The 288358-nt window shown below is 41.2% G+C and overlaps 2 protein-coding genes across 3 annotated transcripts; both read right to left on the minus strand.

Moving 5' to 3' along the window:
* Positions 1-9302: 9302 nt before the first annotated feature.
* On the minus strand, positions 9303-39015 carry SLC2A2 (solute carrier family 2 member 2). Of its 2 annotated transcripts, XM_060149227.1 has the most exons (11): positions 39001-39015; positions 31142-31234; positions 26825-27087; positions 21877-22001; positions 19111-19226; positions 17825-17987; positions 17149-17336; positions 14599-14703; positions 10463-10564; positions 9591-9794; positions 9303-9503 (listed from the first exon to the last, which is right to left on the minus strand). In XM_060149227.1, exons 1-11 carry the CDS (start codon positions 39013-39015, stop codon positions 9303-9305), a joined length of 1575 nt encoding a protein of 524 aa, XP_060005210.1. The 2 variants fall into 2 exon arrangements, with proteins under 2 accessions (XP_060005210.1, XP_060005211.1); XM_060149228.1 differs by lacking the exons at positions 26825-27087; positions 39001-39015 and having other exon boundaries at positions 31142-31155.
* A 20845-nt stretch (positions 39016-59860) lies between these two features.
* TNIK (TRAF2 and NCK interacting kinase) lies at positions 59861-228930 on the minus strand. The gene is made up of 32 exons (XM_060150000.1): positions 228899-228930; positions 211847-211972; positions 197038-197148; positions 193345-193435; positions 190407-190537; positions 175043-175097; positions 173017-173095; positions 164906-165081; positions 160537-160603; positions 157033-157237; positions 138368-138478; positions 137433-137519; positions 136147-136335; positions 127033-127197; positions 117951-118190; positions 115442-115548; positions 108727-108890; positions 106596-106693; positions 105694-105717; positions 99898-100082; positions 87392-87521; positions 81789-81953; positions 79569-79680; positions 79271-79357; positions 78599-78769; positions 76657-76800; positions 73919-74053; positions 70399-70499; positions 67768-67917; positions 65333-65492; positions 64953-65092; positions 59861-62525 (listed from the first exon to the last, which is right to left on the minus strand). Exons 1-32 carry the CDS (start codon positions 228911-228913, stop codon positions 62442-62444), a joined length of 4005 nt encoding a protein of 1334 aa, XP_060005983.1. The 5' UTR covers positions 228914-228930; the 3' UTR covers positions 59861-62441.
* Positions 228931-288358: the final 59428 nt, after the last annotated feature.

The raw sequence follows: 288358 nt of genomic DNA on the forward strand, positions 1-288358 counted from the left end.
ATCCTATAATTTAAGCAGAATCTGTGCTATCTTTATTTTCATTTTACATTAAGAGCAAATGACTGAAACTTTAGAAGATTATGTGAACTGCCCAAGATGACTCAGCTGATAACTCTATAATCAGGGTTTAGCATTACATTAGGGTGCAATTGGTTTATAGGAGTTGGTTCAGGAATCAATGATCTCTAAGATTCCTGCTCAGGGTAGGAGCTCACCTAGTACTCTCTCTGCAGAAAATGGCTAGTGAACCTGATACAAGAAACTTCAACGTTTTTACTCTTTGCCTCAAAATGTCTTCGTATCATTTTTCCTTTTTAAATTTTTCTCTCACTTTTCTGTCTCCTCCTTTCTAATAGCACTCCCTGTGATTTTTATATCAAACTTTCCCATGCCTCACTTATCCTCTCTCATGAATCTTAAAATTCCTTCTCTATTTCTCCTTTCCCTTAGTCTACAAACATATTCACACATTCTCCCATTGTAATCAAGTCCTGTATTGTTCTTCAAATTGCAGACCCTTTTCTTCTACCATCTATTTCTAAAAGAAGGTTAATTTCCCCCACATATTTTTAGCCTATTATAAGCATAATATACGTGCACAATGAAGAAAACTTGGACCATACACTCACACACACACACACACACACACACAAACACACACACCCTAACCCCAACACCAACCCTAACCCTAACCCTAACACACTACCTGAAATCCTGTCACCTATTGATAACCACTAACCACTGTACATTCTTCTCTTGTCCTCTCTCCCTCTCTTCCTCCTCTCTCTTCTCCCTCTCTTTCTACCCCTTTACTCTCTCAATCTCTCTCGTCTATCTAAAATATATTGTGTATATATAATTTCATCCATATTTGTGCTATATAGCATTTTTTCAGTTGATTTAATAGTTTAAATTAAAATGTTTATTGTTATTTAATAATTTTTAAATTTTTATAAAATAATGCATGTCTATAATTTAAAGGTTAAAGAATAGCACAGGCTTATATTACATATGTTTAAAAACACAATAATTTCTTGCCCTATCCGTCTTCAACCATGAGTTTTCTTAGAGGTGAATACTTGAAAAGTTTTTAACTATTTCTTAAAGCTTTAATATCCATGTTCTAATTCATATGCTGTATTGTTCAGGTCCCAGCAGAAACAGATGGCCCCCTGAAAAGGGGGGGTTAAAAAAGCTTAATGAAGAAATGATTTACAAAGGAGTGGGCCGAGTTAAGGAAACAACAAGGGATGGTAAAGCACCTGGGACTAGCAGTAGTGGAACTAACAGTAGTATGATGCCATTACCAACTCTAGGATTAAAAGAGGCAAGATTTGGGGGAATGATTATCAGAACCCAGTAAGAACTGTAGCTGTAGCTGTACAGGAGCTGTGGCCTTAAGTGGAGGCGTGCAGTCACTGCCCAAGGGGTGGGAGGCTGGAAGGTGAAGGAAGCAATAGCCTTCTTTCTGCCTCTCCTTATCCTCCCATTTCCCACTAGGGCAGCCCATTAAGCAAACCCAACTAGAAGCCAAAGACAAGGAGCCTAGATGATACAGTCTGGAGAGATCAGCCTTCTGAGTCACAGAGCAGGATGGAAAGGGTAAACACAGATCTGCAGAAGCACAGGGAAAATTACCAGCACATAGGCTTATATGGATATTTTTTGCTTTATAGATTTTGGTGGTTATGTGTCGACAACTTATTATGATAAATAATAATTGAGCTTCTTTCTTACAATTTCTCACCTTCTCCACATATCTCATAATATAGTACTATTATAATTTTTTAAAATATTTATTTATTTATTTATTTTTGGCCGCACTGGGTCTTTGTTGCTCCGCAGGCTTTCTCTAGTTGAGGCGAGCGGGGGCTACTCTTCATTGTGGTGCATGGACTTCTCATTGCAGTGGCTTCTCTTGTTGGGGAGCACGGGCTCTAGGTGCGCGGGCTTCAGCAGGTGTGGCGCGCAGGCTCAGTAGTTGTGGCTCATGGGCTCTAGAGCGCAGGCTCAGTAGTTGTGGCACACGGCCTTATTTGCTCTGTGGCATGTGGAATCTTCCCGGACCAGGGCTCAAACCCATGTCCCCTGCATTGGCAGGCAAATTCTTAACCACTGTGCCACCAGGGAAGTCCAGTACTATTATAAATTTTATTTGAAAGTAAGAATTGTTAACAATATCCAGTGTTTTACATAATTATGTGAATAATTATTCACCATTGACCCAAGAAGTGTACTAGGACATTTCCTTTCTATGCTGCTCCCTACTGCACTCTCTCCTTAGGAATTCATAATTACCTCCTATTTGCATTTGTTTAGTTTTCTATGTGCTTAGCACTATTTTTTTTTTCTAAATGTTCCAAATTGTTCTTCATATGGTCAAACACATCAGAGAATATTTTAGTTTTGTTTTTCCCTGGAACCTTCTTTTTCTTGCTTCAATCTGAATTGATTGCTTTCTAGGCCCTGGAGCTTGCTGTCACCTATGACTCCTGCCTTGAGACTTATTTTTAATTCTCTCCTTTTGCTGAATTCCATGTCTCTCTCTCTCTCTCTCTTTTTTGGCACAGTACACATTCCAGTTGTTTCATGAGAGAAGGTACAGAACAGGTAAGTTTTTGAGTCTTGCATGTCTGGAAATATGCCTAATTCTACTTTTACACTCAACTGATAATATGTCTGGGAACAGAATTCTAGGCTGGAAATAATTTTCCTTTAGAATTTTGTAGGTATTGTTCCATAGCCTTTTAGCTTTCACAGTTGCTATTCAGATATGACATGCTTTTATGAAGCCTGTTTCTTTGTATGTGACCTGTCTTTACTTTCTGGATGCCTTTATATGTACTTTTTAACTGCTGGTGCTCTGAAATTTCATGATGAAATTTTGCGCTTTGTTTGTTTATTTGTGTTTCGCACACAATAAACTTTCAATCTCAAGGCTTGTTCTTCAGCTCAGCAAAATTCCAGTATGATTTGTCTTTGATAATTTCCTTCCTTCTATTTTGATTTTATTTTATTTTTTCTCTTTTGAGCTCCCATTGTTTAGATGCTGGATCTTCTGGGCTGATCCTCTTAAGTTTCATATCTTCCTCTCCTCTCCTCCTCCCTCCTCCTAGCATTTAGTTTGTTAATAACTGATAATAACTTGTAGGGTTGGGCACGTTATCTCTTATTCATGGACAAAAACATATGTTTTCATGCTCAGTAATGTGCCTGCAGTTGGGCAGTAGGCCAGTTCTTTCCCCAACACCTCTTTCATAGTCATCGTTCTCCTACTTTACAAAAGACAGGTATAGTCCTCCTTGAATCCTGACTTTCACCGTGGCGCATTGCCGCAGACTCAAACCTCTAGCAGTGCCAAAAAAAGGGATACTTGGAAATGATTTTAACTGTGACGCCTACCTTAATTAAGATGGCATAAGAAATAGCATATTTGGGCCTGAGTTAGGATATTTTGAACGCAGACATTGTAGAACAGGGTACTGACCACTTTGGTTTAGCAGACCGTACCCAATTATTTTCAAAGTGCATTTGCTCCTGAAGGAAAGACCAGTAAAAGTAAAGAATATAAAGCATCTGTAAGAAATGCAGGAGACAGACTGGTGACCAGTACCCATGACTCATTTATGTTTACCTGTGGAAGCACTGGAATTCAGACGTGAGATGACTGTCACAGGAATGAGTATTAAGGTGCTCATTGGAAGTGAAAAATTAAGTCAGATAGAAAGTAAGTCTGATTTAGAAAATTAGTTTAACAATAAGGACTGAGTTTGCCCATTAGGTTATGACAGACATTTTCCATGAATTGAACAAGCTAACAAGCTGTATATGAGCTCTCATCTGAGGTTTGATGTGACTAGAGCATGTGATAAAATAGAATAATTTCATCACATATATGTGAAAATGCATGAAATTAATTATATTTCAATTTTCCCAAACCCTTCTGAGTATATCATGTTAAGCAAGTTGCCTCTAAATGAAAGATTCAACAATATAACTAATAGTCTTTTAATAAGTCTTGGTAAAGCCTTTTTGGTATGCTGCCCAGAAACTAGGGAGAGAATAATTTTAACAACTGGATAACAAGTCCTTTCACAATACAGGTTCTTTGATTTCAACAAAATTAAAGGGCCCAATTGAGTTATTAGCTGATAGTTTATTAAAAATTACTTTGGTGATTAATTTTTATGTGCTTTTTGGCTATAACTTAGATATAGTTATGGAATTAAATGACATTGGTCCTTCCATTCCTATCTACTTATTTATGAAAAGAAGATTTTCAATACATCTATAATAACAAAAAGTAATGATAGGATTTATGTTGAACACTGTTTCACATTAGCAATAAGAAATACCTATCCATTAATTTTTTTTTTTTTTTTTTTGCGGTACACGGGCCTCTCACTGTTGTGGCCTCTCCCATTGCGCAGCACAGGCTCCGGACGCACAGGCTCAGCGGCCATGGCTCATGGGCCCAGCCGCTTCGCGGCATGTGGGATCTTCCCGGACCGGGGCACAAACCCGTGTCCCCTGCATCGGCAGGCGGATTCTCAACCACTGCGCCACCAGGGAAGCCCCTATCCATTAATATTTAAATTACTTGAAGAAAACCCATACTTCTCACTGAGATGAATTTCTAAAATAAATATTTTAAAAATGATAAATGTATATAACTGAGTCACTTTGCTGTACAGTAGAGATTGGCACAATATTGTAAATCAACTATACTTCAATTAAAAAATTAAAAAATAAAAAATGAATAATTTTATCAAAATTTGTAATATGGATAATTTTCTGCAGTTATGTGCTACTAATTATCATAAATGCTAACTCAATCCAGAAAAGAAAAAGAGGTTAAACATTTTGACCTTTGTAGACACAGGACATTTTTAAAAATTCAAATTCAAATTATAGATATTTTTTGTTGCAGAAACTTAGAATCATCAAAAATATTTTAAAGCACATATATTTATTGCTTTAGGATAAAATTCTTTGGGGGAAATGGAACAGAAATATGAGAATAGAAAATAATGCAGTAAATTTTCCAACTGTTAAATATAAAAATATATTTATATATATATTTTAAGTGGTTATGTTGAGTAACAAATTACTATGGTAATTAAATGCTATTGAATAAATAGAGCATAGCAATTTTAAAATGTAAATATATACTATATTTTGAAAAATTTTATCCTTTGCAGCTATTTAAACATATGATGAAAAATTTTAGACATTAACTTAAAAATTTTAAAACCACTAACTTACAGTTTTTCCTTTTCTCTCCTTTGTACTATAACTATTTGTTTTCAAATTTTATCCCCTTTATGAGTATGCAGGTGAATGAGGATAGGGGCCATGTTTTCTAAGCTTTGTCTCTTTTACAAAACTTTAATAAAGTGTCTTGTTCATAATAGGAGTGCAATTCAATATTTACCGAATTAAATTATTTCTATTTTCATCAAAGGGAGTCATTCATTCCTCTTCAATTGTTCTTACCTAGCCTACAGGTTAGTTTTTTCTACTACTGATAATCAAAACAACTGCTTGATGGAAATAAAATTTTGGTTTAAAATGTAACTCACATATTATCTTTAAAATGAGAATAGGAAAGATACTGTGAGAGGAAATGAGTATATACAATAAACCAATATCAATTTTCTTAAATGTGGTTATTTTCTACATAAAATAAAACAACACAGTATTTGGAAATACACGTATTGACATAAAACTATAGTGTATACATACTATAAATATGTATACATTCATATAGTTTATGTATGTGTATAGATATTAATAGTGTATACATACTAATAAAACAAGTTTATTTTCATGATGATTCTTTCTAATGTGCACTCAATTAGAAAGCAGTAAAAACACCAGCAGATGGCTCAGAATGGTTGACAATAAACCTTTTCTCCTCAGGTCACTAATACAGAATTGTAATGAAAAATTATATATACTTTACTCAGCACCTTTGCTTAGGACACTGTAAGCACAAGATATTGCCTAATACTGCTTTATTTGCTACGTTTGCAACAATAAGCTAGCAAGAAGAAGTAGATTATGCATGTATACTGGTTTATACACTTTTGCAATTTTTGAGGATTATCAAGGTTTGGTCTTGCCCTGTGATTTAATCCTATTAAATTACATTTAAATATGATATATAGCATTTTATTTTGTACTTAGTATTATCCAAAGAAATAATATTACATATAGACCTCTTAAAAAATAACTTAGGCAAAAGCAAGTTTAAAAAATACAATAGAAACTCTTACAACCTACTTAGAAATATCAGGTATGGGTTTAAGAATTAGATAGCCTAATATCTACCCTAATTCTTAACATTCCCTTGTCATCATGAGACTGTTGCTTGAAGTAAGAAAATATTATCTTGAATTTATAAAACTTTTTTTATTCAAAACAAAAAATTGGAACTATCTTATATATGGTAGTCCTGTATCCTAACAGTATCTTCATGAATACTAATTCTAGGTAACATTTATTGAGCGCCCCGTTTGTACCAGACACTCTGCTTAGCACTTTAATCTTCACAACAACTCTGAGGTAGGTATATGATTGCGCCCTCTTTACAAAAGAGGCCTTCAGTTTGAGGTTCATGGAAGGAAAAAGATGAAGATGGGGATGTTTATACCCTGGTCTTCCTGAGCTCCTCAATAGACTGAGCTCCTTGAGGAGGGGCTTTCTCTTACTGTGTCTCAACTCAGCATGCACTACTGTGCTGATCGTGTAGAGGAGAGTGGGGAGAAGGAAGTGAGAGAAGATCCGTGCATTGGTGTCATGACAGTGGGCAACACTAGATCTAGCAGATGAGTGGCCAGATCAAGAAGTGTAATCGTGCTCTGAGCAAGCTAAGAGAAAATCACATTTGTAAGGATGTTAGAGTATGAAAATAATTCCACAAGAATGGTAGCATACTATGAAAATTAAACATTCAAACACACTTCTAATTTCCCTGGGATTAAATCTAATTAATTAGTGCCGATATTATTACATATTATGATGAATATTGTTGAAAACCTAGGAGTTTCTTTTATCATGTTAAGCTAGTTCCTTTGTCTTAGCCTCTTATTTCATCTTAATGTTTCTTTTCAACTCACTTGTATCTCTGAAAGGAAAAAATTATGAAAGGGAAACAATGTATGCCATTTACATTTCTCTGAGGCAGAAGACTGCAGGGTCCGAAGTTTTGGTATTGGTGGTCAATCAGAATAATTAATTAAAACTTAAAAGGGGTCTTTTCGGTTCTTTATTTAAACCTTTACTACTTTATTCTAAATGAGGTCAGGAATAGTGATTAAAGAATGTGAATAAATCACATTCATCACCTATAAATATGTTAAATTTCTTTACCAGTGCCACTTTGGGCTTCTCAAAGGCCATCAGCACGCTGATGCTTCAGCATCCTGAAGAAGACAGGGCCACAAGATGAGCCATTTTCCTGCTCCTGCCCTATTCAGAGTCCCCACTTTTTTTTTTTTTTAACAGAGTTCACGGTTTAGCAAAAAGGTCTACTGAACTATTTAAGCTCACTGTGACTGTGTTCTGAAGTCCTAAGTGAAAGTAGTTTATCCCAAATTGGCCCAGAGGAAACAAAAATCAAAGTGAAAAGAAATAATTTCATGTTGTTTGGAAGGTCAAATTACGTAAAGGTAAACACCTTTGGTCAAAAAAAGGAAAGAAAAATAAAGGAAAAAAAAAAAAAGAAAAAACAAACAACCCCCACCAAGTGTTCAGTATTGTTTTTCCCACTCTTAAAGAGAACTTTTTAAAAAGTGCCTTTCTTTCATGCACATTAAAGCAAATGTAAAAAAGATTGATTCAGTGCTCTGCTTTGTGAGGAAAACAGCCTGGGGATACTTTAGCTCCCTGCTAAGCCTTTGGTATCCATCAGAACTGTATTTCCATAGTTGCAAAATTGACTGTAAGTGAAAGTCTGTTCAATTATCTGTGTATTTCCAATTTGTCCACATAAAAGCACTTGTAACAGTGCCTGGCACATAGGTAGTGTACAATAAATGGTAGCAATTGCAAGAGAACAGTTTAGATAGCATCCATATACTGCTAAGGCAAAAAAGGAAGCGTCAAATGGGATGATTGTTTTGTGTTAGGCAACTCAAGTCTTTTCAAGAAAATTAAAAAAGGATATCGATCAAGTCTGAAATTAAACATTCATGAATTTTCAGGAGGCTGCCCTCAGGATCTTCCAACCTTACCTTTTCAACTCTATTTTAAAACATAAGAATTCAGAAAATATTTTTTAACAAACAGAGCAATCTTTTACTTACAATTTCCTAGGTTAGACTGTTGTATCTTATTTGGGGTTTGAGGAGATATACAAAGTGTTTGATTTATCACTGTTTGAGTATATTTTATAACACAACTCAGAAAACCAAGCTGTGCTCAGTTAAAACGCAAAACAAACTATAGCTCAAAGGATTGAACCAGCAAGGAATTAACATGGGTTTATAATAGCTGTTAATATTAACTGATAACCCATGCTAAATGACCAGGTAAAACCTTTTAGTGTTTAATCTTACAAAAACCATTTGGTCATCAAAGTAACAAAAAAAAATTTTTTTCCCCAAATACTGAAAGATTTTGGTAAGCCTACCCAAAATAAAAGTTTTTCTTTATAACCATATTTTAATGTGCTTAATAAACTATTCCACATGAAAAATAACAGAAAAAAGTTTTTAAGCACAACACAAATTCTAAGGCACAAGAAAAAAGCTAAGGGGAAAAACTGGAAAAGTTATCAATTTTAACATGGACGTTACTGCCACTAGTCATATCTCCCTTATTATTGATATGAGGTCTGCAGGTAGGAAAATTCCAACTTAATTGTATTTAAATATGTAAATATTTAAATATGTAAATATTGGTTGTGTCTTCAGGTTTCTAGTCACGTGCTTAATATTGGTTGTGTCTTCAGGTTTCTAGTCACGTGCAATAACTCTGAAACTGCTTCAACTTCAGTATACTCTTGTTGTAAAGGACAGCACTAAGAACATTAGAACGTACTTGCCATTTAGTGTACCAAAATGAGCTAGACTTTTTGGTTTACTTAATTATAGAGTCTTACCACCCAAAATAGATTCTCGAAGTTAAAAAAATACTTTCTTTGTAATATTTGATGACATTTCTGATCAAAGCCTATAACATCTCTTTAAAAAATAAAACAGTACTTCAAGATGTAGATATAGAATTCTCAAAAAACTTGTCATTTAAAAAACACTGCTTCCTTCCTGTTTCTGTTCCTGTCAAAAAGCAGATTATCTTTACACAGTCTCTGTAGCTCCAAGGAATTCCATTTCTACAGCAGCTTTCGGTGCTTTGGTTGAAGCACTCTTCTTTCGGAACTCTGCTGCGATTTCCTCAAAGGACTTTCCTTTGGTTTCTGGAACTTTGAAAAATGTAAACAGAGTAAAGGCCAGGACTACACCAGCAAAGAGGAAAAACACATAAGGTCCACAGAAGTCCTGCACAGAGAATAAACAGAGTTCCAATTAGCAGCTCTTCAACCTTATCTTCTGTTCAGTAAATTTGTACAGTATTAGGCTGCTTACCGCAATGTACTGGAAACACAGAGCTATAATGAAATTGCAGGTCCAGTTGCTGAACGCAGCCATTGCTAAAGCAGCAGGGCGTGGTCCTTGACTAAAAAACTCAGCCACCATGAACCAGGGGATGGGGCCTGGTCCAATTTCAAAAAAACTGACAAAGAGGAAGATGGCTGTCATGCTCACATAACTCATCCAAGCCAATTTATTCTGAGGAGAAAACAAAAAACAAAGCAAAAGTGGAACTGACATTGACTGCTTCTTCCTTTAGCTAGGTAGATTCTTATTGAGTTCAGAGATGACATAGCTCCCTTCTTGATGTGTTTATATTCAATTAAGTATAAGTTATTCTAGTCATAGACAAGTTTATTCTAGTTTTAGTCATCCTTAAATCTTTTGCGCTATAGGAAATCCTCTGGATTAGGATTTTCCATGACTCTTAGTCACTCTTTTTCTGTGAAAGAGGAAAAGCAAGGATCCAGTGACCTTTGCTTCTACTCATACCAACGTTGCTAGACAGGATGCATGACCTCCTGTAAAGTAGTGGATGCTGGTGCTGGGCTGGAAAGGTCTAGGTACTTGTCCAAGGTCACACAGGCATCCAAGTGGCAGAGCCAGGATTAGAACCTGGTTGGGCTAATCCCAGAGCTTGTGCTCTACTATTATATACACTGCCTCTCTGGGTAACAAGCACAGTTTACCTGCTGATGTTCTATATTTAAACCCCTAAACTAGTTCTCTTTTTCTTTACACTTCTCCTTTGTATTATATGCTGTTCCTCTTGCTTTATTTCGTAAGTCAATCTCAAACGTTTAACCTGCAGCTCAGAAGTGCTATCATATGGTAACCAAAAATCTCAGTGCAGGCACCAAACTCACCAGTAGCACAAGTCCCACCGACATGAAGATGGCACAAACAAACATCCCACTCATTCCGATTAAAAACAGAGAGCGTCGCCCTGCCTTCTCCACAAGGAATACCTAGGAAAAATTTAAAACATATTGGCTTTATACTTAAATCGTTTTTACTGCCAAAGAGATCATTTTAATTTATACAGCTGGAAAGAGGCCGTTCTGTTATTCCGTTTTACAGATGTGGAACTCAGGAGGGGGGTGACTCTTGCCTGGGGTGGCAAAGCTGTTCTCAGTGAACAGAGGTGATTTACAACTACTGGCTTCCTTTCGTCACATTGATTTGAACAGGCCATTCTAGAGAAAGAACCATAGCATTACCACCACCTGATGTTTATCATTTTGGGCGCAATATTTAGGGACTGGACCTCTCCCAATATATTTCCTGTAGACTTAAAATACGAAGGTCCTACATAAAAATGATGTTAATTTCCCTTCTGATAATTATCCTAAGTTATAATTGCAAGGGTTTGAGCACTGCAGACCCCTGAAACAGTACAACTGTTGATGTGTTAACTATTCTCATCCAACTTTCTTATTGCAAATAAAGTCAAGCTGTGTCCACTCGGGGCAGCATACAGAGTTTGATGGCCTTACCAAAATAGTCAGGTCCGCATTTTTCTGGTGAGCCTAAATGTACCTGGTGCTGGTAATGAACTATCCACTTGAAAAGGTATGACTTTAAAGCAAAAGGTTAAAGTGCTTTCTTATCCTAATTCAGGAGGTTTGGTGTCGATTCCTGTGGGTCTGTGGATCTTTGCACTAATGGTTAAGATTTACAATTAGCCAGGACCAGAGTTTGTTGAATAGACTCTTGCTTGATTCTTGGAATACTGCCAAGGTTGGAGAGTCACACACACAAAAACTACCTGTCATAATTTCTCACTTCAGTGAGTAAATTGGTTAGGCTCATAAATCTATCAGTAAATCAACAGCAATCCAATACCCTTAGTATAGTGAGCTTTGGCTCTGAAAATATCTGAGAAACATTTCTTTTCACCTACAATGAAAGCCCCTTTCATCTCAGAGACATTTCGTATTAGAGTTTCAAATCACTTCAGGGTGGTAAGCAAGGAGCCACATTAAAAAAATTTTTTTTTTTAAATTTTTTTGGCTCTGTGGGGTCTTAGTTGCAGCATGCGGGATCTTTTGTTGTGGTGCGTGGGCTTCTCTCTTAGTTGTGGTGTGCAGGTTTTCTCTCCCTAGTTGAGGCGTGTGGGTTCCAGAGCGTGTGGGCTCTGTAGTTTGTGGTACGTGGGCTGTCTTGTCGAGGCACTCGAGCTCAGTAGTCGCGGAGCATGGGCTCTAGGGCGTGCGGGCTTCAGTAGTTGTGGCTCATGGGCTTAGTTGCCCCGTGGCATGTGGGATCTTAGTTCCCTGACCAGGGATCAAACCCGCGTCCCCTGCATTGGAAGGCGGCTTCTTTACCACTGGGCCACCAGGGAAGCAAGGAGCCCATGTTTAATTGTTGAGAAGAAAGTGGGAAAAACAAACCTTTCTCAAGTTCATAAAATTTCTCTATATATTTTGACTCTTTAATTATGACTTTTAAATCTGATTTGATGACACCATGTCAAGCTGCCAAGAAAACTGGAGGATTTCTTCAGGAATAAGGGCTTTTACTGTGTCTGTTCCTTCTATTTCTGAACAATTATTGCTAATAGGATTATAAACTCTAAAACTACATGCCTTGAAAATTGAGTTGGACTCCCTCCTTGGGGCTAGGTGAGCACTCAGGAAAGGGTGTGATACAGGGTGAGATTTGGTCAGGGGCCAGAGATGTCTACCTGATCTTAATTCTCATTTTCGCTGCAGACACTGTACATCACTCAGATCCTGGATGCTTACTTGGAGCCACTCTTTCTCCTCTGGACCTATGCTGCCTTCCAGTTCCCTTTATATTCTTCCTGTTTTGTTTTCTTACTCAAGATTACAGGCTCCCTTCTACCAGCTCATTAGTTTAAAAGAAATCTGGAAATGTGGAACATAATTCAGCATCGAGTTGGGAAAGTCTATCTCTTTCTCTAAGTACTCATCCAGAAAAAAAAGATTGATTATGTTCCTTCCAAACTGTTGAAACATTAATATGTTATCAGTACATATTCCTAATTGCACATCTTTATTTGAAAGGATACACAGAATTCGGTAACCTTGGTTGATTTTGGCGAGAGAAACTGGATGACTGAGAGGCTGTCCTTTATGTACTTCTTTGAACTTTAAAACAACTTTTCAAAAATAAATATAATTAAAAATGTTAACTGTTATCTGTAGTCCTGGAGGGTTAATTAGACAGCTGATTAGAATTGACTTTTTAAAATTATGTCGGGGGCTTCCCTGGTGGCGCAGTGGTTGCGAGTCCGCCTGCTGATGCAGGGGACACGGGTTCGTGCCCCAGTCTGGGAAGATCCCACATGCCGCAGAGTGGCTGGGCCCGTGAGCCATGGCTGCTGAGCTTGTGCGTCCAGAGCCTGTGCTCCGCAGCGGGAGAGGCCACAACAGTGAGAGGCCTGCGTACCGCAAAAAAAAAAAAAAAAAAAAAATTATGTCAGTCATGCAAAAACTTTCACAGAATAAAAGGATGAGTTCAAAAAAGGTAGATTCAAAATAATCAAGGCTCTATTTTCAGAACAACTCTTCCCACTCCATGGGGTTGGCTGGTGGGGGGGAGGACAAAAATGGAATTCTGCAGTCGTTTTCTCGTTAGATATTCTTAGAGTTTGGGTTACCCTGATCTTGATAACATGATGCTTTACATAGCAAATCCTGTTACACATAAAATGTTTTAATCATAGTCTCTATATGAAAAAAATATGTTGAAGTGGGATTTGCAAAAATATTATCTCAGGAGACAAAAGAATGGGAATAGTCCCTTGGATTCCATCCTAGTACCAGGCCTTTATTGGTTTAGAGTGGCCTTTTGGATTGAACAGGCCATGAATGCCTTTAAATGCCTCTAAAGGCATTTCTACGGAAGCACTGGTGTTCCCTTATTATCTGTTCTTCCTTCTCTTTCCAAGGTCCAGTTCTGTTTAATGTGGTCTGGACAAACCTGCCTTTTGATCTAGGTAGCCAGGCTGTAATTTATTGACTACTCTAGGTAATAGTTAAAAGTCCATGTGCAGAGAATGAAAAACAAGTGACTAAAGTATATTGAGTATATAGCACTGTGACCAAAATTAAAAAGCACAAGCTTTTTTTAACATCTGCATTCAAAGATAAACTCAATTATCCTCATTTTAAAGTGAGTTACGTTAGTTGGGAAGTTTGGAGGGTTTTGCTGTTATTTTTTGATTACTTTAATTCTTAGATTGTTATATTAAATATTATTACTGTCAATATACTGAATCGTTCCTTAGATAAGGTATTTGATCTTAAGAAGAGTATATGACCTCTTCCCTTGTTGAGAAAAATTTTCAAAAGTGTATAATAACATTTGACAGTTGAAAAAGTTACATTTCAAAAATAGCAATAATATTTCAAGTTATAAACCGCTTCTATTCCATCCTCTCATAATATCACAGTCATATACATCACCAGAAGCCAGGGCCTTGTGAACTACCTGGAAGTTCTGCCCAATGGCCTAACATCATAAGAATTTACTGAATCAGTTTAATTTTGCTAGAGGCTTAGCTATCTAATTGAGAGGACCATGTTTATTTTTAAAATGTTTTTTCTAAGATATCAGGATAAAAATTTTCAACCATGGAAGGAGAGGATCTAGGATCCAATGCTGATAGAAATGACAAGCTGTTTGCTAATATCAAGGGGCTTAAGTACAGAGCAAAGGAGAAAGAGCCCAGGTATTTACACAAAAATACCAAGTGTCTGTGCCCCCAAGTGAGTTGCTAATTCACAAATGAGTGACAAATGACATCTTCAGCAGATAAGGAGAACCAGTGATCCACCTGTTCAGTTATGCCTAATCTCAATACAGTGGTTGGTTATTCACATATAGGACTCTTCCTGTGACCCACTTGGTTCTATCTACATACCCACTACACAAGGACGATAAGTCATAGGTCACTTTTATATTAGAAGGTTATTTTACTCCCATTTCTGGACTGAGGAGCAAGCAGAATATTTATATAGAGTATTTTACTTACGGAGAGAGCAGTGAAAACTGTGTTGACAGCACCAACTCCAATGGTTGCATAAACAGGTTGGCTGATTCCAGCTGTCTGAAAAATGCTGGTTGAGTAGTAAAATATCTGCAAAATAATAATAGTTTAGCCTTAATCAAGAAGCCTAGCACTCATGGCTTTAAAGCAAGAATTATTTTAGTTTGTTTATTTTTAGGTGTTTCAATGGAACCAGGGTCCCTAGAACTCCCAAAAGGTTTTATCCACCCTCTTCCTCCAGGGAAGGAGAAACCACAATCTTCCTTCAGTGTGTAAAGCTTCCAGTCACTTAAAAGTTCTCCTTATATTTAGCTGGAAACTGTACATCTGCACTTTATTTTTTTGTTAAAGTATAAAATACATGCAAAAAAGTACACATATCATTTAAGTGTACAGCTCAATTAATTTTCACAAACTAAACACACCTGTATAGTCTAGATCAAAAATAAATCATTTCCTGCCCTCCAGAAGACCCCTGAATGTCACCCTTTTTTCAAAGGAAACTCTTTCAACTTCTATCCTTATAGATAAATTTTGCCTAGTCTTGTACGTGATATAAATGGGACCACATATTTTGTGTGTATTTTGTATCTGGCATCAACATCACTTTTATGAGAATTATCCATATTGTTGTATTTTCAGGCTGTTCATTATCATTGCTGTTTAGTGTATAATTGTATTAATATACCACAATTTAGTTACTCATTCTACTATTGATGAGTATTTAGGTAGTTATCATTTAGAGTGGTTATGAATAGTGCTGCTATGAACATTCTAGTACAAGCCTTTTGGTAAAATATGTATACATTTACACCTAGGAATAGAATTGCTGGGTTGTAGTGTATGCATGTTCTCAGCTTTGATAGATACTGCCAAACAGTTTTCCAAAGAAGTTGTGTCACATACATACTACAATATATAAAATAGATAGCTAATGGAGACCTACTGTATAGCCCAGGGAACTCTACTCAGTACTCTGTAATGGCCTATATGGGAAAAGAATCTAAAAAAAGAGTGGATATATGTATTTGTATAACAGATTGCTGTATACCTGAAACTAACACAACACTGTAAATCAATTATACCTCAATAAAAAATTTTTTTAAAAAGTTGTGTCGATTTGTACTCTCACCAGTGTGTATAGAGTTCTGGTTGTCATTGCATGTAACCCAAAATTTTCCACCAATCTCAGTGGATGGAGAAATCTGATTCACAACCTCCCTAATAGGCTTTATTATTTGGTTATGTCCTTATGTTTATAATAGTCTTTTACATCATCTTTTTTGTTCTATCATCTTCCATCAGTTCCTTTCCCACATAACATGTCCTGCTGCTGGTGCCTCTTCCTGCAGACATGGCTGACGCAGGAGGACTGTTCAGACTGTGTTCAGTGAGGAGAGGATTACTCGCTGCACACCAGCCCACCATTTTAGGCTGCCTGACAGTGCGTGGTTCGACACTTCCTGAGTGTCTCTAAGTCAGGCACAGGGATGGAAGCTAGAGCAGGGAGGTTTAGAGAGATTAAGTGTTGTGCTCTTGGATATACAAGCAGAGCCGAGAGAGAGGATACAGATTTGGTCTCTGAGCCCCAAAGTTATAAAGAGTTAAGAGATAAAAAATGAGTATCAGGGACCTGTTAAAGGAGGATGGAGACCACAGCAGAGCAGCATTCACTTTGTGGAGTGAGGCTCAGGTCTTCTTTTGCTTCAACTCATGCTTCAACTTTTGCTTTCTTTGCTTCCCCCAAGTCTCTGCCCATTCATCAGTCACCCCCAAAGTGTCTTTGTGAATCTAGGATTGGCTCACTATAAAAGCCCAAACCACATTTTTAACAGCAATGAAAGGGGATAAATGATTTTCTTTATCTAGTTTCTTAACAAATGCTTAATTTTTTTCTTCTAGTAGCTAATTGTCAGTAGAACAATTTTAGTCTGCATAATATGAGAATTTCAATTCAAAACCTAAATGCTAGCTAGTTTAGTACTCAGAATGTTTTTCAGTCATTTCTTTTCTATTACCCTTACTCACCAATATCATGTCAGTTCACTCTATTGTTTATTTTGTGTGCTATCTCCCCAAATAGAGTGAAAGTTTCTTGGATGGTAGGAAACTTCTTTGCACAAGGCTATCTGGTATACTTCATTTAAATAGACAGAGGGAATCATGGACTCCTTTTGCTTAGGCTATCAGAAATCCTAAATTTGACACTCAACTCTGGAAGCCCCTTGTAATTTAGTCTTCTAGTTATATTTATTCTCCTCTTCCCTCTTTTGTATCCATTATGACTTGCCTTTTAACCTTCATCTTAATAGACATGCAGACCATTGATTATTGACATTTTAAAAAACTGTAAGTTGATTTTAGAAGGCAGATGAGTCAAGACAAAAAATTAATGCTCATTCAATATATTTGTTGCAGTAAGACATGTGACGTCAACATTTTAAAGTATCCTTTAGTTATTTAAACTTAAACCCCTTTCCTCATCTATCTTAATTCACTTTGCTCTTAAGAGTTAGGGGACGTTCTTAAACTTACCCCATTGATTCCAGAAAATTGCTGAGCCATGTGCAGCATCAATGCCACTAGAATAGGCTGTCGGTAGCTGGAATTGGTGAAGAGCTGAACTATGGAGACTTTCTTTTCACTTGTTGCTTCTTCCCTTTCTTTTCTCATCTCAGTGATGTCATTGGTGACATCATCACTTCCTCTGAGTCTTTTCAAGCCTGTCCCCCAAAACGATCAGGTTGACACAACTCAGGTCAAAACAAAAATAAATTTATTTGTATTATGTTAATGAAAGAGCTACAGTTCTGCATAGCCCTTTCTGTTACTTAATAGCATGGGTGTTGGAAATTCTTCCTTGTTAAATTAAATCCTGCTTTTTTATTTCTCAAAAAAGCAGAACATTTCGCTCCATCTTATGACAAACAAAACTGTGATCCTCATTATCATAGAAGGATAATGCAGGAAAGGTCTTTTAGAAGTCTCTGTATGTGGATTTTCTGTTTGGGTTTGTGTGAATGTTTATGGTTGCAAAATGGCATACACCAGTCATATTACGTGATCTTGCATATTCTTCTTACATATAATCACTGACTTCATTTGGACAGCGCTGGTACCAATTTCATGAGTATCCATTCATGCACACTCTTTCTCATTAGCTGACGGTTCCAAAACAATAGGAAGAAAGTAAAACCACCCACAGACTTACTTTTCTTTGCTTTGGCTTCCTCATCCAACTTGATGTAAAGGTATCTGGGGCTTTCTGGACAGAAGAAGAGCAGCAGAGATTGGAAAACAGCTGGCACAGCAGACAGACCAAGCAGGATGTGCCACAGCTCATGACTGCCCAGGATAAAGTCGAGGCCAACGATCTGAAAAGTCAGGGAGGAAGCATGTCAACTGCACATCACTCTGGATCTGCCTTCTGGAACAGTTTGTTGAAAAAGCACATTGGCTATTTGATAGTAATCCCTGACAGCTGTGACTCACGTATGCACAAGCATGCACAAGATGAAAACTACTGCTAGTGTGTCTCATCTGAACTGAATTATGGACTCTTTGTTCTACAAAGAATTCACCTACATTTGTTTTCATTAACTCCTATGGGACATTTAGGATGCGAATCAACCAAACTTTTAAGCACATATTTGATATCTAAAACAACAGCAAAAATCATGCATCTTTGGACCTTTGTTAAAAAAATTTCTTCTTAGGGCTTCCCTGGTGGCGCAGTGGTTGAGAGTCCGCCTGCCGATGCAGGGGTTCGTGCCCCGGTCCGGGAGGATCCCACATGCCGCGGAGCGGCTGGGCCTGTGAGCCATGGCCACCGAGCCTGCGTGTCCGGAGCCTGTGCTCCGCAACGGGAGAGGCCACATCAGGGAGAGGCCCGCGTAACGCAAAAAAAAAAAAAAAAAAAAAAATTTCTTTTTAGATTACCCAGGACTTAAATAGAATGGGGTTACATAGATAAAACAATTACTCTGATGAGAACTAGTTTTGTGATCCCGACTGCAAGTAGTTTATCCTCTGGATAGCCATAGGTTTGAGGTTCTAGGACTCCCTCTGAGAATGTAGGACAGAAGGAAAGAATAGAGCCAGCTGAACAAGAACTGCTATTGTAAGCATCTGCATATTAAATTTGAGCAGGTAAGGTGCTCAGAACAAAGGAAACCTGGGTAGGCAAAATTTTGAAATTTATTATTCCTTGCAATCTAAATGGAGTAATTTAATTCTAGAATAGCTCCAGCAGTTCAAGACTTGGCTTACCAGGTCGCCTCCAGTGCCAACCCCACCACAGCTCCAAGGGGAAAAGTGAAGAGTGGAGTAGTAGTACTTTAGCTTTGAGCTAAAAATCCTATGTCTCTATACCACCTCCACTACCACCTGTGGAACTGCCTTTTTCCTCTGTGTCGTTCTACAGTGAGAGTGGACAATCAGGGAAGGAGAAGTTGGGTAAAGTAGAGGATGGGTGAGGTAGGGGATGGGAGTTTTTACCTGACTAATAAGAATGCCTGTGACAATGGCCAGCTGATGAAGGGCGCCAATAGCGCCCCTGAGCGTGGTTGGAGCAATTTCACCAATGTACATTGGAACCAAGCCTGAAATTAACCCTGAATGAAACATGAACATAAATGTTAAAGTGTAGCCAGGACTATCGCAATAACAATAATTCTGTTTAAGTACAGTCAATATTCTACTGAAAACTCCCTTCCTGAGTTCATTGGAAGGAAGAGCCCTTGTCACCAACAATTACACACAGTTTACGCAAAGAATGTTTGTTGATGAGACTCCAAATGAAGTTGTAGTTGGATATACAAATAGAAAGGAATGGTTAGTCATGCATTTGGCAATTATTCATAGCATTGTCTTATTTAGTTAAAAAAATCCATGTTAATATTGAGTTTGTATCACAATGCCTTAGGTTATCTTCAGAAAAGAGACTGAAGAATGCTTTAACAATATTCTTAAAAACACAATAATATTCTCACTCTAGATTTGTGGGATTAAAGGAAATTAGAACTTATCTAGGCCAACTTCTTTACTTGATAAAGGTGAGAAACGACTTAGCCAAGATCACAGTGCAATAGAGTGTTAGTGGAGAACTACAAGCCCTGTCTGAGTTTCCACACTGTGGAGGTGCCTCAAGGTCACAGTTGAGTTGGCCAGGCCAAGGGGGAAGGTGGAAGGGGTTGAGGAACTCAGAGGCTCTTCCCCCAATCACTCCAACCAGAGCAAACCTAGCTTCTTTATTCTCTCCAAATAATAGGCTTCAGAAAAGATTTTATTTGCATAAAGACTTCTGGTGCTTAAAGGAATACAGAAATTTGAAAAGCTCTAGGCCATTCTGCCTTCTGTAGTTTTCCTAGATGCAGATGCAATCAGTCATGTTGGAAATGGCCGAGTATCTAGCCATTTGCTGAGTGCATAAAACGGTCAGAGACTATCAATGAGCAAGGCTGAATGCGATGTTTGGCATTTTCTTAAGAATTTAAAAGTAAGATTTGTCAGAGGCTTCCTCTTAGAGAGACGGCCTGCCTATCAAATGTATGAAAGATGCTTTGAGGAATTGTTTCAATATTTTTTTTCAATATTTTTTAATGCTTCAAATTGTTCTTAATATCACATGAACATTTGCATGATTGATACAGCATCTGAATTTCTGCTTTTACATGTAACTCTAATGAGTGGTCTGTTGATCTTAAAGAAGAAGGGGAAAAAAACCCATTTGTTTGGTCCTATTCTAGGCTGTACTATTTTTGTGTAATGCCTAACATTATACCCCAAGAACAGAAAATGCAGATAAGCTCACAGGTCTGAAGTCACATGAACCTGAAGTCAAATTGTATTTCCTATAATTTTTAGCAATTTTAATGCTCATAATAGGATCCGACATAATTTTAAAAGGTGGTTGGAGAGTACAAGTTACTTGGCTATGCTAGTGATAGGTTGTTCCATGTTATGTTTACAGCATTTATCTTCAACTTTACCAAAAATACTTTGTAATTCTTTTCTTGCTATATTTTAAAAAATAGAGAGAAAAGATAGAAGAATCATGATTTGGACTTCTTTGATTGTGTTATTATTTGCATTTTACAGAAGAGGAAACTGAGTCTCACATTCAGTTACTAAGGCCAGACAAAGACAGTGCCAGAATCGATTCACTCTGAATCCAAAGCTTTTTCCGCAAGTGGGGTGACTCTTGACCTTGATCAAGCTACCCTTTCAGTTATTTTTATTAGCATTGAAAATAACAAAAAGAGACAAGTAATCTTAGACTTTTGTTTCAGCTGATCATTGAAGACTCATGGAATTATAGTCTTTTCCTCTTTGCAGGTAAAAGTGTTAAAAATATTTTATATACCGTTTTGTGCCCTCACCTTTCCTCTCCCACCCCCAGTGGATATTATTAGTGGCTATGATTTGGGACAATGGGTGTCACTGGGATTGAGAAGCAAAAGATTTGACTATTTTAGAGAATGCACGATCCTCCCTCCCTTTCTGCTGATAAGTCGCTTCAGGTAGTTTGAAAAGCTGTCTCCAAGAAATAGGGATTCAGCTGTTTAGATGTGAAGTTCTTAGGAGGAGCACCCTTCCTCCATTCTGAACTCCTCTACCAACTGATTCTGCCTGATTCCCTCTCCCTATATGGTCAGCACCACTTTAACCCTTCAACCAGCTACATGTGGAAGCATCTAGGGCTAGGGAATGTGGTCTGAGAGATGGGCCAGGATGTCAGGGTCTTTCCAGATAGGAGAGACAGAGACACCAGTGGCCAGGTAGGCCCTAAGGGTAGAGTTAGGGGTCTGGGCATAGCAGTCTTCCGCTGTCTACTGAACAACGGGAGTAATGATAACAGCTAGCACATTTGGCAGCTTGCTGTAGTCACATTCTATGCTGAGCACTTATTCTCACAAGCATCTCCAGGAGGTAGATACTGTTATCCTTCTCACTTACTGGATAAGGAAACAAAGTTAAATAATTTGTCTTAGATCGTACGACTAGAAATGTTGTCATCGCTGTGGATAAGAACATACCCTTACAACTCCACTTGCTGGTCCCAAACCTCCCTGACTCAGGACTGCAACTTTATGCTACTGCCTTTCCCTTTCATGATGTCACTCGAGGCTCAAAAAAATTCTCTACATGTAACCACATCTGCCTTCAGAATAATTTTCAGATGTGTGTATGTGTTTGTGTGGGAGTGTGCGTGTGCGTGTGTGTGCGTGTGCGTGTGTGTGCGTGTGAGTGTGCATGACTTACCACAGTAGAGTCCTGATATGCCTCTTCCTGAAATTATAAGAATGTGAGATGGTCCCAATTTCGAAAACCCCATCAAGAGAGCTCCAGCTATTGAGAGAATGTTTGCTACCAACATGGCTTTGATTCTGAAAATTTGAAAAGCAAGGATTATAAATTTAGCATCAAAACTTGATACAATTATTTGCTTTCAGAGCATGCTGAGATTTTTACCTAAGACTGAATATTTTAATTTTGCTGATGGAGCTAGTTGGGGAATCTTAAACCATGATTGCTACTTTGATCTGTCTGTGGGTTAAAGCATTAACAATACGTAATATATATATAATGGGAGAATTGGGGTTGCAGGTACCTGATCTCCACATTTTGATAGAGATGATTCAATTGTGATGATGACTGGTTTGCTTTAAGATAACACTTCTGACACCTTTTCAAATAGTTAACAATTAAGTTTTCTAGAAGTTGATTGTTTTAAAGAATAATTGCCTGGTGATAGCTAAATTTAATTCTGGAGTTGTAACTTATAACACCCCTTTTCTTTTCTTTTAATGGTACAAGTTTTTAGTTGATATAGATCATGAAAGGAACTTTCAAAGTTAAGTTTTCTCTAGTATGAATTATTTGGAAGTAAATTAAAACACGCTTTTACTTTAAGCCTTATCATAGAGAACTATAGTTATCTGTATTTTGTCATTGTATGCCAGCATATTTCCAGAATCTATGAGTTAATGTCAACCAATGTAAAATATGTAATAAAGCTGACAATAGCAACAAAAACATCATTTTCAAAATTAATCATATGAAAATTGACATTTGCAGGTATCTGATACTCTTCCTCCTGTTAAATGGGAAAGTGAGGTACACAAAAACCTTCTTCAAAGTTCAGTCGATGCTAAGGCCAATAAAAGAATTTGAGTGAACAGGTGTGAAAATTTTTGTCCCACAAAGAAATGTAAGTATCTTGTTATGCTCTATGTCAGTGTTTCAAACTTTAATAGGTGAGCTTTTTCTAAGCAAGTATCTTAAACACCAAACAGATTTTTTTTTTCTGGAAAATAAAACTATATCATCTCATACTGCAATGATTGCCCAAAAAACCATGTGATGGGCTGGATAATACCCCACAAAGGTCCACACCCTAATCTTCAGACCCTGGGAATATGTTACTTTATATGGCAAAGGGATTTTGCAGATTGATTAAATTAAGGATTTTGAATTGAAGAGATTATCCAGTCGGGCCCAATGATGTAATCACGACTATCCTTATACTAGGAAGGCAGAAGAGAAGGTGATGTGATGAAAGAAATAAAGCTTGTAGTGATGTGCTCTGAAGATGGAGGAAGGGGCCACAAGCCAAGGAACAGAAGTGGCCACCAGAAGCTGGGAAAGGGAAAGGAAATGGACTCTTCCTCAGAGCCTCCAGAAAGAATGAGCCCCGCTGACACTGTGACTTCAGCCAACTGAAACTGAATTTGGGTCTCCAAAACGGTAAGAAAACAAATTTATGTTGTTTTAAGCCATGAAGTTTGTAGTAATTCATTAGAGCAGTAACGGCAAGCTAGTATATGCAAGTTATCAACTACCCAAAGACAGGTAAATAGAGTGCTTTAGAGCTGACCAGCTTCAGAACTGCATAGTAGAAAAAGACAGGGGTGTTCTTCTGTGAAGTGCTTTTTCTCTACACAAGGACAGAGGGGGGGCAAATTCAATAATTTACCCTAGGAAACTGTTACTAGCTAGCTAATAGCATATTCCATTAGGCAGGGAAAAGATAAAAAGTCGTAAAAGAGATAGATAGCCTGAAAGTATTTTTGATGCTGGATTGCTCTAAAGTCCCTCTTCCTTACCACCAGTGGATGCTGGAGCACTCTATACACCTTAAAGGATTTTAACTTCTGCTCAGATGTGAGAAATGGCCAAGAATAAATAATCTAAAAATACACGAAATGGTTGAATCAGGGAGAAAGAAATATATGTCTAAGTATATTTCTTTAAATCTTGCTCTAAATACTTCTGTAGGCATAGGCTTCTTCATCACCATCATCATCTACACTTGCTGCCTGCTCACTTTGTGCCAAGCAGTGTACTAAACCTTTTATATTCATTTTAATTTAATCCTTACAATAATGCCACGAGGGAGGTATTTTTTCCCCCACATTGCAGATGGAGGGAAACATCTTAGAGAACTGAGGTAACTTGCTCATTTTCACATAGCTATTAAGTGACAGAGCTGGGATTTGATCTGTGTGAAACCAAAGGTTAATGCTTTATTTTGGTGAGTTCCATTTTTGATACAAAAGAAAGAACATATTCAAAGGCAAGCTGTGTATACCTTCCTTCACTCGTGGTAGTGTGGATTGCCCAGATCATGGTCTCCCCTACCTTACCCTGGTACTTAAATTTTAAGTAAAATTTCACTTTGAGAACCCAAATCTATAAAATAGTGGCTGTAGACATCTATTGACTATTAACACAATTACAAGGAAAGATGTTTTTTAAAGCAGTAACGGAAAAGTACACTTTTATTTCCTTTTAACTAGTAAAGCAATGACCCTGGCAATAAGGACCATCATGTTAGTTCTCAGTGAATCTCCCTAGAAAAATAGTTTTGTGAGAGAGACTGAACTATTTTGTCTTAATTTTGAAGTTAAAATGATTAGTTTTAGGGCTATTTTCAAGGAGGATCATTTTTCTACTGAGAGTTGGAGGAAGCCTCACTTTTAGTTCACAATAAATAATTTGATAAATGGTCATTTGACATTGTTTTGGTCGTTTGACATTGTTGATGCTAAATCCTAAGACCTTTGTTTTTGTTTTTGGCTACGCCTCATCTTAGTTGCAGCATGCAGGATCTTCGTTGTGGCATGTTTTAGTTGCGGCATGCGGGATCTGTAGTTGAGGCATTCGGGCTCTTAGTTGTGGCATGCATGTGGGATCTAGTTCCTCGACCAGGGATTGAACCTGGACCCTCTGCTTTGGCAGCACAGAGTCTTACCCACTGGACCACCAGGGACGCCCCTAAATCCTAAGACTTGAGAAGACAAGTATCCTGATTCCATCACCAGGACACTAATTAAATGTTTTAGAGTAAGTCACTGGATTGTTAGAATCTCTTCTCTAAATGAGGGACAAGGGCTTAAATTTTTTCCTCAGTGATGAGAAGAAGTATAAAACGTCAACAGCTGCTAAAAGAGTTGGTCTATCCATATTTAAAAATTTAACTTAGCTTTGCTTAATTTTATTTATTTTAGACATAATTAATCTAGAAAAATTTCCAACTATTGCTTAAACCAACTTGGTGCAAATTGAAATGATTTTTAAATTTTTTAAATAATTAAAGCCAGTTAATGACCTGCATAATTTATGGATACTGATTTAAAGATCAGCTAAACACCAGTAAGTTGATAAAAATTTGAAGAACTGACCATTTTCTTTTATGGTAGAGGAAGTCCCTCTCAAATAAGAGTAAGAATAAAACTTGCATTACCGTGCTACCCATTACTTAAGAGAAATTCTTACAGTCTTACTATATAAAAGCACCAGTACAAGAGGAAGAACTTATCAGAATTTAATAACCAAAGAGTGAAAACTATAATTTAAAGTAGGAAGTTTAGGACTTCCCTGGTGGTCCAGTGGTTAAGACTCTGCACTTCCACTGCAGGGGGTGCGGGTTCGACCCCCGGTCAGGGAATTAAGATTCCTGCATGCCATGTGGCGTGGCCAAGAAAACAAAAAGTAGGGATTTTACTAATTAAATGAGGGACTTCCCTGGTGGTCCAGTGGTAAAGAATCCGCCTTCCAATATAGGGGACGTGGGTTAGATCCCTGGTCGGGAAACTAAGATCCCACGTGCTGCAGGGCAACTAAGCCCACACGCCACAACTACTGAGCTCGCGCACCTCAATGAGAGAGAGAAAAGCCGCACGCCACAACTAGAGAGAAACCTAAGCAGATTGCGTGCCGTAACAAAAAAGATCCTACATGCCTCAGCAAAGATCCTGTGTGCCGCAACTAAGACCCAACGCAGCCAAAAAGAAGGAAAATAAATAAATACAATAAATAAATATTTTTAAAAATAGTTAAACGAATTGTAATCCAGTATTACTAAGATAGTTGCCTATATCATTTAGAACTTTAAAGGTTTTGCATTTTCTAAATTTTCCATATTTGCATGTTTTTATCATGAGATAAAAAGTGATAAAAGATGGAGGCAAAGAGCAGAAAATAAATCTAAAGAAATAACCGTTTTATTTTCTGTTTTACTTCCTCTCTGTGGGGGTGGGGGGGATCCAAGAGCTTTAGTACATCACATGACTAAATGAAATTTGAGTGTAAAGGAGTTCCACTGATGTTTTTAATCCAAAACACATAATAGAAACCAGAGTAGAGAAATGGAGACACCACTTGCTTCAGCCCTTTGTTGGGGCTTTGAGATAAAAGGAGCAGCAGCTAAAAACCCCACGCCAAGTATATTGGGCAACTGGGAGCTGGGGATATTGACTGGACCTTAGGACCTGACTGATCCAAATGTCAGATTCTAATCTGAAAATGAAAACCTGGATGTCTGAGAAATGGAGCAATTTGATGAAGCCAGCAATCGACTCCCAGGTTAAAAATTCCACGCTTGACTCCCCACTGAGTTCCTGAGTAAACCATTTGTGCGGTGGTTTCTCAATATGTTTTACAAGTTACAAAGTCAGAGAATCAGAGTAATTATCTAGAAATACACACCAAACTCACTTTTGCTGCAAATGCCTCCACTATTAAGCCAATGGTTGCAACAGATTTTTCCATTATTTGGTCCAATACCAACCTAACTCATAGGGTCGTGAGTTGAAAAAACAACTCTGAAACTATTCCACAAAAGGAAAGATGATTTCTTTCTAAACAAATTATGACACCCAAAATACTGAAGTTTCTGTGTTTCTGCTTGTTTATGAAATTTGCCTACCTTCCAAGCTGGTCTCCAAGCAACCCACCAAAGAATGAGGCAATCATCCCACCAACTGGAAAGCTGGACACAGACAGGGACCAGAACATGGTGATGAGGCTAGCAGATGCCACAGGCTCTTCCTCAGCCCAAGGGGTTGGTGTTGGGACCCCTAGAAATGGGCTTGCGGGTAGTTCCTCTGTACTGTTGATAGCATAGCTGTTGATAGCTTTTCGGTCATCAAGCGGAACACCCAAAACATGTCTATAATGGGTTATTATTACCTAAGGAGATAAAATAAAGAAAAATAGCTCCAATATTTCAAACATTCTGTATATTTTTTGTTTGTTTTTCCTTTAAAATATTTGTTAGGTGTTTAAACAGGATTATCTCAATTATGTGTGTTAGGCACATACTAACGCATATAGTTGTCTCAGTTGACCATATCCTATAAAACAGAGGTCACAAATTCCAGTGCCAACAGGAGCCAGACAGGAATAAACAAGTGAAGGAGGCAAGAAGGATCTTGATGACTAGAGGACTGAAATGCTGTCTGTAATTCTGAGAATGTAATAGTGAGTTGGCAGAATTTATTGGTCCCATCTGAAGGAGGAAGTTGCAATGTGAGACTAGTGTTGCATGACCTTTAATTTTTTTTTTAACATCTTTGTCGGAGTATAATTGCTTTACAATGTTGTGTTAGTTTCTGCTGTATAACAAAGTGAATCAGCTATATGTATACATATATCCCCGTATCCCCTCCCTCTTGCGCCTCCCTCCCACCCTCTAGGTGGTCACAAAGCACCGAGCTGATCTCCCTGTGCTATGAGGCTGCTTCCCACTGGCTATCTATTTTACATTTGGTAGTGAATATATGTCCATGACACTCTTACTTCGTCCCAGCTTACCTTTCCCCCTCTCCATGTCCTCAAGTCCATTCTCTACGTCTGAGTCTTTATTCTTGTCCTGCCCCTAGGTTCATCAGAACATTTTTTTTTTTTTAGATTCCATATATATGTGTTAGCATATGGGATTTGTTTTTCTCTTTCTGACTTACTTCACTCTGTATGACAGTCGCTAGGTCCATCCACCTCACTACAAATAACTCAATTTTGTTTCTTTTTATGGCTGAGTAATATTCCATTGTATATATGTACCACATCTTCTTTATCCATTTATCTGTTGATGGAAACTTGGGTTGCTTCCATGTCCTGGCTATTGTAAATAGTGCTGCAGTGAACATTGTGGTACATGTATCTTTTTGAATTATGGTTTTCTTAGGGTATATGCCCAGTAGTGGGATTGCTGGGTCATATGGTAGTTCTATTTTTAGTTTTATAAGGACCTTCCATACTGTTCTCCATAGTGGCTGTATCAATTTACATTTCCACCAACAGTGCAAGAGGGTTCCCTTTTCTCCACACCCTCTCCAGCATTTATTGTTTGCAGATTTTTTGATGATGGCCATTCTGACCGGTGTGAGGTGATACCTCACTGTAGTTTTGATTTGCATTTCTCTAATGATTAGTGATGTTGAGCATCCTTTCATGTATTTGTTGGCAATCTGTATATCTTCTTTGGAGAAATGTCTATTTATGACCTTTAATTTTTAACGAGAAGCCAGAAATCTGGATTTTTATGTAAAATTCTTCACGTTTTAAACGTTGGCAACTATCCAAATTGAAAATATCCTGCAGGTTGAAAAGATATATTTTCACTCCACTGTTACCCCTGCATAGCAGGATTTTAATTGGCTTCTGTAAATATTTTAATAGAAACATAAAAGTAGGTATAAGAATAAAGATTGGGAAAGATGAGGCCCAAAATAAAGTTGGTATACAAATTCAAACACTAGGTGCTGTATCCTTGCTTTAGGCGAACTCTAAATTTATTAATAAGCTTCCTAGCAGCCAGTGAAAAGAGAGGAAAACAGTCATATATACTGGTGAATTCTGAAGATCAAAAACAACTCAGTAGTACCTGAGAAGGTATTGAGACCTGAAGGAAGTTTCTTGTACGGGTCCTCACAGAGTTCAGTATGTAACAGAATAAACAATTTCAAAACTAGATTTCACAGTGCCATATTTTATAATGTGTTTCAGTAGAGGTAAAGATCAAACAAAAGTATAATCGAGTAAAGGCACATCCTTCAGGCTCTCTTCGTCTGTGTCATTCCTCTGGATGAGTTGGTCACTATTCAGCAGCAATGAGCTGGGAGGACCTCTGACAAGGACCTGGAATGCAGCTGCCCTAGGTTGCCAGTCCTGGGCAAAGTCCTATGTGGTAAAATCAGCTGATGAGGGAGAGAATGATATCCTCTTACAATAAAAGAAGTCTGATCCAGACATTTACCTCATGGAAGGCCACTCTGTATGGATAATATACACAGAAGAAAGGCTGAAAGGAACTATCCCAAATGTTCTCATCAGTTTGCTCTACATGAATAATCATGAATTTTTTTCTTCTAAAACTTTCTGCAACAGGCATGCATAGTTTTCATATTCGTAAAAAAAGTGTGACTTTAAAATACCCTAAAACAATTCCAAATGTCATTCTGCTAATAAAAACAAATGGGCCTGAATGACTCTTCTTACGTAATAGTGTTTAAGCAGCTCTTTCCATACAGAAGGAAGGGTTTATAGAGAGGGCACTAAGCCGGATGCCGGTGGGGGAATCTCTGTGTTTAGGTTTGGCTCTAGGACTTGGATTGGAGGAGGGGAAACCTTAGATTAATTTTCCCTCCAAGACTGAAGAGGATGCTTTAAATAAGGATTTGAAAACTCCCACAAGAAGAGAAAAGGTTCTACCAATTCCAAATTTCAAGAATCCTGTTAAATTAGCATGTGTTGTCATCACCCACAGAAAAAATAATATGGCCCCCAGAGTTATTCCCCAAGTCTCTCAGCCTGGGCAAGGGCTGCCACACTCATGATGCTATGTGGTACCTAACCAGAGCACATCTTTTAGTTCAAGGAGCAATGCTTTTCAGCAGATGGACTGTGGCAAGTACACATTTCACATGTTCACACCCTGTAGTCTCTTACCTTTTCCTTGGAGTCCAGTGTCATAAGAGAAGCAGATGAAATATGATGGATTCATAGAAGGCACCGAACAAATGCTTGTACCATCACCTTATGCCACCCCTTCCCCTAGCTTCTCTTCTCTCTCTCTCTCTGTCTCTTTCTCTCTCTCTTCTTCATTCACTAAATGCTTTTTTGTTTACATCAATCATTGTGCTTGGCACTGGTGCTAGGAAGAAGAATAAGACGTCAATCCCTCCCTAAACGACCTGACAGTCTGATTCAGAGCAGAGGGAACGAAGTCCTGGTTTCCCCACTTACAGGCTGTGGGATCTGAGAAAAATGACATCCTTCTCCTGTCTATTCACTGGAAACCAGAGTAGGGATGCACAAAGTAAATGAGAAAAATGATAGAAATTATTCAATATTTAAAAAAAATACCCATTCAAATAGTCAACATGGAGAAAACCCAAACTTTGTTGGCCTTGTTGACTATTATTTAAAGGTTTTGTATTATTTTACTTTGGATCACCTATGGGACACAGGAGTAGGGCGAAGGACTAGAATCTTGTTAGTCTTAGGGCTCCTAAGTGTTTTTTGTTTGCTTGTTGTTTTTTTTCTTGTGATGAGAACCCAGGATTCACTGTCTCAAAACCTTTCATATATAACATACAGCAGTGTTGATTATATTTACCATGTTGTACCTTACATCCCTAGTGCTTATTTATCCTATACCTGGAAGTTTGTACCTTTGACTTCCTTCATCCAATTCCATCCTACTCCCCACCCCTGCAGGGTTCCAAAATGTTTTAATCTGGACAAGAAATGGGCATAATAAGGTTGTTGGGTGAGTCAAATGGGGGAGAGCATATGTTAGTGCCTGACGCACAGTGAGTTGGTGCTCAATACATGTTTGTGCACTGAAACAACCTTATCCTTCCATTGTTTCCTCTTATTCCCTGGCATTTTCATCTGTGCGTCTGGAAGCTCTGAATGTATGCTTCAATCAGCTCGTAAATTTTTTTAAAAATCCTTAGGCACGTGGTATTCTAGCTGGAGTTTTCTGTGAGCTCAGCGAATAGCTGAATCAGAGATCAAGGATTATTTATTACTCTTTTCTTTTTCTGTGAGGGTTTTAAAGTGAGGAGTCAAGGCCAAGTTATCAGCCTTGGAACCACACACGTGGAACCTGACAGAAGACCAGGATTATCCCGTGTTCCCTGCGTGGACACACCTTATCTCTCTGGATGTGGAGCAGATACCTTTCTGTCACTGTTAGAAATTACCAAAAAGGAGAACTTGGGCATGTTTCACTTGCCTGTTGAGGTGCATTGATCACGCCAATGTCATATCCAAACTGGAAGGAACCCAGCACGGCAGTGAAGACAGTAAAAACCAAGGTCCTGGTGACCTGTGGGGAATGAAGCACAGGGTTGGGAAACACCAGGCAATTCCAGTTACCATCGCCCCATCACTCTGCAGCTTGGACTTCTGACAGGCTCCACTGGCTGGTTCTTGCCCCTTGATACTCATTCACTGTGTGCCCTATGCTCCTGGCAGGGCTCATTCATATGGGACTGTGGGCACCTTTCATTTCCCCTACACTGCTAAAGCAGCAAAAATCTGGGACAGCTTCGTCCAGGGGAGGAACCAGACATCCTTTTCCATATATATATATATGTGTATATATTCTTTTAAGCTTCAAAATCAGGACTGTCAATTAGAATTGCTGCTGACTAGAGGACACTGCCAAGATAAAAACAGTTTGTTTTCTTTGTTGTTTTGTTTTTTAAAATAAAATTTTAAAAATCATTGAAAAGTCAAATAAGACACCAGTAACAAAGAGATAGGGAGCTCTCCTGGACATTGCCATGATTCAGAAACACCTCAAAACTCATCTAAGAGGCATCACAATCCACATCAACATCTAGGTAAAATACTTTTCAGGATCTGCAACTTGTTGAACCTAGAGTTGTGAATTAAGGGATATTATTTTCTCCCGAACTTCATGCAGCTACAAAAAACTGTAGAAAGTGGCAGAGCATCCATCCCTTTAACTTATAATTACATGTCTGACCATCTTAGAGAAATCATATCTTGCATACAGAGTCACATGTAAGGATGTCTGATGCATTTTTGTGCATGTTATAGCAAGAATTGTGGGAAGAACCTAAATGTCATTCAACGGAATGGCCAAATAGATTCAAATACATCATGATACCTAGAACACATTATACAGCAGTTAGCATAATGTGATTGTTATATACTGACTTGTTAAGTGACAAAGGAAATTGTGAAATCTCATTATTTTTTTAAAAAGACTTAAACCTAAGTGTTATTTGATTTGTGTGTGTTTTATGTAACTCATAGAATATTTTCTTGAAGAACAAACACCAAAAGGCTGACCTTTGAGGAGGAATGTGAGATTGGAGAGGTGGGGTAAAAGAGTATTTTTCTTTTATTTATATTATTATACATTTTGTAAGGAAAATATTTCATGTATAATTATGTAATTTGAAATTTTAAAGTAAATGACATGAGATATAGTAGGAACTTTGTTGAATGAATTAATGAGTCATATCAACACAGCGTTTAGTTCCCGCTCTGATACTTAGTGGGTATGTGACCCAAGCCACTTTCCCTATTTAATCTTCAGTTTTTCTCTCAATTGGCAAATAATTGTAAATCCCCCTACTCCAGCATGAAGAATAGCTAATTAACCAGACCTCCTTATTCCCCAATTAAATTTCTGGAGATCAGAAATTTCACAGTGTCATCATCAACAAAGTATTATCACAGTACCACCCTGAGAGCCCTTGAAGTTACTGTCTAGTGGTCCTAAAACCAGACTTTACTTGAAGAGCTTATTACATGTGTAGCTTCCTGGGCTCACCTCGGATCTACTAGTGGATTGGAATCTCTGGGGTGATGATTGGGAATCTGTATGTTCCCTCTCTTTCTACTAATTCAGAATTAATTGCAGGTGGCCCCTATATAGACTTTCCCTCCCAGTAACTTTGTTCCCTGAAAGACAAGACATCAAAGCTGACCCAAATTACATGCTAATATGATATATATATATCTCCAAAGAACCATATAATATCATATAACTATGAAGCATATATATAATATCTTATATATCATATAATTATATAATTCACATTTGTATTTATTAGATATAAATCATATATACATATATAGTTATTTATTCATAATCAATAGTAAAATAATTATAAATAAAATATATGTAAAAAGTGCACATGTGCGAGTGCTTGCACACACAAATACACACACACGGTATGGTTATGGTGTGTGGAATTACCAGAGACTTTGAATTATCCTCTGAAACGGAACTGGAGACATCTAAAACGCAGTGGCTCAGGCAGCCAAAGCTAAGATGAGGTTCCATTCACTTGGTTGGTGATTTCTCCTTAAATCCTTTTTCCCTTTAAGCTGTTTCCAAGGACAGAGAATTTCATTTACAGATAACAGCATTAGTAATGAGGGGACCAAGAAGCGCCTTAAGCAGGCTTTAACCCCCTTCTTGATAATCTCCATTACTACAATCTGGACAATCTGATGTTAGGTGCAATGCAAACAGAGCTTCAATGCCTAATACTGATTATTTTGCCTACTGCATGCCATTCATGGCTGTATGTGTATTATGTCATTTACCTGTAATAGTTTTCTCTTGTTGCTATTACAAATAACCAAACAAAGCAGTGGCTTAAATAACACAAATTTATTATTTTACAGTTTTTGTAGATCAGAAGTCTGACACTAGTCTCATCAGACTAAAATTAAAGTGTTGGCAAACTGTGTTCCTTTCTGGAGGATGTAGGGGAAAATTTGGGTTGATGATAGAATTTAGTTCCTTGTGGTTGAAGGACCAGGGTCTGTGCTAGCTGTAAAGCAAGGGCCATTCCCAGCTTTACAGCATTCCTTGATTAGTCGTGCCCTTCCTCCATCTTCATAGCCGGAATCTCCCTATCTCAAGGTCCATAACGGTAATGGCGTTTGTAAAGCCCTTTTTACTATGTGAGGTAACATATTCACAGGTTCTGGGGACAAGGCTGTGGACATCTTTTTTTTTTTTTTAATTAATTTATTTATTTTGGCTGCACTGGGTCTTAGTCATGGCACCCAGGATCTTTGTTGTGGCATGCGGGATCTTTTAGTTGCAGCATGCTAACTCTTAGTTGCAGCATGCATGCAGGATCTTGTTCCCTGACCAGGGATCGAACCCCGGCCCCCTGCATTGGGAGCACAGAGTCTTACCCACTGGACCACCAGGGAAGTCCCATGGACATCTTTTGAGGACCATTATTCTGCCAACCACACTCCTCATGACAGTACCATTAGTATCCCTATTTTATAGATAACTAGACTAGTTAAAGTCTTACAGCCAGTAACTTGTATTGATAGAATAATGATTTGGATCCAGAACTTACGCTTTTAATTACTTGGTTATTTTGTATTTCTCATTGATCAGAAACAAACATTCACAAGCCAAACAGGTCTGAAACTCTAGGATCCTAATCTTTCTAAATTGAAAAAAAAGAAACTAAGAGTGCACGTATTTATAGGATTTGCCGATTGTGATGCTGAAGCAAATCACCAAACAATGACCAGTTCCAAGTGCATTTTCCATTTTCCCACCACTCACCGCACAAATCCCCTCCTTCCTCACACACCCAGAAAAAGCTTTTGTGAGGGCTTTCCTGGTGGCGCAGTGGTTGAGAGTCCGCCTGCCGATTCAGCGGACACGGGTTCGTGCCCCGATCCGGGCACGGCTGCTGAGCCTGCGCGTCCGGAGCCTGGGCTCCGCAACGGGAGAGGCTACAACAGTGAGAGGCCCACGTACCGCAAAAAATAAAATAAAATAAAATAAAATAAAAAACTTTTGTGAGGTTTCTGATGAAAATCAAAAAGGGCAAACAAAGGCTACTCAACTGCTCATCTGTAGCTCAGCTGAAGAAGAACCTCAGGTCCTACCCAACACCAAGCCCAGGGCTACGACATACTTGCCCAGTTTCATCCCTGCATCTCCTTTTCTTCCGTGGCAGAGTCTCCCAGCACTTGGTGTCTTAGTGACTGCCCCTCCCACTCCATCCCTGGGCTTCTGCTCTCTGCTGGCTCTCTCTTCCTGTCCCCACCAGACAAGCATATAGCTCCTTTCTTCTTATTTTGAGTCCAACTGGTGAGCAATGGTGAGCAGCGGTGTTACAGAGATGGAAGTTGGGGCTGAGGGTGGTGTCTGCAGCAGATCTGGCCCCCTGTGATCTCCATCAGCCTTCCTTTTCCACTCCAGATGACAGTCTCAGTCACAACAGTGTTAGCTGTTCCTTCATTGCTCTGACAAAAGTGTAAGTTAATTTTCAAACATAGATCTCTGGAACTCCTGTCCCATTACCTTCCAATTGAATTGTTCTAAGTCATTGCTATAGAAATATTGGAGCTGCCCCTAAGATCACTTTCTCACATTATAGGGATAACAAAAAAGCCACTGTGAAGGAGATAAGAGAGGTTTTAAACATTTAGAAATCTTAGGGTGTTCTTAAAGTCTTGGTCCTCTGGTCTCCCTGGCTTCTTTTTCAGCGTTGGCTCTGGTACTGCCACCCATGGCCTGAAGTTCCCCACTTTAACTCCTTGAGATAGAAATTTCACCCAGTTGGTCAGATAAGGAGCAATCTCATTTATTTTAATCGGGCCACTTGAATTCCCAACCAAAGTGATCATACCAAATATCAAAGTCTCTGGAACTGTTTGATTGCATTTTCTTTTTTGTTTTGTACCTCTTATTTTCAGGTTTGATTTCCTTCTCTGAACTCCATTTTGAACTGGCTCTTCGCTTCCCATCATTTCTTTTTCCATTGTGAAATAAAAAGAGATAACATTTGTAGTTAACCTTCTTTGTGGTTAGACTTGGTCAAAGAAAGTTTTGTTTATGAGAGGGAACATTTCTGAAAACTACTAAACAACTAAGTTTGAATTGGCCCATTAACCTCCATTCATTCAATCTAATATCCAAAAGGTTGACTCAAGGATAGGTACATAGGAGCTAGTGAAAACAGTGAGAACTTAGAGAGGAACTTACTCTTGTCCAGGCTTTGTGTTCTAAATGGTTTGCCTGTTCTCTCAAGAACCTTGTAGGTGGAAATTATTATACCATTTTACATATGGGAAAAGGTAATGATATGGAAAGGGTAATGAACTCATGTAAAGGCCATATATCCACCAAGTGGCAGAAGATATTCAAGCCTTTTCTCTCAACTTCTTCATAGGTAACAAGGTATTAAGCATGCACTTTTAGAAAGACTGTCTTCATCTGGAGCTTAATAATTTTAAGTTAAAGAAACTATGTTCTATATCCAATTAAAAATATGCTGCTGGATAAATGTAGAAGAGTAGAATGGGCAAGTGGCTGAACCTTAACATAAAACAAATGTGGGGCTTCCCTGGTGACGCAGTGGTTGAGAGTCTGCCTGCCGATGCAGGGGACATGGGTTCTTGCCCCGGTCCGGGACGATCCCACATGCCGCGGAGCGGCTGGGCCCGTGAGCCGTGGCCGCTGAGCCTGCGCATCCAGAGCCTGTGCTCCGCAATTGGAGAGGCCACAACAGTGAGAGGCCCGCGTACCTCAAAAAAAAAAAACCAAACAAACAACAAAAGAACCCAGATGTGGTGTTTATTTTGTGGCTTAGAAATCAGATGGAGTCTATTAGGAAATACAAGTAGGCTTGGGAGTCAGAAAACCTGGAAGAGTCCCAGCTAGGCCCTTAACATCCCCAAATCTCAGTTTCTTTACCCTGCAAATGGGTATAATAATAGTTAATGCATAGATTTGTTACAAAGGCTGAATAAGATACATACTGTAGTCTTCCTATAAATAGTGAAAGGGCTAAAACCAACTGATCTTTAATCACATCATTATCATCTCATTTATCACTCTTGCCAAACAACCACCTGTCAAATTTTTAGAAATCACCAATAATCTTCACAACACTACTGCAAAGTACATGAAATTATCCCCATTTTACAGGTGAGGAAACCAGGGCTCAGAGATGAAGTGGTATGCCCAACACACATAGCTGATGAATAACAGATACTCTTGTATTGGAAACCAGAGCTCATCTTAAACTCCCACTGCTAAACAAAAAGGCAGATTTTCAGCACCTATTGATTGACTAGGTAGGGAGCAGAGCTTGTACTCTTTCCTCTACAAAATACTATGTACGCCAACCCCAAGGCGATCTTGCACCCAACTTTGGAAAAGTCCAGGAGCTTCTCAAGCCATAGAATTTTCAAGCTGAAAGGGACCTTTGAGAGCAATGGATTCTAGGCTAATCTCTTCCTTTTTCAATTGAAGAATCTGAGTCCAAGTCTTTTGAATTATACAGTGCATTACTGGGTATATCCAGAGTGAGAACCCAGGTCTCCTAACCCTCAGTCTCATGCTTAGTTCACTTCTTTCAAAGTCTGGGTGGTTTTACAAAGCTATAACATTGTGCTTTACATCAGTTCTCATTCTTTCTGGGTTCCCTTTTTAGGCAATTCCTTAATTCTCAAGAGAAGTACTACAACACAATTTCTAAAGGCCCCTAAGAGAATTTAAGTATAGTTCTATATGAAACTTGATCATAGGCTATGTGCCAGGCACTGTGGTTAAGCACCTTTCTTTTTGCAATATCTACCAAACTTCAGTTGTTTGAACACTACCTTCATAATTTTTGCCAAATCTACATACCCTCTGTATAGTTATTAACTTAATATTTGTCTTTATACTATTTTTAAAGTTTTAGCTACTTTAGCTGTATCCTGGGCTGTTATAGGAAATCATGAAATCCTAGTTATTCCTTAAATACACATTATATAAATACATAACTATTGACATTAAAATGTTTGTCATCTGAGTTTCTCTAATATTATCTCATTTAATTACACCCATACAGTAGAGAACTATTATAATCCCTGTATATCCCATACTATATCCTTATGTTATATCCCAATGTGTTCTTAATTTGTTGCAATAGAGAAAAGCACTCGAGAAAATCATACAGACTACTCAGAAAACAGAGAAAATATCCTTAAAATCTCAATTAGTGGATAGGCCAGTTAAATAACTTAACCCCAGTATCACAGCAGGTAAGTAGTATCAGCACACTCCAAATCCAGGTCCCTGACTGCAAAGCCTGTGCTCCTAGCCTTGTCACTTACTGACATGAAAGATGGCTCAGCAGAGTAAGTTACACCAGATCAGAACTTAGAGGTCCTACTCTAACATGCATTTACCCACTTGTATGATTGTGTGCAGAGGTGGGTGCATTTGGCTGGGGGATACTTAGAAGACAGCAACAGCACTATACCCTTTTTATTTTCAAGTTTTTATTTTGAAAAGTATATCTACAGAGAAGTTGAAAGAGTAGTGCAGTGAACACTTCATAACCTTCACCTATGTTCACCAATGGTTAACCTTTACCACATTTGTTTAACTCTCCGTGTGTGTGTGTGTGTGTGTGTGTGTGTGTGTGTTGTTTTGGCTGAATCATTTGAAAATAAGTAGCAGATAGTTGTGTCACTTCACTCCTAAATACTTCAGCATGTACTCACTAAGAACATAGACATTCTCCTACATAATTACAATACCATTATCATATCCAAGAATGTAATAGTTATAAAACATTATCTAATATACCATTTTCAAAATTTCTCACTATCCCCATATTGTCCCTTAGAGCTGTTTTCTTCTTCCTTCCACCATCTAAGATCACTTGTTGCATTTGGTCATCAGTTCTTCTTAGTCTCCTTTAATCTAAAACAGGCCTTCTACCCCTTGTTTTTCGAATATTGATCTTTTTGAAGATTTCAGATCCGTTTCACGATTAGTTAGATTTTGGTTAATATGCCTTTTTTTGCACATTCCTTCCATAATATGGTTATGTAGTACCACTCGAGAAAACATTACACAGACTAGTCAGAAAAGAGAGCAAATATCCTTAAAGTCCCAATTACTGAATAAAAAATATGATTTTTTTAGCAGCCAAACTATCAATCGGCCAAGAGAAGTAGCTTTGATCTGTGACAGCTACACCCAACATCCCCCAAATCCTCAACATGCTCACTGACTTCAACAGATTTCACTATTCATGTCCTCAAATGGACACAATACGACTGTACCTTATCTTCTGTCATTTTGTGGGTTGGAGTCCTCCTCTTAATTCCCAGTCCTGTAGTGAGTGTGGCAGATACAGTGGCCAGTCCCTGACTGTCCTCCTCCAGCTTCCTGAGACTAGTTATACATTAGAGTAGGAGGAGCAAAGCAAAGAAGGCATGAGGCCAAGTCTAATCCTGGGCAGAAGGCGAATATTGATGGGAATCCAATCAATAAATGCTTTGCCTCTGTGACTTGTGGCTTCAATGCCTTTGTTCCACCAGGAAAGATGATGGGAGCAGGTCCCTTAGGCGTAAGTTAGAAACCAGAGGCGGTCATGTTTTAAGGCACGTTCTAAATGGGGCAGTAACCAGGGGCAGGTGAAAAAAGAAATCTTTGGGGTCTTTTGTCGAAAATGAGAGAAGCTGGGCTGCCATGCTATGCCGTGGGGAAAAGAAAGACAGGTGCGTGGGAGCCACATGCACTGCCCTGCAGAGAAACAGTTCTGTGGTGCTTTGGGCTTCAGAGCTGGACTGTGTGGCCAGAGGTCACTGTAGGCTTGAGTGGTTACCTGAATGCGTTTGGAGAGTCAGGAACTTGGGTTTCAATCTCACCATTTTACTGGTGTTGTGACCTTAAACAAGCGGCTCATTGTGACTTTTCTGTGCCTTAGTTTTTTCACCTGATGGAATGAAAATAACAGAATATACACTTTGTTTATTGGTTGGGTTAAATGTGGTAATATATGAAAGTGTTTAGCATGGTGAATAACAGGTGCTCAGCAAATGTTGGTTGCTCTTGTTTTTGCTGTTATAGTTACTGGTTCGGTGTATGTCAAGAGGCACCTGAAGGAGGCAGTAGTGGAGCTCTCAAATAAATCTCCCAGGGCTTGGGCTTGTGCCCGTCTGCACATCCTCTACCATGCCCAGTCTCGGGGTGGGGGTGGGGGCAGGTGACATCAAAATTGGTTGAGCTTGAACTGTGCCTGGCAAACCGTGTTACTGGTTCCACTGAGGCTCAGCTGGAACCAGTGTCCCGCAGGGAAGATGTAACGAACAGCCCCATAAATGAGGAAACAGAATGAGGAGGTAAAGGAGGCTCAGATTTCATTTGTCTTTGATTTCCCCACTCTTTTCATTTGTATCACTTCTGCAAGGTAATGCAAGTGAGTATCATTCAATTCAAATCACAAACTTTTATTGAGCCCAGCACAGTCCCAGGCTCTGAGATGCATGATATAAATATGACACTTTGGAGCTCATAATGCATAAGGAGAGAGAAACGTAACCATAAACAGCAATACAGTAATTTCTGAGTGGAAAGGCATGAATGAATATTACTAACAAAGATAGTTAATCTTTATTGAGTTCTTGTTTAGTGCCAGGTGCTGCTCTCAGCGCTTTACATGGATTAACCCATTGAATCATAACATAAGGCACTCTCCCTTGCAGAGTCAAGCTTTGGGGAGCAGTTTTGAAATCAGAATTTAAAGACCCCAGGTAGCCGCGCTGCTGTTAGTGCACAGCCGGCTCCTGGCTTTCTGCTCCAGTTTCAGCTGGTGATGCGCACGACCAATTGTCTGAGCGTATTTAATCAGGAGACGATTCCTTAGCAATCATTTTCCAGTGACAGGAAACTCTGCCAGAAAGTCTTTGTGCGGCTGTCAAAAATGATAGTTCCCTCTGTTTACCAACCTTTGTTTTTTGAATCTTCCTTTTAAGAGATGGCCTTGAGTGCTGCGTGGGGCCGTGGAGCCTTTAACTTCTCCTGCCGGGTTGGAGCTGCGCGCACAGAGCGCAAGGGAGCTGTTTTCTTCATTGGAAACACGCCCTGCCACTCGCTTAACCGGGACGCTGGACCTTAAGCCACCTAGACCAGTTTCCTCTGGTTTAGCCCAGACCTCTCCTGTTCTCTTACTCAGAAATAAGTAATCTCTGCACATTTTAGGGATGGCTGAAACTTTATCTCCGGCTGTAGGGTGGAGGAATTGTTCCAGTGATTGCATTGGGATTTAGCCTCCGGAGAACTGATAATGCATTTCGACCTCTCAGGAGAATTTGCCTTAGCGCCCACCCGAGGAGCTGCGGGTCCGATTGCATGAAGGCGTCTTCGTGTTTCCCTGGCTGTGGGATAAAGTCAGGCTTTTCTCGCTTTGTTGTCCGGATGGGGGCCCCTCAGTGAGGTGCGCCAGTGTCCAGAATCACCCAGAGATCCCCTCTGGGCTGCGTGAAACAGATCTGTGTGGTTGTTCTTTTAGGGTTCACTTTGTAAACCCTTCAAGTCACATTCTGATTACTTCTTTTTTCATTTTATTTTATTTTTTAGCATCTTTATTGGAGTATAATTGCTTTACAATGGTGTTTCTGCTGTATAACAAAGTGAATCAGCTATACATGTACATATATCCCCATATCACCTCCTTCTTGCATCTCCCTCCCACCCTCCCTATCCCACCCCTCTAGGTGGTCACAAAGCACTGAGCTGATCTCCCTGTGCTATGCGGCTGCTTCCCACTAGCTATCTATTTTACATTTGGTAGTGTATATATGTCCATGCCACTCTCTCACTTTGTCCCAGCTTACCCTTCCCCCTTCGTGTCTCAAGGCCATTCTCTATGTCTGCGTCTTTATAAAGTCCACTGATTTAAATATAAATCTCCTCCAAAACCCTCAGAGAAATAGTCAGCATAATGTTTAACCAAATGTCTGGGTACTGTGGCCCCAAGTTGACACATCAAATTAATCATCACAGCATGCTACCTTTGAGGTTGGTATTTTTCACTCAGTATAATTCCTTCCAGATGCATCTAAGTTGCATGTATCCGTTATTTGCTTTTATTGCTTAGTATTGTTCCATGGAATGGATGTACCACAACCTGTTTAATCATGAACCTTTGAAGGACATCTCAGTCCTCTCCAGTTTTGGGTTATTACAAATAAAGCTGCCATAAATATTCATGTAAATAAAGAAAAACCTTTTTGTGTAGCCATTAAGTCTTCTTTTTCTGGAATAAATGTCCATGAGTGCAGTTGTTGGGTCAGATGGTATTTGCACATTTAGTTTTTCAGAAACCGCCATTTTACATTCTTACCAGGGATGTATGAGTGATTTAGTTTCTCTGCACCCTCATCATTTGATGTTGTCATTATTTTTTACTTTAGCCATTCTAAAAGGTGTAGTGATATCTTACTGTGGCTTTATTTTACATTTCTTTAATGGTTAATGACGTTGGCCATATAATTTAATTATCTGACATCTGTATATCCTTTTTGGTGAAATGTCTCTTCATATCTTTTGCTCATCTTCTAATTGAATTATTGTTTTGTTTCCCTTCATGGCAGAACTCTTCTGAAAAATTGTCTACACTCACTTCACTACTCACCATCCTTTTCTCCTCAATCTAACTTAAGTGGGTTTTTGTCCCTCACCGTGCCTCTGAAGTAGCTTTTTATGGGTTTCCCCCAAATCTGCATCTCCCTAAGGCTAATGGACAATTCTGTATCCATTGGAGTATTATCCTTTTTCTTAAAACTTTTTCTTCTCTTGTTCTCATGACAATATGATCACTTGAACTCAACGGCCACTGCCTCTTATTATCTTACTCCCTCTTTATTCCTAGACTTCTAAATGGTATTGTTGTCCAGGGCTCAGTCCTTGGCCTGTTCTTTTTATCTACATCCATTCTGTAGATGAACTCATCAGATATAATGGCCTTAAGAACCATCCATACTAGCCCTGTGTAATAGAATGTTTTGTGATGATAAAAATATCCTACATCTGTGCTGTTCAATATAGTTGCCACTAGCCACATGTGGCTATTTCAACTTAAGTTAATTAAAAATTTAAATTTCAGCTACTCAGTCCTACTGAAACCAAGCAGGACCCTGCGAGGCCTTCCCGGGAACAGACTCCCCTCCTAACCACAACACACCCCGTGTCCTCTCCCTCTTGTTTGTAAAAAAGCTTTAGCCTTCCTGAGTTCCAAAGAGCAGATTTAATCAGTGAAGTGAGACAATGCAGAAACAAAGGAAAATAGTCAAGCAAGAGAAGATCATCATAGTTTAGCCATAAAACAAAGTCAAGGACCTTTAGTTCCTCCTCGGGGGTTATAGGTAATATCCTGAGCTATACCCTTGAGCTGATTTGCAGATACTAAAACCCCCACCAGGTGGAAGAAGTTACCCTTTACCACATGCTGACCGCAAGCACATAGATCCCAGACTAGCTGGAACCAGAAGGTTGATGATGTTGATTCCCGAAATACCACCCGGTTACCGCACTACCAACCAATCAGAAGAATGTCCACAAGCCTATCAGGCACCTTTCGACCCTCTTCCTCACCTTGCCTTTAAAAACCCTTCCTCAAAAGGTTTCAGGGTGGTTTGGGTCTTTTGAGCGTGAAGATTATCTTCAATTTTTAGACAAACAACCAGCAAGGCAAGAGGCAACTTCACAAATGAACTAGGAGTTAGAAAAATAACTAACCATCAAGTTCCTACCACCTCTTTCTAAACTATCGAACACCTACCATGGTTCAGAATTTCACACATTGTCACTTCATCCCTGTAGCACCATTTAAATAGAATATTCTCATTTACCTGTGAGAAGACTAAGCCTCAGAGCATTGAAGGATCTATCCCAAGTTTCCATGGCTAATCAGTGGGAAAGCTGTGATTACTCACTCAGCCTTTCAACAGATGTTTGTAGATTATCTTTTATGTACCAGAACTGGAGACAACAGTGACCCCATCAGATAAGATCCCTGTCTTCCAAGAATTTACATGCTATAGGGATTGGGATCCAAGTTTTAGAGCCTACCTTGAGAGTGCTCAAACTTTCCCAAATGACAACCTATTAGGTTCCATATAAACCCAGATTTTTAGCTTCAGTTCTTTCTGCTATAGCCCACCATCGTTGTTACTGTTCTGCAAGACATTTTTGAAGCTTGTCATCATGTGATCTACTCCACAGTGAACATTGGCTCTCTTTACATTCATATGCTGTATGGCCCAACTTGAAATTCAACAATTAATAACTGGATTCTTGACCACTAAGGGTAAGAGTGAACAGTTGTTTAAACTACAAAAGCATTGTCATGTTTTCCGCCCAGTCTAGAGACCCTCACGCCTACTCACTCCTTCTTTCAGTTCTACCTACAATCCAAATAGAAAGTCATCTGTCGTATGGAGAATACCCATTTAATAAGAATCCCTATGATAGCTTTCCTTGTGAAAAGATAAAATGAGGACTTTACTGAATGTTTTGAGAATAAGGATTTGAGATTATTTAATTTTAGAAGGCCCTAAACAATTTAAGTTTGGAGACAATTTAGTGGCCACGAAACGTTTCAAATTCAAGCCTTAATTAAACTTTGTGTCCCTAAGTAATGTGAGACAGTTGGGCCAATAATATTAGACCCTTATTTCTTAGAGTAGGTTTTAGGAATAAATAATCCAATGAGCACTGAAGTCTGAGCTTTGATGTAATAGACTTGAGGGAGGGGTTTGATTAAGTGTAGATATTTCTCTGACAGACAGTAATGTGAGTGTGGGTCGGGTGGGACAATGAGTGAAAAAGGAAAGATGGAGGACGCTAAAAGGAACGGAGTCCAGGTCTCCAGGAAGGCCTGCTGAGGCTGGCATATGGTTCCCGATCGTGCTCTGGGACCCATACTGATCTCTTGGGCTTCCCCTGGAAATGAGCCTTGGCAGAGGTCCAGCGAGGTCAAGTCTTTGTCCAAGGTCAGTGATGGTCTCTATCTTCAGCCATATCCATGGCTAGGGGAGCCTGCTAGGATCTTAAGGAGAGTGTCCTGTGCTAGCACTAAGAGGGAAGGACATGGGGCAGGTTGTTTGCGCCAGTTCTGCCTCTGACAGCCAATAAATTGCCCTGTTTCCTTTATTCCTTTTCTTTTCTTTCTTTTAAACTTGCCTGTTAATGCGTCAATTCAATGAATCTATAGGTGGATAAGAAGGGATTAGTAGATTCTTCTGGCTAGCTCAGTGGTCACCTGGAGACACTCAGACAATCTTAGGTGATAAACCCAAATGTACACAGAGGCCTGTGGGACCTCTTAACCCCCTCCCAAAGGCAAACCTTTAGCCCCAGGTGCAGGGAAGAGGAAGTAGCCCTGGTCACTGGGGCTGTGACTGTCTACTTCTTGGACAGATACACTGACCTTAACAGCCTTTCAATGACCCACATTGGGAGTCTCAGGTACCAGATGAAAAGCTACCCAATAGCTGTACAAGTCTAGGCACTGTCCTCACTTTTCCTTTGTCTCTTTTTCTCCTTTCAAAAATATTTACTTCATCTTAATAGCAAATTAAACATAAATACATGAGACCACTGTCCTTGAGAAAATTTTGTAGAATACAGATAAAGCTGAAATAACCCTCTACCACCACCTTCAGCCAAGATAGCTCCTCAGAGATGTCTCTGTTTTCAGTTTGGTAGGTGTCTTTCCAATCCACCATCCCCTTTGAATCTTCTACTCTTAATTGTTTCTGTCACTTTGTCTCCTCTCCAAATTTGTCCTCTCTGCCATGTTAGGATGAAGTTTTAATTTAACTACTACTCCTCAGGAAGCTTCCTCTTGGACTTCCCTGGTGACGCAGAGGTTAAGAATCCACCTGCCAATACAGGGGACATGGGTTCGATCCCTGGTCTTGGAAGATCCCACATGCCACGGAGCAACTAAGCCCGTGCACCACAACTACTGAGCCTGCGAGCCACAACTACTGAAGCCCGCACATCTAGAGCCCATGCTCTGCAACAAGAGAAGCCACCACATTGAGGAGCCCCTGCACCGCAACGAAGAGTAGCCCCCGCTTGCCACAACTAGAGAAAGCCCGCGTGCACAGCAACAAAGACCCGACACCGCCAAAAATAAATAAATAAATAAATAAACTTATTAAAAAGAAAAGAAAAAAAAAGCTTCCTCTTAATTTGCCCTCCTTGGTATGGCACAGAAGCCATAGACAAGTGATGCACAATTCCTCAGGTGTCTGGATATCCTTTTCCAGCACCCCAGGCCTATGCTTGTCTGAGAGAGAACATGAGAAGAAGAGCAGCTGTGTCACCACTTCTGCTAGACCAGATATCTGGCTGACCCCTTCAGCCTGGTGGCCGTCACTTTAGAAAGGATGAAAAACTTTCCCTTCCTGGAATGGTTTTATATCTTTTCGGAACCCAAGGAACCTTGTAAAATGAATTCATGCCACCCTCTCACAAGGGTTTGGAGCACTGGACTGGGGTCAAAAGATGTTTTCTGGGTTCTCCTTCTCCAGAGCGTTTGGGCTTTTGACTATGGGTAAGTCTTGCTTAACTTCTCTACACTTCATCTGTAGAACAAACTAGATAATCTCTGTCTCTTCATGTGTAAGACGGAGATTGTATTGGATTCATGGGATTTTTGCAGGGGTTAAATAAGATAGTATGGATACAGTGCTTAGAATAAAGCCCAGCACATAGTAAACTCTCAGTAGATGTCAGCTGTCATTATTTTTCTGCTGTCAGTTTCCATGATTTGTTCTTAATTTAATATCCTCTCCAAAAGTTAGTATAGGGTCCTGTGACTCCCAGGGTTGACTAGCTATGTGAGCTCTTCTCCCTTTTTTTTAGCCTGGAGTTTGTGTTATTTGGCTCATTAAAAGAACAAGGGGCCACCTACTGAGTGGCCACTTCCCTGGATTTGTGCCATTCACGTAAGGAAGGTTTGACAATTTGTGACAAATTTCTTTGACAGATGTGCATCTATGGTAATTTATCAGTGGGCTCTGCCCCAAATTAATTAATCATTGGGCAATTCAGTCTAAATTGGATGGTGCTACTGCATGCAGAAAATTTTTGTTTGCCATTCTTGAGTCATCTCAGTTTAAAATAAGTCAATTAAAATTCTCTGTTCCTAACCATTTTTCAATCAAGTGCGCCTAGACGGCCACAGTACTCTCTGCAGGGCATCTTTCTGTTCATGAGTTTGTGTCTCTTTAATGTCTGTGGGTTAATCATTTTCCGACAGTGTGCTATTTTCTACCACTGCCTTCAGTAGCTTTTGCTGCTAGCTTGCGGGGTACTAAGGGAGGCTTATGTGGTTGACATAAAAAAGTGGGAGTGAAGATCATGAGGTCATCACTGAGGTATAACAAACAATGTTGCTCCGTGTTATTGACCAATAGGTCACCAATAAAAGAAGCAGTGTCAGGGAGAAATGGTTCTCGTGACAGCTGTTTACCAGACATAGAGGAGTTCCAGGAATGTTCTGTAACAAGCAGATGGTGCAACTCGGTGATGGGTGAGTTGTTGACCAGGTACTTTTTTGTCTTGTAGATCTTTAAGAGACATAATCAGCTTCAATTTATTAGCCCCATTCTCCTCGGAAAATCCCCAGTGCTTACCAACACCTAGTGTGGGCTCTGGCATCTGTTCAGAGACTTGGAGAGTCAGTGGCAAGACTGGTAAAAATAAACCCAAATAGAATTTCTCGTTCCCTTACAACTTGATATCATCTTCCCTCTTTGAACAGGGCGACTGGGTTTGGGGAAGCACTTTGTGGTGGTTGGTGGGGAGAGGAAGTTGTTTTCATTTTTCATCAGTGAGTCAAATGAGTACATCAAAAATGGAAGCTCAGTGCCTTGGTGCCTCCATGCAGTAGAAAACACAGTGTGCACTGTCCTAGAAGCAATCCTCCGAGCCTCCAGGGATGTCCAAGGCAGCTGCGGAATGGAGCCCTCCTTTGTGGTGGCCACGGTCTCCCCTCACAACTGGAGTCTATCCCACGTTTGCGTCCTGCCTTTCTTCTCACTTCTGTTCGCTCCTTTTTCTTCTCTCTTCCCAAAGGCTCCTCAGGTGGCCTATGCTGAGCTGAAGGGGGAAATTGCTTTGTTCTGCTACAGCAAGAGCACAGGGTCTCTCACCCTGACCCATCTGTAAGATTCCAACCAAGCCTTACAGTGTGCTCTGTTGCCTTTGTTTTGCCACTGATGGGAGCAAGATGAAGAGGGTCAGGGATGTGGCTTGGTGGGGAGGAAAGAGTGCTGTCCTAGGAGCCTTCTTGTTGCACTGCTGATGCAGCCCTCCAGCCCACCTTGAACCACTCAGGGACTTGGAGCCGTGGTCTCTGAAGAGTTAGGCTCTAAGTTCCCTGAAATTTTGTCCTTCCAAGACATGTAAGATCACAGCAAGGATAGGGATAGGTTTCTTGCCGATGGCTTCATAATGAAGGGCAAAGAGATGGTCGAGTGTTCCCATAGCTAAGTGTCCTGAGTGACAAATTCTAGTTCATTTCTGGTGGTTATAGCACTGGCTAGGAGGCGGCCCCAACACTAGAATGTCCGTGATCCTTTTGTCCTTATCAGTAGCACCTGACCTGACTCATCCATTGTCCTTACAGATTTCTTGCCAGTGAGAATTCCCTTAGCATTTTAATCCATTAATTTGCTGCTGCAGAGCCAGCTCTGCCTAGGAGAACACCGCTCCAGATGCCAAGGCACTGAAAGATTGCTGTCTGAAAAGTTTACTGAGTAATGAAATCAAAAAGCATCTCAAGCACCAGATGCACAAGGTAATGCTTTTTCCGACTGTCATCGTTAACTTCCACAAAGATTGTAGCAGAGTGCTGTTGGGAAGGTGGAAGCGAGAACTAGATCGGGGGAGAAACCGTGAGTTTGCCACAGAAGTCACTGCTTGATTAGTAAGATCAAATCTGAGTCTAAAGACAGACTTTCTTATAAAGTATCTTTCATTAAGGTAGCGTTATTCACTTTTTTTTAACCATTGAAACTTAAGGAATGAAGCAGGCATATAACACGGTACTATAAACCCAAGAGCACCAAATGGAAATGTGCATCAAACAACAGAACGTCAAAAAAAGGTAATTTGGTTTTTTAAAAAAGGAAAAAAGGGGAAAAATATGATTTTGGGTATTGAGAGTGGCAAAGGCACCTTATTCTTTCCCTCTTTAGATAAACCAATATACATATTTAAAAAGTAAAAATGGTATTCTTTTTAATGTAGTTATTCTTCTAACATTTCTCTTGAATTTTGTGGGCATTATAATAACAACGATGCACAAAGTTTACAAAGAGCTTTTTTATCGGTGATTTGATCTGATCAACATAACACAAATGTGAGAAGGGTAGGAATGGCTTCATGATCCCCATTTTAGAGATAAGAAAACAGAGGCTCAGAGATGTCTGTTTGCTTAGGGTCCCCCAGCTCACACATTGTGTTCTGACTTTAGATTCTGTTCTTCCATGTATTTTACAAATAAAGTCCCAGTTCTCAGCTTTCCCTTTTTCCTATTGTTTTCTCATGTCCTTTTAGTGAAAGGCCAAGGAAAACCTTCTCCCAGGGTGATCACTGACATTGAATCACAGTCGTGGCTCTGATGTCTCAGGAACCAAATGCTCTTGGATGAGATGCTACTCAGGTGTTCTTTATTTTAAAGAGGACGGGTGCGCTTTGCAGGGTCATTGTTGATGGAGTGGTTTGGTCGAAAGAGCACCAGACTGGTCACCAAAAGAGCCAGCTTCTTATTTAGGTTCCACCACTGCCCACCCTAAGACCTCTTCTCTTTGCAGCTCAGTGTCTGCATTCACAAAATGAGGGGGTTAAACAGAATGAGCTCTAAATTAAAATTAGGGAAAATTTTTAAATATGTTGGAAAAAATTAAAATGCATAATGAAACAAATAATTAGAACATATAAAAAGTAGGGAAGACCAATGAAACAAACCAAGAGACCAAGAAATTAAGAGTAATGAGAGAATATAAATGTAGATTAAAGCACAAAATGTAAATAAAAAGAGGAAAAAGCGTAAAAGCAAATAACATACAAAGGTAAATGGAGATATTTAAGCATAAGAATATTCAAAGGAGAAAAGCAAAGTAAGAAGGATTTAAAGTCACAAAGAAGCAGAAATCAATACAACTGCCGAATAAAAGGGAGAGGTTGGACTTCCCTGGTGGCTCAGTGGTTAAGAATCTGCCTGCCAATGCAGGAGACATGGGTTCGATCCCTGGCCTGGGAAGATCCCACATACCGCGGAGCAGCCAAGCCCATGCGCCACAACTACTGAGCCTGCGCTCTAGAGCCTGCGAGCCACAACTACTGAGCCCACGCGCTGCAACTACTGAAGCCCGCGCACCTAGATCCCATGTTCCTCAACAAGAGAAGCCACCGCAATGAGAAGCCCGCGCACCGGAACGAAGAGTAGCCCCCGCTCGCTGCAACTAGAGAAAGCCCGTGCGCAGCGACAAAGACCCAACGCAGCCAAATAAAATAAAATAAAATAAAATTAACAGGGAGAGGTTAAATAGAACATAAATAGCTTTGCAGTACACCTGAAACTAACACAACACTGTAAATCAGCTATACTCCAATAAAAAGTTTTAAAAAAGTAAATAGCTAAGTAAAAGAAATTAGAAGTTGAGTATAAAAAGACAAGTGTTAGGCCCGTGAGCCATGGCCGCTGAGCCTGCACGTCCGGAGCTTGTGTTCTGCAATGGGAGAGGCCACAATGGTGAGAGGCCCGCGTACCGCCAAAAACAAACAAACAAACAAAAAAAGACAAGTATTAAAGTAGCAATAGAAATTTTTTATCTCAACCTAAATCTAAGAGACAATAAAAAAGATGGTAAAAGTCAATGGAGGTTTGAAATTTTGAGATAGAAAGAGGGTCAGCATGAAAAAAGAAAAGCAGTTCAAAGCCATATAAGAACAGCAAAGTTATGCAAATAGGCAAAAATAATAGCAATAGAATGTACTTTTAAAAGGGTATATCTTAAAGTAAAAGGTATTATTAACTTCAAGAAAACAAGAAGAAAATGACCCAAGTAGGAGAGCAGGTAGGTGTCCTGTGTCTTCGGCAAGGCCCTCTGAGCTGAGGCCATGGGCTGCAATGTTGCGTCTCCAAGTAGGAGGCTTAGGCCCCCGTGAGTAGCAAAGCTCCCGGCTGTGAGGAAGAGTGTGCACCAGTGACGAAGGGAAGTAGCATGGTAGATGAGAGTGAGGTCGGTGGCCCAGATAGCTTGTCCTATTTGGCTGGTCACAGCAGCACCTGGGCAAGACTTCTGCAATCCCTACTTGGGACGAAAGATGGTACCAAGACGCTTGCACAACATGAAACAGGGTGGTTGTTTGCACGCACTTATGGTGTCTAGACATACTGGAAACATGCAGAATTGTTCAAAGGGGAAGAAAGGAAAACTCCAGAAGTATAGTGTCTCTCAAAGAGTGGGATTGGGGGTGGTTCAAGACCACGGGCACCCAAATTACAGACTACTGCTCAGAGCAGGGTTGGGGTGTTCCAGAAGGTCTGCCTGAGTAACCAGCATGCGGGTGATTCCTATGACCAGGAGAGTTTGGGCAAGTAGGGCCCGGGCCAGCTTCATGCCTCAAAGCTGGGCTTCAGTGAAGAAATCTGGGGACTTAGTCCTACAGACAGCAACTAAAAGAATGCTGGGAATTACATGCACGAAATGATCCATTCTCATGGGTTTCACCACAAACACACAGGAATCACTGCGTTCTTAACTGACGGCGTGATTCATTCATCAAACATTGCCCACGTTGGCCAGGCAGCTGGCTGAATCAGGAATTTGAAAGCCCTGGGGCCTATGTTAGAGGACTGGCATAGGGGTGTAAAGACTGTGCTCCACACTCAATGTACTCAGGTGATTGTTTTTCCTGCTCCACCAGCACTGTCTCTAGTCATGCTGAACTCCTTGCCATTTCCAGGCCCACATGCTCTTCATTCCTCTGTGCCTTTGTTCAAGCCGCTCCCTCTTGTTGGAATGCCTCTCTCCCTTTTTCCTGTCCCATAACCTGGTAAAGGCCACCTGCTCCTGGAAGCCCTCCGTAACCATTCTAGGCAGAGGGTCCCTTCTCTTCAGTCCCATAGTAGCCGCTGCATTCCTCTGTCAAATGCTGGGCTCTGCTTCTTTCGCTATTGTCCCTGTGCCTGTTTGTATTCCTCCCCTGCCTTCCCCAGCTGCCCTGGAGCAAAAGGAGACTGCAGCACCTTAGGGGCAGGGATCATTTCTTCGTCTGCTGTTTCTGCCTTAGCGTCCAGTGGTGAGGCCTGCTGTGTATAGAGCAGCTGGTAAATAAATGGTTGCTTTGCTTTTCTCTACACAGGTGGGTTTGTGTTGGTGGCTTGTCAAAAGTCAGATCATGGCTGTCTCAAACACTTTAAAAAATAAGATGGCATATAAACAGGCAAAAAATAAAAATACTATGATGCATTTTTTTGAGCTCTCTGATACTTGAAGGTGATAAGGCAGCTTTATGAAGATGAACTGAACCAATGACTGTTAGTATATACACACTAAACATTGCCATAAAACACAACCAATATACAAATGAAGATTCTTAGGGAAAATGCTTATTGTTACGTTTTCCCAATTATGGGCCAGGGACCTCAGCAGGGCTTGGGGTTGTGGATCTATAGCAAAGAGTCCAGTATCCAAGCATATACCAAGCATTGTTTGTAGACTAAATGACTCACATGTATAAGTACTTTTTCTCAAATGAGTGTGGCTAATAAATTGCAGTTTCACTTAAAAGTGTTACTGAACTTTTTGCTGCTTTTTAGTTTCGTAGGTGGTTACGATGGGAAGTCATCATATTTAAAATGATTGGGAAACTCAGGCTTATTAGGTGGCTGGGACGCAGTTAGTTGATGACTTCTGTGTTGTGCAATGTCTTCCGTCACAGCATGTTCACTCTGCACTGGTACTTAGGCCTGTGGAAGCTGTTTGAATTCTGCCTGAAATTAACCACCACTTACCTGGATAAAGGCAGCAACAGAAGTCTAACTACGGACACCAGGGCGGGCATCTGCTTTGTTCCTGATGCTGGATCATGCTCTTCCCCTTTTCCCCCCTTTCTATATTTATCCCTTCAATTTTTGAGATGGGCAGTACATTTCTATACTAACCAAAGATCTGGACTTCTATAAGTACTCTCGAGCAGTTATTACCACATTAAAAAAACTTTTTACTAAGCAGGAAAATTTCAAAAACAAAACCCCATACAACCCCAAATCCTGTGGGGACCAACAAAAAGATTGCCAATTTTTAATTTTACCAAACTAGAACATTTAATGAAATGAATGTGTATATATCATCACCAGACTCTCAAATACATCTTTTCACTATACAGTGAGAACATGCTGCCTCCTTAAAGACTGTCTTTAAATGAGCTTTATGGAAAGCTCACTGTGTTGTCCTTTGTCTTGGACTGGTGATAACTTTGGCCTGCCCAGATTGATGGACCTCCAATTATGAATGGCTGTCCTAGTGAGGAGGAAGGGTGAGATAGGGGAAAACGTCAGATTGACCTGAAGGCTATGCTCTTTCTTTCTGGTCCAGTGATGCCTTCTAGCCCTAAATTCCTCAATCTTAACTGGCATCTCTTTTTTTTTTAAATTTTATTTATTTATTTATTTATTTATGGCTGTGTTGGGTCTTCGTTTCTGTGCGAGGGCTTTCTCTAGTTGCGGTGAGCGGGGGCCACTCTTCATCACGGTGCGCGGGCCTCTCACTATCGTGGCCTCTCTTGTTGCGGAGCACAGGCTCCAGACGCGCAGGCTCAGTAGTTGTGGCTCACGGGCCCAGCCGCTCCGCGGCATGTGGGATCTTCCCAGATCGCGGCACGAACCCGCGTCCCCTGCATCGGCAGGCGGACTCTCAACCACTGCGCCACCAGGGAAGCCCTCGCATCTCTTTTACTAAAGGAGTTTAGTAATCCAAGATGACCCGAGATCATGCAGCACTGGGTGTAGGGCTAAAACATTTGGTCAGACTATGATGCTGCTAGTCCATGTCCTCACGACACCATCTGGTAAATTAACTTTGAACTTTGGAAACCAAGATGACTATTTTTCTTGGCTGGAGGTGATCTTCTTTCAAATTGTTATTGTCATGGAACATGAACGTAGTTGCTTATGGATGTATAAAAACATGTTTTCAAGCTGGTGATATTCCATTTTAAAGAAAACCAGCACTCAAATATTTTCACATAAATTATTGAGAACTCATTTTAAAATCATTTATGGTTGTCTATACAACTGGAATTTGTGATGCTTAGATTGTTCACAACGACTGACACCTTGGGCATTTCTCAGCGTCTGTTCCACATTCTCTACCTGTACCTGGAACCAATGCTTTGCATCTTCTGTAAAGGACTCCAGGAATCTACAGCTAAGTACCATGGAATCCAGAAATGGCTTTGGTCCTGGAAAAGATTGATTAAGACCATCACCCATGCTATTTAGCACGAATTATATATTATCTTTCATCTCAACAGATTTGTGAAAAGGCATGGAAAATAATAGAGGAACAAAAAAAATTATTTCACTGTTATATTGCTTCATATTACATCATTTCATTATCTTCTTCCTTTATTTTTTAAAATATTTCTTTTATTAAGTGAGCAGGGAAATACATGATTGAACAAATTGAAACTACAAGCTGTGACCTTTACAAGACTGAGTGAAACAATAAATTCATCAGAAGGCATGTGTCAATTTCCTACAACAAAACTTCATGCAACAACATTCAGTGGAGCTAAATATATACAGATGTTAGAGGCTGCCCAGGGAAGCCCCAGAACTATTGTCACGTGGAAGAATCATAAGACCCGAATGTCATTAGGCTTTCTTGAAGCTGCATTTGGCAGAAGAATACCTTTAATGTTGTTTATTTCTTGTTTTAGAAAAAAATTTGTTGTTATCATTTTTAAACATTTAGACCAGAAAACAAAATTCAGTATCCTCTTCCCACTTCTAGCAACTCTGTACTTATTGCACTGCCAGTAGCTTAAAATGGATCATTATCTGTATAAATGTAATGGTTTTGAAATACATTTTTCTCAAGGTTCTATATGACAGCCTCTCTTCCAACCCTGCAGCTTGGCCTGTTAAGATGATTCATGGAGCAAGAAAGTACAGCCAGGATTATAGCGAGGTGTTTTCCATCCACAATAGCCTTCCAGGAAAGGAAATCCATTAGGTTTTCCATTATCTACATGAAAGCAGACCTATGCTTTTATGATATAGACTTTGGACACAGCTTTTTGTTTTGATATTGAAATGAAAATGAACTTTTAGTTTTATACCTTCATAAAAAATCCCCAAACTCTGTTATTTATTTTCATTCATTCGTTCATCCGATAAATACTTACTGAGTGATTACTATTTTCCAGGCATTATTATATGTACTTGAGATAGGCCAGTGAACAGACTAGATGTTGATAAGTGCTATGAAAGGCAGAGACTAAGTGGGGGATTGGAAATTATTTTATGTAGGTCTCTGATAGTTTAGGGGTATTTGTGCAGAGACCCAAAGGAAGCAGGGAGCACATGATACAGATACATGAATGGAGAGCTTTCCAGACAGAGGAAACAGCCAGGGCAAAGACCCTGAGACAGGAGCATGCTTTGAGGGTCTCCTGGGTAAAGCAAGGAGGGCAGTGTGGCTGGATCAAAGTGAACTAGGGTAACAGTAGATGAGGTCAGAGAAGTGGTAGTGGTGGTTGGGAATGGAGCAAAGGCTAGGTCAGATTTATTAGGGCCTTATGGGCCACTGTAGGACGTTGACATTCTGAGTGAGATGGGAAGACACTGACCACTTGAGCAGAAAAGTGGCCTAAACTGGTATATTAGTGGATGTTTTAAAAGTGTCATCTCAGGCAAAATGTGGCATGGTCTCAGCTTGGATTATGGGTATTTTCTAAAGTGGGCCGGTGCGGAGGAATGAGGTGTTTTGTTTTTAATGGATTGCATGTGGTATGTGAAGGAGAAAAATGAAGGGAAATGATAAGATCTTCTGGTCTGGAGGAACAAAGTTGCCATTCACTGACATAGAGAAGACTGTAATGGGAGTAGATCTGTAGGTGGGGTGCAAATTAGTGTAGTTTTAAATATGTTGAGTTTGAGATGTCAATTATGCATCCAATGAAGATGCCAAGTAAGTAGTTAGACATATAAATCGGGCTCTCAGAAAAGAGATTAGGGCTGGAGATAAAAATATGAGTATTCATAAAAATATGATGGTTTTTCAAACCCCAAGACTAGAAGAGATCACTTAGAAAGGGGATGTCCAGTGCTGGGCACTCTAGGAATTCAGCAAAGGAGACCAATAAGGAATGGTCAGAGAGGTGAAAGAACACGAGAGGGATGTCCCAGAGCTGAGAAACTATTCAATACTTCAAGAAGGAAGGAGTTATTCCCTGTGTTAAAGACTGCAGGTAAATTAAACGGCACGAAGTCAGAGACCTGGCCATTGCACTTGACAGTGTGGATATAACTGGTGTCCTTAGCAAGAGCTGCTTGTGGTGGGGATGGAAAGCTGATTTGTTTTTTTTGTGTGTGAAGGGGAACAGATAAGTAAGATGGCAGTTAGGGATGGTAGTGGGGCCCAGGGTGTTTATAACACAAGAGATTGCTGCATGAATGCAGTGCAGCCCTCCAACAGAATGAGTCAAGCTGGTGACACAGAAGATTTTTGGGGTGATGACCTTTATTTGGTGACAGTGGATGGGATCCACCTAGAGCAAAGGGGAAGAATTGCCTGCTACCAGTTTAGGAGGTGGTGAGGTAATTGGTAAGTTTCACTGTTCAAGATCAGGAAACTGAGAAGCCAGGGATTCTCTAAGTGGTTCTTGAAATCACCAAGAATTAATCAAGGGTGGTGTTGGAGATGGTGACAGTGAGCTAAGAACCAAGATACTGAAGCAAAGAGGGGGAGTGACCGAAGGTAACTGGAGAACTTATAGGCTGATGGCAAGAGCTTCAAAGCATTGAAGTGTTGAGAAGGAAGAAGGGATAATAGTTTGGAAGTGGCAATGAAGAACAAGCAGGCGTCCTACTACTATCAATATTTTATTTTTCACATTTTGATAGAGATAACATAAAATAGTATATTCCAGGGTGTGGCAGTCACAGTATGGGAAAACCCCGGCTTAGAACCTATCAGATCATTTCTAACTACAGCTTGGAACAAACTTAGACAACAGTAACTGAAGGCTTTTTGAATGCAGGGAAAAAAAAATACTTGAAAGTAACCAAAAGGTTCAGACTAGAAAATATGCCAAGAAGATTTTCTTCTTTTATACCCTGACACAGGTGAGACTTAGCCAGTTTCAGCACGTTTTTGACAATTTAAAACACTTTAGAAAACTGGAGATTTAAACAATGTAAACACTTGTAGGCATAGCGAAATGATAGTTTTCCCTTCCAATATTATAAATTTGGCATTTCTACAGTTATGTTAACATTGTAAAAAAGATAGCTAAAATGCACAAAAATAGTTTCACAACATCCAATTTTAAACTTCATCCAAGCTGTCATCCTTTTTTGTTTTTTCCTGCTGCAGATTTATTTCTTGCTGTCACCTAACACTTGAAATTCTGATTCAGGGTGATGTCTGAGGTTTTTAAATAAACCATAATACAGAATTACTATTCCTTAATACTAACCCCAGGGGAAGAGATAGGAGGAAGAGGCAGCTGGGGCATGGATATTTGCTATGGACAAACAATGATCCATTGCTGGAAATGAAAACTCACCTTTCCTCCAGTATTTGCCCAGCCTCAACTGTGCAATGCAATTTAGTGTGATAAAAACAAACCATCAAAACCAAACCCTATCATGCAAAGAGGTGAGTTAGTTTGAAGATATCTACGCAAAGCAAAAATCTGGAAACTTCGGAGCATTTCTATTTTAAACTATTTTCTAGTCTTCATCCAAATGTTTGGCATCATGGACAGAGTCAAAGATTTTGGTCTGAATTTAGAATATCTCAAAACTTATCCAGGGATTTTTGCTTTTAAAATGCTTTTCTGAGTTTTATTTTGGTGCATTCTGGCATTTTCTGGAATGACAGCCCTAGAAGAATGAAGTTCAAAGCAGAGAGTTATGGTCTCATACTGTTTGATGCTATGCAAATTTTTGAATATTCTAATTGTCTACGGAAAAAGTCCCAGAACAGTGATACAGTATGCAAATCAAACAACACTAGAAAATATTTGGTAGACATGTACAAATGGTCAGTTATGAACTTGCAAATTCTCAGGAGGTTTTCTTTTTTGCTGGAGCTTCTGAAAGAAGATCAGTTTATACCCATTTTGGGACCCATAAAAGGAGAGCAGCACATTTTATGGTTCTCGATATTGCAATCCTGATCAAGGCCAAAATGTAATGGTATTTATGAGAAATGCTGGCAGGTAAATGAAATCAAATTCAGATTTTTTGGATTTTATTTTGTAACTGTATAGTCTCAGGGAAGCCAGCTTTGGATGTGTTTGTTACTCTTTGATATAGTTAGATTTAAAATTTTGCGGGATGAACTAAAAGGTAACTCATAATTCACAGAAACTGTTGAGATGGTCAGAACATAGAATCAGGAGACTTGGGAACATCGGGAGCATGGCAGCGTCATTCAGAATTGCCATCAGCATGTTATGGGTATTCTCCTATTTTCCTCCGGAAGGTTAAAAAAAGTTTGACCAGTAACTGCATCTTCTTTATTAAAAATAATGTAGCACATCTTATACCTGAAAGCAGTCAGCACAAATGCAGGTGATGCCTGTTCAAGCAGACTTTCACAGACAGCACACACTATTAACACAAATAGCTCTTCAACATTTCAAGAATACAGTGACAGGAAGTGGGACACATACTAGTAGGGAAAACATTTTTTTTTTTTTTTTTAAACTTCATGGAATGTGAGGTCAGACTTCAGCTGCTTCTTGTCTGGCAATGGACAAAACCAAAATGGCTCCGGCCTGAATTTCACATCTCTCTCTAATCTACTGCACAGGAGGGACCAGAGACACCAATTACCAATAAGTCACAAGAGCAGACAGAAAACTGTTAGTAGGTCTTGACAACCAGGAATTAAGATGCTTTTAAAAAATGTGTACTTGATGCAACGTATGTAAGAAGCGTGTCTTGGAAAGCTGTGTCAAAGTGTTAGAAAAATGGAGTCCCTGTTTGAGTGGCCTTGTGGGATGTCATCTGTGCCTTAACCTATACCATTGCAGTAGCTCTAAGCCTTCTTGAAGCACTGTTCGAAAGTCTTCAAGAAAAATGATATCTAAATAGTCATTAGATTTTATGTGGCACTTGGTGCAAGCTGTCTTCACTTATATTGTGTGCAAGGACAATGGTCTGAATGTAATTGGCATGGAGAGAGAGTACTCTCCCCATCTGAAGGGATCTTACAGGTCCGCTGTTCCCATTACCCACTGCATGGAGGAATCTTCTCTAGCGTCCCCGACTAGCACTCAGCAATGATAGTCACCTGACAGACCCCGGCCCACGACGATGGTGTGAGCAGCTGCAGTGGATTTTACTGCATGATTATCAATTGAGAGTAGCAAGGACAGAAGAGATCTAGAGAAACTTAACTTTGAGGGAGAGAGGGCTCAGTTTCTCTTTGTATAGAAATCTTAACAAAAATTTCTTTGGTCTTGAAACTAGTTTCAGTTTTTAGTTTTATTTTTTTCCTGCTGGGGATTTTATCTCTAGAACTGGCTCATTTTATTTTTAAGATGATATTAAGGGGGATGAAAAGCACAACCACCCCCTCACCCCTGCCACCCCCCCAAAAAAAAAGAATAAAGAATTAAAGCAAACCAAAAAGTTGGGAATTGTTACGGGCCCAAGAATAGTTATTCTGAAATATTCTGCATGACCTAGGCCTCAGTATTTCAGGGCTAGGGCCAGTCCTGATGGAGGAAAATGTATTTTTGGAGATAAAAGCTTCAAAGAATTCTTTAGAAATCTTTTAAGGAGCACAGCTTTGTGGGGGGCCCTTTTTAAATTTGGTTTTGCCTTGTACTCTGTGTAAGATATTTGTACAAAAATATAAAAGGCATGGCTTGATGTTTAACGTCTGTGTTTTATTGTTGTTGGCACCAGAAAAGCTCATGTTCTATGTTATGTCACTGTACATACTGTAAACAAGACTGCATTAATATTGTTCTCTTATGATTTTTTGTTTCAATGAATCTAGGCTTTAAAAAATACATTCACAAACTACCTTATGTTTAAACACAATGATTCCCTTTTATTTCTTAACTGTACCCAAATCCCACAATAAAAAAATCATTTAAAGCTGTGTGTTTCGAACTTACCACTTAGAAATCAAAACAAAACAAAACATAAAAACAAAGATCAGTTTGCAACATAATTTAAAGAAGCTTCTGGTTTAAAATACCACAGCAGCAATATAAAGAGCTGGTGGCAATCACATGCGGGGATGAGACCCAAATCAATATATCTTGTCCACATCAGCATCCAATTACAGTAGCTGCTAAATTCAATCCAAAACGTTATTGCTGAATTTGTTGCACGGAATTTGTGAAGATAATATTGTTCAGCAGCAGAACCTTAGCAGTAAAAATGAGAACGGGAGGATATCATTGCTTTTGAGCACTAAAGGGACCACGATGAGGACATCTTGGTGATTGCCTGAAGATAATCCTCAATTCCATTCCTGTGTTACCTGCTTAAAATAAATGCAAATGACAACCACCTTTACAGGAGGGGCAGAATCATCTATAACAGAACTAGAATATTTCCCCTTCCCTGTTCCCCCCTTGCCCAAGCCACCAGATTGAAATGGTGCCATTTTCCTAACGTGTATTTCGTTCTCATTAATAGCACATCAGCTGCTCATGTATTTAGGCAAAATCAGTAGGATCATAGATTTTTTTTTTTTGATCTGTTTAGAGTCATTGTTTTCTCCACAAACAAGCCACATTAGTTTTGTTGTTGTTGGATTTTTTTTTTTTCCAATTTTTCAAGAAGAACAATTTGGTCAACTACTGTCTTATTTTAAAATATCAAGTGCACCTGAGATTGCCAGTTGAGCTCTCTATATGTCTCCTGGAGATAACACTGCTGTGATGAACAGTGAAACAAAACAAACGAAACGAGGTAGGTTAAAACAGGAAGCGCAACACAGATATCGTTTTGCAACACCTTGATACCACAGGCGGCCATGCTGGTAGCTTTGGGAAAAAAAAATCCCAGACAGTCACGTAAAAGTTCGAATCATCCGCGTAAGAGTCTATAAGGACACAAGTCAACCTGAACGAAATACACACAAATTCTGCACAAATGTTGTTTACCGTATGTTGGGTAATTTGGAGGAAGGTAAAATGATTAGGGTCTCAGAATTTTGGCCAAAGCCTTGCTTTCTAGTTCTATAACATCTGAACCAATGATGCCCGCTGGGTCTCAGGCAGGCTTAGTAGTCTAGTCCCTTCTCTCACCAACCCAGAGAGAACACAGGCAGCTCAGAAACATTTATTATTATTATTTTTTCAGTCACAGTTTTCATCTTGGGAAAGTGGCACCCTCAGGAGAAAGCTGGGAATGACCAGAGCCTGGATCTTATTTATTCTCCAATTCCCAGAAAGAACAAAGTCTTAACTCCTAACGAAGCCTGAACAGAGTGACCTCTTAGCTGGGAAGTTTTGTGCATTTGGAAAAAAAAAAAAGTGTGTGTGTGTGTATATATATACATTTTTAGCTTGTTTCCAGAAGCTCTTTCTGTCTGACCCCCTCTGTCATCCCATCTTTTGCCCTGATCTGTTGCATAATCGCTGAGGCAATGTTGTATTATAGAGTCCCTCATTCACTAGAGCCAACTCAACTCAATGGCACTACTATCCCATTCAACACACTCTGTTCTGTACAGGGCCATATAAAATAGGGCCTGCCAGACTCACAAAAATGGTAGTTGATTTTATTAGTCTAAGGCTAGTAGTTTAGCCATTTAAAATCTATTTCCCGAAAGTGGGGAAAACTAGTATTTTTCTTCTCTTTTAAAAATCCATTAGCAGTTGCTATCAAAAAGCAACCTTTTGGGTTCGTGAAGGCAAAAGAGTTCTACAATTACCCCACTATGTAGTTATGGCCTTCAGTGTAAAGAGATAAGGTACATTTATTGTGCTGTCTCTCACCATTCGAAATTGGAAATTTTACAACACATTGTATACTTAAAGCTAGCAGGCAGACAGAATTAAAAACAGACATTTTCTCAGTATGCATTCTTTCCCCATTCTTACAAAGTAAAGGGGTGAAGAAAAAAGGTAAAAAAACAAAACAAAATAAAACTCAAAAACCCACCAGAACACAGCTTAATCATAAGAGCACACAATATTTGTTTCTATCCCTAACTCCGAAGAGCACATGGTCCACCTTTGTCCACAGACAACGCAGCATTCTTGGGGATCTCCTGGAAATTCCTGCCACCTTTTTCTCTCCTTCTCAACCAGGCTGCAACATTGAAAGATGGACTGTACTGGGACGGGTGGAGGGAGAGGAAAAGGGTAAAGTGGTATGGTCAACCAAGCCTTCTGATTCTGCCTCTAGACTGGCATAAGTCCACATGAGTTATGTTCTTTTAAATTAGAAATAACGCCATGAAGATAAGTGCCAAGTGCTCTTCTGTTACCAGTTCATCATGGAATTTCTGTTGAGGGTCATGAAAAACACTTGGCTACTTCCTCCAGATCGCACGGATGCAAAAAATACCTGTTTGAAATTAAAAAGAAGTTAGTTCAACTGCATGGTTTCTTTCCCTCTTTTCTTCAACCGTCCATCCATTTTCTCTCACATGTCCTATCCTTGCCATGTGTCAGCTCTTAAGACTTAATGGCTGGTGTTTATAAAGTGCCTTTTAATACAGTGCATCCTCTGTAAACATCCCTGCCTTTATTCCTATGAAGGTTACTATGACTGACTGTGGCATTGGCCTTCAGGGACCCAGAAGGGGCTATATCTTGACTTGTAACAACCCTTTGGGCGCTCACTTTTTACAAGGGAGTTTCGTGCTAGGATAATATGCTGGATTTCTGGTCTAGGACACAACACGTCCTTTGTTAATTTCTGGAAAGCCACAGGGGCTCCCCTTTTCTCTCCCCTGATAACAAGAGGGCAGACTTTGGGAATGAAGAGAATCCTCTCACATTTCCAAAGTCAAGGGGGAATTTGGGGCCTACTGACTACTATACAACTTCATTTCTCAATTAAGAAAAAAAAAAAAAGTGGTTCTGGTCAGAGAGGGTAAGGTGTTTAATGCCTATTCACTTTGGCATTCCAAGAGTTAATGCTTGGTTTCTCTGCTGATGAATGCATACCCTAGGCCAAAGGAGATCATGGCATTAGTAAGGAGAATCACAGTCCCTTCGGTCTGGGTCTGCTAAATCATCTTATCAAACGACTGAGAGAAGCGAGCAAAATTTGGGGTACTGCTTGCTTGAGCTGAACATCAGTGAACCACTGCCCAGCAAAATAATATTCTGGGCTGTGGCCCAGTCCTTCAGTCAGCCAACACCAAACTTTGGTCCAAGGCATTTACTTTTGTCATTAGTATAAAGTCTCTGCTACTTCATTCCCACAGTTTCTGCAGAAGAATGCTGTCTCTCCCAACAACTTCTTCGGAAGTTCTGTGGAAATGCTCATCTTTCAGCTAATGCTACATATGTACGTAAAGCTACTGTTAGGGTCAGTGAATCAAAACGGGGAAGCACAGAGGACCCATGGGAACACAATGAGGAAAAGAAAGGGCTGCTGTTCTCTCCAGGTTCTGTGAGCCCTGGCTCTAAACCTCAGGCCCCAGATGCTGGTGTGGTCCCAGCCTGCTGCTGAGGGTGTGGTCGTGACTTGACGTTGGCTTTCTGAGGTGGGACTTCAATGAACTGAAGTGTGGGTGTCCGTGCCCAGATCACTCCTAGTCTTATGATTCCCAGAGACTAGGCGGGGGCTGGAATTTTACTAGGGGTCAGGTCTGTTTTCTGGTGTATTCTGATAAGGGCCTGGGACCATCCTTGCCATCCCCAGCTGTTGTCCACCCAGACCACACCAGACCATACCAGGTCAGAGTAGTTGGCTACTCCGGGGCCAGACTAAGACCAGCCTGGCTTCTGGGGAACGGGAGTGAACCAAGAGATGCAGGTCTGTTCAACCTGTCACGTTCTTTTCTGTCACGTTTCTTTTCGTTTATGTCTGCTGTTTTGGGGACAGCATTTCTAAGTTGGCCATAGTCCCAAAGGATGAATTCACAAACACAGTAGAGCTTAGCTACTAAAAACTCTGGGTTAGTCTACGGGGAGGGCAAGGCAGAAGCAGCACTGCTGCAGAACACGCCTTCTGGGCGACTGATCATGCCAGACGAACACCGCCGATTTCACTGGAAAACAGTCCCCCTATGACACTTCAGAAGAAACATGGCTGGAATGACACAAGACATGGCACTAGTTGAGTTTGCGATTGTGCATTCCTTAAGGTATGGGTGACACTTTTAAAAAGTTTGTATTTCTACACGTCAAATGTTTTACATTTAAAATCGAATATAATGTGATGGGTTACGTCCCAATAGTGATTCTGTGAAACGTCTAAAAGTGGGGTATAAAGTTGACCCACTGTGAGATGACTAATGAGAGGCCGGCTCTTCTAAGTGCTTAGGAGAATTTGGGTTATTTGCTGAGTCATCTTAAGGCCTGCAAGCCACACAAGTTACAAAGAGTTTACAAGAAATTTTTTAGATGTTTTTATGTCTTTTTTTTTTTTTTTGCAGTACGCGGGCCTCTCACTGTTGTGGCCTCTCCCGTTGCGGAGCACAGGCTCCGGACACGCAGGCTCAGCGGCCATGGCTCACGGGCCCAGCCGCTCCGCGGCATGTGGGATCTTCCCGGACCGGGGCACGAACCCGTGTCCCCTGCATCGGCAGGTGGACTCTCAACCACTGCGCCACCAGGGAAGCCCTTATGTCTTTTTTGATGCGTGAATAATATATTTTGAGGGTTCACATGAATCAAACCAAATAATGCCATTTCAAGATAATATTGATTGTTTAACACAGATGTGATTCAAATCAGTATAAAGGAAAATGAAGGTTTCACAGGTACCTGGTGGTCTCTTAAAATGCAAACACTAATGCAAATGTTGAAACGGATTTACCTTATCATTTCTTTCACATAGAAACTTTAACCTTTGAGCTCGCTTATGCATAAATACTCCATCCAAATGTCCTGTTTCCACTGACCGGATCTCAATAGCTTTCTCGCCCCAGCCCATTATCTGATTGGAATGAATGTAGGCTGTCAAAAGGAATTTCCAAAACTGCATTAAAAACATTAGATGGGCAATAACTCACAGCATCTGTTCACATCTTAACCACAAAAATGACAAACGACTTGAGATAAACAGACAAAGCAAGTCTTACAAGTGTTATTCACAGACTTTTTTTTTGTGGAATCAAATGGTTGTTTCACATTTCTTGACTTTCGTTTCATTTGGGGGGTGTAACTGCTGAAGGAGATAAGGAATGGTTAACCTACCCACAGACGTGGGCATTTCTCCCCATTGGAGCACCACATCCTTAGTTATCCGGCCGTAGGTGTTTACATACACCCCCTCATCCTCATAGCAAACAAGCATTTCCATTCCATCTGTTTTAGGCAAGATGACAATGGCATGAGGAGTAATATTGCCCTGAATCTAGAAGACAAAGAAAGGCCAGGCATTATTCTTTTAAAAAATAAGACAGTATCTTAGCTATTAATCTCTAAGAATTGCAAAGAAAAAAAAAAGTTTTTTCTTTTCCCTTTTCCATTTACATTCTAGAGACTGACGTTTTGTTTTGCTTAATTTAACCACCGACCTGTCAAATACCCTGGTACATACAAACTTAGGCACTAGGTTGAGAATGCAATTTACCTGTTCTAAAAGCAACAACTACAGCTATGGAGCACCTGCCCTGTGCCAAGTGTGGGCCCTTTCCATGTATAACTTCTGGCCTTTAAAACAGCTCCCCATGCTAGATATTTCTGTCTACAGATGAAGCAACTGCATCTCAGAGGGGTTATGTAATTTGACCAAAGCTGCACTAGGATATGGTGGTAGAATTGGGATTTGAGCACATTCCCGTGGACATTGAAAATCTCGTGTTTTCTATCTACTTCCAAACAAGATGAGGAGAATGCAATCCAGTTGGATCTGATGGAAACAGCCCAAGTGGGGCCAAAAGGTGGGACCAAAACAGGCTATGAACAGTCAATACAGATAGTTTATCTGGGTGCCTAAATAAGTCCCCTACATATGAACCTTCAAGGTGTGAACTTTCCAAGGTGCGAACGTGTGTTCGCATGTCCAATATTCACGTGCCTGGTGTACATTGTGACGTGCGTGCATCCTCTACAAGTGGTTGTGTTTTGTGTACTTTACTTTTACAGTACTGTATAGAGTACACTAGTACAGTATCATTATTTCAAGCCCAGGATGTCCGGAAGCAAGAGTAAAAGCAGCAGTGATGTAGCTGGTACTGCTAAGGAGTGCCAGCTATTGTACTGTACTACTGTACTTCTCAAGGTACTGTACTGTAAGATTAAAAATGTTTTATTTTTTGTGTTTGTTTTTTATGTATTATTTGTGTGAAAAGTATCATAAACTTATTACAGTACAGTACTACATAGCCGATTGTGTTAGTTGGGTACCTAGGCTAACTTCGTTGGACTTATGAACTAAACTTACGAACTTGCTCTCGGAACGGAACTCGTTCTTATGTAGGGGACTTACTGTAGTCCAAATTAATGGCTTGTTGAGAAAAAATTTAAAAAGTACCGTTCACTAAAAAAAAATCATACTATTCAGATAAGTGTAGATTGACTTGTTCTGGGAAAAGAGACGTGGTGTTGCTGCGATCCCCTGGTTGAGAATGTCATGGCCGTCCAGTAGGTACACGGTGGACAGGAAAGAGGGGATGGAGGATGATGATGGGGACAGCCCAGTCCCCTCACCAAGAGCACGGGCTGTGAGTCCTGTGTGCACATACACACACGAGGAAAGCTGTAATGTAACAACCAATGACGTATGTGTGCCGTGCCCCAAAACAACTTTTTTCAATGGTTGTGCTCCTTTGGAGTGAAGTCTTTAAAGTCTCAAAATACCAAACAGTAACAGATTAGGTCTCAGACTTTGTTGACGAATAATTTCTACTGTATGTTAGCCTTGGGACTACATACGTTAGAGGAAACAAAATTTACACTGTGCTCATCCTACTACATGAAACCATGGGCAGCACGTCCCTTAAAAGTCATGTTTTAGGCAATGTGTCAGTATAGTAATATTAATAGTACAATTTGCAGGGCCCTGTGCCAACTACTTTAGATGTATGACCTCACTTAATGCTGACGATAACCCTATGTGATAGATCCTCTTAGCCCCATTTTACAGATGTGAAAGCTGAGGGTTGGACAGGCTGCCTAATGTGTCCACTATTACAAAGCGAATACGTGCAAGAGCCAGAGCATGTGCCCCAGGGTGTCTGATTCCGCCACGTGACACTGCCCTCCACTTGAAGAGAGGAACGATAGCAGAAAAAGGATCACTGGACTTCTCCCACATAAAATGAACCAATCTCCTTCAAAAACTAAAAATAGAAGCTCATCTACTATAGTCTTGCTTAAAAAACAGAATCTATGCCCTTGAACAAAAACCACTGTATGTATTTTAATGTAAAATCCAATGAGACAACATGTCCAGTAAATGGCAAATAATTGCTATTACGTGTTACTCAATTTTAAGCAGCCATAAAAATCAATTAAAGTTACATGTTTTATGACTTAAAAGCCTCATCTACTTAGTGAAGACCATAAGTCCATCTGCTTTATTGATTAGTAAAAGTTAGCATGACCTCCACTAAAAATGTACAAAAACAAATCTATACACACAGGTTGTGGAACAGAGTCTTCACAGTCTGCTTCCAGGAACTTACATGAGATGGTATGTAGATATCATAAGAGTTTCCTGAATCAACATCAATTACATGGAAACCAGTGTGTGAACCAAAAATAACCTTTAATCTTTGACCTTCTTCTACTGTGAGATCAACAAGCAGTGGCTTGTGCTGGAGATCTGCAAAAGACTTTAAAAATCACCCCATGAGTACCCACATCATTCAAAGACGTTACCTTAATAAATTTTTCCTTTAGCCATTTCCTGTGGAAGTTAATGTCTGACTTTCTTAAATTGAAAAGCTAGGAAATCTTTCTTTCAATTTTAGGGCTATTCATATTCTGACTCTGGGAGGAAGAGTCTAGCATCCAATTGTTCCCCTTTTTCTACCCCTTGTGCTCCAGGGCAGCGAAGCTGGTTGACAGTTGTCTGTTTTGATAGTGTCATCATATATTAAAAATTTGGTGGGCTTCCCTGGTGGCGCAGTGATTGAGGGTCTGCCTGCCGATGCAGGGGACGCGGGTTCGTGCCCCGGTCCGGGGGGATCCCACATGCCGCGGAGCGGCTGGGCCCGTGAGCCATGGCCGCTGAGCCTGCGCGTCCGGAGCCTGTGCTCCGCGATGGGAGGGGCCACGACAGTGAGAGGCCCGCGTAACGCAAAAAAAAAAAAAAAAAAAAAAAAATTGGTGTCTGGGTGCTGCTGTCCTTCCCTGTTTATTTCTGGCCTTTTCCCCAAGAAGAAGGTCCAGTCACCTCTCTGGCCCCTCTCCTTCCCAAGGGACAGCCAGGCCCAGGCATGGCTACTACCTTTTCAGAGACAGACTGGGTGGGCAGGTGGGCCAGCCCTGTGCTAAGCCTGTTCAGGGTTAACAGGCATGCTCTGGTTCTGACTCTCCTGGGTGAGTGAGTACACATCAGGCTGGCGCTTTCTCTAAACTTAACGTTGAGATCTGAGACTTGGGTTTGGGCGATAGAGGACGGTGGGGATGATTCATCTCAAGACTCACGGCTTACGTTGGCTAGCTGGGTTTAAAAGGAAAAGAAAAAAAGAGCTCCAGCCACGTTTATCAAAGTTCTGTGTGTGAGACTCCAGAGTCTACGCCCCAGCTAACTGTCACGTGTTCCTCTGTTTTCCTTTGCCATTATTTAATCCACACTCCACCTGCATTGGCCTTGAAGTCTGGGCGAGAATCTGTGAAACCACAAGTGCCTCGGCTATCATGTCACCGTCACCTAACAGACCCCTCCCTCCTTCTCTTTTGCTAACATCATTCTCATAGATGGGAGGTTCGAGCCTCATCTCCTTGTCCCACGGGAGGGCTCGACCCCCTGCCGGCTCCAGTCTTTCCTCTTCGAGTCCTTGCCTTTGCTCTTCCCTCTTTCTAGGTTGGCCATGGTTTGCTCAACAAAGCATTTTGCAGTCAACCCTGCACTTTGGCTAGTACACTGATGACAGGAACTTCAGAACCGGAACAGGAACAGGATCTTGACTGAAAAGCTTTTGTGAAGAGAGATTTTGGCGGGACAGCAGCACCGCTGTAGCTGTCAGGAGTCATCCCTGAAGTGTTATTACTAACCCCATGCATTCCAAACATTTCTCTCCATAAAAGCGGGGTGAACGAGTGGGGCCCATTTCGCATCTTCCTGAGCACATCACAAATGAACTCCTTGCCCTGCTAAAGGAACAAGATAGAAGCGGGGGTGATTCAGCCCTGAAGAGGGCTTTGTAATGTTCCCAAGGCAGCTTCTGCCCTCACGTGGCATATGTGGCAACAGAAAATACATAAAGGGTCAAAGAAAGACAATAGTCATAAAGGTGGGGAGAAAAAGTGAGGGCCGAGGAGACATAAAGAAAGAGAGATGTAGGCAGAGTAAGAATGGACAGAAGGTAAATTCACACTGGCTGTGGGCAGACTGTGCAGCTCTGAAAACATCAGAGTGCCTGTAAGTACTGGTCCTTCTGGCATTTGGGGGTCAGCTTTCATGATCTGGAGTCAACGGGACCAGCATTTCCCCATCCTGCTTCTGTTGAAGCTCATGAGTTATCAAGCCAACCACAGTGGGTACAGACTTAGCCAAGATCAAAAATGAAACAGCAATGAAAATTGAAGGATGCAGAGAAACTAGGCCATTTCCATATGTGACTACATTCAGTATTCATTTTAGAGAAGTCCAACAGCAATGGGGATATATGAGCATCAAGTGAGTTTTAGCGACTTTTCCCCAAGAGGCTTACAAGGATTACAAGATTTAGAGACTCAGTTCGGCCTTGAGATTCAGTGCTGCTTGCTGTCGGTCTGCCTTTTTCAGACGAAATATCAAGAGAGTGCCCTAGTTAGGTGGGTGTATAATAAATCTCATTGCCTAATATCATAATGAATGCTTTGCCTGGTAACCATTCCAAGCTAAATGCCACTTAGAGATGATGATGCATAGACCTGAAATGGAGGAGGGTGTACCCAAATTTTAATTTGACTAATTAACAGTATTTACTAATACCTAGTCTTTACTTTTAGAATAACAAGTAAGAGCGCCTACACTTTTAAAAGAGGTTTATTATATACAGAAAAATTGGTACTAGTGATATGTGTAAGTTAACCACTGTTAACTGATGGGAACCTAAACTATATAAAAAAACAAGCCCTTGTTAGGTAATCACATGCCTACTTACCTTAAATGCCATGAACTTATGATATGGTTTAGGAGCCCAAGCATATATCTCCACAGCATTCTTTAAGGCAATCACCAAGAATTTGATCCTTTCATATTTGACTGTAATAGAAAAGTTATGAATTAAAATAGTTCATTAATTTATTCAAGTTTTTGTATTAAAGAATGTGTAAACCACTATATACACACACACACACACACACACACACACACACGCACACACACACACACACACATATATATCATCCTGATTGAGGGTAATGCTCTGGTGTGGGATGTTCTCATAGATACAGATTTAACTTCCTTTAATGTACTTGGTTTGCAGGATACCTGGGGCCTTTTGCTTCATACTGAAGGCTCTTTTCTTCATCTAAAGATGTAACTGGCTTAGGACTGCCTCTAAGCACTAGGTCTAGATGTGAATTACTTATTTTAAGAAGAATCTGTATAAAGATCCTTCATGTTTCCTTGCCTGGCTTTTATGTTCACCCACATGTAAGCAGCTGAGAGCCGGTATGGCAAGATGGTAGAAAAATCAACAAATGGGTAGAGACATAATAGCTGCTGTTCGCTTATTATTCAAACTTGGATTCCAGTTATTAGGAGTTCAAAAAGGACCAGTGCCTTTAACATGAGACCCCAGAGAGATCCCTCTCCCTTCCTGCTATGTGAGGTTATAGGAGAAAGACCACTGTCTATGACCCAGGAAGCAGGCCCTCACCAGATACTGAATCTGCCACCAACTTGATCTTGGCTCTTCTCAGCCTCTAGAGCTGTGGGAAATAAACTCATGTTGTTTATGAGCCACCCAGTCTGTGGTATTCTGTTATAGCAGCTTGAACAGACTAAGACAGCACACATGGCAGTCTTTTTATTTATAAAATGTTTGAACAAACAGAATATTCTGTGTCCTAAAGAATTTAGCCCAAGATAACTGACCAAATTCTTGTTCTCCGAGCTCTTTTTCTGTAGCATGCTTCTCCTGTTTACTATTCTGTCTTTAATATACTTTCAAATACTTCTTCAGCGATTTATTTCCATATATATATATATTTTTTTGCGGTACATGGGCCTCTCACTGTTGTGGCCTCTCCCGTTGCAGAGCACAGGCTCCGGACGCGCAGGCTCAGCGGCCATGGCTCACGGGCCCAGCCGCTCCGCGGCATGTGGGATCTTCCCGGACCGGGGCACGAACCCGTGTCCCCTGCATCGGCAGGCGGACTATCAACCACTGAGCCACCAGGGAAGCCCTCCATATTTCTAAATGACGTGCTGATAATGTTATTTACAACTTTTTTCAGCTGTAGATATTACCTACTGACTCTGGAGAATGGAAAGGGTCTAGTCTCTTACAGCAATCTCCTCTCTCTAGATCTCTCTTTCAAACGTACACATCTCTTCCTCCCCATACCTCCAATATAGTTATATTTACAAGTTTTGGTTAAGTCAATATCCTGTGTTTAAATCATTATTGTTCATAGATGAGGCATGTAGTATACCATTATTATAATTCCTTTCTTGATTTCAAATTTTTTTCACTTCCTTTTTTTCTATGTATCTATCTCTAAGCACATGGAAACTTTCTGTTAGTGCTGTCAGTACAGTCAAATATGGCAGGTAATCTATTAGTAACATTTTATTTTTCTTGTAGGTACCTCTTCCTGAACCCTCCATTGTCCCACTTTGCCTGGACTAATTTCTTTCTCCTTCTCTGTCTCTCTCTCTATATATACACATCCTGCTTGTTCTGTTTCTCTGGAGAGCCCTGGCTAATACAGATGGGTTATAAAATACTAAGTGAAAAAAATTTTTCCGTTAGAACTTTGAAAGCCTTGCTCCATTGTCTTTTTTCTTTTCTCTTGGCCGCGCTGCACAGCATGTGGGATTTTAGTTCCCTGACCAGGGATCAAACCCTCACCACCTGCAGTGGGAGCGTGGAGTTTTAACCACTGGACTGCCAGGGAAGTCCCCTCCATTGTCTTCTAAACTTCTAGTACTGCTGTAAGTCCCAGGCCACCTAATTCTGTGTCTATTACATGTAAACTGTTTATTTATTTACTTATAATTTGAAAGCTTTAAGAGCCTTCTCATTTCCTGGGTACTGAAATATCATGTTGCTATGTCCTCTTGTGAGTCGTTTTTCATTCACTATACTAGGTACTCCTCAGTGAATCTTTTTAATTTGAGATTTTGAGGTCTTAATTCTAGAAACCTTTCTTGTATTCTTTCTTTGATGCTTTCTTCCCCTTCTACTTCTTAATCTTTTTCCTAAAACTCATGTAACTTATATTTTGAACCACTTGGACTGAAACTTTTATTTTCTTACCTATTCTCTCTTTTTTCTTTTCTTTTCATTCTACTTTCTAGGACATTTCTCATGTTTGTCTTTCGACCCTTCTACTGCATTTTTTATTCCTGCCAATATATTTTAATTTCCAAGATTTTTTTTCTTGGTCTCTGAATGACATTCTCCAACCCTGTTCCATCTTTTTTAAAAAAATAACACCTATTCTTCTTTTATGGAAACAGTATTTCTAATCTCTCTGAAGTTAGTATATTGATAGTTTCTTTTAAAATTTTTTTGTTCCACTCCTCATTATCCTTGTTTCCTCTAAAGTCCCTTCTTTCTGTTTAAGTTTCCTTCCCATTAGTAGATTTTCCCACTGTCTGCTCTAGTGGGCTTACCGACTGATGGGTTTCACTTTTAAGGTGGTTAGATAGCATGCTCTTTCCATGGCATTTCAAATATTAGTACCTCAACATCTTTTCTTGCTGGCCATTTAGTTTCTCCAAAGACCATCTTTCAATCTCTTGCTTGGGAGTATAAGCATGGCTGGCAACATTTGGGGTGCTAAACAGGGGAAGGAGGTGTCTGTGTGTGTATCAATGTGTCCTTATAATTCAATATTCCCCATCAACAGGTTGGCTGTGCCCACCTTTCATCTGCTGCTGCTGTCAGGGAGGGTGGCTGCCTGACTGGGTTCTGGAGGATTTGCTGTTCATCAACTTTCCAACAATCCTCCCATTTTCAATCCCACCCTCCATCTCCACCTCAGATACACCTGGGACCTCAGGTCCTGGCCCTTTCTGAGTTCTGTTGAGTGACTGGATTGATTTTGATGACTTTCCTCACAGCAGACTTAGAATTCAGCATTTCCTGGTCAGCTAGTTCTGTTCCTAGTCATCTAACAATTCTTGTTCAATTTTGTTGACATCTCTTATCTGTTTTCTCTTCTCCTGGTCCCTTTGTCCTTGTAGGTTTACAGCACTTTTATTTCTTCATGGTTATTTTATTGGGTCTTTGGGAGCGAGTTCAAACTGGAGCCTAAGACTTTATTCTGAATGCATTCTTTGAACTTCATCAATCTAACTTTTTGGGGAAATAATGCAAGTATATTTAAGGTTCCAGCAGTGTCTTAAACTGGTCACAAATGCATCATCAATATCTGACGGAAAAAAACTAAATGAAACTTAACTGAATAATTTGGATTGAGCAAACAATTCCATGTCTTGAGACTTACCAACTTTGTAATGTATACAGCCTTCCAAGTCCCCAACAGTGATCCAGCCTTGTTTCTTTTCTACTTCTGGGTCATTGTGTAATATTCTGTTTCTTAACCATGAAAGATAGTAAACTCGTAGCTTATTCTTCTTTCCTGTTGAAGTAATAGAACTTTAATTCCAAGGCCCTGAGACAGCTTTTTCTCTCAATCCCTCTCCATCTCCATTTTATTTTATTTATTTTTATTTACACTTGTGTGTGTGTCTGTGTATGTGTGAAGGCACAATAACCAGTGTCTCCAGCATCGTCAAAGTATTGTCTCTGCCAGAACTTACGATCAAAACAGGTCCAAGTGTTTTGGGCAAATAACCATTGCATAATTTGTCTTTACCTTCTGGCTTTCTATTTGAGCAAGGTGCTCTTATTCTCTCCTCCCAGTGCAAAGGGCAGTGTCTGCTCAGTAAGACCTAATTCTGTAACGGAATGGTTGATCAGTGTTCCAAAACATTCCAGATCTAATTACATGAAGGAGTTTTGACAACTGGACATTTTAGCATACTCATGTGTGACTACCTTCTACCCAACAGCATATGTTAATGCAGAGCCCCCCTTACTCGCCTCCTCTATTACTTTAAAGATGACAGCTGGTAGTAGTTTCATTTTACCAAACAGAAAAAGGAATTTCTTAAGGAGATATGAGAAACAAGTTCAATGACGGCAATCAGGGCTCAGGAAATAACCCTTGGACATGTTTACAGTGCTGAGATCCCTGAAAGGAGTGTCAAACAAAAAGAAGAACGGAGAAAAAGATGTATACTTGGAAAATAAACACAAAAGTTCCTTTTGGTAAATGATGGGAAAGAGATCGTGGACTAAAGAGTTCTTAGTATGATAAGGAAACATCTTAAAAACATTGAGGAGTTTTAAATTGAGGAGCAAAATTTAATATATTGAGATTATCTGAGCACCAGATAAGAAGATGTCCCTTGGGGTGGCTTTTCCTAAGTGATCAGTAATTTAAGCCTGTGGGTTATACTTCTTGGGTACTTATTTTCCTTTCACTTCTCTTAGGTGTCAAAAAATGTTCCGTATTTTGCAGCTGTGATATATACCAGAAGAAAAGAATTCATTAAAGCATTGCACACTGGATTTGACAGGAGAGTACATTTATAACCTAAATTAAGGGAACCACGTGCAGTTACTATTCCTTTTTATAACCAAAAGCCTGGAATATGCATTGATTTCTATAGCTAGGATGGGCAGGAGGGCTGGTGCTTTCTCCTCTCTGTGCCAACACAGATCCGAGGGCAGTTCAAGAAAATTTGGCTTCTGTTTTCATTTTCTTCTTTCCCTACCTATGCACCTCATGATAATAGGAAATGGTTACACTTTTAAAAATGGGATGTGTCACTAACAATATAATGAAGTCTGAACATGGATTTTCTGATATCATTTCCACTTTTGGTAGGTGACTGGCAGAGGTACGGTTTTAAATTTGATTTGGGGGTGTTGCAGTCAAGAACGCATTACCCAGAATAAAGGAGTACACTGAATTAAACTCAAATGATAATACAAGAAGAATTTACTTGGCGAACCCTTATTTGGGGAGAATAAAAAGAGATGAAACTGAGCATTCAATGGACAGGCAAAAGAGGAAATTGTAGCATCAAATGAGGGCCTTTTCTCAAAACAGAAGTACAGCTGAAGAGTTAAACTTTATTCAAGGTTCAACCCAAGAGGAGCCCTATGTTTCTCTTTGCAAAATAATGGCTGGTTCTCAAACTTGGCTGCACAGTGGAGACACCTCAGGAGCCATGAAAGCTTCTGAGATCTGGGCCACACTCCCAGATTCTGACCCGTTAGTCTGGGGTGCATGCTGGAGTTTTCACACCTCCTCAGGTGGTTCTAATGTGCAGGGGTACTGTCGGTTTCATACTGGATGGGATAGGAGGGGAAAAGAGGGGTATTATTTATTAAACTCCTTCAAACACCATCCGAAAGAAAAAACTTTCAAGAACATAGACTCCTTCAGGTTACATTTTTAACTTGTCAGTAGTAAGGCCTTCACTTTTGTCTCTCTCTCTTTTTTTTAAGCTCTTTTTGGGAAGTGGAAAGCTGCAGAGGGTGGCAATGATTCCTACCTTCCAATCTCCTTGCAGACTCAATCACCCAATAGGCCAGCTGCACTTGCTAAAATGTCAGTGAACTCTAAACTAAAGCAGTTCTTATAAGAAAAGAGACCAGAGAAATTTCTGCTTACAATATTTCTCACTCCCAGAAGCTTACATTTATTTATTTATTTTTAATTTAATTTTATTTTATTTTTTATACAGCAGGTTCTTATTAGTTATCTATTTTATACATATTAGTGTATATATGTCAATCCCAATCTCCCAATTCACCCAGAAGCCTACATTTTTATATTCTCCATCTGAGAGTAGATGGCAATGACTGGAGTACAGACACCTTAAAAGGATCCTTGCTGAGTCCCGGCAGAGGGTGAAGGCCCATATATACACAGCTGTGGTGGTATGTCTCTGTCTGATTCAGATTTCAGGCAGAGGTGAGAGACTTCCCTTTGAAGGTCAGAATCTCTGGAGTTACAAAACGTGGGTGATGTCATTCTGGTCCTACTGCCATAATTTATTGTGCTGCTCGTTGGCTGGGAAGGGCAGAGCTTACTATTCCTTCAGAAGTGAGGTGATCACCTTTCCCACCTGTGCAGACCTGGAGGACTTGGTCATCCCAGCAACATACCTGATATCGTCACGAGGACATTCAGTCCCTCTAGCACATCCATCTGCTGAAATCGCCTCCGGTTGATCAGATTATAAACTTTGCCTTGCCCGCTTCGGTCCAAAAGCATCAGGCCATTTTCAGTTCCCACCAGGAGGTTTACACCTGCAAATTTAAGAAGCATCCCAAGACTGACTCTTATGGACTTTACTCTTCCGCATCCAGGGTCCCTTTAAAACCTAAGAAACTGTGACTTGTAAATATAAACTAATGGGCAAGCAGGTACTACAGTAGGGAGTGTAGAAGTAGGAGCTCTGAGACAGTAATTAAATCACTGTCCCTCTGGTAATGAAATTAGTTTTCTTTTATAAAGTAGTAGCAGCATTCATTACATGTAGCCCTTTCCTACCTAAAATAGAGTTCTTCCCAAGAGGAGCCTGAGGCGCAGATGTGCCGCTAGATCCTTTCCTGTAACACCCACCCTTTTCTTGGCTCTCTCTATAAATCACACCTCGAGACTTCCCCAAGGTTCACCCCACTCCTATTCATGCAGTGATTTCTAGCCTACCCACCTTCTACATATAATAGAGTGCCCCATTCCCATACTCTTGGAAGAAAAGCCCTTCTTCCTTCTCACACCAGAGCTTAATTTACATCCCATACCTTAAGGTTCTGCTCTTTGTTAGGGAAATGATAAGCCAATTCAAGCGCAGGTATTAATAGCCCAAGAGTCACAGAAATATTGACTGTAAGGCAGGGGTCCCCAATTCCCCGCCCCCCGAGGAAAAATTGTCTTCCACGAAACCGGTCCCTGGTGCCAAAAAGGTTGCGGACCGCTGCTGTAAGGGACTTCTCAGGCATCTAACTCTAGTCCAGCCCACCTCCCATGCAGTAATTCCTATTACAAAAACTCTGGTAGGTAAGTGGTCTTGTCTGGATGGCTACAATCTTGAAAATTCATCTCTAGGCAAATAAACACCCCTGACTCCCAACATACACACAGACACGTGCACACATTGTGAGTTCAGCCGTGCAATGGCCTATATTTAGGAACGGGTAACTCTTCCACTTCTTTTGCTTACTGCACATCTGTCTTCTAAGTAACGTGAATGTCTGCTCTTTCAACCACATGTTAGTCAATATGAAACAGGGTTATCTTGTTGTCTTCTAATAGTCTCTTCTCCAGAGGACAGAGCCTTACTCCCCTGAAATGGTTTCCAGGCTCTGTGCTCATCCCTGCTACCAACTCAAATGCTTTTGCCCTTATAAAATTGTGGTGCTTCAAACTAGGTGTAGTATTTTAGATGGGTGCAGAGGAGCCATGTCCTTCCTTGATCTGTGTGTCATGTTTATGGTAACACAGACCAGGATTTTGACAGAATCTCATCACACCTATACTGAGTCTGAGGTCAGCTAAAATCTGCAGATCTTTTTCACAAGAACTGCAGGTTGATGTTTTGAACTAAAAGGGAAGGCTCTTCATTTGTTGTCCTTTTCAAGTTTTATCTTGCTACTACTACTGGTATGGCCTTTGGCAAGTCACTAAAATATTCTGTGCCGCTTTTTCAACTGTCACATGAAGGTCACGCCATTATTGCCCTTGCAGAATGTTGTATGGATCACAGAGGCAGGACGTGGGGCACATCACACAGTGCTGGGCACAGAGTGGGCATATATTAAGTGGTAGTTAGTTCTGTTGTTGGCTTTAGCCCATCACTGTTATGTGACAAGGTCACTCTGAATCTCATTGCTATCCTGGGTATCAGTTCTTTCTAAATATAAAATTGTATCAGTTAGGGTATCAGTTCTTTCTAAATATAAAATTGCTCTTGGTCTCTCTTGAGGCCGAGACAGTCCCAAATCAGGTCTCTAACACCCATGATTCAATCAGCACTCTTCTGATAGTAAGATTCCTGTTTGAAGGTCAATTCATTAATGAATGGTAAAAAAAGCACCAACTTACCCCACAGAGCTGCACAAAGTATTTCTGAGTTGAATCGCTTCTTGTATTTTCTGATTTCTGGTGTGTCGCTATGAGGCCGAATGTTGGTTGGGTTTACGTTTACCACTGAAATCTTTCTTGCTTCATTTAGTTTGGCCTGTTCTTGCCTAAGAAGTTCGCTAGTAAACAGAGCTTTGAGAAAAAGAATCAGAGAAGTCAGTGGCATCTTAAAATATAACCAATGGAGATACGGAAAAGGGGCTTCAAATAACTATGATTTCTCCTTGTTTAGTGTGCATTATGATAAAGGCAAAGAAACACTGAAACTATAAATATTTTACACTTTTTTAGTAGAATAAAGTATGTCATTCATAAAAGCAGTGTTTTATCCGTTAGTAAAACAGGCTTATAGACACTACTTGAGTAGTTTAGGGAATTAACATTCATCTCATAAAATTAAACACACCATCCTCATCTCCTGTAATATATGCAGGACAGATTAACTTTTTGAAATTCCACATTATCAACTGACAAACTGGCCTAAGTTGAGTCTGATGATTAGTGAGCTGCAGAATTCTAGAATGCAAGACTGTCCTCTCAATCAGCCAGGCTTTTGAAGTGGGAAGCACACACCTAGAACTCAACACAACTCAACACGCATTGATTTTGCCTACTGCGTGCACAGCACTGTACCCAGAAATTGCTTCTGAGAAATGTGTGGTGAGTTTGGAGATCTCTGAGGAGCAGCTTTTCCTAGGGCCCCTGGATACCTCTGGGTTCCTACCAGAATCAAAATAGAAGAGATGAAAAAAAATAGAAAGAACTTTGTTTGAGGAATCCTATTAAAAAAAAAGTAATAAAAAGTCTTCCCTTTAAGACAGGGCCTAAGCAGTTAATGGCTTAACTGTTGAACTAATAATTAATTTTTTATCAGGTCATATCAGAAAGGAAAACCAAGCTGTTTCTAAAACATGGGGGCCTTCTAGCTTACCGGCAGCTGACGTTTCCTCATCCTCTTCATCTGCATCAGTGGGAGACGTCTGGTACACTCTGGGGTCCACAAAGGGGGTGAAGGAGGCTTTGGTGCTGCTTCCCATGCCATACTAATCAATAAGCAAGAAGATTAAGAAGAGCAGATAGATAAATACTGCAGCAACAAACGACGCTAATAATACTTGGCTTGGGCCTTAAAATTATTAGAGACTCTTCAAACCATCCAACTGTTCACACTCTGACCCCCAAGTCAACGTGTGTGCTTCTCTCTCCAGCTTCTACTGATACTGGTCCCTCACTAACCATTATGTCTTTGCAGGGTTTCATTAATCATCAGACTGCAAGAATTGTAGTGAGCAAATTATATTATGGACCATATATAGCACCTTCATATCTGATAAGATGGCTGTAGTGACAGAGCCTATTTCTCCCTTGAAGTAAAAGCAACCTCCTACTGACCAAATGGCTTTAAGAAAAGCTGACACAAATTGGCAGTAAACTAAGTAAGCATAGCTACACAGCATCCTTCATCCTGAACACATGATCAACCAAAGACTCCCTCTTGGGGCCTTTGGGGCCTTCCATGCTGGCCTGGTGATGCAGGTGGATTGGTGTTGGCTCAAGAAGCCTTAAAATCTGCAATTCAGGGACAATTTCATCCAGGGAATGAAGAGTTTTCCTTTCCATGATAGTTTCCTTAAAAGGATACTTATATGCCCTATGTGGGAACCTCATGAAGATACTAGGTTTGCAGGCAATACACCTTAAGGGCTTACTTAAAAAATAATCTCAAGGGCTTAGAGAGCACAATTAAGATATGAAGTCAGAACTAAACTAGGGAACAGTAAACTATCAAGGCTTCATGTCCCAATATTCCATTTTTGAGTTTTGTCTAAGGAGCTTCAATAACCGTCTCCCAATTTTGTCTGTCATCTCCACTCCTACTTACACTCAAGTCCTTTTAATATTATAAACAGATCTGCACTCAGTATAAGAAGCATCTTTTTGGGGGATAAATGTCTTTAAGTTTTAATTTTTTTAGGTTTTTTTTCAGGTTTTTATTTAAAAATAAAACCAGTATCCCAAGACCCCTAAACACATAAGGAGAAAACCACAAAGGCCCAATCTGACTTTAATGCAAGATTTCCCCTTCATGTTATGAAATCAAAACCACTTCATCCTCCATAAGGTAGGACTACCCCTCCCAAACAGAGCACTTTCACAGACATTCTCTCCTTTGATCTTTAGAACTCTATGAAGGAGGTGTGCAAGTATTGACATTCCCACTTAGAGCTGGGGAAGCAGCAGAATGTAGAGTAGGGTCTGACCGCACGGAGTCCTCCTTGGTACCCAAAGTCAGGCAGAAAACAACTGTCCACAGTGCATGAAGCTATAACAGTGCTCTACGTTCTTTTCCTTGCGGCAAAGTTCACCTGCTCTATAGCTTTAGAATCCAAATGATGCATCATAAAAACTCAGTGCATGGACAAGCTCAAACACAGCGTTATAAACTGTATGCATTATAAACACATGTAGGGCCTATGTGTGATTCAAAGGACTATTTATGAAACATGACCAAGCACTGTGATCTCATCCGAATGGTCAAGCTCGGTCAACGACATCTACAAGCACTTCCCGGCAGATTGTTTATTCTGGTTTTTTTTCCCCAGACTCTTTTCTGTGTAGGAAAGATAATATCCCACTTCTCCCTTTCTTGTGCCATTTGGAGTTTAGGAAGATGAACACTTTGAGAACGTATCTATTTTTATTTTTCATAAACAAATCATTTCAACCTTATTTCACCTAAGTCAAACTTAGTTTGACTAAATTAATGTAACTATGAACCTCAACTATTGGCCTTGGAATCTCTATAGGTTGAAGTTTCCTTTCCTGGTCTGGGAGACAGGAGGTCCCAGTTCTGGTCCCAGCTCTGTCACAAAACAGCTGTGTGCCTTTAGGCAAGGCACTTAACCTCTCTGAGCCTCACTATTTGCTTCTGTAAAAACAGGCTTTGGTCCAGATGCTACCTGAGAACTTTTCACTGCTCTGCTTTTAGGATTTGGTCCATTTAATCATATGCATAAGCAATTACATAGTATAATAAAACCCAACCAAACACGCTTCTGGGAGCTTGGCAAAGCCTCCTTCTTGAGGGGCCCGCGGTCTCAGAACCCCCTGCCGGAGGACAAAGCTGTCGTGGCTATTGCCCAGCACCTACTTCAGTCCCAGAGTCCATCTCCTGGGGGTGGGTGGAGACGCGCCCCAGGCCCTCAGTGGGGGTCCCCGCAGGGGAATGGCTCTGCTGCACCAGGTCCGGGAGGTTGATGTGGCCGGCGAAGCCATTGCTGTCACTATGGCCAGATCGCTTCTTCTCTCCAGACGTCTGAGGGGGCACAACACATGGCGGCCGTTAGAGAGGGAAGGCAAAGGCCACAGAGCGATGTCACCCCTCACACAGCACAGCTGCGGTGGCCTGCAAACCGTCCCACTGGGGAGTGGGAAGATATTGATTTCTCTTTTATCTAAGAAAATAAGAAAAAAGTTAAGCTTTGCTAATATTTAATACATGGATTGACGCTGGGGCCTTATGCTCCTGCACGAAGGGCAGTCAGGGGTCACATACGATGAAGAGGTGCCCTGTGGGAAGACAGGAATGCCGCGGGTGGAGGGGCACTACGGGGGCTGTGCATTGTGTGTGTGTGTGCTGTGCACACACACCAGGTCACATCAGCAGGTTACAAAGACACAAACCCACAAAACAGAAACATCACCTAAAATATCGCTGAAAAGAAGCAGTAGGATGGGATGTAACACTAATGATTCAGGCCCAGTGTGCTCCAAGAAAATGCAGCGATGATTCCCACATCACGAGGTCAAACCAGTGATTAACTAATCATATCTGATGAGAGTTACAAAGAAAACATGGAAATGATCTAAAGATGATTTCAAAATACGGGTCTACATTCACTATCACTAACGTTGGATCTCTCGGTAAGCAACTATGGTGGCTTGTGCCAGGAGCTGGTTAAAAAAAAAAAAATGAAGTTATCATGACGGGCAAAGCATCTGAAATATTGTTTATAGCATCCTTTGTTCCCCCCACGAATATCATCTCATTTATTAATTGTGGCTCAGAGAGGTTAAATAAGCAGTCTAAGATCACACAGCCCAAGATGGTGAAGGCAGCAGAGCCCGGGAGTGTGCCTGCGTTGGCTGGACGCCACTGCCTGCTCCAGAAGCTCGAGTGGGCAAGCGGGAGCAGGAACCCAGTCCTCAGGCCCTGCGGCCCTTCCTCCAGAGCCATCCAGGCCCTTGAGGAATCTGTGCCCTGGGCAAAGCCTTCCTCTGAGGTTTGGGAGCGAGGGAGAGACTCTGGGCCACGAAGTCAGCTGGGTCAGCCCTCCCCTAGGGGCCAATCCCTCCCACCTCGGGTCGGGTCCTCGCACCCATCCCCAGAGCCCACCTCTCCCCTCCCTTCCCCTTCCAGGATCTCCTCCAGGCGGCCACCAGAGTCAGCATAAACCGAGCTGTGGAGGGAAGCCTATAGCATTCCTTTTTAACGTCCTTTAAAGGTATTTTATAAAGTATATAATGTTAGTGCAGTAGGACAAATGCATAATTTGTAAACAAATAAATACACTGTGTTACGTGGCAGTCCCTGAAATTCTTACTGATAAGGTTGCATGACCTAACATATTGGAAATCATTGCCGTGGAGAGCAAAGCCTCCTCTCGAAGATGCTAGGGACCGACATACAGAATTAAAAGAAAATCCTGCTCCCAAAAAGCCAGTGCCGATACTGTAGTCCTGGCTAGTATTGCACTTTCTGATTTCACATTTATATGACTGGCTCACTGAGGTTTCTTACAGCAGACCTGATTAAGTAATGATTCCCTCTTTGCCTTTTCTCTTTTTCATTCATTTGCCCAACATTTCTGAGTGTCTACTAAGCGTGAAGCATTTTGCTGAACATGAAGGAATCAATCAGAAGCAACGCAGACATACTCCCTGCCTTGTTTGGGGCTGGCATGGCAATAAGGCTTCGTGCTGTTTCTCTGACCACCTCACTGGCCTGGCTTCTTCCTTCCGGAGCCTGTCCTGGTCTTGCAGTTACAGCTCTGCACCTGCCTCTGGCTGGAAGTGAAAGGAGGCACTTTTTGGGGAAAGATGAAACAGACTCCCAAGTTCCTGAAGGGTTGCATGTAATTGATGTTACTAGGAAGCTTGAGAAATAACTGGATAGCCTTAGCGCCCTCTGTGTTTCTGGGCACAATACTTCTGGTCCACGACTCTCCAGGAGAGGGGCATTTTCTGGACTCATTTTGTCACAGTGCTCATCTGAACATTTCATCTTCTAAATTACATTTAAGGGGTTCAGCCCTAATTTATTGTATTATCCCCTATTTTATGTGTACCGGGCAGCTTCTCCCACCTTCTTACTTCTGTTCAGATACTGAAAAGCTTTTACCATTTCCCTCCAACTTTCCAGTAGCATAAATCGCACATTGTCTCTTTAGAGTTTTGTGGTCTCTCTTGTATCAGCAGTGTTCTGCCTCAAGCCAAAAATTAATGCAGACACAGTGGTTATCAAAGAAAGACCTGAAGAGGCTCAGAAGGGAAATGGCCCAGACAGTGAGAAGCTTGAAGGGATTCAGCAGTGACCCCTGAATCTTCCCACTTCTGAGTCATCACCCTTTTGTTCATTCAACCAGCACCCTCTAGAATTAAATACCTTCCATGTGCCATTCTGCTAGGAACACAAAGATAAATGAACAGCAGCTCTGTCCTCTATGATCTCATTAACAGAGCCCCAAAGAGCTCTACGATCTTCATGCCCTCACCAGTCCCATGGCGGTGGGCACTTGGATGTTCTGAGTATCAGTAGATGCTGGGTATCGTGCTGAACACCTTAGGTTCATCTCCTCACAATTCCACCGGGGGCTAGCTTATAGTATCCCCATTTTACAGATGGAAAAGCTTCAGTGTAAAGAATTCAATTAACCTGCCCCATGTGACATGGGTTGTAAGTGGTGAAATCAGGGTCTGAACCAAGGCTGTCTGGAAGCAGAGCCCAGCCCTGGTGGCTGCTGTCCTATGTGGCTCCGCTCTCAGCCACAGCTGATTGACCGGTCCAGGAGTGGACACCTGAGCCAAGCACGATCAGATTCCCATTGGAATTTCCAGTTAGGCCTGAGAGATACTGGTCAGTCTCTGCTGGGCAGCTGAACTGGGATGTGGTGAACGCCTTGCACTTGGGAGGGTGGGTACGGAGACGTGAGAGCACGTGCTTGAGGGGGAAGAGGAAGCTGGTGTGTGGACAGAGACAACAAGGGAGAAAGTGGAGGAAACAGAGATGAGGGTAAGGAGAGATAGGCAGTGAGGGAGCCAGAGATCTGCACATGAGAAGCTGCCTGAGCTCCCAATCCCTTTTCACTTTCTGGTTCCAACCCTATACAGGGTCCCAACTTGCCTTCTGCCTTTCGATTCCTTCTAGGAAACACCTCTGAATCTCTGATACCTACCCCGCCTTTTTTTCTTAATCTGTTGTAAGTGGGTTCTTTTTTCTAGTACTTGTAACCGAAAGAGCCTTCATGACGGTAAGCTAGTATCCTCGTTCAGTGGGTGGACAGACCCTGGAGAGATACCAGCTGGGCAATTAAGGAAGGTGTTATGGACAGAGGCCCATGGAGTCCCAGGAGAGGCTTCAAGGAGGAAGGGAAGCTGAGCCAGACCCCCAGGGGTCTTCTGGGTGAAGAGTGGGCTGCAGTGGGGGAGGCAAAGGAGCTCTTCCAGGAGATGGGTCCCTGTGGACAAAGTGGTAGATGACAGCTGGTGTGGCGTATTCTAGAAGGAGAGTAAAGAAAGGTCCTGTGGGGCTGTAGGAGGGGGAAAGGCGGAACCACAGGGGCACGGGTGTGCACTACAAGGGGGATTGCCTCTGACAAGACCATGGGTAGGAGAGCCAGCGTGCCCCTATAGAAGCATCTGGTCTACTCCAACAAGAAGTACGAGTTAAGTGACTCTCCTCGATGTTCATCTTGGGGAACTGAACCATAAAGAGTTTTTACTTTCTTATCCTTTTGTCATACTTTAATTTGTATTTATCTTTTTAATACTTTTAATGGATTTCAAGTCAGGCTGTTACTTTAAAAGCCCACATTTGTAAAAAGAACGCTTTAGAAATTGAGAGGACAAAAAGATTTTAGGGCCCGCCATAGATCAAATGCATATATGACACTGCTGAATGCAGTTTTCAAGGTGATTGACTGTGGTCATAGAGTATTGGAATGCTTTAAACAACATGGAGCCATTTGGATGTGGCTGGCAACAGAACCCCAAATGTGGCCCCAGATATCCAGGTCAAGGTATTGACTCTGTCCTGAAGATTCAAGCAAATCTGAAACCACAGTAGAAATTGGAGTCCTTCTATTTGGAGTCAGAGAGTAACTCATTCCAGAACATTTCCCCTCATGTTTTCCCAAGTGGCAAGGTCTAGTGAGAGAAGCCCTCTACACTTGCATTGAAAGTATCCATTCACCGCGCTGGGAGATTTATATGCCAGCATGACACAATGTCAACTTCAGCAGCCAAGTCCATTTTTCATTTCAGGCTTCCGTGAAAGGACTCTTTAAAGTCTACTTGAAAGATTCGGCAAGGCCATAAAACGAAATTCTAGCAAGTTGCTTTGTGAACTAGTCTTCCAGTTATAGCTCTACTGCCCATTATTATTTCAAAGGCCTTATTCATCTCAAAACTACAGTTCCTTTCTTTCTAACAAAAATGAGATGCCCTCTGCCTTTTTGGAGAGCAAAGCCTGCTATTACTGTTTTCCAATCTACCCTAGCTGAGGAAGGGGAATGACAGATGATATAGGTTTGTGTTCCAGAAGGAAGAGTGGGAAGCGATATCAAGCAAAAGGAGAGCTTGACGCTATGGAGAGGGTGAAATAAAATAGGTAACATTTATTGGATGCTTAGATGCATTAACTCATTTAATCCCCTCAATCATCTTGTGAGTCATATATTATTACTTATGAAATTTTATAGATGACAAAATTGTTGCAGGGAGAGGTCAAGTAACTTTTGCCCAATGTCACCAGACATTACTTTCCTTCCAAGAAAAGACCTGCTTGCACGGTGATGATGAAGTGAAAAAGAAGAAAAGACGGATTCTAATGTGTCCAGGCCCTTCTTATCGGCACAGATACAATGGGGAAGTTGTGCATGCTGGAGGGACAGGTGCAAGGGAATGTGTGCCCCCTGCCCCCAAATGATGTTCCTAGAGTTTAAAAAGACAAAATTCCTCAAAGTGCTCAGGTGCATTTTTAAGTACATCTTCGGATTTCTTTGTTCTTTCACCAGTATAGCTTAATAGTCTTTAATGTTAATTTAACCAGATAAGATGATATCACCATTTCTAGGAACTACCGAGCATTTTCTACATAAAATCCACAAGGATCAAACCTCGGATGGGGAGGAGAAGACATAACAAGGCCACTGATGTTATTTGGATAGACCATTCATTTCTGTTTTCCTGTGGTAGGAAACATCTGGGTTTGCCAGTCTTATATCCTCAGGCTCAAATGCTATATTCCGATTTGCACAGCTTCCACTGAAGGATCTGGACAAATGTGATTAAGCTCAGAAGGATGCAGGAAAGAAGGAAGACAATTAAAACCACTCATCCATTTAGAAACACGGGCCCTTCTCCCTCCCTCCACCCCATTCCCTAAAATACAAGCAGTAAGCATCCTCTGTGAAAGCTCTAATATAAAAGCCAATTAAGAAATGCACTTCTTCTACAGTTTTTATACCAACTTACTTCTCTTATCATCAAGGTCCCTTCTCTTGAAATACTGCTGCTGAAAGTGTCTGCGTGAGAGGTCTCCAGCCCGTGCGTGCCGACCATTCCCACATTGTACGGCTCAGCGCTCCCGGGGGCTCCTGTGGGTCTGAAATGGGAAGGAACAACATTCACGACAGTGTACGTTTAGGGAACACCTGTTTCCTGTCCACAGTAATATTTTTTATTGTAGTGAAATATACATAACATGAAATTTACCATTTTAAGTGTAAAGGTCAGTGGCCTGAAGTACATTCCACTTTCATCTTTAATGCTGCACGGATGCTTGAACTGAGGTCCCACTTCTGCAGCGTCCCCTCTGGACCTACTCTCCACTCGGCAGCCAGCGTGAGCAACCGGGCTCTGCATGATCTCTAAGCCCTCCCTACCCTGTCTTTGACCAGCAGGCGCCCTGAATTTTGCACATGCTGTTCCCTCTGCCTGGAAAGCTCTCTCTCACCCTGGCTCTTGGCTGGTTCCCTCTCATTTACCTGATTTCATCTTATCTGATACTTTCCCCAAGAAGCCTTCTCTCACCACCCATCAGTGCCTAATCCCACTAGCCCCTCTTCTTTCTCTTCATCCTTTTTCCTTAATAGTTCCCATTGCAATTTGTAATTCTTTATCTTTTCGACTCTTAACTTTACTATTCTCTCTCATTAGAACAGATGCTTGTGAGGGCAGAATTCTTGTCTCTTTGTTCATCCCTGTATACCTAGTACCCAGCATAGAGCTTGGCACAGAGTAGGAGTATAAAAAATAATCATTTCATAAGTGGGTTTTACACTATTTAGAGAGAAGAATATCAATTAAGGGCACTCTGGTATACCAGGCACCCATTAACAAGGCTGTTTAACTCAAGAGTGTCCAGTGCTTTCTAAAACCTCTGTAATCACCCCACACTGTGGTATATTTATTTCCAGTTTGTCTCTTGCTCTTGTGTTTAAGATACAGTGGGAGAAGGCAATAAGATCTTGACATCTCTGCCCTGAGAGCAGAGAATGAGGGTTGCTGTGGCCCTTGGCATAGAGCACAGCACCGTGGGAAACTGAGGACCAGGCGGGCAATGCGGCCCACTTGCAGGACTTCAGTTTTCAATGCTGGACCTACTGTTACCCTACTGTGCAGCCAACTCTCTTGTAAAGTGGGTTTTTTAAAAATAGGAAAGGCACCAGTATTTGTTTCTCTCAGGTGTATTAATTACATCTTTTACCATTTTGTTATTTTCTTTTAATTGCTTCTCATACATTAAAAAAGCGTCTCTGAAGAGAAATACCATATGATATCACTTATATGTGGAATCTGAAATACGACAGAAATGAACCTATGTACGTACGAAACGGAAACAGACTCACAGACATAGAGAAGAGACTTGTGGATGCCAAGGGGGAGGGATGGAGTGGGAGTTTGGAGTTAACAGAGGCAAACTATTACATATAGAATGGATAAACAACAAGGTCCCACTATATAGCACAGGGAACTGTATTCAATATCCTGGGATAAACCATATGGAAAAGATCAGAAAAAAGAATGTATATATATGTATAACTGAATCACTTTGCTGTACAGCAGAAATTAGCACAACACTGTAAATCAACTATACTTCAATAAAAGATAAATTTAAAAAAGTAAAAAGAAATGTACATTCCCACCAACAGTGCAAGAGGGTTACCTTTTCTCCACACCCTCTCCTGCATTTATTGTTTGTAGATTTTTTCTTGTTGTTTTTTGTTTGTAGATTTTTTGATGATGGCCATTCTGACTGGTGTAAGGTGATAGCTCATTGTAGATTTTTAAATTTTTTTAAATTAAAAAAAAATTTTTTTTAACATCTTTACTGGAGTGTAATTGCTTTACAATGGTGTGTTAGTTTCTGCTTTATAACAAAGTGAATCAGCTATACATATAAATATATCCGCATATCTCCTCCCTCCTGCGTCTCCCTCCCACCCTCCTATCCCACCCCTCTAGGTGGTCACAGAGCACCGAGCTGATCTCCCTGTGCTATGCGGCTGTTTCCCACTAGCTATCTAGTTTACATTTGGTAGTATATATAAGTCCATGCCACTCTCACTTCGTCTCAGCTTACCCTTCCCCCTCCCCGTGCCTTCAAGTCCATTCTCTACATCTGCATCTTTATTCCTGTCTTGCCGCTAAGTTCTTAATAACCATTTTTTTTTTTAGATTCCCTATATATGTGTTAGCATATGGTATTTGTCTTTCTCTTTCTGACTTACTTCACTCTGTATGACAGACTCTAGGTCCATCCACCTCAGTACAAATAACTCAATTTCGTTCCTTTTTATGGCTGAATAATATTCCACTGTATATATGTGCCACATCTTCTATATCCATTCATCTGTCAATGGACACTTAGGTTGCTTCCATTTCCTAGCTTTTGTAAATAGAGCTGCAATGAACATTGTGGTACATGACTCTTTTTGTTTTTCTTTTCTTTTTTTTTTTTTAGCAGTACATGGGCCTCTCACTGTTGTGGCCTCTCCTGTTGAGGAGCACAGGCTCCGGACGCGCAGGCTCAGCGGCCATGGCTCACAGGCCTAGCCGCTCCGCGGCATGTGGGATCTTCCCAGACTGGGGCACGAACCCATGCCCCCTGCATCGGCAGGCGGAGTCTCAACCATCGCGCCACCCGGGAAGCCCCACTACTCTTTTTGAATTATGCTTTTCTCCAGCTATATGCCCAGTAGTGGGATTGCTGGATCATATGGTAGTTCTATTTTTAGTTTTTTAAGGAACCTCCATACTGTTCTCCATAGTGGCTGTATCAATTTACATTCCAACCAACAGTGCAAGAGGGTTCCCTTTTCTCCACACCCTCTCCATCATTTATTGTTAGTAGATTTTTTGATGATGGCCATTCTTACCTGTATGAGGTGATACCTCCTTGTAGTTTTGATTTGCATTTCACTAATGATTAGTGAGGTTGAGCATCCTTTCATGTGTTTGTTGGCAATCTGTATATCTTCTTTGGAGAAATGTCTATTTAGGTCTTCTGCCCATTTTTGGATTGGGTTGTTTGCTTTTTTGATATTGAGCTGCATGTGCTCCTTGTATATTTTGGAGATTAATCCTTTGTCAGTTGCTTCATTTGTAAATATTTTCTCCCATTCTGAGGGTTGTCTTTTTGTCTTGTTTATGGTTTCCTTTGCTGTGCAAAAGCTTTGGAGTTTCATTAGGTCCCATTTGTTTATTTTTGTTTTTATTTCCATTTCTCTAAGAGGTGGGTCAAAAAGGATCTTGCTGTGATTGAATTGATACAGCCACTATGGAGAACAGTATGGAGGTTCCTTAAAGAACTGAAAATAGAACTACCATATGACCCAGCAATCCCACTACTGGGCATATACTCTGAGAAAACCATAATTCAAAAAGATACATGTACCACAATGTTCATTGCAGCACTATTTACAATAGCTAGGACATGGAAGCAACCTAAGTGTCCATTGACAGATGAATGGATAAAGAAGGTGTGGCACATATATACAATGGAATATTACTTAGCCATAAAAAGAAATGAAATTGAGTTATTTGTAGTGAGGTGGATGGACCTAGAGTCTGTCATGCAGAGTGAAGTAAGTCAGAAAGAGAAAAACAAATACCATATGCTAACACATATATATGGCATCTAAAAAAGAAAATGGTTATGAAGAACCTAGGGGCAGGACTGGAAGAAAGATGCAGGTGTAGAGAATGGACTTGAGGTCACAGGGAGGGGGAAGGGTAAGCTGGGACGGAGTGAGAGAGTGGCATTGACATATATATGCTACCAAATGTAAAATAGATAGCTAGTGGGATAGCAGCTGCATAGCATAGGGAGATCAGTTCCGTGCTTTGTGACCACCTAGAGGGGTGGGATAGGGAGGGTGGGAGGGAGACGCAAGAGGGAGGGGATATGGGGATATATGTATATGTACAGCTGATTCACTTTGTTATACATCAGAAACTAACACAACATTGTAAGGCAATTATACTCCAATAAAGATGTTAAAATAAATAAACAAATAAATAAATGTTTTTAAAAAGTAGAAAAAAAAAGGCATCTTCAGTTTCTTGGATCCTATCAAAATCCAAGGACTTGATGGAATATTCAATCTAAGAAACAAGAAACACACCAGTCTTATGACATCTCTGGGACAGAGAAGACACCTGTCAAGGAGTTTTATCCAAAATGGAGAGGCAAAAATATGAAGAGGTGAATCCAGACAAAAAAATGTACAGGAAGACACTTACTTTGAAATTACTAAACTAGAGCAGTGGATTGAACACATTTAAGTACAGGTTAGAACTGATGTGTTTGGGAAGAAACTCCAAAGAAGCATTTTCAATATTTCACTCCCCGAAAGGAGCTATTAATAGTGTTCAAGAGACACGGAAAAAGAAATTGCTGTAATGAATTCCTGGTGTATTGCTAGATTGGCAAATCAGAATAATTCTCAAAACTCTGATTTCTTCACTCATTTATTTGAAAATTTGTTTTATCTTGTATGCAGTTTATTTTTAGTTGCCTTAAATTCTTGTTTAAGGTAAGGTGGTATAAAACAAATAAATCAGTAAATGAAGCATTTGTCAAGAGCCAAAGTCTCCTAGGACAGGAGGTACTTTCCTTCATCACTCAGGCATTCGTTGCCAGTGTCAGAGGCTAGATGGACCTGGTGGCTGCCACTAGGCTAACACTGTACAATCAAGTTCTCTTTCAGAGTCTCACCTGAGTTCAAAGATTAAAGATATTTTGGCTCCACATCTGTTTTTACCCCAATGGTGTTCTGATTCTTTTTTTTAAATTTAATTTTATTTATTATTTTATACAGCAGGTTCTTATTAGTTATCTATTTTACACGTATTAGTGTATACATGTCAATCCCAATCTCCCAATTCATCCCACCAACCCTGCCCCGCCGCTTTCCCCCCTTAGTGTCCATACGTTTGTTCTCTACATCTGCGTCTCTATTTCTGCCCTGCACACTGGTTCATCTGTATCATTTTTCTAGGTTCCACATATATGCGTTAATATACGATATTTGTTTTTCTCTTTCTGACTTACTTCACTCTGTATGACAGTCTCTAGTTCCATCCACGTCTCTACAAATGACCCAATGTCATTCCTTTTTATGGCTGAGTAATATTCCATTGTATATATATACCACATCCTCTTTATCCATTTGTTTGTTGATGGGCATTTAGGTTGCTTCCATGACCTGGCTGTTGTAAATAGTGCCGCAATGAACATTGGGGTACATGTGTCTTTTTGAATTATGGTTTTCTCTGGGTATATGCCCAGTAGTGCGATTGCTGGATCATATGGTAATTCTATTTTTAGTTCTTTAAGGAACCTACATACTGTTCTCCATAGTGGCTGTATCAATTTACATTCCCACCAACAGTGCAAGAGGGTTCCCTTTTCTCCACATCCTCTCCGGCATTTGTTGTTTGTTGATTTTCTGATGATGCCCATTCTAAACGGTGTGAGGTGATACCTCATTGTGGTTTTGATTTGCATTTCTCTAATAATTAGTGATGTTGAGCAGCTTTTCATGTGCTTCTTGGCCATCTGTATGTCTTCTTTGGAGAAATGTCTTTTTAGGTCTTCTGCCCATTTTTTGGATTGGGTTGTTTGTTTTTTTAATATTGAGCTGCATGAGCTGTTTATATATTTTGGAGATTAATCCTTTGTCTGTTGATTCGTTTGCAAATATTTTCTCCCATTCTGAGGGTTGTCTTTTCGCCTTGTTTGTAGTTTCCTTTGCTTTGCAAAAGCTTTGGAGTTTCATTAGGTCCCATTTGTTTACTTTTGTTTTTATTTCCATTACTCTAGGAGGTGGATCAAAAAAGATCTTGCTGTGATTTATGTCAAAAGTGTTCTCCCTATATTTTCCTCTAAGAGTTTTATAGTGTGGTGTTCTGATTCTATCCAAACATTTAAATCAGAAATATCTCAACATGGATGAATTTTCATGAAAAAGGTATTTCCTAGAGCTATTTCCAATCCGACAATTCCTTAATTAATTTTCTATATATCTCAGTTAAATTCTTCCCCAATTTTTGCATTTTCATCATAATTTTGCTAAAATTACCATCACTGGTTCCAATCCTTTTCTATGTGAATGTTATAGCAAAAATGTCATACACCAGTCAGCTTTTTTGTCCATATCATCTTTCAAAGGCTCTGTGTTCACTACTTCTACCAGATCCAATTTTAAAGGTGTAAATTTTATTAAGATTTGATTCACTGTCAATTTTTAATCAATAGTGTTAGTGTTAACCACTGTCAGTTTTACATTTCGCTGAATATTTTTCTGAGACTATTTTTTTCCTGAGTCAATTTTATACTTTCAATTTTATGAGCCAGAACTGCTTCATTTATGATAAATTTTTATGGTGATCATTTTGGGCTGTTTTGAGTTTTATTCTACATTATTTCTACTAGTAATATTCCACATAGATTGACTAAAAGATGATAATCTATATTCCTTCCTTTGTCAATTTTCTTCTAAAATAGTGAGCAATTCCTCTTACTTTAAGGTTGTTCTATTGTGCAGGATTTGTCTGTTGTATTGTGAATCTTCTGTATATACCTGCTCATTCTGTGTACCTTGTATTAACTGCTCACACCACTAATTTTTCTGCTACCATGTCGTCTGATATAAGGTAATGGCTTTTGATGATGGAAAATTCCCTAAATTTCTGCGTGCTCCAAAGTACTTCTCTATACATTTCTTTTAAAAGGCAAACTGCAGCCCACAGTTCGTGTTTCAGGGACTGCAGAACATTTTTAAATCGTAAAAGGAGACATCTTGCTGTGTCTGTTGTTGTTGATCACTTCCTTCTGTCCTTCTTACTCTCTTGGTTGTTCTTTCATCCTCTGTCTCTGTATGTTTCTTTTATGGCTCCAAGCTCCCAACTCTGCCACGTCAATCTTCATCAACCCCTTAGAAATTCTTTCGTGCATTCATTCATTCATTTACTTGTTAAAAGTTTGTTATGTGATATACATTGTACCAGACGCTAGAATATCTGAAAAATAAGACATAACCCTAAACTTCCAGAGGATTATAATCTAATGGAGGTTGAGAGACTAATAAGGTACATAAAGTGATTGGCAAAAGACAAAAAAATTAGTTTAGCAATGCAGTATTTCTAACTCAGTAAGAAGGCTTAAATAGAAGAGCAGAGGACCAACGTCAGTCAGAAGTTATTCCTCTCCTTCTCCTTCCTGTGTTTTCACAATCCTTCTCTCCTTACTGTCTCCTTCTTCCAATCAATAAACAAGATAAGGTCTCTCCTGTCTCCCATTTCATTAAAACATCTCTCTTGACCTTAATTCTACCCACACACAATTCTACCCACACATCTCTCTTGACCCTAATTTACTACCCACACTTACATTTCTCTTTCCTTAAAATTCTCCTTGCAAAGTTCTCCAGTTTATTCCTTAACACACTCTGGTTCACTCCCCAGATGACTACTTCTCATACTTGACTTCAAGCACCTTAAGGAAACTCCCTAAGTCATTTCTAAGCTCTCTGTTTCAATGATTGCTCTTTGACATGGTGTTTGGTCTCTTGCCTGTGTCTGATATGACTGATCACTCCACCCCATTCTTCTGTACTCCTCTGGATTTTGAGACAACTTTCCCCTGGTTTTCCTTGTATCCCTTTGTTCTGTTTTCTTCATCAGCTCCTCTTAAATGCTACTGGTCCCCAGGATTCTGCTTCACTCTATATAACCTTTGTACAGTGTTACTAACAGGGAAAACTGTGGGGGAGGGGTAAGGGGTTGGGAGTCGGTGGAGGGAGTAACATGGGAACTCTATACTATCTGCTCAATTTTTCTGTAACTCTAAAACTGTTCTAAAGAATACAGTTTATTAATAATAATTTTAAAAGGCAATGGTTTAAAAACGCTAAGGCTAAAACAACTATAACATTTTATAGTTAAAATAATCCTTTGTTCTAAAAATTATTTTTCTGATATAGAGTCTGGGTAGGAAGAATCAGTTGTCTGAATTTCTATAAAGACTGTGAAAAACAAAACACATCAACTAATTAGAAAGAAAACTATAGAAAATTTACTGTAATTAGGTCACATGTTTAGAACAATAATCTCTAACTGGATTTGTCAAAGTGTTCCTGCAGGTATTGATTTAATTCGATTCAATATACATTTATCGAACACCTGCTACATGAAAGGCCCTTGGTTTGGCACTGGGTAGTGGATATAAAAGCTGAAGAAGACACGGTTCCTGAAACTACAGAGATTAGCATCTGGAAGAGCATAAAAAACAACGCAGATACTCAAATGCATGGCAGATGTAAGTGAGAATGTGGGATAGGGAGAGGAGGTCATTCCAAGAAGAGACAACATTGGAAAAGTGCAAGGCATTCGGAAAGAATAGTGAGAAGGTCAGTTCAGCTGGAGCATATGCTGTGACAGTCATGGGGCCTAGGCATGAAAAGAGTTGTAGGGCACTAGGGATACAGCACGACCACAGACACACTTCTACAACACGACTCAGACCAAAGACTGAACCAACGGACAGGACGGCTGAGAGGACGGCAGGCAAGAGGCGGCGTGGGCACAACAATAGCCTGGCTGGTGAACGGGGCCAGAACCATGGCTCTCTAGTGAGACTGGGAAAGAGGGGACATGTGGCTTTCAATGTCCAGACTGCATTTTATGAGATGGTGCAAAACTCAGGGACTGCAATAGCAATAGGTGGTCCTAGCGATGAAGACCACGCCTCATATGTACTGATCCGAAGCATGTGCTGGCCCCTGAGGGAAGAGACTGATACTGAAGGCTGCCTCTTCAGCTTGCTTGCGCTGATGCAAATCAGCTTGTGTGCCTTTCATTCCCTCCCGCCTATTCTATGAAGCTTTTATGTTTTCCCTGATTATAAAAATAGTGCATGCTTTACATAAAATTGGGGCTATACATAAAATAAAATCCCTTTGATTTGTATAATCCACAGGTAACCACTGTTATAATTCCCCCTCACGCATTATTTTTCTATGCATGAGGCACTGGGAAATAGTGCAGTTGGTTAGTTATGGAATACAATCTTAGTTATGTGCACTCTTATAGGTTAAGCCTCACACTATTAACAGGAAGCCAACACTGTACATAGAAGAAGCTGTTGTTTTGCACATCAGGATCTCCAGCTGCTTGTCGGAATGGCTGCGCTCTATTTCTAAAAAGCTCTTTTGTATAGACTTCATGATAGTGAACTGTGTTGCAATATATTTATATAATTAATATAATATAGTAATTTTTTGCTTTAAAAAATACAGCACAAAATGTGACGGTTTACCTTAACAGTAGACAATAAAGATGATAAGAATGTATGTAAGAAGCAGTCTAACTCCGAAATGTCTTATTCCTAAAGAAACAATGGATTTTTTTAATAGTATGAAGTTTCTCATGCTGTAGCAGAACAGACTGTATATGTTGGGTTGGCCCAAAAGTTCGTTTGGGTCTTTCCGTAAGCTCTTATGGAAAAACCCGAATGAACTTTTGGGCCAACCCAATATTTTATATTCACAAAAGTGCATATATTTGGCAAATTGGAATAAACACACACATACACATGCACACACCTGTATCCTGTTTCTTCTCTGAGTATGTTTCATATACAATTACATATTTTAAATGTTCTTTAATGGACAGTCATGTCAATCTGTTTAAAATTTAGCAATTCGTCGAGAGCCATGTCAAGTTTTGCCTCCACTATAAGTATTCAATGAGAGCCCATGTATGACTTCTTGGGATTACAGTAATAGATCCTCTGAATGCCTTTACCAGTATCTAGCCTGTTCTCTTTCCAAATCACTTTGATGAAATGATTTCGCTCAAACGTGGCACCAATCATGTCACTCCCCAGCTCAGGAGACCTTTGACGGTTCCCCACTGGCTACATGATCCCGGTCTGGTTTCACTAGTCCAGACTTTCCCCCCGTCATACCATCTATATTCCCACCAAATGTAACCTCCTGTGCCTTTACTTCAACTCCCCCCACCTGGGATTCTAACATCACTCCGTGTTCCTTTCTACCTTGATGACAGTTATCTGTGTACACGTCTTTCCTCTGGATTAGGCTATAAACACTTTGAAGCCAGGATTTGCAATTTCAGTGCAGTGCAGTTAAGTGTAAATCAAAGTCACTGAAGACCAGCTCTATTCCAGACACCAGGCAAGGTGTTAAGAGTAGAGAGTAAATAAGGCTTAATCCTCACCCTCAAGGATCTCACAGCCCAGAGAGGGAGACAACATGTAATAAATAACCTGATTCAAGGTACTCCATGAAATGGCAGGAATGCACAGGAGACACCATGCAGCACAGAGGAAGGGATGGGCTCTGCCTGTACGGCCTGGGCCATGATAGGTGATTTCTAAAGGAACAAGAGAGTGCCAGACAGCAGAGAAAGTGCAGCACAGCATGGTATATTTAGGCCATTTTAGAAAGGTGGGGGAAGAGATGGACTTGCCTTTAGAGATACGAGGGTAAATACCACTAAGAGTCTTACAAAATATGACAGGAGGCTTAAAAACCAAATGCGACTTAACATCTCTTCCAAGGCTATTGGTTATTCTTCCAACTATTGATATTACTCTGAACTTCTCCATGTATAATTTTGTCTCTCTCCAACTAGAATGTAAACTTTTGGAAGGCAGAATTCATGTCCGCACTTCTTGAATGTCTCAAAGCCCTCAGGATGGGGTCTAGCACACAGTAGAAGTCTTACCAATCTTTTAAATTCACAATCCACCCTCATAGCTGTATGCTCAGTGCTTGAAGGGAATTCAAAACATCTGTTAGAAGAATGAACCAATGCTGAGTTAAGACAAAAACTGAAAGGACCAGCATATTTTGTGGCAATGTTCTGGATTAGTGATTTTGCCTCTAGAACAACTTTATTTGCTGTTAAAAAAGCAATTTAATGCAATTTGTTTCCAAATGTCATATTTTAGCATATTTATGGTTGTCAATAACTGGGTAATCAGCAGTAAAATAACAAGTATGGATTTTCAGCTACGATAATTGGACTTGTCTCTCAGAATTGCTTGTATGTAACGATCGTTAATCAATGGATGACATTTCCTGCAGACTGGGAGGCCCTGTCTCGCCAGCCTCTGCTGGACAGGACTGTAATCTGTGGCCTGAAATGACGTCTTCTCTATAGGGAGTAAATGTGGTGTGATGACCAACAGTGGTAGCTGAATCAAAGAAATGGAAATGAAGGAGGAGTGAAGATGGAAAAGTTAGCATTGCTCTTTATCAACGTTATGGCAAACCAGGGCTGGGCACCTTGTGTTTATTTGGGAGAGGAAATGAGAGATGTATGTGAGTGTGACTGTATGAATATGTTTGTTTGAATTGGGGAAGTAATAGGGGAAGAGGAGAGGTTCTTTTCTAGGATCCAGTCTGATGAGAAAAAGGGAAAAGAAAAGATAAGTAAAGGCTGTAAATACTAAGGGAAAGCTAGGTAGCTATAAATATCTAAAAAAGAAGACTGTACGTGGTGCCGTCACAGGCTGCAGCAAAGAGGATCACATAAAAGAGACAATGGAGAAGATGAAGTAGAAAATCAGGGGGGTATTTAAGTCCAACACTCAGAAGCTTCTCTGCAGGTTTGTTCGACTCCTGATTGTTTTGCTGGGATGCTAACCCATGCTGCCTCCTGCATTCCACCTTAGTGGTGGTGGTGACAGTGAAATATACGTCTCATGTTGTCAGTTTTAACCCCTAAATGCCATTGCCTATAATTTTGCTCTTTAGTTCTAGGGTGTGGCTGTCAGTATCACTTGCCCAGAGATGACAGGAACCAAGAAAGCATCACCCAAGGGATGGTGAATGCCACAACAGCTCAGACAAAGCATATGCAGTCCTAGAAATGCTACATATTCTAAGTAACTGTGTCTAGGGAGAGGGGTGAAGATAGAACTATGCTCTAATAAAAACGTGAATCCCCAAAGTCAACTTTGCCCGAGACTCATAAATGATCTTATATTTAATTCATATTTCCTGTCCTTTTGTCTTGGAGACCTAACCTCTCCTGACCTACAATGATGAAGCAGGTCTCGGGAGGGACCTCCCTGGTGGTCCAGGGGTTAAGACTTTGCCTTCCAATGCAGGGGGTGTGGCTTCGATCCCTGGTCAGTTAAGATCCCACAGGCCTCAGAGCCAAAAAACCAAAACATAGAAAAACAGAAACAGGGCTTCCCTGGTGGCGCAGTGGTTGGGAGTCCGTCTGCCAATGCAGGGGATGCAGGTTTGTGCCCCGGTCTGGGAAGATCCCACATGCCGTGGAGCGGCTGGGCCCGTGAGCCATGGCCGCTGAGCCTGCGCGTCCGGAGCCTGTGCTCCGCAACGGGAGAGGCCACAACAGTGAGAGGCCCGCGTACCGCAAACAAAACAAAACAAAACAAAAAAACCCAGAAACAATATTGTAAAATGCAGGTCTCTTACATCAGTCTGGGTATGTCGCTGACAGCCACCGTCCCATCCTGGGTCTCGCTCTCTCCATCTTCCTCCTCTTCATCACTGCTTTCCGACTCCTCACTCGAGGAGGAGTAATCCGTCACTTTCTTCAGTGGGCGGTTTGTTTCTTCAATCCGGAGTTCTCTTAATTCTTTGGCTAATGCCGTCAGATCCTACAAGAGAAAAGCGTGTCCAGCGTATATGAATTATAGAACGACCAAAGGGACATCTCTCAGCAAGTCTCCGACTCAAGCAACAAGAAATAAACAAGAAAAAAAAGCTCTCTATAGAACTGTTACAAACATAGTTACTGCATGAAACCAAGAAAACGATGTTTGTAGCGCGGAGAAACTAGAAAAGAAAGATGAAATAAATTTAAACTTTGTTCACAACCAATTGCTAGACTGAGACTGTTCGGTTCTGAATCTGCATGTGTATATATGTGTATGTGCACTGTGTGTGTACACATATATACAAACACTGGGTTCACATTTTATTTTGGGAAGGTGAAGTTGGTCACCCACCCTCATAGTTAATTACCCACAGGATTAGAAATTATTCCAAGTATTTTGAGACTCCTGCCCAAGCCATAGTCATGGACTTTCTCCTCTTATGATTGCTACTGTACCAAAATCTAGCATCAGTCACAGAACAGAGCAATTCCCAAGGTTCCAGCTGCTACAATGACTCATTTGGTGTGTCATCATTCCCTGGACAGCCGAGGCACCACATCAAATAATGGCCCACCCCAAAGCCCAGTGCCACTGAAATTTAGAGCCACAGAGCTGAGTTAATCAAGAGGAACAACAAAATAAAACAAACAAAAACAAAAAAGAGTTCTCTTCCAGGACGATAGGTGTTTCATTTTCTTTTGTTTGATATTGCGTCACCTGGCAGAAACCCTGGTGGAGAATACTGAAATGAATGTGCAAACACCAAAAGGAAGAGGTAGATTTTCAGTTTTCCATGAGTATGATGAAACCTTTAGCCTTATGGATGTGATGAGGTGGTATTTAATCACCAGGCACATGGCAGGCGGTGTGCTGAAGATCTGACTACCTTTTATTGTACATGCTTTCAGAGCAATGCAGAGGGAAGCAGTTCTGCTAAAGCATGGCCGCTCTCATTTGCATGGTTAAACTGCCCTTGGCACACAGCATGCAAGTGAAGAAAAAGCAATTTGACATCAGTCTTACCATTTCTCCCTATATTAGTGACCCATGTGGGAATCAGAGCATTCAGTGAGAGACAGGGGATTAGGGAGAAAGAAACTCATTTGAAGATACTAAATCCCACAGTTTTCTTACGGCCATATTCTCTCTTTATTTCAATCCAGAAATGTATTTGCCCAATTCACCTGATGTAAGGTTAGAGCAATATAGGTGATCTAAATGACATCTGATAATCTATCCTGATAGGTTAGAAGAAAAGTTGTGATAAATGTGTGTAATTAAATTATAAATATAATTTTATTTTGAGAAGACAACAGATCATCCTGTTTCTTTACTGGTGCCTATATGCGAGGCATTAATGTATTGGTTAAGACTAAGGACAGAAGATGCTGCAGGTTTTTTATTTGGTCTAGAAATTTAGAAAGTTCAAGGTGTTACGTGAAGGATTCATTTCTTTCTAATTTCATAAAAATCAAAGGGACAGCAATGACAACTTTTACATTTGTTCTGTAGTCATTTGAATTGAAGCCCTTGGAAAAGGGAAGCTTTTGAAAATTCAAATTGTGCATTTTCCACCCAAACATGCTCGCTGGGCTTTTACACACATGCACACACACATGGCGTCAATCTCAGTGGATATAGTTATCCCATCCATGAAAGTGAAAATAAAATTGTATTAAAAAGACTCAAACTGTTTAAATATAATGTACACCATGAATGAAGAGGAAAATTACCACACAGAATTTTAGGCAAATTTATTTCCGGTTTCTTTGGTATTAAAAAGACTCAAACTGTTTAAATATAATGTACACCATGAATGAAGAGGAAAATTACCACACAGAATTTTAGGCAAATTTATTTCCGGTTTCTTTGGTGATGGGCCAAAATAAGAAAAGCTAATGCTCAGATTTCAGCTTTTTACTTCTTATTTCCTCTTGACAATTGCCAATGTTTATCTTTATCAAATTGACGAGAAAGTGAAGGGTATGCTACACTTGAGCACATTGGGAAAATACAGTTTAGATATTTGTTAAAACAATTAATGAAAAAGGACATTATAATCCTCCAAACCAATAAAATAATTAAAAATTAGATAAATTTATTTTGTATTTTTCCTTCTCTATGTTAGGACCATGTATGTCTCATCAAATAATACAACTAGCATCTAAAATGTTACTTGTCATTAAAAAAATTTTTATTATAATTTAAAGAGAGAATATGGTTAAGAGAGTTTATTTCTAATGTCAGTAATTCTGAGTAGAATATAATAATATTAACTATGATTTATTTAAATTAATAATACATTTTCCCCATGGGTTGGTTTTCCTTATCACTGACATTTCAAAGCAAGACAAAGAAGATTTAAAAAAATCAAAACTATTTAGAAATATTTAGCTGGTCCAAAGTCCATTGATTTAAAGTAACTCTCACTTGTTAAAATCACCTAAATTTCTCCAAACACTGTATTTAGGAACACTTTTAAAGCTCTGACCTGCTTTATAATTTCACTTTTAATTAGAGGTTTTTTTTTTTTTTTGGTTTCTGTGTTATTAAAAAGCTATCTTTCCTGAAACTTTAGAAATAATTGCAAATTCCTTTTAAGTTTAATTGGTAACAGCTTGGCAGGTGAGACATATATGAAAATCCCAAGGTACCAATAATGAGTAACTCAAAACTAATACCCCAGCCAAAGAAAATTAATCTTCCATTGCCCATAGTCTGTATGTTTAGCTGAAGTTTTGTTCCTTATCCATCCACCCTGGAAAAGCTTAGAATAGCAAAGTTATAGGAAAGAGACATGATCTAAAACTGACACCATTGTGTTCAGATCCATTTTCGTATGTTTTATTTTCTGAGAATACCAATCTTCTCCATATAATGAGTTTTTGTGGTAATTTATTGCTTGACTGTCTCAAGCCTGGAGCTAAAAAGTATTAAAAAGAGGAAAAAGTGCTATTTACAATAAAAATATTTGAGAATGTATAACTGAAAAAGAAATATGGCAAAATGTTAAGCTTTTTGACTAGAGAGTAAAGATATTTAAGGGGCTCTCACCCAAAGGTTTCTTTCATGTAACACTTTTTAGAATCAACTTGATATAATTTTTCTTTCAAAAAGGCTTATTTAATCTGACAATTATGCATACTCTGCTTTAAAAGGTGCTCTTTTGGGTATCTTTTTAAAAATAATATAGTTTATGCAAATTTTAGTTCAATTTTTTAAACTATTAAAATAATAGTTAAAGATTTTAAAGTTGTTTTGTTCTTTACATATTAAAATAATTCATTTCCTTTTTAGGAAATGTAAAGATATGACCTGGGGGAGTCACTTGACTTCGAATCTTCAACTGAGGGAAAAAAGGTTTGTTCCAGTTCTGTCCAGTCTATGGATGTGCTCTGGAATTTGTCAGATTTCTACATACAATACAAAAGTGGTGGTAAAGCCAGTGTTTGCTTATATATCTAATCTTCATGACATCTATTTAATTGTGCTAAAGTAAAAAGAATATTTATTTTGGAGGGTTGTATTAAATAATCACAGACTACGCTGTACAATCTCATGCCCCATAGGAAGGAATGCCAAATGCATGGACACTCCCCCAGACTGACTTTTATGGAACTCAAATAATTAAATTAGCAATAACAAGCAATATGTTTTTGGCATTTTAAGACTGCTCATTTCAAACTCGGGTTATCTAAATGGCATATCAGTCACGGTGGATGGAAGCATCTTAAAACCTAGGAATGGAGATGGGAGAGAGATTTAACTCAAGGTGTTTTGACTGTGGCACTACTGCCATTTGGGGTGGATAAGTCTCTATTGCAGGTTGTTTTCCTGTGCACTGTAGGTTGTTGAGCAGCAGCTCTCCGCTCTACACACAAGACGCCAGCAGCACCGCTTCCCACCTCCAAGTTGTGACAACCAAACTGACTCCAGACTTTCCCAAATGTCTCCTAAGGGAAGGGGAGTTGGGGGTGGGGGATACTCATCCCTGGTTGAGGACCACTGGGTTAGGTAGAACCAAGGAATCCTGTGTTTTGGATCCGTGATACTCAAGGGGTAGGGTTAGAAGAATCATGTGGAGGGCTTTTTCCAGTCATCCATGGCTCTAGAGATTTTGGTGTACAGCTTACACCCCCTCAATTATTTGTACCTCTGTTGCCTACCTCTCATCTCTGTCCAGTGTGCTAGAGTATATCCTGAAATAAATAAAGCAATTTTTAAAAGCCTAAAATATCCTGGGTTAACCAGATGAAATCCACGAGAGCCCTTTCCCTCATGACAGCCACCACCAAGCTAATTTCTGGACTCATAAGAGGAAACCTTGAGCTGTGCACACACACGACCATTTTATTGGCAGCCTGAGCACCAGAACTGTTTGGGAGAAAACTGATAAAATTTGTGATAATCCCTGAAGGCTGTAGCACAGAGCAATTAAAAACATTTCCCTTTTTTCTTTCTATAATGCCATCCACACACTGTAGACATGTAGAATCTTTTTTTTTTATATAAGCAATAATTCTTTAACTACGATAATGACTTTCTAAATCACTCTGAATGGTGAGGAGGTCATAATTCTGAAAAAGTGATGCTTTTTGGTAAAGATCAGACACATAGAAACATGCTTCTTCCACCAGAATAGCTCCGCGCCTCAGGCCCTGGCTTTACATAGCGCTTCACACTTCAGAAAATGCTCCCGCACTCATGATCTTGAGTGAACCTAAACAATCTTGTGAGCGAGGAAAGGCAGGTGTTTTTATCCCCATTTTACAGATGAAACTGGCCCCTCCAGTTATTTATTGGGGGAGCCAGAATTTGAAGGCAGCTTGTTCACTCCCAAAGCCTGTGCTTTTTCTACATCATTTCAGAAAAACGGTGCTCAGCCTTAAAGCCATAATGCTAGCCTTCAGATTCCATGCGGTTAGGACTCTTTGCAGAAGGCCTCTCTCTTCCAAAACAACTCCACTATGCTGTATTCATGCAGGTCTGACAAACAGCAGTGAGGCAGTCATCCTTCTTAGCAAGCTACTTAAGATTGGCAAAGCCATATATTTTTCTAATGGAAAAATGTCACCACAGATAAGGAAATCAAGTTACTTAACTCGCCAGGATTCATTAACTAAAGTTGACGTTGCTGCTGACGCTGTAGTTAATGTCCCACAAATTAATCTAACAATACCCGGTAACTCCTTGTTCACAAATCACACACTATAAATGGGGACGACCCTAGAATGATGTCTCTTTTCTTTGTTAGTAAAACTGCCATCCCCTAGCAAGGCTGGCGAGTGCAGGTTAAAAGCTCAGGCTTTGCTACTGGAAGATACTAAGATGAGAAACTGTGCCAATAACAAAGCACCGATGCTTATCTTTAGCTAGACTGGAACGTTGGAAAAGTGACATTTTGGCTAGAAGGAAGGTCTCTGGAGCTATACACAGTGTCTGAGGGGCTCAGGCTGGCTTCTGTGAAAGGGCTCTCCTCTCAGCAGGTCACTCCAAAGGAATGAACTTTCATCTGTGATCCAATTGGCCACCTTTCTGAATATCAGCCTCAGGAAGTCAGTTTATATTTACATCTTGTGAAAGCATGACCAAGCAAATAGGTAATACTAACCTCATCTATAGCTTTCTTATAGCTCTGAGATAAGAGGAAACCAATCCAGAAGAATCCACATGAGGGGGAAAAGCCGGAAGAAAGGCAGCAGGTTAGACACAAAATGGAAATTGTTAGTACACAACTGATAAATGCAAAAAGGGCAAGAAGAACCTCAACCCAGAATGGTGTGAATGCCCTTCATTGTTACCCTCACTGTACTTCCTTACTTTAAAATGTAAAAAAATAAAGTAAACGAAAACATCTTCACATCCATTTCACAGAAAAGATTCTTGGAAAATTTAAATAAAATAAGTATATAATAACTCATTCCAAATTAATTTTCAAATTTCCACCTCCATCCTCTTATTTCTTTCTTTAAGGCTATTTGGGGTCTGACGTGTTACAGCAATGAAGCTAGATTTCAGGTTGTCAGCCCCCTATCAGACCATGCTTATCAAGTTTTGGTCTAGAAAATACAGTCCTAGAGCAGCAGAAATGCAGCAGAAAAATTGTAATATTAATTCATGTGGAAAATAATACAGGGAAAGGCTAAAGTAAAAAGAATATACAAGAAAAATCCATAGGAAGTGCCCAAATATTCTTAATTGTTACTTTCAACATCTTTTCGCTAAAGCTGCTGAGTAGAAATTATGGAATAATGTGAGTTATTTCTCTTCCTGTTTTATTCTGTAACATAGTGCTAATGATCAGCAAAATAACCAAGAGTAGATAAGCAACCCAAGATCTGTTCATTTCTTTCCTAATCAGGTGTGACTTCCTTCCAGATGCTCCTAGCATCCGTTCTTATTAATCTCAACATTTTTTGTTTCATAGTCATGAGTGCATCCCCAACCACTTTATCCTGCGGGTTCTCTGGGAAATTAAAAGAGTTCAAAACTGTTTGAGAGAAAAGCACTCACAGCCGGTCGACTCGGTCGGGTAATTTCCCTGGATTCTTCAGGTTTCACCTTGGAAGGCTCATGGGGGAGCACAGGTGATCCTTCCGACTTACTGTTGGCTAGAGGAAAAAAACAGAGGGCCAAGAAAGATAATGACCGTCAGAAGGTGCTGGCTCAAGTTCTGGAGTTCTGTGGTGAGTCAGCCTTGGAAATGACTCAGCGGACACCTCATTCACTTAGGCAAATCCTCAAGCACATCCGTGAAAAATCAGTAAATGTTCAGGCAAACAAAATCAGCCATACGCATTTAGTCTTATAACCTGGAGGTCACTGGTAATTATAGGAAAAACTAGCCAGCACCGCCATTTACTGAGCACTAATTCTGTGTCAGGCTTAGTGCTAAACGCTTTCTATGTCAATTGTCTCGTTGAATCCTTGCTCCAACCCAATGACGTGGCACTGTTTTCCTGTACGACAGTTGAACACAGAGAGATGACACAACTAGCCTAAGGTTACACTGAAGTTGTGTGCAGAGCTGGGATTCTGTATGATTTCTCAAAGTCCTATTCTCAATTAGTATACTAAACCAGCCTCCCGAGTTAGCATCCTATGTTTGATTTCTTCCTTTACCACTTACCCATCAGGATAAGTTTTTCTGATGAACTGTTGTAGAAAAAAGTAGAAACCTGTTTTATTCGGAGGAATGATTTTTAAATGGGGGGAGGAAAGGGGAGTTGTCTAGGGTGAGGGCAGGAAGGAGAGTGTTGGTGATAGAGCAGAAGGGCCCTAGAATAGAGGTTATAGAGCAAGGGCTGGGGGAGGGCTGCCTGACAGCTACAAGTGAAGAGCATCCCTCCGATTTACGAGCTTATAGGTAGAGAAGAAGCAATCTAAGGTGGGAGAGATTCTTTTGTTTGGTTTCAAAGTGGTCTTTCCTGGGTAGGGATACACCAGGGATATGAGTGCTTTTAACCCAGGAAAACTAAAGGCCAAAGGAAAGAAGATAAGAATTAAACCTGAACCAGATCAGAGAATTAAAATGGTATACCTAAGTTTGGTTTTCTTTAGCATTTGCTCTAACTAAGCAAATTAAGTTGCTTATGAATAGAAAAAAGGTAAGGGAATGGCAGTTTTCCAAAGTAAGTAACTTTATATCTGGATCAAGGCAACAAAAGTATACATAGCTCTGGGTGGTGCCACTGATGTCAGAAGACTGCACATAGGGGCAGCCACAGGCCAGTTCCTATCCCAATTCATAGACACAAGCATTGCACGTCTGACATCGACCTTTCCAAAATGTACATACATTTGAGTTTACTCAAAGAAATATTAGGAGGTAAAGTATAATTGTGTCTAATGAAGAGGCTAAGGGAGAATAAAGAACTGGTGATTTTCATTAGGCAGAGTAATTCATAAGTGTTTTCCGCATTGCACTTCAAAAAAATCCCGGTCTTTATTACTTGGAGGCCAAATTATCTTCTGAAGAAGATTATGCAGAAAGAGTACATTTTGATTAGCTATAAACAATAGGTTATCATGTATAATTAGCTGGACACATTAATGTTTTTCACAAGCTTCCTCATTAATGAAAACTAAGCAATGAAGAATGACTTGAATTAAATGGTCAGAGAGGCTAATTTTTACCTCTCTAATAGGAAAAACCAGAAGAGTCAAGTGTACTTCTTAAGTCATAGATTTTATATCTTCTCTCAAGTGTATATTTATTCTACATTAGCCTTTATTAACTTTCCCTTTGAAAAATACCTTGTATTCTGAACACAGTTGACACAAGGGGAAGAGGATACTTGGGGGTCCATGAAACTCTAACCAATCAATCAAATGGAAATGGAAATGCAGGTGACTGATGACTACGTTTTCAAGTAAGACCAATATTCTGTGATCTCCCTGGAGAACACTGGTATCTGCAATTAGAAAGCATTTAGTCCACACTGATGTCACACATATAACTGGGGATGGTGGTCCACTCCCCTAAGGAGACTGAGGCTGAGAGCAGTTAAGCGGCTCTTCAGCATCACACAGTGGTGGCCATGCCAGGACCAGAAGTCCTGGAAGTCAGGAAGTAATCTGGTTCCCTGTGCATGGCTCTCCTCCTCAGGGAATGCTGTCCTGGAAAGGTAGGGGAAAGCGTTACCTCGAACCCTGGTCCGTTCACTGGATCCTGCTTGTGACCCAGGTTGAGAGCCTCCTTGGGAGCTGGGCTGGGAGCTAGGGGTGCTGGAGCTGGAGGAACTGCCACTGCTGGTCCTCTGCAAGGGGCTCTCCACGATGGGCTCAGTTCTCCGGAGGTCAGGGTTGCTGCATGGACAGCAGAGCACAGAGATTACACTCTCAAGACCTTGCCACTGGTAGACACAAGCATAGTCCAGTCCCATCCCCAGTACAAAGGGGTAAAGAGAGTACTTATATGACCTTGCATTACAGGGGTCAATGGTAATGACAGTCATGCTATCCTCTGTGGAGCTCCTGGCCAGATTCTGCATCTGGACGGGAAGAACTCTTGACCCAACTCCTGGGTCATCACACCAAACGTATTAGCTCTGAAATGGTGAATCTTTAAAGGAGGCTTTCTTTTAAACCCCTTTTCCTATTCTCATTGTAAAACACTTGAAAATATTACAAGATAAAAATAAGGAAGCAATGCATGCAACCTCTGAATCAAGAGATATTCAACTATATTTTACTGGATGGAATATTATCTTCTAGTCTTTTTACTTTTGTATGTATGGAAGCACACTGTATATTCAATTATGTGTCTTGTTTTTTTTCCCCTTTAGACTGCATTGAGAGCAGCTTCTTATGCTTCTAACAACAATAATAGCTGCATAGTATTCCATAATATAGATAAATTAGTTCAACCATTCTTCTATTGTTAGGTGCTTCCAATATACTGCTATTATACATAACAGTGAAATAACCATCTAGATGCATACAAATATTCACAATCACATCTCTCCTAGAACTGGAATTCTTGGGTGGAATGGCATGGACTTAGGTATGTATGTGCACATATATATGTATGTGAATGTATAAACATACTGCCAGTTTGCACTGAAGTGTATGAGAGGATCCATCTCACTGAATTCTTACCAGGCTTTATTATGAACAGCTAACTAATTTGTAAAAAATTGTTTCTTGTTGCTTTAGTGCAGTTTTTAAAAATTAAGTGAAGTAAGTCAGAAAGAGAAAAACAAATACCATATGCTAATACATATATATGGAATAAAAAAAAAAGTTCTGAAGAACCTAGGGGCAGGACAGGAATAAAGACGCAGATGTAAAGAACGGACTTGAGGGCACGGGGAGGGGGAAGGGTAAGCTGGGACGAAGTGAGAGAGTGGCATGGACATATATACACTCCCAAATGTAAAATAGATAGCTAGTGGGAAGCAGCTGCATAGCACAGGGAGATCAACTCGATCCTTTGTGACAACCTAGAGGGGTGGGATAGGGAGGTTGGGAGGGAGATACGAGAGGGAGGAGATATGGGGATATATGTATATGTATAGCTGATCCACTTTGTTATACAGCAGAAACTAACACAACATTGTAAAGCAATTATACTCCAATAAAGATGTTATTAAAAAAATGTAATTCTATGCTTTCCTTTTGCTCTGCCCATTTCAGGAGTATTAAGCGGGTAACAGGCACTCTGCACTGTGTTGGGTGTCAGATGCTTCATGTATAAATGTGAAAATAATATGGTCCCTTCCCTTGAGACACTTGCAGTTTGGTCTGTTAAAATCTGGCCACAAAATGGCATCATTAAAGCAGCAACTAAAGCAAATAATTTTTTTCTGAAAACACAAGAGTCTTGCTTTGCAGTAACGTATTTGGCGAAAATATTTGGTCGAGATGCAAAAATTCTTAAATATTGGGTTATTGGAAGACATGGCTGGTGGTCTTGGAAAACAAGTGAAAATAAAATATGTCCTTATAATTTATTAATTTTGATCATACAAATGTAGAATTTATGACAATATTCACCTCTTACCATAAATTTTTTATGGTAAAGGGGTTGCTAAGTCAACCTAACAGTAAAACTGACTGCAGAAGTGAGTGTTGGTAAACTTAAGGAAAACTTTAAAAATTCTTGATATTTTTATGGCACTCCTTTGAGTAGTAATTATTTTTGTGAAAACTGTTAGCATTTAATTGATTGAAATAGATTTGGATCCATAATGGAAATACCCTCCCTCCTGTTTGGAGAATACCTAAAATGATAAATGTGTGATACTTCTGCAATATGCCACCTTTCAAATTTTTCATTTTTTTTTCCCAAAAGAAACAATCCTATCTCCTTTCATTCCCAAATAATGAATTCTTCCCCACTGCCCTCTTTCATTAAACAGTAGTGGTCAAGAATTATTTATGTATAATTAATAAATTCTAAAAATATTTTTTCTAAAAATTATATTACGGGTCAAGGGTGATGGGCATACTAAGGTTTCTTGGTGGTTGCTCTCATTTTGTGGAGATGTAATGTAGTGTTCTTTGTATGAAAAAAAAAATCTACGAAGAGAATACAGTTCAGTGAGTTCTGAGTATTTTCCCTGGCAGCTGTGGTATGGTAGCAGGATCCAGCCCTTTGCTCGAATACAGCACTCCTTTGATCATTTAACCAAAACCTTTCTATTAAAATACCTGCTTTGTGAGACCAGTGGACCAGTTTGAGGGATGGAGGAGAGTACAGGTCACAGGGCAGACAGTCAAGGTACAACATAATCCTAGAGGTGAGACATGTGCGGTGGAGACAACAGCCAGCAAGGCAAAACTCCATGTGCTGTGCGAGCATCTGCAAATGGTGTTGGAGTTTACGAAACAAGGCATGCAGCCTAGAGTGGTCAACAGTGGTGTCAGGAAGGAGACAGAGGGGTGGGGGAAGAGTGAGAGCAGACATCGACTGGGGTTTTCCTGGGGCTTGTTGATGTAAAGAGGACGCCACCCTGACTGGGGACCAAGTCTGCGTTAGGAAACCCCGGAAGAGTGGGTCATCAGAAGAAATGGGCGGCTTATGCAGCAATGGCCTTAACGTCTGGCAGAGAACATGGGCCAGCTTATGAATGACTGGTCAGGACGGAGGCAGGCTGACCAGATAGGAGGCTGCTGCCACGTTAGATGATAAGGCCCAGGCCAGGGCTGTCCTGGCATAAAAGAGTGGCCTGGGTATCAGCAGAACCAGCGGGATGAGCCTGCGTCTCTGACTGGGGCTCAAGGGCCTCTTTCAGTGTGAAGTTAATTGGATCCCATGGGCATTAAATCCCTGACCTGGGCCTTGTTAGTACAAGTCCCCCTCCAACTGGAGCTAACCAGTGTGGGTGCTGATCTTAATAGGGTGCTATTTTTGCTGCTGGAGTCTGAAAGAAGTGTTTAGTGTCTAGGTAACCACACATAGAAAGAGGGAAACCTTTAAAATGCTTTTCTACCTTATTTGCTTTTTTGGTAAAATATGAGTGTTTTGAGAAAATGTCACACTGTTCATATTTTTCTCTTCCTTATTATGTTGTAATTTAGTCTGGCCTAGGGGCCAAGGGGGCTGAGATAAATGCTCTTAGCGGCGATCAATTTCAGAAGAATTCCATGAAATAACAGATTTCCCTTGTCCATATACTAACTGAGCCTACTGAGATCCAAATGTATAAAAACTTGAAAACATTCATATAGATTTCTTTAAATGCTAACTGTTAGCTCAGACATTTGCCATCCTGCAGAGAATGCTGTTTGGTCTATAAAACACACAGTAAAGTGAAAATTATTCCATTTACTTGAGTCATAGAAAAAAGTCAAAACAGAAAATTAGGATTACAAAGTGATTTCTTGGCCCAAATACTAGGGCCAAGTCTATAATTAACTGGCTGCCCACCAAAATTCATTTTACTTTGTTCTTTGATGACATAGCAAATGAGAACAAACAAGCCATAAGAAGACAGGTTTGGGATGGGTTGGAGAATTATTTTTTGAAATTAAGCATTAAGTCATTGGGTTTTGACTGGGTGTTATTGGATTAATTTAAATCTTTTCATACTTTGAATGTACTTGTTTAATCAAATTTTAATGTGCTTTAAAAGAACACATGAATCAAAGTTAAATGTTAAAGTGCATGGAAGGTTTTAAAACAGAAATTTAAAAAATGAACAAATCAAATCATGATTTAAACTCAACTGTTCACCTTGACATTTAAGGCAGTATAAGGCATTGGGGAGTCTATACAGTATTGCAAAGGACAAAATATTTAAAAGCAACCCTTTTTTTTTATGGCTTTATGGATGGGCAGTTGTCTGACAAATGGTACAAAAAGAACTATGAGGACTTTATTAGAACCAATAGAAAGTAAGACAGTCTCTGTGTTCAGTAACAGCCTCCCTCCCACTCCGCTCCCACCACCCGTGAATCACATCTCCCCTTGTCTGTGCCCCTGTGAATTTCCTTTACACACTGACTCTGGGCTTGGCCATGTGACTTGTGGTTGCCAATGGGACATCAGTAAAGATGATAGAAGCAAAGCCTTCAAAAGTGCTTGTTTATTGGGGCTTTCCCTCTTGGGATGCTGTCCCGAAATCACCAAACAGTCAAGAAGCCCAGGATGAAAGACCACGTGAAGGTACAGCTGACCTATCAGCTCAGTGCAGCTGCAGAAGCAAGCCCAGGTGAGACCAGTGGAACAACTCTGCAGCCAACCCACAGAATCGTGCACAATAAGAAATTGTTACTATCTCAGGCCACTATGTCTTGGCACGCTTTATTATGCAACAAAGGTGAACTAAAGCCATCTCTAGCACAGTAAATATTCCAAATCCCAAAACGTTTTAAAATGCAATCCAATCTAGAGTTGCAAAGTCTGATTCACATTTTTTTTGCGGTACGCGTGCCTCTCACTGTTGTGGCCTCTCCCATTGCGGAGCACAGGCTCCGGACGCGCAGGCTCAGCGGCCATGGCTCACGGGTCCAGCCGCTCCACAGCATGTGGGATCTTCCTGGACCGGGGCACGAACCCACATCCCCTGCATCGGCAGGCGGACTCTCAACCACTGTGCCACCAGGGAAGCCCCAATTCACATATTAAATGCTGGTCACTTAGAGATACGTGACAGCAAGGAACAGGCTTGTTGGGCAGATTGTTTCACAAGGCAGAGATAGGGATTCTCCATCCTCCCCCTCCCCTGCAATGCCTCTGACTTTCATTGCAGGTAAATAATTATTACCTCTTAGCTCACTTCCTCTCTACCTTTTCTGTAAGCAGAAAAACATTAGTTGTCTTCACAAGGTCTGCATTCTTTGTAAAAAGTACAATGTTTAAGAGGTTCCAAGGGAAAAGCACATGATTTGCAAACCACTGACCACCAAACACCAGTTATCTTAGGGCCTTAATATCATTAAAATAACATTTCAGAGGGAACAAAGAGCTGCTTTTTATTTGGCTATAGAATGACAGTTCTCTTTCTTTTTGGTTGAGAGAGGGAAAAAGATTTAAAGTTGAAACGATGCTTGATCTATAGCAACTAAACTTCTAAACAACTGATCTAATGAACACAGCCTTGAAGGCAGGGTTCCAATGAGCAAGAAGCACTGATAATTGGGGGCTTATCACCGCTCGAAGAGGGGGACTGATAAAGTTCAGGCCGGCAATCCAGCCTGACATTCCTTTGGCTCCCTGGTCACAGTCCGCTCTAGGCTTCCTCAGCTGCTCCCAGCACCAGCTCAGCGTGAACCTGACAAGTCACTGGACAAAAACTGCTCGTTGGCAACTCCACTCAGACGAGTTAGCTTCTTTGCCCTCAAGGGATGGATGTTTTTAGTGCAGTGCCATCTTATTTATGGACTGACCCCTTCCTAAGGCTTTTCATGTGAAGAGGAAAATGAAAGCTTTATGATCAAAGGCATTCCATATTTTAGGATCTGTACAAATGGTCATAACCTTCATTTTCAGTCTCTCCTTCTCTTTGACTAGCAAGAGCGCTCTCATGAACACAATGAAGACGGATAAAGCAGCCTGCCCAAGTTCCTTTTTATAGTCTCAGCAGAGGCCATTTGCTATTTCAGTTGATCCTAAAAAGGAGTGTACTCTTCATGAAAAATCTGAGGGAAGCTTGATGGACTACAGCAGCAAACAGCATCTGTTACCACATAAAACCTGCTCAGATACTGTAAGGATATTGTTTATTTTCCAGCTTCTTCGCTTGAGCACTCGACACCAACCAGTAGGTGGACGCAACTTCCTGATTGTAGGAATATACAGGGTCGGTAGAAAATTCTAGGAGAGCACAGAGCAACAGCGGGAGCATCACTGTATTTCAGTGATGCTCCTTAATGCCAGAGGTGATTTCCTCATGAGAACTAGTTCTTCTGTAATTTGCCGAACTAGGGAAGTTCTGCAGCTGGTGGCCACAGCATTTCTATGGCAATTACTGTCTCAATAGCTCCCACGACACATTTCTTGGCCTGATGCTAAAACCAACTCAGATCAGGCCATTTTGTTTGGCTGGCTTCACGAAATGGTCTCTGAAGTAACGGTCAGGGGCGCTGCACCCAGACTTCTATTTGCAGTCTTACTCCCACGTTTAAAAAACTGCCAAGTAAGGTAAACCTGGTTGGATTCTGGGCTGATTCATTCGTTGACCCTGTGATTCATTGACTCGTTCATTCATGAGCCCTCACTGTACACTGATTTCTGTGAAAGGCTACTGAAGAAATAAAAGACATGTGTCTGGTCCACCAAAGCTTACGGTCTGGGTGGCCAGCCAACATGCCTCTGAAGTGAAAAAAGAACAAAGACATTTTTTAAGGAAAGCAACAATGACAATGGTAGGTGGGGACTTCTCCCTTCAACTTACCCATCTTCCTTCCCTTACCTTGCTCTGATGGGTTGAGATCCTAGTCTGGGTCCCAGAGCACTACCATTTCCAGGAGAATTCTTTCTCGCTAATGCTGGGGATATAGAAGTTGTTCTTTGAGGCACCTGAAAGAAAACCAGAATTCAGAGATATTTTCCATAAAATAGCTTCCACAGGGTTCCGCCTGAAAAGCAAGCTACTCCTTTCCTAAGATCTGCCAGGAGATACAGAAGTATCAGAAACAGGAAAGAAACATCTTGCATTTCTCGAAGAAATAGTTAACTCGCTAAACAAAATCAAACGAAAGGCAATGAGGCACATTTCAGCCACCATTAGGGAGTACAAAGTGCTCAATTTTAAAAACAAATTTAGAAACAGACCAAGCGGATTATTTTGATTCACTGGGCTAAAATAATTGATTCCCTTCATTTGCACAAGAGTGGTGGATATCAGAAATTTCTCTGGGGTATCATTAACTCAGCTGATCATTGGAAATTGCATCTGATGAGACATCCAGATAAACCGAGTTCCATTTTTAACTCACAATACAACTGATAAACAGGTAAGGAAATTACGAAATCTGGTGAGAAATTAGGGTATCAGGCTAGAACTTGGGACATAAGCCACATGTTAGTGAGCTCAGAAAAACTACTGCAATAGATCCTGAACGGTTCTACTTCCTAATCAACTTGCAATTTCTAATTAAAAACAAACCGCCAACACTGAACTTTGGAAGGTCAATTTGCAAACGTGATACAAAACAGGACTAATACTGAAAATACTGGAAGGTCTTCAAAAAACTATGTGAATACCAGTCAGACTGTGAGGTACGTACCATTACCTTATCTGTCAAGGGCCTAAGGTAGAATTCAAGTATGCCTCATGTTAGGAAACATTTTCTAATGAAATCAAATACTGGTAAGTGCACCAAAGGAGTCCAACATGAGGGGAGAGTAGAGGAAAAACTTACTTTATGAAAGGTGACTAGGAAATGAAAATGTACATCTCCTGTGACAGCTGGTTGGGCTAAACATTCATGAGGTGCTTCAACTTTTATTTATTTTTGGAGGCCCTTTTAAAGTAGGTTTATGTTTTGTACTAGGTATTTTTAAATTATGCTTTGTTTTAATATTATGTTTAGTATATTAAATGATATTTAACACCAATACGGATCTTATTGGCTATTATAATACATTTTAAGATAAAGACCTAAAAAGATGAGTCAGTGAAGTGAAGCAGAATAACCGAATCAGTGTTCCCACCTGCTCAAATTAAACATTACTCTCACTAGTTCTCCTTTTGCACTTGGTCAACTGAAACAGTTGTAGAGAGAGACAGTCTAATGAATTATTAAAACCTAAAATCTTTGTATTGATCTAAATTTTTCCTCCCAGAGTTATAAGTGTGTGCCTGCGTGTTTTTAGAGAGTGGACCCATAACGTCAAATGTTTCCCCAGCTCTCCTGTCTGCTCCTCTGCCCATCCTATTCTCTAGATTGAACTTTGCTCCATAAATAACCTTTTCTGATGGCATCTCTGCTTCCACAAGATGAGAACAACAACAAAAGAGCCATTATCAGCTAATTTCACTTTCAAAATAATAGAAATCCTGGTATAATATCCTTCTGAGAGGAAAAATATTTGAAAATCATTGGGTAAAAAGGTCTTATTTCTTTCTGGAATCAACAATGGCATCGATTTCTGGAAATTGTGGGACATTCCATTTGTCATAGCTCCTATGCTGAGTTCAGGAGAAAGGGGAATCCTGAACCGGGAAGAATGTGATGCAAAAATTTCTACAGTATTTTGATGTTTCCAGGTTCTCTGTAGTGAGATGCATGGCCATGTTTTAGGACATTTTTTGGAATGTACAACAACTTGGTATAGGCAAAAACAAAACAAATGAAACCAAAGCAGTGGAGTGGCTGGTCATTTTACCCTAGAGTTTAATCCTCAGTAATCAATTAATGCTGGAATTAAATCACAACCTGGCCTAGAAGGAGCTTTCCTTAAGTGGAGCCAACTAAAATATTCCAAGAGCATTACTATCTTCTGAACATTTGAAACCTGTTTTCACTTTGGGTTATTAAAAATAGGAATAAAAAATTCCTTACTTTTTAATCTGGAAATTTTAAATTTGTCTAGACATAGATTAAGTAATCGATGAAAATATCCATATTATTCTATTTCTTAAGATGGATAGTTAAAAGAACAGTTTGGAATGCTTGGGGTTGCGAGTTCTAATTCTGGATACAGGATATATGCTTCCAAGTCATTCAGTCTACCTGAGCCTCCATTTCTTTGGGGAAAATGGAGATCAGAAATGATAAACGACAATCCAAGTCTTAGCTTGGGAACGAGGAGGGACCAAAACAAACGCAAGAATGGACGGTACTTTGGTGCCAGGTTCTTCAATACTATGAATGGTCTGGAACGGGGGTAATAACAATGATAACAGTAATAGTAATAATAAGAATAATAACAAACAATGATGACGATGATGTCGATAAAAACCCCAGTAATATTACCTTTGGTGGAATGTCTTCTTCCTGTCGTAACCAAGAGCTTCGGTCAAACTTCTCAATGCGAGTGGGGAGAGGCGGGTTTTCAGAGGTGGGATCCGAGTTCTGGCGCGGCATCTCCACACGGTGAGAGCTCACGTTCAGAGCCTCCTGAAACCCAGAGAGGCCCTTCGTGGGCTGCTCGTGCACCGACTGGGAGGCGGTCAAGGCAGGTCCCTGGGATTTCACAGCTACCAGATGTGGGATCTAAGCATCAAACCAACATCGCAGCAGTGTTATTAGAAGAAAAAGCAGATCAGCTAGGACCTCACTCAGGGGAAGGCAAAATAAAATTTTAGGGAGAAAGAAACAGTACACAGAGCCCATCACCGTTCTCTGCAGCATGCTTTTCAAAGCCCCCCCGAATTTCCCGTTTAGAGCTGGAGGGCTTGACCAGGGTTCCTGGCAAAGAGTTAAATGATTGACTTGGGACTGCTAAGAAGTCGGTGAAATAAGTGTCATGATAATGATTTTTAGTGAACATTTACTGAGCAGCAATACAATATATTTACAAGCACTTCTCTTCTAATGTTACAAACTTCCTCCTTTCAACCTCCTAACTTTGACTTCAGAGAGTGCTCTGTGAAACAAGAATTGCTCTGAACATCTTACTTCTTGTGAACTCACTAAATCGACCATGAGACGGACACAATTATTTTCCTCATGAGAATGTAAGGATTAGAGAGGGTAAGTAACAACCTGGATTTCACAGTTAATACGTGCCAGAGCCTGGATTATAACCCACACATACGCTTAATTGTAGTTCCGGTATTGTAACCCCACAGCCTCACTGCTACACTATGCTGCTTTCTGGTGAACTGGCTCTTACCAGCTAGGATATTATATAACTCTCGAGACCAGGACGTTTCTTTTAGAGTTGTGGTAAGTCTCACAATTTGGCATGTGTTGATGTTGTTCATGCAGGGAAGAAATGTAGTCTTTAGGCAGAAGGGTGGCTTTTTAAGACAAATCATGAACATCTAGAGTTCAGAGTACCCTTTACCATTAGCACTGTTCACACTTCATTGTGCTCATGTGAGCCCGAGTCCCCCTCCATCACACAGGTAAGCTCCTCAGAGACAAGAGCCATGTCTGACCTCCTATCTCTGAGTCTAGCACCATGCCTGGCATGTGGAGGTGCTCAGTCAATCTTGGCTGGGAAAACATCTAGAGACTTTCTAAATTAAACTGTTAATTCCACAAACATTAATCTAGTATCTGCTTTGTACAAGGGACCTACCAGACCCTCTCTGGATTGAAATCTCAGTGCCCAGACTGCTGGGGAGCATCTCTATAGCCCTCCTCCACCAGCCTGGCCCCGTTCCTCTTGCCCTTGAGGTCTTATCCCTGGAGCAGCCCTGCCCCAGCCTCTTCAGACTATCCTGGGTCTGAAACCTGCAATGTTATTCATTATGGTTCAGAGGCAATTCTCAAAGTCCAGTTCAATGGAATGTTATGCTTCAACCAGAATAGAACTGTAACCAATCAAATTTATATTAAGGGTAAATATCATTAAATATATTAAGTATTAATATGAAAACAAAGCCTATCTTACAAATATGTAGTACATGCACCCCAATGTTCATAGCAGCACTGTTTACAACAGCCAAGACACGGAAGCAACCTAAATGTCCATCGACAGAGGAATGGATAAAGAAGATGTGGTACATATATACAATGGAATATTACTCAGCCATAAAAAGGAATGAAATATTGCCATTTGCAGCAACACGGATGGACCCAGAGATTATCATACAAAGTGAAGTAAGTCAGAAAGAAAAAAAAGACAAATACAATAAAGTAGAATTATATGTGGAATCTAAAATATGACAAAAATGAACTTATCTATGAAATAGACTCATAGACATTGAGAACAGATTTGTGGTTGCCAAGGCGGAGGGGGTTGGGGAAGGAACGTATTGGGAGTTTGAGATTAACAGATGCGAACTATCACGTATAGAATGGATAAACAACAAGGTCCTACTGTATAGCACAGGGAACTATATTCAGTATCCCGTGATAAACCATAATGGAAAAGAATATGAAAAAGAATATAATATGTTTATGTTTAACTGAATCACTTTGCTGTAAAACAGAAACTAACACAACATTGTAAATCAACTATACTTCAATAAAATAAATTTTTAAAAATGTAGTACAAAACACAAACCTACTTTAAAAGAGCCTCCAAAATAAAAACAAAAATTGAAGCTCCTGAAGAATGTTTAATCCAATTAGCTGTCACAGGGTATCTACATTTTCATTTCCTACTCACTTCAATAGAGTTTCATAAGTTTTCCCTCTACTTCCCCCTTTTACAGGGCAATAGTATCCTAAAAGGTCAAAGTTAGGGGCTTTTTAAAGAGGAAGTTTGTGTGTTAAAAGAGAAGTTTCTATAAAAATGTACCCCATGGACAAACCTCTTAGATAGCCTCATCTACCACAGGGCAGACAGCAGAAGCAAGAAGAACTACAATCCTGCAGCCTGTGGAACAAAAACCACATTCACAGAAAGACAGACAAGATGAAAAGGCAGAGGGCTATGTACTAGATGAAGGAACAAGACAAAACCCCAGAAAAACAACTAAATGAAGTGGAGATAGGCAACCTTCCAGAAAAAGAATTCAGAATAATGATAGTGAAGATGATCCAGGACCTCATCCTGGAAAAAGAATGGAGGCAAAGATTAAGAAGATGCAAGAAATGTTTAACAAAGACCTAGAAGAATTAAAGAACAAACAAACAGAGATGAACAATACAATAACTGAAATGAAAAATAAACTAGAAGGAATCAATAGCAGAATAACTGAGGCAGAAGAATGGATAAGTGACCTGGAAGACAGAATGGTGAAATTCACTGCTGTGGAACAGAATAAAGAAAAAAGAATGAAAAGAAATGAAGACAGCCTAAGAGACCTCTGGGACAACATTAAACGCAACAACATTCGCATCATAGGGGTCCCAGAAGGAGAAGAGAGAGAGCAAGGACGCGAGCAAATATTTGAAGAGATTATAGTTGAAAACTTCCCTAACATGGGAAAGGAAATAGCCACCCAAGTCCAGGAAGTGCAGGATAAACCCATACAGGATAAACCCGAGGAGAAACACACTGAGACACACAGTAATCAAACTGGCAAAAATTAAAGACAAAGAAAATTAATGAAAGCAGCAAGGGAAAAACGAAAAATAACATACAAGGGAACTCCCATAAGGTTAACAGCTGATTTCTCAGCAGAAACTCTACAAGCCAGAAGGGAGTGGCATGACATATTTAAAGTGATGAAAGGGAAGAACCTACAACCAAGATTACTCTACCTGGCAAGGATCTCAGATTCAAGGGCGAAATCAAAAGCTTTACAGACAAGCAAAATCTAAGAGAATTCAGCACCACCGAACCAGCTCTACAACAAATGCTAAAGGAACTTCTCTAAGAGAGAAACAGAAGAGAAGAAAAGGACCTACAAAAACAAACCCAAAACAATTAAGAAAATGGTAATAGGAACATACACATTGATAATTACTTTAAACATGAGTGGATTAAACGTTCCAACCAAAAGACACAGGCTTGGTGAGTGGATACAAAAGCAAGACCCATATATATGCTGTCTGCAAGAGACCCAATTCAGACCTAGGGACACATACAGACTGAAAGTGAGGGGATGGAAAAAGATATTCAATGCAAATGGAAATCAAAAGAAAGCTGGAGTAGGAATACTCATATCAGATAAACTAGACTTTAAAATAAAGAATGTTACAAGAGGGCTTCCCTGTTGGTGCAGTGGTTGAGAGTCCGCCTGCTGATGCAGGGGACACGGGTTCGTGCCCCGGTCCAGGAGGATCCCGCATGCTACAGAGCGGCTGGGCCCGTGAGCCATGGCCGCTGAGCCTGCACGTCCGGAGCCTGTGCTCCGCAACGGGAGAGGCCACAACGGTGAGAGGCCCATGTACCGCAAAAAAAAAAAAAAAAAAAAAAAAAAAAGAATGTTACAAGAGACAAAGAAGGACACTACATAATGATCAAGGGATCAATCCGAGAAGAAGATATAGCAATTATAAATATGTATGCACCCAACACAGGAGCACCTCAATACATAAGGCAAGTGCTAACAGCTATAAAAGAGGAAATCGACAGTAACACAATAATAGTGGGGGACTTTAACACCTCACTTACACCAAAGGACAGGTCATCCAAACAGAAAATTAATAAGGAAACACAGGCTTTAAATGACACAATAGACCAGATAGGTTTAATTGATATTTATAGGACATTACATCCAAAAACAGCAGATTACACTTTCTTCTCATGTGTGCATGGAACATTCTCCAGGATAGATCACATCTTGCGTCACAAATCAAGCCTTAGTAAACTTAAGAAAATTGAAATCATATCAAGCATCTTTACTGACCACAATGCTATGAGATTAGAAATCAATTATAGGGAAAAAAAAAACCATAAAAAACACAAACACATGGAGGCTAAGCAATACGTTACTAAATAACCAAGAGGTCACTGAAGAAATCAAAGAGGAAGTCAAAAAACACCTAGAACAAAGGACAATGAAAACACGATGATCCAAAACCTATGGGATGCAGCAAAAGCAGTTCTAAGAGGGAAGTTTATAGCTATACAAGCCTGCCTCAAGAAACAAGAAAAATCTCAAATAAACAATCTACCTTACATCTAAAGGAACTAGAGAAAGAAGAACAAACAAAACCCAAAGTTAGCAGAAGGAAAGAAATAATAAAGATCAGAGCAAAAATAAATGAAATAGAAACAAAGAAAACAATAGCGAAGATCAATAAAACTAAAACCTGGTTATTTGAGAAGATAAGCAAATTGATAAACCATTAGCCAGACTCATCAAGAAAAAGAAGAAGAGGACTCAAATCAATAAAATTAGAAATGAGAAAGGAGAAGTTACAACAGACACTGCAGAAATACAAGGCATCCTAAGAGACTACTACAAGCAACTCTATGCCAATAAAATGGACAACCTGGAAGAAATGGACAAATTCTTAGAAAGGTATAACCCTCCAAGACTGAACCAGGAAGAAATAGAAAATATGAACAGACCAATCACAAGTAATGAAATTGAAACTGCGATTAAAAATCTTCCAACAAACAAAAGTGCAGGACCAGATGGCTTCACAGGTGAATTCTATCAAACATTTAGAGAAAAGCTAACACCCATCCTTCTCAAACTCTTCCAAAAAACTGAAGAGGAAGGAACACTCTCAAACTCATTCTGTGAGGCCATCATCACCCTGATACCAAAACCAGACAAAGATACTACAAAAAAAGAAAATTACAGACCAACATCACTGATGAATATAGATGCAAAAATCCTCAACAAAATGCTAGCAAACAGAATCCAACAACACATTAAAAGAATCATACACTACGATCAAGTGGGATTTATCCCAGGGATGCAAGGATTTTTCAATATATGCAAATTGATCAATGTGATACACCATATTAACAAATTGAAGAAGGAAAACCATATGATCATCTCAATAGATGCAGAAAAAGCTTTTGACAAAATTCAACACCCATTTATGATAAAAACTCTCCAGAAAGTGGGCATAGAGGGAACCTACCTCAACATAATAAAGGCCATATATGACAAACCCACAGCAAACATCATTCTCAATGGTGAAAAACTGAAAGCATTTCCTCTAAGATCAGGAACAAGACAAGGATGTCCACTCTCACCAATATTATTCAACATAGTTTTGGAAGTCCTAGCCACGGCAATCAGAGAAGAAAAAGAAATAAAAGGAATACAAATTGGAAAAGAAGAAGTAAAACTGTCACTGTTTGCAGATGACATGATACTATACATAGAGAATCGTAAAGATGCCACCAGAAAACTACTAGAGCTAATCAATGAATTTGGTAAAGTAGCAGGATACAAAATTAATGCACAGAAATCTCTTACATTCCTGTACACTAGTGATGAAAAATCTGAAAGAGAAATTAAGGAAAGACTCCTATTTTCCATTGCAACAAAAAGAATAAAATACCTAGGAATAAACCTACCTAGGGAGACAAAAGACCTGTATGCAGAAAACTATAAGACACTGATGAAAGAAATTAAACATGACACAAACAGATGGAGAGATATACCATGTTTTTGGACTGGAAGAATCAATATTGTGAAAATGACTATACTACCCAAAGCAATCTACAGATTCAATGCAATCCCTATCAAATTACCAATGGCATTTTTTACAGACCTAGAACAAAAAAATCTTAAAATTTGTATGGAGACACAAAAGACCCCGAATAGCCAAAGCAGTCTTGAGGGAAAAAAACAGAGCTGGAGGAATCAGACTCCCTGACTTCAGACTATACTACAAAGCTACAGTAATCAAGACAATATGGTACTGGCACAAAAGCAGAAATATAGATCAATGGAACAGGATAGAAAGTCCAGAGATAAACCCACGCACCTATGATTAAGTAATCTATGACAAAGGAGGCAAGGATATACAATGGAGAAAAGACAGTCTCTTCAATAAGTTGTGCTGGGGAAACTGGACACCTACATGTAAAAGAATGAAATTAGAAGACTCCCTAACACCATACACAAAAATAAACTCAAAATGGATTAGAGACCTAAATGTAAGACCGGACACTATAAGATTCTTAGAGGAAAACATGGGAAGAACACACTTTGACATAAATCACAGCAAGATCTTTTTTGATCCATCTCCTAGAGTAATGGAAATAAAAACAAAAATAAACAAATGGGACCTAATGAAACTTCAAAGCTTTTGCAAAGCAAAGGAAACTACAAACAAGATGAGAAGACAGCCCTCAGAATGGGAGAAAATATTTTCAAATGAATCAATGGACAAAGGATTAATCTCCAAAATATATAAACAGCTCATGCAGCTCAATATTAAAAAAACAAACAACCCAATCCAAAAATGGGCAGAAGACCTAAATAGACATTTCTCCAAAGAAGACATACAGATGGCCAAGAAGCACATGAAAAGCTGCTCACCATCACTAATTATTAGCGAAATGCAAATCAAAACTACAATGAGGTATCACCTCACATCTGTTAGAATGGGCATCATCAGCAAATCTACAAACAACAAATGCTGGAGAGGGTGTGGAGAAAAGAGAACACTCTTCCACTGTTGGTGGGAATGTAAATTGATGCAGCCACTATGGAGAACAGTATGGAGGTTCCTTAAAAAACTAAAAATAGAATTACCATATGACCCAGCAATCCCACTACTGGGCATATACCCAGAGAAAACCATGATTCAAAAAGACACATGTGGTTGAGAGTCTGCCTGCCGATGCAGGGGACGCGGGTTCGTGCCCTGGTCCGGGAAGATCCCACGTGCCGCGGAGCGGCTGGGCCCATGAGCCATGGTTGCCGAGCCTGTGCGTCCAGAGCCTGTGCTCCACAATGGGAGAGGCCACAACAGGGAGAGGCCCGCGTACCGCAAAAAAAAAAAAAAAGTACCCAATGTTCATTGCGGCACTATTTACAATAACCAGGTCACGGAAGCAACCTAAATGCCCATCAATAGACAAATGGATAAAGAAGATGTGGTATATATACACAATGGAATATTACTCAGCCATAAAAAGGAACGAAATTGGGTCATTTGTAGAGACGTGGATGGGTCTAGAGACTGGCATACAGAGTGAAGGAAGTCAGAAAGAGAAAAACAAATATTGTATATTAATGCATATATGTGGAACCTAGAAAAATGGTACAGATAACCGGTTGCAGGGCAGAAATTGAGACACAGGTGTAGAGAAAAACATATGGACACCAAGGGGGGAAAGCAGTGGGGTGGGGATGGTGGTGGTGGGATGAATTGGGAGATTGGGATTGACATGTATACACTAATATGTATAAAATGGGTAACTAATAAGAGCCTGCTGTATAAAAAAAATTAAATTAAATTTTAAGAAACCTTGAAATTTGCTGCAGTTATGGCTGCAAATTGAGTCTGCTTATAACCATGGTTTATAATTGGCATGATTTCTATTAAAAAAAAAAGTACGCCATGGAAGGTTAGGCCTGGACTCATACAAATAAAAACAAACAAGTGCCAAGCTGGCTGGTACTGAAAAATCTTGGACCTCATATACTAAAGGCAAACTTAAAACCAAGACTCCTTGACTGTGTCTACTCTTAAACTCCAGTTCAAATAGCATTACATATTTCAAAGGTGACCTCAGAATATTCTGTGGAAGTGTTAACACAGGTGGATACCTGGAAGAAGTTTAAGACATTTGGGTGAAAACATCTACATTACCTTTATTTTTCATCTAATTTCATACTTCATTTCAATTCCTATTTCATTTTTGGTATATATAAAATCCTCTAAAACTTCCAGAAACTTCCTCCTTATCTAAAAGTGGAGATATCTTCTTTTCTTTTCCAAATAGCTTAAAACAATGGTTCTCAAACTTCAAAGTGCATCAGAATCACTTGGAGGCTATTAAACTCCAGACTGCCAGGCCCCAACCCTAGAGCTGCTGACCAGTAGGTCTGAGGTGGGCCTCAGAATCTGCGTTTCTACCAGGTTTCTGGCTGATGCTATGTTGCTGGCCCAGTGACCACACTTTGAAAACCACTGGCTTAGAAGACACAATTTTACTTAACCTAGTCCATTTAATTTTTTCAGTTTCAGGCTCATGCGAAAATCCCAAGGAACAAAAGATAATATAATAGTTTATACGTATCAAAGGTCTACACAAATGTTAGTTTTGGTAATTATAACTAAAAGGATGCTCGTTCTGACCTGGCAGGAACTCCCCCGGGTCTCCAGAGAGGCAATTTACCAAGAAGTGACTTTGTGGTTGGCTTAAAGTTAAGGATGGTGCTTTTTTCTTTCTTACTCCTTCTGCTGCCTTTCACATTCAGTGGGGTCTCCTATCTTACTAGAGATTTGATATTAAAAGCCATGACCTGGCTGGACCCATGCCTGAATCCATGTTACAACTTCCTGGGCTTTTATTAGACTTTACTGTATACCTGTTGAAAAAAGCCAGTGGAATGAAGGGAGGATGTACCTGGGGATCTACTGGTCTGAGCATGGGGGGTGTCCGAGCAGGCTGAACCCCACTGATGCTGAAGGACTCCGACCGTGGGGGCAGGTTGGGGTCTGATATCCTGTTGGCAACCTTGTGAGGCATGGCAGGGGAACTCTGCCGGTTGAGCCTTGACCGTTCTTCTACCTAGAAGCCAAAAAATGAAAAAAGAAAGAAAGAAAGAAAAAAGAGTACCTCAATGGATGGAAGCTGACTTACTTCCTAGTTAGGATTTTCTGTAGTCACCTGCACAGCCATTTTGTATCCCTCTGATCAAATCACTTTAGAAAGCTGAAGCTCTCCCTATCTGCTCTGCATCAGAAATTTGCAAAAAGCTCTTTCTGTCAGAGTAAATACTAGCGTGAAGAACTCACAGAACACTTAAGCCATCATCCTTCCATCACCCATTATCTCGTGCTATTCCATTGGCTGGGAATTAGGGATCTGCTTAAGAGTTTACCGTGCGTTAGTTGGAACACCGTCCTGCTAATCGGTCACAAAGCCAGGGGTCAGTGAGGGAGAGAGGTAACTATGGCGGGCATTACGATTGCTTGGGGAAAATAGAAAACTGCTTTGAGCTGACTCATGGGACAGGGCAGGAAAGAACACAGGAGGGCTGGCAGGAGGATGAGCTGAGCGTACTCACCGCCATTGATTTCTTCACATGCCCTACTCATGGGCAAGTGGGCCTCTCACTCAATAAGCATGGCCTGTCTTATTTTTTATTTATTTATTTTTGCGGTACGCGGGCCTCTCACTGTTGTGGCCTCTCCCGTTGCGGAGCACAGTCTCCGGACGCGCAGGCTCAGCGGCCATGGCTCACGGGCCCAGCCGCTCCGCGGCATGTGGGATCTTCCTGGACCGGGGCACGAACCCGTGTCCCCTGCATCGGCAGGCAGACTCTCAACCACTGCGTCACCAGGGAAGCCCTGGCCCATCTTAAACTGACTTCCCGTATCATTTTCTTTTTCTCTCTTCTCCCTTTCTTTTCGGGTGTCTCTCCCGGCTCTCTAGAATACACTGTCCCAGCGCCTTCTTTCCATTCCAGCCTGGGCTCCACTACCTCCCTCTACCCTCCTCCTGCCTGTTTCTCCACACATGGCACTCATTCTTGCTACTCCTCCTCTCCTCTCCCTCCTCCAACCCTCTCTCCTTTCTGAACACTTCATTTCCTTGTCATTCCCTTTCTGCAGAGTCTCTCTCAGCCCAGAGAGGATAACTGATCAGAAGTGCTTTGCAGGGAAGGCTCTCTTTACAGGCAAAAGTTACCCTTGGTAACTTATTTGCTGCAGACAGACTGTGGCAGAGGACAAATTAAAGGAAATTTTAGATAAACAAAATGTACACTGCAAGACATGATTTAAAATCTTCGACAGCTTTAAGAGGTCTAGCACTTTTCTTCCAGGTCCACCTTGTCCTGCCCTTTATTTCTTTAGGGTCAATTTGACAGTTGTAATTTCCAAATTCACGGGGGCAAGGCACCCTACCCTGATGACCCGTAACTCTCTTCTGCCGACTCACTATCTTTGTGTTGCAAGAGCCTGTCATGGAACCCACATGCAGGTCCTCAAGACATATTTGTATGTCTCAGCGAAGAGCTTTTTTTAATCTATTTTACTTCCTGATTTGAAAGGAAAATTCAAAAGAGCTATTCTTTCCCATCCTCCCTACTTTATTTTGAATCTTCCTAGGGGCAGACTCAGTCTCATACACAAAATAAGTCTGTTTTTAAAACTCTCAAATCAACTACAAACATGTTAACATGTTTACATGTTAACATGTGCCATAGTGTAGAAAACCACCCTCTTGCCTCTACTTAGCGGTAATTTGAACACCTCTTCCCTGACCGTGGCTGTGCAGGGTACCTACAACTGGCATCTAGTTGACTTTGGTTTTGAAATTCCACGTCCCAGAAGCTTACCACATACCAAATAAGATTAGCTGCAAAAAGCCAGGAATATAAACCAGAACATGTATACTTTGTATGTGTATGTGTGCAAAGTACTACATCAGCAACAATGGGCTATTATTGCATTGAGCAAAAGGAAATAACAAAGCCTGACTTGAGATAAGACCACAAAGAAGAGAAAGTCCTGCAAAGACAACCACAGATAAACTGAGACCAAGGCATGCAATGTATTGCTTTTCCAAATACTAGACTCTTTGAAAAGAAGGTGACTATTTCCAGATGACTGGAATTAGTCAAATATTAACCATTTTCTTATTTCCAGGGAAGATCATTAAATAGATAAATCACATGTATAAGTACCCCTCACTATCTGAACTCTTACCATCCAAACCATTGCTGTCTGAGGTCAGGAATCCAAGAGGTTTGGACTCATTTTCAGATAAATACCTGGCTATCCAAACTATAGCCACTTATTACCTGACATTTAGGAACCAAATATTATAAGGGAGTGAAGAGTACTTGCTATTATTGTTTTTTTAGCTGTAAAATATCCTCAGACTGTTTTAAACCCACATTCAGAAACAGCACATTAAAAATAAAAGTCTGTCCCCCGAGACTCCATCTTGAACAAAGAAATTATATTTGAGATAAAGAATTTTTTTGGCAACTGCCAGTAACAAGGCTCCAGTAAAGGCAGCACCTTTGTCTCCAATAGGACCGTGGGCCACACGGGCCCTAAAGCTGTTGTTAGAAATGAATGGGGCACAAAGTGGGGTGCTAATTTTCACAGGCAGTTAATGGGTTTGATTAGTCAAGTGTAGCTATCACTCATGTACTTCTAGTAACATTTGCTATGCCTTCTCTAAGTTAAATACTAAATCCTACCATGACTATGTTTCCGTTTGTGCCATCATAAATATATGGTGTGAATAATCTATTGTTATACTCAGCAGATTATTTCAGGATAAGTCCAATGTGGTGAAATCTCCTGGGTTGAAGTTTGTCCAAAGAAATTTGAAAATCTATGTGACAGGTGTAACAATGAGGCATCTGGCTACTTTGTCTCAAGAAAATCTGGCCCTAAAGTCTTTAGGAAGAATAATGCTGCCTGCTGCTTTTGCACCAAAGGGTATTGGAGCAAATATATCAAATTAAACATCCAAATAACAGTTTCAAATGGACAGAGGGGAAGCTGGCCCTTCTGCTTATTTTGCTACTGGGCAAAGGCCTGTCTCCTGATTCATCGCATCTTATGTCTACTAACTGAACAGTGAGTGAGACAAAAAAGAAGGTGTTTTCCCCCAGATTAAGAATATTTTGTGATTAAAAACTGGCTTACAATCAAGATATGTTTCAGTCTGCCTTTCATGATACTAAAAAAAAAAAAATCTATTAGCTGAGTCTTTGCTCCAACCTCTTGCTGCCAAGAAGTTGTAAAATATCTTAAGTACCACCAAAAAAGAGTGTTCTAGTAGCATCAGATAAACAGTGTCAAGGTGCTAGAGCATAACAACAAGACATTTATAACAAAGGGTTTCACACTTGACGGGATTATCAATAAATACAGAGAACAATACTAGGAGAGACTGATCAATTTTACTATAGAATCAGGTTTTCTTCTTATTAAAAGGATCATTTTAACATCAAAACTAAAATAACTTTGGAGAGGTTTGGATAACTTCCACAGAAATGCTATACTATTTATTACAGCATTACGGGGAGAAAGAAAAAATAACTGTGGTCTCAGAAATAAAATTCTGCTCCAGGCAGGACTGTGGTATCCACTGGGTACTGAGAGTGATGTCTAAGGCCTTTGAGATATATAAAAGTTGCATGAATACAGATGACCTGAAAAGAAACACGTTAATTACAGGATTTGAAAAAATTTCAAAATAAATAAAAATACATTGAAACATGTATAAGTGTAAACATCATATCAATGTCAACTGTTAAATTGTTTTGTACATTTGAGAACAATTTATAGCTTCCAGTGTCTCGCTTAGCAATCATGAATGATAGTTGCTGAGAGAGAACTTCAAAACAAAATTATAGAAGTAATTTTTTAAATGTTGACAACAAAACATATTTACTATGTCATATGGGTGCATTTTAATAATACTTTATATGACTGCAGGGTCTGTGGGGTTTACGAAGCTCTTAGAAGGCCTGCCTTAAGAGCTAATACGTGGTGAATTGAACACAATCGTATGGGAATATTTTTTCCCCAACTGGACAAAACAATTTGATTTTTGTCTTTACTGGCAATATCGGAGGAAGAGAAAGAAGTCCAATGATTTTTAAGTCCTCGTTAGGTACTCTGACCCTGCACTCACTGGGCACAGGAAGAGTTGAGTCACGCTGTCTTTTGGCAAAACCACATGGGCAGACGGCTGCTGAGTAAGACTGGTGCTATCCCTTCTCTGGGGCACCACTGAGGACAGGGGAGGCTCTCATTCATAGGGAATGCTTAAAATGTAACCTCGTCTAAAGATAAGGGCCTGGACTAGTTTTCCAAGATCTACTCCTAACCACTGATTGCACAGAAAAGTACAGATCCTCATGTGAATGGAGCACATAACTTAAAAGTAATGAGGCAAATCTTTGGCAAGCTGAGATGGGAAATTAAAAAGTGTGTATCTATCACTGGGGAGAGGTAAGTGGAAGAGATGGGAGATGCATGTGAACTGCTCATGTGAAATCCCAACCAGAAACAACAGAGGCAAAACACTTATTCCTTGTGGGCAACAATGGCCTTGGGAGCAAAATAGAAGTATGTTGAATCATGTATTTCATTTGCATTTGTACAGCGCCTACAGTTTCAATGGCACATTCACATACATGGTTGCCCAGGATCCTCCCAACCTTGAGACAGGAAGTACAGGTGGGGAGGCTGCACCTCAGGAAGACTATGAGACTTCCAGGTCACAAAGACCGTAAGTGGAAGAACTTGAACTCAAACAAACTCTTTCCTATTTCCTGTCAGGTCTCTCTCATGCTAAATCTTAAGAGAGATAAGCAGAAACTGAGGAAAGACAGGAAAAGAGCCATAAACTCTCTAAATAGTAATATGGGACCTCATATATAAAATAATTCATATAATAAGAAAAAACCATCAGTGTAGAGCAGAGAAAACAAGTGGAGAAGAGTTCTTATGTACAAGGATTTCAAAGTCCAATGGGCTGATGGGATATAAAGAGACATCCTGGCCCATCATTTGCCAAATAAAACCATGGCCAGATGACTGGCATGCATCAGAGAGAAAGAACATGATGAAGTGTTAAAAAAAATATTAAAATGCCATCTCATGCAACACTCATGTAGACAGAGCATTCTGTCACTGCTGTGTGCTGGTGAAAATTAAAAAAAAATTATTGCCAGGCTGAGACAATCTCATGCCATTATAAGAAACAGGAATCTGTACCATTAGAAAGAAAGGGCATTATAAGAAAAGGAATATCCATCTTTCAAAAAAAACCCTTCAAATTTTGCTGATGTTTAACAGAATATCATATGGATGTTTTCACAAAACAAATCTGACTTCCATTCCAATCTAGAAACGGCAGAGAATTTGAAAGGGGTGAGAATGCCCCCCACTCCTCCTTTTAATGGAGACATTAATGTTCCTTTCTGGCTGAAATCTGAAAATCAAAGTCAATGTAACATTTAGGACAACTAGAAAACTCAGTAAAAGGAGAGAGAGAAGAGCTCAAGATTTGCCAATAACCAAGTATTTTCATTTGTTCTTACTACATCCGACAGATTAATAAGAAAGGAAATGAGAAATGTGATGATTTATGTTTCACAAAATGAAGCAATGAAAACACGGAGGAGGAAACATTATAACAATATTACACTGCTAATGAAAAAAATGTCGATTGGAAATAAGGAAAAGTAAGTGGATGGAAAAGTAATCAAAGAAGGAAAAACCACCCTGATGAGAAGGTATAGAGCTGAGTCAGGAAACAAATATGGGAGCAGATTACAGAAGAGGCTGCTGTGGGTGGAAGATGGCCAGATGGTGTCTTCAACGGCATATGGGGCAAAAAAGCCCAGACCCTCTATCACAGGAGACCATGGTATAGCTGCTGCCTACCCATCCCTGGTGAGGATATTTTCAAATTATGTCCTCGCAGAGGATGCCTTTGAAAAAGAAAATGGTACCTTTTATTCTACCTCCAAAAGAGAGTTTAACCCAGGTTCTTTTTATTGGTTGATAATTAAGATACTGCTGAGCTAGAAATTCTGTCCATATCTAAAGTCTTGAAATGTATTTCACTGTCTGGCTACTTTCAACCCCATCTACCTCCTACTATAAAAAAAGAAACCTGTAAATAAAGCTCTAGAAGAAAAGTTCATACATTGCTGATTAGAATCATTGAGAGATCAGGAAAATAAGGATTCTCACACTCATTTTCATTCCCATTTTGAGAAGTGAGTGTTAAAAAAATGATGAATTAAACTAAAGCAGACAACTATTTGTACTTATTTGTATACCAGTTGCTCCAATCCCCAATTTAGCACCGTCGCTCATTCTATCATCTAAATGTTTCATCTTTCTTCTAAAATATGAATACCCACTCTAAGACTTGGGAACTGTTTCATGGATAGGTGGTTAGTTGGAAGCTGGATTATGTTAAACACACCCAGGAGGATAGGATTAAATCTAAAATCCTAAAAGAATGTTCCCACATGTCTAAAAGTCGATGAAGCCCAAAGGAAGAACTCCAGCTGTCAGGAAGCCAGGGACCTTGGAAGATGTCACCCACCAGAGGTGGCCCAGACTTAGGATGGCCCGGGAACCTCACATCGGGTGTGCTTGATGACACAGCCATGCTGTCTGCACTCCCACTGGCTATGTTTCCTTTACTGCTAGGAGCCTGGCTGAGAAGCACAGGGGAATTAAGAGGTCTACAAAACTGCCCTGATGATATCTGCAAAGATTTGCCCCCAGGAACGGCATGGCTTCTGAAAGCTTGGGAACTGTGAATTAGTTCTGAAGAGAGAGGACAGGCCAGGAAATTTAATGATGAGGACAAATAGTAATTAGAAAATAATGAAGTCAAAATGTTTAAGTTCAAATCAAAACATGCTGGGTAGAGGTAGAAAGAAGGAAGTGGAAACTGCTTTATGTTTCCCCCCCTTTTCTGGTACCTTTGTGCATGAGGGAGCAGCACAAGGGACAGAGGAAATTCTGGTATGCTCTGCAAGGTATCATGGTCTTCTCCAACGGGATCTGTTGGCGTCCCTTTCCTAAACTCATGCTTGGGGCTGGGAACACTGAAGGTCAGATGGTCATGCATCAAAGAGAGGTCATTTAGTGATGCAGCACTTCTTAGAGGAGTCGAGGTACTTGTACGGATGCATGAATTCATGCCCCTCCTGCCCCGAGGTACACATGAGTCTCTAAGGCCCTCCTTACTTGCTGTAATGGACAACTGGGGGCTCATCACTTTGGAGATGCTGGGAGAGGACACACAAATGACCTTAAGTCCTGACTCTCGAGCTGGGCTACATCTTTGGGAGCGAGATCGCTTCGTTGATCTCACTGTGGTCCTCGAGGCTCGCTGAGGCTTCAGTTGCTCTTCAAGACCAAGTCTAATAGGATAAGCTGGTCCACCTTTCTTCCGTGAGCGATGCTCAAACAGGGGTCTTGATCTGGAATCATTAATTTCTGCAGGTGCTACTGGCATTAGCTTAGGAGAGGCTAGTTTCCCAGCCTCTCAATACCTGCCATGATCATGAGCTGTGAGTCTGGCTTAGCTGAGGGTTTCAGTTTGATGTGGCTAAAGAATGGTTTAGCAGTGGCTGAAGGTGACACATCTCTGCTAGCCAGGAACGATATCAGCTGCTGTTGGACAGCATAGTGATTGCGCTTAGCTGGAAGAACAGGGGGGTTATTAAGGGGTTGGCGCTGTGCCTGGGAGTAAGATCACAAAATTGAATTACTGACCTGGGAGAAAGAGGCAGTTGTTACAAACATAGGTAAATACAAATCGCATTCATAGACTCTAAGGGAAAGTGATCAAAAATGTTCTCGGCACTGAATGACTTTTCTCTACAGATTTAGTTTTTAAGTTTCCAAGGTTATTAGGTTTGTAAAAATAGTATAAAATCATTATAAAGGATTTAAACATAAATACATAATACATAAATGTATTAAAAAGTTTAAAGAAAAAACTCTATAGTTTCTACTTCCCACAAACAGCCATTATTAACATTAGGACAACATAATTTCAAGCATTTTCAATACATACGTAAGATAGAGCAGAAAATTAAAAATTATACAAATAGGATCTTACGTAAGAAATCAGGTTCTGGTAATATTGTAGTCTAGATAACTTGAGATAAGCTCTAGCTATAAATATCTGAAGATACTAGAAGAAAATGCAGAGTAATATAAATCACCCTTTCAAATGACTAGTTACGCTCACAAGAAAATAAAGGAAATCATTAGTTGCCACATTAATGACAGAACTGAAAACCAGGGTGTCAGGCATATGAGATGACACAGAGACTTCCTAGAAGGGTTGTTGATCTTGGAGAGAATTATTATTTTGTTTGTTTGCCTTACTCATTTGGTTACCACCCTTTTTTTCCTACTATTCAAATAATTTTTAATGAGATTTTTAAATAGCTCATCACAGAGTCAAGTTCCTGAAAATTCTTTCTTAGTCTAGTAGTTGAGCAAATGAAGGACCATTACTTTGAAAGTATTTGCAAAAGAAATATAAATGACCTCTGACCCGGTAAGTGAACCACAATCGCAAGTCGGGGTCCAACTGTGTGTTCACTGTTACTACAGAACATGGAATGTTAGTGACAATACTAATGATCACTTTTAGGGTCTAGGTATGGATAGGAAATGATCCTACCTAGAATTCCTTAAGTCTTAAGTCATATTCTTCCATGAAAAAGTCACTAAAAATCCTCCTGCCACAAACTCAATTGGATTCCAATAAGGAAAAGGATTTTCTACTTCCTGTTGTTACTTACAAAAAGAAGAACAAATGGATTAAGGTAGAGAAATAATGTTACAGTTCTTCCCAAAGCAAAGCATGTGTGTCTCATAATGAATTATTTTCCAGCTTTGTAGCACTAGTTTAACTCTCTGTTTTACTGGAGAAACTCATTATGGCCAATTTCTCCAATACAGCACAGGTACAGGCTGTACTTGCTCGCTGACTTACCTCCTTGGCCCACGCTGGTTTCTCACTAGGACTCATCCCTTCTTTGTAATGGTACAGCGGCTTCTTCTCCACAGGCCTCTGCTCCTGCCGCTGATGCTGAAGGGAAACCAAGTAGTCTCTCTCTTGCTTTAGCTGTCTCTGTAGTCTTTCTGCTTGTCTCTGTTCTTCCAACTGTTTGCGCTTATATTCCTGTCCAGATCAGGAAAGGAGAACAAAGAAAAGGCTAAATCACCATACGGAAACCATTGGCCAGTACCAGTGAAGCATGCAATGGAACCAAAAGAGATGATAAATAACAAAGGACCTTAATACCGACAGAACCACAAGAGGACATCAGGATGTGCCACAGAGATGAACTACAGCCTTGGGTTAGCGTCTGCACAGAATGTGGCATTTAATGAAAACACTACTGTTCTAACGGCAACCCCTGCAGAATACCACCCTTTGCAAAGTGACTTGCCCTTGGTGAACTGTAACCAAGAAAGTGGCAATAATGAGGACATTTGGACGGTCAGCACGCAACCCCTATAAGGAACCGTCCACTTCCTGGTTTAGTCATTAAATCATTCAAACATGTACAATTAAGTACAAAACGAAATAAGTACCTAAAGATACTGCCTAAATCATCTTCTGTTTAACAAAACTTGGACCAACGAAACCATTAGCAAAAACCACGTACAGGCTAAAAAAATATCACAGTGCCACTGAATAAAAAGTTCAGTTAAAAAAAAAAGATACACCAAGAAGCTCATTTGGAGAGCAGGGCAGTAATAATAATAAAAAGTACTTCAAGTGGAAGCCGTCTGAGCAGGGAACACAAAATGTTCCCATCATAAGGGTAAAACTAATAGTCTGCAAATGAAATATGACTACAGAGCTGAGCGGGTTCTTACGGAAGAGGGACGCTTTGCTGTGATTGTATTCCAGCATGTTGCAAATGACCTCAAACATTACTCTGCAATAAACACAGTGGGTCTCAAAAACAGTCTGAACTTATAATAAGGCTGGATTCATGTTAAAGTTTCACAAATAGCTGGAGTTAATAAAGAATGCGTAACAAGTATATTAAACACATTGACTCAGCACACTGGGTCAGGAAACGAATTAAGTTTTAGGAGATTTTCCAGGTCCATGAGGCTTGGAGGATCCCCTCCTTCCTGACTGGCAGTTAGAGGAGACCACACACACACACACACACACACACACACACACACACACACACACACACGCGCGCGCGCGCGTGCGATGAACACAGAGCAGGTCAGCTGGCTTGGCTTTCCCATTACCAGAAGTAGAGCTTGTTCATGCAGTAGCTGCTGCTGCAAGATCTCTAACTGTCTCTGCTCCTCCTCTAACTGTCGCCTGATGTACTCCTGGAGAGGTAGGTGGCAGAGAATTCAGAGGAACACAACGAGAGAAAGAAAGAGAGAAAAAGAACCGGTAATTTCAAAGGTGACAAGAGCTGCCAAGTGAAGTGTGGAAGGAAGGAGGGGAAAAAATACCCAGACGCCTCCTCGCTAAACAGGAAAGGTACCCCGCACCGAAGCAAAAGCGTTTCAATGCAGTCAAACGCACAAGCCCTCTACCTGCAACTGCAGTGGACTGAGATGGCTCAGTGCTTTGCTGTTAGTTACTCTTTGGTTTGGAGAACCGAGCTCTATTTAAAAACTTTTCATGACAGGTTCCCTCTTTAGGGGCTACCTGAAATTAACAATGCTATAAAGTTCAGAGGCTCCTGTGCAAGCAGCAGGGGTAAAATAATGGTTGAATGCCATCACGCACTGCCTTTGTAACGGAACCATCTTGCAGTTCCACTGCACTGTCAGAATGGGATTCTAACAAAGAGAGAAAGGGCCCGCATCGATGGCTCCAAGTCCTGGAGACCAGGGTTGCCTGAGTAGAAAAGCTCTTCTGAAGCGATGAAACGGGAGCACTTGGCTTGTGTATCACGTTCCAGTGCTACTTTCAAAGTAGATGCCCAGGGTTGGGAAAATCACGAGATCCAGGTGCGTCAGGGGACTTCGGCCTGGGGAGGAAGCCAGGTTGAATGAGTGGGCTTTGCCAAGGTTGTGCGTTTGACTTTTTGAATAGGTGAGAATAGTTGCTTGAGAAAGAGTAAAAACCTGCTTAACCTGAGCAGACCCAAGAGCAGGTGACCCACAGCCCAGAGGCGCCTGGTGCTGGCGCTCCCGTGGGGCCGCCTGTGGGGCCCCAGCTGTACCTGCTCGTGCTCCGCGCGCCTCCTCTCCTCCTCCCGGCGCATCTGTTCCTCGTAGTGCCGCCGCTGCTCCCTCTCCTGCTGCTTCCGCAGCTCCTTCTCTCGCCTTTGTTGCTGTGGGGCGACAAGCAGACAACCGTGAAGGGAACGGGCAGTGGCGAAGGGTGTCGGGAAGCCAGCAGGGAGAGCTGCAGGACCATGGTTGTGAGCTCTTAACGACATGCCTGCATGCCTGAGGGCTCCTCGCCTATGCCACCGGGGGACGCATTGGCCAGGATGGGCTCATAGAGAGCAATTCAGTGTTTACCACGCAGGTGGGCTCCCCAGGTTTATACGTCTCCCAAGAAGTTCCCATTCAATGCGTCCTCTCAGTGGGCTGATGAGGGTTTCCAAATCAGGGGTAGGTAGAACACCGATGTATAATCAGTTACTTATTATATATCATCAAACTGTTTGTGAGATGCTACAGGCTTTAAAGCACATTCGCAATGTTCATGCCATTCAGTCTTTTGGACACCACGTAGGGCAAATGTATCAAGAAAGCAAACACCAGGGGCTTCCCTGGTGGCGCAGTGGTTGAGAGTCTGCCTGCCGATGCAGGGGACACGGGTTCGTGCCCCGGTCCGGGAAGATCCCACATGCCGCGGAGCGGCTGGGCCCGTGAGCCATGGCCGCTGAGCCTGCGCGTCCGGAGCCTGTGCTCCGCAACGGGAGAGGCCACAACAGTGAGAGGCCCGCGTACCGCAAAAAAAAAAAAAAAAAAGAAAAGAAAAAAGAAAGCAAACACCAGAGAAGGGAAGTGACGTGTTCAAGGCTACACAGTAACTGTGACTGTGGGCAAAACAGAATCTACTGACTCCCACCTGGTCACTCCACTTTCTGATAGACCCTGCTGCCTTTCTGTTTTGGGGAAGTCACTTTTAAGTGTCAATTTCAACTTGTCACTCGAGTACGATGTTAAGCTCAGGAGCCACCATCATCTCATACAATCATTATGCCTCTGAAAGTGGACGTCATGGCAAGCACCTTTCATGCTTTATCCCATTTCATCTGCACAAAAATCTTTTCAGGTAGATGTAATTAATACTACTATCTCCTATTTTAAATGAGAAAACAGAGGCACAGAGAGATTAAGTAGTTGTCCGAGGTCATGCCCACATTCAAGGTCATACTCAGTAAGCGGTGGAGCTTGATTTCAAAGACAGGCAATGTGACTCCAGTCTGAACTCAATTAATACAGAAGATGAAGAGGCAACAGGAGTGACAGATCATAATTAATCCAGTCCTCCATTATATTCTCAGTAAGGAGAATGTCTTAGGAGTAGTGACTGGAGCCAAGGTTTCCTAGGTAGGCATGGTACCATTCCCCAGTCCTTGGGGCATCTGGCATGTGTGGGACACTCACACATTACTAAGTGTTTCCCCGTACCACACGCCAGTAGCGCCTCTTTTGAGAAATGCTGCAGGCCCTTTGTGCTGGAGCCCCGTACCGGCACTAGGATTTCTTCTTCCTCAAATACAAGGTTCGGAGGGGCCGATCAGAGGGTCCATTCCCCTGTAACAGTCTCAACAGCACTTCACTGCCTTGCTGAGGAAGCATGAGGTATCCAAAATAAAATGGGCTGTGACCGTATCTCACTGAGAAGTTAGCTCTATAAAACCTGGGAAACAGCTTTCTAGGACAAAAACTCTCTGTCCCAAGCCCAGCTAAACCAACCACAGATAGTCAAAGAGCCAAAGAAGCCCACGAATGAGGTGGCCTTCCTGATGTGGCTGGTGCCTGCAGTCCTCCAGACCCGCTCTCTTCCAACAGTCTCTGAGGCTTGGGAGATAAACTGTATCTTTTGAAACTCAATGTCTATCGCTTGCAGATGAAGAATTGTTTGTCCATCTTGGATTGTAGGCAATGGGGAGCCGCTGGAAGTCTGTATGCCATCAAATGCCATGACCAAACCTGCATTTTCAAGGGGGCTCCTACCCACCACGGGATGGACAGGACTAGAAGCTGAAAATGCAATGTGACGCCATTCTATGGATCCAGACAGAAAATGACAGGGCACCCGTGAGCTAAGCAAAGGCAGCTGGAGAATCCATGTTCGTAATGCTGAGACGCAGTCAAAAGGAAGAAAAACTAAAAACTATCCGGATTTCCAGTCATTCCAACAGGACTGTAGTGGACGCCAACTTAGAAGCAGAAATTAGAATTAGGCCAAAAATAAAACGGGCAGAATTTGGTGACTATGGGGTGTGTGAGGGTGAGTGGTGAGTGAAGTTCCTGGCCCAGGAGCATGGCAGGTGGTGTGATATACAAGTTTAGGGATGGGAATGAGGGATGTGCTGGGGGGCGGGGATGAGTCAAGTTCCAGACATGTGATTATTTGTTTTACAGAAAAATAATACAGGACGATGCGAGTAGAAAACATCATCATAGGAACTGACTGAATAATTTGGATTACAGACCCAAAACAGAGATATTTCCAACACTCAACCGAAGTGAATCAATGTCAGCACAGAGAATAAAATAATTATGTGTACAGATCTGGCTCCTGGCAGGAAACAGCCCTAATTTAGCTAACATTTCAAGTTTTTTACTCCCACCATCAGTCTCCTTGAGGAAAAAAAATATAATCAAGGCTTTTGAAGATTTAGCTGATTTTTATGGGAAGGATTTGTACATTTTCAACCCCCTTTCCAGGAATCGATACTGTTTTATAATTACAGGCCACTCAGGTCCCTGTGCAAGGTGTACATAGTGCTGACTGCAACTCAGGAGAGTCTGGGCTTCCCAAGAACTCTGCAGTTTCTGAAAAAGACACTCTAAAGTGACTAATAATTAATAATGATCTCATCTGGATCAGCTGCTGCTAAGGCATGGAGGTATCTGCCAGGGCCTTGGTTCCTGTGGTGAGGCTGGAAAAATAAATCACTTCCCCAACCTTGCGGAAGGCACCTCGCCAATTTCTAGCTGCTGTGCCTCAGTGTTAATCACCTTTCCAGGAAAATTGTTTGCTCTCTCTCCTCCTGGCTGTGGGACTGTTTGAGGGGACATATCAAAACATGTCAGAGAAAGACCAAGTCCCTGGCCTCAAGCAGACACCTTTACAAAGCTCTGATGACTCTTGCTAGAAGTAGCAATCTGAGACAAGGCCTGTGCTTGACCCCCACTGGACCCACCAGCCCCTCACGGTGGGCCTAGCACCTGGCAGGTGCAGAGACTTTGTTCAATTGAACCGAGTAAGAAACTTGCGGCAAAAGCAGACAATTCAGTACCATCCTAATTTTTTTTTCGGCGGGGGGGGTACATTTCCCTTCCTATCAGTGCTTATAGCATACCATGCCTTATGTTATGGTTATTTGAAATGTCTCATTTATTCTGCAATCTAGATCGTGGGCAGGGTCTCTGCTCTACTCTGGTTTCTACCTCTCACTATATCCCATAAAGGGCCTGATACCACTGATGTTTGTTGTTTTATATACTATAGATGGGGTAGCAAGAGAAGAGGAGAAAGGCTCACAGAACCTCAGACCACCCCTTCACCCTTTGACGCCCTCCCGGCCCAAAATATTCTTTTATGCTGAGCATAGACAAGGCTTGGAGTGTTTTTCTAAAAAGAGAGCCACCCACGATTGGCACTGGCATGGGATTTATTTTCTATCTTAGAGAAAGGCAGGAAAAGAAAATAAGGGAATAGGAGTCTAAGCTGGATGGAGTAGAAAAGGGAAGAAATAAAAATTTTTCTAGGGACTTCCCTGGCAGTCCAGTGGTTAGGACTCCAAGCTTCCAATGCAGGGGGCCCAGGTTCGAAACCTGGTCGGGGAACTAAGATGCCATATGCCACGCAGAGTGGCCAAAAACAAACAAACAAAAAAAGCATAAATAAATAAATAAAATAAGATAAAACTCACAGCGCAAATAATTCCGAAAGAACTTTCAAAAAAAATTTCTAAATGTCACTGAGTTACGCATAAAGATGACAGTGGTTCTGTCACAAAAGAATAGCTTAAACCAACTACTCTAAACTCTTAGCAGGAACTCCCCACTCCCCCGCCCCAAATATACTGAACTCCCTAGAAGTACATTTTCATCCACAACTTCTTGGAGCCATCTCCAAAAATTACAGCACATAAAACTAGACATTCAATAGGTTCTTACAAGTTTCTTAATTTTTTTTCTGGTTGGGGAATGACTGATAATACCTACTATGAAACTTTTCCAGGCTAAAATCATTGTTGCCTTGATCTATGGAACAGATCAAGGGGTCTTTTTGTCCCTTTGCCTTCTACTGGTGTTCCTAAAGAATGATTCTTTTAGGACAGTTTTTATCTTCCCCAGTGGGTGCTCCCCCCAGGTCACGGCCAGGTGAAGGCTGTGTGGCTGTACTTTCAAGTATGTTCATTTTAATGGAGGAAATAATCCTGTCCCCTTCAGCTCGTCAAGAGCATATTATCTTAGCCCTTAACTACTCAAATTGCGTTAAAGTTGTGAGAAATAATACACATGGCTGTTCATCACAAAGGCCATGGAGTTGCTCCTTCTTTCCTTTTATTCCTTTAAATGTTCTTTTTGGATTAAGTTTAACCAGTAGAAAGATGTGTACTGCACCAGGGTGCTCTGGCCTCGTAGAAGTGACTTTGATGACCTGTTAGAACATGAATTGCATTTTACAGTATTATGAGAAGAGTGGAGAAAAGCTAAGAAGTGCTGAGTTTATTCATATAAATAACTCAGACATTATTCCTAGCACTATTCAACCATTCCCAGGCGAGTGCACGGGTTTTTTTTGGCGGTACGCGGGCCTCTCACTGTTGTGGCCTCTCCCATTGCGGAGCACAGGCTCCAGACACGCAGGCTCAGCGGCCATGGCTCATGGGCCCAGCCGCTCCACGGCATGTGGGATCTTCCCGGACCGGGGCACGAACCCGCGTCCCCTGCATCGGCAGGCGGACTCTCAACCACTGCACCACCAGGGAAGCCCAAGTGCACGGGTTTTCAATGATCTCGGAAAGCTTGCCTGAGCAATGGGTCTACTTTAATCCGGACAACATGAATCTTGACCCATTCAAGTCTGCCTGTTTCCTTAGCTGCTAAGACTTTCAGAGTCAGACGGGGACCCACCTCTGGCACCCAGACACCACGTTGTATAGGCGTTCTATGAACTGACCCTACCCTGGCTTCATCTTGCTTTCTCTTCAACTTTATTGTTCCTTTCTACTTTATTTTTCTTGTTTATTTTATTTTTAGTTTCTGCATTAATCTTTGTAAGCCACCTTAAAGCATCTTTTTGGAATGAAAAAAAGTCATAAAAAAGAGTATACACAGACAAACAATAGCTTGGCCCTCCATGTCTTTTGAAACCTCAAAATCTCCCTTGGGAAGATCAAAATGGAGATAAACGAGAAACTGTAGACTTGTCATTTGGTTCTTTAAACTCATGAAGATGCCACCTCTGTGTCTGTCAGCTGAGCATGTGGTTAATGTCATTTTCCCAGAAGTGGGGAGCAATTTGCTCTGATGCTACCACACCCTCTCGTTGGAGAAGTGGTTAAACTGAACTACAGTAACATGTCTAGAACTGGCTGGGACCTACAGGGAAACTTAGCCCAATCTCCTATCTAATCTAAAACTCTGTACCATGGGCCAGAGCAAATATGGCTAAGTACAGCTCACCCATCATTCTAAGGATACAGGATCTTTGGAAAAAGCCCAGGGCTGTAATCTGTGTGTATGGTGTTCTTTTTCTGTTTTTTGTTTGTTTGTTTGTTTTTTACCAAAAGAAGTATTTCATTCTATATTATTCTAATTGGAGCCTCACATTAGCCCTGTTGGGTGATGCAAATGTCATTTTCTTTATTTCCCTCATTTAGAGACTTTTAGGAAGGTTCAATTCCTTGTCAGTGGCCACATAACAAGTTGAGGGAAATCATGGAATGAATACAAGTCATCATAACAGGCACTGTCTATGTGTGCCAGGTATTTGCTGGGCTGGGTGACTTACATGCTTCAGTTCATTAAATTCCACAATGTGACTCTGAAGTTTATTGCTATCATTCCCATTTTACAGATAAGCAGATTGAAGCTCAGAGAAGTATACTGTTTCATGTCACACGGCTGGAAAATGGGGGAGCACTGTGTGCCCTACTGTCCCCCCAGTCCCTAGTACCTGGCAGAGTATTCTATCAATTGGAGAGGCATCCAATCCAGATAGGATACTCTGCTGCTTTTTTCGACTTGCTGAATGTTCAGATTGAATTTGAGTTTGATTCTTACAACATTCTGGTAGATTTGGGGAAAACAAGGCTAGTTGCCTTTGTGTAAAGGTTCTGGGCCCTTCTATCTTTTACCCACATTGTGTTTCCTATTATACAGACTCAAAGGTAACATTCACATTGGAGAATTAATATCCCACAGCTGCAAAGTGACATATCACTGGGGGAGGGGAGTAGGTCTGAGAGGCCGCAGGACCTGAGGGACAGAACACTGGATCAGAAATAGTAGGACTAGATTCCAGTCCTGCTCTGCCACCGATACAAACACTGCAGACCATACCACACAGTCTCAATAACTATTGGTTTAGTGAATGAGTGAATGTTGTATGACCTTGAATGAGTCACCTTAACCCAAACCTTCAATGAGGGGGAAGATTAGGTGATCTTACAAGTCTGTTCATTCTAAGAGTCTGAGCAAGAATATGCTACATCGCAAAGCAAAAATCGACTAAGAATTCAGAATGAGAAGGGAAGCGAAGCAGAATTCTGGCTTGCTCTTGGAGACCTCTGCTTCTTTTCATCCTGGGTGACTTCCTGGAAGTGGTGAGAGGAGACCCCACTGACTGTGGAAGACCAGAGTGGGCCTCCAGAGGACGGCACAGCAGCCAGTGCAGGATTAAGCCAGGCTCCTTGGGAAGTATCTCAAACCTTCCCCTTGACACAGGGGCTCTCTCTGTTCAAAGACATTCAAAATGAAAGGCCCCAGCGTGGTCTCTCGAATCGACCGCACAGCACACATGCCCCCTCACTTAAATAGGACTGTTCTGTATAAGCTTTGCAGGAGCTATACTTGTGACAAGAGGCATTCAAGCTTCTGGGTACCCCATTTGCCCATTTTAACATCTGTGAACGTTTCAGCTTTGGAAAGACCATTGCATACCACCCACTGCAGGGCAAGGGTAATGTTTCCTTGCAACTAACACTGGGATTCCAAGCCTTTTTTTTTATAGGGAGGACGAGAATGAGAATGATGGTTAAGCAGTCTGGCACCTCTGAATTCACTACAAAGTAATCAGAATCACAAAAATGAATAATAATTATTCCTGGTAAGAACAAACAGTTGGGTAGTGCCTACTAAGATGCCAGGCACTGTCCTAAGCCCTTCGCTCATAGTAACTCATTTAGTTCTTATCACAACCCTTTAGGCATGTACTGCCATCATTATCCCTTGACAGATAAGGAAACCGAGGCGCACACAGGCCAATATCTCGCCCAAGTTCACTCAGTTGGTAAGTGCAAAGCCAGAACGAGACTCTGCATCTGGCTCTTGCCATGCTGCCTCTATGGATTTGAAAGACATCTATGGTTGAGACGTCTATATATATACAAAGTGAAGGATGTTTTATTAATGCTTTTTCAAGTGGCCATTTCCCCCTCTACCTTCACTTTGTTACCTGTCTTTTCCTCACAGAGACAGTAATCAGAGAACCACTGAGAAAACTAGACCAGCTAGATATACCTCATTCTTTTCTTTTTACACGTACTTTACACTATTAAAGATAAACCATCCAGACGCAAGAGGGAAGAGAGATGGGAACATATGTATATGTATACCGATTCACTTTGTTATACAGCAGAAATTAACACACCATTGTAAAGCAATTATCGTCCAATAAAGATGTTAAAAAAACAAATGAGCTGGAACTGTAAATAACAAGGAAAAAAAAAAAAGATAAACCACCTGTTCAGAGCTTTCCTAGAAAATTAACAGCTTAAATGAGACTCTTCTTTTGAGCTCCCTAGCCAACTTTTGATCACTAGGCAGCCCCAAGGCTAAGCACTGTCTGGGTACATGCGGGCCAAGCTGGTCTTTATGCAGGTAGTACGGGGAAAGAAAGTTGTCAACAGGTTGAGCTGCGAGGAGGCTTCATGAAGAATTCTGGTCCTGCCTCTGCTTTGGGTGCTAGTCAGTGTACTTATGAGCTTATCTCTGAGCTGCAGTTTCCCTGGGGAAAATGGTTGGTTTTCCTGGGTATCATATAGAGGAGCAAGATGGCCCAATGGACATCCTGAGCACCTATGACTCTGTAGGTTAGTGTAAAAGTCAAGTGCAGATGTAACTCTCAAACTCCTTCTGCCATCGTTCTGAAGACTTAATATGAGACTTTCACATTGAGTCCTATGAAAACAAGCCCATTATAAACCAGTTTATTAATACAATGTCTACAGCGAGGGCCACTCCCACACATCTGGGATGACGGTGAAGACGCTAGATTACATCATATATAGCAAGGTTGCAGGAACTGGTGACATCTGGGCGAGAACACTATCATTGCCTTCAACCATTTCTGGGGCTTAGGTGGAAGGCATTTTAGTTTTGTTTGGTATAATTTGTATTAATGCAGGGATAGCACAAGGACTTGAATCAATAACAGGATACATTTTCTAACAGTAGGAGTTGTTCAAAAATAGAATAGGCTGCCTCAAGCCTCTAGAAGCATAAGCAGAGATAATACGTTAAACAGGTTAAATGTCTGTGAGGAGTATTGTCAAAGGGATTCTTGCTTTGAGAGAAGAACTGGCTTAGACCACTTTTGAGGTCTCTTACGTTCCTCAACCTCTAGGATTCCATGAAGCCGCTCATTGACTGAAGAAAACAAGAGTGAAATAAAAACAATTCGATTTAAATGTCATGCGAAATAGTACTTTCTGTGAAACTATTTTGTTATCGTAGTTCTATGGTTGGGAACAGCTAAGAATAATGATGGTGTAACGTAAGAGATGCAGACTGGTGGTAATAAAAGAGATTCCATGAAGACCCCGGACAACTGAAGGCAGTCGTAATGCCCATTCCTCACTGTCACTTAAAAGCAACCCCTGTCATCCACCTAAGCTGCCCTAGATACACCCAGGGCCAGAAACTTCCTAATGCTGATTTTTTTTCTTTTTCTTCCAGTATGAAATGCTATAAATATAAAATACTAGTATATCCTTCCCAGTCCTTGAAAGTGTAGAAAGGGGTCTGAGCAAAAGGATTTCAAATATCAGTAGCATTTTAGGCTGCAGTACAGGCATTTCAGCCCAACCTCCTCACCTGGGCAGGAAGCCCCTCCCATCACAGGACCCAGGTGACCAAGCGGACAAAGCCAGACTCCTGCAAGCATGGCAGGTAAGTTAGAACAGGGAACCTTTCTGGGATCCACTGGGAAGCAGGGTTCCATACATCCATGCAAACCACACGACCTCTTGAAGCACGTGTGTGAATTACACGCGTGCCCGATGCGGACCTCGTCAGAGGCCGTGGGCAGGCCCTGCCCTGGACAGTAGAAGCATGCACTTTGCCAGCCTGGCTCCCATCTGTTTCATAATTTCTGTTCAGTTATTGAAATAACAGAGCAAAAGCCCAGCTAGCACAGGGAGATCAGCTCAGTGCTTTGTGGCCACCTGGAGGGGTGGGATAGGGAGGGTGGGAGGGAGACGCAAGAGGGAGGGGATATGGGGATATATGTATACATATAGCTGATTCACTTTGTTATACAGCAGAAACTAACACACCATTGTAAAGCAATTATACGTCAATAAAGATGTTATTAAAAAAACAAAAAGCCCAGCTAGTAAGCGTTCAATCTCGGTGCCAATGCTAACAGCATCCAGGAAGAAAGAGCTGCTGTGCCCCCGACCAGCGGATGCCACTCGCAGGACTCATTAGGGTGCCTACAGTTAATGATTAAGTGAATTAAAGGCCGCTTCTCAGCAGTGCCAGCGAATTAACACTCCAGGCCCTGAAATGGGAGAGTTATTCTTGTGCACGGTGTTTTCTTCCAGCTGAGCACCTGGGAGGGTGGCCTGTGCGTGGGAACGCAGCATTCCCGTCTCCTGCCTGCTCAGGCCACAGTCAGCTGTGAGCCCTCACCCGGAAAAGAAATGACTAAGGGCGGCCACAGCAGGCGGATGATGGGAAAGAAAGCTGTTCCTCTTATGGGCAACTCTTTTCTTGATTATTCAGGTACTCAGTGCCAGCTACTATTCTAAGTGCTTTGTTTGTAGAAACATTTAATCCTGGAAACTGTTTCTCTCCCATTTTATACATGAGCAAACGGAGGCATAGAGAAGTCATGTCTTGCCCAAGATCACAAAGGCAGTACGTGGCAGAGCCGGGATTCAAACCTAGGCAATCTCTTACTCTACCCTTGACTGTCTTGTTTCTACCTTCCTGGAGAAAGGGTCACTCCCAAGGTGCTGTGTCCTAGGTGCCCAGAAGCTTACTCTTCAGGCATCCCAAGAGCTCTACCTTCTTAGGGGTTTTGTTTAGATGCTGGTAGGAGGTGAGACTCGACGCAGCCACTGGTGGCGACGATGGGATCATAATTACACAGTGTGGGAAGTGACAACAAGAAATACTGATGAGAGCATCCGTCCAAAAGCAGAGTTTCCCCAGGGGAGGGTCCTCTGAGGCTTGGCTGGGAGGAGGAGGCCTTCCACGGTGGCAGCTGATCCTCTAAGATGAGGTGCATCCAGAAGGATGAAGAATGGGCTGCCTCCTTGTGCTAGAAGGCCAGGACTGCTAGCTATGCTGACAGCAGATGCAGACCCCAGCAAGACAAGAGCAAGAGGGCTCTCAGAGAAGAGCCCTCAAAAAGGGGTGGAAAAGTAAACAGGGAAGATACCTTAGAGAATGAAGGAGGACAGGCAATGGGAGATGCCATCTATTCAGAAAACCCTTAAAACGAAACAAAAAACCTAACAACGTTGAAACCACCGGTTACAAAATAACAATAAAATATTCACGCACCAATGAGTCTGTTCTTCTGTCAGGCACTGTGCCAAGCCTTCTGTACCTATGACTACATTTACCCTATAACAATTCTGTCAGGTAAACAGTATCTTGATCGTGTATATGAGGAAGCTGAGGGTCAGAGAGGGCAAGTAATTTGCCCTAGGTCACGTAGCTAGGATTAAGCCTTGGTCTCCACAGCTTCAAAGCCGGTGTGCTTTGCCCCTACACTAATCTGCCAGCCAGCCACTTAAAAACTGGATATATTTTTTTCTCTTGATGACATAACCAAATCCCTACCAGTATTATAAAAAAATATTCTTCCCAAGGTATGAATAAAAGTTTACCTGTTGGTACACTTATTTTAATAAATTCAAGAAGGTTTTACTGCCGCATGTAAAAGAGTAAACTTTTGGAAATTATACCTCGGACTTCAGCCAAAGGTACCCACGCCAACAATACTAACAACTGATATTTACTGAGTGTGTTCTAAGTGTTGCTGCTATTCTAAGGCTTTCTATGAATTGACTCATTTAATCCTTACAATAGCCCTGGGAGGTAAATGCTACTGTTATTTCTAGTTTTACAGACGAGGAAACTGAGGCACAGGAAAGTTAAAGAACTTACATCTAATAAGGAAGATAACGTCAGCCAAAATACTACTCTCAGCAGAATTTCCCCAAAGGCTCTGTTGCTCACTGACTCTTCTGCAGTTTCCCCTTGATCTCCCTTTTCCCCTTTCTGGTCTGAAAGCACCTGGGAGAAACTACTGAGGTCCCAAAGAGTAACCATACCCACCAGTGGCTTTTCTGCATTTGTGCTCCAGCTGCCACAGCTTCTGTGAAACTGGCCTGGTCACCCTGAGTGAAAGTGAATACTGAGAGGTGATGGGAGCAAAGCTGACCACAATGGATGAGCATGTAAGTATGAAAAGTTCTCCAAACGGAAGCACAAGGGGGGCCTATTAGTCACGTTTAACCTGGATTTGACAAGTCAGTTGAAAGCGAGATCTGTCTAGCTCTTGGCGGTTGACAAAGCCAGGTCTTTTAGATCCATTTTCCTGGTTAATCCTCAGAACAACTTTGGTGGTGGGAACAAGCTTTCTTAGAAGCCTCTTCGTAGAGCTTAGGAAGTGGGGCTCTGGGGAGACTTAGGGAGCCGCCCAGGCAGGCAGGTGGTGCATGGTGGCCCTCAGATCTAGACCTTCTGATTTCCCGAGCAGGCTGCTTCCTTCTCTCCAAAGCAGAGACGAAACGGATACATTTCTAGAGATTACTACACTAAAACTACCTTTCAAATGTCTTCTTTGTCACCGAAACGATGGGCTGCTGTTGGCTTACTCCTTTGGGCAGCGTTCTGCAGAGCTGGTCCTGTAACTCCATCGTCCGCTTGAACATGCAGTTTTCTCTGCAACAACATTCAACTCTCCTACATCCTTATTAGTCTCCTCTGCTTGCTTCTCCTCCCCTACTCTAGTTCTCAGAGAGTCTAGTTCCTAGACTCTCCTCCTCTCGATGTCTACTTCCATGACCATAAACCAATACTTCCCATTTTTCTTCCCATTCTCAACCCCTCTTCTCTGGCTCTAACTATATAATCCAACTGCATCCGTGGCATCACCACTGGCTGCCTCATAGGCAGCTTTAACTCACTACATTCCAAACTGATCTTATCCGACTGCTCCCAAACCTGGCCCTCCACCTGGACGCTCCAGCCTGACATTGAAGAACCTTCTGTGACCACCTGCGCTCCTTCATGGAAGACATCCGATCAACCACCGCATCCTGCATGTGCTATAGGCTCCATCTCTCTCAAATGTGCCCACTTTCCTCAATCCCCACCCAACCACCATCCACCTAAAGCACCACCCTCTGTGGCCTGGGCTAACTGGTCCCTCCTATCCACTCCTGCTTCCTTCCAACCACTTTCCCTGCAGCCCAAGTTTCATTTCAAAAACGCAGATCTGACAGAAAGACAAATATCATATGGTATCGCTTATATGTAGAATCTAAAGAAAAGGGCACAAAGGAACTTATTTACAAAACAAAAATAGAGTCATGGATGTAAAAAACAAACTATGGTTACCAAGGGATGGGGGGGGGAAGGATACAATGGGAGATTGGGATTGACATATACACACTACTGTATATAAAATAGACAACTAATAAGAACCTGCTGTATAGCACAGGGAACTCTATTCAATACTCTGTAATGGCCTATATGGGAAAAGAATCTAAAAAAAAAAAGAGTGGAAATGTGTATATGTATAACTGATTCACTTTGCTGTACACCTGAAACTAACACAACATTGTAAATCAACTATACTCCAATACAGAGTAAGAAAAAAAGGATCACATTAAAAAAAACAAAAAACAACAACAAAAAACCCAGCAGATCTGATCATATCCCCTTGGTTGAAACATATCAATGCCTTCCCACTATTCTTAGAACAAAATATGAAATTCCTTAACCAGGCTTACGAAGACCAGCCTTGGCTTCCCTGCCTAGCACCCCCGCGTGCCCCTCACTGCCTTCAGGTGAACGCTGACCAACAGGCCTCCACACCCGCCTAGGCTCCCACCCCCGTGGTCTGCTCCCCTAGTGCGCCATTCTTTTCCACCACAGCAGTCTGGCAATGATGGTGAAAATGGTTATTTGGGTGATTATTTGCTGAATGCCTGTCTCCCTCACAGATCTCATCTTCACAAGGGCAGACCACTCCCAGGGTCCAGCATGGCTGTCCGCAGAGTGGAGCTATGCATGCACTAAATTTGTCAAGTGACTGCCGGTAGGAATAGGACAAAAGTTTTAATTCTACCATACACTTAAACAAACACTTGATCCCAATGTCCTTAAAAGCCCCAGTCACTCACAATAAAAAGCTAGAGGCTTATAGGGGATTTTAGACTCCAGGCTCTCATTTTGTACATCCGTGCTCAACTATGACTGGCCAGTAAGATACTGGTGGTATTTAACTTTTTCTTTTTTCTGGTGATAGAACCAAAGCGGTATAATATCTTTCAGCTAGAGCTGGTTGTTTTTACAACTGGATGATGTTATGATCGCCTTGAGGCACCAAATGAGATCTCAGTGGCTTAAAGAACTGAATACAATTCTCCGAAGAGTAAAACTTGCTACCATGGAGCAGGTTCGTACTCCTGGGGTCAATGTGATTCATTTCTGTGACTCAAAGATACTCTCCCCACAATGAAGGTATAGAAAGAAGGCTCTCAGCTAGTTGAAAAATATATATAGTAATTACTAACATCATTTCAAAACTCTTGAGCAGAATCAAGCATCACCACCAATCTTCTGCCCAAGGTTGGTCTGAAAAGATGACCAGAGTAGGTGCCCCAGCACCTCAGGGTCCTGATTCCTGGACCCTAACTCTGTGATGGAGAGTAAAACAAGTTGTGCATTGACTAGGCCAAGTGCCAGAAACTTCTACTGAACTGAATAAAAATAGAAGAAGCCCTCTATGTACTTCTTCTCACTATTGATGGACTTATTCATCTTAGCTGGGTTTAATCCGATTCTTGGAACTTAGTTATAAATTGTACTTTATCATTGGTCAAAAGCGGTGTCGTGTACCTACCATTTAATTGGCCTGAAGCCACGTCCTTTTCATGAAACTGGTAAATGACTACATTCAGTGTACAAAGTCCTAAGAATATACAGATCCTGGTTTAGAACCTAGCCAAAACCACATGGTTGCCTATAAATAGCAAAGGGCAGACAGGGATTCCTTAGAAATTCTGGTCGGAGGTGACATCTGAGATCACTGAGGAAGTCAGAGGCTACAACCTACACAGCCTTGGGTCACCAAAGGGGTGTCTGAAGGGCCTTTATTTGGAAAAGGGAATGTATTTCCCAGGATGCCTACACAAGGCCACCTGGCTCACAATGAAGCGAAGTTCACAAGCCTAACTACCGGCTTTAACTGTTTCTACGTGACAATGTAGTGAAGTTCCTACTCAACATCAGAAACAGAAGTGGTCACCACAGGCCAGGGCAGCAGACGTGGATGGGATCCAGCAGGACCGGAGGCGGGAGAGGAATGCCGGGCGGCGGGGACAGTCATTACTTAGGGGTTCAGAACTTATAGTCATCTGAGTATTCAGTATTTCTTTTTTTCTGTATTGCGCAATAGAAGCAAGATAAAGGATCAAAAGATAAAGTGGATAAAATCTCTTGATGCCCTGTGGTCACAAGCATTCCTGCTTCTGGTGAGAAGCTAGGGCGCATGCACATGGATGCCTAGAGCAACGTGTCTCCATGCACGCCTTCTGTGCCCGTGGGGTGGGGACATAGAGGGTGTGCCCCACTAGATGCCTGTGCCCCACTGAGCCTGAAAGCATCCAAGATAGAGGCTCCAGAAAATGCAGCCAAAGAACAGACACGAGGAGGCCTTGGCAGGAGCTCTGACTGCGAGCCTGAGAGCCAGAATCCAGCTCAAAGATGAGCCCCCCCCCAGTGCAGCTTCTTTGACCTTGCTCAGAAATCCTTAAATTCTCAGTGTAAGAGACCACAGAAGCAGAGGCCAGATGAAGACTATGGAAAAGCACACTGACTCTGGCTTGCTGGGGGAGAGGCAGGACAGATGCAGCGACAGTGGCTGGGCTCTGGAGTACAACCTGCTGGGTTTGAAACCTCGTTTTGTCTCAAGCTGTGTGACCGTTAGCAAGTTGTTAACCTCTCTGAGACCCAGCTGCTTTATCTTTAGACTGGGGGTTTTTGTGAGGATTAAATGAGACAATTCACATGAAGTACTGAACAGAGTACCTGTCTTATGGTTAAGTGCTTCCTAACTGTTAGAAATTGTTAGTCAAGCAACTTGATGAAAAAAAAAACATATAATGTTTAAATAGATCAAACCAGGTACAAGAGGAAGAAAATCTAAAAAAAGAAAACCAAAACAATACAATGTATCCTCTGAAAAGACTGTACCAACTGAGGATCTAGGTTCAAAGGCCAAGAGTTCTTGTGTTAAAATTAAAAAAAAAAAAAAAAAGAAAAAATAGAAGGAAATTCATATAAGAGTGTGCTTGTGTGTCTGTGTACACGTGTTTGCATTCTCTGGTATGTTAAACGTTTTATGGGATGACAAGGGGATTTTCTAGGGTTACTCGGTAAATGCTTTTTTTTTTTTTTTTTTTTGTGGTACGCGGGCCTCTCACTGCTGTGGCCTCTCCCGTTGCGGAGCACAGGCTCCGGACGCGCAGGCTCAGCGGCCATGGCTCATGGGCCCAGCCGCTCCGCGGCATGTGGGATCTTCCCGGACCGGGGCACAAACCTGTGTCCCCTGCATCGGCAGGCTGACTCTCAACCACTGCGCCACCAGGGAAGCCCTCGGTAAATGCTTTTAGCCTGAAACTAAGTGTAGCAAATCACCAGGCAAGGAGCTCATTAGCCAGACAGGGGAAAGGCAAATGGTCCAGATTTCCAGGGCATGATGCTCCAATGAGGCGAGGGCCTCGGGAAATGCTCTTGGAAGGAATAAACCACAAATCAGGAAAGCAGCAGGAAAGGCAGGGCTGGGGGGCAGAGCCTGAGAGGGTACTGGCTGCGGAGAGAGGCTTGATCAGAAGTTAAAAGGAGTAAGCCTTGGATCCAGAGCAGAGGCCACGGTCCTCAGGAGACCCGAGAGACCGAAGGAAACAGTGCAGCGCTGGGCTGGGGGCCAGTCCAAGAGGCTGCAGCCGGCCTGGGTGGGCGGGAGGAAACGACACCGAGGCACAGCTGCAAGGACCTGTCTGAGAATCTCAATTCGTGCCCAGGAGAGTAACCGGAGGTGAGGCAGGCACCTCCAACTCCTACACTTTGTACTTTACTTCTGAGAGCTGGCTAATTACCACCCACCTCCCTTCACCCTGCCTTTGCCTGCGCCTTTGAAGGCTTCTGCCCCCTCAGCACTACAATGCCTCCGTCTACTATAGTGTAATTCTGAGAATACAGGATGGTAGGTGACCTTCAAACCTTTTATGGGCTGAGCATTCGTCCCTCCGACAACATCCTAGACTGACTTACTTAGATTGGAAAGTCCTTCATTTGCCTACTGCTGTTTGCAGACGCTTACAAGGTTCAGTTCTGAGGATCACAGTTCACGGCTCTGATTACGTATCTACCCTTAGTGCATCAGGGCCCACATGGCCCTTGGGAGAAGGGAGACCTGGGTGTGAATCCTGGCTTTGTACGTACTGGCTCTGTGACGTGGGACCAATTTCTTCCCCTCTCTGAACCTCAGTTTCCTCTTTGTTAAATGGAGATATGCACACTTTGCGCGAGAAATCATGGATATACACAAATCCACGATAGCGGTGACATCCTGGGTGTAAGCAAAGCACCTCACCCGGTATTTGGCACACAGAAGTCACTCAGTAATTGTAACTGTTGGGTATGACTGCTGCCGGTCTGCATACTAATACTCTAGGGACATAACGAGGTTGATGGGATTTATTGCAAACTGGAACGGAAGCTCTCACTGATCCGGGAAGGCTGGACCTGGATGTACGATTTAAAAAGGAAACCGCTCCTGGAGCCTGCAATTCACCACCCTCTAACTGCAGTGGCCACCTGACAGAGCAAATGAATTGCTGTAAACCGTTAATGAGGGGCAAGATGGTGTTTGGGAGAACTGTAAAATTACTGCCCCATTACCATGCCGTTAGTGAAGCTTTCATCTGCCATCCAACTTCCCCAACAGCTATGGTCTCTCAGTTTCCTAATTGCCTAGAGGTTTTGATTTATCTGGCAGAGGAAGGAGGCCCTGGACCAAAGTTCTGGGAAAGAGGCTTTAATAAACGTCCGTAAGACCACACGGGTGAGAGCCTGGCCCAGGGTAAGCCATGCAGGAAAGTGTGGCTGGCGCTACGGGTTCCCACACAGATGACAGCACACCTATTGGTGAAGGCAAGTCTTGCCCACTAGCTACGGGACAGGCCCTGGGTACCAAGGCGTGCGTGGAAGGACTCGGGAAATGCTTTCTTCAGTGTTCAGAGGAGTAACAAAGGAGGAGCAATAGGCAGGCCCTGCTTTTCCATATTTGACGTCTCGCTTCTCTGCCTACTCACTGTGGTCTAGTCAACACCTATACTTCACCTCTTGGTCACTGACTCATTCACTTGTATATTAGTTCATTCATTCCACAAATATTTAGGAGGTGCCTACTGTGTGATGGTCACTGTTTTAGACACTAATGTCTAGATACACGATGTAGAGGTACATAGGGATGAAAGAATCTTCCGTCCTCGGGGAGCTTACATTCTAGTGCGGAGAGACAGATATACGAAAGTACATGAAGTACACACGTGTGAAGGTGATAAGAGCTATATAAAAACAATTAAGCAGGGAAGAGCGACAGGACATGATGTAGAGAGGGGCTGTGATTTTAAGTGAGGGGGTCAAGGAAGCCTCACTAAGAAGGTGATACCTGAGCAAGACGTGAAGGGGCTGCAGCCTTCACCTGCTTTCCTGATGTGACCACGCCAAGGTCACACCACCCCCAGCAAGGGAAGTCCCCCGCCTGTAAGAGCGCCTGGCTGCAGCCTCCTTTGCAGTTCAGCTGTGTGCGCTCCAAGCAGGCTATGGCCTCGACCTCACGGGAGGAACCCCGGGCCACGGCGGACACCCAGGAAGGGGGCCGCAGCCACAAGGGGCGGGTCGCAGAGGCGGCCGAGCGGGTCCTCACCTCCTCCAGCCGCCGGCGCTGCTCTTTCTGCTCCTCGATGCGCTTCTGGCGCTCCGCCAGCAGCTGCCGCTTGTGCTCCTCGTTCTCCCGCTGCTGCTGCTCCAGCTGCTGCCGCCGCAGGGCCTCAGACCGCTCCTTGTTGGCCAGCTGGAGCCTCAGAAAGTCCCGCCGCAGCGTCGACTCGCCGGGCAGGTTCAGAATGGAGCTGCGCGGCAGGAGAGACAGACAGATCAGGCTCCCGCTCAGGGCGGGGCCATCGCTACCGGGGGTCCCGGCGGAGGCGAGCCAGGCGGGTACCTCACCCACCTGCGGGGAAAGAGGCCACATGCTCAAGCACGGGCTCTCAGACCCTCCGTTAATTCCACTGCTCACCCCCCAAAAGAAACAGCGTCCACGTGACAGACGCGCGTCCAGCCTCGCCTTCAGTGTGACTACTGCATGCCTGTGCCGCTCCATCGCCGCAGAGATGTCACATGCCTGAAGTCATCACCTCTCTCCCGGACCGTCCACACCACGCCCTCGCCCTCTATTTCTAAAAGCTGTAGTGAGTACGCAAGCCCTGAGCCCCAGGCCAGCTTATTTTCACTTTTAAGAAAGGCAAGAGCTAAGCCAGCGAATAAAAATGAATAATCTGGAGCGGTGAGCGAGCTTGCTCTACTTGGATGGGTACATCGTCTTCACCCACATCACCTCCTTGAACAGCACAAAGCTACAGACTCCTTGGTTCTGCAGCCCAGCAAGGAGGAGGGACATGGTTCCTACTTACTCATACAGACCTGGCCCTTTTAATCTTTCTGGCAGCTTCCCCTTGAAATAAATCCATTAAATAATTACTGAGTACCTACTATGCGGCAGGCACTATAATAGGCTCTAGTGGATACAGCAGTAGCTAAACAAATTCTCCCTCTAGTTATTTTCTTGTGGGGAAGAGAGACAGGCAAATAATTAGACAGGCAGATAAAGTATTACAAATAACATAATTTCAGATATTAATAGGCTCTACAGAAGACAAAAAAGTGTAAGAGTTTAAAACGGACAGTGGCAAGGCACTGGGGCTAGGATGAGGGTTCTGCTTGAGATGGGGTGATCGGGGAAGACCTCTCCCAGAAGCTGATAGTGGAGATAGGCCCCAAATGATGCAGAGTCCGTCACACGAGGAGGTAGGGGAAGAACCTTTCAGGCAGAAGGAAAAGCAAGTTTAGAGGCTTGTCGTGGCAACAGGGGTGGCCTCTTTGAGGGTCTGAAGCCCAGGCAGTCTTCCCAGAGCAGAGCAAATGAGAGGGAGAGGGGTACAAGAGGAAGTCAGAGACAGAGCAGAGGGTAAAAGAATGAGGCTGGGGAAGCCACACGTGGAAAGCTTGTTAACAGGAGAGTAACACGATCAGCTTTGTTTAGCAGCTGAATAAATGATGTTCTGCAGTGGGTACAAGGGCAAGCAGGGTCACCAGCTGGGCTGCTACTACAGTGGCTCTGGGGCAGAGACTAACCAGGTCGGGGAGGTGGGGATGGAGGAGGCATCTGGGGAGAGAGTCAATGAAACCTGTTGATGGATCTAATGTGTGGAGTGAGGGATGACTTGCAGGTTTTTTCTTGGCGTCTGGGCTGTGGTGGTGACGCAAACTGGGATGGGGAATGAAAGGGGAGGAGCAGGTTTGGTGGTTGACAAGGGGATCATTCTGTCTTGGAGAGTGGGTAGTGTGCTATGTGAGATACTGCCATAAAATGACATCAAAAGGCGTGGTTCATAGACAGTGCTTGGATTCTACTAATACGCCTCCTTTAAAACCAACAGCCTTTGTGTAGAACCTTAAACAACCCCCCAAAGGAGGGGCTTATCTACTCAGGCCACATGGTCTGTGCAAAGGTGGTGGGGCTTAGGGAACCCAGCTTCCCATGCACATGAGGACGATCCATTAATATTAACTGATGTTGAATCAATGTCAGGCGACCCGAGATGTATTACTGACTGAATCATTAACTCCGTGTGTAAGCCGATTGCTACTGTTGGGCTGTTACCTCATTTCTATAATGAGATAACCACTATCCCTTTCTATTTTACAGGATTTCATGAAAATTAATTAGATGTGTCCAGAAAACAGGACTTGGAACATAATCTTCTATGTGATATAAAGACATGTGACAATTATAGAAATGTGAAGAGATGGCTAGGTCATCCACTCAGTGACTCCAAACATGCGGTTTAGCAAGTGTTAGTTAAGGTGAGGTTCTCAGCTCCGTGGAGAGTGATCAGAAGGGCTGACATGTCTGTCTGGGTGAGCTTTGGAAAAATAGCGTACGACTCTGAAAACAAGGCATTTGGTCCTTTGCTTTACAGGAATGTTCATTTTCCACGTCACTACTTGGCAGTCACCATATTTATGCAGCTAAATGAGGGGAAGAAAACATATTAAGTGTCCAGATAGAAGGAAAGACTTCTCTTTCAGTCTTTGACCTTGAAAATTCCCGTAACAGGTGAAGAGAGAAAAACTGATGGCCCTGTAACCTCAATCCCATCCTCTTCCAGTAGTTTTAGCACTAATCCAGCTTGGCAGGTCTGAAATAGCTCAGAAAAAGGAGTGCACTAGCTTGTTCTAGCAGCAGTGGCTGAACTGGCCCCTTCCCTGGTTCAGAAGCTCTGCCTCAGTCGTACAAGAACTGCTCCTTATTGAGTACTGGGTCCCTTCCTTGGATGGCTAGAGGATGGGGACCCATATACCCCAGTGATCCTTCTGCTTTGTGCATTTCCCCCAGCAATCTCACTTCACATGTACAGTGCATCCGCCCTGGTGTGCATGCCCACGCCCCTTGTTCACCAAACTGCCATGAGCTGAATTCTCTTACAAAAGAGAAATCCTGGCAGTGTGAGCACACTGGCATTAATTACTTATGAACACAGACTAGAAGAAAGTCAGAATCAAAGTCAAGTGAAATTCAACACATAGGGATGACGCTAGTAAAGCAGCACTTGATTCTGGGGGCCAACGTATGACAACAGGAATGGGAGTGGACGTTTCTATTTAGGGTTCACCTCTAGAGTGTAATCTGATTTCCTGGAAACTGTTTCCTCTTGGATTAGGCTGTGTTGAAAACACACGCCACGTGACGAGGACAGTGGCCACCTAAATGTCTCAAAGGTATGAAGTAATGGACTGGATAACTCAAGTCCAAAAATACCACTTTGGTCTCCAGAGAGTTGCAGTTTTAGGCACTTTTAGACCTGTATTACCCAGATAATTGCCTCCTACCCATTCTACATGTTACACAGGTGAGGAAACAAGGAAATAAATCTTGAAAGACAAGATAAAGAATATCCTGATTTCCATGTTCTTGTAAGAGTCTGCCTAGGGAAATTTTCCCAAATTAATGAGTACATTTGTGGGCAATAAATTAAATAAGACCACCCTGCTGGATTCTTAAAAATGAACCTATAAATCAAAAGGACGTGAATTTCACACAACCACAGTGCAAAATGTGAAACTGAGAAGATAGCTCTTGCTCGCCTACCTGGGCTCTCCTGAGTCATTCTCCTCCTCTTCTTCCTCACTCCCGCTGTACTCATACTCCGTCTCATCTAAAGAGAGACCCACAGAATATTAGTGTGCAAAAAGATGCTACAGCTCGGTAAAGCTCATGCCCTCATTTTATGTATAAGTAAACTGAGGCCCAAAGAGTTGTCCTTAATGCTGACCTGGGACAGGCTCCAGGCCTCCTGACTTGTGATCCAACAGTGCCCACCAGCTAGATTTAAGCACGTGGAATTAACATCCAAGACTGCCCCAGCCGACTCTAGATTCTCTCCCTAATGCCTGGCATTCACATAAAAGTGAAGACAAGGAGCTGAAACATAACTCTTCAGTTTGTGTTAACTCCCCTTATAGGACCACCTAACCCAATCTTTTATTGGGCCACTGTTAACTTACTGACAAGGAGTAATCATTTTTTACGTAGGAATTTTATTATGACTTACATAGACTCACAAATTGCCTTTAGATATCTTAATACCAGACAGAAACTTTTGACAACGTGTGCTATTAAAAATATAGTTAAATGTGTTTTGATTGACCCACTGGGGACATTCATTTAATTCCCTAATATATTAAGCAAGTTAACATGCCATAACGAACAAGATCGAGTCTTTGCTTCGGAGGAGATTAGAATCTAATGGTCAAGATAGATAAGTAAATAATCAGAATCTCCATGATTATGAAGAAAGAGAACTAATTTTTATTGGGTATCGCCCATGCTGGTCACTATGCTAGATACTTATGTTCTCTCATGTACTTCTCATAACAATCCTTTAACATAATACCCGTTTTGCAAGCAAAGATTATAAGCAGTTTAGTAATATGACTAATAAATCTGAGATTTGGATTCAGAATTCAATCCAGAATTTTTCCAACTTTATAATTAGCATTCTTTCCAACACATTATATACTAAATAGAATTACATAAAAAAAGCAATGAGATATCAGACAAAAAAGCAGCTAAGTCCATGGGTCATAATGGGGGAAGGGAACAGTGAAGTCTTTGAGGAAGAAATGAGCTGGACCTTGGAAGATCAGTAGCCCTTTTTTAGGCAGATGGCAGCTGAAAGTGCTGGGAAAGGGGCATTCTAAGCAACATAACCACCTGAGTAAGGCTAACAGTATTATAGTGCATGAATGTTCAGGAAATACTGAGTTGTGAGTGGCTGGTGTGAGAAAGCAGATGGAGTGAGAAAGCCCAGCAGGTCTGATATAGCTTAATGATCTTTATATATACCATGCTGAGGACTTTTCCGTAGGCAATGGGGAGACTTTGGAGGAGCTTTTCATTTTAAGCAGGGAGGTTGTCACAGGGCTATCATCCCTTGATAGCTATGTGTTAGTAATTACAACTTTTAAGACATTTGTACACCCCCGAAAAGAAACTGAAATTGCAATTTGGTTATGTTACCACCAGGAGGCAGCAGTCACATGATGAGAACTATGAAATTTGATCATAAACACATTTTGCTTTCCATACTATTTAGCCATTAAAGGGATGATGAAAGGAAGCCATAGCACGATGACTTCAAGAGTATTTTTAAAAACCATGTAAAAATTAGCTTCACATGTTTAGATAAGTATGAAGTTTTCAGGCTACTTTTTAAAAAGTATTATTTTATGAAAATGTAAAGAACCTTCATAAAGTGTTTCAGTATTCCACATTGCAAGTTTAACATTCCAAACTTTCCTTAAATGAATCAACAGAGTTCAAAGTAAAATGCAGAAATTTTATCTAGTAAAGTAAATTATAGCAAGGAAAAGAAGCACACAATTAATCTAATTATTTCTCCTCTCTAGGGTAAAAATTTCATTTGTCAATCTCCTCAACTATAACACTTCACCAGAATCCAGCGTGATTGCTTTTATATTAGTGGCTTAAATTAGCAATGTATCAACATATCTGAAGGAAAAAATAATATCGGGTTAAAAAAATCACAAAGCAATGCACATTAAAAATTTTTGATTCTACCAGAAGATGGTCTTAGAGCTACTAAGAGAATGAAAAAATATTAGAAGGAGCAAGTTAAGTCATTTAATCAAACCGAGCAACTGGAATGAAGTCTCATTTTGAGCAACACTCCTTCTTGGGGAGCAGACAAAAAAGAAGGTTGCTGGTGGCTCGAAGCCTAAACAGAATGAGGTTCCTTAAATCATCATGCAACTCTCGAGTAAGCCTTCTCCCAAGGATCTTACTCTTTACCCTGCAGAGAGGGAACACATTAAAAATAGTCTGTTTTCATGGGGTGGTTGAGTTCTAAGTCACATTCTAGAGTTTGTGCCCCCCAAATGTGAAAGCAATCCAAGGCACAAGCTTTACCCACTCTTACTCACAGGTCAGAGGCAGAGGTCACATGATCTCAGAAAGTAACCCTGAACGGTACTGAAAAACTGTAGGTCAATAAGAATTGTCTAAATAAGGATAGCTTACATTTATTCAGTACATCTATGTGCCAGGCATTGTGTCAAGCAGTTTACATGTATCATCTCATTTAATCTTTGTAAAAATGCCAGACAATACTAATTATTATTATACCCCCATTCCTATTTTAAAGATGAGAAAACTGGGGTGAAGTTCACATAACCATTAAGGGGTAGAAGTAGAATTTGAACTCAGAATTTGAGTCTGAAAAGAAGAGTCCGAGTACTTAACCTATTCTATACACCTACAGGAAAATAAATTTTCTTTTTAGAAAAGTTGGCCTTTAATGGGCTGCATGTCTGACACACTGCCCTAAACTATTCCCTTTATCTTTATTTTTAAAATTTTTTATTTTTTAAACTATTTATTTCATATTGGAGTATAGTGGATTAACACTACACTCTTCCCTTTAAAAGTCTGACTTCATGGAGGGGCCCAAGACCACTATCAATAAGTAGCAGTTGAAAAATCAGTTCCGGCACTTTTTGACCCGACTCATCTATTTCTCTCCAGCTTAGTTCCTCCAGCTTGGGCTGCCCTCCCAACTCCTTGGGCCCTGATTGATACGTCATCCGTCTCCAGCCGCTAACGACTGAAGATGAGCCTCCTTTTTGGATTAGCTTCATAACCTCCCGTTCCTGAGTCTAACCTGATCACACATTTTCCTGCGTCCCTGAGGCCGGCTGCAAAGAAGGAACTCTTCCCTTGAAGCTTCACCGAGGATTTCTCCTCCCTTAGCTTCTGCTGAGCTTACCTCTGCCCAGTCCTGACCCCTACAGGGCTCACCACCCCACCCCTAGGACCCTGCTCATACCTTGCCACCTGAAGATATTAACTGCAGAGGCAAAGAAGAGGCGAAGTTCAAATAAAAGGAGTGCACCCTCTCTTCTGTGCTGCCCACCACCCTCCCCGTTCCGTCTGGATCGTGAAGAAAAGAGGAGAAAGACGGAGAGTACAGAAGTGGAGCCAAGCACATCACCATGTACCTCCCACCCTCGGTCCCTGGCCTCCCCCTCTGCTCTCTACCTGCCCGGCCCCCGCATGCTCAGTGCTCACCTGGCCAGCCCTCTATCGCCCCCTCACTGTCAGCCTGGCCAGCTGCCCCCTCCTCCTCCCACCAGGGAGCTCTCACCTTGTCTGTTCTCTGCCTCCCCCCCTTTCCTTCCCATCCTCAACCTCCCCTACCTTCCTACCCAGCTAAGTCATAAAACCTGCCCCAGACCACATGAGTTTTCACCTTGGTCAGGATGCTAGTTAAGGAATTTTGCGTCTCTATTCAAACAACTTTGGCACAGTCCCAGGGCCCCAAGTTTTGACTCATGTCTTTTCCAGTGATGCAGTGAAAAGGTAGTAGAGTCTAACAGCTAGAGTCATAAGAGAAAAGAGTTTTTGAATCTATAAAGAAGAAAATGTGACGTTCCATATAGCAGCTTGGCAACTTCTTTTATATCGCTTTGACTGTAATAAAAGTCATTCTGACTTCCAAATAACTAAATTAGAAATGAGTCTCAGAGTACGAAAACTTAAATGGTGAAGAGTACCAGTACCGAAAAATGTCAACTAGATGGGTTTATTTTTTTAAGGTTGCTTGTCTTCTGTAGATGTTGAGTCTTCGAAACATGAATATTCATTTGAATTAAGAAAATCACTTGTCGTATTAAACCACTTCATAGTATCACTCAACATGACTTTTTGTTCAGTGCCTGGAAAAGGTAATATTTCCCGAGGTTCTATTCTTTCACGAAAGATTCCATTTCAGCAGCCTCCCCCCTAGTGTTGCCCGCAGGCTGTGATCTCAGAGGCAGCCCTTCACACTAAAGAACAATGCAGGCCTATTTGAAATCCCCACCGACCTTCCAATACCTCAAGAGCCCATGACTCACTCGGTCTTTTGTTTCCCTCGCTGAAATACAAACGTGTGTCTCACCTTTCTCTCCTCGCTTCTTCTTTGTTCTGTCAATATGGTCCTTGAGCTGAATGCGGACCTGTCTTTCGTTAGGTTGGTCTCGTATAAATGGATGCTTCATCAGTTGTTCTGTTGCTGGTCGCTGGCTGTGATTCTTTACCAAACAGCTCTCAATAAAGGACTGGAATTTTTTTGACCTGCCGAACAGAAGAGATGAACCGATAGATTAAAAGATAATCCAAAGAAAAGCAAACTTTAGGGATCAACCAATCACAAAGTCGGTCTAGCTATTTATTAGGCACAAAGGGGTTCAAAGGCATCACTGCCATCAACACACAACTCAGGCAGTGTATGGTAGTCATAGCACGAAAGCATTTTTGCACAGTTTGTACATAATATCACACAGAAGACCAACAGGCACCAGAGAAGAGAAAGACCCCGATAAGAATCACACCTGGAAGGTCTATTGGAATGAGGGAACCAGAGCTGGGCCTTAAAGAATTAGGAGAAAAATCACTCTTGGGAAAGGATAGTTCAGGGAAGTAGAAAATCAGAGAAAAACTAAGGCTGGGATTGAGCATACTATATGTCAGGGGACACTGAGGTGAGTTCTCTAAATGTGGCAGAAAACGCAAGCTGGGAAAAGTAAAACCAGGGTTGGACAGGTAAGGGGGAGTACATTATGTAGGAATGAGCAGGATTCTTATATGGTAAAATGAACATTAGGCAAATTTTTTAACTGGCAGTTTTGAATCACTTTTGAACTTTGTTTTCCAATGAATAAGAACAGGATGTATGTGTATGTTTGCTATCAATCCACAGACTTGGAAACTTAACTTATAGGGATTAAGTTCATACCCAGAAGCAAATTTATCTCTTTCTAGAAAGGCACCATTTCCTCAGAGATAAACCCTGTTCCAGAGACGCACAGGGGCAGGGGAAAGCTGTGAGAGATACCCGCGAATAGGGCACAAGTCCATAGCGTGGTAGATACTAATGATGACTTGAGCTATGATTCATGAGTTGGGCATGCATGTTCTGTCTGAAAGTTCCAAGAAATTGTCCAGCATCATAAATAATTAAGCTCATGACTCTACAGCATGCCTTTCCGAGGTGCCCCACTGTCAGCAGGGCACATCACCCTTGGAGACCTTGGAGGAACCCTGCTCACCCTCCTCGTGGCCCAACCCTGCTCAAGAATGAATCCATTTTGCGCACTCTGTTGCCCTCCTGTGGAGCACTGGGGAGTTACAGGAGCAGATCCCCGAAGCAAGCTTCCGCAAGCTTCCCCAAACTTCCCAGTGGGCTCTGTATATATATATCCTTCAGGCCTGAAAGGTGTCCTCACCACACAGAACACAATGGTGAGAGTGTTCTTCAAGATTCAAATGGGAGAGGGCACTGCTATACGTACCACTCTCCATTTCTGCCCCGGTCAAAGCAGTTTTTCACCTTACTCCGTGTTTTTAAAGTAGTACTGAACTACTGGTATTTTTTCCTCCTTAAATTTCCAGGCTATGTTCAAGCTTTTAAATTATTTTACATAGAAGTAAAGGTCACCTGAAGGTCAGCTCAGGATGAATCAGGACTGGAAACACTGAGGACTAGACATAGGAACAGTAGGATGGACATTCTAAGCATCTCCCTCTAAGTCCTTCAGCTTGTAGCCCTGCCTCCCTGACACTGGAATTCTCCCCAGAGTTGGGAGCTGCCTGAGTCACCTTCCTATCACGAGCACACTACGTGTCTGACAAACAGATGAATGCGTGGATGGTTACCGGGTGAGAATTCTGGACGAGAGCTGTAACGTGGCTTCAAATGCGTGCTTCTGAGGGACAGAGATGAAGGCTTAGAGAGAAGATATCACTTCATACACTTTCTTTCTATCCATTGGATTAATCTGTGGAAGCACTAATGTGATATCATCTAAGGAGGGACTTTGCCGAAAAAAATAAACAAAAAAACACAAAAAACCATAATGAAATAATGGACTGTCCTAAGGAATAAAATGAAAAGAATAAGGTTAACCTGCATAAAAAGAAATAGACAAACTCCACACAGTACTCTTCGAGGTAGAAAATCAGCATTAAAAAGGTGAAAACAAAAACAAATGAAGACAGAAAGCGATTAAATATTCACGAGGAATGCAAATGGAAGTTCTTTTTTTCTGCTTGCAACTTGGAAGAAAAAGTTTGTTCTTTATAGAGGGCAACTAGTCATTAGCGGATGATAAATAAAAGAAATCATAACCAATTTAAAAAGAGATCCAGACTTAATAGACTGTACATTCCCTTCCCCGATACTGACACCTCACAAAAGGCAGAGACATCTCCGGGATGAGAGAGTGTTCAGGGAGTTTAATGGGAACAGCTATAGCAGAGGTTTTCTTTGTTTTGTTTTGTTTTTTTGCAGTACTTGGGCCTCTCCCTGTTGTGGCCTCTCCCGTTGCGGAGCACAGGCTCCGGACGCGCAGGCTCCGCGTCATGTGGGATCCTCCCGGACCGGGGCACGAACCCGTGTCCCCTGCATCGGCAGGCGGACTCTCAACCACTGCGCCACTAGGAAGCCCTATAGCAGAGTCTTTTTTCCAATATCTCTCCTGGTGAGAAGGAACCTCAAGAAATATTCAAGAGAATATTCTGGGGCCCAAAGGATGGGCCAAGACGTGTAGAACTACAAAGCTGGCAGTCCATCCCATGTCATCTGCAAGTGGTTCTCAGTGAAGAGGAAATAATGCTACTTAAAACAAATCTTCAAAGAAAGATTCATTGTCTCCATTTAAGTTAGTGTGACCAAAGAATCAATATGCTTAATTGCATGCTTAATTAAAAGTAAAAATACTTCACCTACATTAAGCATCACCTGACTCTTTGCCGAGAGGCCTAATGGGTTTAAAGTACATTTCTATAACTTTATTGTTTCAGTCTTGGCGGCTGGAAATTTAGTTCTGTCACTTTAAAAAAAAAAGCTCAAGATCAGTAATACTAATTTCCCAAGGGTTGGCACCGAGAGATAAATGTTAGGGACTGGTACTTACAGTCTGAGATACTAGTTCTTCTAATACCAGTGTCACTGAACACTTTATCTTCCCAGATTTTTCCTGTTTATGTATTAAACTGTGTTAGAGGAATTAAAAATGCCTGAACGATGATGACATTAATCACTATAATGTTTTAGTGAGCTGGGCTCAAAGTTTTTGGTAATCTCCAGGCTCCCTACGTGCAATTTGATCTTTAAAATTTGCACTTGCCCGGAACTACTCTCTTTCTCTCTTTCAGTTTCCATCATTTACTAACTGTGCGATTTTAGGCAGATCCCTTAACTTTTCTGTGCCTCAGTTTCCCTGGCTGCAAATGGGGATACTGTTAGTACTTATCTCAAAAGACTGTCGTGATGATTAAATGAGTTAGAACCGGGCCTGTTACATCATAAATGCTGTATGTGTGTTTGCTATGATTGTTATTATTATTACTATTACTATGATGACAATGTCCCAGCATCTCTGACCACTACCAGGCTTAAAGAACAGGAGGATCTGCCTTGAGGGCTACGAGCAGAAATTTGAAGGTGATTTTCCCCACTTGGGTTGAACCAAATAGTATAGAGTTCTTTAAGGGAATTATTTTACATACACTAGGATTAGATGCATTAGAAGGAAAAGCCACCAGGATCATTATTATCTCTAAGGAGACTGCCAAAAAAGGTTAATTTAAAAAAAGTTTGTGTAATAACTTTTGTTTTGATTTCAATAAAGTCCAAAGTCACACTAGTAGTAGTAAATTCAGTCTATATGAAGTATTTTCTGATATTTCCTTTCTATTATCATGATTTTATTTACAGTCCCCTCCCCACCTAAGACCACTGTCATTTCGAAAACAAAAGTGCTTGATAACGCAGCAAGAATCAGAACTGGTGTTGCATAAAATAACAGAAATGGTTGTAAGCTCTGGAGTAAAAGCAGAAGGCTGGGGTTCCAGGCTGCCATGAACCGGGGACTCAGGATAAGCCAGTTAACCACACCAGGCCTCCAGTCTCCATCTGGAGCACGAGTGGCTCGGACCGGGAATCTTATACCTCTTTCCAGTGATAAGCAGTTAGGACTTTTCTGATGAGTTCAATCGAGTGCTGCCTGTGTGGAACCTTCACATTTAAAGGGCATGCGAAAAGGACAAGACTGACCATCTTTCACAGGAACAGAGTCATTTCCATCCTTCTCCAGAGACCCCTGGAGGGAAGCTACGGCATGGAGTATATGTGTGAGGGCAGGGGAGCCGGGGTGAGCACGGTGGGAAGAGAAGGGAGAGGAAATCTTTTGAAGGGGATGGTTACCTATGTGGGTTGAATCCAACCACACACAGAGCAGGAGTAGAGACAGGAGGGGAACATGGGAATCCCACCGCACTGGGTCATTTGTTGACGTGGAGACAGATGGTGAGAGCATCCTTCTTCTCCTCTGATTCAACTCAGGTTGTAACCCTCCTGGAGGCCCAATCAAAGGTCTGAGCCACGTGAACACTGACTGGAGCCCTGACCACAGGACTTCCTTAGCCTGAGGCCTCTTCTCACTACGCTGATGGGGAAGGAAGGGCCCGGCTCTTGCTGCAGGGATGCTCTCCTTTCCTCCCATAACAAAGGGGAAAACAGTGTGACTGCCTTTGTTTCCCTAATGTTAAGGCTCAAGGAACAAGTGCTCACACTTAGGGACGAGTACAGCTCCTTCTCTACCACTTTAACCTTGAACTTTAAGAGGTCAAATGGTACAGTAGAAAGAATACGGGTTACAAACTTGGCAAACGAAGACTGTACAGCCTAGTGCAAGGAGGATAACCTACCCAAGCCTCAGACTCTCACCCATAAAATGAGGACTCAGAGCATCTGTCTGGCAGGGCTGTGGTTAAGGAAAAAAAGGGTTATTATGGGACTATACAAAATCATGTGTGTGAAACTTTTGAAAATCGTAAAGCACTACAGAATTTAAAGTCTCCTTCATTCAATAAAAAATATATAAAAAAGATTAAATATATACTTTACATATATAGTTTAAATTTTTATATATATCTTAAATACACATACATACATATAAGTTGCTGAGTCTACAACATACATGTGCCTTGTATGTTGTAGACTCAGTCAAGTTCCTTGGAAATGACCCTCAGCTGAATGAATGCTTATAATGAAGAGTTCACTGCCGTCTCTGCCACAATGGCGTCCCCTTTGGTCATATGCTGGAATATACACTAGGAACAGTATACTTCATCCGATAACTCATTTAAGTAGAGAAGAGCTGGATATAAAAGAACGTTTCAGAGTTTGGTTTCTTTTGATGGGGGAGGAGGGAAAGAAGGAAAAGGAAAACAGACAGAAATATTTCACTTCCTCTCGAACCCGATTCTATTTTAAATCACTTTGGACCTGGTCGTTCAAGACAAGTACTCTGAGGTGCCTAAGTATTTTCACTTAAACACTGGAATTCTATTGCAGAGAAATTCGAGCCACACCAAGTGTCCTGTGGCCCGAGGCTGCACAGCTATCTTTATAAAGGCTGGGTTCTGAGAGGAAAAGGGTATTTTCCCAGGGCTTTTGTTTTTCCCACTTGCTCTCCAACAGTCAAGTCATTCTCCCATCCCCTGCCTAGCAGTGTGGGGCTCCTGCTTGTAACTGGCTTAGGCTGGCGAGATGAAGGTGGCCCGGTCTCCTTCCTTCCTGGTCTCACTGTTCCTGGACGGATCCAGCTCCCTACAGCATTATCACAATTAGCTCTCATTGCCAAAGGTTTACAGCAGAGAAGGTAGCCTGTATTTCTCCCCAGGTCTGTACTTCTCAGACAAGGTCAGTGCAGGGTTTGCCCTTTTTGGAGCAAGGTCAATGAATGCAGAAACTGTAGTGCCGGGGCCAGTCACTCACTCTTCTGGGGGCCAGACGGGTCACACAAAGGGCGGTGCAGACCAGGGGTAAGAAGGAAACAGGACAAGTGGGGTGACCAACAGGTACCAGCTTCTGGGTTGGGAGAGGCAGTGACTGGGGCAGAAGCACAAGCTCTCACCTTAAAAGGGAGCAGGAACCACTGGGCAGGACAGTGTTGCTGCACCTTTGTCAAAAAAGGTCAGAAATCTCCATGGACTGCTCCACCGCCAGATTTTTTAAAGTTGGCGATCAACACAAATACTTCTGGAATGAGGTGTGTGGCCACACCGTGCCAGACAAACAGCAGACGTGTGGACGGTCCTTTTGTCCAGCAGCAGTGAGGGCAGAGGGGGAAGGGAGGGCACAGGGCAGGTGAAGCCCACTGGACTCAGCAGCCCTCCCACCCCACTTCCCGGGAGGCGTGGCATGAAGCACAAGCAGGAAGCTAGTGGAGGGCTGCACAGTGCCACTGACACTCCCAAGGAACAGGACCGAGCCAACTCCTCCCCAGGAGCCTGTTCCAGAGAGAAGGGAGGAAGCAGTGCCTCTGGGCGCCTGCGGATCACGTGCTGTGTGGTGCCCAATGGAAGGCTGTTGCTGGGGAGAGAGTGATTGTCTCACACCACAGTGACCCTCCGGAGAGGGGAGGAGGGATGCTCTGCCTCCTCGTTACCAATAGCAACTCTCACTCTCTTCCTGTGCAGCCCTCGGCAACCAACTCCGAGGCTGTCGTCTCTTCTGGCTGTTTCCTTTCCCTCTCTCTGTGCAGTACGCCTTTCTCTTGTTCAACCAGGGTCGCTATGTCATTCCTGGATGATGGTATTAATTAAGATTGCTCTCGTATAGTGAAGGGTGAAACTGTGGGTGGGTGCGTGAGAAACATGAGGGCCTCGGTCAAGGACCTGATCACGAAGTGGTATGAAAAGGGGCAGAAGAGGGGCTTCCCTGGTGGTGCAGTGGTTAGGAATCCACCTGCCAATGCAGGGGACACGGGTTCGAGCCCTGGTCCGGGAGGATCCCACAGGCCGTGGAGCAACTAAGCCCGTGCGCCACAACTACTGAGCCTGTGCTCTAGTGCCCGAGAACCACAACTACTGAGCCCGCATGCTACAACTACTGAAGCCCGCATGCCTGGAGCCCGTGCTCCACAACAAGAGAAGCCACCACAATGAGAAGCCCACACACCGCAACGAAGAGTAGCCCCGCTCGCCACAACTAGAGGAAGCCCACACACAGCAACGAAGATCCAACGCAGCCAAAAATAAAAATAAATAAATTTATTTAAAAAAAAAGAAAAAGAAAAAAGAAAAGGGGCAGTAGAGTCTTGTCCCTTCAGGCTCAAGCTGCCTAGAATATGTCTCTAGAAAAGGGTAGGAGGTCATAAATGGTCCAGGAATTGTGCCCAGGGCAAAGGGAATCAGAACTGAGAATGTACCAAGGATATACCATATCCACAGGGGGAAGGGGAGGAGCAATGAATTTTTTGTCACAGAATGACAAGATACAAAGACCCTGATGTAAGTGCACAAAAGTCAAAAGTCCAGCTCTTGGCCTAACCTGTAGAACTCTGTTCCCAAACTCTAGTCAATCATACGCTACCAACACGATTTTTACCCTACACTTCACCACCCATACAAGTATTCACTTAGCATTTTTCTTTAAATTAAGTCACTTTTTATGTGAATTAGTTTATTAGATGGAAAGTTATATCACTGCCCCAAGTAAGAAGCCAGTATCACCTGCCGTAAAGAGAAAGCAATAGCAAAAATAAAAATTATAGATGCTCATGCACAGAGCAGTAAAATCATCTCGCATGCTACCGAGCGTGTGGACACATTTAGGGAGTTAATGTCTTAAGGAACAGAAGAACGTCAGCCAACCTAATGGGCTGACTCCAAACTATCACCCTTTCTGATGAGATGTTCTGCGCTACCAGGAAAGATATTACTCGGAGTAATACATCAAAGCGCTTCCATGTTATTACTTGGGTTCTGCTACCCATTTTAGCTAATACCTCCTTACCTTGAAGGTGTGAAGATAAGGTCTTACTGTGCAAATAGCAGGTCCTCAATATGTACTTTAAGATGAATAACATCATAATCACTCACCGAGTCTTAGTACATATCAGTCTAATCTTGTCAGCAGGACCTAAGGATTTGAGCTCATCCAAAAGAGAATCACAGAAAACTCTGCTCTTAGACCTGTAAAACACTGAAGACCAAACTCACCACTTCTTAGACTTCAGCCGAGGCGCTGGGTTCCGGGGGATGAGAAAGAGGGCTCTCATGGGGTGCATGTCACACAGAGCTGCAAGAGACCAAAACAAGGGCCAGCTCGGGTTAGGGGACCAAACCCAGGCCAAGCCCGTCCTAGCTGTGCTGCTAAATGGCTCCCTGAGTCCAGGCATGACCAGTGAGTGGCGTCAGAGGATCATAAAGCTTCCGTTTGGTGAGCAGCTACATGAGCTGATTATAGGAGTCTCATATAATCCAACACATTTCAATTAGACATTGTTAACATGTCTACTTTTCACTTCATTTTTAAGGACAAGTTAGAGGCTCAACAACCTTCGCTTTACTATAAATAACCATCTAAGACTCCAAGTAAACAACATCAAGATAACAACTACAATGGAGATAGTAAGTTATTTTTAGTTAGTAAAATCCCAAATCATAAAATAAAAGATATTTGATAATCCGCTATCTATGTCTTAGATGCTGGCAATGCAATGTTACCTTCATGGATTTTTGGAGTATAAAGCACTAGACCAGGGCACCTTTCTATCTGTATTTCCAAACACTCTGAGTGGCTTTTCATGATAGGTTTTTTGGGGGTTTTGTTTTGTTCAATGGCCCCAGGAAGACCAGAGGATTAAAGCAAAGGAAGTCTGGCAGAAGAGATAAAAATATCTCAAATTGTGAAGATGACATTTAGTGAAAACACTCATACATTCTTATCTTAATCAGAATATTTCACTAGTTTACTTTTCATCTGGGAGTATCTCTTCCTTTGTGCCTAGAATAAGAACATATTCTCCCCGAAAGCTAAAGAATTCGGTGGGTGGAAATTTATTTTTAGCCCTCTCTACTACTCATTAAGAATGACGATATGGTTTCAAGACTGCCAGTATTATTCTTCTGATTCATAAATGCCTATCAGCATTGTGGATGAGGGGATTTTGTCAATAAACACTCCAGTCATGCTACAAGATGAATTCTACCAACTCTGGAATGAGAAATAAGAAAACTATAATAACTTGAGGGTAAAAGGTCCTATGAGCACAATGACCCGTCATACAAACAGGGGGCCTGCTTTGGTCCGCGTCCTCTGGAAAGCAGACACCAAGGTGGTATTAAACATGAGAGGATATTACTGGGGGCAATTCTTGTCTGAACAGAGTAGGAGTGAGGGAAGGCTGGGAGAGTTGTCAGATTGCTATGAAGTGTGCTGGGAGGGAGAAAAAGTAGGTGGAGTGTGCTAGGCTGTCCCACACTCTAAGGAAACCAAGGAGGGAAACTAAGGAGTGAAAGCTGCCTTCTAAGGAATCCCTGTCTTCCAGGAAAGGGTCTGCCTTATATCCCTGCCACGCTCGGTCACTGGTGCGGAGTGGCCCTCGGGAGGTGCAGCCTCGGTGTCATGGCAACAGCTGCCCCTGGTCAGTTGCACTTCCTGCGTGGAGTCTCTGAGATGCATGCTCGTGGTGACCACAGGGCTGGGGAGATTCTCTGTGGGGTCTGTGCTCAAGATCTCCAGGAATTGGAGAGGTTCTCCAGGTAGGCAGAGCCCTGGCCACTCTGCCTCCAATAAGCAGGGAAATCTAAAACTCTAAACAGCGGTATTTTAATGGGAGTGAGAGAAATGGAGTGCAGGTGTTCACATAACCCATGCACTGAAAATCGGCTGTGAATTTTTGTTACGTTGGCGTTTACAGCCTTTGTGCCTTGGTCGCAGTTTTACCACAGGCGAAGAGTAGCTCAAGAATAAACCACACACCAGATCTGGAAACAGATTAGACTCTCAAAGTTTGCTTCCCTTTGCATTCTTGTTCCCCCTCATAAACACAAGATCCTCACACCCCTCTGAAATGAATGGATTCCTGGTTGATTTAAGATGACTCTGCTTTCTCAATATGCCAGCTTGAGTCCATGCAGGGCTTGGTGTAGCAGAAATAAAGCCACTGCAGCTCCTGGCAAGGAAGCGTCAGTACCTGCAGGGCAGACCAGTAACAGATTTCACCCAGAGGAAGGTACTTACGGGGAGCACCTTCTGCCATCTCGATGGCGGTGATTCCCAAAGACCACAAGTCACTCTGAAAAAGAAGGAAGGCACGGACACATGCGTAAATGCAGTCAACAGAGGATAACTTGGTTAAACCTGGTAATTGCTTCAGAACTGCCTGGGGGAAAGCTGTCCAGCTGTCTCTTTACAAACTGATTTTGCCCGCTAAGCTTAAAAGCAGGAACAGCCTCATTCGCTTTCCATCGATAATAACTTTCACGGTGCCTGACACATGGTGAGTTTTTTCAATCCAGGTATGAAAAATGAATATAAGGTTTCAAACATGAATTTAGCACTAACATTTATCTATTGATTGAAACATATGAAATTGCTGCTGTTCCACTGTTTTTAACACCTTCATTGAGGTATAACCGTCATGTAATTAACTGGGCATATTCAAAGTGTACTATTTGAAAGTGTCTGATGTGTGTATACACCTGTGAAACCATCACCACAGTCAAGACAGCAAACACATCTGTCACCCCAAAAGGTCCCACTTGCCCCTTTGCAGTCTCTCCCTCCTGCCCTTCCTGTCCCCAACCCCAGTTCCTGTTCCAAGGCAACCAATGATCTGCTTCCTGTTACTACGGATTGGTTTGCATCTTCTAACGTGTTGTATAAAATGAAATCCTCTGGTTTCTTTCACTTAGCACAATGTATTTAAGGTCCATCCATATTGCCGCGTGTATCAGTCCTCCAGTCCTTCTCACTGCCGAGAAGTGTTCCATCACAATTTGTTTATCCATTCACTTGATGGACATTTGGGTTGCTTCCAGTCAAGCCCATTAAAAATAAATCTGCTACAAATACTCACGTACAAGTCTCTGTTTGGATGCATGCTCTTACTTCTTTTGAGTAAAAACCTAGGAGTGGAATGGCTGGATCATAGAGTAAATGCTAGATCATATTGTATTTATAATCAATTGTTTTTAACCTACAGAAACAGCAATTTCATATCATGTAACCAGGCAAGATGCAGACAGGGAAGCTTTTGGATGGTGGTGTTTACTGCTGTATCTCAGTGCTTAGAAGAGAGCCGGCCACAGTAGTAGTAGGTGTTTGATATATTTGTTGAATGAATGAACAATATCTTTTATCTTGTAAGTAGACAAATATGTAAAATAGAAATCCTATACCCTTATCGTCTTTCTTATTCTCAGACTGACTTTTATGGTCTTATCAGAATTTTCTAGGCTAATGTCTCCACCTCAACCTGTGCAATCTCCATCTCTAACACTATGCTTCTCCCCTACTCTGTGTCCACGGCTCAGTAGTTTCTAAATAGTGCATAGGAGGGAAACAAATCAAAAGATGGGAAAACCATTAGAAAACACATGTAAAATTCAGTTCAATGGCCCACAGTCCTGAGGAAGACTTTCACCCTCCTTTCATTTTAAATGTATCCTGTATTTTGTACATAATTCCCAACTCTCACTGGCAACCTCACTCAGATTTCAGAGATCAAAGTTAAGTTCCCTTGCTATTCCCATCAAACAAATGTAAAGGCCACACAGAAAGGATATGTAACTGGAAGAGAACTATGAAATCCACCCTGAGCCATTCCCTAGGACCAAACTTCTCAATATCCAGTGGGTGATACCCAGCCTTGTTCAGTATTTGGACTGTGGCCCATACAACCTAGAGGGGGCTTTCTATGGGGTTTAGACTCTTGCCTAAAGTGTGATCTACCTTAGAGCAGGCGGCTGGGGCACACGCTAACCCCACACTAGGACCAAGGAGGGATTCTTTAATTCACAAGCCATCAACCTGTCCACATAAATATTACAGTTCATAGAGGTTCTCAGTCCAAATGGGGATAACAACGCACCTGTGCAAAACCACTGTCCACAGATTCTAAGTAACTTCTCTGCATAGAACGCAACTCAAGGAGTCAACTGTTGTCCTTTCTCTTTCTTCCATTTCAAATGTATTCAAAGTTGTCACTGAACACACACACACACACACACACACACACACACACACACACACACACACACACACACACACACAGAGTCAGCACAGCCCAGCAAATGGCTGAGTCTTCCCGCAGGCTGCTGGCCTTTCTCACTGCGGTTCCTTCTGCAGCTAATGGGGAAAGCCCAGGCCGCCCATCACAGGCTGGCTCAGAAGCAGTCACCGGTAAAGGTGACCACACAGCTCTCTAGTACCTGGAACGTTATGGTTGACTGACACAGACAATCATTGGGGAACATGATGAAAACCCTGAGTCACTAGTGTGCAGGAAGCATTCAACAAGAAATGCAGCAAGAACAGTCTGGAACTGGTGGGTTGGGCTGTTTTGATAAGACTCCAGGCCTTCGTAGTTCTCCCACCACCTTCCCAACATCTCGAGGAACCGAGTGTTTCTGCAGTGTGAACCGAGGTACAAATTATGAAGGTGGTGGCCAGGCTCTATGCACCTACTTGCCACAGCAAAGTCAAATTTAAATGGCCTTTAAGTCTAGGAAGCTTGAGCTGGTTTGAAAGCCAACACAGCTGAAAGGAAATGATGGAACTGGGATGAGAAAGGCTCCAGGCCAGTCCTCAGACAGGGGAAGGAAATGCTCAGGAAACTCGGGCAAACTCCTGGTACTTGCTCTGCCTGCGGGACCAAAGCCCAATTATGAGCTGGCTGACTGCCTCCCCTCCATAAAGTCTTTGCTCAAATGCTGTGTTCTCAGTGAGGACCACCGAACCTCTCTCCCAGCACTGCCAGATCCCTTCCCCTTTCCCACTTTTGTTCCCCAGAGAACGGGTCATCTTCTGAAAACTGTGTAACTGACTTGTCACTAATTTATTACGTTTTTTGTTCATTGTTTGTGTCCCTGTCCCCAACACACACACACACTAGAACATGAAGTCCACAAAGGCAGGGATCTTTGCTTTGTTGACTGGTCCACAGTACCAGAACAGTGCCTGGCACAGAGTAGGCACTTAATAAATACTTGTTGAAATAATGAACACATGAAAGATGCATGAGAGAAAGGAGCAAAACCTAAGTGTCTTAAGGCTGATAGACCTTTTGTAGATCATCTAGTCCAACCTTCCATTTCCCAGATGAGAAAAAAATGACTTACCCAAGATCACTGAGCAAGTCAGCACCAAGTTTTAATCAGAGCTTGGTCTCCTGCCTCCCAGGCTAGTTTTTTTTTTAACTATCATCACACTGTAAGGACCTGAGAATTCACTTAAAAAAACCTTTTGGGGCCCATAAAATAATTGCTTCAGATTCTTACTTTGTCTACAGGTAACTGAAGGTGTGGCCACTCAAATGAAGGTGCTGAGATTCCATGAGGCACACCCCAAACCAGTGTTCAGCTTTTCCTAGAGGGAGCATGAATAGGCTTTCAAGTCAGACAGACCTGGGTTCAAGTCCAGGTTCCCAACTGAACCGCATCCAGAAGACTGCTCAGAGCTTAGCTTTCAACTGTGGCATGTATGCATGGAGGTATGCCGCCTAGCACAAAACCGGGCATAGAGTGGGCTCAAGAATATTAATCATTTTCTTCTCCTCTACTGTGAGGTGAGACTGCCTTTGCCTGCCCAGTTTAGTCTTCTTCGATTTCCCTCTACTTGGTTGTGGCCAGTACTGTTTGTTGGCTAACCCAACAGGCATTTCAGCCCTCATTGCCCTTGCTGCCTCCATTTCAGAGTATAGGAAAGCTAAACTTGTTTATCCAGATTTCCCTGCAGCTAAGGATGGCAGCTAAGGATGTGACCTCATGAGACTCAGGCAAACATCTTCTAGGAGCTTCTAGGAGCTTCTGTAAGAGCTTTTGCTTTTCCTGAAATAAGTGACAAATATAGCTGGTGTCTTGACACCTCTTCCCTACTTCTTAGTGCCTTGAATAAAAACATGCTACAGCAACCGTCTTGCAACCATGAGGCAATAAGTCAACAAATTAATGATGACAGGGCAGAAAGGTAGGAGCCTGGGTTTTGAAGACATCAGCGAGCCACCACACCAACCCTGGACTGCCTGCCTCCAGAATTCCGGTGACATAAGAAACATAAGTACAGCTAAAAGCATTTCTTAGTGGTAATATGTATAGAGCAATAATTTGAGAAAGCGTATTTCAACAGTAAGGAAAAAGAGAGGTCCCAGTCGTTAGGTGGTCCTGGATTTATCCCACAGGAAGAGGGAAGGGTTAGTGAAGAGAGATGTTTCCTTTATTCAGTACACAGCATCTCAGATCCTCTCTTAGGCTGCTTTCCCCAAACCTCCCAAACAACCCCTTCAAACCAAAGGTCACAGCATCCCAACTCCTGTGCATCCTTTGTCACGTGACCAAGCCAAAAATTACTTCTTCTTTAAGCCTTCATTTGATATCATCATTAAGATCATTTTTCCCCCCTGGGATTCTCTTGTTTTCCAAAAGGAACATTTATATTCCTGGCCCTATATACCCAGAGCTGCTTGTAAGCTACGCTTAACTGCCCATGCTAGAAAGCAATAAACGTCCTTGACGGGCCTTGTTTAAGCCTTTGGATACATTAGTAAGTCCCAGAGACACTTCAGAACTTAAATATGGGAGAAAATGTTCCAATTACAACTGTCAAGACAGATCACAGGAGATGAGAGAGGGAAGTGGGAGGAACAAGATGAGGAGAGAGTCGGGGAGAGATAAGTTTCCTTCGTGGCCGTGGTGGGACTCATTTTGGCAGGAGCTGGGTAATTCATTATTCTAGAGGTGCTGCGCAGCCTGGCCTGTGGCATGATTAATAGCCCAGTCCTGTGTGCATTACAAACAGAACAGAGACAAATTCTAGTGCCTCCGAGAAGGCAGAGGCAAGCACGCAACTTCTGGCTGGTGAGGGGCCAGATGGCACGAAGGCAACTTGAACATAATGATAGAGCATTCCGCTTGGGGCTAGGCTGCTCAACAAGTGAAGAAAAGAACACTTCACTTTTTGAAGAAAATAACACTTCCTTGTGCTCAGCCATACAAGGAAGGAGAGGCAAGGGCAAGAGCAGAGCCCCAGTGTGCGCCAAGAGGCAGAAAGAACACATGCTGCGCAGCCAGCAGAGCTGGGGCGAGCCCCTCGACTCCTCTGAACCCATCTCCTCACCTGTAGCCCAAAGAGAACACCTATCTTGCAGGGTTGATCGAGAATTCAGTATGATAATATCTGCAAAGTTCATAACACAACGCAGTGTCTATAGTGGGTATTTAACAAATAGTGGCACAGACAGATCCTGAGGTCCAGTTATCACTGACTGGCAGTTCAACCAGCAAACTTGAGTCAGGTAAGCTGACAAGGAGCCCTGGTACTCAAAGAAGTTGCTGGGAGGATGCAGGAGCAAACAGGAAGTTCAGGGGAAGCAAACAGGAAAGGGCGTGTCCTTCCTTCTCCAGCCTTGCAGTCTACCCAGAGGGACAGGCAGAAATGGGGTTAGCTGAATCCTGGCCCCATCATCCCACAGCAGAGGGTAGCAAGGTGGTCTAGAGTTGACAGACAATAGCTTCATACCAGGCATAACCGGTGCAGTGGATTCTACCAAGTTTTAATTTACCAAGACCAAGAGATCAGCCATTTTACCAAGACCAGAAATTAGTCTTTTGTCATGTAATTTATTCTTTATTCACTTTTTGGAAATGTTCCAGCTGGAAAAAGGAAATTGAATTTATTGTATGGGTCCCTAAGGGCAGCACCTTAATCTAGAGATAGAAGTTACAGAGAAACAGATTCTGGCTCAATGTAAGCAGACAATTAGAGGTGTATAATGCAAACAGGCAGTTCAAATCCTATGATATTGCTGGGGTTTTTTTTTAGGTCAAAATGGCTCCAAATGGCAGTACCTTCACGTGACACATAAACACAAATATTAACTATCGTATATTGAGTACTTACCAAATAGGCATTGAATTAATTCCTTTACATATGTTAGCTCCCTTTATTCTAATATAATGTTGTAATATACAATCGTCATTCCCACAGAGACTCAGAAGGGTTAAATAACTTCCCTGAAGGAATAGAGTGCAAGGAGATGAAGTCACATTTTAAACCAGTCCTGTCCAACTTCAAAACGCGGACTTATTCCCTAGGCCGTATACTTATATACTACATTATATATAAACAGAACCAGGGTGGTGAGTTCAGGGTGACTGAGGATAATCAAGCACAAGTAGTTATTCATAATCCCATTTCCCACAGAGTCCCTTGTTCAACTACATTTGTTATCTGACCAGAGGGAAAATACTGGAAGAATAGCTTATTCTCTTCACGTGGGGATCAGCCTGGAGCCCAGAAGAGGTGGTGATATGTCTGACTAAAGAATGCTGTGTAGGTGGGTGTGAACATGGAGCATGAGAAATCTGTTTAATAGAAGTTTGTTTCCGCTCGTAATAATAACGGTGTGTGTATCATCCTTCTTTCTTACCGCGTGGGCATGAGACCTTTGTTGAAATTTCAGTAGACAGAGGCCAGGTCTCATTTGAGAGGCAGACCTCATTCTGCGATGTGAGTATCATGCTCTTACGTGACACCCCACATACATCTTGGTGATGCCCCCGACTAGTCAGGTTGCTCACTTTATGTCCAGTCGAGCCTCTTACCTACAGGGGCTCTTTTCATTCTGCATGAATAAAGCCGATTACCCATAACACTGGAGAATGAGTATTTGCTCTACAGCCAGAGCACAATACTGACCCAAACCCTGCAGGAGACACCTATGACTTTCAATGGTCCATGGCACCTGTGTGCACAGTCTCATAAACAGAGTTTAGGTGAATAACAAATGATATTAGCACAGATCAGGCCAGAGGATGGGTGGTGGGGTTGAGGGGATATGCCATGTCACTGTACTTCCTTTACTTGACTAAACCACTATGAAAGCATGACCATTTATGGTGTAAAAAATTAGAACAGAACAGAAAGTAAAACGTTTAAGTTCTCCACCCACATGCCATTTATCCATGGGGTAGGGGAGAATAAGAGTCTATTATGGGGCTTCCCTGGTGGCGCAGTGGTTGAGAGTCCGCTTGCCATTGCAGGGGACGCGGGTTCGTGCCCCGGTCCGGGAGGATCCCGCATGCCGCGGAGCGGCTGGGCCCGTGAGCCATGGCCGCTGAGCCTGCGCATCCGGAGCCTGCGCTCCGCAGCGGGAGGGGCCACAACAGTGAGAGGCCCGCGTACCAAAAAAAAAAAAAAAAAAAAAAAAAAAAAAGAGTCTATTATGTGTACTATATTGTAAGTTGCTTTGTGCACCTAACACTGTATCTTGGGATCTGCCCAACTTCAACATATACACTACGTCATTGTTCAAATGGCTGCGTAATATTCCAGTGGACAGATGTGCCAGTCTTTATTCAGCCAATTCCCTAGGAATGGGCTTTCGGCCACGGAGGACTTTCTTTAGTGAGTGGTTCTGTTAAAGCAATAAATACATAGGACTATAAAATACTTGGCAAATCCCATCCAACTGAAATGAAATTCAAGTTTAAAAAAAAACAATTTTAACAGCCTAGGAATTTTGAACAGTTTTATTAATTTCAAGTCTTTTGAATGCTTATTATTAAATGAGAAAGCTTTCATTATTGCCCCACGTACTTATCAGGAGAATGAAACCTTTCCTTTTGCTTGAAGTGTTTTGACAGGTTTTCTGAAAACAAGAAAGGAAGGGCCTCTACGGGAAAGTGAACACACCAGGCAAATGAGATTCTGGCACTCCTCCTTAGGATAGGGGTTATTTTCAGTCAGTTACTTACTGTGCCCAGTAGATTATCAGACAAAACCAGATTGCAAAAAAAAGCATGAGCTCTTCAGACTACTTTCCACAGAGGCTCTTATTTTATTGAATTTCTCCAGTTTTTTAAAAAAAATTATAGCAGTTTCTAAAGACATTGTAGACAAATAAAATAATAAATAATTAAGAAATAATCAAATATTTGTAATAAAACCAAACTATACTCTTTTGCATTTTGTCTTTATTTTAAAGAAAGGGCTTTTGTGATAGAAAACCTAACAAAGCCCAGTGGCCTTCAAGTCATCTTTTATTCTAAACGTGCCCTCTAGGCTGAAAGTATCTACAGCACGTGAGAGCCCAAAATGCTGACATCAGTTTCTGAGGCTGGGATACACTCTGGCTCAAATGGACAACCAAACACACAGTAGCAAACCACTTAACTTTGACGGGGTCGCAAATGGACTTTCTAGATGAAAACTGCACATACAGATAGAGCTTGGCTAATTCCTTTTGCATAGTGGGTATTCAATAAATATACGCTGAGTGAATGAATAAAGGGTTTTGAAAGTCAGTATATTGTCAAGCTGTCTCCTGGTGACAGGCTACATTCCTAAGAATAGTGAACAGAAAAAAGTATAGGATCTGATGCCAAAGAAGAAGTAGAAAGATGAAAGTATAGCTTCTTCTCTGATCCACAGTAAAACTACAAAGTAGTTAAAATGAATCTTCAAAGAACCCCCAAATCTTCCTTTCTGCTTGGTCTTCCTAATCTACCCTTTTGTCATGCTCCCAGGACAAGTGATCAGTGGAACTCATATTTTTGCCATGACTTCTTCTTCCTCTTGTACAACCTGCATTTATGACAATCCTAAAAAACTAATTCATACTAAGGTGGAAAATGGCTGATAGACTTGAATCTGTTCTCTCATCAGGATTCTTTATTTTTTAATAAAAGGCACAGAAATTAATCTTCAACTTATTAATGTCTCAGGATACTTTCATAATCACAAGGGCTTCCAGCACCTCTGAAATCACCCTGTGCAGCATGATGCCCCCTGTGGTTATTCACACATCAGGCTTTGTCCACACCTAGGGTTATGCGTTAGGATCAAAAATTTTTTCACTGACCCCAAACTGTATTTCTTAGTCCTAATCTGAACAAAGAGGTTTAAGATACCAGTTTAATTCCAAGCTTTGGCTTCACCAGAGGAAGTCCTCTTCTAGTTACTCTACTGAAAACAACTACATCACAGGGATCTATTTTTATATATATATATATTTTATATTTTTGGCCGTGCCGAGTGGCATGTGAGATCTTAGTTCCCCAACCAGGGATCGAATCCACACCCCCTGCATTTGAAGTGCAGAGTCTTAACCACTGGACTGCCAGGGAAGTCCCACAGGGATCAATTTTATGCCACAGAACAAAAGTTCCATATATACTACAGCCAGCCAAAATACTTAAAAGGCTAAGCTAAGGTTGAAAGTTTGAAACACTCTGATTCTCCGTGGTATGTTATAAAGCAGTCTAAAATATCTGTGGCCCAGATGTAGACTAGTTAGCACTTGTTAGGTATAACTATTGTTTGAAGAATTGCTTATAGCCAATTACGATACACGTATCTGGTCTGGGTCATATATTTTGTAGTGGCTCCTCTGAAGGGATTTGCAAATCAAATTATTTAAATGTGCTTATCATTAGCAGTTTAAATAAATGACATTTATTTTGGCAGGAGATTAATTTTTAACTTGGCAGCTGTTTCCAGACAGATTGGTGTCAGGTTATTACAGTGACTAACTCTGAAAGAAGGAGGAAATTTACAGGAGATTATTTTGTTTTTAGACCTTCAAGCTTGCATTTCTCCAAAGAAGCAAATAATTTTGTCAATGCCCTGAGACACTGGGTCCCAAAGACATTGCAATGTCTGCATCTTTGTGACCTGATTTCCATAATAACCCCACATGTGGAGAACTATAAATGTTCTTTAATAGAGGAATTCTCCAAATATACTCTTCAGAGGCTGTTTTGTTGGTAAATTGGATATTTATATAGGATTGCATCAGAGAGAGGCAGGGTAATATATTGGAAAGAACTCTAAACAGAGAGTGGGAGATGTGGGATCAAGTCTCTGACAAGATCACTAACGAGGTGTGCACTTGCAAAGGTCTTGGACCTCAGTTTCCACAGCTGTAAGATGAGGGTGTTTCAAGGTGATCATTAAAGTACTTTGGTGAAAAGTCCATGCACCTACAGTGAAAAGTAAGTCAGAAAGAGGAAAACAAATACCGTATGCTAACATATACATATGGAATCTTAAGAAAAAAAAAAAAAGGGTCATGAAGAACCTAGGGGCAAGACGGGAACAAAGACACAGACCTACTAGAGAATGGACTTGAGGACACAGGGAGGGGGAAGGGTAAGCTGGGATGAAGTGAGAGTGGCATGGACTTACATATACTACCAAATGTAAAATAGATAGCTAGTGGGAAGCAGCCGCATAGCACAGGGAGATTAGCTTGGTGCTCTGTGACCACCTAGAGGGGTGGGATAGGGAGGGTGGGAGGGAGACGCAAGAGGGAGGAGATATGGGGATATATGTATATGTATAACTGATGCACTTCGTTATAAAGCAGAAACTAACACACGATTGTAAAGCAATTATACTCCAATAAAAACGTTTAAAAAAAAAAAGAAAGAAAGAAAAGTCCATGCGCCTATGTTCTTGAAAAGATAAAATTGACAAACCTTTAGCTAGATTCACGAAGAAAATAAGAGAGAAGGCTCAAATAAATAAGACCAGAAATGAAAGAGAAGTTCATTTCTCTTACAACAGATACCACAGAAATACAAAGAATCATGAGACTACTATGAACAGCTATACGCCAACAAATTGGACAGTCTAGAAGAAATAGATAAATTCTTAGAAGCATACACCCTTCCAAGACTGAATCACAAAGAAATAAAAAATCTGAGTAGACCAATCACTAGTAAGGAGATTGAAACAGTAATCAAAAACATCTCCCCAAACAAAAGTTCAGGACCACGAGGCTTCACTGATGAAGCATTCAAAGATGTCATACCTAAACTTCTCAAGCTCTTCCAAAAAACTGAAGAGGCTAGAACACTTCCTAATTCATTTGACGAGGGCAACATTACCCTGATACCAAAACCAGACAAAAAAAGAAAACTACAGGCCAATATCTCTGATGAACATAGATGCAAGAATCCTCAACAAAGTATTAACAAACCAAAACAACAACACATTAAAAGGATCAAGTGGGATTTATTCCAGGAATGCAAGGAAGGGTCAACATCTGGAATCAATGTGATACACCATATCAACAAACTGAAGGATAAAAATCATATGATCATCTTAATAGATGAAAGGAAAATATTTGACAAGATTCAACATCCATTTGTGTTTAAAAAAAAAACTCAATAAAATGGATATAGAAGGAACGTACCTCAACATAACAAAGGCCATCTATGACAAACCCACAGCTAATATACTCAGTGGTCAAGACCTGAAAGCTAGCCCTCTAAAATCAGGAACAAGACAAGGATGCCCACTCACCACTCTTACACTCTTAGTCAGCGTAGTATTGGAAGTCCTAGCCAGAGCAGATAGGCAAGAAAAAGAAATAAAATGCATCCAAATTGGAAAGGAAGAAGTAAAACTGTCACTATTTGCAGATGACATTGGTTTTCTATTGATTTTACACATAGAAAATCCTAAAGACACTACTAAAGGAACTGTTAGAAATAATAAACGAATACAGTGAAGTTGCAAAATAAATATACAAAAATCTATTGTGTTTTGATATACTAACAAACTAGTAGAAAGAGAATTAAGAAAATCTAATTTACAATTGCAACAAAAAGAATAAAATACCCAGGAATAAATTTAACCAAGGAGGTGAAAACTGTTACTGAAAACCATAAGACATTGTTTCAAGAAATTGAAGAAGACACAAAGAAATAGAAAACGATTCTGTGCTCATGGATTGGAGGTATTAACATTGTTAAAATGTCCATATACCTAAAGTAATCTACAGATTCAATATAATCCTTGTCAAAATCCCAGTGACATTTTTTACAGAAACAGAATAAAAAATTCTATAATTTGTATGGAACCACAAAAGATCCTGAAAAGCAATCCTGAGGAAAAAAGAACAAAGCTGGGGTTATCATATTCCCTGATTTTAAATTATACTACAAAGCTATAGTGATCAAAACTGCAGAGTATTGGCATAAAAACAGACACACAGATCAATGGAACAGAACGGAGAGCCCTCCACACATACAGACAACTAATTAAGACAAAGGAGCCAAGAACATACAATGGATAAAGGAAAGTTTCACCAATAAATGTGGTGGGAAAACTGGACAGCCACATGCAAAAGAATGAAACTAGACTGCCATTTTACATGGTACAGAAAAATTAACTTAAAATGGATTAAAGATTTGAATATAAGACCTGAAACCATAAAACTCCTAGAAGAAAACATAGGTGGTACACTCTTTGACATCAGCCTTAGCAATATCTTTTTGAATATGTCTCCTCAGGCAAGGGCAACAAAAGCAAAAATAAACAAGTGGGACCACATCACACTAAAAAGCTTCTGCACAGCAAAGGAAACCATCAACAAATCAAAAAGGCAACCTACTGAATAGAAGAAGATATTTGTAAGTCATATATCCTACAAAAGGTTAATATCCTAAATATTAAAAACTCATACAACTGGGGCTTCCCTGGTGGCACAGTGGTTGAGAGTCTGCCTGCCGATGCAGGGGACACAGGTTCATGCCCCGGTCCAGGAAGATCCCACATGCTGTGGAGTGGCTGACCCCGTGAGCCATGGCCGCTGAGCCTGCGCGTCCGGAGCCTGTGCTCCGCAACAGGAGAGGCCACAACAGTGAGAGGCCTGCGTACCGCAAAAAATACACAACAAAAACCTCATACAACTCAACAACAAAAAACCCCCAAACAATCTAATTGAAAAAATGGACAGAGGAGATGATAGATATTTTTTCCAAGGAAGACATACAGATGACCAACAGACACATGAAAAGATGTTCAACATCACTAATTATTAGGGAATTGCAAATCAAAACCACAATGAGATATCACCTCACACTTGTTAGAACAGCTATTATCAAAAACAAGAAATAACAAAGAGTTGGAGAGTATGAGGAGAAAAGGGAACCCTTGTAGACTGTTGGTGAGAATGTAAACTGGTGCAGTAACTATGGAAAACGGTAGGGAGATCCTTAGAAGATTAAGACTAGAACTACCATATGATCCAGCTATTCCACTTCTGAGTATCTAGCCAAAGAATATGAAAACACTAATTTGAAAAGATATATGCACTGCAGTAATATTTACAATAGCCAAGGTATGGAAATAACCTAAGTGCCCATCAATGGATAAATGGATAAAGAAGATGTGATATATATATATACATATATATATATACACACACACACACACACACACACACACACACACACACACACACATAATGGAGTACTACTCAGCCATTAAAAGATGAACTCTTCCCATTTGTGACAACATGGATGGACCTTGAGGCTATTATGGTAAGTGAAATAAGTCAAATGGAGAAAGACAAATACTGTATGATTTCACTCATATGTGGAATATAAGAAATAAATGAACATAAACATATATCCCCATATCTCCTCCCTCTCGCGTCTCCCTCCCACCCTCCCTATCCCACCCTCTAGGTGGTCACAGAGCATGGAGCTGATCTCCCTGTGCTGTGTGGCTGCTTCCCACTAGCTATCTATTTTACATTTGGTAGTGTATATATGTCCATGCCACTCTCTCACTTCGTCCCAGCTTCTGATTTACTTTGTTATACAGCAGAAACTAACACACCATTGTAAAACAATTATACTCCAATAAAGATGTTAAAAACTAAAAAGATACATGTACCCCTATGTTGATAGCAGCACTGTTCACAATAGCAAAAACATGGAAACAACCTAAATGTCCACCAATAGATGAATGGATAAAGACGTGGTACATATATACAATGGAATACTACTCAATCATAAAAAAGAACAAAATAAGGCCATTTGTAGCAATATGGATGCAACATGAGATTATTATACTAAGTGAAGTAAGTCAGAAAGAGAAAGACAAATGTCATATGATATCACTTATATGTGGAACCTAAAATAAGGCACAAATGCACCTATCTACAAAACAGAAGCAGACTCCTAGACATAGAGAACAGACTTGTGGTTGCCAAGGCTGGGGGAGAGGGGAGGGAGAGGGATGGACTAGGAGTTTGGGGGTGGTAGATGCAAACTATTACATTTAGAATGGATAAACAATAAGGTCCTACTGTATAGCACAGGGAACTATATTCCATTACCTGTGATAAACTATAATGGAAAAGAATATAAAAAAGAATATGTATGTATGTATAACTGAGTCTCTTTGCTGTACAGTAGAGATTGGCACAGCACTGTAAATCAACTATACCTCAATGAAAAAAATTTAAGAAAAAAAGAAAGAAATGAACAAACAAAACAAAAATGAACACATAGTTACAGAGAACAGATTGGTGGTTACCAGTGTGGAAAGGGGGCACAAAATGGGGAAAAGGGATCAATTGTATGGTGATGGAGGGAAACAAGACTTCTGGTGGTGAGCACGTTGTAGAGTATACAGAAGTTGAATTATAATGTATACATGAAACTTATGTTATAAACCAATGTTACCTCAAATAATTGAAAAAAAGGTCCATTCACCTATGAAATGACTATCAGGTTTTCCCCAAGGTTGTCCTGTGATCTACACAGAGACCACAGGGTGTCTCTCTGTCTACTGGATAATCTGAACACCCACAGTTCCTACATCTCATTTACCTCCAACCTTAAGGTCTCAACTTTCAGCTGTAATTCACAACAACAATGTCACCTGACATTGCAGCTATCGATGGGATAGTAAACACAAATTATGTTTGATTATTGCCTAACAGAATGGAAAAGAGGAGGGCTCCTTGGAGAAGGGGACAACTTCCACCTCTCTACTTAAACACTGCTTTGAATTTATTAGCAAATTTCTAGTTTATGGTACAAAGTATCAAGCCATAAGTCAGATTTCTATGAAACACTGCAACAGGCTACAGAAACACCATAAAGTAGCTACCAACATCCCATTTGGTTCTCTCTCATTGAAAAGAAACTCTAATAATTAAACTTTGAGCAATGTAGAAATGAGTAAATATGATTATTTTTAATCAGAAAAAGATGATCCCCAAAAACAAACTCATATCTTGGTTTCTTTTAACATGAAAAACTCTCAGAATATATATACTTTGCCAAAAATCTAACCTATAACCAAAATAGAAATGTTTTCTAATAAGAAGCAAGAGAAGTTCAAAAGAATACAGAAAATGGTTTAAACATTTTTTACCAATAGGCAATCAGATATGATGGATGAGTTCATTACAAAGATTCTCACTTGGATGTCTTCTAATTTTAAACTCAAGTAATGTTTTTTAGTTCTCCCTTTGGATTATACAAGTCACAAGCCCAAAGCCATGAGAGAATTCTCTACCAGTCTTAGGGTGAGATGTTAGGCATGCTTCGATACGTAATGAAGAAGTAAGAAGTCATACCTTGAAATCATATGTGGCATCTGGGTTTTCGTCACAGGCAATAACTTCCGGAGCCATCCAGTAGGGCGTCCCGATGAAGGTATTCCTCCTGCCCACTGTTCGATCGAGCTGGGCACTGACTCCAAAGTCCACTAGTTAAGGGAAGACAAACGAATAAAGTCTATCATCTAAGGTCTTACACAGTGATAAAATGAATGTGTATTTTTTTTTACTGTGGTAAAATATACATAACATAAAATTTACTATTTTAACAACTTTCTAGTGGACCGTTTTGTGGTATTAAGTACATTTACATTGTTGTGCAACTATAACCACCATCCAACTCCAGAACTTTTTCATCTTCCTCAATTGAAACTCTTTAGCCATTAAACATTAACTTCTCTTTCTCCTCCCCTCCCCACCCCGCCGGGCCCCTGGCCCCCCGAAAGCACCATTCTACTTTATGTCTCTATGGATCTGACTACTACAGATACATCATATAAGTGGAATCATACAGTATTAGTCTTTTGGAGACTAGATTATTTCACCTAACATAATATCCTCAAGGTTAATGCATGTTGCAGCACGCATCAGAATCTCCTTCTGAATTTTTTTTTTTTTTTTTTTTTGCGGTACACGGGCCTCTCACTGCTGTGGCCTCTCCCGTTGCGGAGCACAGGCTCCGGACGCGCAGGCCCAGCGGCCATGGCTCACGGGCCCAGCCGCTCCGCGGCATGCGGGATCCTCCCGGACCGGGGCACGAACCCGTGTCTCCTGCACCGGCAGGCAGACTCCCAACCACTGCGCCACCAGGGAAGCCCCTCCTTCTGAATTTTTGAAGACCAAATAATAGTCTATTGTATGTAGGTGCCACATTTTGTTTATCCATTCATCTGTTGGACACTCAGGTTGCTTCTTCCTTTTCACTATTGTGAATGTATGTATTTTTTAAAAAGTTTTTATTTTATATTGGAGTATAGTTGATTTACAGTGTTGTGTTAGTTTCAGGTGTACAGCAAAGTGATTCAGTTATACATATATCTATCCTTTTTCAGATTCTTTTCCCATATAGATTATTACAGAGTACTGAATAGAGTTCCTTGTGCTATACAGTAGGTCCTTGCTGATTATCTATTTTATATGTAGTAGTGTGTATATGTTAATCCCAACCTCTTAATTTATCTGTTCCCCCAACCCTTCCCCTTTGATAACCATAAATTTTTTTCTATGTCTGTGAGTCTGTTTCTGTTTTGTAAATAAGTTCATTTGTATCATGTTTTTAGATCCCACATATAAGTGATATCATACGATATTTGTCCTTCTCTGTCTGACTTACTTCAGTTAGTATGATAATCTCTAGTGAATGTATACTTTTAATCTTCATGTATAAATGGATAAAGCGTACCAATGAGAAAAGCACGGGGGTTATATCTGGTTACATCAGTGCTACATGGGGGGCCAAAAAGAGGTGTTAAATAAAAGTCAAGCTTGGGCCATAAAGGATAGTATTTAGAGGATGCAAAGAAAGTAGTTAACAGCTAAGTTTCTGGAGCCAGACTGCCTAAATTTGCATCTCATTTCTGACACTTACTAGTGATGCAACCTAGGGCTACTAGATCAACCTCTTTGAGCTTCATTTTCCAAATCCATGAAATGAGGATGATGAGATTCACATGGTGTCGCTCTGATGTTTAAGTGAAATCATCTACCTAAAAGCATTTTGTACAGGACCTGGCATATAATATTCTCTCAACAAGTAACTGTTAATTAGTGATGAGTGAATATTCTGAGGATAGCTTATGTAGTCAGTACATATATAACTGCTTTCCCTACCTAACGTATGCTTTTGTTTTAAAAGGGAATATTCATGAGATGAAAGTTTGGCCCCAAATTCTAACTAAGAAAAAAATGGAAATTGTATATTTTAACAAAAAGGCAAGAGCAAGTGTTTGGGATATAACCATAGGAGACATTTAAATCTCTTTGAAAATGAACAATCATATGGACAGTGATTCTTTGGTAGGAAACAAATTGTATATCCTACAGAGTATTTGTCAATCTATGCTCTTACTCATATACATCAAGTAGTCAAATGTGTGTGGGGATTCTGTAGCTTATCTGGATAATCCCAGACATATTGTGGGAAGGGCTCTAATAGATCAAAGGGTTCCCTCACTGATAACTCTGCAGATGAAAGTGGGATAATTAGTATGCACGTGAAGTAGAATATTGAGCATCCACTTTGTACAGGTGCCCTAGATAATAATGAAATCGATGTAAATATAACTTAAAACATATGGGAATATAGCAGGAATTCATTTTTCTAAATAATGAATGTCTAACTGTGGATATTTTTAATTAAAAAAATTTCATCATTGTTATAGCAGCAACAATATAAACAAACTGTAAGATAGGGGAAACCATTCCAAGGTCAGTCACTTCTAATCTAAAGGGTCTTTGCTTAAAAAACAAACTCAATTGTTTCTACACATCGATTAAGCACATGGATCTGCTTACCATATTGTATATCAATTCACTCCTCAAAGAGCTTTTAGAAAATGTTTTTCTTTTCTTTTTTTTTTTTCTTTTTTTTTGCGGTACGCGGGCCTCGCACTGTCGCGGCCTCTCCCGCCGCGGAGCACAGGCTCCGGAAGCGCAGGCTCAGCGGCCATGGCTCACGGGCCCAGCGGCTCCGCGGCATGTGGGATCCTCCCGGACCGGGGCACGAACCCGCGTCCCCTGCATCAGCAGGCGGACCCTCAACCACTGCGCCACCAGGGAAACCCTAGAAAATGTTTTTTTTTTTTTTAAATACCAAAGAAACATTTTCCTTTCTATTCTAGGTACAATGACCTCCAAATCCACAGCGACAAATTTACATTATTAAAAAAAAAAAAAAACAGCTGAAACAATCCTATCATTTTCTGCAATTCCTAGGCTCACTGGATTCTGTTCTTACCTAGTTTAACTTCTGCATTTTCAGTCAGCAAGACATTTTGCCCTTTAATATCTCGATGAATCACTTTATGCTGGTGCAGGTGACTCAGCCCCTGGAATGAAGGAGAATTGAGAAGGGTTAATAGGAATATAAATCCAGATGTAAAAAATTATTTTGGATGTTAATGATCCGAAAAATTTAAACTCACCCAGAGATACTTTCATTATTTTATTTATATCTTTCATGTGGTCATAATTCTAAATGGAGCACAATGTTTGTTTGTTCTAAACTTCAGGCAATGATCAATATAAACTGAAATATACAGGTGGTCATTGCAACGCCTGGTACGGTGTTAAATGAAACGCTTGCATATCAGCTTTTATCTCGGGTAACAAGGAACCACACAGGCCATGACACATGCACGTTTCAACATGCACATGTTTCAGCTAACAGTACTGTGAATAGTGAGGACCACCTGTATTTGCCAGTTGGTAACAGCAATATCTACAGAGTCTGTACAGAAATCTGATTTAACTGAAGCCTCCACTTTTTTTGTGCAGTTTTTGAATTTAAAAGTTATTATACAATTTGAATTAAGCACAGTAAAATATTACTCAGACCAGCCAAGAAATTTCCCATTGGCTTTAGCCAATGTCTCACATTAAAAAAGGAAAACAGCAACTTCTATTTCCTTTGTTAATGTTCATCACTGTCATTTTTAGTGCTTTATATTTGTGACTCTGTGCTCATTATATGAAATAATTATTCAGTGACATCTCAACCTGATTGTGTTCCATTTCTCCATGAATTACTCTGATTTGGGGTTTTTTTTTTTTTTTTGTGGTGTGGGTTCAAAAACCTACAGACTTGTTTTAAGGTGGTCTCATGTTTCTCAGATAAACTGTAATCTAAAAGAATCTAAAAATGGAGTACTGAAGTAAATCATGTTATGCTAACACTTATTAATTCAAGGTATTGGATACCCAAGTGTTGTTGTTTTTTCTTTATGATTTTCTGTAGTTTTAATTTTTTCTCCACAATAACAAAACCATGGTATGAAAGATGAAGTTGAAACAAAGAGAAGAAAAAGAACTAGATATCTGAATCCCCTTTTGTTGAGAAAATTCAGCATAAGAATATGAATGCCCCCAAAGATCCATGTTTGTGTTTAGGAATATCAGTAAACATAAACCATGAGACAGGACAGTTTGAGGCACTAGTTTGGGTCTTATAAAATTACCTTTTTTATCTAGTCGATTTGGCTTGAGGTAGGCATCAAACAGATTAAAATGTATAGTTTTCACAGCATATTACCACTCCATGAATCCTTAAAAGAGGGACCGAAGATCCATTTCCTTCTTTTACCATCAAAGTGGTTGGAAGCAGATACCACAGCACGTAAGTGAGCCAAAGGTTGTATTTTTTTTTTTCGCGGTATGTGGGCCTCTCACTGCTGTGGCCTCTCCCGCTGCGGAGCACAGGCTCCGGATGCGCAGGCCCAGCCACTCTGCGGCATGTGGGATCCTCCCGGACTGGGGCATGAACCCGTGTCCCCTGCATCAGCAGGTGGACTCCCAACCACTGCGCCACCAAGGAAGCCCCAAAGGTTGTATTTAATGAGATCATAAAATGCATGGAGGGTCTTCTCTGAAACATCTTGCGGCTAGGGACCTTTGGGTGATCAAATGTCCCTTCCAATGAGTCACTATATCTCAAATACCAGTATTATCATTTGGGAGAACATATTGGAAGAAGGAAGAAAACATGTTTTCACACATTTTAAAACCAGCTATTGAGAGATACTCATGGGGTGAAACATCTTTGCTGCTTTTAGAACCCTGGAGATCACATGACTGATCCCAGTAGGGTTACCCAGGAGTGCAGAAAGCCAGAGTGGGCAGAACCAGCCCTGGAGACTCAGTAGATTCTTGGCACCCATGGGGTGGTCTGGATAACTAAATAATCTGTCATGCTTTCCTGAATGAGTAAAATTCTACATCAGAAATCCAAATTAACTTCACACAATGGCACGTCAATACTTGGAGATACATGTCAGACTTGAAGGAGTTCAGCAAGCATACCTCATTGTTTTTCCCTCAAATTTTGTTTTGTGCTCTGAGAAATCTTTTTGCCTTCTCCAAACCATGGAGGTATTATCCTATATTTTCTCTTAAGAGCTTTATTTTTTTTATATCTTTTGTACTTATAACCATAATCCACCTGGAATTAATTTTTAAATATGATATAAAGCAGGTATAAACTTCATGTTTTTATATGGATATTCAACTGATCAAGCACTATCTACTGATTAAAATACCCTTTCCCTCGTGTTGCAGCACTGCTTTTGTCATAAATCAGGTGTCCGTATGAGTGGGTCTGTTCATGGACTCTCCATTCTGTTTCATTGGCCATTGTCTATTCTTGTGACAATACCACTCTGTTTAAATTACTTAGCAGCTTTATAATAAGTCCTGGTAACTGGCAGCATAAATACTTCAGCTTTGTTCCTCAAAATTGCCTTGGCTATTCTTGGCCTTTTGTATTTCCATACAATGTTTTAAAAATCAGCTTGTCAAGATCGACAAATGTACCTAGAAGGATTTTGATAGGCAGTTTAATGATAGCAAGGATCAGATTAGGGAGAAATAACATCATTATAATATTGAGCGTTCTAATTCATGAAATAGTATATACACCTCTATTTATTAATGTCTTCTTTAATTTGTCTGTAATATTTTGTAGTTTCCAGTGTAGAAATCACTCACATGTTTCTGTACATTTATTTTTAAGTATTTGAATTTTTATGCTAATACAAGTGTTATCATTTTAAAATTTCATTTTCTATTTGTTTTTTTTTCCTAATGTGGGTTGAATTAAAGGGATACACATAGTTTTTTAATGCCTTCCTCCCTCCCTCCTTTCCTTTCTTCCCCAGCACATAATCTGTCTCTCAAAGGCATATCTTGGACACATCATGCAAACTGTTTTACCTTTTGTTCCCTTATACTAAGAAGGCAGAGTAAATAAATAAGTAAATAAATAGCTTCCAAGCAGACCTAGTAAGAATGCTCAGTGGACATATAATAGCCTCCTTATTAGTAGCAAGAGATAATTAAACTAATCTGAACAAACTAAAATATGACCAATTACCTCCTTCTCCCTGAAGTGAACTCAGCAAATACATGACACTATTGTCTAGATTGTCTGATTGTGGGATTTGTGGGCAAAACTGGGCAAATGGGCACATTCTTCTCCACTGTCTTGACTGGTTTTAGATATTGTCTCAGAGAATTTTTTTAAGGTAAAATCAATTAAACTAGGTTATATGTACTAAAATGGCTAAAGTCACACAAGCCTTAAATTAGTTATAAACTTTCACAAATGGAAAACTCAAATGAGTGATCAAAATATCCCTAAACAATCCATTTCCTAAGTGGGACACTATCTCTGTGATCCAAAATCAGATTTCCAATTGGAAACCCCATAGGAAGTGAATCCCAGGTTAAGAGAAATCACCCAATTAACCCTCCAAATGAGAGTGCACACGCCTATGCAGAATGGCTCTCACTTCCATTACAGCAGACCACAACACACTACCACTGCCACCATCACTGTCAGAATAAAGCTCTAAGGAGGTTTCCAACACGTTTACAAATTAGTGGAAGGTCAGTGCAAAGTTCAACACCTCCCAAGGTCTCCCGTGTTGTCACTTACTCGTAAGATCTCCCTGCAGATGTACGCAATCCACTCTTCCTTCAACGTGTTACCTTTCGTGTTCTTGATCAGGTCAGTGACAGAGCCAGCACCACAAAACTCCATCACCAACTGGCAAAGGAAGCAAACATGCCATTATTATCATTACACTTCATGGCTTCCAATGAGTTAAGAAAGCATAAGGTGTCCCACCTGGCTGCTTTGGAATGCCCTTCCTGCAAAGAAAAAGTGACCATAAAACGATATATAAAACATAAATTTTTATCTTAATTTTTTCCCAAAATGAAAGAAAGGAAAGATTATTTTTAATGTTCCAACCTGAAAATTATAGCTGGAAAACTAGGAAAATCTTCATATTCTAAGTATTTGTTTTAAATGAGGGCAGTTTGGTGGCACAGATGTAGTTGAGAATATCCCTGTGTTTTTATCCAATGGTCAAACTCAACTTTCCTATAAAAGTAGCATCATTCCCCTGCCTGAAAGAGCTGTGGTTGTCTAGGCAATCCCAAGTCAGAACAATTCAAGTGCACACTGTTTATGTTATTGGCTTGTAAGTGGCACTGTAAGCTGTCAGAGTGAGGACTATCTGCTTTTAATTAACTTCAGCAAATGTTCCCAGGAGGCTGGACATATCAAATAAATTCAATAAACAATAAGCCCTAATTTAGCACTTTTCATCCCCAAAGCTCCAAGTTCTCTATAAATATAAACTCATTACAGTACTCAGCAACTTTATAAAATAGGCAGAAAATGAACATCTCTCTTAGTTAATGGAGGAGTAGAGACTAGAAGAGGAAAAGCTATCCATTTGCTTTTACATTCATTTTCTAGGTTTAGAGAAACACATCCATTTCCATACATTTCTCCCTCTTCTTCAAAAAGTCTGCCACAAAAGTCATCTTTTTGTGACAATAATTTAGATGACTAGCAATCAATCTCTGATTTGACACTAGAAACAGAACTTAAATGGGCCCATAATGAAATCACATTCGTGGTTTTGGCTTTGTCCAAATGTACGTTCCTAACCTCAGCACCATGTCACCAGGTCCTAAAAGATACCCCACCAGGCTGTAAGATCTTTGGGCAGAAATAATGTTCCCTTTTTTTTCTGCATGTCTGGTTGAAACAATAAAAACTCATGAAATGAGTTTCCTCAATGAGTTTCTAATGTCTGTTCTGATTTATCTTCTTATGATTTTCTTTTTCTTTTTTTTTTTTTTGCGGTACGCGGGCCTCTCACTGTTGTGTCCTCTCCCGTTATGGAGCACAGGCTCCAGACGCGCAGGCTCAGCCGCCATGGCTCACAGGCCCCGCCGCTCCGCGGCACGTGGGATCTTCCCGGACTGGGGCACGAACCCGCGTCCCCTGCATCGGCAGGCGGACTCTCAACCACTGCGTCACCAGGGAAGCCCCTCTTCTTATGATTTTACAAAGGGTAATGAAACCCTCCAATCTTCTCCAGAGTACCGGTGGAGACTGATCAGGAGCTTTTGTAAGGAAATTTGAAAATGCCACAATAGACCTCGTTCCAACCCAGTAAGAGTTGTAAAATTACCATATATGAGAGCCAGGAAGCTATCAAAGACCACAATATCATGTTAGAAAGGACTGAGGAATCAACTTTAAGAGGTCTCACTGGCCAAAGATGGGATAATTTGAGCATCGGTAAGAATAAGAACTGCAATATCTTGAAACACATTAAATATGCTGAACTAAATGCATTAATAAAGACACCCCTTAAAAAGAATATAATTGGGGGGTTTCCCTGGTGGCGCAGTGGTTGAGAGTCCCACGGGTTTGTGCCCCCATCCGGGAGGATCCCACATGCCGCGGAGCGGCTGGGCCCATGTGCCATGGCCGCTGAGCCTGCGCGTCCGGAGCCTGTGCTCCGCAACGGGAGAGGCCACAGCAGTGAGAGGCCCGCGTACCGCAAAAAAAAAAAAAAAAAAGAATATAATTGGCACTGTTTGAAGAAAATGAGGAACCAACTTCTTATACTGAGACTGGTAGATAAAGGGAAAGAATGAAGAATTTACACTTCCTTTCTTATACAAGTTTTACCACAGTGATTAAATAATAAAAGAGGTAAAACTTCTCTTCACGAGAAAAAAATATTCCATCTAATAAGTGAAGAAGACATAATAGAATTAGAATATCATTATTTCACAACCTCTAATAAACTAGTGGATTTAGGCACTGATGATCAGTGACTGCTAACATTAAAAAAAAAAAAAGAAAGAACCAGTTATGATTTGCTTCTTGATTAGAATAACACAACATCACCTCAGGAGTAGTCTTGCCAAAAACAAAAAAACTAAACAAAACAAAAACCCAAAACTAAATCTGATCAAGCCTCTACTTCCAGTTACCAATTTACAGGAAATTCAGAGGACTGAGGAACATGTTACATCATGGGGATATAATCAACAAAACCTAGAATAAAAAACTCCACAGGGTAAATGGCCCATTTGCTTCAACAAATACATATCAAGAAGGATAAAGAGAGATGGAGGGGAAATCTGTAGATTTTAAAACATTTAAAAAGATATACCAACAAATTGCAATGGATGCAACTTATCTGGTAGTGATTTTTTTTTTAAATGCTGCTAAAATTTTTGAGACAGTCTACAGTCTAGATATTTGCAGACATTAAGGAAATGTGGTTGACATTTTTTAAGTGTGATAATAGTACTGTGGATATCTGAAAAAATGGTCCTATATTTTAGAGAAACATACTGGAGTACTATGGATAAAATGATATGATGATAGTTTCTTCTACAAATAGTACAGGGTCAACTGGATAGCCACATGTGAAAGAATGATGTTGAACCCTTACCTCATGCCACATACAAAAAATATCTCAAAATGGATCAAAGACCTAACTATAAGAGCAACAACTGTAAAACTCTTAGGAGAGAACATGGGGTAAATTTCCATGACCTTGGACTTGGCAATGGTTTCTTAACTAAGACAGCAAAAGCACAAACAACAAAAGAAAGAGATAAATTGGATTTCATCAACATTAAAAATTTTGTGCATTGAAGGATACTATCAAGAGAGTGAAATAACAACCCATAGAAAAGTATATGCAAATCACATATCTAATAAGGGTCTAGTATCCAGATTGTATAAAGAACTCTTACAACTCAACAACAAAAATAAAAACAACACAATTTAAAAACAGGCAAAACACTTGAATAGACATTTCTCCGAAGAATATATACAAATAGCTAACAATGTTCCACATCAATAGTCGTTAGGAAAACGTGAGTCAAAAGCAGAATGACAGATCACTCCACACCTTCTAGGATGACTATAATTTAAAAAAAAAAAAGCAGAAAATAATATGTTGGCAAAATGTGGAGAAATTGGAACCCTCCTACATTGCTGGAGGGAATGTAAACTGAGACAAACTGTTTGATGGTTCCTCAATAAGTTAAAACATAGAAATACCACATGACCTAGCAATTCCACTTCTAGGTATATACCCCCCAAAATGGAAAACAGGTGTTCAGACAAAAACTTGCATATGAATGTTCAAAGCAGCACTGTTCACAATAGACAAAAGGTGGAATTAACCACTGTCCATCATCAGATGAATAAAATGTGGTATAGGCATACAACAGAGTATTATGAATGAAGTACTGATGCATGATACAACATTGGATGAAATCTTGAAAACATTATGCTTACTGAAATAAGCCAGAGGAAAAATGCTAAATATTGTATGAATCCATTTATATGAAATATCCAGAAAAGGCAAATACACAGAGACAGAAAGCAGATTAGTGGTTTCCAGGCACTAAGTGGAGGGAAGAATGGGAGTTCCAGCTTAATGGGTACAGAGTTTCCTTTTGGGGTGATGAAAAAGTTCTAGAACTAGACAGAGGTGATGTTTGCACAACACTGTGTACTTAATCCCACTGAATTATACACCTTAAAATTATTAAAATGGTAAATTTCAAGCTGTGTGTATTTTACCCGAATTTTTTTTTTTTAAAGATGATGAGATTTGTTTCAAAATAATAGAAGGGAGGAAGTAGATGGCTGTGTAGATGGGGCAGGATTGACTACTGGTTTGATGACTGTTGGGGCTAGTTTTGGGCACATTATACTGTTCTGTCTACTTTTGTGTATTTTGGGGATTCTCTATAAATACAAAGTTAAAGAAAATCTCAGTTATGTAAATTGTGGTTTAACAGCAGCAGGATGGACCAAAGAAACATCTTTGGGTAGAAAGAAAGGAACATTTTCTCAAGTGCGCAAAACATGTTTGTGCCCCTTCTCCAAATCCTACCTTGAAAAACACAGTGACCAGACCTCCTACAAATGCATCCATTGCTCCTGTATCAGCTGGAGAAAATGTCCCACCATTGAGTTCTATTAGCCACATAACTATAATTCCCAAGGAAAGCAGTGGAAGCCCAGTGACTCCGGTCTTTCAAAATTAGATTGGACAAAATACTTTCAAATATTCAGTAGGAAACAATCCTGCTCTAGCCAGGCACTAATGTCAGTGGTTTCTATAATTTGCTTCTCCATTCAGCTCCAGCTGAAGGCTGCTAAGTTCTTTTCATCTCACTACGGAACAAAATGATTGTTAAATTATGTAATGGGATTTTTTTTTAAAGAAAAAGAAAGAAAGAAACCAGCCTTTGCTAGCAATCGGTTCCTGCAGCCTCATAGCAACACTGATAATTACTGCCACCACACAGCGGGGACACTCCCTCACCACAAGTAACCTCATCACATTAATAAACAGAAACAGGGCTCAACATGCCAAGCCCAGCAGTGATAAGTCAATAACTTCACATCTCACAGGCAAGAAATAATGCATCATTAATATTCTTTCTGAAAGAAAGTCCTCAAAGAGTTGACACTGGGGCAACAATGCTTGCTAACATTTACTGAGAAGTTACCATGTGCCAGACACTGGGCTGAGTGATTTGCACTTATTGTTTCATTAATTCTCCTTCTCCTCAATTCCCTTTTCTTTATTTATTTGGAAATGCAGGTTAGTTAGTTATGGTCTGCAGCCTTATCCATGGTATGTATACTCGTTAAGTAACTAGGGCAGGGTTGAAAGCATCATGCTTTCTCGAGTACTAACTGTATGAACTTGGGCATGTTCCCTAACTCCGCTGGGCTCAGCACCCCGCCACCATCACTATTAAAACAAAATAAAAGCATCAGCCTTATATATGTGATGTGAACACTGTGTTCTACAGAATGGAAAGCTTCTGGTAGCCAGAAATCTCAAACTCTATTACTTATCCATTCTTTGGTCTGTTTGCATTTATTAAAAAAAAAGTTTCCAGCTTGGAAGATAGCATTAATAGCTCCCCAAGGTCCACTTCACTTGGATGGTGAGGAAATGGCTGAAAGAGCACCTATAAAGGGCACGGTGCACATGTGTTTCTAAAACTTCTGTTAATGAAAGAGTACCAAGGACACATGTCTTTTTTTCAAGCTTGTATCACACAGCAAGGAGACACAGCAGTGCATCCTAAAACACTGGATCTTTTTATTTGGAGAGTTGGAAGAAGGTGTAAGAGGTTTAAAGAGAATCTTATATTTGAAATTCTCATTCAATATCACCTACACAACTGGGTCAGAAAATGAAAATACACATGCATGTCACTTGGGAAGAAAGGATGAAGGTTAAGTTAAAGTGAGGACAGAACTGCGCTCAGGCACGATGGGGGCTGGGCCTGGGCTGGACCTGGAACCTTGTCAAGGTGGAAATATTTAAAAAGCAGCACAGTGTGTAGTGCAACCCAACTGTTAGGGAAAAGCTTGCCTGGATTGTTGAATGTGGGTAGTTATTTCTATCTAAATTAAAATGGTTAATTTTTAAAAACAAAGGCTTCTAACATATTTCACAATTTGCATGGTTGTTTATCACATACTTTTGTCTGATGAGAAGGATGTTTTCTCTTAGAGGTTGTGGGGTAAGGGGGTACTTATTATGCCCTCCTGTGCTTTCCCCCTCCTTCAGGACGGTATTTAAGAAAAGGGTCTTTGATTGGTAAACTGGAATTGACATATATACACTACTATGTATAAAAGAGATAACTAATGAGAACCTACTGTATAGCACAGGGAACTCTACTCAGTGCTCTGTGGTGACCTACATGGGAAGGAAATCCAAAAAAAGAGGGGATCTATGTTTATGTATACGTGATTCACTTTGCTGCACAAGAGAAACCAACACAACATTGTAAAGCAACTATACTCAAATAAAAATTAATAAAAAAAAAGAAAAGAAAAGAAAAGAGCCTTTGGCCTCAGCTGATCCCAGAAGGAGTCCCAGAAGCACTATGTGAGCCTTCCCTGAGGTCACCCCCTAACCGGGAGGGGCATGGGTTTGGAATCAGCAGATGCGGTCACTTCTAACTTGCTTTCTCCAACACAAGTCACCTCTGAAAGAATTTAAAAAGGTTTATTCGCAGAGCCAGCCTAAGAGGCTTAGGATGATTTCTGGGGTCCCTATAGCATTCACTCACGTGCTAGTTAATTGGTTTTAAGTTCCTATAACAAGCAAGAAAGCTTTAAGGTATTTTAAAACTGCAGGACTAGCCTAGAATATCTTGACAAGAACATATTCCCCCCAAATGTCACTAGTCAGTCACCCACAGGAAAAATGACTACTAACAGATTCCTTCTCTTTTATAGTAAAAGGAGGGGTGGGAGACAGGGGTGAGGGAGAGGAGGGAGAGGGAGGATGAAGGTCGACCTAAGATGAAAGAAGTCTGCACCAAGCAATTGCAGGGGCAATCTAAGAAAAGGAGAGGAAAGATAAACTTCCAAGAATTCACAAGTCTGCAAAGGATCAGCCTATTGACCTTGAAGGTCCAGAAACATCAGCAAGGCACAGGATATTTTTATCATGTGTAGCTGGGAATAGCCAAAGATCCCATCTGCATGATTTATGAAGGTGTTAACAAAACCCAAACTCAGTACTTTGTTACAGAATGCTGCTTCATTTGCCAAAGGTAGTTTAAGTTGCACAATACAAAATGTGTGCATGGAAGTACAAAAATTGGTGGGTATACATTTATCATTTCAGTTAACTGATGCAAAGGTAAAGCAAAACTGTGGGGAATTTCAAATTTGGAAAAGCAACCTATACTGGCTTTTGCATTCATTTTTATTAATTTTTAAAAATTTTATTTATTTGTTTATTTTTATTTATTTATTTTTGGCTGCATTAGGTCTTTGTTGCTGCACGCGGGCTTTCTCTAGTTGCGGTGAGCAGGGGCTACTCTTCCTTGGCGTGTGCGGGCTTCTCAATGCAGTGGCTTCTCTTGTTGCAGAGCACAGGCTCTCGGTGCACGGGTTTCAGTAGTTGTGGCACTTGGGCTCAGTAGTTGTGGCTCGTGGGCTCTGAAGTGCAGGCTCAGTATTTGTTGCACACGGGCTTAGTTGCTCCACGGCATGTGGGATCTTCTGAGACAAGGGATCGAACCCGTGTCCCCTGCATTGGTAGGCTGATTCTTAACCACTGCGCCACCAGGCAAGTCCCTTGCATTCATTTTTAAACTAGCATGTATTTGGGGAAACAAAAACTCCTTTGGCTTCTGAATTATATTCTTGGACTTGAAAACAGAATGCTTATAACCACAAATTCTAAGTCTTCCAAACATAAAAAGATGAGCCCCAAGGATGTGAAGTCTCAGGTTTTGTCAATAAAGTTTCTGGATATGAACAACTTTGTATGTTGAGAATGACAATCACAGTTTGAATCTCCTAAGCCAGCTGGTATTCTTAGCAAGAAGCCTGCTCAAAGGACAACTAGAAATGTTCAGTAGTTGCCCATGTCTAAGGAGAGAGCCATCTTAGAATCAGCATGACAGCATTCAAAGAAAGAGAAGTTAGCTACGTCTTGGATTTGGTACCTGGTGCTCCAATTTCTCAGTATGCATGCAAGACCTCCTGGAGGGTATTTCCTGTTAGGGATAAATCACCACATGTCCACTTGAGTCATGGACTCAATCATAGAAACTAACCTTAAAGGCTAGTTTTAGAAGAATTTGGGGTGGGGATAGGGGAGCAAGTTTTCAGGAAAGTTAAAAATAGGAAAAGTAAAAGCAACACTGGCTTTAGAGGACTTAGGACTAAGAAACTTGGTAGAGGAGAATTTTGAGAAGTGCAACACAAACAGGAATATTGACTTTGGCTCAAGATTAATCTAGAATAGGAAGCAGAGGGTTGTATAGACCATTAGCAGAGTAACTGTAAGCATATATAAAGTCTTCCTTTTGCTAAGGTGAAAAGCAGTTTAAGCACAGTTCAAATGAAATTCATTGGGATAAAAGAAGAAATCATTTTCACATTCTTGTCCTGTGACAAGAATTAATCACCCATTAATTCATAAAAATGATTCCATTAAAGCTGAACTCAAGCCCAGTTGCAAAGTATTAAATCAGGTGTAGCTTTGGGGCAGCTACACATGCAATGGGGCAGCTCCAAGACTGGGAGACTGTTTACAATCCCTCCTCCTATTATCTCAGGCACGCTTCTATATTTACCAAATTCAGCCTTACAAATTTCTACTCACAAATAGTAAGAATCAATCACTTCTCCAGACAAGTGACCTAGGCTGTATATATGAAGGAAGAGACTTCTTTAGTAATAAAATTATAAAACACTAATTAACCCCCTCTGTCCTATGAAAGCCTCATTTCTGATGCATAGAACTAAGAAAAGAGTAAATTTCAATGAACTGTTCAGGAGACTCAGCTACAGGCGGTTGGGTTTTTAATGGTACTATCTGCAGCGCTTTACATTTCAATCTTAAGACAACCAAAAATGTTAGTAGGCATGCTTTTTGCCAAACCAAGATGCTACAGCAATGTAAATCCAAACTATAAGAAACTTGGATTTCGGGGGCTGTGGCCAACATCACTGCAGATTCTAGAAAGGATCCCCCATTGGTGATTGAAAGACATCTTGGTTCATCCCAGTATCTCATTTCCAGATGATCTTACATGGGGCGTGGACAAGCAATGTCAGTGCATGAAGTGGAGCGTGCATGGAAGACAGCAGGCAGTGACGGGCCTCTTGTGCAATTGGAGTGGGCGCGTGCCCTCTAGGCAGCCGAGCTACTGCTCTAACATGCTGCTGATATTCAGGACTTCAGGCCCAAGAGTTCCAGATCATCTGATTTTTCAAAACCTTTCAAGGAATCCGGACTTTTGTGTGGAACTGCTGTACTTTTTTTTTTTTTTTTTTTTGCGGTACGCGGGCCTCTCACTGTCGTGGCCTCTCCCGTTGCGGAGCACAGGCTCCGGACGCGCAGCCTCAGCGGCCATGGCTCACGGGCCCAGGCGCTCTGCGGCATGTGGGATCTTCCTAGACCGGGGCACGAACCCATGTCCCCTGCATCGGCAGGTGGACTCTCAACCACTGCGCCACCAGGGAAGCCCTGCTGTACTTTCTTCTAACGTTGGCATCATTAAAGCACCACCTTATGTGGGCCAAACTAAACCCATTTACCTTATGTGGGCCAAACTAAACCCATTTACCTGGGCAGCAATTAGTCTCGGCGTCGCCAGTTTGAAAACTCAGACCTTGTCCAAATTTATCATTTTTATGAGAAAGAAACCAATGACAGTGATGCTGCCTCTGCTCAAGGTGAGACTCCAGGTCTCTGGACTCCAGGCCAGGTCTCAGGCAGCTGCTAGCATGTTTCCCCTAAATGCACACAACATAATTTCTTAGCTCTACAAGTCTTCAAGGATACAGTCTAATAAATGGCTTATTGAGTCATCTCAGTATAATAATCTGCTATGTCACTTGACCAACCTACATTTTGGAAGCTAATCAGAAATGTTTTTCCTTTTATAAGGTAGTCTAGACCCGTGATTGTTGAGGTGGTATCAAAAAAGGTAGCAAAACGTGTGATTTCGCTTTCTAACTTTAGGAAATTAACCCATTCAATAGACAGGCCTTCTCACTCCCGGTGTCTGAATGGCGCAGCAAAGTGGAGAGCCTCTCTTTGCTGAGATGCAGCAGAATGAGATGGCCATGCTGTGTGTCAGGGTTCGCCTTGTTTCGGAGATCGGAATCTTTATTGAAAGAGCTCCCTTTTTTGATTTCCGGATCAGGCCCTGAGCAGTTGATAAGGGAGAATTACTTGGCCATTATCAGAAGTAGTTGTATTTCCACAAAGAGCTGGTACTAAACAACAGTTTATCTCTACAACAAGACTGATAGAATTCACACAGATTATAATTCAATCAGACACCTGAAACAGCACATATATTGGTTGGTGGCCTATGTGCAAACCTCTGTCCTCCAGCCACAGCAAAAGAAATACCTGGGGAATAGTTCCTGTCACCTGAAAACTGGGAATAAATGTTAGAGAGTGCTGCGCTTGGTTGCTACAGGCTCTGTCTCTATACAATCCATAATAATATTTTTATATAAATGTAATCCTAACAGAATGCCATTAGCCCAAAGAGTCAACTCTCTGTGACCTTTGCAACTATTTGCTAAAACACTCCCAAAAGGTTTAATGTGCTTTTCAAAGTATATTTCTTAGACTTAAGAAATACTGTCTTCCTAGCAGCTAGCAGGTCTTGCTGTCCTCTTTGAAAGCTGGGGAAACTGACAAATGGAGATGAACGGTGAACTCAAAATAGATTCGTGTAAAGGCAAAGCTTCAGTCCTATTTGGAACACCAACCTCTGAAACTATTTTCCCAACTATTGGAACTACTCTTCACAACAAAAAGGAGAAGAATGTAGGGTTCAGGGGCCTGATTCTAGCATGAGGCACCTTGGGGTTAGCTAATACACTGGCTTCATCACTCACTAGTTGTGAATCCTTAAGCAAACTTCTTAACTGCTCTGAGGCTAATTTCCTCATCTGTAAAGCGGGGATAATGAGAATATCTAATTTGTAGAGGGATTGTGAAGACCTAATGAAATAATATGACAATGCAAACAAATACAGGACTTGGCACACGGTAGGTAGGTGCTAAATATTACTTGCCATTGTTATTAACACAGAATGGCCCAAATTTAGTGAGTCAGAGGTCTTGGAACAAGTACACACTAATATATTCTATAACCAAGTTCCCATCAATATTGTGATCTGGTGTTAATTTGCCAACTATTATGTTTCTGTTCTGCCTTTAATTTTCTAAGTTCCTCCTTAGTTTGCCATCAAATAGAAGAAGAACAACTAGAAAAAGAAATGATGCTCTTGTACCCATGAGGCATTTCATAGCTTTGTATTTTTATCCCCAGTGACATGAAGCTAATAGACCATTTCTAGTGGGGACAGTCAGAAGAGTCCTTTGCATGGGCACACATCTGACAAAAGGGATGCTCTCTGTCTACCAAGCAGAATGTGGGGCACATAATTGCCGCATTCTGCCACCAGCATTTGACTGCAGGTGGAGAAAATGGAATGTGAAGGCAGAGTTCCTCCCCCCGTGGCACAGGTTTGGAAGTGATCACTACTTGCAGACGCCCCTTTGTGAACTTCAGGAAGGGGATCAGCTTGCTGAAACAGTCTCCTCATTGGCCTTGCTGCTCCCCCTCTGGCCCCCATCTGGTCTAGTCTCAACCCAGCAACCAGAGGGACCCCTTCACTCTATGGGTCAGATTCCATCCCTTCATCTTCAAAACCCTCCAGTGGCCCCCAGCTCACTCAGAGTAAAAGCTGACATCCTGCCAATGTCCTGTAAGGCCCTGCCTGATCTGGCCCCAGGTCTCATTCCCACATCTTCCAGTCACACTGGCCTCATTGTTATTCCCGGAAAACACTGGGCCTGGAATGCCCTTCCTCCAGGTATCTACAATGGGGCTTCCCCTGGCCACTGCAGCACCTACCCACAATCCTCATTAATCGTTCCCTGCTCTTCCAGGCATTTATCCTCCTCCAGCATGCTGAGTAGCTTTCTGACTTATTATGTTCATTGTTTGTGGTCTGTAGCAAGAATTAAGCTGCCTGCAGGTAGGGGCTTTTATCACTTTTGTTCATTGATATATCATAAGTGTCCGTAAGAGTGCCTTGCGTCTAGCAACTGCTTGATATGTATTTGTTGGATGGATGAAGGAATGGATGAATAAATGGACACATACTCATGCAGGCTCCTAGCTCCCAGGAACCACAGCCATCTCCACGGGAAGAGTCACTGGCCAGGGTGCGAAATGGTGGGCAGTGACTTGTTTCCAGAGGATAAAACCTCCTGTTTGTGCCGTGCAGATGCAAACAGGCTTGCTTCTTTCTTCCAGTGCCAGTCTGAAAATGGACTGCAGATTTTGCTCATTAAAAAAAAAAAAAAATTTAAAAACCCCAAAACTTCCAGTGCCTTTTGCAGAACTTCAGGCCAAGCTAAACTGTCACATTTCAAGACAGCTGCATTCTTGTCATGTGTCCATCCATTAATGAGCTCGGAGGCTCTGAGAAAGACAATTAGCTTCACTGTAAAATAAATGACAACTAATTTTCTTTCCAGCTTAAAAAAATCTCAGCATTAGGAAAAAGGTGAAAAAAAGTCAAGCCCTGCTTGACCACTCGTCTCCTTCCTCAGCCAATGATTTGTAATATATATACCTAAATTTTAATAGTTCAGCCTAATAAGAAAACTATCCTGTCTGGCCCATCTCACAAAAGGAATGATATTAATAGTTACGTGTGACTCATCTGGAAATAGTTGTACTACCTCAAGTGATAAGCCAGAGGTGATTCCAAAGCTGTATTAATGCTTTCTTTTAATCTGGAGCCATAGCTCTGACCAAACCAAAAAATGCTTCTGCAGACAGTATCAAAATAGCTATCATTCTCCTCTTGTCATCTGCTGCAGCTTGAAGTAAGGCAGGGGTCATTGCTAAAATGTTAGATTCCTGGCAGTATAAAAGTCCTTTGGGAACACAGAGATATTTAAACTGGTGCCATCTCATCGTATCCTGCTGAACATGCAGGCCACAGGGAAACTGAACTCTCACAAGTATCTGTAGCAATTATTGGTTTGAACCAATAATAGTAGTAGTAATAATCATAATCATAGCAACCAAGTTTGTACCAATAATATCACTTTCATTCATAAAACAACTATTTTGTCAGCATCACATGCCCAGCCCCTTCCTAGTGTTGAGGAAGACACTGAGATGCAAAAGACACATTCCTTGTCCTCAGAGCCTGTCTATATGAGGAGCAAAGATAGCCCAATGAGAAGCAATTAAGAAAGACATGAAAAAAAGTTTCCAAAATTAAATTACTGAAATTACTACCCAGAAACAAATATCTTCAACATTATTGGCTTACATTATTCTAGACACCCCCGTCATGTTAATATATGTATATATATATTTTTTTCCTTTTTCTTTCTTTTTTTGACACAAAAAAAGAAAATGTACTATATCTAATCATAGCCTCTAAAAAAGCTTTTAAAAACCCTTACTATAATTGTTCACGTTCATCCATTTGTAAACATAGATCTACATCATTTTAACTGGCTGAATATTGTCCCTTAATGGATTTACTTAAGTGATTCCCTATTAGTTAGCATCTACATATATTTTTATGTAGTTACCCCAATATTCATTTAGGATACATTCCTGTGTGTGAAAATACTGGGTCAAAAGTAAGGCATTTTCTTTGGGAGATTAAATATAGATATAGATACAGATATAGATATATCTGTGTGTGTGTGTGTGTATGTGTGTGTTCCAACTGTCCTTGTGTAAAGTTGTACCAACATTCATTTCAAGCAGGGGGCGTGAATGTCCATTCTGAGTATATCATTAAAAAAAACCTTTGTCAATCTCCTGGGTAAGAAGTGGTATCTAATTCTTGTTTTCTTTTGCATTTATATTGTCAGTAAGATTATACTTTATTGGTAATTGATATTTATTACTTTGTTAATTGCTGCCCTGTCTTAACTCAATCTTTCTATTAATCATTTCACATATTTTCTTATTGATTTATAAAAACTCTTCATCTCTAAAGGCTACTAAATTCCTTCTCATCATATATTTCTTAAATTAGCTATTTGCATTTTTTACTTTGATTATTGCATTTTCTGTATTTTTTATATTGTAAAGAACTTACATTCAATATTAGATCCTGAATCTTTAATGACGGACATCAAAAAAGTCTTTAAAAGATACCTGAATTCAATACCAGCTTTCTCTAAAATATACCTGAATACAACTATACCCATAGATCTACACACATTTTTAAACGTATTCAAATATTTTTTTAACTTTCATTTTTCACAGTAAAATCTTTTAAAAATTGTTATTAGTTTTTCATGTTTCCTTTTGTCCTTTATTTTATATTCATTATTTTATCTTTTACAGCAAAATTGTCTATGGACAATGAGTTTTGTGGCGAAACTGCTTGCAGCAAAGATGTTTAAGCCAAGATACAGGACAGGAGTTTACTTCTCTGTAAACCTTAGTTTTGTCATACAAAAAAATGAAGATAATAATAATGTCTACCTCAAAGAGCTGGAATAAATGATGAGATTCATTAAAAGCAAACAGCATGGTACCTAAAGTATAATAAAAACTCAATGAAGGTAGTCATTAGTGGGGAAAAAAACAGAGAATCTAACAACTAGCTTTAGGGACGGTCCACATTAAGGGATAGGAGATAGAGTTATTCAAGGAAATGGGAGAAAACGTCAAAAACACAATTTATGGATATCATGGAGTAAAGGATTTCAAAGAACAACTGAACCTAGTAATGAGGATAGAGAAATGCATTTCAGTAATGAGGATAGAGAAATGCATATTCAGTCCTGGGTGTTTTCTATGTAAGAAAAGCAAATTTGGGCAGCACTACATACCCAAAGTTGGTCATCCATGCCTGGTGGGTTCTTTTTGATAAAAGCACCATAGTATGTAGCAATATTCCGGTGATGAGAATATTTCTTCAACATGTTAATTTCTTGTTTGATTTCTTCCTCTTCATCCTATATTAGAACAATAAATATTGTCATGAAAATCCAGTGTCTTTAGTAGGATTCTGTTTTTCATCACCGTCTATATCAACTATGCAATAATTTCTTTCTTAAGTTTTTTCTTCTGTGGTAACAAACAAGCATAATTACCATATAACTTGACTTTCTTCCTTGACTACAAAGAAAAAATTTACAAGATAACACATTGGCAGTCCAAGGGGGTCTTCTGTTTGTACAGCAAACCAATATAGCAGGCAACCTGCTAGGAAAAAAAAAAATTCCTCATCCTTTCACCTGGAAGAGATTAAGGTAGACAAGCTATTAAGATAAAACTCACTCTAGGCCTCTGGGTACTATGTCCATCAAGTACCTATCACTGATCATACCTGGTATAGGGAAGATTAAGAAAAGTGAAAAGAAAAAAAATACAGCCTCTTCGATTTAAAATTTGTTAGGTTCATTTTCTTTGAAGTCTCCTTTTATTGAAGTCCCTGATGGAAGATGATGAAAGTCAGATGGGGAAAGGGAGCAGGGGTAAGTTCCCTCCATCTGAGGATGTTCACAAAGCAGGAGTACCCATCTCACCTTCAGGAAAGTACACATGAAAAGAAAGGGGACATGTGGTAGTGCTACGAATGTGAAAAGAAAGAACCCTCCTACAGAGTAAGTTTCCTAATTCAGATTTCACTCATTCCCAGTTTCAATTTGGAGTCCACTAACTTGGGCCTTTTTAAGAGAACCTGATATCACTGGTGAAGAGTGTGTGTGTCCTCCCATAATTTTTTTAAAGAATATTTATTTATTTATTTTGCCGCACCGGGCCTTAGTTGCAGCACGCAGGATCTAGTTCCCTGATTAGGGATTGAACCCAGGTGCCCTGCACTGGGAGCGTGGAGTCTTAACCACTGGACCACCAGGGAAGTCCCTCATAATTTTACTTTGAAATGTACACATCAATTGGACTTTTACGTAGTATTTTATTCTTGAGGTTGGTGGAAAAAATTTCTAGCCCAGGAAAACTGTTTTAGATGCAGCAGTAAGAATCTCTGCGTGTAAGATGTTACACGGCCATTACCTGAAAGGCCATTCACGGCGTGTCCCTGTCTGTACCCTCACCTCCTCCAGCTACTTGGTCTCTACGTTGCTGGGCCCTTCTGTGGGCTCCCATGAGTGTCTTCTTTCCCCTTCCTCTTCTTCACATAATTTCTACTCATCCTTCCTGACTGAGTTTAATGGACACTCTTGAGGGATGTTTTCCCTAATTCTCTCGGGTAATGTCAAGTCTCCCCACTATATCCTGTCCACCCCCAAACCTGCACACACATTTGTTGGTACTAGAACAGAGGTATGGGTCATACTGTGTCATACTCGCCCTTTTACTTGACTCCCTTCTCCATGGCTTGTAAGCTCTCTTCTGCCTTCAGATCTCAGTTCCAGGACCCCTTCCCCAGCAAAGTTCTCTGATCTGCCTGCCTGTGGTTCTAGCCCCAGGGATCTTCACGTGTCTCTTCCTTTGCAGCACCTACCAGAACGGCAATCCACGCTTATCTATCTAAACATTTGATTGAAGCCTCTCTTCCCTGTCAATCCATAAAAACTATCAACACAGGGATCCTGCCTGCTTTTGCTCTTTATAAATAACATCCTAGCATCAAGCAAACTGCCTGTGAATAAATATGAATAAAAGAATGAATACCTAATAAAGTTCCAACCACTTACAGCAGCATTCCTTACAGCTTGAAAGGAACTGGTAAAAATAAGAGGAGGAGAGTGGTGAGACGCTCACATTTACTGACCACCCAAAAATAAGTTTTAGTAAAAAGCAATGGAGGTTTGCAAACCTAGGAGAACGCAGTATGTTACATATGACGTGGCTTAACTAAGTCAAAGACTAGGTAGTCTCAAAATAGAATGTATGCTTGGGATGCTGAGCTAAGAAGAAGCACGTGGCCTTAACAAAGGAGGGGAGGAGAGGAGTGAGGGGCTGGGATGGGGGCAGGGGATGGCACATGCTGACCAAAGAAATCTTCCCTGCGGCTACCAGAAACTGCCTAGGCCTTCACTGCAAGCCTAAGGAGAGACTGACCTTCACAGCCCTTCAACTTGTTGCAGGGTCCTGCAGCAGGCCTCCAAAATGTCTGACGATTGTGCATGTTAGCTATTTTAAACCCACCACGCGGGGCCTGATAATCGTGGATGAATATAGGATGTGAGCAGATGTACTTTAGGGAAGCCTAGATAAAAGGGGAGAAAACAAACCTGAGGGTTTCTGGGGCAGTCTGGCATCTGCTTTCGATTAAAGAGGCAAGCACATGAGACAGTAAAACACCCGTCATTTTCCAGCGGCCGCCGGACAGACTCAGCTTGGGTCATTCTTAGTGAGAAGCGGGGCTGGTTCTACAAGTATTTGCTGCCTGCCTCAGGTTCCCAACGGGATGGTGGCTGATGCCAGGAGAAAGAGAGGAGGAAAAAGTGCCTTAAAAAGCTCACCATATCATTAAGGAAACAAGAACTTACGAAACAGTTAAATAACAGTGTGATTCAGTATATAATTAAATCCAAAACAAAGAGTACTGGAGACCAGAATGAAGTCAGCATGTTCTCCATGGCTCTGCAAAGGTAAACTGAGGCAACGTGGTAATGAAGAAAGCATATGCTTTAAGTCAGGAAAATGAGGGGTGGCAGGTGGGGTGCACGTTCAGCTTGAGCTCCACTCCTTTCTTGCCGCATGATCTCAGGAAAGCAGCCTACCTTTTGGAGCCTAATTTTTCTCATCTATAAGGAGATACAGATGTTATAATAGTATCCATATTATTCTATGTCCCAATCTTCTGTGAAAATTAAATGAAGTATGTGAAAGTTATAAAATATAATACAAAATAAACATTATTATTAATCTTCTCAACCAATAAATAAATAACAAAGGTAGGAGAGGGCAGGAATGTAAGTAACTTGAGTTTTAGGTTTAAATTGTTTAAATTCCAAACACAGTTATGGAACCACTGTGGATCATGGTTACGTAGCTCTAATATATAACCTTGATCTTGATCTTATATGGCCTTGTGAGTGAGCGTGAAATTTATCAGGCCTTCAGGGCTACTGTTCATCCAGATTTCAAGACTAGTGCAAGGATGGCCTTAAGTTACTCAGTGAAACTGAAAGGGAGGCACTTATTATGACCGTAAGAACACATTTAACCCCTTCATAAGCAGTCCAACCTCTTACAATACGGCTCATTGAAGGAGATGGGTTACGATGCTTTCAAAAGGACAAAACAACAACCGAGGCTAGAATTAGATTACAAAGTTATAAGAAGCTTATCTTCTGTTTTGTAAATGGATTATTCTTATGTCTTGAGAATTGAGCACAGGGATCAAGCTCACTGGGAAACTAATGACCACTGGGTCATAGTGAAAAACAAAGTAATGGTACCAAATTGTCACAAATGTTAAAGGGGAGTAATTTTAATAAGCTAAGTCCAATACTCTAGGAAGAACCATGATCTCAATCAGAAGACTTCAAAATCTTGTCCAAGCTGACTTAGTATGTCAAGTCAGGCACGGCCATTTGAACTCTCCGAATGCCAGTTATTTTCACCTGTAAATGGGAAAAAGGATACCTATCAAAGTCACCTCCTAAGGCTTAGAAATGATTAAGTGCTTATGTAAGCACAGCTTTATTATCAACAGAAAGAAGACTATCTTTTCTCAAGATGACGAGAATCTATTTATTGCTTACTATTTGTGGTAGACTAAAAGGAAAAACGGGCCGATATGTGGCAGCCTCCCACCTGAAGAGGTGGAGTTCATTTCCTCTGCTTGTCTCTGGGCTTGGCCATGTGATCTGCTTTGGCCAACGGGACATTAGGAAATGCGACGCAGCAGAGACTTGAAAAGTATTTACGTGTAGGGATGGACTTCTCTTACTGCTTGCAGAGAACACTTTTATGTGAAAAACGAGAACCAGCCTCCTGGAAGATGATAAAACAGGTGAAGAGACAGTGCTTTTCAAATGCAAGGAAACGGATGATCCCAGACAATGCTTTCAAGCCACCGGCTGCCTCTGATGACTATACGATGATCACAACCGTGGTCATAAAATATAGCCAAAGCCAACCTTACGTAACGTTTTGTCCCAGAGGTTGTATGTGTATCATCTCATTTAATATTCAAAACAGCTCTATGAAGTACATGTTTTTAATGATCCCATTGAACAAATAAGGAAAACGAGTTTCAGAGAGTTTATTCCTATTTTAAATGTTACAGCTAAGATCCAAAGCAAGATTCGTCTGACTTCAAAGCCAGTCCTCTTAATTCTAAACTGAAAACTCCTAGACAGAAGAAAGGCAATCACCTTTGGTGATAAAACCAAAGCTTCTAAATCATGAAAGAAGAGTTTAGGAGCACCTTAAGCCAGGGCTGAAGAGAAACCTGCCTTTGGTCCTCCAATTAAAGGAGCTTGTTAGCACACACTAATATTTGCTTATGAATGATTCCAGGGGATAAAGGAGGGATTTTAAGTTGCATATTTATTACACAGGGGAATATACTTTAAGCACCTACAATATAGTAGGATTCAAAAACGGCATTAACGAGACACTTCCTATTAGTGTGCTCTATAACAAAGGGTTTTGCCCAACGTTCAGCTCTCAACCCATGGAAGAGGAATAAACCTGTGTAATTCTTACAACAAGCCAAGGGACTGGTCAGTTTGAACTCTCAAGGAAGTATGAGGTGTAGAGACTCATAAATGTGACTACACCCTGAGGTTCGGACACTGGCTAGAACCACTTCTGTTCCTGCTCACCTGTCCTGCTCTCCACAGTGGTTGCTGGCGTTAGGCAGGTTTTTGTGTTAACATGTCTACCATTTTCACCTTTGTCGCTGACTGAATGTGATAAAAAAATTGAAGACGAGTTATTGTTAAAGAATCATAGACGATTAGAATTTGTAGGGATTACTAACATCTTCTAAAATGTGATTTAAAAAAGAAACTTAATAATTTGTAGCACTAAAATCCCTTTCTCCAACAGAAATTTTATTCAGGATGCCAATATACAGCCTCAATAAAAACTAGACTTTTAAAATCAGTAAACATTTATTTTTATAAATTAAACTATTATATGTAGTACACACAGCTATATTTAAAATGGATAACCAACAAGGACCTACTGTAGGGCACAGGGAACTCTACTCAATATTATGTAACAACCTAAACGGGAAAAGAATTTGAAAAAAGAATAGACACTTGTATATTTATAACTGTATCATTTTGCTGTACACTCAAAACTAACACAACATTGTTTATCAACTATACTCCAATATAAAATAAATAGTTTAAAAGAAAGAAACAGGGCTGCCCTGGTGGCGCAGTGGTTGGGAGTCCGCCCGCCGATGCAGGGGATGCGGGTTCGCGACCCGGTCTGGGAAGATCCCACATGACGCGGAGCGGCTGGGCCCGTGAGCCATGGCCGCTGAGCCTGTGTGTCCAGAGCCCGTGCTCCGCAATGGGAGAGGCCACAACAGTGAGAGGCCCGTGTACCGCAAAAAAAATAAAGAAACAAAGGATGACTAAACTCTTAAAAAAATTAAACTATGTAATATTTAGATATAAAGTTAATCAATGACAACAAAGGGGCTATTTTAGTGAAGACAAATTTAGAATTTTTGAAAGAAAAAGTCACATATCAGCTTCAATATCTTATGAATTTTCTGTTTTGTTTTGGTTCCAAAGGATAGAGGAAATCTACATTTCCTCAGATAGGTAATTGTAAGTGGTAATAATTACTCTTAAAAAGCATGCCTTAAAATTTCAGTGGAAAATTCATACTGAATGACATTCTGCACATGAATGGAATAACCCAGATTACAAATTGAAAAGTTGCTGTTTTCTTTTATTTATTTATTTATTTATTTTTTTGCGGTACGCGGGCCTCTCACTGTTGTGGCCTCTCCCATTGCGGGGCACAGGCTCCGGACGCGCAGGCTCAGCGGCCATGGCTCACGGGCCCAGCCTCTCCGCGGCATGTGGGATCTTCCCAGACCGGGGCACGAACCCGTGTCCCCTGCATCGGCAGGCGGACTCTCAACCACTGCGCCACCAGGGAAGCCCCTCTTTTATTTTTAATTTATTTTTTTCACATCTTTATTGGAGTATAATTGCTTTACAATGGTGTGTTAGTTTCTGCTTTACAACAAAATGAATCAGTTATATATATACATATGTTCCCATATCTCTTGCATCTCCCTCCCTCCCACCCTCCCTATCCCACCCCTCCAGGCGATCACAAAGCACCGAGCTGATCTCCCTGTGCTATGCGGCTGCTTCCCACTAGCTATCTACCTTACGTTTGGTAGTGTATATATGTCCATGCCTCTCTCTTGCTTTGTCACAGCTTTAATTTATTTTATTGAAGTACAGTTGACTGTAATGTTGTGTTAATTTCTGCTGTACAGCAAAGTGATTCAGTTATACCTATGTGTACATATTCTTTTCATATTCTTTTCCATTATGGTTTATCACTGGATATTGAATAGAGTTCCCTGTGCTATACAGTAGGACCTTGTTGTTTATCCTTCCTATATATAATAGTTTGCATCTGCTAATCCCAAACTCCCAGTCCATCCCTCCCCCACCCTCACTCCCCCTTGAGAAGTTGCAATTTTCTAGTGTGTTCAAAGTTGGTATATAACATTGAGTTTGAGGGTTTTTTAAAAAAATCAGTTTATTAAATATTAAAATATATGAAACATTAAATGAGATTTAAGCATGTATGGATCCTCTAAAATTATCTCAAGGTGGGTAAGCACCTGCAAACTATATATTTACAGATCTAAGGAAACAGGTCTAGCATGATTCAACGAGTTGCCCAAGCTCGTATTTCTTCATTGCAGCACTGATAGAACTTGGGTCTTTGCCACAGCATACTGCAAGCAGCACTTGGATTTGTTGTATATGTTAACCCTAAACTAAATGGATTCAGTCAATAAATATCTGCTACTCTATCCCAGGCACAATGCTAAATAATAATAATAATAATATAATACAGTCGTCCCTCAGTATCCACAAGGGATTGGTTCCAGGATCCTCCATGGACACCAAAATCCACAGATGTTTAAGTCCCTTATGTAAAGTAGCAGAGCACAGCCGGCCTGCCATATCCTGGGTTACACATCCTCAGATTCAACTAACACTGCGAATACAGAGGGCCGAGTGTAATACAACAATGGACATAAAACATTCAAGCTCTTCCACAATGAAACTTACTATAGTCTCGTGGGGAACACAAATGGAAATCAAAGAATGATACAGATACATGCAAAATTACTAACTTGAGAGGTATGGGTAGCTGATGTAATTAGGGGCATGAGGGGAGAGAGCTGATAAATCCAAGTGTCAGCTGAATTTTAAAAGCCATGAGGGAGGTTACCCAGTTAGGGGAAAGAAAAAGTATAATGTGATGTGACTGAGGAGGGACTGGTTTCCTGGCAGAGAAACAGCGATTACCAAGGCCCTGTAGCTGGACAGGGCAGGGCATATTGTCTCCTATGGGAATCGTTGGTGCCATGGAGAGAAAATGAAAAATGTCTACAAGAGATGTCGTAATAGTAACAATGTGCACTAAACACTGTGTTCTACATATTGCTCTCAAATGCTTTATTTTATTATTTATTTATTTATTTATTTATGGCTGTGTTGGGTCTTCATTGATGCCGGCGGGCTTTTCTCTAGTCGCAGCGAGCGGGGGCTACTCTTTGTTGTGGTGCGCGGGCTTCTCATTGCGGTGGCTTCTCTTGTTGCAAAGCTCCGGCTCTAGGCGCGCGGGCTTCCGTAGCTGTGGTGTGCAGGCTTAGTAGCTGTGCCTTGAGGGCTCTAGAGGCGCAGGCTCAGTAACTGTGGAGTACAGGCTTAGTTGCTCCGCAGCATGTGGGATCTTCCCGGACCAGGGGTGGAACCCAAGTCCCCTGCATTGGCAGGAGAATTCTGAACCACTGCGCCACCAGGGAAGTCCCTCAAACGCTTTATAAATAACTATATTTCCTTCTCACACTAAACGTATGAGGGAAGTAATATTATCCATATTTATACATGTGGAATAAGGGGAGGTTAAGCAACATGCCCGGGGTAAGAGAAACAGGAAGTGTCTGTCAAAAGTAGGGTAAACCCAGATGAGTGACAGTTTGCAGTGCTCTTCTTTACCACTAGGCTAACCTGCTCTCTCTTTAGTAGGAAGTAGTATCCCTTAGAGAAGCAGACAACACGAGGGTGACATGCATCCTTCCACACCCAAGCCTGCATTGATGTATGACTCCCAAGAGGACTATGAATTTTAAAAATAGGTTTTAACCCTAGGAATGTTGTCATTCATTTAAAATCTATGATAAATGAGATAGCTTTTGCAGCAACATGGACGGACCTAGAGATTATCATACTAAGTGAAGTCAGAAAGAGAAAGACAAATATTGCTTATAGGTGGAATCTAAAATATGATACAAATGAACCTATCTAAGAAACAGAGACAATCACAGACATAGAGAACAGACCTGTGGTTGCTAGGGTGGGGGGCATGGGGGAGGGTTGGGAGTGTGGGGAGTCTGGAATTAGCAGATGCAAACTATTATATAGAGGATGGATAAACAACAAGGTCCTACTTGTCCTACTTGCACAAGGAACTGTATTCAATATCCTGTGATAAACCAAAATGGAAAAGAACATGGAAAAATATATAATATGTATATATATATATATATAAAACGGAATCACTTTCCAGAACAACAGAAATTAACACAATATTTTAAATCAACTGTACTTCAGTAAAATTAAAATAAATAAATAAATGAGATGGCTTACATCCTCAAGAATCCTCCACCTACATTCAGGTAACAGCCCACAGGAATCGGAACGGGTCTTCTTTTCTGACGGTATTAACAGTGTAAATGATAATGTCTTCCCTTTTTTCTTTGGTTACCGGAAAAAAATAACTATCGAATTCCCTGTGCCTTGTAATTTGGATCTGTTTTTTCTTCATCTGGCTTTCTAGTCTTTATATTTTCTCTGGTCTCTTGTTTTTACAAATATAATATCATTTTGTATAGCATCTACTATGTGCCAGGTCCTAGGTCAGCAGGCTCTGCAGGAGGTACCAAGATGGATAATGCACAGTTCCTGTTCTGGGCTCATGAAAGTCAGCAGGCTTTGAACGAGAAAGAGAGGACTCTTCATAAAAGGAAAACTAAAGGTGAGCTTCCCGTCATTCAGAAAGCCAATGTGTTGATGAGGAGGTCAAGCCTCAAAAGAACTCAACAAGAGGGAACCAGGTAAAGTCAAAAGAGGGACCTAAATGTGAGATGGGAAAGATGTGCTGGCAGGCAAAGGGGAGCACGGATCTACGAAAGGAGACCCCCACTGTCCACGGTTGAGGAACTTGGTAACAAATCTGGATTTGAATGGCCTGCTTAATGATTCCAGGCACCCCAACTTCTGTGGGCCAATCTCCTTACTTTCATGCATCTCAATTCCACTAGGGGGATAAAAGAACAAATTGTAGTTTTGATCAAATACTGTGAGGTACACAAGTGAAAGGCACTACTAAAAACAAACCGTCACAATGGAAAAACACTTCTAACAACTAGTGCACCTAAGTGTTCACCTTCATTAGTGTGGGGTATAGACAGGAGTCTCCAGGTCCATTTTTTGCTCTTAAGCAATCTCTGGAGCATGCATGCATACGCATACTACAAGGCCACCCATTCATCACGCATGCACACGTGCAGAGACCCAGATACGCGTAAGCCACCGAAAGGGGTGTCATCAGTATGTAAGGAGAAATGCTGAAGTGTGCATGGAGTAAGCAGCTCAGCTTGTCCATTTTTAGAACTTAGAAGCTTTCCAAGTTCTACGTGCTGTACAACACACAGAATTGAGACACTGGAAATAGCCCCAAAGGTGGAGGGTATTATGGAGACAAAAAAAAAATCTGTTTATCTTTTCTCTGTTAAAAGTTCTCAGGGCTTCCCTGGTGGGCAGTGGTTGAGAGTCCGCCTGCTGATGCAGGGGACGCGGGTTCGTGCCCTGGTCCAGGAAGATCCCACATGCCGCGGAGCGGCTGGGCCCATGAGCCATGGCCGCTGAGCCTGCACGTCCGGAGCCTGTGCTCCACAACGGGAGAGGCCACAACGGTGAGAGGCCAGCGTATCGCAAAAAAAAAAAAAGTTCTCATCATGTGCTTTATCTGACCGGTCCTTCTGCTAACTTTATCTACTTGAAAAGTCCCAAAGAGGTGTCTAGAAGGGTCTCTGCAGCGGAAGAGCCTGGGGTGGGGATTCCCAGGCTTTGCTGAGACTCAAGCTTCCACAGCTGGGAACGCCCCTCTCGGGCCCTACCAACCTCACCAATATCTACCCATCCTCTGATCTCATGTAGTTGTTACTTAATCAGGAAACGAACGTACTGGCCACCTAGATAGGTCAGTTTCCTTCTTAAATTCTCCCTTAATACTCTCTGTACAGTCCTTGAAAGTTAATCAGAACTGTCAAATAACTGTTCAACTGTTTGTTAAATGTCTTTCACTGACACTGGAATGTAAGATTCCAGAAGATAGCGCCTGTGTCTGTCTTATTCACCGCTATCACCCCAGAGCATAACACATTCATTCATTCTTAAGTGAATGAATAAATGAATTATTGTGATTTCAGTCTTCAGCTTCTGGAGTCCAGCCCCACTTTCTCTCCTGGATCTTGCTCTACACTAAGTCATTTTGACAGTTACCTGTTGTTCAGGGTAAGACTAATAACATCGTAACTGAGGTAATGAAGACAGGGCCGAGTCAAACTATTTACATATATTGACGATGAACTAACACACATATGGCATGTACGGCATGTGGTTCATAGCACAGGCTACCATCCCCAGCTACAGAAGTCCAATGCACATTATAACATCCTCTCCTCATTCCTATTGCCTGCCCCATGCAGGCATTCACTGTCTCTTACTAATATTTAGTGAGGAACTGTTATGTACCAAGCACTAGACATTATATAATTTTAGTCTCAAAAAAGTTTGCAATGTTTGTATTCCCATCTAACAGATAAGAAAAATGAGATTCAGAAAACTTAAAAAATTTGCCCAAGGGCAGTAAGGAGAGGACTGGGTGTGAACCCAGCTCTATCTGAATCTGATGGCCATGCTCTGGTGATGCCCCCCAACTCCCAACTCCCGTCTCTCATTCTTATAACAGGGCCGTGGGGAAGGTGGGCACACCCTGACTGGCTGGATTCGAATTCCAACTCTGCCATTTACCGTCTGTGGCGCTTGGGCAAGTTATTCAGGATTTTTTGCTTTCAATTAATTCCTCATTTGTAAAATGGATATTATTAGCACTGCTCCTCTAATGGGAATTGTTTCAAGGGTTAAATGAGGAATTGTTAGCATATTCCCTCTAATGGGAATTAGAGCAATTCCCTCTAATGGGAATTGTTTCAAGGGTTCGTGTATATTGTATTAAGTACTAAGAACAATGCTTGGCACATATAAGCAATGATAGCCATCTTTATTTTTGACTCTGACTCTTGTTGTTGTTGTTATTACCGTTACTAATATTACCTTCTATGCTACCAATCATTCCACTGAATTGCCCTCCCTTTGGGAAGGAGGCATCAAATGTGCATGGAGCAGCATGTCCCCTGATTTCTCCCAGTAACCGAAGATGAAAAGATTTTTTTTCCTTTGGTCCAATTTCAGCAAACATTCCATGAGCCCGTTAACTCTGGGCAAAGCACTCCACCAGAAACTACTGGGAGAAGGCTGCTTCCTTACTCGTCAAAGAGGGATGGAGACTGGCTGAAAGCTTCACCTACAGGAATTCAGTAAGTGAGACAGAAATAGAAACTCAATCAAGCAGGGCTTAAGATGGATCCTTCTAGTAGGCAAATCCCATCCTGTTACTTTGCTATTTAACTTCCGGCTTCCACCCTGGCTCTAGCAGTGGTGTGAGGACGGGGCCAGGACTGACAGCCTCCCTCCCCTTGTAAAAAACAACCCGCCTGTATCTTTTCTATCTAATGGGTTTTTGCTTAAGACTCTTTGCTCTCAGGGTTCTACTGGGAAAATTAAAAAGTTTGAAAACCTTATAATATCCTTGCCACAGCATTCAATTCGCTCATGACCTGACCCTAACTTGTCCAGATTCCCCTTGTATCACTCTCTCCTCAGCACATTTTTTATACTAAAACTAAACTATGTGATCGTTTCCAGAACATGTTCCACCTCTCTCAGCCTCCATGCCTTGGCACAGATGGTTTTCTTGGCCAGGAACGTTCTCATCTGATTTTCCTCCTGGGCTTAATTACTACCCCTCACTGTCACATCAAACTTTATATGTAACATTATTTATGACTTGTACGACTTTATTATAAAATGGATTAGCTTTACTTACAAATATTTAGAGCAAGGTTGTATTATTGTCAGCTCCCCTTCAGGCAAAGAACCACTTTGTCATTTTTGAATTTCAAGTGTCTGTCATAAAGTAGGTGTTTAGTAAATGTTTATCAAATAAATATTCAATTAAACACTAAATATCCTTCTATGTTAAATGAAGACCTATGGCAGTGTGAGAAACAGAGTGGACTTAAAGAGTAGAGTTAAAATACTCAGGTCGAAATATTCACTCCACCATTTACATGTTACGTTCAGCAAGATACTTAGTATGCGTGGTTTACTCATCTCTATAATGGAACTAATAATGGAGTCTGGTGGTTGTTAAGGGCCTTCAGTGAATCAATATACAGAAAGTATTGTAAAGAGTTCTAGCACATAATAATCACTCCATCAATGTTACCTACCATTATTATTATTTCAGGCTGAAATATAAAAAATGTAACTACAGAGGCACTTTACTTAAGGACTGAGTCTGTTTTAAATACATCTACTAAAATGATTTGATCTTACAGTAATACACTGAATTCTGTTTTTCCCTGCCCAGCATCTATCCTACCCTTTCCTTTAACAGTTCTTAGTTTTTAATTTGAGGAATCCTTTCCAACTCTCTGTCCCTGTGGTAGGTTCCAGGGCCAGGCACCCAACCCAGATGCGGCTGGAGAGAAACAGGGTTTGCTTGTCGGATAGTGAGGTGACCCAAGCTGGGCCACTGATGTCCACACTGGCACTCTTGCTGGGTAATGAGGTAATTAGAACATGAGCTTCATTACTAAGGGTAATGAGGTAATTAGAACATGAGCTTGGAGCTGCTGGTAGAAAGAAAGCAGAGCCCAGAGATGGAGAGATACAAAATTCCTAATCAGTCATGTGACTTCCTAGATCTTGCTGAGCCTTTTCTTTTTTTTTAAATATACACAAGACAATAAATTCTGTTTTCAGCTTCATCTAGTCTGAGTGGGGCTTCGGTACTACAACCCAAAGTGTCCTGAGTAATGATCTCAACCAGTCATTGTAAAGATGAGAAAGCCTATGACAGTAAGTTATTACCTTATTAAGTCCTACATGGGCTTCAAGGTATCATTGTAAAGGGACTAGTTTACATCAGGAATTTTGGTTCAAATGAAGATGGGTATTATTTGCAGGATTATCAAAGAATCATGGTCTCTTCATACTTGGTAGCCAGAAAGCAGTAAATACAAATCCCTAGAAAAGTGTTCCTCTGACTTTGGTGTGCGTGAAGCTCCTTGAGGAGCTTGGAGAAAAGGCAGGTTCTTCCACCCAGAAATTCTGCAGCAAGCCCAGGAATCTGCCTTTCTGATGAACACCCCAAGGGGTGCAGACAGTCTGTAAATGCTGGCTGTCCACCTTGGGGAACACTACCTGAGAGGGGCCAATTTTGTTTAGATGATTAAAGTACACACATCCAGCTGGGAAGAAATCCCCAGAAAGCGACAAAATGCAGAAATTCTCATAATTATTTCAGAAACTAAAAGAACTTCAAAGACTGAGTCTGAGTTTAAGCCCTAATTCTGAAGCAAATATTAGCAAATTTGGAAGTGTCTCAGCTGTAAAACAGAAGAACATAATAAGCATTATATCCAGTTTTCTCTATGGTTATTTTCTTCTAAAAAAGGAAATGGTATAGAAAGAAAACAATAATTTAAAAATTGATTTCAAGCTTATAGTTTTATCAAATTCATTACGATAAACTGTAGTAACTTCACAGTAGATCACTGCAAACAATTAACAAAGATGACCTTTGAGAATTCATCTCAGAGCAGCTATAATGAGCACAATTATAATAATTGGTAAGAAGCTTTTGCAGCGTTCCATAATACACAAAAGACAACATGACAAAATGAAATAGATTGTTTTCTGAGGACACCACATGAGTTTCACAAAGGAAATTTTATGTTGACTGTGATGTGTAAGGGGGTGATACAAAAGTCATTTGATGCTGGATCATACACCATGGGAAATAAGAAAACCATTTCCTGATGTGTAGCCATGTTTGCCTTTGTCAGGGGTCAGTGGTTACATAATGGTCAATGATGTGCCTAAATCAAGGAACTATCCAGCCCTTTCAACAGAGGTTCCCCCGAGAGAATTAAGCCTAAATACTATAAAGCGTCCATTGTAAGCAATGGACTGACTCTCCTATGCATTGAAAATGGTGCTAGCTCTGTACCATGCTGGGGAGAATTGAGAAAATAGACTCTAAATCATTTTCTGTAGGTCTCAGTTGCCTTGTGAAACCCAGTTTAGAGAGGCTAACTGACACTGCTTAAACTGAAAATACATACTCTGGGATAAACTGCTGTGTAACTTTTTTGATTCCAAGCAAGGTGGTCTAGGAATAGTAAATGATTCTTTGAACAATTTAAAATCTCACAAACAGAACCAGAAAAAGTGATACTCAATGCTCTCGAGTCATACTTTGTGCATCAATATACAGCTTTGTACACTGAGATTAATGACGTCAATGGAACTCAACTGTAGTCTGCAGACCCACACAACAGAACTTTACAGAATTAATGTCTTGGGCTCCATCCACATCCATTAGTTGTTCAACTGCCAAGTGCATCACATTATGTGGAGATCCTATTCAATTCAAGGAAAATACAGTAGTATGACTTTAGCAGAATTGCAAAATAAATTCTGATTTGTTTTGTGCTGGGAGCTTTGTAAAAGATTTACACATTTCTAATGGATTTCTGTGTAGAGACTGATAGTATCTGATCTTGATTTTTGTGTCAGACCCTGCTAATTAACAATACAAGTATCCATCCCCTCTTCATTCCTGACTAATAATAGAACCCAAATTAACTGGACAGGTTGGTAGAATGAAAGACCACATTTCCCAGCTTCCTTGCAGCTAGGTAGCCAATGACTGCAGAAGTAAATAGAAACGTATGCGAGTAGAAAAAATTTCACTGGAAGGGGCTGTCTTCCGTACCCTCTGCTCCCAGCCCCTCCCCCCCACTCCCCGCACTGCCTTTTTTTTGCCTGCCAAAGAACGTGATCAATGGAAATCCAACAGTTACGTTAAATCAGAGAACTGACCTTAAGTGTGGAAGCCATGTGTCAGAACAATGGAGCAGAAAGATAAAAACACCCGCCTACTCTATCACATTGCTGTTATACATCCCTGGACTGTTGCCCCTAGACTCCTTTAACATGAGAGAGCATAACACTTCCATCACACTTAAGCCTCTGTTATTTTGAGTTTTCTCTTGCAAGTGGCAGAACGTAAACCTTATTAATATAATCTACATGTATTTTCTTACTCAAAGGCCAGGTGAATTAATAAACTAATTGGGATGAAATATTTGAACTGGTTTGCAAGCTCTGAAATTTGAATAATGCATTTAGGACAAATAAAAGGAAGGATTACTTTATCTAAGTTCTTCTAAACATATGGGAACAAAATTTTTTCTTGTTAAAAATGCATATGATTTTTAAAATGCATAGAACTTAAAAAGGAATTCAGATAAGTAAGGAAAGGAAGACAGTACAATGTGTGGTATAAATGAAAATTAGTGAGATTAGTATCATGGTTAATAGTGTAGCATATAATGTATACTTATCAAAGGTAGCAAACTGGCCCAGAGAAGGTACGGACCGAAGTCTGACCTACGGACATACTGTGTGTTTTTCTTATTTGTATACTGGTTCTTGATACCTTTGTGTGACCCATTCATTCTACATCTCTTTACATTAAATAATCCACTTCTGGGCCAGACGGAAGACTTTGGTCTTTTAGCTTTTGTGTACAGCTGACACATCTTAGAAAAATCCCTGGACAATCGAAAATCATTAACATGCTTTTGATTTCCAGTAAGTCCTTTCAAGTCTGATTTTTGCTCTGTACTCTAGAAAAGGCATTAAAATATTTTAAATAGACCTAGCAAAAAGGATTGAAAGCATAAGATTGTATTTAAAATAAAGTCTATTCCTTAGATTGCTTTTGATCATCCAGGCCAGAAATTTTGTTTCAGTGTCGCTCTATAATAATAAGTATTTGTAGTTATTGTGATTATTTGGTCTATAACATTTTGGGGAGGAAAATATCCATGTTACACATCCTACTAGGATTTTAGAGTTATCCAAACTCTTGTCTACTCCAGTGTTAGGTGGACTTTGGGGAAAACTGTTAAGACCCACCTCTTCTGTGTAATCTCAGTATTATTCTCTCAATACCTTCAAATCCTTGTTCTGTCTTCATCTGCAAATGTCCTTGGCTGTGTTTATGTAAATTATTGGCACACATGTTCTTCACTCTGACTACATAAGGCAGTGTGTAGGTATCTAATTTAATTAGAGTGATTTACCCATGGTCATCTCGGTCAGCTGCTGAATACTCTTAATGTTTATGTTAAGCACAAGTGGGGAAAGGTCTTGGATGTCTAAAAAAATTCTATTTCCAAAAAGTGATTTTTCTCTATCACTAACTTCTCTATTACAAATATATAAGTTTGAGATGGCAAGATAATGATACATTACCCCTGTGACATCCATAACCTTGATGGCTGCAAGTTGGCCCGTTTTGACATGACGACCCTGTAAAAAAAATTTTTAAAATAATTCAGTTCTGATGAGTAATATTAGCGTTAGATTTCAACTGTAAAGAACAATTACATAAATCAATGTTACAGAGTGCCAGTGGGGAAGACAGACAGACAGACAGACACACAGAAATCTTAAATGCTTTGAAGATCAATCTCTATTTAATGTTTATTTTGTAAAACATCTCCATCACTTGGTCTGTTGGGTTTGTTTTCACAGTGGTTGTCAAGGTAAATCAAAGAGACAATGTCGAATAATTTGGTTTACCTCCTCTTCAAGGTGTCAGATAAGGGGTTGAGTGAGAGGGGGATTTACATGGAAGGGGAGCTAGATCTGGGTGGAGGAGACATAAGCATCTCCTCGGCTGGAAAACACTTGGTATGTGCAGAAACTTTAGTTTCCTCGATTAGTAAAATATCTTGTAACAGTCTCAAATGGATATGATTCTGCTTCTCTTCACTTCAGACTATTAATTTATCTTCATCTTAAAAGGGGGCCTAAAACAAAACAGATAGCAATCAATCCGAATTTGTGATCAAAGAGACAGTATTGAGCATAAGGAACTGCTTCCCCAGAGGAGGTATCCCTGGTCTTTGCAACCACGGTGAAGCAGCAACCACAAGGAACTGAAAGAGAACAGGGTGTGGTGAGGGGGCAATCCCAAAGAGGAGCTTTCTCTGCACTTGCTCCTTGAGAAACATAAAGTCTACATCTGACTCTCAGACAGTAGTAAAGATGGTCAATATCCATTACTTCCTTTTTTTTTTTTCGCGGTACGCGGGCCTCTCACTGCTGTGGCCTCTCCCGCTGCGGAGCACAGGCTCCAGACGCGCAGGCTCAGCGGCCATGGCTCACGGGCCCAGCCGCTCCGCGGCATGTGGGATCTTCCCGAACCGGGGCACGAACCCGTGTCCCCTGCATCGGCAGGCGGACTCTCAACCACTGCGCCACCAGGGAAGCCCTATCCATTACTTCTAAATGCATTTTCTATGTGGCTTCTACAATACATTTTACCTACCATTGCTATTATGCAGTATAATATACCTTCCAAGATCAGCTGGATTCAAATCCCAGCTGCATGACCTTAGGCAAATCCCTTAACCTTCTAGGCCTCAGTTTCCACATCTGAAAAATGGAAATAATGATAGTACCTAACTCATAGTATTGCAAGGAGGATTGAATGAGATAACGTATATAAAGTGCTTGACAGTACCTGGCACAGAATAGCTGTCAGCAGATGCTGGCTATAATTATTTATAGTCCTGTCTTGTGATTAATTTTAAGTGTTGTCTTCCTCTTAAGTTATATGTTTCATGAAGGAAGGGACTGTGTCTCATCATTGTATTTCCAGTGCCTGGAATAGTGGGTGCCTAGCCCGTCGATGGGGTGGCATGTTTATGGATGATCGACAACAGCAGGTGGTGGAGTCATGTCCACCTGAAGCTGGAGGAGATAGCTTTGGTGCTGCCTGCCCCTTTCCTTCTCATATCTCTCAGCTTTGTGTATGGATCTACCTGATTCTAATAGTGCTTCCTTCACCTTTCAACCTCCATTCTGCTCCCTCCCTTTCCTCCTTACTCAGAAAAGAGCACAAAGAAGAAGACCTAATAGGGTCACAGGCGTACTTCAACTTTCAAGAAATTGAGGGAGGGGGCTGAAGCATTACCACACCAAGAGCCCTGGACTGGAATTCCAGACCCTGGTTCTGCCCATGACCAGCTGGTTCACTGGGAGCAAGTTATGTAACCCATCTGGACCCTGGTTTCCTCATCTGCAAAACGTGGGGAGCCTGGGCTCAGTGGTCGGAGGTGGGGGGGAGTAGGTGTCACTGTTAACAACCCCCCTTTCCACCCCAAGGAAATTTAGGAAAATTAGTTGGAAATTTAGTTTTCACAATTACTGAGTGGGGAGAGTAGTATTACTGCCACTTAGTACCCAGGGGCCAGTAATACTAACTTCCTGCAGAGCCTGGGGCAATCTCCCACAAAGGTGAAGTAGCAACAGTGCCCTCTGTTGATAAGACACTGAATGACCTCCAGGGTTGTCCAGGTCCCAGTTAAGTCTGCGATGCTGTAATGGTGACCTTAACAAAGGAGTCATTAGCTTCTCTTCGAGAACAGAAAGTCTTTAAAGTAAGGGCCACAAATCATACCTTAAACAATGGTTATTTCTCTACTAAAGCACTAAAGGAGTGTAGGGGACTGCAGACAAATACAGAGGGTCTGGCTGATGTCGCACAGCTGATTCACCTTGAAATTCTTTTAATGGTACCATGCAGCCAGGAAAGGGGAACACCTGGGTATGTCTTGCAGGGACCTCTAAGAACTGACCCCCTGTCTGCCACGCCACCTTGGTGGGCTCCCACCTGCTCTTATGCTGTGGTCCCCGACACTGAACTGCGTTCTCTAAAGGTATTGCATTGTTTCTTGTCTCCCTGATGGTGTGTTTTCTTGTCTCCCTGATGGTGTGTTTTCTTGGCCTGGAATGCCCTTCACTCCCAGCTCCCCAGTAAGCTTACTCACTTTGTAGATTCAACTCTGGCCTCTGTGCTAGTAATGAACATTCCATGTTTCTACTACAGCACTGAGCCCAAAGGACCATTAATCCCCCCACCACCACCTCGCTGGTCTCCTTCCCTCTCTCCTGTGCTTCCCCTCTGGTTCCATTTGCAGCAGAACCTTTTCCCACCAAAAATCTTGAAAGGCATCCAACCTCTTTGTTCAAGCAGGGGTTTGAGCAGCTTCCTAACTGCCCCGGGGAGCTCCTGAAGTCACCTCAGCCAGCACAGTTTGAGAAATGTTACACTCTATTTTTAACTCCTTAAGTGACACGGAATCTTCTTCGAGCGAATAATTTGTTACAAGGACATGTCAACACCTAGTTCTTTCCATCAGCAGCCAGGGAGGGAATGGACAGGATACAATCCGCTTTACATTTCAAATGTAAATGGCATTGGGCACTGAGCAGCTCTTGGTTTGAAATAAATAAATTAAATAGCTATGACGTTTTTGAACTTAAGACACAGGGTCGTTTTTGTTTTTGTTTTAGCAACTGCTTATAACATAACACTAGAAAAGAAAACAACCTACTTCTCCATTTTAAACTTCCCTTCCAAGCTGAAATAACCATTCTCGATGGGTCTGACAGATGACTGAATAATACACCTTTGGGATGGCAGTTTGGGCTTAAATGAGATCCTGGAGGTGGAACAATTAGCAGCCTCAGCTCAGTCCCAAGCAAAGGCGTCCTGTGCTCTGGAACAGGAAGGCTGCTGAGCTGTCAACCTTCGATGGGGGAGCCGCAAAGGAGGCTGCCCAGCGTGAGTTGCCTTTTCCGTCACGAGAGAATGCCAAACCAAATTAGGATCCAGATGAAGGCAGACTTTGAGGGAATGGCTAGGAATCAGCTGACCTAAAGATCACTAGAAACCCGAGGCATATCATTGTCCAGACAGTGTTTAAAGCGACAACTTCATAAAGTCACAAATAAATTGAGTAGGAGTAGACCCTAAGGTGCCTTTTAGAGATGAGGCCAATATCTCACAACTAATGGGGACCTAAACCCAGGACACTTTCTCACCTGTTCCAGTTCTACCTTCCAGCTCCTGAATTAGAAATTCTTATTTTATTTTATTTTATTTATATTTTTATATAGCAGGTTCTTATTAGTCATCAATTTTATACACATCAGTGTATACATGTCAATTCCCATCGCCCATGAATTAGAAATTCTTATCACTAAAATTTAAACAATTTTTTTCAACAAACCTTTTCATACTTCACTTAACTTGAATTAAACATGAACCATTCATCTCTGTTTCATGTAGGATTTAATTTTTTTTTTAAATTTGAGGGCAATGGGGAGGATGTTATTATTACAAGAGAATTTTGAGGTGAAAATTCAATACTACTCCTAATTTTAACTTATTTCTACTTAAAGAGAAATTAAAAACATAATCATAGACCCTAGTTTGAATCTAAACTACATAGTCAACCAAGGAGTAAAAATGAAATTCTGGGGGAAAAGAAACTTTAAAGGAGACAAAGTGTTAAAATTTTTTATCCACGAAAATTATGGAAAAATGTCCCATCACATTGCAATTGCTGAGTCATTTCTTAATAAAAGAATGAAGTAAGATTTTGTTTTCTACTGAAATAACCAACAATAACAAAAATAACAGACTAAATCTAGAAAAACAAAATTGGTATTCCAGTGGGACCCAAAGCCTCAATCATGACTTCAAGCATAAAAAGGCCCTCTGAAAGAAAGGAAGAAAAAAACCCGTCAAACCAAACCAGGGAAAGCAGAGGCTGTGGGGTCACTTGGCTGGCGTGAAGTTGAGTGTCGCTAAACCAGAGTTCCTCTGCCGAGGTTATGATTAAGCTCTCTATCCAAAACTTTATTCCCTTTCTAGTTTTACACCTGTTCCCCTCAAGACTGAGGAGTATCAAAGAAAAGAGGGGATTGAAACTAAGCAGGACCCTGTGGGGCCCTCCTGGGTACAACAGCCCCTTTGTGTCTCCCGTTTCTTGTTTGTAGAAGAAGCCTTTGTCCTCCCAGGCCTTCCCTGAGTTCCAAAGAGCAGGGTCAAGAAGTTAATGATGAGGACAATAGAGTCGTGGGACACCTAGTTCCTCCCAAAGGAGGATAGATAATAATCTGATGCATACCTTTGAGTAGTTCTCTGGAAACGAAGACCCCCACCCAAGTGGAGGATGGTGACTACATGCTGACCACAAGCATGCAGACCCCAGACTGGTTGGAACCAGAAGGTTAAGTTTCAGAAACACCACCCTGTAACCTCACCAGGAACTCATCAGAAGAAGGTCCACAAGCTGGTCACATATCCTATGACCCTCTCCTCTAACACTGTCTTTACAAACACTTGCCTGAAAGCCATCGGGGAGTTTGGGTCTTTTGAACACGAATCACCCATTCTCCTTGTTGGGCCCCTGCAGTAAACCCTTCTCTGCTCGAACTCTTGACATTTTGATCTGTTTGGTCTCACGGTGCATCAGGCACATGAGCTGGGGTTGGACAACAGGCGGGCGCACTCCATTCCAGTGCTTAGACAGATTTATACACACACTCTGTTCCCCTTCTTTTTTTTCTTCTACCTCACGTTTCAGGATTATAGTACCTTCAAGGATTATAGTACCTTTAGCCCTCTGTATCCACAGGTTCCACATTCATACATTCAACCCAACTCAGACAGAAAATACTCAGGGAAAAAAATTCTGGAAAGTTCCAAAAAGCAAATCCTTTGCATGCCAGCAGCTATTTACATAGCATTTACATTGTATGAGGTATTATAAGTAATCTAGAGATGATTTAAACTATATGGGAGAATGTGTATAGCTTATATGCAAATAACTATGCTATTTTATATAAAGGACTTGAGCATCCACAGATTTTGGTATCCAAGTGGGGTCCCGGAACCAATACCCAGCCCTGACCCCCACTTCACCACAGATACCAAGAGACTATGTTGCCCCTTCACCTACTCCCTAAAATAAGTACAAGAGAAAAACAATGGTTTTGTCTGAAATAGCCATGCAAGCCTGGGCTCTGCTATTGCTGTTATTTTCTAAGGAACAGCAAGATGGCTTTAGAACTGCTAGCTTGAGGCAAGTCTGGAAGAGAGAGTCCTTTCATTTCTAGGTCACCGAAATACATCTGTTCCCAGCGGAGCACATGAGCAAACCAGGGTTGTGGAAAATGCAGACACTCCACCCACCGTCTCCATTCCTCCTTATCCAAGGACTCACACAGGTAGAGTGTTTCTAGCTCTTCGTGCTTAGCTTAGATTTGATCTTACCTTTATTGAGGAAGAGTTCTTCAATTTCCTGATTGCAAGCAAATGCCCTTACCTGTGTGTTTTCACAGCATCCTACACTATCCTACTGATCGTAATCCAATATTGTGATTTTCAAAATGTGCACCATAAGAACCATGAAAATAAATCAAATGAAATAGAAAAAAAAAATCACAGTGTAGAACATGTAATAATGGCAGCTGTTGTTTCACGGATCAACTGTTACGGTTACATCAATCACCTCTCTATCATTGATACTGCAGAGTACCACCCGATTCTCCTTTCAAGACTGAAGTATCTGAGAGGTCTCAACCAAGGCCCTTTCTGGGAATTGCCCTCAGCCCAAGGTCATGTTCCGTCCTGGAGACAGCCAAATCCAATTTCTGGTTGATACAGAAGTATAAAGGCTCAGGCCTTTAGTCTTAGAGTTGGGCAATTCTGAAGAGCCCACTTAGCTCCTGACCTCTCCTTGGGATGGGTGAGGTCTTTGTTGGGACTGTATTACAGTTAAACTTCTTCCTCTACACAATGCTACTTTCTTCAGAGGTGCAGATCCTACACTCCCCAGTAAAATTCGTACATATAAATCATCTCAGGATCTGTTCCTGGGGAAACTCCATCTAAGACAATTGGTACCAGGAATGGCCTGAGGAGACAGGCTCTCAGAGTAGCTGTCAATAAGACTCCCATCACTGGTGGCAGGTGGCTCACTGATAGCCCCTGGAATGCTGTAGCAGTGTCACTGTCAACACGTTCACTAGTGGGGAACTGAAGTAGGATACAGGTGCCAGGGAACACACTGGTGAGTCCAATATTTCAGACTTTTGCGATGTCCTGAGGAAACAGTAGTTTAAAAAGGTAGAATCAGATGGCTTTTGCTGAGACTACTAGCGAAAGACAGTGGAAAGCTACAGTGACTGATCAGCTGAATACAATGTGTGAAAATCATAAGGGAGATCAGGTTAAATTCCAAGGTCTGGGCAGTATCTTCAATCAAGATGGGAACATCGGGACTTCCCTGGTGGTCCAGTGGTTAAGACTCTGTGCTCCCAATGCAGGGGGCACAGGTTCAATCCCTGGTCAGGGAACTAAGATCTTGCATGCCTCACGGCATGGCCAAAAGAAAAAAAAAGGATGGGAACATCACTTCTGTAGATGCAGAGGATTCCAGGGATGAGAGGTTTCAAGCTTTTAAGTGCATCAACTTGGACGTCTCCATTCCAAGTTTCAGAGATCATTCCTTCCCAATCACGCTTGAATTGAGGATTCAACTTTTGCTTTACCCTAATAATTAATTCCTGGATCTGGTCCTCAGCTTTTTCTACCCTCAGGCTGCAGAAGATAAGAGTCTTTTTATATTCTACCCATTTTTTTTTTTTTTTTTTTTTGGTAAATGGACAACAGCAGCAGTCAAGACTGAGAAAGGCGTGTTGAGCAGAAGCTTGGACTTCTCAGGAATAAATATGTGTGTCACCCCAACAAGATTGCCATATAGACCAGCGAAGATGCTAAACAAGGTGGGGGAGATTAAAATGGGTGGCAGAGGAGGGATATGATGAGCAACAGGTACAACCATTAGACAATATGTAATGGTGGGGGCTTTCTTCCCACAACTTTGCCTGGGAAAAGAGACCAGCCAGGGCTTCCCTGGTGGCACAGTGGTTGAGAATCTGCCTGTTAATGCAGGGGACACGGGTTCGAGCCCTGGTCTGGGAAGATCCCACATGCTGCGGAGCAACTAGGCCCGTGAGCCACAACTACTGAGCCTGCGCGTCTGGAGCCTGTGCTCCGCAACTAGAGAGGCCGTGATAGTGAGAGGCCCGCGCACCGCGATGAAGAGTGGCCCCCGCAACTAGAGAAAGCCCGTGCACAGAAACGAAGACCCAACACAGCAAAAATAAATAAATAAATAAAATTTAAAAAAAAAAAAAAAAAGAGACCAGCCAGAATCCCAGAGGAAGTGTTTCGAGAATTTATTATGCAAAGCAGATGGATCCAAGCATCATAAGGAATTGACTGTAGTGGATGCTGTGGTGTGCTCCCCAGCTCCCTCCTTCAGGACTGGGCTACTCTGAGTCTTTCTTCAGGAAATACCCTTAGTCAAAGAGAGCAGTTGGACCCAAGGTCATGCTCCTTGCCTAAGGTAATACCCCTGACCCGGAGGCAGCAAACACTCAATGATGGTTGATGTAGGAATACAAAAGCCTACATCATTTATGTCAAAGTGGAAAACTTTGAAGGGCCATCCCAGCTCCAGAGCTCCTTTTTTGGGGGATTGCCTAGGGCTTTGAAACTGCCGTCAACTCCTTCCTCTGCCCAAATCTGTCTTCACTCTCTTACTGGTGTTGATCCTGAGAGTACCTCCCAAAACACTTCCTACAAACACATCTCTGCCCTGAGAATCTGTTACCTAGGGAACTCAATTAAAGACTCATCCATCTATTTATCTATCATCCTTATATCTTCCTACCTACCTACCTATCTGTATTCTCAGTGTTAATGTAAAATAATATTTCTTACTATGGCGTGGAAGTTTTTAGAAAAGCTCTGACTTAAAGGATGAATAGAAAAAACTAGGTCAAGCATTGGGAAATATATTCCAGATAAAGGGAACAGCATGTTCAAAAGTCCTGTGGTGTAGTTGCTTGAGCATTTGAGTAACTGAAAGCAGACCAGTATGGCTGGAGTAGACAGTACATGTCTAGTGAGTCCATGCAGGGCCTCACGGGCCACTCTGAGGAGTTCTATCTTTACCTTAAGACCAATGGGCAGCCACTGAAGGGTTTGAAGAAAGAATGTAGGGTCATCAAGTTTTCATTTTGAAAAAATCACTTTGGATGCAGGACAGGGAATAGAGGAAACTAGACAAGATAATGGAAGAATAACACAGTACTGCTTGGTAATTCATTTGAGAGCTAATGGCAACTTGGATTAGGATGGAAATAATGGAGAAGGTGAGAGGTAGAGAGAGTCCAGAGATATTCAGGAGGTCAAATCAACAAGACTTGGGGATGGATGGGATATATATTTACCCCCATGTTTTCCAGAGTGCTTGACACAGCAGGGATTCAATAAACATTTGCGAAATAACAGACTGAGTGAAGTAGTGACCTTTGAGGGTCGTATTCAGGTTCTTGGTCAATACCATCCATATGTCCACATCAGTTTCTTCCATTCCCCTCCCCTCCCCCCGCCAACACACACACACACACACACACACACACACACACACACACACATTTTTATCCAGCCACAAAGTGTACAGGAGCAGATGAGGTGGGGTTGTAAGGAGGGATTACAATAATTTCACTCTTAAATAAATTAGAAGATGATTTTAGTGGATGAAGTTCCCTTAAACTCTACAGAGAGGCCAATTTACTTCCCCTCTGCAGAGATCACAGAGAAACTAGACATTGGTCTTAGCTTTCCCTCTGAGAGTGAAGATGAACTCTGATTTTCCACTCACAGTTAAGATTAAAGCATAGTTAAGATATCTATCTGAACATCTTCAGGAATGCTACCATTCTTTGGTACAACATGTCTTGAGGCAAAGACGCAGACAAGACAACTTTATGAAAAGACTTTGTAAATCCGTATGATCAAGGAACAAGAACGTTCACAGAATATGCTTGGCACGGTGTCTGCTTCTAGAGTCTCCTCAGGTTAACGGGGCCTCTATTTTTCCTTGGCCTGCATGTGCCATTCATGTGAGGCTTAAAAAATCCTCCTGCCCACGCAGACAGAGCTGTGATCCAGCCCTCACTGCTCCCAGACTGTGGCAAAGATGAAGCAAGGTAGCGATACAGGACAGTTCCCAAGCAACAGCTCTCCATCTCAACACCACTCACTGTGAATTCCTCTGCTTGGCACCTCTGAGAAGCAGAAAATGGATTGTTTTCAAGATTGTTCGAGGCTGGGCCAACTGAGAATTGAGCCTTGCTCACAGACACAGGGCAGGGAAGAAAAGACTGTGTCTCATTTTTCTTTGTTAGAAACTAGCATTCCTCTGTCTTCATGGCTGCCAGTTTGGCTCAGTTTATAAAAATCAAAATGGATGATTAAAAGAAAAGAATCAAACAGTCACAATTTTTAGCAGACAATAGTTAATGTATGCAGATTCCGTGGCAGGGAGCCTGATGCCTGTACCGAGGAAAGGCGTACACAGCTGAAGTGACAGCAGTGACGAGCAGACAGGGTGTGGGGTGATGAGAGCTCAAAAAAGTAGCAGAACCAGTCTCTTGGCTATGGCCATAAGCCAAGAACACATTGCCCAATAACCTCCTCTCTCAACCCCCCAAAGGAGCACAACACAGAAGATCTTACTGGCTCTCATCTAATTTATGCCACGGAATTACCACAATCATTTGTGGCTTTTGTACATTAACTTCTGGGAGGATAAAGCCCCCTAGATGTGAGGGTTCAAAGGCTGGGGATAGAATATTTGCATGCGGCCAGCTCCCTGGCCTCTCCAATATTCTACCTCTTCCCACCCAGCATGACAGCCTTCCCTGTCCCCCAAGTCCAGGTGACACGTGGGGATATGCATGGCATTTAAAAGCCTTGGTTCCTGGACACCAGTCTAGGAAGAAGTCTTTACCCAACTTCAGTAAAAGGAGAAAAATAAGAACCTCATGACAAAGTTTTCCAGAAAGCCACAAGTATTCAACTTAAGCAGGCTTCTTAGTATTTGGGGCATTAAAATGTCCATTAATTACATGTTCTCAATCTTTTAAAAGTAAAAGTAAACAACCCTATGTTGGTTCCCAATAGTTATTTTTGTTTTTCATTGGGGTGGCAGGGTGAGATGTTAGTGCTCTATGAAATCTGAGAGTCAGGCACAGGTGTTTTAGAACACATGGGTACAGTACGGTAGAAACACTAGGAATCCCCTTAAGATACAAAGATGGGCTGCTCTTGATGCTGTCCGTAAAAGGTTAAATGTAACAATGTATACAGTGCTCAACAGCTTACAATAAATAACCCATGTGAATGCTATGGGGACCAATTTCTCTTTCCTCCTTAGTCTCTAAGGCCATTGGACCTTAAGTCCATCAGGCATGGCTTCTACACGCTAGAATCGAAAGTGAAAGCTCCTCAGAGCACTCTGCCTTGTGTCTGTTTAATCCTCTGACATCGTCAAGGACAGCATCTCACAAAGAGTAGGTGCTAAATCACACTGGGAAACATGAAGTTTCTACGACAAGTGGACCCTGTAAGCTGCCTCCAACCACAGAGAAGAGAGACTCCAGTGACCCATCACGGCTTAATCTGGGAGAAGCTTGATAGAACTGGGGGAAATGCCTACTTAAGAGGGGCAGGAAGAGAGACCGTAAGAATGGCTCGCGGTATGGGGACTGAAGGAAGTAGCCACTTGGTCCGATGTGAGTATTTTGCTCAAGAAGTTTTCGCTTCTGTTCTTTCCCAAGTGTGAACACCCACACCGGCCCGTGGAGTAATCCTGGAGACCTGAGGAGACCTTAGCATTCTGCATTTCAGAATCTCACAGTTTACCTGAGGAAGAGAAAGGTATGACAGGAGAGAAGCAAGGCCCAGATGCTGCCCTGCTACAGTTCCTCCATCTCTGCCCCCACTTTTCCTGAAAGAGTACTAGCCCTAGGCAGGACAGATCCAACCTCTTGGGGAAGGGCAGCTCATTTTTTTAGATTTCCAATCAATAGCTCCCTCTCTACGGACTATTTTACGAGGCAACTCTGTCTTTCCCTGAGGACCTCTGGTAGATCCCACCTCCCAGCAGCAGATTAAGGAGATATATGATGTCTTCCTTCCAGGCCTTGCATAGGTTTGTCAATTACAGCCCCCGCCCCTGTGGTCAGATTTACAACCACGGGGTCGGGAGTGGGCGGGGTTGGCGTTGCACCACGAGGCACCAACAGGCACGGGGGCAGAGATAAATAATAGTAATAAAAAGACAGTACTGCATTTCATTTCACCTAATTTATGGCTTTAGTATGAAACCAGTCCACCCACAGCGCCATCTGGGTCACTTAGAACGTCTTCCAGAACGTCTTCCAGACCCGCAAGAGCGGGTCTGGAAGCTCAGAGCTGTGCTGGAAGAGAAAGGACCGCACCGAGGTGGAGAGAAAAACAAAGGCAAAGGACCACAGCGTTCCCAGACATCATTCTTGGGGCGGCAGGAACACAAATAGGGACCCATTTGACTCTTCATCAGGGCTGTTGATGCATAAACCCTCTTCCACAGTGTCCTCAAACCTCCAGAAGTTTTAATTAAAACAAAAGAAGTGTCAGCAGAAGAAGCACTGGAATATAATTAGGGCCCACCAAATCTAAAGTAATATGGGGAAAAAAGACTAGTAATGAGAGGGAAGCTTTCATGTTCTTACTGAATCCCTGCTCTGCTGCTGACACAAAAATCAATTTCAATAGGCTTTAGTTGTATCTGAACAGGAACGCAGGCGACAGATGAAATTTAGTGAGCAATTTACTGGAGTCATAATGATTTCCATGAAAGAAAGGCTGCAATGAGTGCTCTCAACCAAATGCCTCCTCTGTAAAAACTCTGCAAGAATATGTGTGTGTGTGTGTGTGTGTGTGTGTGTGTGCGTGCGCGCGCATGTGTATGTAGATATAGATGGGGGGCGAGGGTGGGGATTTTGAATAGTTATCTACGCTTTAGCCTTTTAAAGAAAAGAAAACCTCTTTACCTCACACCTTTTAAGGGCCAATTTTAGCTCCACCCCAGGTGATAATGTGTGGATGCCTGGAGACATTTTTTGATGGTCACCAGTGTTCAGTGCTGCTACTGATATCTAGTGGGTAGAGGCCAGAGATGGTAACCTTCTACAATGTACAGGACATTTCCCACCCCCAACAAAGAATTATTGGGCTCCCATTGTCAACCCGGCCAAGACTGACAAACCCCGATTTAAAAGAATTTGACTTTTTTTTTCATCTTTATTGGAGTATAATTGCTTTACAATGGTGTGTTAGTTTCTGCTTTGTAACAAAGTGAATCAGTTATACATATACATATGTTCCCATATCTCTTCCCTCTTGCATCTAGGTGCTCAATGAATGCTGAATTCTGGTAAATGTCATAGTCCCCAGAGGCACTAAGGTTACAAAGATCAAAAGATAAGGCCCTGCCCTCTGGGATCTCCAGTGGAGGTGGGTAAGAGTGGAGGTGTCACCGTTCTTTCTTTGCTTAGCAATACTTACAAATGAGGGGCATATTTCTCAAATTCCAACATCCATGGCCTTTTAGAACACAGGTAATACCCAATAGCCTGTGAAGCCACTCTCCATCCGGCTTTTGTGTGTGTTAGGAGGCCAATTCTAAAATCTTCACTGTCTCCCAATGAAGCAGCATTTTCTAAATTTCAAAAAACAACTGATAAAGTAATATTGGGGCTAAATAAAATTTGGTTTACATTTAAAATTTGGACATAGAAGTATAATTTTTGCTACTTACATTAATTTTGGAAAGAATATCCTATTTTCATTTCTCAACAACTGTTAGATCTTCTCAACCCTCCATAGTGTGTGTGTGTTCTTTCCCCCTTCTCCAATGTTCAGTTATAGTTTTCAACTATCGGCAGCTCAATTCAGGAATACATTATTTTGTTTGATTAAAATAGAATTCATGATGAAACTTTATGCTTAAATATAAAGGTCAACTATATAAGAATAAAGATATTTGCCTTCATCCAACATAGGTTCTTCAAATGAAGGGATGTAGGGATCTTGCAGTTGTAAGTGATCTGTTTCCAAGAAATAAGGAAAGCAGATTTCTTTTTTTTAAAGAAAGAATAAGAGGAGCAATATTATTCTCTATTAATGACACCATTCTCCCATTTTAGGCAATTGAGGATTAAAGAGCTGAAGTTTCTTGAAAGTGGCCAAAGGAAAACATCGCAAATAGGGATCCAGCACAGTGTATGAAATGATTATGTCATTGTCATGGTTCCACACGCATCTCTGCAAAGGCTAAAACCTCTCTCCTGCCAACAGAGGTCTTCTGTGTCGGCAACACAGATCGCACTAGCAACTATACTTTCCTAGCGAAGGCAAATCATTTTTTAGGTAGGAGGGCAAGAGGACAAAAATGACATCTGAAAACTGAAAGCCTTGTATAAAGGCAGGAAGGCTCTTACATACTTATAATCTTTCAAAGTGGTGGTCAACACGGACTACAGCAATTTGTCAGCAAACACATCCCTCCCTGGGACGCAAGCTGCTGGGAGGAACCGCTCATGTGCCTCTCAGAAGCCTCCACCCTCCCACCAGAACAATAATGCTGGGCGAAAGGTGATGACACCTGAGAAAGAAAGAGGGCTCTTAAGTAAATATGATGTGCCCCAGGATCTGGGCAGGTCACTGACTAGTTAATAAGTGCATTGATTTGCAGCTAAATTTAGCTGTGATCCAACTGTGACCTGTCAGGTAGCTTCCTCTCAGGGAGGGTGAGGTTCCCCTGACTCCAGTGAAATTCTTCTCTCCCACCACAGTTTCATGCTTCCAGCCTAGACTGACTGATCAGGGATTCTGTGAAGGACAAGGAGAGCACCTGGCTGACTTTTCGACCAATCTTCTCATCTCAAGCAGGGATTTCAACTAGTCTCAGAGAAAATCACCAAACTGAGCAGAAGCTTTGGAGCACCTGAGAGATGAGTATGGAAATTAAGAGGAAAAGCTTTGGAGGAGGTGTGAGGAGCCCTTGTACGACTTCCTGGGTCTAGAATTACTTTTGGTGGATAGTTTCCTTATCTGTGAATTGGATATAAAATTATTCGCTCGCTAGCTTGTTGTGAGGATTCAATTAATATATATATACACTCGTGGTATAGTGCCTGGGTAAATGATGATGATATTTCAGTGTTTTCAGTGTTACTTAAAAGGTTCTGTTCTGCCCTCCTGCTGTCCGCCTCCCCCCGACCCCCGACCCCCGACCCAGCCCTGGAACTTTACATTCCTTCTTGCTCTGCTTGCTTCAGATTTTGATTCAAAAATCACCTTTCCTCAGGAGTCCTTCCCTGGCCATCCTATCTGAAAATTCAGCTCCACCCTAGCTCTTACTATATCCTCCTCCCCTGCTTTATTGTCATCGAACAAATGATAAGTCTTATTATTTATTTTGTACATTGGGCAGCTCTCACTCTAGAATGGAGGTGTCTTGAGGGCAGACACTTCTCTTTGTCTTGTTCACTCTCTGTCTTCAGTGGCAGATCAGTGCCTGCACTCAATCAATACGGGCTGTAAGAATGAATCCCCAACCCTGGTGGCAACACTTGTCCAGGTCCCTCTGTTCTCATAAAAAAAATCACAGCATCTCTTATTCGGAGGCATAACAACTGATAGAACAAGTACTGTCATCACGTGAGAAAACTGAGGCTCAGAGAAGCAGACTTTTTGCAGGTCATATTTTCCATTCAGATTGGCCTTGCATAAAAGTAAACCAAGCAAAAATGTATTACTCCTTTTTAATTCTATTTAAAATTCTCCCTAACGCTAAAGGGTAAAGAATAGAGCTATAAAATAAAATGCCTGACAATCAGCGTATATTTTGTCTAGGAAGATTTATTTGTGTAAACATATATAATTGTTCTATTTAAATGTTAGCAACATGGATTGAAAAGTTATATAAGAGTATGGAAACATTACAAAGTATTTAACTGGAGGTGACTGCATCTCCAAATTATATTCCTGCTAGCAGCAGCCAACAGATCAACCTTACAGGTAGAAATTAAGGATGAGGTTGTTTGTGCCTTTTGAACCAAAGAGGACACTGGATAAACTTTCCTTGACACAATTGTGGAAAGATGGAGCTAGTACATTCACCTAAACCTGTAAGACCTCAATCAGCTACGGTCACCTGCACAAAAGAATGAAGAATTGCCTTTCCTTCCTCCTCTTCCTCATTTCCAGTTGTGGAATAGGTGTAGGCATATGGCCAAAGATTCAAATATCAAATCTAATTTAAACCTAGTCACCAGGACCTGATTTCTGTCACCTTGGGCCTTAGGTACTTGCTTATTAGCCAAAATATCAGTATACATCTGCATTTCTTTGGTATTTAGCCCAGCAGTCTTGCATTTGCAACATTAATGATTTATTTCATCCATAATGGATGGATGTCTTCAGTAAGGATGGTAAGAAAATCTTCAGTCAGGATGGTAAGAAAATCAAAATGGTGTTCATTTAAGCAAATAACTGAACTGATAGTTTTCATTATTAAAGTGTGACTTATGACATCTCAAGATCTCCTAACCAGAAAAATCTGTCTTAGATTTAGCAAACCATTAAATGATAGTATTTTAATGCCAGTAATAATACAATGTATTAATTTATTAATCATTGATGGACATTCAACAATGTACAGATGCGACCATTGAAAACTACATAAGAACTGTACATACTATGCTTAAAAGGCTTGAATTACACTTTTTAAAACATTATATTTCTGTTTCTATATGTTTTAATATTTACTTTTTCTCTTTGAGAAAAATACCTTTTAGAAAACAAACTCAAAATCGACGAAAAATCCTCGGAAGATAGTAAATGCAGTGGAGCTGAAGGGTAACAGTACATACATTCTATTCAGAATTTGATCAGTTTCCAATTTTTCAATAAGGCTCTAGGCAAATCTCTTTTAACTTTTCATGCATTTTATAAAGAAGGGAAAGAGAAATACTTGCTACGCCTGTTTTATAGGACAAAAATGCAAACAAGAGCAACCACATAGAGTGAGTTCTTATGACTCAACTGACTGAGTCAACATTTCATTGTGTTGTTCATGATAACGTCCAATAGAGTTGTCTAATCTTGACAATTTCTGTTCAGGGGTTCACGACGTATCACAAATACAATCAGTACAAGATTCCCTTATTAAGCAAAATAAGACCATAAAAAACTTTCCAAAAAACCTCATTTCTATAAATGGAAATGGATTTCAGCACACATTGGAATGTGGTCAAGTTTTTACAAAGAAAGGTCTTATAAAGGAAATCTAATTTCACATAAAATGGGCATAATAATTATAATAAGTTAAAAAAAAAAACCTTCTTACCCTAGTCACAAGCCACATTGTTACACAACTCCAAGAAACACCAATCCCATTCTTTTCTATATAAATGGAAATTTCCTGGAGTTGAACAACATGGCAGCCTGTAATTAAAATTTAAATTCACAGACTACTTACTGAGCACCTGTTATATATGTAAAGTGCTGTGTCAGTCTCTGAGTCATAATAATCATAATTATTAAAATTTCTTGCACTAACTTAAGTTCATTTTAATAGAGTTTACTCCTAAAAGAAGATTTATAAAAATATGGGTTTTTTTCCTGTTTGTTTCACTTTCAGAGGCTTCCTCAAGTCATGGCATCTTATTTTGGTGAAGACACCATTAAAAAGAAAATCTCTAATATATGTGGTCCTTACAAGACACAATAATTACCTTAAAGAAAAATAGCAAGAAAGAAATCCACCTTATCTCATTGAGACAGAACTGTTTTTATTAGATCCAGAATATTCTTTTCTAATTTATTTTGCAAGGTCCTCCAAGGACAACCCTACTGCAGAAAAAAATTGAAGAGGATTGAGATTTTAGAGAGGCTGTCTTTTTTTTTTTTTTTTTTTTGGCTGAGTTGGGTCTTCGTTGCTGCATGCGGGCTTCTCACTGAGGTGACTTCTCTTGTTGCGAAGCATAGGCTCTAGGCGCGTGGGCTTCAGTAGTTGCAGCACGCGGGCTTAGTACTTGTGACACATGGGGGCCCACTTGCTCTGCGGCATGTGGGATCTTCCCAGACCAGGGCTCAAACCCGTGTCCCCTGCATTGGCAGGCAGACTATTAACCACTGTGCCACCAGGGAAGCACAAGAGAGGCTGTCTTTTAAAGGCCATGATACAATTTTAACTTTGTGCTTAGTGCTATACTATTCTCATCAAAGATTGTTTTTACTCAAATAGTCAACATTATAATACATTCTCAAATATATTCACTTTTCCTGAAAAAACAAAACTTTTCTCAAACAGTTTGATAAATGACAGCAAGGAATTTCCTGCATTTCAGTTTATATTTGCCAGTACAGAATCACTCTCCAGTCTGGTCACATATTATTTCTGCCACAGTTTTAGGGGAAGATGCTATTAAGAAAATATCATGTTTTTCAATTTGAAATTTAATCTACCAGCCTATGTGTTACAAAGGTCAGATGGAAATGAACTTTATGATTGTATTTTATTAATCGACACACCTCTATTTGATATATTCCAATCAAATTGAAATTTGATTAATTACTTGAAAAATTAATTCAATGGCAGTAAGATAACAACAACTTACTGGTTCTCTCTATATATATCATAGGAACTTGACTATACTTCAACAAGAGACCTGAAAGTACTATGAGATTATGAAAAAGGAGCAAGGAAGCTACTTAGAAAGATTTGTATAAGTTTGTTAACTATTTTGCACTTAACTGCACCATTAATTATTTACGAAAAATTTCTTTCTGGATTACCAATATTCTCAGATACTCTTAGGAAATACAGTATTAAAGCAAATGATTTGGAAAAAAGAATTTGGAATAAGAGGACACAGGAATTCAGATCTGTTGAAACGTCAACCTCCATCGTGTACAAAGGAGCCAGCAGTGCAGGGATTTGGGTTCTATAAAACAAAGACCTTAGGGGCTTCCCTGGTGGCGCAGTGGTTGACAGTCCACCTGCCGATGCAGGGGACACGGGTTCGTGCCCTGGTCCGGGAAGATCCCACATGCCGCGGAGCGGCTGGGCCCGTGAGCCGTGGCCGCTGAGCCTACGCGTCCGGAGCCTGTGCTCCGCAACGGGAGAGGCCACAACAGTGAGAGGCCCGCGTATCGCAAAACAAAAAAAAACAAAACAAAGACCTTAGACCTTTACTCTTCAACACTGCACTTAGGTAAATATGTAATTAATACTAACTCCACAACCTAAATTGAAGTTAGAGAAGTTAGAAGTTCCTGTGAGAGTGATCTGAATGATTTGGAGGAAGGTGTCAACACATTCATGATATCACAGGCTAAGGAACAGGCTGAGAAAAATACATAGTAACAGGCATCAACTATATGAATGTCACTAGAACAGTGGATCACCTTTTATATGAAAAATAAAAGAAACAATAAATTTAACTCATAATTTAAAATTTTAAATTTTCTTATAAAGTAGACTTGATGAAAGGGTCAGAGTTACCTAGGGAGGTTGGGACATCTTTTTAAGATACTTTTACAAAAACAGAATTAGATCCTGAGGATTTTCCTATGATGAAGGTGTTATAGTACTCCATAATGGAAAAGGGAAAACCCAGATTAGGGGTTAAAAATCTGTACCGTGATTTGTTTTTTACAATTTATACATTTCTTTCCCATAGATCATCTCATTTGCTATTGATAACTTTCCTCTGAATACCTACTAATACAAATATGAATAAAACGCTGTTTCTTGCCCTCATGGAATTTAAAGTCACAGCTTTCCTATATTATACGTTTTTAATATTGTGAATATTTTAATTTAAGGAAACGAACATCAAGTCCTGTGGGAAATGGTAAGAAAAAGAGAATTGGAGGTGGGGAGTAGAAAAGAAGCAGAAGTAGGTGTTTGTATAGGGCTGTCTTGAAACCATAAAGGAAGTAAAGGCAAGGGAGACGGGAGAGTGGAACTTCAGGCAGATGGCAAAGAGTGTGAATGAGAGAGAGAAGGCGAGGGAAAGGGAGAGGGAGGGAGGCAGGGAAAGAGAGAGAATGTTGCAGAAGAGGGTAATGAACCCAGATCAGCCTATTCTGCCACATTCTGGATGTCACGGGACAAAGCAAATCCTGAGCCCTGAGGGAGTTGAGAAATGCATACTAGGATACTCTGAGCTGGACTTGCTTAGAAACATCACCCAAACTCTTCCCAAGTCAGATAAAAAGGTACTTGTTTGAGACAACAGTGGAAACTAAGATGACTCCACAACTGTGAGTAATAAATTAGATGCCACTGAACACTTGGATTGGAGAAGCAGTCAAAGAAAATGTGTCTTCCCTAAATGTAAGACCAGACACTATAAAACTCTTAGAGGAAAACGTAAGAAGAACACTCTTTGACATAAATCACAGAAAGATCTTTTTTGACCCACCTCCTAGAGTAATGGAAATAAAAACAAAAACAAACAAATGGGATCTAATGAAACTTAAAAGCTTTTGCACAGCAAAGGAAACTATAAACAAGACGAAAAGACAACCCACAGAAGGGGAGAAAATATTGCAAACCAATCAACGGACAAAGGATTCATCTCCAAAATATATAAACAGCTCATGCAGCTCAATATTAAAAAAACAAACAACCCAATCCAAAAATGGGCAGAAGACCTAAATAGACATTTCTCCAAAGAAGACGTACAGATGGCCAAGAGGCACATGAAAAGCTGCTCAACATCACTAATTATTAGAGAAATGCAAATCAAAACCACAATGAGGTATCACCTCACACCAGTTAGAATGGGCATCATCAGAAAATCTACAAACAACAAATGCTGGAGAGGGTGTGGAGAAAAGGGAACCCTCTTGCACTGTTGGTGGGAATGTAAATTGATACAGCCACTATGGAGGACAGTATGGGCGTTCCTTAAAAATCTAGAAATAGAATTACCATATGATCCAGCAATCCCACTACTGGGCATATATCCAGAAAAAAACATAATTCAAAAAGACACATGCACCCCAATATTCGTTGCAGCACTATTTACAATAGCCAGGTCATGGAAGCAACCTAAATGCCCATCGACAGACGAATGGATAAAGAAGACGTGGTACATATATACAATGGAATATTACTCAGCCATTAAAAAGGAACGAAATTGGGTCATTTGTGGAGACGTGGATGGACCTAGAGACTGTCATACAGAGTGAAGTAAGTCAGAAAGAGAAAAACAAATAGCGTATATTAACACATATATGTGGAATCAAGAAAAATGGTACAGATGAACCGGTTTGCAAGGCGGAAATAGAGACACAGATGTAGAGAACAAACGTATGGACACCAAGGGGGAAAGAGCGGGGGGGTGGGGGTGGGGTGGGATGAATTGGGAGATTGGGATTGACATATAGACACTAATATGTATAAAATAGATAACTAATAAGAACCTGCTGTATAAAAAATAAATAAATTAAATTTAAAAAAAGCAAAACAACAAAAAAGAAAATGTGTCTTCATATTCACACTTCAAAACAAGACAGATTCTAATTACATCAGTAAAAATACGGGGGCTGGAAATAATAAACAGTATGTGGTCATCATAGATGGTAAGTGAAAAGTATCATTCATAGCTAATACCTACTTAGTGCTTACTATGTCAGGCACTGTTTTAAGCCTTTTACATATCTTAACTCATCATGACCCACTATGAGGTAGGTATTAGTATTATCCTCATTTTACAGACGAGGAAACTAAGATAAAACCAGTTACACACCTTGTCCAAAATATCTGTTATTTAAGATATGTAGCTTCTCATTGATGGTCATTTCACTTACTCCATTTTCTTTATTGCTTCATTTAATAACCAAAAAATATTTCACAGGGCTTTCAGGAGTTTACTTGCAACCTTAGTCTTTCTAGCACTAGTTACTCTCTCAAGATTTGGGGTTTTCAGCTATGATTTCTCAAAATGGAGTTTTCAGAAACTCTCAGCTTGAGAAACTGATATTATGATGGACAGATGCCCAAATATTTCACAGAATCGGAGCTAGGGCAGCCAACACAGATTGGGCTGGACAGGAATGGTAGCAAAGTTAAGACTTTAATTCAGTCCTAAATGATCAAAGGGACTAGATCAGGAGAAAGACAGGGAAGGACATTTAAGGCACTGAACACAGGTATTGGTCAAAGTATTAGGAAGAGCCAGAATCTGTGTATGGCTGTGACGACATATGTGTATGGAAAACAGCAGGAAATATGGTTGGAGAAATAGACAGGGTCCCAGTCAAGAAGAACTTCCCATGCCATACTAAAGACTATGACATTAAAGGGTTTATGCTGGGAGTCACAGGATCAGATTGGATTCCAGAAAGGACACACTGTCAGTGTCTTCCACACCCCATCCTCACCTCCTCACTCACCACCATCAGCTCCAGCACTCAGTTCATCCATCCTCTACCATGATTTGGAGACTATTAAACCAGTCGGGATCTGAAACAAAGTCTGTGGCAGAGAGAAGAGAATGGATCCAAGGGATAAATAAGAAGGAGAATCAACAGGACTTTTATACAGGAAGGAGCTGACATTTCTGGCGTGTGAATCTGGATGGGTCAGGGTACCACTCCCTGAGACAGAAGACTCACAGGAAAACATGAAGAGGGGAGGCGGTGACTTCAGTCTGAAACATACAAGGTTTCAGGGGCTTGATGAACACCAGACTCGTGTGCCCCCTAGGCAGCCAAAGAGGAGGCTAAGCTTCAGGGGGTTGAGCTGAACTCACAAAAGGACACTAAGAAAAAATAACCAGAGGCTGAGAAAAGAGAAAGTTGCAATGTCAAAGGAAGTTAAGGAACGAGAAAATTTCAGAAAGGAGGGTGTGGTGAGTTTTTAAAAGGAGGGTATAGTCAGAACTGGATGCTACAGGAGACCGTGTGAAATAAGGACTGAAAAGGGCTCATTCAATCTGGCAATGATGAGGCCTCTGGGGTAAAAGCAGGAATTATAAGGCAGAGACAGAAGCCAGATTAAACATAGGGAAGGGAAAAAATGGGAGGTGACCGAGGGGAGACAAAGAAGGTAGAAAAATGTTGGCTCAGTTTGGAAAGAGATAGACACTGATACTGAGGTCTCACTGAAGAAGTCTGTGCTGAGAGGAGCAAGGCCCCAGAAACAGGAGAAGGGAGCCTACACCCATGCAGGAGGACCAGTCTTGAACAGAAGAAGGGAAAGGTCTTGCACCAAGACAGGATGGAAGAAGGTAAGAATGTAGGTGGGCAAAGATGAGCTGGTAGAGGGAGAGAGAAGCATTGTGGGATACCTGTCCACTGGCTCTACTTTCTCCAAGAGGCAGGCAGGAAGGGCACCTGCAGAGAGTACTGAAGCCAGGGGCAGTAGAAGGGAGGAGAGGAAAAGTTTTGGAGTAATTCTTCCAGGAACAGGAGAAGGAACTGAGTAGGTAAGTACCATAGACGATTAAGTAGTACCGAGTGCCACTGGGGTTGGGTTTTGTGCTTTTCCCTGAGTTGTGTCGTGCAGCCCAAATGCAGAAAAAGGAAGCAAATGGTTGGACTGATCTAAGGTAAGGTGTCTGCAAGGTGGATATTCGGGAAGACAAAGGGCACAGGAGATAGCACATATTGGCTTACAATGATTAAAATAAGGAATCATGGGGCCCAAGGCTGGATAGACAAGTTATTAAAGTTTCAAGACTGACAGAAGGGACCAGAAGGTTTATTCATAAAGAGCAGGTGTGCAGGGTGTGAGGGACTATAAACAGGAGAGTCAAAGACTGTGTTCTGAGATTGGGATGCTGCATATTTAAGATTTTAAAAGCAGAACAGACCTGGGTCATGATAAGTCCAGGCTGTGAGTCGCAAGAGCGGGGCACTGTTACAGGTCATAGTAATACAATTATAGTATCAATATTATCCCATTTCACTAATGAGCCAAAGATTAGGTGACTTATTCAAAGTCACAGCTAATTAACGGCAAGGCCAAGGTTTTAATCCAGACCTTTGCTGCCAAATCCTGTGATCTTTTCATACAAAATCATTTCACTTGGTACTCTTTTCTTCCAACCTTTGAATAAGAAATAATAAGATGGTGATTTTGCTTTCACTCTAGAACCAAGTTATAAATAAAAGAAAGCTATAAATCTGATTTAAAATGCAAGTGAAAGTGACAGTATTATTTTCAGTATTCTGGTTATTACCTCTAGTGCAGAAGCTTATGAAATTCTGTTAAAATGTACCTTTTTACACAGTGTTTTCTTATTATAAAAGCATTCAATATAAATAGCTATCTAACATGGCAACAAAAATAGTTAAGAACCATTTTAGCTTATGAAACATAAATCCAGCCTGAAGTGGCAGGTCGGCCATTATGTCACTGCACTATACCCCACTAGCTATCAAGTACCAGGCTGCTTTAGGATGATTTAGGAAGATGAGGAGATATAACAACACATATTTCCAACCCAAGTATATTTAGGTATATACCCCAAAGTGAACACCTGATTTGTTCAAATGTAAATGCGGCTGCCATTTTCTTTTAGAAGAATCACTCGAGCCCAGAAAATCCAAGGAAGCTAAGGATGCTGGCGGTGGGCATAAATGGCAAATTAGAGCCCTACTGCAGTTAGTTACTGCTAACCCCATCCTGGGCAGCCCTTAGGACATTATACATTAACAGGCATATTCAGAGGGAACGATGGTGGTAAACATAATTCAATCTGGAATAATTCATTACAAAAGGCAAATGAAAAAATGTCAAATTTGCTACCTATGACGTCAGCTATTACTGCCCTTTACCATCTATTAAAGGGAGGAGCCTGCAGGAAAACATATTCTTCACACATTCTCACATACGGTTATACCATAGCTATTTATTTCACCCACTCTTGAAGCAGCAGGGTTTTCCTCTGTCAGCCAAGGCCCATCCAACCCAGCTTATCAAGGTTCTCCAACTGTTCCTGGGATTCCTATTCTCCCTATTAGTAGCTACTAGCTTGCTTTTCCTGAGTAATTACTTGCCAGGTTAGGACTTTACCTGGACTGCTATTTAATTCACACATCAGCCACGTGAAGTAGGTACAGTTACCATCCCCCATCCCCATTCTACAGATGAGGAGAGTGGGGCACAGTCACAAGATCACACAGATGGTAAGGCCTGGCTCTTAGCCACTCCCACATACCCTCTCCATGCCTCAGCCTTTACGACCTCCCCGTCCAGATTTCACCCAACTTCTGCTCGACATCTCAGAGGTCACGCGTTCGGGAAAGCTCCCCACTTACTTGTATCCACACTGATCACTCCCTTTCTCAGAGGAAGCTTCTTCATGCCCAGATAGAAGTCTTGCTTTGTGTCAGCATCAGCACCCTCTAACATTCATGGGGAGGACCTTGGGGAGACCAACTGGGCCTGTCTGCCGGGAAACTGGTGTTGACAGATGAGACAGTGTCTTCACAGAAATGAGGTTGGGTTAAATAGCATCAGCACTTTAAAAATTCTAAGACGTAATCCAAGCCCTGCTTCCTCAAGGTGTTCAGGGATAGGGATTCCTGCAGATCTGAATTACGTCTTTTCTTTAATCTCATGTGCTCAAACCTGGTAGACTTGAAAGACTAGCAAAAATGAATGTTAGAGCTGTTAGAGACATTTGTGCGCAATGATGTTAACCCCTTCCAGCCTACTCCTCCAAGGCCACGCAGGCAACTTAGAGAACAGCAAGGACTCCAACTCCTTCCGCTGTGGGAGGAAGGAAGAACACTGCCCCCGTGTTCGGAGAATCTTAGGTCTGCACCAGGCGCTGTCACCTACCAGCTGCGTGACCACGAGCAAATCACTACGATCTCTCTGGGCCTCAGTTTCTCCACCAGTAAAACAAGAGTAATGATACCTAAGGCTGTTGTAAGAACTAAACGAGCTGGCAGATGAACGTTTGTAAAATGTATGATGCTCTGAAAATGCTACAATTTTCCATTATTACTTTACATTTGGGATATCAGACGCTTGTGTTGGAAACTTTTTCTTTTCCTTACAATTCTCTGTTGCAGCAATCATCCACTGATGGCGTCCAAGATCACTGTCAAATACAGTGTCTCTTATTCAAAGGCACCAACTAGCAAAAGACCACAAGCATAATGTGTTCTGATGCATCTGAAAATGTGTGTTTGACCAAGGAATAGCTGAAGCTCACCTCAACTGCAGCGGGAAAACCAGTAAACCCAACAAAAGGTATCACCTATATACATCGACTGCCAGACAACTTAAAGGTGGGTAATGGGGTATTGAAGATAAACCAGAGCACATGTTGTAACCTTCATGGTTTTCCTGGGCACACCTGGACAAACAGTAGAGGCCAGGACACAGATGTAAGGACTTACTGTAGGAGGGAGAAGTGATCATTTCTTGACACCTTTAAAAGATGATGATTTCAAGAGTGTCGACTGCTTTGGTCTGTTCCAGCATGAGGCTTGTCACTCTTGCTGCTGGAGGTCTGAGATGATGTCTGAACGTGTTTGGGTCATGATTTTGATGATCTGTACTGATAGCCAGGCCCAGAAGTGAAGAGAAGGAAATGCCATAGTAGTTATCAACCTTCCTTCCACTGTTTTAGGGTAATTTCCTCTGGCCTAGGCAGGTTAGCAACTAGGGCTGGGGTGGGAGCAGGGTGCAAGGGCACTGCACAGTACTCCTTATTATGAGATGTTTCATCTAACTCAGACCCACAGAATATATGTGCTTAGTTGAGGCCTAAGTTACCAAGAACTTTAATTTCCTATTAGACTATTTGATATTTAATACAAATATTGTGTCCAATTTTATTTAACAAAACTACTGGGACTTGCACTGAAAATGGATTTTGTCTCTAGGCATTAATACCATTGATGCTTAAATCATTTTAAAACTGCCTTCACCACATTCCTCTGAATATTGAAAAAGAATTACGACCCATCTATATTTGTTACAGAGCATATTTGATTTTTTTAAAAGAGTTTGATATCTTTCCAAACAGGTAAAGAAGGAGAAGGATCATGTTGAATAAAAGCACTGTCGGGTTTCCCTGGTGGCGCAGTGGTTGGGAGTCTGCCTGCCGATGTGGGTTCGTGCCCCGGTCCGGGAGGGTCCCACATGCCGCGGAGCGGCTGGGCCCGTGAGCCATGGTCGCTGGGCCTGCGCGTCCGGAGCCTGTGCTCCACAGCGGGACAGGCCGCAGCGGTGAGAGGCCCGCGTACCACCCAAAAAAAAAAAAAAAAAAAAGCACTGTAAAGCTAAAATGATAAGTGACCAAAAAGCTACTTGGTAGTTTGTGCACCTCATCTGCAAAAGAAGGTAGCCCTCAAATACATAAGGCAATTGCATTATTTTTGAAAGAAAAAGGTATAGTCTTCTACTCTGAAGGAAGGACATTGATTTGCACAGTTAAATTTTGGGGTCTGCATGTCTTCTCTTTACTTAACTGGTCACCTGTAAAACCTTTTGTGTTACTCTCTAGTTTGTGTGTGTGTTTGTTTACATAAATTTCTTCACTGGAAGCAGTATATGGAGAGAGAATGCCTCTATACTTTTCCTGTGCTCGCCACCTGGCTCCAGCCTAGTGCCGGGCATATGGTAGGTATTGAATAAATGACTGAATAGGCTTCAAATTTTAACTCTACATAAATACTCTGAACATAAGAACTAGAAAACCAAAGGGATCTGTGCAGCTGGTAGAAAATTTACGCATTCATTTATATGAACAGATGATATTAAACGTTGGGGGTGGGGGAAGAGGAGAAGACGGAAACAAACTCATGAAAAGAACCAGCATCTTGTACCACATCGTCCCTGAAAGTGTCATAAATTTCCATTTGTCTTCTGATAATTCAAGGTAGGTAGCCTGCATATTAAAATATAATGGTGGTAGCACTGCACTGCTCCCCCCACTTAGAAGGGAAAGTACTAAAGCCAGCATGTGGCCTGCCAGCGTGAATTCAATCAGAGCAATATTGTCTATCATTGCGTAGAATTGGTTCTTTGACATTCATAATGTAACTTTGATGTAAGAAAGCAGTTTGGTTAGTTTATCTCTTTAGGAGAGAGAAAACAAATCTGGGTTTTGTAAGAAAGTGAAAAAGGGATAAGCGTGGTGGGCTGGGTGGAACACGAGGTCCAAGTGACACCATCCAGTTCCCTTAGAACGTGAAAATCAACAGCTGGGATTTTACCAAGCCAGAGAGAGAAAATGGGCATTTAAAGAAAATTTAAATGGAAGGAGGGGGTAGTGAAGCATTTCATATTTTAGAATGCATGGTTTTACCAGGGCAGAAGTAAGCCACTCTCCTTCACTTTTTGAGTTAACAAAAGTATCTGGGAATATTAAGCCAGGACTTCAGAGCAGCCCTTCTGGCAGCCTGTGGGAGGCTGCGAAGGCCTCTCATTCCAGGCCCCTCACTCAGGCTCCATTCTTCCACCTTCGGATTTGGTTTGTCTGGTAAATCAAGCTAAAAACAAAACCTGCCATGAAGCCTCGGCATGCTTCTCTGTTACCCCAACCCTGAGCTCGAGCTTGGGACCATATGGGTGTTTTAACCCTCCTTCTTTTAGATCTGATTTCAAGAATATAAGATACCAAAGGGCAGTTATTTTTTTAAATTCTCTCAAATGTCACAACTAGGAAGAAATGTAGGCTGGCAGGGCCACCAAGACCCTAGAGTAAAGGCGAGTGACAAACCTTCTCCACCATCCTCCCTACAGGGAAATCTGATCAATGAATCCAGCCACCTTCTCCCTTAAAGAACAAAATCCATAAAATTAAGTTTAAAACTAGTTACCAAAGATTGGAAAATGACAGGAAATGTCTTTATTCTACTAATAAGTACTTCCGGAGAATTCAACAGAACAAAAGATGTAACCAGCGGGCCTTCCATTGTTTAAATAACCTCTTTTTAAAAACACACAACTGGGGACTTCCCTGGTGGTGCAGTGGTTAAGAATCCATCTGCCAACGCAGGGGACACAGGTTTGATCCCCGGTCTGGGAAGATCCCACATGCCGCGGAGCAACTAAGCCCATTCGCCACAACTACTGAGCCTGTGCTCTAGAGCCCGCGAGCCACAACAACTGAGCCTGTGTGTCACAACTACTGAAGCCCGCACACCCTAGTGCCTGTGCACTGCAACTACTGAGCCCACATGCTGCAACTACTGAAGCCCGTGTGCTCTAGGGCCCGTGTGCTGCAACTACTGAGCCCGCATGCTGCAACTACTGAAGCCTGCACATCTAGAGCCCGTGCTCAGCAACAGGACAAGCCACCGCAATGAGAAGCCTGCGTGCACATCGCAACGAAGAGTAGCCCCTGCTCGCCACAACTACAGAAAGCCCGCGCACAGCAATGAAGACCCAACACAGCCAAAATAATAATAATAATTTTAAAAATTAAAAAAAAATAAAAACACACAACTGGCAAAATTATGAAATGTCTCATAACTTTTAGGATCTGGACATGGCTCAGACGACCAGTCATCTCAATCTCTCTTTATATTTCACTTTTTTAAAAGAAAAATCTGCTCTTAAATCCTCAATTCACACCAAAATACAAATGACTAGTAACTACATTAAGTATCCTCTTTCATAAGGATACGTTCATTTTAGCAAGAAATGATAGTAACTTGTAGCACTTGTATAACAACACAACAAAGACATTCTGTAGCTCATTAACACTGATCTTCTTAACGTAGGCTATCCATTATTAAAGGCATTTTATAGAATAAAATCCCCAAATAGTCTTTGAAAGATGAATTGACTTTCTTAAAGTCCATTCTCCAATTCTTCTGACCCCTAAAACCACCCACACTCTTCCCCTATCAGGCTGCCGCAAGATGAAGGGGTGATTAATCAATTTACAGAATTTCAGGCTTTACCCAGACTACCGGAGAACTCAATTCTTAGGGTTTTAACATTTGCTCACAACTTCCTCTTATAAACCCAGACTCCCTGCAACTGTAAGTTCAGTTTCTGGATATATAGTACCAAAATAAATTAAGTTAGATACAAGCATCACCCAGAAGCTTCACACTGTGTTGATATTAATAAAGCCACAAGCCTCTCTTTTTGGTGGAAAACAAACAATATTATTATGAATGAAATTTCTATTACTGGATGAAGACTCTATCCATTCCTTTCCAACTAAGATTTAAGGGCTAAATGAAAATCTCAGTTTTATAACATTAATCCATCATTTTGTGATAAAGTTTGTGGGCAGATAACACACCAAAGAGACCCATTGTTTTAATTCTATTTCAGAATCAGAATGTGATATGCAAAATATAAGCACAGAAATGTTATTTATGGAAAATATTTATGATTCTTCACTGTTTTCAAATAAGCAACATAAGTACTTTCTCGTTTGGAGTATGGTAATGGCTTTAACAATTGTGTTCTAAGAAGCAAAATGAAAAGGGATTTAGTATGTAGATTAATGATATGGCTTTTCCAAAGATTCAAAATGAGAAAGCCATTTTAATGTATCTAATGATCACTTTGAATTTGCAGCACCCGTCCCACCTCAGCCTCATCCCCTAATTTGGGTTCGTAACTACATTTATTCTGCCGGGCTGGAGCTGATTTTGAAGTTGCAATGTGTTTTATTCGATGCCAATTCAATTTAGAAAATAAACAAGTGAAGTTCTTCAAAGAAACATCTTGCCAACAACACCTGTGATGCTGATGGAGATGCTATTAATCACTCCTTTGGTTTATGGAAAATCCCAGGTTCAAATAAACCTAAAAGATCCCTCAACTTCTATCCCCTAACTGTCCATGAAGAAACAGTACATTTTTCTAAAGCAATCCGGGTGACAAATGCTGTCTGGTGATAAGCAATGCTCCCTGGCTTAGGTAGAGCCAAAGCAGTTTCAGAAACAAACTACAAATCATTTTGAAAGTTCCCTGTTTTGCAAGCTCCAGATACAAGCTTTAGCTATTTTTCTATTCACTACCTAGACATCACCTGCTCATCAACAGATTGTAAAATATCTCGCAGTGGCAAATTTCCAAAGAAGGCGTTCTCAGGTAGCCTAACCACTTACCCACTCGACTGACTCTTCAAAAGCAGCAGAGAGGAAATACAAAGTTGTCTGGTAAGTCAGACGATGAGATGAATTCAAACTGAGGAGCCTGAATACGGGCAAAGGAATAGTTTGTGTCACAGGCCCAAAGGAACAAAGCTGATTTTGTTGTATATCCTTAGGTGTCATGGCTCACATCCCCGGGTACCTTTAGACACCACAGGTGGGGCTGTGGCTTAGTGCTTCAGAAATGTCCTTCTGTTAAAAGGACACTGAAAAGTCATAAACACCACAAGAGTCTGCTCTGTCCTTTCTAAGCCCTCGATTGTTTGAAATCTGTCACATCTCCTTGGGTTCATATTTAGAGTGGATACAGGGTTATCTAGGTCCCCAGGTGGGACAAGAAGGAAGGCGGTTCTGTAGAACTACAGAAAGGAGTAGACAACAAAGTATTCTGAGCAGCCCGTAAGACAGATATTTACTACATTGCCATGCAGGGAAAAAAGAAGAAAAACATAAACCCCACAAGGCAAAAAGGAAAAGTGTCCACAGCCTCACCACCTTGCTTGTTTGAAGCATGGTTGTTGTTTCAGGATGTTTCCAAGTCTTGTTTCCTTCCTCAGTTATTTTCTCTACTTCACCATGCATGAGAACCAAAAGCCGACTATTAGAAGTTCTCACACTGCGAGAAACTCAAGAAATGACTACAATTCCCAAGGCCCAGGGCCTAGAGATATACCAGCTGAGAATTAAAACACGGAGAAGAAAAAAAACCTATAAAGAGGTTGATTAGCTTATGTGCTACAGTCCAGGGAGGCGGAGCATTTTGCTGGGAAACAGCCAGGGCGTCCCCCTGGGGAGACTCTAGTTTCTTAACCAAGTGAGATGCTGGGGAGCTCCTCTCTGAGATACTTCACAAACACTCAGAAACCAAAGCCACAGACGGGAAGGACAAAGGGCTCTTGGGGAGCTAGTCCATGAAACCTCAGGAAATACTATATTCACCTCTAGCTGATTTCCTCTAAGCTTCAAGGTCAGATACCACTTTAAAGAGGGTGAATAGCTGAAGGGCCATCTGATTTACTTCCTACTGATACAAAAGAGAAGCCATTTATTTCTGCTAGTGGGGATGGATGGATTCAGAACCCATCCCATTTTGATGCCTGGGCTTCTGTATGACACCAGAAGGGCATTTGGAAGAAGCCTAGCTGGGATGAAGACTGGAGTTTGAGGCCAAGGATCAAAATTAACTAAATGCTTATGCAGGACAGTACAATAACTTTGGCCTCCTTCCTGCAGAGAGTCCTCTGCACTTCACCAAGGAATGGGTGTGTGACCGTGCATGTTTCCAGTTTGGTGTGAAAAATCAGGAAAAAAATAACTCTACCGGGCTTCCCTGGTGGCGCAGTGGTTGAGAGTCCGCCTGCCGATGCAGGGGACACGGGTTCGCGCCCCGGTCCGGGAGGATCCAACATGCCGCGGAGCGGCTGGGCCCGTGAGCCGTGGCCGCTGAGCCTGCGCGTCCGGAGCCTGCGCTCCGCAACGGGAGAGGCCACAACAGTGAGAGGCCCGCGTACCGCAAAACAATAAAAAGTAAAAAAATAACTCTACCGCTAAGAGACACTTCCACTTCCCCAGGTCTGAACATCCTTTCCATGTTTCTTTAAACTTGAACAGCACCCACGAGGAACTATTTATTCTAGCTCTAAAGTGGGGAGGACATAATGAACGGCTGCCTTGAAATGGTCAGGAGGAGAATGAAGCCATGAAAGAGGCAGCGCTAGACCTGTTCCGTCTCAAAGGAAGATGCTGCTCGCCGCTGTGTGGCACTCTGTGGAGGTCTGGAGCGTTTGAAGAATCAGGGGATTGTGTGTGGGGAGGACCAGGGCACATGCTGCTGTAGGACTGGCAGTTCACCTTCCACATGCTCAACAACAAAGGAATTTAAGCCATTACATATACCTGTCCACATTAGGGCAGCAAGTGAATTTATTGAGCATTGCAGGCATGCAAATCCCAGTTCTCCCTCTCCCAGTCATGTGACCCTCGGTCTCTCCTCTTCTCAGAATAATAGCATCTCCCATCTCAGATAGGCACTTGGAGATGGTCCATGTAAAACACAAAGCAGATCCTCAAGATATGATGACAATTGTGATTACCATAGACCTAATTTAATTGTATGTATGCTCGTCACAGCACCCTGTCCTTGTGATCTGGCTTCTCAGAATGGAAAACAACACTTCGATGACAATGAAAGCAAGCTGGGCATCTCAGGTACTTGAGAACCCATGCCGCCTGTAAAGCCCAGCCTGGGTTCTCACGGGTACCTGAGAGAGCCAGGGAGGCCATCTGCCCAGAGCCTCTTCTCTGGGAATATTAACACCCCCCATTCATCTTTGCCATAAACTAAGCCGCACTTCATGTGATGCTCTGGAGGGCAGGCATCTCTACTCTTTCATCACAGCCCAGACTCTGTGATCGCACTACACTGCCCGTGGGGATTGAATTCTACATATGCTGACAGCAGCACAGCTTCTCCAAACACCTCTGCAATACCAACTGCTGGTCAGGGTTCTGGTTTCATCGCTGATGAATCTCATTCCAGAGGTACAGGTCAGAGCCTTTTTTGGTTTTTGCATTCGGAGATTGTCCCTTACCAATGCAGATAAACACATCATCCGTGCTTACGGACTGGTGCTTTTTTTCCCTAGTCTTCATTTTTCCACCACAGAGATGACTGATGCCCCCAAGATCTCATGAAGAATAATGGCAGCAAAATGAAAAGCGTATGTGTCATCTCAGGGAAGACACGTGGGCAGTAAAATATAGCTGTACCAAGGCTTCGTGGCCATAACTCTTAATATCTCTGTGTAACTGGAAATGATAAAAAAAAAACTTTATGGTTAATATTTTATCTAGAACTCCCATCACTATGGAGGAACAGAACAGAGGAAAGGCGCATTCCAAAGAGCCCTTGGCATCGATAAATATGGAACCCTTGAAGAGCTACACTATGCTGCTCGTGATTTCCCAGCTGACCCAAATCAACTTTCGGAGAGAAAATGCAAATAATAAAGGCCTAGGAGAGGGGAAGATGACTCATTTATTTCTCCCTCTAGCTGTTTTCTAATTCCCCTCACCTATTTCCAGGGCCCCCTGTCAGTCAAAGGAAGGAGAGCCAACGGGGAGCCAGGGCTCAAAACAACTGCCTGCAGCCTCGGCACCAGCTGCCCATGGCGCCGGGAAAGGAAAGCACGGCTCAGGCTCCTCTCAGTGAAGGTCAGCCAAGTTCCAGCTTACAACAGATGAAAGGGAAGTTCTTTCACACCAAGCCCCATTTAGGACTTCTCTCCATTTCTTCCAGGGACACCATGCCTTGTCCTGCCCCTTTTCTGCCCTTTCAGCCTAGTTCCCAGGATTTTTACTTTCTGTTCACCTGGTCCTCTCAGAAACGGTGGGAGTGGTGTTTATCTGCCCTGTGAAGTATAAGCAGAGACAACTTCTTTGACGGTGATCTCATTACAGATGCAGTAACCAATGACCCTTGCCTACTCCTTGGACTGCTCAGTTCACCTTCTCTCTCTCACACACACACCACTGAAGTTTGATTTCTCCCTACAAATGTCCACGAGTCTGTCAGCCTTGGAATGACCTATGTTTGTGATTTCCACGAGTACAGCTTATGTCTTGCAAATGACTATGTGCTTTAAGTGTGTATATGTGTACCTGGCACACAGTGCGGGTGCTTAAGAAATATTTAGGGAATACATTTTAGACAAGGCCTAACATTCAGGCACAGTGCTGACACCTTTAAGCAGGACTCAGTCATGTTGCTCTTGTAGGGGCCACCATTAGGGACTTATCTCATGGATGATGGAAGAAACCTTAGGTTTTCGGATGAAGAAAGAATTGGTAGTTCTCAACTGGTAGTTGATAACCACCTCTGAAAGCTATGCCCTGTGGCCTAGAAGCTGACCTTAAAAGGGGTCTAGCCATGACCACCGAAGATGTGATGAGTCTCTAACACTGAGCCCCGGAAGAAAGAGGGGTGAAATAATTCTTGAGCTTTGCAGTTTGCTTCCCTCAAGTGCTGGGAAGACCCAAGTACCCATAAATATAAAGGAAGAAGCCAGTAGATTACTGTATAGAAAGAGTGGAAAGAAAACAAACCACCTGTCTAACCAAATGGCTAAAGGCCAAGAATTTGCAGAAATTGAGTCAAACACTGAAAAGTGGCAGCCACAACTGAATAGCACTCACTCCTTGTACTTTTTAGCCAGGCACTCTTTATCATATCATGGAATCATCGTTCTGAACTCTGTCATTGCCTGTTTCATTGCCCTCGTGCTTCACCCAATGCTCTTTCCAAGAGGGGAAGGATGTGTTGATTTGGAAGGGATGGGGTAGAGAGGGTGACTAGGGTACAGAGGCTCCCAGAATTAATAGTATCTTTGTCCTGTGAGTTCTGTGCAGCTAAATTGACATGCACTTCAGAAAACAAGAGAGTTGAGCTTGGCTCACAATGGCAGCTGCACCATCTGGTTCCCAATGAGTTGTTTTTAGCTAAATGTTCAGCTAGTTTCATTAAAATCTAAGACACTTCAGGGTTTAGTTTAAACAAATGGGCTCACACAGCATTTAAAAAACTCAGTAGAACTTTCCTTTCCTTTAATGGCTAAAATGCTTTACAAAATCCCTTTGGGTCAATTGAGGTGTTTTTCCAAAACCAACTGCTTTAAGTATAACTAGGGTTACTACTGAAATATTGCAGATTCTTACTTTTAAATCTTTTCCTAGACTAAGGGTTTATTTTACATTAAGTGTTTAATAAAAATCTAGGACCACTAATACTAGATTATTTTAAAGCATATGAATCATATTTTATAGAGATTTTGTCTGCTTTCCTTTCTTCCACCATCAAAGGCCTACTGTGCACAAGACACGATGGTAAGTGCTGGAGACTCACCAGCTACAAAGACACAGTCAGTCCACTTTAGTGTTGTGGAGTGGAGAGGCAAGCAGAGCCCTGGACCTCAGAGCCTCTGTCTAAGGTCTGCTCTGCCCCCAGTGCATGTCCTTGAGCAGCCTGCTTAATTTTTGCAAACCGAAGGTAAACCTAGCCACTTTTAGTTTTTGTGAGATTTAAATAAGGATCGATGCAAACCCCCTTTCTCTAGTGTGGGTGGGACAGGTAATGGTAGGAGTAAGAATATCAGTAGTGGGACTTCCCTGGTGGCACAGTGGTTAAGAATCCACCTGCCAACGCAGGGGACATGGCTTTCAGCCCCAGTCCGGGAAGTTGCCGCGGAGCAACTAAGCCTGGGTGTTACAACTACTGAGCCCGCGTGCCACAACTACTGAAGCCCATGCGCCTAGAGCCCGTGCTCTGCAACAAGAGAAACCACTGCAGTGAGAAGCCTGCGCACCGCAAGAAAGAGTAGCCCCCGCTCACTGCAACTAGAGAAAGCCCGTGTGCAGCAACGAAGACCCAACGCAGCCAAAAATAAATTAATTATTTTTTAAAAAAAAAAAATAATATCAGTAGTATTTACCACTATTTTCCTCAATACTGCCATTTTGAATGAAACTGCTTGGAGATGACCGGCCTGCCTTTTAACTTCCCATATTTCATAAAGGAATAGACCAGCCTGCCTTTTAACTTAACATATTTCATAAAGGAATAGACCAGCCTGCCCTTTAACCTACTATATTTCATAAAGGGATAGGGAGGGGACTGATGGATTTAAATCAAAACGTCTTTATAATACAGTTTCACAGAAGAATATATGATATACAAGAAACTGCCTTCTACACAATGCTGAAGAGAAGCAAAGGTGGCAATAAGCTTGGGAAGTTAGCATATATCATTTTAACTTTAACCTAACATCCCACGACTACTGATACTTACAACTTGCTGCCAATCTGTCCATCCACACATAAACCCATCCATGTGCCTGTCATCTATCTATCTATTAATCTTTTTATCTCTTTGAAAGGGTGCTAATGCAAAGGATAGCTAGACACATAACGGAAAATATTCTGGACTATAATTCTGCTGACTGTTTTCACTAACATTGTATACCTCAAGAGTTTCCAGTAGGTCCAGGTGCAGCCTTGGTCATCCCAGTTGCATCCCTAAAGCTTTCCTGATTGCACTGGAAAAGACAAAGGCTCTGAAGTTCCTGGTCTGCTAGGCACTAAGCCCTGTGACTCTGGGAAAATACTCCACTTCCATGAGCATCAGACCCTCACCTGTACTTATTTCTTAGGGCTTCTATGTTCATGAAATGAGTAGCACATATAAAGGACCCAGAATAGTGACAGGTACATTTTAAGGAGATGTTAAAGAAGTTAACTTACTTATTCTTGTGTACCAATTCCTCCAATGGTCATATATTTGTTTTTATTGTGGTATTTTCATTTTAAAGTTTTAGGTGTGATGAGGGGAGCATAGTTATTTCAAGCAAACATGAAAATATATTATTTACATGGCCCAACTACTTTAAAGTAAATGAATTCTTCTTTTTTTCTAAGTCATCACATGCAAATAATCCTACCCATGTTGGAGGGATTCAACATTTCTGTACTGCATAAATGCAGCTCTTCTCAAGGAAATACTCAAAACTAACAAAGATTTTCATATAATCTCTTGCCTACAATATAGGACTTGATGTATCTCCAACATACAATCTTATCTCTGTAGCAAATGCTAATAAGATCTGACACCATAAATATTTCCTTCATCACCGTTTCCAACCTTATACACAGAGACTCAGAATTAGGACTATGTTCCCTATATTCCAAAGTAAACATACAAAGGAAACTTAGTTCATTAAACCCAGCAGAGCTGAGGTATTTGGGATTACATCCCAACCATGGCATGAGGGATCTTTTACAACATAGCCCCCAAATTTGTCCACTCTCCTCTTCTCTTACTTCCTTCATTCAACAGGCACACCGAAACACACTTACATACATCCAACAAACACCAAGAGACGTGGGGCACCTTAACACCAGGGAATGATTCTTACCAGTCTCCAGAGCAGAACACCTGACACATAGCAGACACTCGGTGCCTTTCTACTGGCTTGCTAAGTCATCCTAACTCTTTTCCAAGCCCTCTCACACATGACAGTCTTTCAAACATTTCAGAGACTGATCTCATGTTTCAGATGATATTTTCCCCCAAATAATGATCCCTAGTTTCTGTCACTATTATTATATATCATATGAATCCCAGACTCTTCACCATTTTGGCTGTTTTCCTCCACTGGAAGTACCCCCCAATGGTCAATATCCCTGCTAAGATTTGGAGACCCAAACACAACCTTAGTGCTGGGCAGAGACAAGCAGGGCTCTTCATTCTCCTGAGATGAAGGACACCCAGGCAGTTATAAGAAGATTTAGTTGTAAGGCTGCCCCTTCTCCTTCTCCTGAGTTGCTCAGTTTTATTTCAGGGTGTTACATTTGGCCCTATACAATGTCACCTTGCTTCACAGTACCTCCCCCCAATTAGATCATTTTGGTTTTATCAACCCCTAGTTTAGCGATCCTCACCACCTTTGTCTTATCTATAAATTCCATATTTAGGCCTCCAATGTCTTTATTAAAGGCACTGATTTTAAAAAGGAAAGGAAAGGAGCAAAGAGAGGAGGGGAAGGGAGGGGAGGGGAGGGGAGAAGAGGAGAGGAGAGGATGGCTGCCATTAGAAACCTCCTACCAGATAGATGATGGCCCATAAATCAGCACAGGACTGTGTGAGAAGTCATAAATCAAGCCAGCTCTACTCTTATCTAACCAGTATATTTTCATAAATGATGTCTCAAGACACAACACTGATAAGTACATTGCATAGTTTAAAATTTCTTGATAGCACTTCATAGTCTATTCTTATACATTTTACAGATTAGAGTCAAAATCCTTAGTGTAATATCAAAGCTATCCCCACAGGGCCTTTGTCTAGCTCTCAAATCTCAGCTTTGGTACCATGTCCTCTCCCCCCAACCTTCACACTTGCAAGGCTCCTCTCTGGCCATTTAGGGCTATAGCATTTCTCCCATCCTTCCAGGCCATGCCACCTTAGCTCGTGCTGATTTCCCTGCCAGAATTGCTCTCCCTACTTTTGTTTGGTAAACAGTCATATATATTTCATGATCCAGCCCAAGTATTATTTTTGGTGTCTTCCTGACACTTCTTCCCAGGGACAATCAATTGTTTCCTCCTTTCCTTGTATATAATTTTAATCATGTTATCTTCACATTTACATGTAAATGTCTGTCTTCCCTACTAAATGTCAGTCTACTTTCGAACAAGGGCCCCAGCACCAATGATAGTTCCCGGTTAGTAGTCAAGAAATGTTTGTTAGGTGGATGGGTAAACGAATATCATTTTTGCAAAAATCAAGGCAAATGGCCATGTTATAATACCAAAGGTAAGGAAATCTATCTTAATTTCCTGTCTTCATTGGATAAAGTATGACCTCCTTGGATAAAGCATGACTCATCTATTCAACAACTGAGCACTTATCCTATGGGTCATTGTTCCAGGAGCAGCAGGTGAGACAGACAAGGTCCTCGTTCTAATGAAGTTACACAAGTAAATACATAAACGAAGATCATTCCAGATCAACATACGTGGTATTCAGAAAATAAAATTGGAGTCGAAACACAGAGGCAAGATGGTTTGGAGGGAGGGGACACACAACTTTAGATTGGCTTGGGTACAAAAAGTCTCTCTGAAGAAGTAACATTTGAGCTGATTCCTGGGTAACACAGTATGAATAACTGGGACAAAACATGAGTATTCCTGTCTGTAAACTTTTTGATCCTAATGCAGCAGTGGGGTCAGTGGTAGACCATACTGGAGTCAGCAGGAGCATGGCCTAACTCCGCTCACCATAGACCTCTTGAAGGGATGTGTCACCACGCTGCTGATTAACCATCCTAGAGCAAGAGCAAACTGACCCAGAGGCTTCCATTTCCTTAGTTCTGCTTGTAAGAACTGTCTGCTCTGTTTGATTTCACTGACCTTTTAATAAAACAAGCAGGTTCAGCTTCTGCCTGTCTTCCTCATGTACCCCCCCATCACACCCCACCCCACCTCACTCCACCTCCTGTCTGCGATGAGCCTGAATGCCATTCTTCATCACATGCATCTGGACACTGACAGAAAGAACAAAAGCTGGCATTCCACATCTCAATTTATCTGCTTGCCCCCCCAGAGCCCGTAAGGAAAACAAAAAATTCTAACACAACTCTTAAAAATACTCCGGAAGATGAAAGATCAATGTCTGGAGGCAGCTTCTCTCGAGCTCCAGGCAGAATTGACAAGTGAGAATGGAAGTCACCCATTCCTAACCTTGAAGTTATTCTACCCGGCATTCCAAGGGGAGTAGCACTTGCCAAGCCCTGTGGTCGAAGCACTGCGGAAAGCAGTTATACTAATACATCTATGGAGAATTACAAAGGAATTCAAGTTCCAGGTCTGCTGCTAAGCAGTCGCTTGTCTACCAAAACCAAATTATTCTCCCTTACTTTCTGGATAAGGGAACCCCAATTTTGTTCTAGTATCTACCCCTCCATGAAACGGCACTATTCCAAGTAAAGGTATGAATCCTGACCTATCTTGATAATCCTAGCCCTCTTGCAACTGGCTGGCTTAGGAGTGGGTGTGACCGCTTCTGGCCGATGAGAAAGGAGGCAAAATCTACTGAAAGTTTTCTGGGAAAAGATGCCTTGCTGATGAAACACCCATAGAAAGAAACAGCCCCTCTCAGGTTGTGGACGTCATCGCACCTACATGTGACACACTGAACTTCAACAGCCATGCTGAGCCTCCAAGTAAATCAGCCTACAGACAAGCTGAAAGCCTTCCAATTCATAAGCTCTGTCACCTTGAAAAGTCACCATGCTACTCCCAGACTTAAAAACAAGTGAGTTGTGTCACATAAGTCTTAAAGTCCTTTCTAGCTCAAAAAAGTGTGGGATTCTCAGGAAGGCACAGGTAGCAATGTTTTAGGTAGTAGAGCCATGACGTATGTGATGCTCCCTACAGAAACGCTCCCAGGGGACCAGAGAGGTTTTTGTTCGTAGGGGGACGCAGATTGAGATATGTGTGCCTGAAAGCTTTCAGAATCTGATTTTTGGAATGAATCAGAAACTAGAGGGTTTAAGAAAGGGCCTTAGTTGGGACAAATACAAGTACTGACGGTGCCAGATTGCATTTCTGTTAATCGAGCAAAACACGTTTGAGGAGAAAATAAAGAGTATGGCTTTCATATTTCAATGACTTAAAAATAGTTTCAGAAACAATTTCAAAAATGTTAATTTTTTTAAAAGCTCCACTTATTCATTTACCTGTTCAACAAACATGTATGGAGTACCTAGTGTTTGGCAGGCATTGCCTACATGCAATGATGTAGTAAAGCACAATTCTTTTCCTCAGGGAGCAAACAGTACAGTGACGGTCACAGAGAAGTAAAAAGATATTACAACATTTCTGACGAGCCATTATTAGGAGGAAGCCCGAAGGATTAAGAGAGGGCAGATAAGGGGCTGTTACCCTGGCCTGGAGCGAGTGGTACAGGGATGGCTTCCTGATGGAAGCAACCCTGAAGCTGAGACTTGAAGTAGAAGGGCCCGATGTGAGGGGTGAGAGGAGGCCTGGTGCATGTGGGAACACAGTGTTTAAGTGAGGCTGGATGTTGGGTGTGAGGCAGAGAGCTGTGAAGGTGGAGGTGAAAGCTAGGACCAGATCACATGAGACATGTTAAGGAGTGTGGGAGCTCTTATTAGCACTCGGGAGGACTGTGAAGCAAAGGCAGTTTGTCTGCAATAGTGTTCCCCCTCCCCTACGCCCAAGCCCCCCATCCCCCATTCCTTATGCAAATCTCACCTCAGGAGGCTCTCAAATTGGAAGGAGATCCCAAAAACTAGCTTACACTGTGCAATAAATGAATGAGCACAGCTTAAAGTACAATTGCACACACAGAGGAATGAAGCTACATTTTAGAGATTAAGGAGATCTTAGAGGTAAATTTAGGTCAGCTCAAGTTACAGGTGAGGAAACAGAGGGGCAGAAATGCTGTGGAATGGTCCCCAGGCTCACCCACGGCATTCAGAGCTCTGCCATGAGAGAGCGGAGATGCTTTTAGGGGGGTGGGGGTGGGGTTCCCTTCAGAGGCTGTGGACTGAGGCCCTAGGGGCTGCCAACTACTGAGAACACCTGGGCCACAAGCTCCGTGAAGCCAGGAACCTTGTCAGTGCCTAGTATGGCAGGGCGCACAAAACACGTGCCCGTTAAACATTTACTAGAGGAAGGGAGGCCCCTGCTGCTGTTCCTCATGGAACGTGAGAACGTGCGAGTGAACCCCGGTTCTCCCGAAATGCGGGCACCAAGAAGCAGAATACGGTGCACGCAGCGTAGTTTTGAAAGACGAAGCTGGCAGATGACAGAATCCAAGGAAACTGGACGGCTGCTTGCCACCTGAAGAATCAAATACTGAAAATATTTCAAATAATAAAAGAAAATCTGGAGGAATTGTGACTTAGGACCAACGTGGATAGGATTTTTAAGCAGCGAACGTTCAGATGTGTGGATGCTCATTTTCAAAACCTCCACTGACTTCTTTTCAGAAAAGCCACAGGCTAGAAGAGCTTCCTTAGTCGAACGCGATGCCTTTGTTTTTAATGACACAACAGGTATTTCCGGGAACTGTGTGGTCTCAGATCTGCATTCGTCCTGGTAGAAACACAGATTTCAAAACCGTCTTGTGAAAAAAAAAAATTGGAAGAGTGCCACTCTTCAAGTGTTTAATTTCTTTGCATTTTCAATTCCAGCAGATGCTCCCAACCAACACATATGCAAGAATGGCTAAAGGTTACAGGAAAATGGTAATTAAAAGCATCCTCATAAGGTGATTCATTTGTGAAGATGCTACCACTGACTCAACAAGCCAATGTTAATTTAATCAAGGTTAACTAGAAAACAGGAGGAAAGGGGGACTTTAAAAAAGAGACTGGGCAGTGGTTGAGTCCTACGAAAGACTGGCCTGAATCACTAGGTGTTTGTTGTAAAGAAGCACTTTCCCTTTGTAAAGTCTGGAAAAGGGCAAGAACTATCAGATAAGGAGCTACAGTTGCCTGTTCAGTAACCCTGCAACTCCTGGGGGCCTCCAGAGGCATCCAGCTTGTCGTGGCAGCTTGAATTTAACATACTTCCTGGTTTAGCATACCTCCAAATGCAGTCTAGAATCAGGAGGGGGCAGGTGCAAATGGGACAGGATCCCAGAGAGCTATCAGAGTTGAGAGACAAAAAGAAAGCGAGGAAGGCAAGAAGGGGGAAGGAGAGCAGGAAGGAGGAAGAAAGGATGGAGAGAGGATAAGAGAACGGAGAAAAGGAAAGGGGAAGGAAGGAAGGAGGCAAAGAAGGGGGTTCCTAGTCCACACATCTGATCATTGTTGGCAAAGGACCATGGACATGAATTTTACCAAGTGAACACAAAAATAATGTAAGCTGCTGAAGTTTCTAGGAATTGTCATTTCACCACCCTTCTCAGGGCGTAACGGCTCAGGAGGTAAAGAATTCATAAATATTTTGAAATTCTATTAAAGCCTACATTAGGGTCTAATACTTGGGAACATTAAAGAACAACAACCACTACCAAGCTTCTGGGAGCATCTCCCCCTCTCGTTTCCTTCCATCTTCTCCCACAGAAAGGAGGAATGAGTTTTGCTAAGGTCACCCCCAAAGCCGTCACCATGGCACACAGAACAAGGGCTGGACTCCTCTTTATCTGAAATCCCTGCTTGGGGTTCTCAGCGTTCATTATTCTGTCCTCCTGCTAATTTAGAATGCAGCCCTGCTCTACCACACTTTGAGATTTGCCAAGAGTCTAATCCAACCGAGTTGTGAAATCTGGATGGTTACATGGGAAAATCTGGATCTTAGCTGGAAAAGGGTACATTTTACACAGAGGGAACTGAATAGAAATTTGGAAAAAACCTGAAAAAAATTAGAGAATGCCTTGAAAACACTTCCTTCCCCTGGCCTTTGAGAAACCAGAAGCCACTGTCTTCCAAGTTGAAAACTCAGCTGCAGCTTAAGTGAAATGGGCTTCATCCAAAGCAGAGGATTGTCATATTTGACTATTCTCACTCAGCGTCTGTTCAGAACAGCCTGGCCAGTGCAAAATCCAAAAACATTTCACTCTCAGATTGCTGTTTAACATGCCTCTCTTAGAATGGCAAGCCTACAGACACGGCAAGCGGCATTTTCAGCTTTACTAGACTTTTTCTAGTGAAAAGAAGCTGGCACAGATAAATCCACGTTATATTTCTTGGGATGCAACTTCATTTTATTATTTTTCATTTTTAAGCGTTAATAGGGAAAAATATTATTCAGGGCGTATATTAAAGGAGAGTTTGGGATCGATCCATCTTGGTGTTACAGTGGTATTCACTCTCTGCGGCAGGGATGAGTCACCATGTGAGAGTCGGTAAATACAGAATTGACATCTTGGTTAGAGGAGCCAGAGGGTTCTCAGAAAGGCAGCCAAGGCTGCCGGGGTGGGGCACTCCCTTCACCTGGCTTGGTTCAATACAGTACCAAAGGATTCCTAGCTCAGCAGATTCCATCAGAAGATGAGGGGCCAAGCTCTTCCGAAGTGAAATAAGATCTAGTAAAGGGAGTACACTTAATTTAGAAAAGAAGGGTGGCAGGGCAGACAGGAGCCTGAAATCAGAGTCAGATATTCCCAGGTCTAATTTATCCCTCCTCCACTGGCTAAATGTTTACAGCCTGAATGTTCCAGTCATGGGAGATGGTCATGAGTTCAAAAAATCTTCCTCTCAAGGCAGCTCTCTGGGCTACAATAAATTAACATGACAGTAAAATGCTTTGTCTTCATCCTTCTGATTCCAGAGACTAAATACATGACAATCAACCTATCTCCTCGTATGCAGGAATGACATACAGTGCCACCCATGAGAAAGGTACTGACAATTATCTAGTGACCGTAACCTTTGGAGAGGGCAGGAAAAATAAGGGTAATTTTTCATAGAACTGAAATGTGTAAGAGAACAGAGCAAGGTTTTCCAACCTCTCTATGTGCCCGTTTCCTGCCCTGTGAAATTAATTCATTTAACAAATTTACTGAGCTCTCCCTGTTTGTCCCTGGGGGCTGAGGATTCCACAACATGCAAGATCGACATAGACTGCACAGCCAGTGTCTGCCAGTTCCAAACCTTGACAATGGCCCTGAACCCTCATCTCCCCTTTCCCTCTTCATCAGAAGAAGCGAACAACTCTCCCACTGAACGGCATTACAGTCAGGACTGCACTCGGAAGAGTCCTCTCAGAAGACTGTCTCAAACTTGAGCCTGACGTCGAGTTGATTTGCTCCTCATTTAATATACAACCCCTCTTTTAAGAATAATATGCTTACCAGTGACAACGAGTATCTCCTTGACTAAAGTTTAGTCCAGCTCTTCAGTATCCTTTTTCCAACTAGGTCTCAACTTTTGGACTTTCATGTCCATCTCTGCCCAGTTTTAGCAAGAATTCTGTCAGTGGTTTAGCCAGAATCCCCTACCCTTGATATATGATCACCTGCCTCATCCACCACCGTCCCCCAGCTAATAACTGATGACCCTGAACTGCCGTCTGCAAGAATCCTGTTAGGTCCGTTAGCGAGAATCACCCTACGCTTTGAGTAACTTTCCATCCAAAGACCCACTACTTTGCTCCTCGACTATAAATCGCCACTTATTTTTGTGGTACTTGGAGGGGAGCCCAGTTCTATACTGAGGGCTCTTTTCCCTTAACTGCCGTAGTCCTGAATATAATCTGTTTTTACTGCTTTCACTACTGTCCAGTTCTGGTTTTCTCTGACACCAGTCACCCAAACCTGAACATAAATTACTTCAATCACCCCCTGAGATATAAGCTTAGGCAGAGACAGCTGTGGGAAAGAACTGGAGTTTTCTTTTGGGCGAAGGTGAGGGGGAAGGTAATTGCAGTGAGAAGACCTGGGTGGTGTGTCACAAGAGGAGGAACTGGACAGGCTGAAGATCAGAGCTCCAGAGAGCTGGAGAGAGGACTGGAAGAGGAAAGCAGGAAGGGGACCAAATGCACTGTGCCAGTGACGAGAGCTGGCAGCTCTCAGGAATGCTTCCGTGGCCAGAACGACAGCTGCTACAAGGAGCACTGCAAATACAAAGGCACGCCTATGTCACAGCCATTTCCACTTTCCAGCATATTAACCCCATGCATAAAAAACTTTTCTATTTTTTCAGACTAATTCAACTCATCTGATACAGCTCACTCAAGGTACCGAAGATTTCGTATTGACAACTCGATACAAAACGTTTCAGGATTACTCAATGCTTGTTTGAAAAGCTTCAAAAAATTGTAATGAAAAGTACAAAATGGCTGCGTGTGGCTTCTTGAAAAAAATCAAACTATAATTTTTCTTACAATGAAAGTAATACTGTCTGTAATTTATTTAGAGAGTATCTAGTGTAATGCAGACATGCATATTAAACACTATTTCATTTCATCTGACTAAGTGAATAAATACATTACCCCATCCAGACACACAGTTGAAACATTTCCCCAAGTATTCTTTAAACACAATGTGCAAGATTGCAATGGCATCATGACTGATAAAAATGACAAAGGCGCTGTGAATCAAGTGAATAAAAAGCAACAGCATGAATTATTTATGCCAGTAATATTTGTAACCATACAAATTATATATTGATGTTATATTGGAGTGTTTAGTATTTTAGCTAACATACATCACACAATGCCCCCTCTCCGCCTCGATACTTAATTTTCTAAGTGGTACCACTTAGAACCATGGGTACAATGGCAACTTTTTTTTTTTTTGGTTGTCTCAAAATATGATTTCTCTCTTATTAGGGGATCGTCACTCCACAAACCACAGCCATGGCTGGCTGGTGTTCTTTTATTACTTCCTACATGAAGACCACTGAATGACCTATGCTGGAGAGACTGGAGTTCCACTTTCTTTCATCTTCAGCAAGAAGGTGGTGTGTATGACAATCACCGCTGAAATGGTTTTTTCTCACTCCTGTATTAAGATCAGAGTGAAAACATTTTAAAGGAGGGGCAGATAAAGCAACTGTTCTAAGACAGGGGCCACAAAGAGTTCCATGTGTTTTGTATGTTTCAGAGAACTTCGAAAATAATGAACATCTAGAAGGATCTTCACTTCTTCACCTGTGAGATCAATCATCTATGCTGGTTCCTATATTTCAATAGAAAATACACTCACAACCACACACACAGGCACACACTCACATTCACACTCATTTTAAGCAGTTCAATTCTGGCCTGGAAACTGAGAAGATAAGGGTATTTTTCTTAGTTAACCCTACCTTTCCAAGTTCGGAAGGAGCTACTCAGGTACTGCCACAGTTGGGCTGGACATCCACCAAATTGTGAGTTCCTCAAGGGTTGGGGGCAAGTGGGTCATGGCAGCACTCCCACAGCATCCACTGTTATTGAAAATACTGTGCAATTATTAAATTGGAGTGGATTCTCAATGAACAATTGAACCCCTTAGGAAAGAGCTAGCAGGTGTACTACATCTTCCTCCTTGAGATCTACTTCCCTGCTCACATAGAGATGAAACATATATGGAATGCACTAGAGAACGTCTGCCAACACGGACAGGAGAGAGGCCAAAGGGAAGACGCCTGGTAACTTCTCCAAAAACACCCATCTCCTTAGTGAGACATCCCAACTAAATATCACAGCGGCAGTCAAAAGGTGCCCCAAATAAAACTCATCTCTAATCTTCAACCTCAACCTTGAACTCTCTCTATGCCTTTTCACATGTTAATTTCACTTCCTGAAATACCCTTCCCCAACTTTGCTGGCTCCTCTTACAGCTGCCCACCACACAAACTCCTGACAGGGTGCAGTGGTTACACCTGGGCTTGAATCCTGCTTCTTGGGTTTGAACCCAAGAGCATGGAGTTGGGTTTGAAGCCTGTCTCTAGTTGGATGATCCCGGGGAAGTTTTTTCACGCTCAGTGCCTCAGTTTCTTCATCTACATAATAGAGGTAATAAAAGTTCCTGCTTCATAGGGCTATCAGGAAGGTTAATTGAGTTAATAGGTATAAAATGATTTCAATAGACAATGGCACATTCATAGGTGGATTTGGAATGATGGTCCTCATTCTTCTGTTATTTCATTCCACAGCTGGACCCTGTAAATGTTCTTAATATAACACTCATTCGTTCACCTTTCTGCCTCCTCTACTACGATGAATTCAGAGACTATTTGTCACTTCCCCTGCATCCTCTGAGCATAGCTCGTGATACAAGATCAAGACACACTACATGTAGCAGGGACGGGTTGGGTTCTAGCTTCCCCTAAGGACAATCTTATCCTCACTGTGTCTGGTTTCAAAGCCTGTCTTCAAGTCCTGTAATGACTCTGCTTCTAAATGTGTCCCCTTCCCAACGTGTTGCCTACTCTAATAGTTTTGGCATTTACACATCACTTGCATTATTTTATCATTTGCCTTCTTCATCCTCTTACCCTGTCATCTGACTAATCTTTGTAAAAGCCAATCTGATTATTATTTAAAAAAAGAAAATGGTTACTGGCTTCATTCAGATCATGAACATCAAGTTTAAGTTCCCTTACCTGGCACTAAGACTCCTTTACAATAAGACCCTGACTTAGCTTTTCAAGGTCATTTCCCACGACCTGCCCTATATACACCCCCTAACTCACCTTCCATTTCCTGTCTCCAAGCCTGAGCTCAAACTCGACCTTCATTCTGGAAACACTCGTGTCCATCTGTTAAAATATTATTCTTCACGATCAAAACCAAATAACATTTCCTCCATAAAAATTCTTTCCAGAATTAATCTCTACTTCCCATATAGTTTCAAAGCACTCTTTACAGAAAGGCTGTTTTTATTAAAGTACTTGTGACTGTTTTGACTTTAGTTATTTATGTATATATTAAGTTCTTAGAAAACATAGACCATGTCTTAATCATGTCTGTATCCAGGAATGTGCCTAGAACAGTGTTCCACAACCTACTGTATATAGTTTTTAAATTGAATTAAAAAGGAAAAAATGTAATTGATGCCTGGGATGCTAATACATCTGCTTACAAGCAAATTTAAATTTTTTAATTAAGTTCCAATTAAGTTTCATTCTCAGAATTACCCTTGAGTGTTAGATACTTGCCTGAACCCCACTATTCAATTATAAGACTCAAAGTCTCCTTTGTATGCTCTGAAGTATCTCGTACACAACTGGCACTCAAAACATGTGTTGAATTTAATTGTTGAATTGTTTCTCCCTGGAAAATTCAGGCAAATGTGTCAAAAGGAGGAGTCCACAAGATTACAGGCGCCATCTAGTTATGGTAAGGGTGCTGCGTGATGACATCAAGAGGAAAGAAAAGACAAACTAGCTCCCTTTGCTGGTCCCTGGTTGCCATGCAAGCACATGCATGACTTACAGAACTGACCATTACTTTCCCTCATTCCACCCTACTGGAGCCATGACTAGTGCTGGGATTGCCAAAGTCCTCCTACTGAGGGTCTGTAGGCAAGATGTGAGCACGAAGGGCTTCACTGACAGAAAAGGTAATTGTAGTGTCAACCTCTGAGGAAGTCCAGGACCCAGAAGCCAGGCCTTTAGCAAATGCGAGAAGGATTTCCACATCTCAATCATGGGTTAGAGTTCTTTAGCTGCGAGTCGCTAAGGGGCCTCCCCTAAGATGGTACCCTACATATGGAGACAGCTGGGGAGCCAAGAAGAAACAGTTCTTGAAGAGGCTGCTCTCAGGCTGAGGCGGGAGAAGCCAGACAATTGTCTTGCTTTTACCTTGAGTTTACCTAATTTGTTTAATCTTGTGTTGATCGATGCTCCCTTCCAGTCTTCAGTAAAGTGTCCTTGAGCCATTCCAGCCGTCTTAAAGCATGAACAGTGGTGTGATGGTAAACGTTTACAACCAGCTCTCTAGGGGAAACACCCCTAGCGCTTGCCAATTTCTGTGGTGTAAATGCTATTGCCATGGCCAATTTCAAACTACCAATGTGCTGTCAATAAACTCAGAGTTGGGAGGAGACACACACCATCAGCTCCAGGCAGTACCACCTGGCTAGAACACTCTTCACCTCTTCCCCACAGCAGTATCAAAGTCAGTGAAGGACCTATATCATCAAAAGATTCTCCTTCAGCACAAACTTTGCTGGTACGAAGTTCTATTTTTATTATGGAGGGCAGTAGACCTTTACCACACATACTCACATTCCAAGGGAAGAGGAAATTTGAGTTAAGAGCCAGCTGTGAATTAATACCAAAGCCTTCAGAGCCATCCACTTTTGTGTACACAGCCTGAAAACACACAAAACTTGGTGAGACAGAGATTGGTTAGGTGTTCCAAACTCGGAAGCATAGCTGGCTACAATACCCTGTGTGTCCTTGCTGTCAAGCCTAGACACATATTTCTAGCCAATCAAATGTGAACAAAAGCGATGTACAATCTTTCCAGGTTTGGCTGTAATATCCTACCAATATAGTCTCTTTCTCCCCAACCAAGTATTTTCTCTTCCACTGGCTTGAAGCAGACAAACACTGCAAGATATATTTTTTAAGTGGCAGAATCACAAAATGGAAGGAGTCTGGGTCCCTGAATCACCTTTGGAAAAATAGCTGCTCTTCTTCCAAGGAGCACCTGTTTTGGACCTTTCTTAAGCAAGAAATAAGCTTCTATTATATATGCGCCATCTAAGGGTTTGTTTGTTTAGCAGCTAATATTAACCAGTACATGTGGCAATACCTGCCACGATCCTGTGTCCCTATTGGGGATCATGAATACTCTGGGAAAAAAAAAATTTCCAGGCACAGATAAAGAAGAATTTAAAAGAGTCCAAGACTCTTGATTCACAAAATGCACTCTGTTCATTTTGACTTGGCTACAATTTGAGCCCTTGCTGAGAGATTTTTATTGTTGATATTTTGTTTGTTTCTTTTAAAGACTGACTTTCACACTAACTACGCTACATGAGGATAGGAAGAAGAAATCAGAAAAGATTTTGAGAAGGTCAAGTGAATCAGAGCAATGTTCCATGCCTCGCTGATTACACTGTACCTTCTCTACAATTTGTTTGCATTTAAACACATGCACATATGCTCAGATAATAAGTGATAGTTAAAAGTGAATAAAACAACAACATATTTTAAACTATGCCTATGTCATTTTCACAAGCTGGAAATGTCTATTAAAGATTTTTGAAAGTTGTATTTTGAATGCTGCCAAACCTTATCCAAAAATCAGTTTATATTTGTTTACATAATTATGAGAAAGCAGTGGTAACACATGAGTCTACTCACCCAATTTAAATGTGCCCCCTTTTGCACTAAATTAAAGTTATTATATATTTAGAGTATATTACGTATTTTATTATATTTTCATAGGGGTTGGTCTGACAACCTTAATATAAAATCATAATATAATAAATACTATAATATACTTAACATATACCATATTATATTCGAATATATTATATTTGCACTTTAAATCTATTTAGTTATTTTCAAAACCTGCCTTGCTGTCAGCCCTAGCTCGTCAGTGCCCTGATGGGCAGGGACTGTGACCCATATCTAAGCTACCCACTGCATCTCACACAGTGCCGTTCTATGGTGGGCACAACAGTGTGGGATGAATGAGTAAATACACAGGAAAAGTAATTTTCCAGGGACTCATTTGGATTTTCATCAGCAGTAATCCCTTTTTAAACGTCTGATGAGTCCCTCTTCCCTTTTAAATCCACACAAGTGGTCCTGAATGCACACAGTTGGGACCTGCTAAGGCCAGGGCTGTCATAGGAAGCCACCTCCAAGAGGAGTCCCCAGCATCTATTTACGGAGGTCAAATTTGAGCGCTAGATCATGGGACCAGAGTAGCCTGTAGTCAACAGAATTATGCGTATTTCGACTTGATAGCCTCTGCCTCCCTTTTAACCATTCCCCAAGGTTAAAACCATGTAGTTCAACCACGCAGTTCTCATTACATTTTGGTTTAATATACACAGTAGCCTACTTTGTGCTCAAAGAGATTCTCCCATTTCAGACAGAAGTGTTCTGTCCAGAGGGATGGACTGGAAAGACCATCACAGTCTGGACATGGGTCACCCCTTAGATGCTTTCCCATAACAGCAAATATGTTCCAGGTTTCTAAAGATGAGTCTGGACAAGCTTCCTGGAAAATCCACAAGCACTTAGCAGGGGATGATGTGCAGTGCTCACATGGACACTCATCCAAATAAGGGATGTGGATGTAGTGAAGTATGAAGACCAGCCCACACTCACAGAGGGAGTAAAGGGTTCAAGTGGAATTAGATGGGGCCTCAAATTCCATGTGACAGGCCACCACCAGGACTACATCTGAGAAGCCTCATGGGAACCTTGGGTCTGACAATTTCCGAGTTTGTAAAAAGGCTTAGAAAAATACCTTCAGTTAAAAAAGCAAAAGTCTACAGCTTTTTAATAACTTTTTTTAACCTGGAAGCTCAAAATTTACCACTTGGGTATGTGTTACTTAAAAAAACAAACAACCAAAAACTTGTTATTTAATGTGATTTGATGTAATAAAAAATGTGACTAGAGCCTAAAGAAATTGGCATGGGAATGATAGAGACTTTCTAACAACTGACAATGAACCACGGAAACTATTTGTAATGTTTAGTTTTCTCAGGAGAGTAACTGGAGTAAGAAAATCTGTGAATTAACAGCTTGATTTACTTTAAACTTTCATGAAGAAGCCTGGAACATCAATAAGACATAAGTCTTCCTAAGGAGCTGAGCACCGACACCCCAGACCCCCGATTTCTCTCTGTCCTCTTGCAAAACATAGACGTGTATATTCGTAACGGCAGGATAGAAAATGGGAGAGAGGAAGTGAGTTAGCAGGCTCTGTATCAGCAATGCCTCACTCTGTGTTTAAGGTGAAATAAGCAGCCCAGAGTCCTATATCCCACAGGGAAACCAGCCAGCGAACATTCTTTAGCATGCAGGGAAAAGCCTTAGCAGAGGGAAAAGCACAGAAGACACATGAACATCCTCATTCTAATTTTCTGTACTTCTCCAGTTAATTTGGGATGTTTGGAATTTTCAGGACCAAAAAGCAAGACACAATCATGTGTAGGCCACTCTAACGTATCAAAATACAATTTATTATCAAAGCCATGGATAAACCCATTCTCTCTCCCAGCTTGTGTGTAGGGATAGGGGCCAAGGAAGGAGTAGAAATCATCTCAGAAGCGACCGACAGCTCTTGGCTGACTAATGAATAAGGAGCGACCTCCTCCAGCCCCCTGAGTTTCTGCCAAGCATCACACAAGATAAGAGGAGGGATTAAGAAGAGGGAAGTAGAAGGGGGAATGTTATAATGTAGTCTAGAAATATGGTCCTAGAATCCTGAGTTCCAATTAATTCTCACACGGATGAAGGCCAAGTTGGCAGGCCAATCCGTATACAGATATTAAATGGACAGTGAATAAAATATTGTCTAAAAGCAATTCAAACTACAGGTGTAGAAAACAATATCGTGACTTCTGACTGACCACACAAGTTGGTTGTCTCTCAATCAACCCCACTAAAATGAGAGTTAAAAGATTAAAAATCACATAAATCCACAACATTTTTTTAAATGCAAAGGGCCCTGCGAAGGTAAGAGATCCAAACAAGTCTAGAAGTCAGAAAAAAGATGGAAGAGTGATAATGAAATATGGCAGTATAGTCCACAATGAGGAAATCCGTGGAAAGGACCCAACTGACCTTGCAGAACTTGGCAACACCTGAGATTCCTTGTAGGACAAAGGATGAGAGTGAGATGAGGGGCAGGAAAAAGAAATTATTTGAAATTATTTGAAAGCCTGTATATGCAACGACCAATCACTTACCCCAACCACGTGGCCCCTCCATCCTGCCAGCTAACATCCTCTTTCCCTCATGCCACCCCATCCCCACCCAAAAAAGAAATTCATAGCAATCTTTAATGAAGAAACTGGAATGCCTCAGAGAAAAAGACTCCATGTGAAGCTCACATAGAGAATCACAAAGCTGCTGGATAGTGGCGTCACTCTTCAATATGAATGGATAAACATGAAAAATGAGGCAAACCTCCAACACGGAAGAACACAAACAAGATAAATAAATGGGAGAAAAACGGTCTTAAAGAAAATACAAATAAAACAGGCAATAGAAAAGAACCTCAAATATCCCAATGAGAGTCAAGAAAATATACCCATAAAACAAGAAAAGAATGCTATAGAAAAAGGAGAATGAGCAAGCAAGAAAAAATCCTGTTCATTAAAAATTACTTTTTAAATTAAAAACTAAATAGAGGATGAATCAGAAAATATTCTCATTTCTCATAAAATCATGATGTAATTTCAGAATTTGAAGTCATCACAAAATGTGTCTTCATATAAAAAGAAGAAAAGAGGAAAACTGGTCCTCTAAGGGGAATAGAAATCACAGAGGAGTAAGAATTAGACTTTTGGGGAGGCTGGAAGACTGAAGAAAAATCACATTCCCACTGAAAAGTCACTCTTTCCCTCTACCCCATTCTTACCAGTCACCCTCCCAATCCCTAAGAATGGAGTCAAAGGAAAATGACATTCATCTTAGAATTCTATATTCATCCTGATAATCAATCCAATATAAGAATAGAATAAAAACATCTTCGAACACTCAAACACAAAGTTAGGCCCTAGACACCTTTTTGTAGAAAGGTAAGTGACGATATGTACAACCAGAATGAAGGAGTGGCCATTGAATGAAGACAGGATGATTTTGTTGAACCAGTAGATCTGAAGCAGGAAACGCCCAAAGGACAGGTGAGCAGCAGGCCTAAAGAGCAGAGGGACGAAGGACCCTGGGGAGGAGGACCTGGGGAAAAAGGGCACAGTTTACTTTACACAGAAGTAAACTCTGTTGTGGGAATCACAGAATTGAAGTTGTGATTAAAGGGCGAAAGGGCAGGAGAAAAAACTGCATTTGGAAATTCCATGAAAATAGAAAGCTACAGAAAGGAAATTCTATGAGCTTTGTTCCACAAAAGTAAAAAGAGGTGGGGAATGCAGGAGAGTTAAGGTCCTAATTTTACAAAATAGGGAATCTAAAAGATTCTGTTAGTGAAAAGTCATCAAGCTGTGTACTTAAGAAGTGAACTTCTTGGTATGAATATTTATTTCAGTAACAAGTAGAGAAACAAAAAATAACAATTACATTGTGTGTATGGAAGAATGGGCACATGAGAATATCAGTGAACTAAATTCTCACCTATCTTAGCAGAAAGCCAATGGATGTCTAAAACTAATAAATTAGGAAACAACAATAAAAGCCTTGACGTTGAGATTTGAAGGCAATATGCAGAAAAAATATCTAAAGGAGAAATAAGCAGTTATATTAGGGTACAAGTCTAGGAAGTAGTAAGTAGAAGTTTGTTGCTTTTAGATGCATACTGGCATTTTTTCAGGTATAAATGACATAAAACATTATATTAGTTTCAGGTATACAACATAATGATTTGACATTTGTATATATTGTGAAATGATCACCACAATAAGTCTAGTTAACATTCATCACCATACATAATTACAGAATTTTTTTCTTGTGATGAGAATTTTAAGATCTACTTTCTTAGCAACTTTCAACTATCCAATACAGTATTATTAACTACAGTTGCCATGTTGTACATTACATCCCCATGACACATTTATTTTATAACTAAAGTTTGTACCTTTAGACCCCTTTCACCCATTTTGCCTACCCAAGCCCCATATCCTTGGCAACTACTGGTCTTTCTCTGTACCTATGATCTTGGGTTTTTTTCTTTTTTCTTTTTTCAGATTCCACATACAAGTGTGATCATATGGTATTTGTCTTTCTCTGTCTGACTTATTTCACTTAGTATAATGCCCTCTAGGTCCATCCATGTTGATGGATGGCAATTTTCTTTTTTTTTTTTTGTGACTAAATAGTATTCCATTGTATACGTGTACAACATCTTTATCCATTCATCCACTGATGGCCACTTAGGTTGTTTCCATATCTTGGCAATTGTAAATAATGCTACAATGTACATGGAGGTGCATATATCTTTTTGAGTTAGTGGTTTCCTTATCTTTGGATTAATATTCAGAAGTGGAAATATTGGATCATATGGTAGTTCTATTTTTCATTTTTTAAAGAGCTTCCATACTGTTTTCTATGGTGGCTGCACCAATTTATCAATACACTCCCCTCAACAGTGCACAGGGTTCCCTTTTTGCCACATCCTCAGCAACACTGGTTATTTCTTGTATTTTTGATATTAGCTATTTTAACAGTTGTGAGGTGATATGTCATTGTGGTTTTGATTTTCATTTACCTGATGATTAGCAATTTTGAGCATCTTTTCATGTACCTAATTGGCCATCTGAACATCTTCTTAGGAAAAATGTCAATTCAGATCCTCTGCCCATTTTTAAATGGGGTAGTTTGGTTTTTTTGTTGTTGAGTTATATGAGATATTTATATATTTTGGATATTAACCCCTTACCAGATATATGATTTACAAATATTTTCTCCCATTCAGTAAGTTGTCTTTTCATTTTGTTGATGGTTTCCTTTACTGTGCAGAAGCTTTTTAGCTTGATGTAGTTCCAGTTGCTTACTTTTGCTTTCCTTGCCTTTCCTCTTGGGGTCAAATCCAAAAAATCAAAACCAAGAATGATGTCAAGGAGCTTACTGTCTATGCTTTCTTCTAGAAGTTTTATACTTTCAGGTCTTATATTCAAGCCTTTAATCCATTTTAAGTTAATTGTTGTGTATGGTGTAAGATAGTGGTCCAGTTTCATTCTTTTGCATGTGGCAAGACTGGGCATAAAAGTGGTGAGAGTGGCCATCCTTGTCTTGTTCCAGATCTTAGAGGAAAAGCTTTCAGCTTTTCACCATTGAGTGGGCTTGTCATATAAGGCCTTTATTATGTTAAGGTCCAGTTTTTCCATCATCATTTATTGAAGAGACTGTCTTTCCCCATTGTATATTCTTGGCTCCTTTGTCATAAATTAATTGACTATATGTATGGATTTATTTCTGGGCTCTCAGTTCTGTTCCTCTGATCTATGTGTCTGGTTTTATGTCAATACTATGCTGTCTTGATTACTATAGGTTTGTAATATATTTTGACATCAGGGAGCATAATGCCTCCAGCTTTGTTCTTTTTATTCAAGATTGCTTTGGCTATTCAAGGTCTTTTGTGGTTCCACGCAAATTTTAAAATTACTTGTTCTACGTCTGTGAAAAGTTCCATTGGAATTTTCACAGGGATTGCATTGAATCGGTAGATTGTTCTGTGTCATATGGACATTTTAACAATATTAATTCTTCTAATCCATAAGCACAGAATATCTTTTCATTTATTTATGTCTTCTTCAATTTCTTTCATCAGTGTCTTATAGTTTTCAGTGTACAAGTCTTTCACCTCCTTGGTTAATTTATTCCTTGGTATTTCATTCTTTTTCATGCAATTGTAAATGGGATTATTTTCTTAATTTCTGTTTCTGATAGTTCAGTATTAGTGTATAGAAACACAACAGACTTCCACATACTGATTTTGTGCCCTACAACTTTACTGAATTCATTTATTAGTTCTAATAGATTTTTAGTGAAGTCTTTAGGGTTTTCTATATATAGAATCAATGTCATCCACAAATAGTGACTGTTTCCCTTCCTTTCCAACTTGGATGCCTTTTATTTATTTTTCTGGTTAGGACTTCCAATACTATGATGAAAACAAGTGGCAGGACAGGGAATCTGTTTTGTTCCTGATCTTAGAGGGTTAGCTTTTAGCTTTTCACCATTGAGTATGAATGATGTCAACTGTGGGCTTGTCATATATTGCCTTTATTATGTTACGTTATGTTCCCTCTATACCCACTTTGTTGAGACTTTTAATCTCAAATGGATGTTGAATTTTGTCAAAAGTGTGTTCTGCATCTATTGAGATGATCATATGATTTTAATCCGTCATTTTTTTAATGTAAGTATCACATTAATTGATTTGCAGATGTTGAACCATCCTTGCATCCCTGGAATAAATCACTCTTGATCATTGTGTATGATAGTGCTGAATTCTGTTGGCTAATATTTTGTTGAAGATTTTTGCATCTCTGTTCATCACAAATACTGGCTTGTAATTTTCCTTTTTTGTGCTGTCCTTGTCTGCTTTTGGTTCCAGCGTAATGCTGGCCTCGTAAAATGAGTTTGGAAGTATTCCCTCCTCTTTAATTTTTGGGAAGAGTTTGAGAAGGATTAGTATCAATTCTTCTTTACATATTTGGTAGAATTCACCAGTAAAGCCATCTGGTCCTGAACTATTGTTTGTTGTGAGTGTACTAGCATTATTATAAGTAAAAAATGAATTAAAAAAATAGTATTGTTGTATATGTACAACGTATTGACAACTTACAAGATAAATACATTTCTGTGATCTGGTCTGGGAAATGAATGGTCATTTATTACAAGTGTTGACAAACTAAATCTGGTTCATTGCCTGTGTTTATAAATAAAGTTTTATTGGAACACAATCACACACCCATTTATTTACACATTGTCTAGAGCTGCTTTCTGCTACAACAGCAGAGGTAAGTAGTTGCAACAGAGACTGCATAGCCCACAAAACCTAAACTATTTACAATCTGGCCCTTTACAGAAAACTTTCACTGATCCCTGATTTGTAACACTGATATTCTGGGAAAATGTTATCTACAGTCAACTCAATCTTTAGAGAAGAGTCAGTTTCTAAGTTGGGGGCTGCCTCTCTTATGAGCATAGCTCACCTAATAGAAACAGACATGTCCCAAGACTTGATGTCCAATGTTTTCTCGTTTGGGGCATGTTAAAGATCCCTGTCTCCATTATACAGCAATGGGAAGAGTCTGTCATCACATTGTAATTCTCCTGACCTTTCAGATAACAGTAAGAACCTGGCTCTTGCATTTTTATTGCTACATGCTGGACATTACCTGTCAAAAAAACAGCAACCTTTACATGCACACATAAAAATGGATTTCTGCCTGTATCTCAAAGTAGATATTAGAATGAAGCCTATCAACTAACACAAGCAGTCAGCATTCTAGGTCAAAGACGCAGCAGCTGGGCATCAAAACACATACTATAGATTTTTTTTTTAAAGATACAGTGGTCTGAATGCCATGTCCTTGGAATTTTTCATCATAGTTCTTTAAGTTGCCATACTGCATGGAAATAAATCCAAATTATCGGAAGAGAAAATAGGAAATAAAGTAATGGTCTGCTAATAAAAACATTTTTTAAAAATAGCAGTATTCCTTCTAAATGACAAGGGCTGACTTTACCTAAATTGTGTATTTAAAATGAACATCAAACAGTCATACCTCTTCAGTATTATAGGAGGTCTTTCTGCATAGAACTCATTTGACCTTCAAAAGAACTTACATTTGTGACAAAAATCTTTATTCCATATCAGCGATTCTCAATGGATGTGCGATGACAGAATATGTAGGATTCATTCCCTTAGAATTGCATCAAAATTTCAGAGTAGGAGGAGTCTTTTAAAAGTGCACTTTCCCAAGTTAGTGAGAAATATTACTGTATTGATTAGAACCTGCAGCATTCCTCAGGAATGTCGATGAAAAAGATAGTACTACATAATTCTCCTCCACAGGAGAAAAAAAGACTCATAAAAAAAAGCAGGATCTCATCATTCTTAGTATTTGGATGAAAAGTTTATATGTAGACATTTATGGACAAAACTGT

This window comes from Lagenorhynchus albirostris, chromosome 5, assembly GCF_949774975.1.
Source record: "Lagenorhynchus albirostris chromosome 5, mLagAlb1.1, whole genome shotgun sequence".
NCBI classification, from domain to species: domain Eukaryota; kingdom Metazoa; phylum Chordata; class Mammalia; order Artiodactyla; family Delphinidae; genus Lagenorhynchus; species Lagenorhynchus albirostris.

Bases quoted from the DNA above. Each gene is read 5' to 3' on its own strand.
- SLC2A2 (XM_060149227.1), bottom strand. The intron at 17,988-19,110 runs GTAAAAACTCCC...CTGACTTTTCAG, and splicing joins CAGGCATTCTTATTAGTCAG to ATCGTTGGCCTCGACTTTAT. The intron at 9,504-9,590 runs GTAAGCAGCCTA...TTCTCTGTGCAG, and splicing joins TGTGTTTCCAGTACATTGCG to GACTTCTGTGGACCTTATGT.
- TNIK (XM_060150000.1), bottom strand. The intron at 115,549-117,950 runs GTAATATTACTG...GTTTTCTTTCAG, and splicing joins AAGAAGACATTCCACCAAAG to GTGCCTCAAAGAACAACTTC. The intron at 78,770-79,270 runs GTACAGTGCTGT...TTTTTCTCAAAG, and splicing joins TTCTCAGAAGCAATTTCTGG to CTCTGTTTACTAGCGAACTT.